This window comes from Urtica dioica, chromosome 8, assembly GCF_054948205.1.
Source record: "Urtica dioica subsp. dioica isolate 48M chromosome 8, U.dioica_male_clone48M_v1_H2, whole genome shotgun sequence".
Lineage (NCBI taxonomy): Eukaryota > Viridiplantae > Streptophyta > Magnoliopsida > Rosales > Urticaceae > Urtica > Urtica dioica.
This window is the reverse complement of record NC_142763.1, coordinates 925126-1188321: the sequence shown is the minus strand read 5'-3', so window position 1 is coordinate 1188321 and position 263196 is coordinate 925126. Positions and strand designations below refer to the sequence as shown.

General features: G+C 36.6%; 38 protein-coding genes, 2 long non-coding RNA genes, 1 other non-coding gene and 3 pseudogenes across 61 annotated transcripts; 19 read left to right on the top strand and 25 right to left on the bottom strand.

The window, feature by feature from the left end:
- Positions 1–843: 843 nt before the first annotated feature.
- On the top strand, positions 844–1662 carry LOC149387011 (uncharacterized). The gene has a single exon (XM_089621540.1). It carries the CDS (start codon positions 844–846, stop codon positions 1660–1662), a length of 819 nt encoding a protein of 272 aa, XP_089477666.1.
- A 23439-nt stretch (positions 1663–25101) lies between these two features.
- LOC149387010 (uncharacterized) lies at positions 25102–26050 on the top strand. The gene has a single exon (XM_089624627.1). The coding sequence runs from the start codon at positions 25142–25144 to the stop codon at positions 25955–25957; it is 816 nt and encodes a 271-aa protein (XP_089480753.1). The 5' UTR covers positions 25102–25141; the 3' UTR covers positions 25958–26050.
- A 3539-nt stretch (positions 26051–29589) lies between these two features.
- On the bottom strand, positions 29590–30752 carry LOC149387009 (uncharacterized). Its single transcript, XM_089621767.1, has one exon. It carries the CDS (start codon positions 30562–30564, stop codon positions 29746–29748), a length of 819 nt encoding a protein of 272 aa, XP_089477893.1. The 5' UTR covers positions 30565–30752; the 3' UTR covers positions 29590–29745.
- Positions 30753–33242: 2490 nt separating this feature from the next.
- Positions 33243–36881, top strand: LOC149387008 (putative peroxygenase 5). 3 transcript variants are annotated; one of them, XM_089621770.1, is made up of 7 exons: positions 33243–33401; positions 33661–33762; positions 33910–33995; positions 34412–34506; positions 35503–35628; positions 36515–36668; positions 36811–36881. In XM_089621770.1, the coding sequence occupies exons 1-7, from the start codon at positions 33356–33358 to the stop codon at positions 36811–36813; spliced, it is 612 nt and encodes a 203-aa protein (XP_089477896.1). In that variant the 5' UTR covers positions 33243–33355; the 3' UTR covers positions 36814–36881. The 3 variants fall into 3 exon arrangements, with proteins under 3 accessions (XP_089477896.1, XP_089477894.1, XP_089477895.1); XM_089621768.1 differs by having other exon boundaries at positions 33244–33401; positions 36515–36881; XM_089621769.1 differs by having other exon boundaries at positions 33245–33401; positions 33664–33762; positions 36515–36881.
- A 7305-nt stretch (positions 36882–44186) lies between these two features.
- Positions 44187–47528, bottom strand: LOC149387007 (receptor-like protein EIX2; annotated as a pseudogene).
- Positions 47529–49063: 1535 nt separating this feature from the next.
- Positions 49064–53316, bottom strand: LOC149387006 (receptor-like protein EIX2). The gene is made up of 4 exons (XM_089621508.1): positions 53302–53316; positions 53049–53135; positions 51157–51544; positions 49064–50796 (listed from the first exon to the last, which is right to left on the bottom strand). Exons 1-4 carry the CDS (start codon positions 53314–53316, stop codon positions 49064–49066), a joined length of 2223 nt encoding a protein of 740 aa, XP_089477634.1.
- A 408-nt stretch (positions 53317–53724) lies between these two features.
- LOC149387005 (receptor-like protein EIX2) lies at positions 53725–56873 on the bottom strand. The gene has a single exon (XM_089621501.1). The coding sequence runs from the start codon at positions 56777–56779 to the stop codon at positions 54065–54067; it is 2715 nt and encodes a 904-aa protein (XP_089477627.1). The 5' UTR covers positions 56780–56873; the 3' UTR covers positions 53725–54064.
- Positions 56874–58177: 1304 nt separating this feature from the next.
- On the top strand, positions 58178–59103 carry LOC149387004 (fatty acid elongase 3-like). Its single transcript, XM_089621893.1, has one exon. It carries the CDS (start codon positions 58250–58252, stop codon positions 59066–59068), a length of 819 nt encoding a protein of 272 aa, XP_089478019.1. The 5' UTR covers positions 58178–58249; the 3' UTR covers positions 59069–59103.
- A 70-nt stretch (positions 59104–59173) lies between these two features.
- On the bottom strand, positions 59174–63323 carry LOC149387003 (plant/protein, putative (DUF3411)). Its single transcript, XM_089621892.1, has 8 exons — positions 62707–63323; positions 62017–62181; positions 61832–61924; positions 61620–61735; positions 61281–61379; positions 60882–61190; positions 60021–60185; positions 59174–59782 (listed from the first exon to the last, which is right to left on the bottom strand). The coding sequence occupies exons 1-8, from the start codon at positions 63070–63072 to the stop codon at positions 59482–59484; spliced, it is 1614 nt and encodes a 537-aa protein (XP_089478018.1). The 5' UTR covers positions 63073–63323; the 3' UTR covers positions 59174–59481.
- Positions 63324–68013: 4690 nt separating this feature from the next.
- On the top strand, positions 68014–69410 carry LOC149387002 (RING/U-box superfamily protein). 2 transcript variants are annotated; one of them, XM_089624160.1, is made up of 3 exons: positions 68014–68851; positions 68954–69081; positions 69183–69410. In XM_089624160.1, the coding sequence occupies exons 1-2, from the start codon at positions 68034–68036 to the stop codon at positions 69018–69020; spliced, it is 885 nt and encodes a 294-aa protein (XP_089480286.1). In that variant the 5' UTR covers positions 68014–68033; the 3' UTR covers positions 69021–69081; positions 69183–69410. The 2 variants fall into 2 exon arrangements, with proteins under 2 accessions (XP_089480286.1, XP_089480287.1); XM_089624161.1 differs by having other exon boundaries at positions 69179–69410.
- A 396-nt stretch (positions 69411–69806) lies between these two features.
- RBL10 (RHOMBOID-like protein 10) lies at positions 69807–72348 on the top strand. 2 transcript variants are annotated; one of them, XM_089623366.1, is made up of 9 exons: positions 69807–70140; positions 70245–70411; positions 70886–70940; positions 71117–71197; positions 71287–71383; positions 71485–71552; positions 71687–71785; positions 71872–71913; positions 72043–72348. In XM_089623366.1, exons 1-9 carry the CDS (start codon positions 69988–69990, stop codon positions 72184–72186), a joined length of 906 nt encoding a protein of 301 aa, XP_089479492.1. In that variant the 5' UTR covers positions 69807–69987; the 3' UTR covers positions 72187–72348. The 2 variants fall into 2 exon arrangements, with proteins under 2 accessions (XP_089479492.1, XP_089479491.1); XM_089623365.1 differs by having other exon boundaries at positions 70242–70411.
- Positions 72349–72565: 217 nt separating this feature from the next.
- LOC149387000 (hydroxyproline-rich glycoprotein family protein) lies at positions 72566–76709 on the bottom strand. The gene is made up of 5 exons (XM_089623364.1): positions 76286–76709; positions 75353–75462; positions 74880–75251; positions 73957–74500; positions 72566–73008 (listed from the first exon to the last, which is right to left on the bottom strand). Exons 1-5 carry the CDS (start codon positions 76551–76553, stop codon positions 72908–72910), a joined length of 1395 nt encoding a protein of 464 aa, XP_089479490.1. The 5' UTR covers positions 76554–76709; the 3' UTR covers positions 72566–72907.
- A 7061-nt stretch (positions 76710–83770) lies between these two features.
- Positions 83771–86243, top strand: LOC149386999 (F-box/RNI-like superfamily protein). The gene is made up of 4 exons (XM_089621711.1): positions 83771–83959; positions 84437–85179; positions 85485–85765; positions 85855–86243. The coding sequence occupies exons 1-4, from the start codon at positions 83889–83891 to the stop codon at positions 86089–86091; spliced, it is 1332 nt and encodes a 443-aa protein (XP_089477837.1). The 5' UTR covers positions 83771–83888; the 3' UTR covers positions 86092–86243.
- A 1350-nt stretch (positions 86244–87593) lies between these two features.
- LOC149386998 (transmembrane emp24 domain-containing protein p24delta3-like) lies at positions 87594–89760 on the bottom strand. Its single transcript, XM_089623575.1, has 4 exons — positions 89392–89760; positions 88472–88684; positions 88013–88089; positions 87594–87918 (listed from the first exon to the last, which is right to left on the bottom strand). Exons 1-4 carry the CDS (start codon positions 89593–89595, stop codon positions 87774–87776), a joined length of 639 nt encoding a protein of 212 aa, XP_089479701.1. The 5' UTR covers positions 89596–89760; the 3' UTR covers positions 87594–87773.
- Positions 89761–91111: 1351 nt separating this feature from the next.
- LOC149386997 (arginine/glutamate-rich 1 protein) lies at positions 91112–95496 on the top strand. 3 transcript variants are annotated; one of them, XM_089622944.1, is made up of 5 exons: positions 91112–91299; positions 91680–91880; positions 92711–92932; positions 94221–94440; positions 95027–95496. In XM_089622944.1, exons 2-5 carry the CDS (start codon positions 91744–91746, stop codon positions 95291–95293), a joined length of 846 nt encoding a protein of 281 aa, XP_089479070.1. In that variant the 5' UTR covers positions 91112–91299; positions 91680–91743; the 3' UTR covers positions 95294–95496. The 3 variants fall into 3 exon arrangements, with proteins under 3 accessions (XP_089479070.1, XP_089479072.1, XP_089479071.1); XM_089622946.1 differs by lacking the exons at positions 91112–91299; positions 91680–91880 and adding exons at positions 91886–92185; positions 92257–92585; XM_089622945.1 differs by lacking the exons at positions 91112–91299; positions 91680–91880 and adding an exon at positions 91886–92585.
- Positions 95497–96159: 663 nt separating this feature from the next.
- LOC149386996 (phosphatidylinositol 4-phosphate 5-kinase 8-like) lies at positions 96160–101752 on the bottom strand. 2 transcript variants are annotated; one of them, XM_089623307.1, is made up of 12 exons: positions 101486–101752; positions 101216–101250; positions 100770–100869; positions 99682–100645; positions 99131–99219; positions 98868–99035; positions 98177–98342; positions 97956–98066; positions 97672–97859; positions 97395–97549; positions 97144–97315; positions 96160–96675 (listed from the first exon to the last, which is right to left on the bottom strand). In XM_089623307.1, exons 3-12 carry the CDS (start codon positions 100784–100786, stop codon positions 96396–96398), a joined length of 2310 nt encoding a protein of 769 aa, XP_089479433.1. In that variant the 5' UTR covers positions 100787–100869; positions 101216–101250; positions 101486–101752; the 3' UTR covers positions 96160–96395. The 2 variants fall into 2 exon arrangements, with proteins under 2 accessions (XP_089479433.1, XP_089479432.1); XM_089623306.1 differs by lacking the exon at positions 101216–101250.
- Positions 101753–115310: 13558 nt separating this feature from the next.
- LOC149386995 (3-ketoacyl-CoA synthase 7-like) lies at positions 115311–117122 on the bottom strand. Its single transcript, XM_089621499.1, has 2 exons — positions 116254–117122; positions 115311–115812 (listed from the first exon to the last, which is right to left on the bottom strand). Exons 1-2 carry the CDS (start codon positions 117120–117122, stop codon positions 115311–115313), a joined length of 1371 nt encoding a protein of 456 aa, XP_089477625.1.
- A 523-nt stretch (positions 117123–117645) lies between these two features.
- Positions 117646–117731, bottom strand: TRNAM-CAU (transfer RNA methionine (anticodon CAU)). Its single transcript is given in 2 exon segments — positions 117646–117681; positions 117694–117731. It is a non-coding gene; the product is annotated as a tRNA-Met (tRNA).
- A 228-nt stretch (positions 117732–117959) lies between these two features.
- SAG18 (senescence associated gene 18) lies at positions 117960–120649 on the bottom strand. Its single transcript, XM_089621626.1, has 7 exons — positions 120433–120649; positions 120012–120111; positions 119803–119923; positions 119600–119721; positions 118959–119080; positions 118709–118868; positions 117960–118305 (listed from the first exon to the last, which is right to left on the bottom strand). Exons 1-7 carry the CDS (start codon positions 120563–120565, stop codon positions 118197–118199), a joined length of 867 nt encoding a protein of 288 aa, XP_089477752.1. The 5' UTR covers positions 120566–120649; the 3' UTR covers positions 117960–118196.
- A 413-nt stretch (positions 120650–121062) lies between these two features.
- Positions 121063–128221, top strand: LOC149386992 (ARM repeat superfamily protein). Its single transcript, XM_089621621.1, has 21 exons — positions 121063–121608; positions 122468–122600; positions 122800–122936; positions 123060–123105; positions 123192–123404; positions 123476–123979; positions 124056–124190; positions 124293–124508; positions 124611–124700; positions 124794–125038; positions 125138–125226; positions 125328–125368; positions 125464–125494; positions 125578–125700; positions 125802–126019; positions 126133–126228; positions 126336–126448; positions 126788–126923; positions 127121–127225; positions 127518–127831; positions 127930–128221. The coding sequence occupies exons 1-20, from the start codon at positions 121334–121336 to the stop codon at positions 127719–127721; spliced, it is 3150 nt and encodes a 1049-aa protein (XP_089477747.1). The 5' UTR covers positions 121063–121333; the 3' UTR covers positions 127722–127831; positions 127930–128221.
- Positions 128222–129839: 1618 nt separating this feature from the next.
- Positions 129840–133377, bottom strand: LOC149386991 (uncharacterized). 4 transcript variants are annotated; one of them, XM_089621625.1, is made up of 5 exons: positions 133169–133377; positions 132700–133067; positions 131716–132287; positions 130947–131309; positions 129840–130015 (listed from the first exon to the last, which is right to left on the bottom strand). In XM_089621625.1, the coding sequence occupies exons 2-5, from the start codon at positions 132707–132709 to the stop codon at positions 129941–129943; spliced, it is 1020 nt and encodes a 339-aa protein (XP_089477751.1). In that variant the 5' UTR covers positions 132710–133067; positions 133169–133377; the 3' UTR covers positions 129840–129940. The 4 variants fall into 4 exon arrangements, with proteins under 4 accessions (XP_089477751.1, XP_089477750.1, XP_089477749.1 ...); XM_089621624.1 differs by lacking the exon at positions 133169–133377 and having other exon boundaries at positions 132700–133129; XM_089621623.1 differs by lacking the exons at positions 132700–133067; positions 133169–133377 and having other exon boundaries at positions 130947–131306; positions 131716–132666.
- Positions 133378–134828: 1451 nt separating this feature from the next.
- On the top strand, positions 134829–135803 carry LOC149386990 (uncharacterized). Its single transcript, XM_089624816.1, has 4 exons — positions 134829–135152; positions 135262–135305; positions 135398–135520; positions 135600–135803. Exons 1-4 carry the CDS (start codon positions 135047–135049, stop codon positions 135789–135791), a joined length of 465 nt encoding a protein of 154 aa, XP_089480942.1. The 5' UTR covers positions 134829–135046; the 3' UTR covers positions 135792–135803.
- A 3873-nt stretch (positions 135804–139676) lies between these two features.
- Positions 139677–144985, top strand: LOC149386989 (S3 self-incompatibility locus-linked pollen protein). Of its 4 annotated transcripts, none has more exons than XM_089623969.1 (15): positions 139677–139944; positions 140598–140660; positions 140764–141189; positions 141656–141737; positions 141851–141912; positions 142038–142132; positions 142499–142578; positions 142854–142937; positions 143185–143301; positions 143460–143545; positions 143652–143758; positions 143869–143960; positions 144061–144137; positions 144238–144475; positions 144576–144985. In XM_089623969.1, exons 1-15 carry the CDS (start codon positions 139792–139794, stop codon positions 144581–144583), a joined length of 1770 nt encoding a protein of 589 aa, XP_089480095.1. In that variant the 5' UTR covers positions 139677–139791; the 3' UTR covers positions 144584–144985. The 4 variants fall into 4 exon arrangements, with proteins under 4 accessions (XP_089480095.1, XP_089480094.1, XP_089480092.1 ...); XM_089623968.1 differs by having other exon boundaries at positions 139678–139944; positions 140764–140935; positions 141029–141189; positions 144238–144985; XM_089623966.1 differs by having other exon boundaries at positions 139678–139944; positions 144238–144985.
- Positions 144986–145302: 317 nt separating this feature from the next.
- On the top strand, positions 145303–148023 carry LOC149386988 (Glycine cleavage T-protein family). The gene is made up of 12 exons (XM_089623887.1): positions 145303–145542; positions 145623–145724; positions 145966–145999; positions 146087–146160; positions 146243–146308; positions 146461–146525; positions 146651–146738; positions 146833–146898; positions 146986–147151; positions 147269–147352; positions 147432–147559; positions 147673–148023. The coding sequence occupies exons 1-12, from the start codon at positions 145348–145350 to the stop codon at positions 147853–147855; spliced, it is 1251 nt and encodes a 416-aa protein (XP_089480013.1). The 5' UTR covers positions 145303–145347; the 3' UTR covers positions 147856–148023.
- Positions 148024–148172: 149 nt separating this feature from the next.
- LOC149386987 (uncharacterized) lies at positions 148173–149700 on the bottom strand. Its single transcript, XM_089621494.1, has 3 exons — positions 149500–149700; positions 148905–149410; positions 148173–148620 (listed from the first exon to the last, which is right to left on the bottom strand). The coding sequence occupies exons 1-3, from the start codon at positions 149698–149700 to the stop codon at positions 148173–148175; spliced, it is 1155 nt and encodes a 384-aa protein (XP_089477620.1).
- A 3145-nt stretch (positions 149701–152845) lies between these two features.
- LSM2 (Small nuclear ribonucleoprotein family protein) lies at positions 152846–154775 on the bottom strand. The gene is made up of 3 exons (XM_089621833.1): positions 154625–154775; positions 154326–154484; positions 152846–153255 (listed from the first exon to the last, which is right to left on the bottom strand). Exons 1-3 carry the CDS (start codon positions 154625–154627, stop codon positions 153136–153138), a joined length of 282 nt encoding a protein of 93 aa, XP_089477959.1. The 5' UTR covers positions 154628–154775; the 3' UTR covers positions 152846–153135.
- A 1360-nt stretch (positions 154776–156135) lies between these two features.
- Positions 156136–163466, bottom strand: LOC149386985 (uncharacterized). 5 transcript variants are annotated; one of them, XM_089623154.1, is made up of 19 exons: positions 163281–163466; positions 162751–162839; positions 162551–162655; positions 162402–162458; positions 162008–162078; positions 161567–161666; positions 161416–161486; positions 161225–161328; positions 161031–161134; positions 160913–160966; positions 160754–160809; positions 160502–160540; positions 160084–160413; positions 159940–160007; positions 159449–159521; positions 159092–159153; positions 158106–159018; positions 157117–157407; positions 156136–156587 (listed from the first exon to the last, which is right to left on the bottom strand). In XM_089623154.1, exons 2-19 carry the CDS (start codon positions 162826–162828, stop codon positions 156305–156307), a joined length of 2859 nt encoding a protein of 952 aa, XP_089479280.1. In that variant the 5' UTR covers positions 162829–162839; positions 163281–163466; the 3' UTR covers positions 156136–156304. The 5 variants fall into 5 exon arrangements, with proteins under 5 accessions (XP_089479280.1, XP_089479281.1, XP_089479283.1 ...); XM_089623155.1 differs by having other exon boundaries at positions 162751–162832; XM_089623157.1 differs by lacking the exon at positions 163281–163466 and having other exon boundaries at positions 161567–161661; positions 162751–162841.
- A 3663-nt stretch (positions 163467–167129) lies between these two features.
- Positions 167130–168180, bottom strand: LOC149386984 (large ribosomal subunit protein eL33x pseudogene; annotated as a pseudogene). The gene is made up of 4 exons (XR_016300712.1): positions 168071–168180; positions 167953–167988; positions 167293–167567; positions 167130–167197 (listed from the first exon to the last, which is right to left on the bottom strand). The product of XR_016300712.1 is annotated as a large ribosomal subunit protein eL33x pseudogene (transcript).
- A 2029-nt stretch (positions 168181–170209) lies between these two features.
- LOC149386983 (uncharacterized) lies at positions 170210–171642 on the top strand. Its single transcript, XM_089621492.1, has 7 exons — positions 170210–170221; positions 170336–170419; positions 170513–170567; positions 170684–170819; positions 171062–171112; positions 171209–171286; positions 171408–171642. Exons 1-7 carry the CDS (start codon positions 170210–170212, stop codon positions 171463–171465), a joined length of 474 nt encoding a protein of 157 aa, XP_089477618.1. The 3' UTR covers positions 171466–171642.
- Positions 171643–171938: 296 nt separating this feature from the next.
- On the bottom strand, positions 171939–172625 carry LOC149386982 (small ribosomal subunit protein eS30z/eS30y/eS30x). The gene is made up of 3 exons (XM_089624727.1): positions 172485–172625; positions 172256–172393; positions 171939–172155 (listed from the first exon to the last, which is right to left on the bottom strand). The coding sequence occupies exons 1-3, from the start codon at positions 172486–172488 to the stop codon at positions 172109–172111; spliced, it is 189 nt and encodes a 62-aa protein (XP_089480853.1). The 5' UTR covers positions 172489–172625; the 3' UTR covers positions 171939–172108.
- A 142-nt stretch (positions 172626–172767) lies between these two features.
- LOC149386981 (putative phosphoinositide phosphatase SAC9) lies at positions 172768–174664 on the bottom strand. Its single transcript, XM_089621490.1, has 6 exons — positions 174590–174664; positions 174293–174493; positions 174052–174226; positions 173725–173879; positions 173233–173436; positions 172768–172870 (listed from the first exon to the last, which is right to left on the bottom strand). Exons 1-6 carry the CDS (start codon positions 174662–174664, stop codon positions 172826–172828), a joined length of 855 nt encoding a protein of 284 aa, XP_089477616.1. The 3' UTR covers positions 172768–172825.
- Positions 174665–175004: 340 nt separating this feature from the next.
- Positions 175005–177236, bottom strand: LOC149386980 (large ribosomal subunit protein uL18-like). Its single transcript, XM_089624725.1, has 9 exons — positions 177184–177236; positions 176759–176812; positions 176483–176552; positions 176317–176408; positions 176094–176220; positions 175926–176005; positions 175741–175857; positions 175356–175660; positions 175005–175286 (listed from the first exon to the last, which is right to left on the bottom strand). The coding sequence occupies exons 2-9, from the start codon at positions 176759–176761 to the stop codon at positions 175178–175180; spliced, it is 903 nt and encodes a 300-aa protein (XP_089480851.1). The 5' UTR covers positions 176762–176812; positions 177184–177236; the 3' UTR covers positions 175005–175177.
- A 1858-nt stretch (positions 177237–179094) lies between these two features.
- On the bottom strand, positions 179095–179406 carry LOC149386979 (uncharacterized). The gene is made up of 2 exons (XR_016301006.1): positions 179262–179406; positions 179095–179192 (listed from the first exon to the last, which is right to left on the bottom strand). It is a non-coding gene; the product is annotated as an uncharacterized LOC149386979 (long non-coding RNA).
- Positions 179407–182511: 3105 nt separating this feature from the next.
- Positions 182512–183776, bottom strand: LOC149386978 (large ribosomal subunit protein eL33y). Its single transcript, XM_089624172.1, has 4 exons — positions 183652–183776; positions 183526–183561; positions 182866–183140; positions 182512–182769 (listed from the first exon to the last, which is right to left on the bottom strand). Exons 1-3 carry the CDS (start codon positions 183681–183683, stop codon positions 182870–182872), a joined length of 339 nt encoding a protein of 112 aa, XP_089480298.1. The 5' UTR covers positions 183684–183776; the 3' UTR covers positions 182512–182769; positions 182866–182869.
- Positions 183777–186881, top strand: LOC149386977 (uncharacterized). Its single transcript, XM_089621488.1, has 7 exons — positions 183777–183805; positions 185728–185830; positions 185950–186033; positions 186127–186181; positions 186298–186433; positions 186674–186724; positions 186821–186881. Exons 1-7 carry the CDS (start codon positions 183777–183779, stop codon positions 186879–186881), a joined length of 519 nt encoding a protein of 172 aa, XP_089477614.1.
- Positions 186882–187526: 645 nt separating this feature from the next.
- On the bottom strand, positions 187527–189028 carry LOC149386976 (large ribosomal subunit protein eL30). The gene is made up of 6 exons (XM_089624392.1): positions 188949–189028; positions 188613–188663; positions 188408–188513; positions 188164–188265; positions 187802–187870; positions 187527–187698 (listed from the first exon to the last, which is right to left on the bottom strand). Exons 2-6 carry the CDS (start codon positions 188631–188633, stop codon positions 187658–187660), a joined length of 339 nt encoding a protein of 112 aa, XP_089480518.1. The 5' UTR covers positions 188634–188663; positions 188949–189028; the 3' UTR covers positions 187527–187657.
- Positions 189029–191161: 2133 nt separating this feature from the next.
- LOC149386975 (uncharacterized) lies at positions 191162–193003 on the top strand. Its single transcript, XM_089624293.1, has 8 exons — positions 191162–191403; positions 191483–191558; positions 191626–191685; positions 191751–191804; positions 191903–192073; positions 192151–192226; positions 192303–192505; positions 192598–193003. Exons 1-8 carry the CDS (start codon positions 191177–191179, stop codon positions 192688–192690), a joined length of 960 nt encoding a protein of 319 aa, XP_089480419.1. The 5' UTR covers positions 191162–191176; the 3' UTR covers positions 192691–193003.
- A 4447-nt stretch (positions 193004–197450) lies between these two features.
- LOC149386974 (uncharacterized) lies at positions 197451–197889 on the top strand. Its single transcript, XR_016300525.1, has 3 exons — positions 197451–197499; positions 197620–197782; positions 197871–197889. It is a non-coding gene; the product is annotated as an uncharacterized LOC149386974 (long non-coding RNA).
- A 3032-nt stretch (positions 197890–200921) lies between these two features.
- LOC149386973 (histidine kinase CKI1-like) lies at positions 200922–205626 on the bottom strand (annotated as a pseudogene).
- A 7679-nt stretch (positions 205627–213305) lies between these two features.
- LOC149386972 (uncharacterized) lies at positions 213306–218791 on the bottom strand. The gene is made up of 2 exons (XM_089624823.1): positions 216318–218791; positions 213306–214886 (listed from the first exon to the last, which is right to left on the bottom strand). The coding sequence occupies exons 1-2, from the start codon at positions 218758–218760 to the stop codon at positions 213562–213564; spliced, it is 3768 nt and encodes a 1255-aa protein (XP_089480949.1). The 5' UTR covers positions 218761–218791; the 3' UTR covers positions 213306–213561.
- Positions 218792–222087: 3296 nt separating this feature from the next.
- On the top strand, positions 222088–224825 carry LOC149386971 (Protein kinase superfamily protein). Of its 2 annotated transcripts, XR_016300683.1 has the most exons (3): positions 222088–224277; positions 224496–224565; positions 224695–224825. XR_016300683.1 is itself a non-coding variant. In XM_089622989.1 (1 exon), the coding sequence occupies exon 1, from the start codon at positions 222410–222412 to the stop codon at positions 224279–224281; it is 1872 nt and encodes a 623-aa protein (XP_089479115.1). In that variant the 5' UTR covers positions 222091–222409; the 3' UTR covers positions 224282–224383. The 2 variants fall into 2 exon arrangements, 1 of the variants encoding a protein (XP_089479115.1); XM_089622989.1 differs by lacking the exons at positions 224496–224565; positions 224695–224825 and having other exon boundaries at positions 222091–224383.
- On the bottom strand, positions 224779–227517 carry CLPP6 (CLP protease proteolytic subunit 6). 2 transcript variants are annotated; one of them, XM_089622991.1, is made up of 10 exons: positions 227469–227517; positions 227312–227432; positions 227124–227197; positions 226811–226880; positions 226459–226660; positions 226296–226361; positions 226061–226201; positions 225565–225618; positions 225203–225295; positions 224779–224939 (listed from the first exon to the last, which is right to left on the bottom strand). In XM_089622991.1, exons 2-10 carry the CDS (start codon positions 227395–227397, stop codon positions 224892–224894), a joined length of 834 nt encoding a protein of 277 aa, XP_089479117.1. In that variant the 5' UTR covers positions 227398–227432; positions 227469–227517; the 3' UTR covers positions 224779–224891. The 2 variants fall into 2 exon arrangements, with proteins under 2 accessions (XP_089479117.1, XP_089479116.1); XM_089622990.1 differs by having other exon boundaries at positions 227312–227512.
- A 5791-nt stretch (positions 227518–233308) lies between these two features.
- On the top strand, positions 233309–243184 carry EBS1 (EMS-MUTAGENIZED BRI1 SUPPRESSOR 1). The gene is made up of 37 exons (XM_089621792.1): positions 233309–233639; positions 233846–234271; positions 234357–234510; positions 234775–234946; positions 235192–235265; positions 235341–235437; positions 235561–235673; positions 235760–235875; positions 235970–236027; positions 236143–236295; positions 236387–236485; positions 236564–236710; positions 236833–236901; positions 237032–237108; positions 237197–237359; positions 237457–237591; positions 237685–237781; positions 237876–237970; positions 238055–238167; positions 238284–238485; positions 238559–238627; positions 238700–238845; positions 238959–239060; positions 239245–239392; positions 239467–239523; positions 239607–239737; positions 239851–239939; positions 240352–240710; positions 240808–240897; positions 240998–241062; positions 241309–241411; positions 241504–241662; positions 241738–241878; positions 241954–241997; positions 242232–242346; positions 242433–242585; positions 242697–243184. Exons 1-37 carry the CDS (start codon positions 233473–233475, stop codon positions 242883–242885), a joined length of 4887 nt encoding a protein of 1628 aa, XP_089477918.1. The 5' UTR covers positions 233309–233472; the 3' UTR covers positions 242886–243184.
- Positions 243185–250468: 7284 nt separating this feature from the next.
- KT2/3 (potassium transport 2/3) lies at positions 250469–258151 on the top strand. Its single transcript, XM_089623068.1, has 11 exons — positions 250469–251004; positions 252602–252820; positions 254302–254463; positions 254576–254633; positions 254771–255088; positions 255285–255524; positions 255698–256015; positions 256124–256309; positions 256411–256486; positions 256694–257278; positions 257708–258151. Exons 1-11 carry the CDS (start codon positions 250661–250663, stop codon positions 257830–257832), a joined length of 2631 nt encoding a protein of 876 aa, XP_089479194.1. The 5' UTR covers positions 250469–250660; the 3' UTR covers positions 257833–258151.
- Positions 258152–263196: the final 5045 nt, after the last annotated feature.

The window sequence follows — 263196 nt, the reverse complement described above, 5'->3', positions numbered from 1 at the left end:
ATATAAATTTATTTAAACACGTTATTTTTTGGAAAAATACCCGTAGTATCCCTCGTGTTTAATCAAAATGCGAGATTTATCCCCTGTATTTCTAGAAATATCAGATATATCCATTCAGTTTAATATAAATGACATATACCTCCCTTAAAAAAATGTTATATTACAAATATCACCCTTTTCGTTTATTTTTTACAAAAAAAATAATTTGAACTCCCCAAAATACCCTTAATAGAATAAATATTTATTTACTATTTTATTAAAAAAAAAATCAAAATCTCTTTTTATAAAAAAAATCCTTAACTTTTTATAAAGAAATTTTTTAATTTAATTTTTTTTGTATAGAATAAAAAATAAAAAATTATTTCATTAAGGGTATTTTGGGGAGTTCAAATTATTTTTTTGTAAAAAATAAACGAAAAATTGTGATATTTGTAATATAACATTTTTTAGGGGATGTATATGTTATTTATATTAAACTGAATGGATATGTCTGATATTTCAAAAAATAGAGGGGATAAATCTCGCATTTCGATTAAACACGAGGGATACTCGTGATATTTTCCCTTATTTTTTTATTTGAATATTTTTTTTTTCTTTCCTATTTCGCGAATGCTAGAAAAACTCAAGCTGTTAAAAAGTATTTATTAATTTTTGTAATAGCTATTTAACTAGAACACTTTAAAAAAACAATCATAAATTTTTTACTAATACATTAATTATATTAATCAAGTGTCTTTAGGGCGGTATACGTGGCTTGTGAGGGCATGCTACGATACATATAATATATATATATATAGTATGCACTCATGCAGAGCCAACTACTCCAATTCATACCCTCACTCAATGGCCTTCTTCACGGCGACCCTCCGGCGATACCTCGTCGACCACCCGGCCATCCTCAGCTTCCAGTGGGACCCACCTCGCACGCTCGGCTCCTCTCCCCAATTCACCGCCACGTCGATCGTCGCCTACCTCGTCCTCGTCGGCTTCGTCTCTCCTCCGGCGGTCCCTCCGGCCATCCTCCGCCCCGTCTCCGCCGTCCACAGCCTCGTCCTCCTCTTACTCTCTCTCCTCATGTCCGCCGGAGCCGCGCTCTCCATCGCCGCCGCCCCGTCCCCGCACGACGCGGTATTCTGCCTCGCCCCGGGGACTCCGGCGAGAGGCCCGCTCTTCTTCTGGGCCCACGTGGCGTACCTCTCGAAGTTCCTCGAGTTCGGAGACACCCTCCTCATCCTGCTCTCCGGCAGCCGCCACCGGCGCCGGCTCTCGGGGCTCCACGTGTTCCACCACGCGATGGCGGTGGTGATGGGGCGGGTCTGGCTCGACACGTCGCAGTCGCTGACGACGGCGGTGGTGTTCTTGAACTCCGGCGTCCACGTGGTGATGTACGGATACTACTTCGTGTCGGCCGTGGGATGGCGGCCGAGGTGGAAGAGGGTGGTGACGAGTATTCAGATGTTGCAGTTCGTGATCGGAGTTTCGATGTGGCTTCGGACGGTGTTTCTGCACTTTGTTTCCTCCTCCGGCGGTTGCTCCGGATTCTGGGGCTCCGCCTTCAACGCCGCTTTCGGCGTCTCGCTTTTCGCTCTCTTCCTCGACTTCCATGCAAAGAATTATTACACAACCCCGACGAAGATTGACAAGGCTCTTAAGGCCACGTAATACATTTACTTTGTTTATTAATTATCTTTTTGTGTCTGTGTATTTGCAATTTGCATGATTTGGATATTTTTTTACTCGTTTTTCTTTCCATGATAAGAATAATACTAAATATTGTTATCACTTGATGTCCAAATAATGAAATAAAAGGTTCATTTGTTGGTTTGGATGGAATCAAAATTTCAAATAAATTGAAACCCACATTAAAAATAGCATTGAAGTAAGGCTGTACATATTTGGCCATATTTTTCCAACTAGTTACAGTATATTTCTTCGGGGTATTTAATGAAATTTAGAAAGACCAATAATAGAGAAATTAAGGTCTAACGAAATTGGTATTTTTGTACAGTACGCATGAAAAAAAAGAAACACAATATGAAATTTAGTAAATCTGTGAATCTATCCTGGTAAATCTGGTAAATTTGCTCGTCGGCCATCGAACCGACAGTTCCCGAAGGTTTTCACCACAGTAAACTACACCACTCACATCGGGTTCCCGAAGATCTCCACCATGATCGTAAGGTCACGAGATATCCCCGACCCGTAACAATCCATTCGGAACCTTAAGAGATTCGATGCCTGCAACCCAAGATCGATACACGTCACAAGATCGCACTCTGATACGTGTCTCGTGAATGTTGATAAAAAAAAAAAAAAAAAAAAAAAAAAAGCATTAACAGATTTCTCTACCAATTACAACACGTTTCTTCGGGGGATTATACTTAGAGGAATTGCCATAACTACCACCAACTCAATAACTATTTTCAATAATCTACCAAACAATAATTTTGGCCAAATATACCACTTGCCTCTATGTGTGAAACCCTAAATACCCTTACAAAAATTATTCTTTACATTTTATTATTTAATTTCTTCTCTCTCTCCCTAACATCTGATACCTCTCCAAAATCTCGTCACTCAAACTCACCCAAAATCAAAACCCTTCTTCTTCTTTGAACCACGATCGAAATCATTGCCCAAACATTTCAGCGAACGAAACCATTTTTCTTCTCCACGAATCTCCTCTCCTTGCCCGGATTCTACTTGATTAGTTTCAACGAATCTCTTTGCCAAATACTCTACTTGGTTAGTTTTAATGTTTTTTCTTACAATTTATTTCGTTTTTGTGTATGTTTATTCTGGGTATGTTTAAATTTGGGGCAAAAATAAGGTTTACGTGATTCTGGGTAATTTTTGAAGTTGTTCAGGGAAGTTCGTAAGTTTTGTCAGATGTCAACAGTTGACGTCAACAGTTGACATCAATTGTTGACATCTTATGTCAACAGTTGATGTCATCTGTTGACATATATTTTTGATGTATAATGTCAACAGTTGACATGAACTGTTGACATCTGATGTCAACAATTACTAACTTTGAATTTCTTCTTGATTTGTACAGTGATGGCGGAAATTTATTTATTATTCAAGCAAAGTAGTACTTGGGTTGAATCTGGTCGGTATCATGAGAAATGATCTTTTGGAATTATGGTGCCGTCTGAAGTGAACTTCGCTAGCTTTGTTCAATACCCTTATGCCATCGAATCTCCTTATGCCATCAATACTCAGGAGGGGTGTGATTCGATCCCAACTCATGAATCGGAAATTTGTTCTACATTATGATTGGATGACTACTCATCAAGTATTTTTAATTTCACATTTTTTTTTAATTCTCTGGCCTTAGTTTTGCACTTGATTTATTAGGTCTACTAAAAAATAGCTAATTTAAACTTCTGATATTATTAAATAGTCACTTTTAGATGTAAACTTTAAATAAATAGCCACTATTATATATCAAACGTTAACTATTTACCTAAAATTTACGTCTAGAAAATGTTATTTACTTAAAATTTACAAAACGTTAAGTATTTAACAATATCAAATGTTTAAATTAGTTATTTTCTTAATTTTATTTATTTATTTTATCCATCTAAATTTTCCTCGTAAGCTTCACTTTCACATCCTAAAAGCACATTCAAAATAAACTTTATACTGATATAATTATTTTTTTTTACATGTTTTTGAATATTTATATTACACAAAATAAAGAATATTAAACAGCGCATTGAATTTCATCATTGTAATAAAACTCGTTAGTCTGTTGGATTTAGAGTTTAGACTGCTTCAGATACTTTCATTTTTTTTTGTTAATTCTGAGCTATTGTTAAAGAATATCATATGCCATATCATATTGGTCTTCATCATGCGTAAAAATATCCGAAAAACACAAACATATATTTTTAAGAAGAGTTTAAATGTGATTATTGGAAGTTGAAAAAAAAAGAGAGAGATAGAATATATTGAGTGTAAGAATATTTTTGATAATAGATTAAGACCATCTCCAACCAAAAACTTCGTAAATGTAATTTTTTGCACTCTAAAATATAGTTTATATGTCCCTTCACATTATTTCATCTACAATTCAATACTTTTTTTTTACACTAAAATATCATCATCCATATTTTCTCTAATATTTTAATAATTTTAACTTTCTAATTATTACATTATAGTACATATATATTTAGCTTGTATCTTTCATATCCAATCAGGGTATACAATTTTATACATATTATATAAATTTAAAATAATTATGTGACTCTCCAATAATATAAAATAATATTTTTTGTTAAAATAAAACTCATTGCATATAACATTTAACTACTTTAATTTATATATGTATGATATGTACTTTAATGATTGTTTTTTTTATCAATATTCATACCAAATTAGAATAATATAGCATGATTTTGTGATAAATTAATATTATTACATGTAAAATATTAAAATTCATTAAGTTTTTTGGTCATTTTGTAATTATTTAAATTATGTTAATATGATTAAAATTTCCCTCTGAAATAGAGTGAAATGAATAGATAAACTCTATGTTTGGAGTTTTTCTATTCACTCACTTCGTAATTGAGTGAAAAATGGGGTTGGATTTTTGCAAATCCAATCCCATTTTTATGGGCCAAATAAGATTAAAAAAATCATCTTATATACGATAAAAATATTTTTTTTAAAATGAATATATATACACTAAATTAAAGGGGTCAAAAGGGCCGGTCTGGCCCAACTCGACCCTTTCAAGCTTAAGAGAGGCATGACCCGGATCTGATCCTAATATTTTAAGGGTCAAGCGGCTATATAGCCAAATAGAACTTAAGCTTTTGCAAAATAGTCATAGTTTGCCAACTATAAGCAAACTAGCCTAAGTAAGATTAATCTAGGCTGGATTAAATTTAATCCCAACGAACTATAAAGATAAAATATAAGATTTACGAAGGCTGGATTAAAATTAATCGAGGCATGATTAAAAGTCGTAGTACTCTCAATTGGCTATTTTGCTATACCTAATGAAACTATGGCTATTTTGTAAAAGTCATAGTTTGAATTGGCTACTTCATACCATTTTTCCATATTTTAATTGGAACGTCGGGTCCACAATTGGAAATGGCCTAAACTAGATCTCAGAGAGCCAAACTAAAATCATTTCTAAATGAAAATATAGATTTTAAACATATAAAAATATTTTTTTTTTTAATTTTAAAGTGTTCGACCTGAACCATGCCTAAACATGGAACATGGCTTGAGTCGTGCTCCGGTTGGGCTTTTTTGAAAGCTCGGGTTTGAGGGCATATATACCCTAGCCCAATCCCTTCAACGGACTAGGTTCGGCCCGACCTTTTGTCGCAAATGACGTTGTCGAACTAAACGATAGAGAAAGCAAAAGAAACGACACCTTGGTTATCGGGTTCGACGATAACAATAACAATCCGACTGAACTCACCGTCCCGGTACGGTTCTAATGATCACTTTAAAATAAAATAAAATAATTAATAAAAAAAGTTTCGATTTGTACTACTTTTCTATTTTAAGATTATAGTTTGAGTTTTTTTAAGGTCCCGTCTAAGCTCTTTTTAAGCCGGAATCTAGCCCTAAAAGTCGAGGGCTTGATTTTGGGTTGAGCCTAAAATCTTATTCCTTATGCACGGCCCTATCCTACCCTCTAATAAAAAGGTTTGGGCCGGGTCCGGATCTCTTTTGGGCTTGAAAAAAAGGCCCAGCCCAACCTTTTTAAACACCTTTAGAGCTAAATATCTAATTATTGCCGGAAAATAAATGATAATGAACTACATTAGTTCTTTGATAAATGTTGCTTCTTGTTTGATATGGACCTAAAACTTCTATCATGTGTATGAGTATTTTTTATTCAATTAATCAATAATACCTAAAATAATATATGTTTTGGATTAAATAATCTATTACATAAATCACAAAGACTGTCCATATTACAAACTGTGGGAAAATGTCTACTCTACTCCGACACTCCGAGGGTAACCTCCGCAAAGTCAAGACTAAACTTTCCTTTTAGAGGTTTACCATTATAGAAAGGGAAAAAGAGAAGTCGGGTCTTCAAACATATCGATGAAAATTTCATTCTATCTGCAAGAAGTGGAATAAAAAATAAATAAATAAACTTTCAAAAATTAATATCCAAACTATGGAAAGAGAAATCCTTTACTTACTTTCGAACAAATGTTCGAAGTTGTTTTTTTAATAAAATAAAAATTCTGACTATTTTTTATTAAGAGCGAAGATTATTGAAATATTGACCAATTGTCCTTATAATTAACAATTGTGTTCAAAATTCTCAGGTATCGAACACTTGCTCTTTAAGAAGAAAATAATCATAAACAAGCAATTGAGCTTCTTTGTACTCTATTTTAATAACAAAAAATTAGAAAAATAGCCATAAATGATGACGTGGCTTAATATGGCACTGGCTATTTACTTGATATTTACGTTTGTAAATATATAAAAATAGCTATTTACCTACTATTTACCAAACCTTGGCTATTTAGCAATTCTCAACGTTTAAGTTGACTACTTTGCTAAATTACCATTTTAATAAATATGTTAGTAATTTTGGAAAGTTAATTACAGCCTTCAATCGCCAGCTAATGAAATTGTCAATACCGTATAGTAACAACATTCATTCCTTCAAAAAAAAAAAAAGTAACAGATATATATATATGCGAAGTGCGGGATATGCTCCACGAAATGAACTACCTTTCTGTTGCATTGGGTGCCAGGTGAACGATTGGAGTCTCTTTATGAATTTCTTTCCTTTCATGTATTTTTTTTTTGTCTTTCTCAACTATTTCCCTTTGTTTCAGGAACCTATGTACACTGCAAGAAATTTCAAAGAAGATGCAATCAAGGAAGCCCCAAGTGGAAGCAGGTGATGAACTCTTTTGTGCATACAACTCTTCTGTGCTATGAAGTTGATCATTTGAACTCTTCACTTGCGTAGGAACTTAGGTTTTGCTTGTTTACTACATGGTTGAGACAAAGCTACAGGATTTCTAAGCATTGGTAGATATTCAAACTAGTTTAATCTTCTACTCTTTTTGTTTTGCAAAGATTCTCCGATTTCAGTGTGCAGATCTCTCTCTCTCTCTCTCTCTCTCTGAGTATTATTTTTTCATTCATTTGTTTATGAATTTTTTTTCATGCTTGATTTACAGATCGTTGGAGGTGTAATAAAGCCCAAAGGATGGTCTAGAGGTATGGACTAGTTGACACCCTCTTTTTACTCTATGATCAAATTATAGGTTATTATCAAAGCCAGGGTTGCGGGTTTACTCGTCCGTAGAGCCAATGTTTGGGATCGGCGGCCGCGACGCTCACCGACTTCCGGCGAGGGAAGAACGATGTCGCTCGGGTGGAGAGAAGAGTATTAGTATCTTTTTCTTCTAAAATTGTCTCTAATTGTAAGATTCGTAACATCATATAAAAAGTCAAGACCGTTCACATATAACACCCGTGTTTCTCTTCTCAATCTCTCTCTAATCATGATCTAGGTTTCTCTGACTCTCCACCATCGGCCCGCCGTCGTTCCCTCCCGCCAGGAATCCTCGACGCCTTTGTCATTATCTCACGGCTGATCTGTGAGCCGATCCCTCTCAGCAGCCAGGGTAGCGGGTTTACTCGTCCGTAGAGCCGCTTTTTGGGATTGGTGGCAGTGACTCCCGAGAGAACCACGCTGCCCTAGCGGTCTTCCATCGAGGGCAAGAATAACGTTCGGTTGGAGAGAAGAGACTAGACAAGTAATCCTTTCTAATAGTAGAAATGTCGGTGTTTCGGGGTTAGGGTTTCATGGGGTTTGACTCCGCCTTTCAATGATTTAAAATAAACTTCTGGTGTTAATTTGAAAGCCTTGAACGTTGGAGACAGAATAGGTAATTTTACAAAATTCTGTGACCAAGAAGGTAAAGAAAATAATCAAAATCAGAGTTAAATCTCTCTCTCTCTCTCTCTCTCTCTCTCTCTCTCCGTATGCAAAGTGCGGGATATGCATTGGGTGCCAGGTGAACGATTGGAGTGTTTAAGAATTTCTTTTTCTCTTTAATGTTTATTCTTCCTTCTCAACTATTTCCCTTTGTTTTAGGACGCCATTTACGCTGCAAGAACTTTCAAAGAAGATGCAATTAAGGAAGCCCCAAATGGAAGCAGGTCATGAATTCTTTTGTGCATACAACTCTTTTGTGCTATAAAATTAAAAATTTGAACTCTTTGTATGTTGCTTCACTTTCTTAGGAACTTGGTTGTGATTAATTACTACATGGTTGGGGCAAAGCTACAGGATTGCTGAACATTGGTAGATATTCAAACTGGTTTCATCTTCTATTTTCTTTGTTATGCACTCTTTTGCAATTTGCTTAGTTCATTCATTAGTGTTTGAATGGTGTTGAATGTTTACAAATTATTGGAGGTGTGTTGCTTCATGATAGTCTCGGTGCATAGATGATGGGACAGAGGAGATCATTTGGATGCTTCCTGTGTATCTTGTATGAAACTGATAGCAACAAAGAGGAAGGTATTTTGACTAATTTTGGTATAATTCTGAAACTGGTTTTGAATAAATTTTTTAAAGTGATGTTTATGCCAAATTAGCCAATATTTATTTATTTTTTTTGGGATTTTATTTTTATGAAGCTGCTGTGAGGAAGGAAATGGCTAATGATGCGGAAGTTCCAATCCATCTCAGGTTTATGCTCTTGACGGTACACAATATGTTCTCTTGCAATCATTTACATTGTTATTTAAGACTTATTGCGTTGATAGATATGAAGTTTGGGTGTAAATACAAGCCTGATTTATTAATGTGCTTTTATTGTTTTTTACCTTGGCAGTTGTGAACTTAACACATTTGATGATCTTCCTGGGCTTACAAAAGTAGCTGTTGACGAATGTAATCTCAAATCCTTTGAAATTCGATATCCTAGTATGGCACAAATGTTTTCAGAACTAAAGAATCTTATGTTCGATTTTATTGATTTTTATAGGGCCAGCTTGATAGCATTGGACAGAACATCGAGAATATGGTTAAATCATTCATTGAGAAAGTAGTTTGTTTTCAAAATTTATGTGATTTCTTTCAATTATGAAACGGTATCACTTGAGCATAGCAAGTTGGAACAAATTAAATCTCCTTCGCTGTCAGTAAGTCGGATATCAAACCCATAAGTCTCTCTGCTGCTTCCTCCTCAACGATTTCCTTTGTTTTTATTTTACTGTACAAAGTCTTAATCTAAATTCGAAATTTGACAGTCTATGACTCCTTAAAATCAGGCGAACATTTGCTTTTTCACTTCTCTCTCCAAACAAACTCTGCTGATATGTAAATCAACAAATAATCTCACAGATTTTTCATTTTTTATTTTTTGGAATTTGTTTCGAAGAGAAAGAACAATGCATCTTTGAATTTTTTTATCTGAAATATTATAGAAGCATTTGCTGCTTTTCTATTGATGTGCAAGTATCCCAATTTGGGCTTCGCCAGAGGAAGTGGAAAAGCTTGCCAGCTCAGGCATAAAACTAGTCATGAGGTTCAGTGCTTCTGATGTGCTCTTTGTTTTGTTGTGCGCCTGTACTTTTTCAGATTTTTTTTTCCTTTGCAGACAAATGAATACGATCACTTGGTTGAGATTTGTGATGAACAAGACAAGAAGATCAAGGCGTTTAATAAAAGATAACACCTGTGCTCTTTCACTTCAATCTTACTTTAATAAATCACGAATGCTTGAGGCAAAGTTAACGGTTTTCTCTCCCTCTCTCTCTCTCTATATATATATATGCATATATACACACATACAACTGACATGGATTACACGTCGCAGGTTGAGGAGTAGCAGAAGAGGAAGCTTGAGAAGCAGACAAGTTCACACAACAGTGGTGACGACATGTAAATTGATTTCAATTAATTTGTGATAATTTTTTTTTTATAAATGAAGAAAATAAACATCATTTAGCTCTGTCCCGTAAGTTTCTGTTTTCTTTTCATCCCCTGACGAAATACATATGTGTTGAACTTCAGTATATTGATGGGTCCGAGAAGAAGAGAAAGGGGCAACTTGATGCTTAAAATTGTAATGGAGTAAATCCAACACGCTGATTTACTGTTTAGTAATGGAGTTGCCAAACTTAGGCTTAAAGTTGTTGACGCCGAAGTAGCCGACTTACCAGCCCAACTTGATGCTTCTGAGAGGTTTGTTCTCTGCCTTTACGAGAAGCTCGACACTTATATTTGTATTTATTTTTTTTGGAAATGAAAGAGGCCATCAAAATGACTGAGGTGGAAGCAGTAGCATAAATCTCTGAAATCGGGAACTTTGTTGCTGTTTAACTTCCGCAAGTTATCCTTTTATATTCTTTTTTTTTCTATCCACTTCACATATGAGTGTAAATTTTTTTTCATGATGTGCCAGATGATTGGTTAAGCGTACGAGGATATGCAGACACAGAACCAACATCACTTGTTGCAAGTGACGGCGATGGATTATTACAATCCCTAAGTTTTTTTTTTTTTAATTTAAAGAAATTTATTTACTGTTGGATGTCATTCATATTCGATAAGGAAAAAAATATTGTCTATATAATCCCTTTTTTTTAAAAATTTCGTTCTTTGAATTAATGCCAGCTTAGTTATGAAAGTGAAAAGAGGAAACCGGCCCCAACGGCTTTATGAGCCGAGAAGCAGGTAATGGTGAATCAGCCAGCTTCAACACACAAGCTTGTTACTCAAATCTTCAAGAACGAGAATCGCGCGTGAGGAAAAGCAGGTATGCATATATGTGAATACGAGTGCTGAAGAAGACGAGTGCTGTGAATGAGAGGGAATCGTGTGGGACAACGTAACCGGTCATGTCACGCACCTCCAGCTTGGTGATGCGTCATTATTATCAGGCAACATGTCTCCTTCCTTGCTCAATCTTAAACATCTTACTCACTTGGATTTGAGCTACTGTAACTACTCATTTGAACTCTTTGTATGTTGTTGCTTCACTTTCTTAGGAACTTGGTTTTGATAGCTTATTACATGGTTGGGCCAAAGCTACAGGATTGCTAAACATTGGCCGATATTCAAACTGGTTTTTTAGCTTCTGTTCTCTCTGTTCTACACTCTTTTTGTAGTTTGATTAGTTCATTCATTAGTGTATTGAATGGTGTTTTACAGATTATTGGAGGTGAACTGCTTCATGACAGTTTCGGTGCAGAGATGATGGGACAAAGGATATCATTCGGATGCTTCCTGTGTATCTCGTATGAAACTGACAGCAACCAAGAGGAAGATACTTTGACCCCTTTTGGTAAAACTCTGAAACAACTAAGAGGAAGGTATTTTTACCAATTTTGGTATAAATCGGAAACTGGTTTTGAATAAGTTTGTGAAAGTTTATAGCCAATATTTATTTTTGTTTCCAGGATTTATTTTCATGAAGCTTCTGTGAGGAAGGAAATATCTGATGAAACTGACTGTGAGACGGGTCCCAGCGAAATTGAACCTCTAGAGTTCCGATACATCTCTGTATTATGCTCCTAATGGTACAATATGTTCTTTTGTAATTATTTACCTTGTTATTCAAGACTTACTGCATTGATAGATGTGTAGTGTAGGTGTAAATACAAGCCATGACTCATTAATGTGCTTTTAATGTTTTTGACCTTTGCAGTTGTGACCTTGACACACTTGATTTTCCTGGACTTACAAAAGCAGCTGTTGATGAGTGCAATCTCAAAACCTTCGAAAATTGAAATCCTAGTTTGGCAATAATGTTTTCAAAACTAAAGAATCCTATGTTCAAGTTTATTGAATTTATAGGGTCAGCTAGATAGCATTGTCCAGGACTCTCATTTTGGTTCGATCATTCATTGAGAAGGTAGCTTGTTTTCAAAATTTATGTGATTCCTTCAATTATGAAACGCTATCACTGGAGCGTGGAACAAATTAAATCTCCTTTTCAGGTCAGTAAGTCAAATCTCAAACCCACAAGTGTCTCTCTGCTATTTTCCCCTCACCTGGGGGCCGGGTCAGCTTGCTAAGTGTCGAGTGTGCCGTAGATCCTCATCCGCGTGGTGGCTGGAGAGCAAAATGAAGGTGTAAGTATCTGCGTATAAAAGTGCCATGGAGTCCAGATTGCTTAATTTCTTATTCTTTATTTTTTATGTCTGGCATAAACTTGCATTTTGTTAACATCTTATACCACTTTGCAAGGCAACAGAGCTCATTGATTTAAGGTGATCTACCTTCCTTCCTTGTGACTTTGAGTGTAGTAAATGTTAGGGCTCTCATTTTAGCCAGCCCAAGTCATGGTTTAGGACTTACATAATTGTAAAATTTTCAGTTGGTAAAATAATGGGGAAAATAAGGTTTTAAGAGAAATAATGATGAAGGATCAGATATCAAGGTTTCAACTATATTTATCTTTCCACGCGCTTCGGACTTTAAAAATGAAATTGTTTTTGTTTCGCTGTTTGCATCGGGGATATGGTCACGCGGGGATGGTTAGCAATGGTTGTTGTGGGAGAGACTCACTGTGGAGTAGTGGGTGTGTTGAGCACCAACCATGGTGTAGCCTATTTCTTCTCTATCTTTCTTTTCTTTTTCTCTTTTTGGTTGCCCATTTTGTGTATTGTTCTAATGTCCTCTCTGGAAATACTGTTTATTCATGTTAATTGCTGCCTGCTATTTTGTGGGTTGGGAGATCCTGGTCTGTAGCTGTGTCCTTAATGCTAGCCGAAATATCTAATGGTATCACTTGAGCATAGCAAGTTGGAACAAACTAAATCTACTTCTCAGGTCAGTAAGTCGAATCTCAAACCCACAAGTCTCTCTGCTGCTTTCTCCCATCGATTTCCTTTGTTTTTATTTTTATTCAAAACCTCTGAAATTTGAAATCTTTGTTAGGCAGTTATAATTGTAAATTGAAGAGTCTTATGTTCAATATTATTGAGTTTTGTAGGGTCAGTTTGATAGCATTGTGCATGACATCGAGAATATGGTTCGATCATTCATTGAAAAAAAGGTAGTTCGTATTCAAAATTTATGTAAGTCCTTTCTATTATGAAACGGTATCACTTGAGCATAGCAAGTTGGAACAAATTAATTCTCCTTCTCAGCTAAGTAAGTCAGATCTCAAACCCACAATTAAGTCTCTCTGCTGCTGTCTCCTCATCCATTTCCTTTGTTTTTATTTTATTGTACGAAGTCTTGCTCTAAATTAAAATTCGACTGTTTATGACTCCTTTAAATCAGGCATTCATTTGCTTTTTAACTTCTCTCATCAGACAAACTTTGCTGCTTGTTAAACAACAAATAATGTCACAGATTTTTCTCTTTTTTTTTTGGAACTATGTATCTTTGACATTTTTTTAATCTGAAATAGTATAGAAGCATTTGATGCTTTTATATTGATGTGCAGGTATCCCAATTTGGGCTTTGCCACATCCTAAATCCTATCTCTTCCATGCGAGGCATGCGACAAAGGCGAAGAAGAGATCTATATTGGGTGTTGTGACACAAGTCATGAGGTTCAGACACAAGTCATGAGTTTCAGTGTCTTTGATTTGCTCTTTGTTTTGTGCGCCTAGCTTTTTTCCTTTTTAGATTCTTCTTTTTTTTCCCTGGCAGACAAATGAACACGAGCATTTGGTTGAGACTTGTGATGAACAAGACAAGAAGATCAAGGTGCTTCGGTTAACAGTAACACTTGTGTTCTTTCACTTCAATCTTACCTTAATAAATCATGAACGCTAGAGGAAAAGGCAACACCTCTCTCTCTCTCTCTCTCTCTCTCTCTCTCTCTCTCTCTCTCCACAACTGACTTGGATTGCACGTTGCAGGTTTAGAAGTGGCAGAAGAGGAAGCTTGAGAAGCAAGTAACTATAAACACGGTCATACAGCAATGGCGATGACATGTAAATCGATTTCAATGAATTGACTATACTAACTTTAAAAATAAATAAAAAAACCCACCTCTCTTTTAGCTACGTTCTGTAAGTTTCTGTTTTTTCTTTTCATCCCCTGACGATAGATGTATGTGTGTTGAATTTCAAGACATTGATTGGTCCGAGATGCAGAGCAAAGGGCAAGCCATCAAGCTGATTTACTTTAAAATAATGGAGTTGATAGTTAAGCAGCCAGAGGAACTGAAGAAGCCTGTCAACTCAGGACTGTTGACGCCGAAGTAGCCGAAGAAGCCTATATATATGCATATATACACACATACAACTGACATGGATCACACGTCGCAGGTTGAGGAGTTGCAGAAGAGGAAGCTTGAGAAGCAGACAAGTTCACACAACAGTGGTGACGACATGTAAATTGATTTCAATTAATTAGCGATACAATTTTTTTATAAATAAAATAAATAAACATCTCATCTAGCTCTGTCCCGTAAGTTTCTGTTTTATTTTCATCCCCTGACGACATACATATGTGTTGAACTTCAGTATATTGATGGGTCCAAGAAGAAGAGAAAAGGGCAACTTGATGCTTAAAACGCTGATTTACTGTTTAGTAATGGAGTTGCCAAACTCAGGCTTAAAGTTGTTGACGCCGAAGTAGCCGACTTACCAGCCCAACTTGATGCTTCTGAGAGGTTTGTTCCCTGCTTTTACGAGAAGCTCGACACTTATATTTGTAATTTTTTTTTTTTTTGGAAATGAAAGAGGTGGATGCCGTAGCATAAATCTCTGAAATCGTGAACTTTGTTGCTGTTTAACTTCCGCAAAGTTATCCTTTTATATACTTTTTTTTTCTTTCCACTTCAGATATGAGTGTAATTTCTTTTCATGATGTGCCAGATGTATGGTTAAGTGTACGAGGATATGCAGACACAGAACCAACATCACTTGCTGCAAGTGACGGCCAGGGATTATTACAATCCTTAAAAGTGGTATTTTTTTTTTTAATTTAAAGAAATTTATTTACTGTTGAGAATGTCACATTCATATTCGATAAGGAAAAATATTGTTGTCTGTATAATCCTTTTTATATTATTTTATTTTTAAATTTTGTTCTTTGAATGAATGCCAGCTTACGAAGGTTTCGTTTCAGACTGCTCCGTTTTCGGGTTTTTCTTTTGGACCCGGGGGTCAGGATGTAAACGTCTCATCTTTTTGTAAAGTGGCTTTTGCCTTTTTCAATATATATACTAAGAGGTTACTGTTTCAAAAAAAAAAAAATGAATGCCAGCTTAGTTATGAAAGTGAAAAGAGGAAACCGGTCCCAGAGGCTTTAGGAGCCGAGAAGCAGGTAATGGTGGATCTGCAGCCAGCTTCAACACACAAGTTTGTTACTCAAATCTTCAAGAACGAGAATCGCGCGTGAGGAAAAGCAGGTATGCATATATATTTTCAACAGTCTATACATGTAGTCTTAATTTCTCTTTTTAAGATCTTTGATAGTGCAGATGATGGGTTTCCTGGCTGAAATAAGCAAATCAGCGGAAGAATAGAGACAACTCGAGGTAGGCCTCGGGAACACAAAGCTCCAATTAGCCGACTCCAAGTAGGAATTCAAGGTCACCGACTTCCAGTTCTCTCTTCTCTTCTCTTTTCTTGTTTGTTTTAAATAAAACAATGGTCGACTCAAAATTGATACAACCACATTTTGTCTACAATCCAGAACACAACCTTCTCGCTCTCCCCACAACAGGTATCAATTTGGAGTTAAGATGATGATGATCAAAGCATAGCATTAACTCAAACCCCTCTGTGATAAACCAGTCACTTACTCACTTGTGAATTTAACTTAATAGAAAGTTGTGATTCACGACTTGTGAGCTAGTAGAGAAGCAAAGTTGATAGAATACACGAATATCTGATGGAGCAGTATCGTGCCTCTGTTGATGTTTCTGGAAAGGTAAAAGAAAGGATCATTAGACGCGTGTTGGAGAGTAGAAGTTGAGGAAGGCAGATATAGAAGCCCACTACAAGAACCGGCCATGACTCTTCAACACGTGAAGCTACTGCAACCGCTTACATACATGATACAACCTCATATCTTACAATGTTAACTTAATAATCCAATCTTCTTCTTCTATAATCCCAATAATGCAAAGATTATCCGATTTCAGTGTGCAGATCTATCTCTCTCTCTGTTTTATTTTTTCATTCATTTATACATGAAATTTTTTGTCCATGCTTGATTTGCAGATTGTTTGAGGTGTAATAAAACCCTAAGGATGGTCTAGAGGTATGGACTAGTTGACACTCTTTTTTACCAATGTTCAAATTCTGGGCTATTATCAAAGCCCCATACTCAAACGCACTCTGATTTGCAGATTGTTTGAGGTGTAATAAAGCCCAAAGGATGGTCTAGAGGTATGAACTAGTTGACACTCTTTGTTTACCAATGTTCAAATTATGGGTTATTATCAAAGCCCCATACTCAAACGCACTTTCATCTTAAACAGAAATCTATATTATTGTTCGACATGAATCATTTCTTAGGTTGCGAAAGATCCTTCTGGGAAAGAAATCACTGCTATGGAATGGCATATCAAGAACATTTTATCCGAGGCACCCCTTCAGCCTCCGTGAGGGCATTCATACGGCTATCTCCCAGAGCCTGTGGCTCAACATCCCCCACTACGGCGCTCTCACTCAGCTCGTATAGCCTACTGAGAGACACACAAGTTACATTTTTTTTTTGCGAAAAAACTATTCATTGATTAGTTTAATTGTTCAAACATTCATGCCCTTTATGTTTGTATTTTAGGTATGTTGATGTTGTGTTGACCATTTTCCAAGGGCACTCTTCCTATGTGCAGTATGAATCTCACATAGAATTCAGTCATGTCTCCCAGAACCGCTTTTAGGGAGAAGCTTGTCACTTTTACGAAATCTCGCAGCCGATCGTCTGCAGTGACTCCACGTCTTTGAGTGTCGTCGACCAACGGAATTTTTCCAGGAGGGAAGGTCGCGACACTTCCAGGTCTTTTGTGCGTTTGGGTGATCCCGGGAGCAACTTTTGTGGCAATGTGGCAGATGGTGACGCCCGAGAACCCGGCGCCATTGATCAATGATGGGAAATTGTTACCATAAAGCCTTTTAATGGTTTCAGATATCTGAACTTCTGGGGTAAATTTGAAAGGCTTGAACGTTGAAGTGACTAAGAAGGTAAAGCGAATAATCAAAATCAGAGTTAAGTCTCTCTCTCTCTCTCTCTATATATATATATATATATATATATATATCTATCTATCTATCTATCTATCTATCTATCTATCTATCTATATATATATATATACGAAGTGCGGGATATGCTCCACGAAATGAACTATCTTTCTGCTGCATTGGGTACCAGGTGAACGAGTGGAGTCTCTTTAGGAATTTCTTTCCTCTTATGTTTTTTTTGTCTTTCTCAACTATTTTCCTTTGTTTTAGGAAGCCATTTACGCTGCAAGAACTTTCAAAGAAGATGCAATCAAGGAAGCCCCAAATGGAAGCAGGTCATGAATTCTTTTGTGCATACAACTCTTTTGTGCCATAAAGTTAATTATTTGAACTCTTTGTATGTCATTGCTTCACTTTATGAGGAACTTGGTTTTGCTTGTTTATGACATGGTTGAGACAAAGCTACAAGATTGCTAAATATTGGTAGATATTTAAACTGGTTTCATCTTCTATTCTCTTTGTTCTGCACTCGTTGGCAGTTTGATTAGCTCACTCATTGTGTATTAAATGGTTTGATTGTTTACAGATTATTGGAGGTGTAGTGCTTCATGACAGTTTCGGTGCAGAGATGATGGGACACAGGAAATCATTTGGATGCTTCTTGTGTATCTCGTAGGAAATTGACTGCAACTAAGAGGAGGATACTTTGACCTAGTTTGGTAAATTTCTTAAACTAACAGCAACTAAGAGGAAGATATTTTGACCCATTTTTGTAATAATTCTGAAAGTGGTTTTGAATAAATACTTGAAAGTGATGTTTATGCCCAATTAGCCAATTTTTTTTTTTTTTTTTTTTGGAATTATATTTTCATGAAGCTTCCGTGAGGTAGTAGCCGATGAAACTGACTGTGAGATGGTGGCACATAGTCGATTAAATCTCTAGAGCTCCAATCCATCTCAGTCTTTATTCTCCTAACGGTACACAATATGTTTTCTTGCAATTATTTACCTTGTTATCTAAGACTGATTGTGTTGATTGATGTGTAGCGTAGGCGTAAATAGAAGCCCTGACTCATTAATGTGCTTTTATTATTTTTGACCTAGGCAGTTGTGAACTTAACACTGTTTTCTTCCTGGACTTGCAAAAGTAGCTGTTGATGAGTGCGATCTCAAAACCTTTGAAATTCGAAATCTTAGTTTGGCAGTAATCTTTTTAAATCTAAAGAATCTTATGTTCAATTTTATTTAAGTTTATAGGGTCAGCTGGATAGCATTGTGCAGGACATCGAGAATATGGTTCGATCATTAATTGAATAGGTAGTTCGTTTTCAAATTTATGGGATTACTTTCAATTATGAAATGGTATCACTGGAGCATAACAAATTGGAACAAATTAAGTCTTCTTCTCAGGTCAGGAAGTCAAATCTGAAACCCACAAATCTCTCTGCTGCTTTCTCTTCATCGATATGCTTTGTTTTTATTTTATTTTATATTCTTAATTGAATTCGAAAGTTTGTGACTCCTTAAATTCAGGGATATACTTGCATTTTGCACTTCTCTCTCCAAACAATCTCCACCCCCTTCTATGTAAATCAACAAATAATGTCAAACAGATTTTTCATATTTTTTAATTTGTTTCTTTTGCTGTATTATTGTACTCTTCCAGTCTTATACCATCGGCTATCAAGTAATTTAACAATTCAACTTATAACATACCTCTATTGTATTACGTGCTTGAGCAGGATAGGATAATATGGAAATATGTAATTTTTTCTGAGCACGTCACATCTTCTTTGTTCTTCAATGAGTATTTTTTTTACTTTTGATTTATCTGATTATTGTTAGGGCTTCAGAAACCTTAGTTACACTGAGAGCAAAATGAAGGTGTAAGTATCTGCTTTTATAAGTGCCATGGAGTTGAAATTGCTTAATTTTTTATTGTTTATTTTTTATGGCTGGCATAAACTTGCAACTATTTTTAAAGGTACCATTTTATGTACATGTTCTGCTAACATGTTGTACATTTTTGCAGGGCTACATATCTCATTTTCTTTTTCTTCTGAATTTCACAAACACATAGGTGAAGGTACTCTACTCTCAGAGTCTGGGTTTAAGATGATCTATCTTCCTTCCGTGTACGAACATTTTGTTAAGCTTACTTTGAGTGTAGTAAATGTTAGGGCTCTCATTTTAGCCAGCCCGAGTCATGGTTTAGGACTTACAAAATTGTAAAAATTTCAGCTGGTAAGATAATGGGGAACACAACAAGGTTGCAAGAAACATCATGATGGAGGATCTGATATCAAGGTTTCAACTTTATATAGCTTTCCACACGCTTTAGAATTTTAAAATGACGTTTTTTTTTGTTTCGGAGTTCGGTCACACGGGGATGGTTAGCTATGGTTGTCATGGGAGACTAACTGTGGAGTAGTGGGCGTGTTGAGCACCAACCATGGTGTTGCCTATTTCGTCTCTATCTTTCTTTTCTTTTTCTCTTTTTGTTTGCGCTTTTTGTGTATTGTTCTAATGTCCTCTCCTGAAATACTTCTTTATTCATGTTAATTGCTGCCTGCTATTTTGTTGCTTGGGAGATCCTGGTCTGTGGTTGTGTCTTCAATGCCAGCCGGGAAGTTCAAATGGATGAAGAGAGAATTCTTGTTTTGTTTGCTATCTTGGATTTCAACGATTTATCCACATCCATCCATATAATATGTATGTGCATGAAAATTGTTGAATTAAATGTATATAATATGTTTGTGCTGGAGGGTTAAGTAACTTTTTAACTTGTTTTTGTTTGAAAATTGCATAGGAATTTAAACGGGGTTTTCTTTATTTTATTTCTTCAAAAAAATTTATGTTTAATGGTTATTGAATATTTCAATATTTGCTGCTTTCAATTTATTTCATATTCTCTTGCATCCAAAGCTCTATATCACTTCTGTTTTGTTCATTACTAGTTAATTTTTTATTATCTATAAGCTTTTTGAATATATGTTTATGCTATTTTGAAAGCACCAGTATCTATACTTTGCTTGTTTTGACTATTGTGTTGATTAATTCTACGATCTTTAGCCACCTAAATTTTGTATATACTTAGGATAGTTCCTTTGACCAGTGATTTGAGATTTTCCAAAAACCAAATCATTTTATTGTTCTGCTTCTATCCTTGGAAATTGAAGTTCCTTTTGGTGTAATTAGTATCCAAATTAATAGTAGGTTTTATTGTGAAATTATTTCTTAGGCCAGTGGGGTTCGCTGATATCCTTTCTGTTAACTTGTACATACACTGAACCAAGAAAAAAATAATACTATATCTTTGAACTGTTTTCTAATGTTGTCTTATGACTTGCTTTCTGGTGGTTATACATTCGAGAAAGTTTTTTCAGTTTCATATTTTTCGAGAAAAAAGAAGCAAGAAGCAAATGATCGAAGATAAACCCTAGTCAATGACATCTATAAGCACTTGATTTAAACGTTAAGTTTGAGTTCTTTGCGTTGCTGGCTTCACTTTGCTGAATCCAGTCGCTGCTTCATATCTGTGGATTATTGCTCCCTTCCGCTCACGGCGCATTGTTTAATATGTCAGTTTATGTTCTGTTGCTTTTTGTTGGGTTTGCTTTAAATTCCTCATAACTTTGTTCCTCGTTTATAGATTTGTGTTTTGTTGCTTTTTTTGTTAGGTTTGCTTTAGATACCTGGTAATGTTGTTCCTCATTTATGAATTCGTTTTTTTCAGTTTAGGAATCTGGTTTTACAACGGCTTGCGTTGATTCTGTTTGCTGCAATCGTAGCTTCTCACATGAGGTTTTGCTATCCTGTATATGAGTTACTGCACCTTGTTTTTTCTTCGCTTGCCATGTGCTCAGCATTCTAGAGTGAATGAAGCCTTTCAACACGAAACACCAAGCATTTTTTTTGTTTTGTTCTTATATGGTTTTGTGTTTGCATGATATGCTTATTATTACTTCCAAGTTTTTGTTCCTTGTTTACGATATTGCTCAGGGTCTTGACTACCTTACCACTTATTGAGTAATTTGAAATCACCATTTCAGCAGTCGATTCCCGCACCAGCTCCAAGGGTCAATATTATCTGAGGCGAACAACCACGCCACTATGGAGTAGAATGAATAGAGAAACTCCATGTTTGGAGTTTTCTATTTACCCACTTCATAATTGAGTGAGAAATGGGGTTGGGTTTGAGCAAATCCAACCTCATTTTATGAGCCAAATATGATTAATAATATCATATAATATACGATAAAAATATTTTTAAAAAATGAATATATATACACTAAATTAAAGGGGTCAAAAGGACCGGTCCGGTCCAACTCGACCCTTTCAAGCTTAAGAGAGGCATGGCCCGGATCTGATCCTAATATTTTAATTGGAAGGTCGGGTCCAGACTTGAAAATGGCCTAAACTAGACCTCAGCGAACCAAACTAAAATCATTTCTAAATGAAAATATAGATTTTAAACTCATAATATATATATATATATATATATATATATATATATATTTAATTTTAAAGTGTTCGACCCGAACCATGCCTAAACATGGAACATGGCCTGAGTCGTGCTCCGGTTGGGCTTTTTTGAAAGCTCGGGTTTGAGGGCATATACCCTAGCCCAATCCCTTCAACGGACTAGGTTCGGCCCGACTTTTTGTCGCAAATGACGTTGTCGAACTAAACGATAGAGAAAGCAAAGGAAACGACACCTTGGTTATCGGGTTCGACGATAACAATAACAATCCGACTGAACTCACCGTCCCGGTACGGTTCTCATGATCACTTTAAAATAAAATAATTAATAAAAAAAAGTTTCGATTTGTACTCCTTTTCTATTTTAAGTTAGTAATTGTTAGTAAATAAATAAACTTTCAAAATCTAATATTCAAACTATGAAAGAGAAATCTTCTACTTACTTTCGAACAAATGTTCGAACAGATCCCGAAAAACTTCACCGGCGGTGAGCTTTTTACAGTGGATAAGTGATCCAATCACCGGAGCCACGTTGATCGCCTTGCAAACCAAGCCTTCCAAGAGCATGACTCCGAGTTGCAAAACACCTTGTGATGACGACAAAGGCCTTTTGATAAGCGAACGTTCAAAGCCTTAAACGCTCCGATCGAAATAATATAATGAATCACACTATACTATAAAACAAGCAAACTTTACCAAACAAAAACAAAAATGAAAACTATACCAAACACTTTTTTCAGTTTTTTCACTTTCTCAAAAACAAAAATGAAAACTGTACCAAACAACTTTTTGAAAACAACTACAAAACAGTTTTTCAATACAACTACAAAAATTAGAAAACAGAAAACAAAAAACTTTTTGAGTTAACTACCAAACACAACCTTAGCTATTTGCTTATGAAATTTGTACCTTATTAATGCGTACATTATGGGTAAAAATGTATTTCAAAACATTATATTCTCTATATATTTCTCCTTTTGGTTCATCATACCCCCAAACTTTAATTTTCTAATTAACGAGCATTGTGTTTTCCTAAAATACTATTAAATTCATTTCCTACTCCCAAAAATATATAAATAGGCCATTTTTAAATTTGGGTTTCGTAAAATAGCATAACTTTCAAAAATTAAGGCAAAATTACCTAAATCTTTTTTTAAAAAAAATTCAAAAATACCAACACATCGAGGATGAGAAGTTTATGATCTTGCCGCGGGAGATTTTGACCGTGAGACGGAGGATCGACTCGAGATCGGAGCTCGGCAGCGGATCAAAGGCTTCCACGGCGACGAGTCACGCTGCAGAAGAGTCGAATCGCTAGTCGACCAAGGAGAGCGTTTTGGGTGTGGAGTTTCTAACTTAGGGTTATGGTGACTATCGCCCTAGCGACGGTCAAGGCGAGGAGGATAACGGCGGAGATCGCGATGGGACGGTGTTTCTTTGCTGGATAGGGTTTTTGGAGCGATTAGTAATTGTTGACATCAGATGTCAACAGTTGATGTCAACTGTAGACACTATACATCATTAATATATGTCAACAGATGACATCAATTGTTGACATAAGATGTCAACAATTGATGTCAACTGTTGACGTCAACTGTTGACATCTGACGAAACTTACGAACTTCGCTGAACAACTTCAAAGATTACCTAGAATCACGAAAACCTTATTTTTGCCCCAAATTTAAACATACCCAGAATAAACATACACAAAAACGAAATAAATGGTAAGAAAAAACATTAAAACTAACCAAGTAGAGTCTTTGGCAAAGAGATTCGCTGAAACTAACAAAGTAGAATCCGGGCAAGGAGAAGAGATTCGTGGAGAAGGAGAAGAGATTCGTGGAGAAGAAAAAGGGTTTCGTTCGCTGAAATGTTTGGGCAAGGATTTCGATCGTGGTTCAAAGAAGACGAAGGGTTTTGATTTTGGGTGAGTTTGAGTGACGAGATTTTGGAGAGGTATCAGACGTTAGGGAGAGAGAGAGAAGGAATTAAATAATAAAATATAAAGAATAATTTTTTTAAGGGTATTTAGGGTTTTACACATAGAGGCAAACAATATATTTGGCCAAAATTATTGTTTGGTTGATTATTGGAAATTGTTATTGAGTTGGTGGTAGTTATGACAATTCCTCTTATACTTATTCATTAAATGTAGCTTAATATAGTTTAATAATTAATGCATTAACTTAATTTGCCATCACTTATTCCAATGTTATTATGTTAGCACGTAATCTACTTACAGCAACGAAAAAACTGCATGCCCATTTAATGAGATTATTAGAGTAAATGATGCCACCTCAGATGACATGTCAGCGAAGGAATCACTGAGCTGAGTCACATGACAGGCTGGCGAAATTAGTTAGGCTTACTGTTAGGGTCAGTTAGAGAATATACTCTGTATTTATACCAACTACTGTAATACATTCAGATTAATGAGAATGATCGAGAAGAACCAATTTTCTCTCGAATCCAAACCCAGATCTAAATCTCATTCTTCTTCTTCCGCAAGATTATCTGAGACTAATGCATAAATACCTTTGCTATAATACAGTTGACTAGTTGGTGAGGTTTCTCAGATCTGCTGTGAGATGATTTGTTGCATCTGAGTTCGGATATACCACTCAGATCCGTTGTTTGAGCCGAACTTCGAAGCATCAAACATATTCCCATGTTTAGTTATCAGATTCATATACCATGAACATTGTGATGACTTTTCCCCTTCAAGACTAGTTGGTGATAATGTTTTGATCAGAGAAGGAGTGGTCAACAATAATGAGTGGTCAAAAATATTCAAGCGGGAATTAAATAAATAATATAATGATTATTTACCAGCTATCGACTGATATAACGACCGATGAATTATAATTATTTGAATTACTGACAGCAAATTTACCAATCATTTTTATTGAGATAACCAATTTCTGAAAGGTATTTTATAAAATAATACACAATATTTATCTAAAATAATATAATACCTATTTATTTGACTCATAACTTTAAACAAGATCCAATTAAATTATTAAGGAGTTTTATTAATAAATAATATATTTCTATAATAAAATAAAAATAGTTATTAAATTGAAAATCATTATTACTCGTTTGAGTTGAATGTATATATATATATATTAATGCTGAAATGTTATTATTATTGCTGATTTATTTTAAGTAGTTAATTTTAAATCAATATCGAGAAACACGATATTGATATTTCGGTAATTACTTCTATAAAAAATTTCATTTAAAACTGAACTCTACTCTAATTATACCGAAGTGTATATCAATCAAATTTTTATAAAAGCACACAGCTAAATCGCTAAACTTCTTTAAACGTCAACAAGCTAATAGCACTTCAAATGTCTCCCAACTAATTTAATAACAAACTATTAACACTTGAGCACAAATCAATCTAGCTAACTAGATTCATCTAACTATATACGTTATATATATATGGGCAGTCAACGGTCACACACCTAACTATATACATATGTAGCATATATTGGAAGCCCTTCTCTCACTCATCACTCACTCACCCTCTCCGATGGCTTTCTTCACGGCGACCCTCCGGCGATACCTTGTCGACAACCCGGCCATCCTCAACTTCGAGTGGGACCCACCTCACACGCTCGGCTCCTCTCCCCAATTCACGGCCGCGGCCGTCCTCTCCTACCTCGTCCTCGCCGGATTCGTCTCTCCTCCGGCGGTCCCTCCGGCCATCCTCCGCCCCATCGCTGCCGTCCACAGCCTCGTCCTCCTCGTACTCTCTCTCCTCATGTCCGCCGGAGCCGCTCTCTCCGTCGCCGCCGCCCCGTCCCCGCACGACGCGATATTCTGCCTCGTTCCGGGGACTCCGCCGAGAGGCCCGCTCTTCTTCTGGGCCCACGTGGCGTACCTCTCCAAGCTCCTCGAGTTCGGAGACACCCTCCTCATCCTTCTCTCCGGCAGCCGCCACCGGCGCCGGCTCTCGGGCCTCCACGTGTTCCACCACGCCACGGCGGTGGTGATGTGTCGGGTCTGGCTCGACGCCTCCCAGTCGCTCTTTCCGGCGGTGGTGGTCGCGAACTCCGCCGTCCACGTGGTGATGTACGGGTACTACTTCCTGTCGGCCGTCGGATCGCGGCCGGGGTGGAAGAGGGTGGTGACGAATATTCAGATCTTTCAGTTCGTGTTCGGTTTGACGACGTGGCTGTGGACGGTGTACCTGCATTTTTCATCTTCCTCCGGCGGGTGCTCCGGCTTCTGGGGTTTGGCGTTCAACGCGGCTTTCACCGTCTCGCTATTGGCTCTCTTCCTCGATTTCCATGCAAAGAATTACGTCCGTACGACTAAGAATGATAAAACTATAAAAGCCACGTGATATTGTAATTGTCAGAGCGTGTATTCGCATGCGCCTAAATCCTCTCTCCAATTTTTTTTTTTTAATATTTTTTTTATTTAATATACGTGAGATATGTCGTTAAATTTGGATTATGCGGTAAAGGTGCACACTTTTTGGCTACTCTTTTTTTTTTTAAAAGATCCAGTTAATACTATTCTTACTATTCTTATGCGTAAGAGATGTCGTTAATTTTGGTTACCATGTCTATGTGTAAAAAAAAAAACACTGGATCTTAAGAGCAATTAAATTAATCTAATAATTCGCCCGCTTTTTAAAAAAAAAATTATTTTATTAAAAGAATAATCCATCTACAATAAATTAATTAAAAAAATTAATTAAATTAACTCTTTACTTTATTTTATTAATTCATTTTATTGCGACTTTAAATTATTTTTTTAATAAAATAAAATTTGGACTAAAATTTTAAAAGTAATCAATAAAATCACGATTTACAACAAATTCTTGAGATCTTAGTCCAATCAATACTATTTTCTTTAACTCCTCTCTCTCTCTCTCTCTCTCTCTCTCTCTCTCTTATTTGCTCTCTCCTTAATTTGAGCAAAACATCCCTCGGCAAGGACGATTTGCAAAAAACATTTCCGAAAGATGTTGATTTGTAAATTTTGAGGAAAAAAATGTAAAAATAAAATAAAAAGTGCAAAAAGAAAAATTGAGGGGAGACTATAGCCCACCCTGAACTGATACGAGTTTCGTGCCTGTCTCTAGGTCCCGGCCATCTGCTCACTAGCGGCGGAGAGCCACATAATAGGGGGCACTCTACAGTTATAAATATGTTGTTGTATAAAAAATTTGGCTAAAGGATACAAAAATAGAGGTAAAGAATAGGTTAAAATAAATAAAATAATTAGAAAACAAACTTTGTTATGAATTATGGTTTCATTTTTTATTGCATATGAAAAAAATAAATATCATGATAGTGGTGTTTAAACAGACTAATAATTAATTGTTATATTGTTTAAAGGATTATTTTAATATATTCTATTAAATTTGTAATAAATTTATTACTATAATCGTGTACATATACATGTAAATATAAGTTCGTGATCATATATTAGAATGTTTAATTTGTTTGTAAATAATAGTGGAATAGTAATTCCAGATTATTTTTGTAGTTCACATTTTGTGTGCCACTGCCATTTGAGGAAAAGTGATGTATAAATTGAAATGAACTTGATTTTAGAGAGAAATGTTTTAGTGTTATTTTTATTACGCAGCATATTGCATACATCACCTTTGGCACATTGTTTTTGTAAAAACAACGAAAAAAGCCAAAGAAAAAAGCTATCAGCTTGTGTTTGAAGATCCTCAAGTGTATAAAAGCATTATTTGTGCATTGCAATATCTCACTTTAACATGCTCAACTATAGCTTATATCCAGTCAACAAACTGAGCTAATTATTGGCCTCTTCCGTAGTTGAGTAATGGTGCGTGTAAGAAAATTATGAGATACTTGAATGGCTAACTTGACAGAGGTATTTTCTTTCAGTAGTATGATCTAGGCAATGCTTTCAACCTGGTATGCTTTTCTGATGCTAAGTTCTTCTAGTTCAAATAGATCTCATCCGGGGCCGAAGCTGAGTTCTTCTCTTTGACTTCATCGTCGAAATTGGTGGTCATGAAAAGTTCGGGAGACAGAGAAGCCTGGTCTAGTTCGAAACATCCCTCGTCGCCTTTCGTCTTGAAAGACAGAATCATGTGAGAGAACATCAACAACTCATCCGGTGGGATCAAGACCGTCTTCGTTCCCACGCTCGCCGTTCGATGGAAGAGACTCAACAAGGCGACACGGTTTCCGCCGCCGCCATCCGAGCGATCGGACAGTACTTCGACGAAATCAAATTCGAACTCCGTCTTTCGCCGGCAGTCCCACTCGACATCCCAGTTCTTGAACATAGTCCAGGGCCTCACCTTAATTTCCTCGGACGCATAACAAAAGAGTATTTTTGCGACTACCTTTGTCACAATTGACCCGATGCGAGAACATATTATGCTAATACTGTTGGAAAATGTTTCACTAATGTGGAAAAAAGAGGATCCTAAATGATTTAGATTCTATGAAAACATGAACAATAGATCTAGTTTCTATTTTAATTAAACATTCGATGAGCTACTATAAAAAAAAAAAACTAATAAGAACGTACTATTCTGATAGAAGGATCAAGGAAAACTCACATGAAATCTCTTTATTTGAATTTTCACGCCGGATGACAATCTTCAAGTCTTCGAGATCCTCGCGTTCTTCGTGGATTGATCGACACCAAGCCGGAAAATTCCACTACTACCCCAAATCTCGTATTTATAGCCTTCTACTTTACCCAAATCTCGGTTCTTCGCAGCCTTTTGTACTCCTTGATTTTGGCGGACTGTTTGATCTGTAGGATTTTTAACCAACCCATTTTGGACCCGCCGAGCTTGATCAGCGACAAGCCGTAGCTCCTACAGACTGTGAGCATCCGAGAGATGCTCTCAATGTCAGGGCATAGCCGATGAGATTTCTGCGCGAGCTTTTGAGCCATACCAAAATCATTGTCTTGCATCTTTTTTCTCCGCAAGCTTCGTGGTCTGGAGCGCAGTCCATTGGCAAATAAATTATTCACCCTAGCTCAGCCAAAGACAGTAATGTGTAAACTAGCTCACCGGTCTACTTACGTCCATCGACTTGAAAAAGCACTAAAAGAGCTTCATAGAAAGTCAGGAATACTAACCATGGCAAGCTTCTTTTCCCCAACAATTAGATTTTGTACCAAAAATCCTAATACGAAAACGCAGACAGTAGAGAAATAGATACATACATATCAAATCAACCTTATGAATAAATATGTTTTTTTTACTCATCATATATATCATTATTAGACAATGTAGTGATTAGCCAAACAAGAGATTTATTTATTTATTATTAAACAAACAAACAAACAAAAACTCTTGGTACGATACGATATTCAAAGCCACGAGTACATAAATCTGGGCTTGTGGAAAGAAATGCATTTTTGGGTTTGACTGAAAATAATTATTTCTTTCAATGTTGAGCGGTATATAAAAATGAATTTCATTTCAGTCATAAACATTTATTTTTTGCACAATTTAGAGCCGTTGGATTTGCAACTGTCACAAATCCAACAGCTCATGATTTTTTTATTATAAAAGAAATAAAAAAAAACTTAATTGTATGTGCGGAAGAAATCATTTTCGCTGGTGGAAGTCAACATCCGCTCAAGGAAATAATGCCACACGTTTTTCCACAAAAAAAATCTATCCGCTCGAATTTTCAATGCCGAAAAGATGGGATTTTCAACTTTCTTCCATAGGTCGAAATAATAGACGGAAGAAAAAGGAGCTTGCGGCCGATATTTTTTTGCATGGCCTTTATATAAATTAATATTTCATTGTGTTTCTTTTTTCATACGTATTGTACAAAAATACCAATTTCGTTAGACCTTAATTTCTCTATTATTGGTCTTTCTAAATTTCATTAAATACCCCGAAGAAATATACTGTAACTAGTTGGAAAAATATGACCAAATATGTACAGCCTTACTTCAATGCTATTTTTAATGTGGGTTTCAATTTATTTGAAATTTTGATTCCATCCAAACCATCAATTGAACCTTTTATTTCATTGGACTGCAAGAAATAACAATATTTATTATTATTCTTATCATGGAAAGAAAAACGAGAGAAAAATATCCAAATCATGCAAATTGCAAATACACAGACACAAAAGATAATTAATAAATAAAGTAAATGTATTACGTGGCTTTAAGAGCCTTGTCAATCTTCGTCGGGGTTGTGTAATAATTCTTTGCATGGAAGTCGAGGAAGAGAGCCAAAAGCGAGACGCCGAAAGCGGCGTTGAAGGCGGAGCCCCAGAATCCGGAGCAACCGCCGGAGGAGGAAACAAAGTGCAGAAACACCGTCCGAAGCCACATCGAAACTCCGATCACGAACTGCAACATCTGAATACTCGTCACCGCCCTCTTCCACCTCGGCCGCCGTCCCACGGCCGACAGAAAGTAGTATCCGTACATCACCACGTGGACGCCGGAGTTCAAGAACACCACCGCCGTCGTCAGCGACTGAGACGTGTCGAGCCAGACCCGCCCCATCACCACCGCCGTCGCGTGGTGGAACACGTGGAGCCCCGAGAGCCGGCGCCGGTGGCGGCTGCCGGAGAGCAGGATTAGTAGGGTGTCTCCGAACTCGAGGAACTTCGAGAGGTACGCCACGTGGGCCCAGAAGAAGAGCGGGCCTCTCGCCGGAGTCCCCGGGGCGAGGCAGAATACCGCGTCGTGCGGGGACGGGGCGGCGGCGATGGAGAGCGCGGCTCCGGCAGACATGAGGAGAGAGAGTGCGAGGAGGACGAGGCTGTGGACGGCGGCGACGGGGCGGAGGATGGCCGGAGGGACCGCCGGAGGAGAGACGAAGCCGACGAGGACGAGGTAGGCGACGATCGACGTGGCGGTGAATTGGGGAGAGGAGCCGAGCGTGCGAGGTGGGTCCCACTCGAAGCTGAGGATGGCCGGGTGGTCGACGAGGTATCGCCGGAGGGTCGCCGTGAAGAAGGCCATTGAGTGAGGGTATGAATTGGACTAGTTGGCTCTGCATAGAGATACGTAACCCATAACATAGTGAATAAGGAGATAAGGATGTTAGCTCTTTCCTGACACGTGGCGCGTGAAGGAGTGAGATAAAGAATTCTCTTTATCTCTCCTATTCACTCATGCTTTCTTAATCATTATATATACCCTAACTTCTAGTACCATCGTCATCATCTCTCTTATCAGAAATCCACTTAGTCTCTTTCCTCTGGCCAGGACCCACCTTCTCTGTCTCTATATATAGAGTAGTATATATATTTAATAAACTCTTCACATTATTTTGAAGATAAATTACCCATTTGTTACCAATTTCATAACATTTTATCACTTTCAACCAAAAGATTATTTTTTTTCCAAAATGCCACCGAGATGTCAACATTGTCAACATTGTTGACATTTATGTCAACAATGTTGACATCTCATAGTGAATGACAAAAATAGATGTCAACATTGTTGACATAGATGGTGACATTTTGGGAAAAATTAATCTTTTGGTGGAAAGTAGGAAAATGTTATGAAATTGGTGATAAATAGGGTAATTTCTCTATTTTTAAAGAAAAACATAGAATTCACCTTCCATCCTATATTTAAGTTTTTAAATATAAAACACATCTTTTTAAAACATACAAAATACTTTTATTCTTTCAGTTGGGAAGATTATTTAATTAAAAAAAAAACTTTTTAAATGGAATAGGAAATGTGAACTTAAAATAAATAAATAGGCCTTTTGTATTTAAGTAATATCTAAGTATCTATGTTTATAATCAACAACCATTTTTCATCTATAATTTCAATTTTTGTTTCTCGTGTTGTTATAGAAACTAGTAACATGAGAAGAGAGAATTTATATCTTTTCAACCAATTTCATATTTTAATGCCACGTGTCAACTTAATTACAAGATAGAGAAGATAAATTTGATTTTGTAGACCTCAAAGTTATAAAAATATCAAGGTTAAACTCACCAGTTCTAAAATATCTGGAATTAGACTTTTGGTTCAATTTTAGACAAAAATACCCTATCAGCCCATATAACTCATATTTTACTTATTCTCTCTCACTTTCTTCTCAAATTTCTCATTCCTTCTCATTCTCTCCTCATTTCTTGTCTCCAACTGGTGAAATTCGGTCAAAAATGGGTAAATTCGCTTATTTAATCATCTTTTATAGATTTAATGACATATTTTAAGGAAAATTAAATAAGTTAGTAGATTTAAGTTAAAATTTCTGGAATTTTACATTATTTTCGATGAATTTCGATAGTTTAAGATGAAATTCAACAAAAATTTCCGATGAAATTGAAGTTGAAATTATCAAATTTTTCGACAGAATCCGATGGATTCAGATGCATCTGACCGAATCTGATGGATTCAGACAGAATCCGATGGATTCAGATGGAATCCGACATAATCAGATGATATTCATCGAATTTTGCCCCAAAAATTTGAAAAATCATAACTCCTATTAAAACGCTTCTAAATCCGATTAAAATAATCAAACACTACCAAATCATCACTCTAATCCACTATTCTAACTATCCCACAACAAAAAAACACGAAAATAAGATGAAAATCTAACATTTTTCGTCATTTTGATCTATGGAACTTTGAACCCGAATTTCGAGCTTGAAGAACATTGAATGCCGGACTTAGAGGGTGGTAGCTCGTCGGAATCACTCGGACTTCGTCGGACTTGCTCGGATTTGTTTGGTGAGATAGAGAGAGATGAAGAGTGTGAGTGAAATGAGAGGAAAATAGATAGTTAGAGGATTTATTTGAAATTATGGGTATTTTCGTCCGAAAATTGGACAAAAGTCCAATTTTTTATATTATTGAATGAGTGGGTATAATTTAGACATTTTAAGATTTTTAAGGTCTACAAAATAAAATATCTCATAGAGAATGGATGGATCCGTCACGTCTTCTTATTTCCTCAGGTATACATTTGAAAATTGTATGCGTAACCAAACAACACTAAAACATTTCCCTAGGGCCGGCCCCTACCTGAGGCGGGCAATGCTTGTACCTTGGGCCTCCAATTGGGTTGGGCAAAAAAAAAATTATTTTACACTTTTTGCCTATTTTTAAGAAAATTTACATTTTTTTATCATAAAAATTTACACTTTTGACCCATTTTCTAAAAAATTTACATTTTTTACTCTGAAAATTTAAATTTTTATTAGTATTATAGGACCCCAAAATATTGAATCGCCTAAAGTCCCCGATGAGTTTGGACCGGCCCCTCTTAAAATCAAGTTCATTTCAATTTAATGCATCACTCTTTCTCAAATGGTAGTGGCACACAAATGCGAACTACAAAAATAATCTGGAATTACCATTCCATTATTATTTGCAAACAAAAAAAATAGTGGAATGGTAATTCCAGTTTATTTTTGTAGTTCACATTTATGTGCTACTGCCATTCGAGGAAAGGTGATGTACAAATTGAAATGCACTTGATTTTAAGAGAGAAATGTTTTAGTGTTGTTTGGTTACGCAACGTATTCTATACAAGTTTCAAACGTAATAATAAGAAGAAGACGTGATGGGCCAACCCATCCTCTATCTTGTAATTAAGTTGCCACGTGCCATTAAACATTAAGTTGGATTCTCTCTTCTATGTTTCTATCCATTCTGAATCCTGATATATATATATATATATATATTATATTATATGGCGGTTCATACACTTCTCTAGTTTCCATTGATACAAAAATATTGCTATTATTAGCTTTTTCTGTGCATTTCAGGCGCTCTCAAGATAATGGCTTCCTCTCATGTGTTAGGCAGTTCAACTTCAAACAAACCAGGTATGTAAAGATTTTTATTTTTTATTTTTTTTTTAATTTTTAACATGTAGAAATGCATTCTCATCCAATTTTTTTGTATACTCCGATCCTTTATTTTATTCATTTATCAAACAGTAGTGTACAAATACCGTTCAAGGACTATACTTTACATATATTTAGCGTTATAAATTTCCCCTGAAATCGCCTAATCATCATTATTGTTCTTTTCTGTAACGAAATCGGTGTCATCATTATTATAAATTTGAAATCATTTTTGAAGTAGGCAATGACGAATTTGGGGACGAGGTCGTTCTGAAAAAACATGCTGCGTTCTTCGACCGAAACGGCGACGGTCTTATTTATCCTTGGGAGACTTTTCAGGGTAATATATTCACTTTCTCATTTAGATTATATTTGACAATTATTGAAATTAGTAGAAAGAAAAAAAAAAAAGAAGCTTTTCCTTTGCAAAATTAAGAACAACTGATGGTTTAAAATATAATTCCTAAAATTGTAATATGGAAAACAGGCATGCGCGCGATAGGGAGTGGAATTTTCATATCTCTGGCAGCTGGTATTTTTATCAATATTGCCTTGAGTGGCAAAACCCGACCTGTAAGTCCTAATCTTTTCCACTCTTTTATCTAATTTCTCCTATTAACTAGTAATTATTGTAATATGGAAAACACTTTTTTTTTTGGCAAAGTATCCAAAAATTGCAAATAAATAAATAATTTATTTGATTTTTTATTCATAAAAAAAAAAATTCCCAGTATGTACACATGTCACAATTGTCTTTATATTTGCACTAAGTAGCCTACTTACTTTTATAATAAAAACCGCTTGATGAACCGTTTTATTATACATGTGCGATTTTTTTTTATAAATTGATAGAAGCTAGAGAAGAAAATCAGGTGTCTCAAGTTTTCAAAATGCAAAAAAAATTATCAATCTACTGAAACTCCTAAAGTTTCTTGGCCATTGGTAAAAGAAAAAGGGAAAATTAATTGAAAATTTTATAATATGGACAGGGAAAATTTCCAAATCTACTCTTTCCGATTGACATTGCAAACATACATCGAGCAAAACATGGAAGCGACACCGACGTCTACGATAATGAAGGAAGGTACATCATACACCATTTATATAATAACAAATTACTTATGTGTCTCTGATTTTGATGGAGAATTACGTAAACTTGGTGATTAAAAGTAGGGATATCTTGATTTTTTTAAATGTAGACGTTGTTGAGTTAAGAAAGCTTTGATTCTGTTTAAACAGTTATTAGATATATAATATATATTACACACACATACATACATATATATATATATATATATATATATATATATAAGATTTTCATGTAAGTTATAAACTTATATATAAATAAAAATAATTCGAATAAACCATCCTAAACTAATTCAATTATTTTTTGTTTAGTTTAGTTTGATTTGGTTTTCTTTCAAATCAGATTTGTTTGGGTTTTAAAAATAACAAATTAGTTGTGACGGTTTGAGTTGAAAGTACACGAAAAATTCACCGATCTAGCCCGATACACCATCTATCTCATATCTATGGTAATATACACATGTATGTTAAAAAAAAGTATCCCTCCACACTTCGAACTTGATCTTGAAATTTCTTGCTCAATTATGTAGTTCTAGTTATAAACGCAAAATCGGCAATTGAAATTTTAGGCTGACTCAGCTGAATTTCATTTCAAGATTACTAAAGAAAAGAAAACAGATATAAATTTAAAAATTAATAAAAAGCTAAAAAAAATTAATTCGATAGGCACCAAATTTATTAAAATCGTGGACATTAACTTATAACTACCTAATGAATTAATTCGATTTGTATCCAAAATTGGAAAATTTAAGTTGGTGTTCTTTGTAGGCCATAGCAACTATTTTTTTTTTTTAACTTATTTTAAACTCAGGGTACGAATTCATTCAACCATCACAATTATGTTAATTTAAGGTGGAAATAAATACCTCCTAATGTTATAGCTTAGTAGCACTTATATACAATTAATCCAATATATTTGTTAACCCAATAAATTATGCAAATCCTTAACGTGTTCCTCAAAATAGTGGCTAATAGCTTACCTTTTTATATATAGGTTTGTGCCTGAAAAGTTTGACCAGATTTTTATAAAGCATGCTCTCACACATCCTAATGCGTTGACTAAAAAAGAGTTGAAGGAACTGTTGAAGGCCAATGGAGAACCCAAAGACATTACTGGACGGTCAGTCAATTTTGTTTGACTCTTTGTTTATCTAGAATAGCAAATATCACTTGTTTTTTGAGACTTTTTTTCTTACAAGTATAAATATCTGTTAATACATATATACAAACGCACGTTCCACCTTAAAGCTAAAATATCTTAATTAGGTAGTAAATGATCATCTCCAAGTAAATATTTAAACTTCTGCTATACCATATATAATTCAAATATGGTCAAGTAGTAATTCTGATTTAAAGGGACATAAAATAGTACAAAGACAAGGAGTAGGATTTTAATTTTTGGAGGGGGGTCATTTAAGGATAGAACATCTATAATATTACTCTTAACTAGCCACAAAATTACATAAAAAAAATAAAAATAAAAAAATTAGTGCTATCTCTTGTTTGCCCGATGTTATCATTTTAGTTTGCGAATAATATATTAACTGTGATAATTGCAAATTGAACATAAGGGTGTATCATAAGTTTGCTAGATGTTTTCTATAATTTCGAATTCTATCCAAATAAGACGACAACGAAAAGAATATTTGATTTCGAAGTTCATAAACTGTCGGCGTCATTAAAAGAACCAATTGATTATTATTGAGACTGGGGATTTCATCCTTCTTTATTGTCGTTTGGCTGATCTGTACGACAGTCTTTTCCTTTTTATTTGCTTTACACGAACGACGGCATTTTGTTAAATGCTCGTTAGTTAAGTTCGTTAACACTGTTTTTACTTCGATATATATGTTCTGTTTGTTTTCTTTTTTTTGGTTAATGAGAAAATCCAGTTCAGAGGAATTATTTTGAATTCTCTCTTCTTCTTCTCCGATCGTTCGATCGTAATAATTATATCAAATAAGAACTTGGTGTTTGGCGTGATTTGAGATTAGAAAAATCTGCAGGCTCGGTGCAATGGCTGAGTGGCTTGTCTTGTTCTCTCTCGCCAAGGACGAGAATGGTTTGCTGCAAAAGGAGACCGTTCGAGGTGTTTACGATGGAACTGTCTTTGAACAATTACAAAAGGCCCGCTCGGATTTAAAATCCCAGAATCAAATGGTAAAATGACACTTTGGACTTGTGTGTTTGTTTGTCCACAAGTGTGAGCATTTGGACGAGTGTTATATTTATATTTGTGTTGTCCCTTTAGACCATAATCTTTTTATTAGTCCCTGAAATAATGTATAATCTTTCTATGCAGTGAAACATTTGCACTTGTAATATTCGCTATGTTTATTAAATTGGTATGTATAATCTTTTTATTTGTCGCTATCTTTCTATGCACAGAGACTTGGTAATCGAACCGTTCATAAGGTTGCTTCCAAGATTTAAAATTACCAAATCAGGCATAACAACACCTAATATTTGTCGGGCTATATGTACACTGATTCTGTTTCCGAACAAAACCAATGCCCCGAAGCCAATTTGGAAAACTCTCATTTATATTAGCATTTGATATATCCAACTCGGGACAAATTAAATTCAGTCAACAATGATAAATCTCCGATTGTTTCCGCGATCGTACCATTCAACTGATTGATTATATGACAAATCCGGTAATGATGAGAGGTTTCCAAGGCTTTTAGAGAGCTGACCAAAGAACGAATTCTAAAAGGATTTTTTAGCTCCTAGATTGAATTTGGATTTTTTTTTTTTTTTTGATAAAAGGATTTGCAGGGTATATATGTTGAAAGTGTTTGCAACGAATGAGTTCCAGAGATCGGAGAATAAATAGTATTGTGAGAATTTGTAATAATCTTACAGCTTACTCCAAAAAAAACGGCTTCGAAAATTACACGGTCAGACAGTTCTGTGTGTCATGACATGTCCCTTATTTTTTTTGTACAGCTAAAAGAAGAAGAAAATAAACGTCACAGTCATTCTTTTCCATGTATATATCTTCTAATCCAATCCTGGATCGATTCATAACGTCGACCATCCATCCACACGCTCACTCGGAGAGGTCGCCGGAGCAAAGGAGTAGCCCGTCCGGTTGTGCCACGTGGCAGGGGCAGCGCCGGTGAGATTTGAGAGTAGTATGATATAGAATCCAAAATTATATACATATATACCATCATGTCCATGTGCATAACATTCACCAACACACGCTCTTTTATACATTACAGAGCTTTATATCAAACGACGATTACAAGGCAAGAGTCTTGACAAGTTCACAAATTAATGACAATTATAATGCATACTAACCGCAGTTCGTTGTTCAAGAAAAATCACAGCAAACACACACATACATAACACAAAGTAGTACCTTAAGCAAGAAATTACACTACATCCATGTTGTTGAGCCTTGTCAGATTCGCTGAAACCATCACAATTACCCAATCTGTGGCATCATCAACGATCCGGGAATAAGCGATCCGGGAACAACAGAGACAGAGACACAGAGCAAAGACCTGACAAAGACGCAAGCGTCCCCGGCTACAAGCAAGTGCCGTTTCGGCTGCCCTGCAAAAAAATAAAATAATAATAATAATAATTGCAATTTCAAATCATATTATCTTTGTGAAGAAAAATAAACAAGGTATTTATAAACATGAAAATTATAGACATAGAATTGGTTAGATTGCCGCGGTAAATATGGCGAAAATGCCATTCATGGCCATTCAAGTCCTTGGCTACCAGCTCTTGAACCGGGGGCTGAAGCGACATGTCCTGAAATTAAATTTTTCAATACTAAATTACCATCATTTTGCGTAAAATCATGAAATGCTCTTAAGATTTAAGTACTGACCAGGCTCGGAAAGCACTCATCGGCGCTTAAGATTGTGTCCGATGGAGTGAGTGTCTTGCTGAATGAAAACACGGCCCTTTTCGGGGGAAATGGGACAACCTCGTCCTCGTCTATCCACCTCGCCAATCCTTTCTGCCCAAAAAAATTATAAATAAATAAATGAAATAGCGACGCGCTAAAACGGATCATCATTATAATTCGTGGGAATTATATTTTTCCGGGTATGACCTCATTTCTGGTGATCAAAGTGATTTGAGCGACGACCTCATCCGTGACATCCTCGGCCTGCAAAATAAAATAAAAATGTATTAATTACAAGGATTTTTTTTTTTTTAAATTACTTGGATGATAGAATCTTTAATTTATTGGTTGTATTACCTTGAGGGCGATACTGGCAACCTTGCACAGGATTTTCGACGGCACATCATACACGGGAAAGTTCGAACCACCATCTTGATTGCCACAATAAGCTTGAACCTGCACACACGGACACAATCAAAATTAACAAACAAATTTGGCAAAGATAAATAAAAGGTCATCGATGATATTTTTTCCTTCTCGAATTCAAATTTTAGGCGATAATTTCGCCTAGTCATTTTTTCGTTACGGAATTTTAATACGACATCAATAGTGATACCGCTATGCGGCAAGTGATCGAAATCGGAATCAAAACACACACAAGAATATTAAATAAATAAATACCAAAAAAAAAAAAAACCTGTTCTGCTTGGCCTTGGGGAAAATAAAAAACTTCCTCTCCGCGGCACGGATTGTCGGTGTGAGGGCCGGCGCAAGCTTCCCATAAATCCTTGTAATATCTGTGTGGTTCATCTGAATCCAAACACAATATCACAAAATTTGAATAGATACCTTATGAAGAAAACGAAAATTAAATAAATATTTAAAGGGGTTGGTTTGAAATTAAAAACAAAATTAAAATTTACAAACTCGAGTCAACAAACACATTATAGCCGGGACACAAAAGGTCATACTCTTCTCTAGAACTCTCAAATCAGGATAATTTTTTCTTTTTGCTCAAACAGAACTTTTATTTCTCAGCTATGAAATATTAAAAAAAAAATCGAAATCTTCATTCATAATGAATGAGCGGGGATTTTATTTTTATTTTTCTTTTTATTATAATTAAGGAGGAGAAAGAGAGGAACAGAGGCAATCAAGAAAAACATTCATCATTCCACCCAACATTCATCATTCGTTAATGAAACATCATACGAAAAATTGATACTAATTATATCAGTAGTCTTACGATCGAGAGAGCCTGTTTGCTCAAACAAAATCAAGTAATTCCACATTCCAAATAACCTCATAAATATATAAATAGTTCAAATATCCATAAATTTATACTGGATTAAGAAGATACTAATCCTAATATAAGAAACGGAGGAAACAAGAAATTTTGTTCCTTCCGACACTATTCACAGAAACAAAAATTCCATCAAAATTGTTTTCAAACTGGAATTTTCGGTACCCTAATGGGTTATTGTTCATCGATTTTTTTTTATATTTTTTTTTCAGATAATATGATAATTTATTTCGTAAGTAGTACCAAAAATCACCTTCTATTCCAATTTAGAGAGCAGACTAGATTAGAGGGGCGGGGCGGAAGCCGAGGTTGACGATTGCGAAAGCGAGCTTGTTGTTATCGTTAGGGAGACGGAAGCCCCAAAGCTGCACAAATTGGGCTTCTTTGAGGGAATGAGAGACGCAGATGGTGTTCCAGTCGCCGGTGAGGTTGAGCACGGGCGTGTTCTCCATCATCCACCTGGTCAGCACCAGGTCCTTCATTCTCAACTCGGAGTCGGCCACGAGCACCTTCACTCTCTTTCCGGCCTTGAGGCTGGCCTTCTCGGCCGGGCTCAGCAGCGCGTCCCACTCGCTCTCCACCACCCACTTGGCGGCAGCGACAGCCGGTTGTTGTTATCCGTCGTGTCCGTCTTCGTCAGCAGCTTGTCCATCACTATCCGGAACCCTTCTCCCCCGGCCACCTCCAACCTCGCCCTCAGCTCCTCCGGTAACTCCGCCACGATCCTCTCCCGACCCTTCCTCCTCCTCGGCGGCGGCGGTGCCACCGGTCTTCTCTTCTCCTTCTTCGGCGGCGGTAGAGCCGCCAGTCTTCTCTTCTTCGTCTTCTCGGCCTCCGCGTTCTTCTCGGCCTCTTCCTTGGCGCGCTCACGAACGGCTACTTCGACCAGGCGGTGGAACTTGGCCAATTGATCCTCCGTAAAGTACGGAGCTTGACCGTACGGCCAACTCCTCATCGGAGCTTCAACTTTTCTTCTCTTCGTCGGAGCGTCACTTCCCTCCGCCGCCGCCGCCGCGCCCGGCCACCCCCTCTTCTTCTTCGGAACCACCCCCCGGCCCCACGGATTCTCGTTATCCTTAACAGCTATCTATGTGCTGCGTTGAGTTTGTTTATTAGGTTTACGTACGTGAGACAGTCGGTCGACTAACGAAATATATATAACCAAATTTAAAAACTATTGTTCCTATCTTAATATATATATTATATTATATCGGGTACGTAATATATGTTAAGAATCGAACCTTAAAACAGCCAAGAATTCGCAAATTCAAATTCAGAATCGTAATAATATATATCAGCCATCTTATTATATATTTTTTGTTGTTCGTTGTATAATATATATATTGATATATATTATATTATATCACAAATTATCAATCTATTGAAACTCCTAAAGTTTCCTGGCCATATTGGTAAAGGAAAAAGGGAAAATTAATTGAAAATTTTATAATATGGACAGGGAAAATTTCCAAATCTACGACATTGTAAACATACACCGAGCAAAACATGGAAGCGACTTTGTGTACACAATTATTACGATACGTGAACAAGGTGCAAATCAAGACCAGATACGTGTCGGTCGTGCCCAGAACCCACTCCCCGTCGAACGTCACGTCGACGTGCGTCACGGGGGATCCGAGCCCCGGGAAGGCCGTCGACCAGTGAAGCACCGCGGGCCCCACGAGCCCTTCCTTGGCCCGGGTGTCCCACTGGCATAGTCGATTGTCGTCGATCCGGACGGGTCGAGCTGCGAGGCCTTGGAGTCTCCGGCGATGGCCGTCCCGTCCTTCTCGAACCTCCACTCGGAGACCATCTTCCCGGTCTCGACGTCGAGCTGGTGGAGCCCCGCGGAGTGCGGCCTCCCTTCTCCGAGGGGGCTCATCAGCATCATGCTCGTCTCGGCAAGGCCTTCCCGGGAGATCTCGTCCGAGCGAACTTCACCGATACGCCTTTCCCTTGGATCCCGTGTCTCATGTTCCTCGACCCCCGTGTCGCTCACCAGGAAGCTGTTGTCCAGAGCCCCCAGGGTGAGGCTGTGGACCCCGCTGCTCGCCGCCTCCTCGAACTCCGACACCAAATCCTGCACCCAAAGATGGACTTAAAAGTTAAAACATTGAACTTCAGGGGCCAAAAGGCTCATTTAAAATTTCCAGGGGCAAAAACATAACACTGTTAAAGTTTTCAAATAAATATTTTTTTATGAGTTTTTTTGGGTGTAAAATTTATGCCAGCGTATCAAAAAATTTGCAGATGAATTTGCATCCACACAAAGTTGTATATAGTGAAGGAAGGTACATCATAAATCATTCATATAATAACAAATTACTTATGTGTCTCTTATTTTGATGGAGAATACACGTAAACTTGGTGATTAAAAGTAGGGATATCTTGATTTTTTTTTTAAACGTAGACGTTGTTGAGTTAAGAAAGCTTTGATTCTGTTTAAACATTTATTAGATATATAATATATATTACACACACACACATATATACATATATATAAGATTTTCATGTAAGTTATAAACTTATATATAAATAAAAATAATTCGAATAAACCATCCTAAACTAATTCGATTATTTTTTGTTTAGTTTAGTTCGATTTGGTTTTCTTTCAAATCAGATTTGTTTGGGTTTTAAAAATAACAAATTAGTTATGACGGTTTGAGTTGAAAGTACACGAAAAATTCACCGATCTAGCCCGACACCCTCCATCTCATATACACATCTCAGCTGAATTTCATTTCAAGATTACTAAAGAAAAGAAACATATATAAATTTAAAAATTAATAAAACTTAAAAAAAAAAATTGATCGGCACCAAATTTATTAAAATCGTGGACATTAACTTATAACTACATAATAAATTAATTCGATTTGTATCCAAAATTGGAAAATTTAAGTTGGTGTTCTTCGTAGGCCATAGCAACTATTTTTTTTTTTTTTTACTTATTTTAAACTCAGGGTACGAATTCATTCAACCATCACAATTATGTTAATTCAAGGTGCAAATAAATACCTTCTAATGTTATAGCTTATTAACACTTATATACAATTAATTAATCCAATATATTTGTTAACCCAATAAATTATGCAAATCCTTAACGTGTTCCTCATAATAGTGGCTAATAGCTTACCTTGGGTTTTATATATAGGTTTGTGGCTGAAAAGTTTGACCAGATTTTTATAAAGCATGCTCTCACACATCCTAATGCGTTGACTTAAAAAGAGTTGAAGGAACTGTTGAAGGCCAATGGAGAACCCAAGGACATTACTGGACGGTCAGTCAATTTTGTTTGACTCTTTGCTTATCTAGAATAGCAAATATCACTTGTTTTTTTAGACTTTTTTTCTTACAAGTATAAATATCTGTTAATACATATATACAAATGCACGTTCCACCTTAAAGCTAAAATATCTTAATTAGGTAGTAAATGATCATCTCCAAGTAAATATTTAAACTTTTGCTATACCATATATAATTCAAATATGGTCAAGTACTAATTCTGATTTAAAGGGACATAAAATAGTACAAAGACAACGAGTAGGATTTTAATTTTTGGAGGGGGTCATTTAAGGATAGAACATCTATAATATTACTCTTAACTAGCCACAAAATTACATAAAAAAAATAATAAAAAAAAAATTAGTGCTATCTCTTGTTTGCCCGTTGTTATCATTTTAGTTTGCGAATAATATATTAACTCTGATAATTGCAAATTGAACATAAGGGTGTATCATAAGTTTGCTAGATGTTTTCTATAATTTCGAATTCTATCCAAATAAGACGACAAAGAAAAGAATATTTGATTTCGAAGTTCATAAACTGTCGGCGTCATTAAAAGAACCAATCGATTATATCAAATAAGAACTTGGTGTTTGGCGTGATTTGAGATTAGAAAAAAAACGCAGGCTCGGTGCAATGGCTGAGTGGCTCGTCTTGTTCTCTCTCGCCAAGGACGAGAATGGTTTGCTGCAAAAGGAGACCGTTCGAGGTGTTTACGATGGAACTGTCTTTGAACAATTACAAAAGGCCCGCTCGGATTTAAAATCCCAGAATCAAACGGTAAAATGACACTTTGGACTTGTGTGTTTGTTTGTCCACAAGTGTGAGCATTTGGACGAGTGTTATATTTATATTTGTGTTCTCCCTTTAGACCATAATCTTTTTATTAGTCCCTGAAATAACCTATAATCTTTCTATGCAGTGAAACATTTGCACTTGGAATATTCTCTTTTTTTTTAATTGGTATGTACAATATTTGTGTTTATCGCTATCTTTCTATGCACAGAGACTTGGTAATCGAACCGTTCATAAGGTTGCTTCCAAGATTTAAAAATACCAAATCAGGCATAACAACACCTAATATTTGTCGGGCTATATGTACACTGATTCTGTTTCCGAACAAAACCAATGCCCCGAAGCCAATTTGGAAAACTCTCATTTATATTAGCATTTGATATATCCAACTCTATAACCTTGTTTTGGTTTTGATTCATAACGTCCATCCATACACACGCTCACTCGGAGAGGTCGCCGGAGCAAAGGAGTAGCCCGTCCGGTTGTGCCACGTGGCAGGGGCAGCGCGGGTGAGATTTGAGAGTAGTATGATATAGAATCCAAAATTATATACATATATACCATCATGTCCATGTGCATAACAATCACCAACACACGCTCTTTTATACAGTACTGAACTTTATATCAAACGACGATTACAAGGCAAGAGTCTTGACAGGTTCACAAATTAATGACAATTATAATGCATACTAACCGCAGTTCATTGTTCAAGAAAAGTCACAGCAAACACACACATACATAACACAAAGCAGTACTTTAATTAAGCAAGAAATTACACTACATCCATGTCAAGTGCGATTATAACCATTGTTGTTAATGAAGAGCTTGGTGTTGAGCCTTGTCAGATTCGCTGAAACCATCACAATTACCCAATCTGTGGCATCATCAACGATCCGGGAATAAGCGATCCTCCAATTCGGCTTCAAGAAAAGAGTCCCGGTGAGAAGGAATAAGCCGGTTACATAGCCGAGAGCGACAAACAAGTAGATCCATATCTCATCGCGCTTGCCATCTTCTTCTTTTTTTCGGCTGTACGACCATCATCATCTTTTTCTTCGTCACTATCTTCGTCGATGCATTTTTCGGGAAGTGTTAGGCCGCAAAGAAGTGGATTTCCTGCGTAAATGGAAGGGTCGACGTCGAGAGTCTGAAGCTGATTTCCGGAGGGGACTTGGCCGGAGAGATTGTTGAATGACATGTTGAGGAAGGCGAGCATTGTGAGCGAGGCCATTGTAGATGGAATGGAACCGGACAAGTTGTTGTGTGAGAAGTCGAGCGACTCCAACGAGTTGAGATTCCCGATTTGGATGGGAATGTTGCCGGAGAAGCGATTGTGTGACAAGTTCAATCCGTTCAGTACGACGAGAGCACATAGCTCATCGGGAATGACTCCGTGAAAGTCGTTGCGTGACAAGTCCATGTAATTGAGATACGGCAACGTGCTTTTCGTGTACTCCAACTCTTTTCCTTTCATCACCTCGTGAATCAGAACGGCGAACTCGTAATCGTTCTCGGTCTCGAATCCCAAGTAGGTCACAAACTCGAAACTCTTTGTGTTCATTCCGGTGAGATTGGAGAAGCATCGGGGGATTTCTCCGCCAAAACGGTTGTTTGCAAGGTCTAGAACCTGCAATGTAGAGAGCGCGCACAATTCCCGGGGAATGTTGCCACTGAACATGTTGTTGCGAGGCCTCAGTAGTTCTATGTTTGTGGTCCTCTCTCCGATCCATTGTGGTATTGCTCCGCTGAGTTGGTTATCCCCAACGTCGAAGTGTACTAAACTTGTGCAGTTCGCCATGGATAAAGGAATCTCGCCGTTTAACTTGTTTTTGTGGACATAAAAGGTCGTGAGATTTCGCAAGCGTCCGAATGAGATCGGAATAGTCCCCGATAGCTCATTTTCAGAAAGATTGATGTATTTCATCAACACATTTGAATCCCTCCAGCAATCAGGGATCACACCAGACAACATGTTTTCTGAAAGATCTAGAAGAAATAGCTTATTGCACAACGACTTTGGGATTGAACCATTTATAAGGTTTCTTCCAACACATAGAACTGTCAAATCAGGCATGGAGGCCCCGAAATTTGTGGGAATGTGTCCACTGACTCTGTTGGAAAACAAAAGCAATGTCGATAGTCTAGTCATTCCTTGAAGCCAGTTTGGAAAACTCTCGTTTATATTAGCATATGATAGGTCCATGTAAGTGATCTCGCTTTGCAGTGGGAGCCATTGAGGGAATTTTGACTGAACCTCGCAATACGCCAAGTGGATGCGATCCAAGCTGAATCGAGGGATCCAATCCGATCTTGTTGCGAATGTCAAGTTACGGTTGAGGCCGATAGCCAAGCTTCTAAGCTTCGAAAGCTTATCTAAGTGAATCTCTGATACAATCCCTTCCAAAGAATTATAAGAAACATCTAGGACCTCTAGCTTTCTCATGTTTCCTATGCTTTTAGGCACATCTCCACTTAAACGATTATGAGACAACTTGAATTCAATCAACAATGATAAATCTCCAACCGCTTCTGGGATTGTGCCATTCAATTGGTTATATGAAATATCCAATACAGACAAGGATGAGAGATTTCCAAGAGGCATCGGGATCGGACCGAAGAAGGAATTCCAACTCAAATCGAGGTAATTCAAGAATTCTAGTTTCTCCAACCAACCTGACAAAGGACCACTAATTTCATTCCTACTTAAATCTAGAAACTTCAAATCATACTTGGCGCAGTGGGAAGAGCTATTATGATAACCAGGCCCAAAAACTATTGATCTGAACAGGTTTTGTGACAAATCTAATGACTTAAGGGAACATGTGCGGTCTAACATTGACAATAGACCGCCGCCTTCAATGTCACTAAAATTGTTGGACGCTAGATTGAAGTGTACAAGGCTCTTATAACTATGCAGAAAAGACGGGATTGAGGAATTAAGAGAGTTATGTGATAGATCAAGCACTTGAACAGAGCTCATGTTTCTTAGAACACCCAGACTCTGCGGCTGAATTGAATTGTGGGAAAGGTCTAGATACTTGAGGCTTGTAAACAAAGTTGAATTGAGATCAGAAAAGCGAATGTTTCCTAGTCCACATCTGGACAACTCCAAACGTGACAACAAAGGAAGCGAAGAGAGTACCTTCATTGTCGTATATGCAACATTTGTCATGTTCACGCCGCTCATGTCGAGGTACCGCAGTGACACGAGATTGGATGCCCATTCCAAACTGTCAGCACGTAATTCGACGGATCTAAGATGAAGAGCTTTCAAGGTAGTCAGATTTCCGAGTTCCCGGGGAATCGATCCCGCGAACTTAGCTTCGGACAGACCAAGAAATGCCAAGCGTGTCATGGATCCAAAGAAGGCGGGGATGTTGCTGCCTCCAAAGTCATTCCCGCCGAGGTCCAAGTATCTCAATTCTCGAAGCTCCACCAAGCTCGGGTCCACTTCCCGCGCTTGTAATTGGCGACTCCAATTAAAATATCCTGATGATTCCCACCAAGCGTATACGAGATCGAGCTCGGTAACATGTCCGGTGTTTTCATCGCATGAAATTCCAACCCATCTGCAACAACTTTTGCCTTCCCAAGACGACAATCTGTTGGAAGGATCAAATACGAAACTCTGCTTCAACCTCAGAAGAGCTTGTCTCTCTCTTTCAATGCAAACGAAACTCGAGTTTGTACACAAACAGAGTTGCGTCACGCTTTGAATGATCAACAAAACTAGGACCACATTGAATCTGAATCCATATATGCCCGCCATCGGTGCACCACATACACAGGCTTTTTTAGATCAGTTTTTTTTTTTTTTTTTTTTTATGCAACGATCTGCAAGGTATGTTGAGACTTGGGATAGTTTGCAATGAATGAATTTTAAAAGATTGGAAAGACTATTGTGACACTTTGTACGAATCTTTCAGTTGACTCCCCAAAGAAAATAAGGTAACGACTTTGAAATTTCCGGGGCTGCTTGTTATTTAACGTGTGCCAAACTTTGGTGTAATTTATTTTCTTTCCACTGATTGTTTCCCAAATGACCGTGGAATTCGTCCACATAATAAACTCCTGTATAAGAACCAAAAAAAAGGGGGATGTTCACTCTTTCTTTCCCGAGTGTATATCATAAACAAAATATGTATATATATAAATAAATAAGTATTAAAACATTATTGTTGTTGTCATGGTCAGGACTCCGAAGTGACAAAGAAAAAGCAAAGAGAAAAGTGAAAGAAGGAAATTTTTGAGTTCATAAGGAAGCATAACACAGCGTTAAAAATATATATATTATGGTAGAAGCACGCATAAGTTGATTTTTTTTTTTTACCCCTTATTTTTTTTCTTTTTCACGTTTTACGGAAAAATTCAAACAAAATCATTTTCCATTCTATACAGGCCACACAGCCAATAGAAATTAAATATGGAAATACATGTGTGACATCATACACTCACCGTCTTCCCTTCTCCTCCAATCCTGGATCGCTTCACATCCACTCTCTCTCTCTCTCTCTCTCTCTTCCATATGGCCTTCTTCACGGCGACTCTCCGGCGATACCTTGTCGACCACCCGCCCATCCTCAACTTCCTGTGGGACCCACCTCACACGCTCGGCTCCTCCACCCAATTCACCGCCGCGTCGATCCTCGCCTACCTAACCCTCATTCTCCTCCTCTCCCGCCTCCGCCGCCACTCTCCTCCGGCGGTCCTCCGCCCCGTCACCGCCGTCCACAGCTGGTCCTCCTCCTGATAATTAAGTTTATAGTGCTACTGCTAATTAAGTTTTTAAAAAAATTGAGCGATAGAAAGTTGGGTATATAAGGTAATGTCTATGTTGTTTGTTGCATAACGATCAACATACATTCTAAGAACATTAAAACAAAAGACAATTATAAGGCATGAGTGATTCCAGGTTCACTGAAACCTTCACAAATAATAGTCATATAACTTTATAAGGGATAATAAACATTTCATCATCTAAGAAAAATCACAGCAATATTCAATAAAATAAAAATAAAAAACACACAGCTTGGGACAGCACAATGTCTGTGTTGTCTGTTGCATGACAATCAACAACACACCATCTGAGAACTTAAAAACAAAACGATCATTATAAGGCAAGAATGTTGCCATGTTCACTGAAACCATCACAAATGACAATTATAATACATAATAACAGTTCATCGCCTATGAAAGATCACAGCAAAGAGTAAAGTGTACAATACCAAAACACAAGAACACACACAGAGCAATACATATAGCAATAAAAGATCATACATGCATACATATCAAGTACGAATATAACTAGTTACCACTGTTGTTGCAGAGCCTTGCCAACTTCACTGTAACCATTTGAACCATCCAGTCTTTGGCATCCTCAGCGAGCCGAAAATAAGCAATCCTCCAATTCCGCTTCAAGAAAAGAGTCCCAATGGCAACCCATAATCCAGTGGCGTATCCGAGAGCGATGAAGAGGTAGAGCCATATCTTCTCCGACTTATTGTCGTCTTCTTCGTCTTCTTCGATTGCAAGGCCATCGTCATCACCGCCTTTGTCTTCGCCATTGCTGCATTTGTTGGGCAGTGTAGGGCCGCAGAGAAGTGGATTTCCGGCGTAAATAGAGGGATCGACGTCTAGAGTTTGGAGTTGATTTCCGGAGGGGACTTGGCCAGAGAGATTGTTGAATGACATGTTGAGGAAGGCGAGCTTGGTGAGCGAGGCCATGGTGGACGGAATTGAACAAAACAAGTTGTTGTGAGAGAGGTCGAGCGACTCCAACGAGCTGAGATTTCCGATATGGTCGGGGATGTTGCCGGAGAAGCGATTGTGTGACAAGTTCAATCCGTTGAGTGAGACGAGACTGCATAGCTCTTCGGGAATGAGTCCGTGAAGGTCGTTGCTTGATAAGTCCATGTAGTTGAGGTACTGGGACGTGTCTTTCGAGTATTCAAGCTCTCTTCCTTTGATCACCTCGCGAACCGTCACCCCAAACTCATAGCGAATTCCGTACGCAAATCCCAGGTAAAACTCATTATTTGGAGATGCCTTCATTGTCATTGCAGTTAGATTGGAGAAGCATCGAGGGATTTGGCCACTGAAGTTGTTGTTTGCGAGGTCGAAAACATTCACGGAAGAGAGCGTGCACAAATCCCTTGGAATGTTGCCACTGAGCATGTTGTTGCGAAGCCTCAAAATCTTAATCCCCGTAGGGCATTGCGGTATAACGCCAATGAATTGGTTATCTCCGATGTCCAAATGTGCTAAAGATGTGCAGTTCGCCAACGATGAAGGAAGCTCGCCACCGAGGTTGTTGTTGTTGACATTAAAGCTCATTAGACTCTGCATTTGTCCGATTGAGATCGGAATAGTCCCTGATAGCCTGTTTTCGGACAGATTTATGAAGCTCAACCCACGTGATTCCCAACAATCAGGAGGGATGACCCCAGACAACATGTTTCTTGAGAGGTCGAGAAGATATAGCGTATTGCACAACGACCTTGGAATCGAACCATTTATGAGGTTGCTTCCAAGACTTAAAAATTGCAAAGCAGGCATAATGGCGCCGAAATTTGAGGGGATATGCCCGCTGATTCTGTTGGCATACAAAACCAACGACGAGAGACTAGTCATGCCTTGAAGCCAATTCGGAAAACTCTCATTTATGTTGGAAAATGTTAGGTCTAGTTCAGTAACCTCATTTTGCGTTCGCAGCCATTGAGGGAATCTTGACCCAAACTCGCAACCCGCGATGTGAATGCGATGCAGGCTAAAACTAGGGATCCAATCCAATCTTGCTCTAAATGTCAGGTTGGGATTAAATCTAACAGCCAAGGTTCTCAGCTTTGAAAGCTTCTCTAAGTGAACTTCCGACACAATCCCTTCCAATGAATTATACGAAACATCTAAGACTTCTAGATTTCTCAAGTTTCCTAGACTCTTAGGCACATCTCCGCTTAGATTATTATGTGATAAATACAATAAAGTCAATGACGACAAGTCTCCGAGCGTTTTAGGGATAATGCCACTCAACTGATTCTCTGACAAGTCCAATTCACTTAAGGACGAGAAATTTCCAAGTGACATTGGGAGGGGACCAAAGAATGAATCCGTACGAAGATTAAGATGCCTGATGTGTTTTAATTTCTCCAACCAACCCCACAAAGACGTGATTGAAGAATTAAGAGAGTTTTTTGAAAGATCAAGCAGTTGAAGGGAGGTCATATTTTTTAGAACATCTAGACTTTGTGGTTGGATCGTATTATATGAAAGATCTAGATACTCAAGGCTAGTAAACAAGGTGGAATTAAGATTTCTAGAGTGAATGATGTCTAAGTAACATCCAGACAAGCTCAAGTGAGAGAGAGAATGAAGCTTAGAGAGTACCTTTATTGTTGTACTTGAGACATTTTTCATGTTCACACCACTCATATCAAGGTAATACAGAGACCCAAGATTGGAAACCCATTCCAAACTATCAGCATGTAAGTCTTCGGAGTCTTCGTCAAGCTGAAGAACTTGTAATCCCGTAAGATTTCCAAGTTCACGGGGAATCGGTCCCGCAAAGTTTGCGTGGGAAAGACCAAGAAACGTCAAGCGTCTCATAGACCCGAAAAAGGCGGGGATGTTGATGCCTCCAAAGTCATTCCCGCCGAGGTCCAAGTATCTTAATTCTTCAAGCTCAAGTAAGCTTGAGTCCACCTCTCCAGCTTCTAATGAACGCCAGTAATCTCCGGATTCGATTGCTTCGTCTTGGCGGAGATCAAGCTTGGTGACATGTCTGGTGAGCTTATCGCATCGAATCCCAACCCATCAGTAACAATACTTTCCTTTCCAAGACGACAGTTTCTCGAAAGGATCAGAAAAACTATGCTTCAACTTCAAAAGAGCGCGTCTCTCTCTTTCAATGCATGCAATGCTTGAGTTCGTACTCAAATACACTTGAGGTAAGCCTTGAAAGAACAACAAAGCTAGGACCAGACTGAATCCATACATGCCCTTCATCATTACAACACACCTTTTTTTTCGCTTCAGAAACACTTTTTTGTTACCTTTCACAACTCGAGTTTTCTTTCTTGAGAGACTTTCAAGGAATATATGTAGAGAGTTTATGTAATGAATGATTTCAAGGTATATATGGAAAATATGACTGACATTTCGATGATCTTTCTTTCTTTCCTTCTTTCTTTTGGTTGCTGAATATGTCTTTGCAGACATCTCAGTCATTATCAGTTGACTCAACAACAACAAAAAAGACTGAAAATTCCATAGCAAGACCGTTGGCGGTTTGTTATTTAAGAGCGTCTCTTAAATGACATGTTCCAAGTGGCCATGGAATTGGTTGGACCACATAATTTTTTTTAGTTACAAGTGGCCACGTAAGATTTCCAAATTGCCGGGAGTTAGTTCCGAAAAGTGTCCAATTTCTCGGCTCTTAACGAACGATTCTGGATCCCATACTCGATTGCTTCCTTCACGTTGGAGATAAAGCTTCGTAACGTGCCTGGTGTGCTTATCGCGATTCGCACGCTATGCCGACCCATCCCAAGACGATACTCTATTAGAAGGATCAAAGAAAGTTTGCTTCAACTTCTCTCTCTCAATGCAAACGGAGCTCGAGTTTATACACAAACATACTTGTGTGATCAGGACCTGAACGAATAACACAACTAAGAGCACTCTGAATCCCTTTTATGCTCACCATTGGTACAGAACATAAACAGAGGCTTTTCTTGTCTCCCAGATTTGAGTTCTTTTTTTTAGTGTTAGCAAAGAATGAGTTCGAGACTTGAAAAATACTATTGTGACGCTTGGGGAAGCGTACGAAATTGAAGATGAGTGAATAACAAAATACAGTTGGTGAAGGAAATTTACAGTGATCACCATTGAATGCTCGTCCACCTTTGAATGCGAATGTGGATGTGGTTCAAGCTAAAACGAGATCCAATCTTATCTTGTTCAGAATGACCACATGTGGTTGATGCCCATAAACAAAGATTTCAGCTTTGAAAGCTTATAGTAAGTAGTTAGTCCCATCGCCGTGATCCCGAATAGATATGAGATGGATTAAAAAAAAAAAAGTAATAGAGTTGAAAATAAAAATAAAAATTTTAAAAATGAAAATAAATATATTCTGATTCGAAAATGGGTGTGACAGTTATATTAATGGGTCCCACTACCCATTAAAAAAAAATCGCCATCCCTTCTCCTCCATCCTGGATCGCTTCACATCCACACACTCTCTCTCTCTCCCTCCCATATGGCCTTCTTCACAGTGACTCTCCGGCGATACCTGATCGACCACCCGGCCATCCTCAACTTCCAGTGGGACCCACCTCACACGCTCGGCCCCTCCACCCAATTCACCGCCACATCGATCCTAACAATGGGAACTAACAAGAGCTTATAAAGGTCATGAGTTAATCCTCTCATTACCAATTGGTTTTGAGATGGAACCCCATGATACTTTCACATGGTATCAGAGCCCATTAAACTCAAATGGGTATCCGATCCAATCATTGGGACTCGGCTCACGATGAGCGAACGCAAAGAGCCGCCATCTTGAGGGGCGTGTTAGGAATCCCACATTGAAAGTGAATGGGAACTAACAAGAGCTTATAAAGATCATGAGTTACTCATCTCGTTACTTTCACACTAACCTACCTAACCCTCACCCTCCCCCTCTCCCGCCTCCGCTGCCACTCTCCTCCGGCGGTCCTCCGCCCCGTCACCGCCGACCACAGCCTCGTTCTCCTCCTGATAATTAAGTTTACAGTGCTACTGATAATTAAGTTTTTTAAAAAATTGAGCGATAGAAAGTTGGGTATATAAGGTAATGTCTATGTTGTTTGTTGCATAACGATCAACATACATTCTAAGAACATTAAAACAAAAGACAATTATAAGGCATGGGTGATTCCAGGTTCACTGAAACCTTCACAAATAACAGTCATAACTTTATTCAAGGCATAATAAACATTTCATCATCTAAAAAAAAATCACAGCAATATTAAAAAAAAAAAAAAAAAAAAAACACACACACACACAGAATGGGACAGCAATGTTTGTGTTGTTTGTTGCATGACAATCAACAACACAGCATCTGAGAACTTAAAGATCATTATAAGGCAAAAGTGTTGCCATGTTCACTGAAACCATCACAAATGACAATTATAATGCATAATAACAGTTCATCGCATATGAAAGATCACAGCGAAGAGTAAAGTGTACAATACGAAAACACAAGAACACACAGAGCAATACATATAGCAATAAAAGATCATACATACATATCAAGTACGAATATAACTAGTTACCACTGTTGTTGCGGAGCTTTGCCAACTTCACTGTAACCATGACAATCACCCAGTCTTTGGCATCCTCGGCGAGCCGGAAATAAGCAATCCTCCAATTCCGCTTCAACAAAAGAGTCCCAATGGTAACCCATAATCCAGTGGCATATCCGAGAGCGATGAAGAGGTAGAGCCATATCTTCTCAGACTTATTGTCATCTTCTTCGTGTTCTTCAATTGCAGGGCCATCGTCATCACCGCCTTTGTCTTCGCCGTTGCTGCATTTGTTGGGCAGTGTAGGGCCGCAGAGAAGTGGATTTCCGGCGTAAATAGAGGGATCGACGTCGAGAGTCTGGAGCTGATTGCCAGAGGGGACTTGGCCGGAGAGATTGTTGAATGACATGTTGAGGAAGGCGAGCTTGGTGAGCGAGGCCATGGTGGATGGAATGGAACCGGACAAGTTGTTGTGCGACAAGTCGAGCGACTCCAACGACTCGAGGATCCCGATTCGGTCGGGGATGTTGCCGGAGAAGCGGTTGTGCGAGAGGTTCAATCCATTCAGCGCAGAGAGAGCGCACAACTCGTCGGGAATGACTCCGTGAAAGTCATTGCTTGATAAGTCCACGTAGTTGAGTAACCACAACACCTTACTCGTGTACTCGATCTCTCTTCCTTTCATCACCTCCTGAGCAATCGCAAAAAAGTATACCGGGCCATACCCACCTAAAGTATACCGGGTCATTCCAGTGAGATTAATGAAGCAGCTGGGGATTTCGCCATCCAAATGGTTGTTTGCGAGATCTAAAATGCGCAACTCCGAGAGCGCACACAGCTCACGTGGAATGTTTCCGGTGAACATGTTGCTGCGAAGCCTCAGAATTTGCATATTTTTTAGCCTCGTCCCAATCCAATGTGGTATAACGCCACTAAGTTGGTTTTCCCCAACGTCCAAAAATTCTAAATATGTGCAGTTCTCCATGGATAAAGGAAGCTCGCCTTTGAGACTGTTGTTGTTGACTTGAATAACCTCTAGACCTTTCAACTGTCCGATTGAGATTGGAATAGTCCCCGATATATCGTTTCCTGACAGATTTATGAGCTCCAAACTATCTGATTCCCAACAATCAGGGATCTCCCCGGATAACATATTTTTTGAGAGATCTAATGAAAATAGCTCATCGCATAAGCATAACGACTTGGGAATGGAACCATTTATGAGGTTGCTTCCGAGAAATAAATCTTCCAAGTACGGCATAGCAGCAAAAAAAGTTGTGGAGATAGGCCCAGTGATTGCGTTTGCTGACAGATCTAGACGCGTGAGACTAGTCATGCCATGAAGCCAATTTGGAAAATTATCATTTATGTTGGCATTTGATAGATCCAATCTAATAACCTCCTTTTGTGTACGAAGCCATTGAGGGAATCTTGAACCTAGTTTGCAACTCGAAATATATATGTTGTGCAGCTGAAAATCAGGGATCCAATCTGATCTTGGTTGGAATGTCAAGTTGGGATTAAAGCCAACACCTAAGGTTCTCAGCTTTGAAAGGTCAGCCAAGTGAACTTCAGACACATAACCTTCCAAGGAATTATATGAAACATCTAGGACCTCTAGGTTTCTTAAGTTTCCCAGGCTTGTAGGCACATCTCCGCTCATATTGTTATTTGACAAATGCAATTCATTCAATGACAATAAATCTCCAATTGAAGGTGGGATCGGACCACTGATCTGACTGAAACTTAAATCTAGAAACTCCAAATCATATTTGGCACAGTAGGAAGACCTATTATAATATTCAGATTTCAATATATTTGATAGGGCCAAGTTTCCTGACAAATCTAATGACTTTAGGGAACAACCAGCGTTGTCTAATATTGAAAGTAGACCGCCGCCTTCTATCCTATCGAAATCGTTGGAGCTAAGATCGAGGTGGAAAAGGCTCTTAAAACTACGCACAAAAGACGAAATTGAGAAATTAAGAGAGTTGTATGAGAGATCAAGCCGTCGGAGAGAAGTCATGTTTCTTGGATACTCAAGTCTAGCAAAAGGAGTGTTTCCTAGTGCACATCCTGCGAGACTCAAGTGTGAGAGAGAAGGAAGTGTAGAGAGTACCTTCATTGTTGTGTTTGCAACATTTGACATGTTCACAAAACTCATGTCAAGGTACCGCAGAGACACGAGGTTGGACGTCCATTCCAAACTATCAACATGTAATTCATCATACCCAGACGCAAGATGAAGAACCCTTAACTGGGTAAGATTTCCAAGCTCGCGAGGAATCGATCCCGTAAAGTTAGCGTCGGACAGACCAAGAAATGTCAAGCGTGTCATGGATCCAAAGAAGGCAGGGATGTTGCTGCCTCCAAAGTCATTCCCGCGGAGGTCCAAATATCTCAATTCTTCGAGCTCTAACAAGCTTTCATCCACCTTCAGAGCGTATAACCGGTAACTCCAGTCCACATGTACGAAGAGTGGATCAAAGCGGAGATCGACCTTGGTGACGCGCCAGGTGTGTTGATCACATCCAATGCCAGCCCATTGGCAACAATTCTTGCCTTGCCAAGTCAAGAGCCTCTTAGATGAACCAGTGAAACTCCGCTTAAACTTCATAAGAGCCCGCCTCTCTCTTTCGATGCAAACGAAACTCGAGTTTTCACTCAAACAGACTTGTGACAAGCCTTGAAACAACAACACAATTAGGACCAGACTGAATCCATGCGTGCCCATCATTGGTTATGTTTAGAGTAAATGTGATGACGATGATGATCTCAAAATATTGGAAAATGATATGGTTTGTGGCACTCTGATCATCAAGATTTCTTTCTTCACTAATAAACTTTTTTTTTTCGTTTTTGGCTAGATATTTCTTTGTATTCATCCGGGTCATTTTCAGTTGACTCCAAAAAAAAAAAGACGACTTTGAAAATTCCACCGCTGAGTGTGTGTGTGTGTGTGTTCTAAATCCAACCAGGACCGACGAAGATACCAACTCTCTATAGCAACAATGAATGAGAAGGCTACGACAAGTTCAAGACCAAGATTGTTGTGTCGTTACGTTACTTTAACATGTTGACCGTCATTCTTGTTGTTTACAGTTATTCTTTGTTTGCTCAAGTCTGTATATACACTACTGGGATTTTTTTTATAAGACCAACTTCAATGAGATGATAAAGTTTTACACATCATCAAAAATAAATAAGCGGCTTAATTAATTACTATATAATTTAAATATAGAATTATGTTCTAAGCCTCTCGTTTTTATTTATTTATTTTCTGAATAACAAAAAGGTTTATACTTTTTAAGCTCTACTAGTGGATTTCAAATAAATTCCGTGAGTCAAAAGTTGGAAAATATTAATGGGACACTTCGACGATTTTTCTTGCTTCTTTGAAACCCAAAATAAAAACGACGACTTTGAAAATTCTACTGCCGTGAGGTTGGAGTTTTCCAAGTGGAATTGGACTCATGCTTGTCCCGTCCAACAAGGAATGCTTTTACGTGGCATTTATATGCTTGTCCGTACAACAAAATAAAGTTATCACAAACGCCACAAAAAAAAGGAAATAAAAAAGTGAGAGCAGAGAAAGTGTATGGGAATTCACTCGGAGGGGTCATTACACAGTGATCGCCATTGGAAGAGAGCTTCCATGGAAACTTCTAAGGATGATGAAGATATGTGAATATTATTACAATATCAACACCTTAATATTACGGAGGAAAATTTCTGGTTGTAAAAGGTGATTAATTAATGGAATAAACTGTATGGGTTTCTTCTCAGTTTGAAAGGAACGGGAACTTCCAAATAGGCCAAAGTAATTTAAAGCAAATCAATGTCTTATTATTTATTTCAAAGTCCAAACGAAACATACTATTAATTCATGGTTTGAGTAAATAAGAGAGCACAACAGAGATTAAGGTGTGGCATAAAACACACTAACAAACAAATAAATATAAAAGTGCAGAGAATAATATATAGCAGAACACGAACACGCACAAAAACAAACTACTCGCCATTTGAACCACCCACTCTTTGACAACCCATAATTTAAAAAATAAATAAATATATTCTGATTCGAAAATGGGTGTGACAGTTATATTAATGGGTCCCACTGCCCATTAAAAAAAAAAAAAATCGCCATCCCTTCTCCTCCAATCCTGGATCGCTTCACATCCACACACTCTCTGTCTCTCTCTCCCATATGGCCTTCTTCACGGCGACTCTCCGGCGATACCTCGTCGACCACCCGGCCATCCTCAACTTCCAGTGGGACCCACCTCACACGCTCGGCTCCTCCACCCAATTCACCGCCGCGTCGATCCTCGCCTACCTAACCCTCACTCTCCTCCTCTCCCGCCTCCGCCGCCACTCTCCTCCGGCGGTCCTCCGCCCCGTCACCGCCGTCCACAGCCTGGTCCTCCTCCTCCTCTCCCTCCTCATGTCCGCCGGCGCGCTCCTCTCCCTCGCCGCCGCGCCGTCCCCGCACGACGCCGCGTTCTGCCTCCCGCCGGGGACTCCGGCGAGAGGCCCGCTCTTCTTCTGGGCCCACGTGTTCTACCTCTCGAAGTTCCTCGAGTTCGGCGACACGCTCCTGATCCTCCTCTCCGGCGGGGATCTCCGCCGCCTGACGCTCCTCCACGTGTACCACCACGCCACGGTGGTCGTCATGTGCCGGGTCTGGCTCGACGCCTCGCAGTCGCTCTTCCCCGTCGCGCTCGCCACCAACTCCGCCGTCCACGTCGTCATGTACGGATACTATTTCCTCTCCGCCGTCGGATCGCGGCCCAGGTGGAAGAGGGTCGTGACGAATATCCAGATCGTCCAGTTTGTCTTCAGCTTCGCCGTCTCTGTGCGGACTCTGTACCTTCACTTCTTCTCCGGCGGCGATGGCTGCTCCGGCTTCTGGGGTTTGTGCTTCAACGCCGCGTTTAACGCCTCGCTTTTGGCTCTCTTCGTTGATTTCCATTCCAAGAGTTACAAGAAAAGTTCCATCACCAATGATAAAGCTAAAGCTACGTAATTCTTTTTCTTCTTGGTTCGGAGATGTGATTGTTTTTCATTATTTGTAGTGTATTATTGTTTTCCAAACATAGTTTCTTTTTTTTTTGAAGTTCGGATATCGAAATGAGAAATGAGAATTCATAAGTTCTAAAATAAAATGGCATTAGCATTGAAGAAATTATCACCAACTAGCGAAAAAAAAAAAGGCACGCTCTATCAATTACATGATTCTCTCTAGAGGCACATTCCAAAGGAACGTTATTCAGACAGTGGATAAAGAGTAGTACGCTATTTTGAACAAAAAAAATAATCAGAAGGGATGATAATTTCGGCTTGTCCTAACTCCAAAGCTAACTCGATCGGCGTTTCTTCTTTTTGTTTTCTTTCTCCGAGCGACAAAAAATGAATCTCCGCATCATAATAAGAAGGGAATCACGAGCTCGCAGATACCTTCTTTCGGACTACCCTCTTTCTACGCGCTTTAGGGGCTGAAGAAGAAGAAGTCGTTGACGATGACTCTCCGTCGACGGCGTTCGGTTGCTTGATTCCGAGGAGACCGAGCCCAGAAACGACGGCGTTTCTCGATATGAACCATTTCGAGGACTGGTCGGCATTTTTCTCGGACGCTGGCCTGTTGTACGCTTTCAGAAGATCCTCAGACTGAGCCAGTGGATCGGCCTCTACGCCGAGCCAAGCCAGTCTCGATGACTCTCCCACCTGGGCATTCATGATCCTGAAAAAAATAAAAATAAAATTTAAAAATCCCAAAACAAATAAGGTTTTCTTGATGGGCATATATTTCATAGCAGCCTAATTATCTATGATCTGCTTTATTCCACAACGCAGCAGTACTACACGCTCTTGGCACGATTTTATGACACGGAATGTGGGATAGCGGTTTGGAGAAATATTATGTGTGAGGTGAATAGTGAATATGAAGTTTCATATCTGAATTTTGGTGAGAGGCAAACCTTAGCGCCGTGCTGAAAAATAGACCGACGCCAATGACGTCGAAATAATTGACCATTGTTTTGTCGAATCCACACAAGAGTTGATATCTGAGGTTCGCGTAGAGTCCGAGGAAGGCACCGTAACCAAGTGCATTTGTTCTCACGCTCGGCATCGTCACAGATAACCTGACCAAACATTGTCTCGATTTATTTACTTGATAGAGTGAAGGAAAAATGAAAAGAAACTACTATGAACAAGTATAGCATCAGCTGATTCCAGCCATAGTAGTTTTTTTTTTTACCACAAAATGAAGACTAAAATAAAACCTAACCTCCTATTTTTTTCCTACCAAATAGCCTTTCATATTCACAGGAACATATTGATAAAAAAAAATATACCATGTTTTTAAAGGAGGAAAATGCCATGAAGAGAGACACCCATACAAGCAATCCAAGCTAACTCTTTAGGGAATAAATAACAATGTACTAAATGACGCATCAAAACAGTAAACTAAAAGGTAAAATTTCGGGCTGGCTTTCGAATTAATCACCTCTTCCTATTTACCCCAAATAGATGCATAAAACTTGGCGTCTATAGATTTTTGGTAACCTCTACAGAAAAGTGATCTTAGATCGCAATTTCAGATCATTAACCAATATAAAGAACTATCATGAAATGCTCTGTGGATGATTATGCTTAAACCAGTATCTTAAGCAACAAAACCACCCTTTTTCCAATTACGTTCTATCACGAATGATTTCTTAATCCTAGCTCATATTTGATTGCGATCTTTCTTTAATACCATGTAAATATTTACATAAGGTATGAAATCTAAATGTACGCCGTTTTTTAGCGTATTAGCTATTTTTTTCACTTTTTACCTTCCTTCCTTCTTCTTACTGGCCAAAAAGTTTGATATCGAGCCTTGCACAGCTCCAGCAGTAATTCCGACCATACACAGCTCAGCGGCCTTGTAGAAGAAAGATTGAGCTCTCTTTTGCAGATCGAATTCCCTCATCGGATAGCTCGTTTCAAATATGTTGTTCGGGAGCTTCTGCAATGTGTTTTGCAAATCGAACCGGAACGTGTTCCCGTACGATCGACAAGGAGCGAGTGACCACACAACAAGAGCATTGCATGCTGACACGGTGAGGACGTTCACCAAGGCCAAATCCCATTCTTGTTTTATCCTTTACCACATCAATCATAAACGCCTTTCAGACTAAATATTACGAAAACAAGAAGCGAAATTATAAATCCGTGAGAAATGAATAAACCACCTTTCTTTGCGAGTCATCAACTCCCACCGAACTGCACAGCCAATTGTGGCAACCTGCTCTAGAAGAAATCGGTATAAAAAGGCCGGGTCTGCAATCATCCTGTAACACAAATATACCGATAGTTAGAAAGCAATCATGATCTGAAGCAAGATTTTAAGTCGGGCCAAAATACACTTTCAGTGGGAGAGGAATAATACTAGATGTGAAAAATCAGAAGTATATCTTTCAACTATAGCATCAAAAGACCCCAAAAAAAAATTAATTATATATTTACTCCGGCTATTATCATTGTATATTGCATATAAATTAAAGTTTGAAGGCTTGATAAACTAGGCTTACCTTCCAATGAACGCCCTTGAAATCGCATCAGGAAGAGATCGGTAGATAAACCTGGTTGTGGTCGGCCTTGCATTCATAGTTAAAATTTTCACCATCTGGGCCGAGCTCACCAAACCCTGGACACGAAACCTCAATCGGTTAATGTAAATGCCACGTAACAAAAAAAAAATTGAAATTCAAAAGAAAGTGATGGAAAATAAAAAGCTCCATACCATCTCGTAAGCTTGGCGGAACCCAGCTGGCAAATCCATCATTGTCTTCTGCCACTCGTTCAGCACCGCATCAACGAACTTTCGATCAAAAAGCTGAAAGCAAGAATAGAGCTCGTTAGCTTATATATAAAAGATATCATGAAAATAAGAGTGGAGAAAGTTTGGGAATGTGCAATTTTTGTAACCTCTTCGAGGAACACTCTTCTCCTGAAGAGACTATCGTCACCCTCGTCGCCTTCATCAAATTCATCAAAGTAATCATCATCATCACCACCATCATCATCGCCTCCATCGCCGCCACCGAAATTGATTTTCTTACCGATATCTCCACCACCTCCTCCGAGGGCTGTCTGCATAGGAAAATTATTTCAAATATATGTGATTCCAAAAAAATGAAAAATGTAAACTTTCAAGAGTTCGAACCCAAGACCTCAGCCAAATAATCACAGACCAAAATAGATTTAGTTCTCGGATAATACAAGACCATCATCAATTCTATCTTTGAACACAACTCTTCCGACAGCATTTTTTCCTCTTTCGTTTCAATTCAATTAGCGAGTGAGATATTTACATTTCGACGACCAATTACCCCGGCCATTATACCATGAAATTATTCAAACACTCAAAACCAATGTCACCAAATCCAATCACACTCAACTGATGAAAGTACTTTACCGCTAAAATACTGATATTCTTACGAATTAACGAATTGCCAATGAAAAAATTATGTTCTTGACTTATCTTGAACCCTACCCATAGTGGCTCATAATTCCACAAACCAACAAGAACCGATAAAGAACCAAAATTCTCATCATTTACATAAACCTATGCCCTAGAAAAAGATAAATATCGGAAAATAAAACAGAGTGACGAACCTCAGGGCTAGTCCTAGCCTGTTTCTGAGTCATGTCAAGCTTGGACTTCTCGAGCGTCACGGCGCCGATAGAGCCGTACTTCCCTCCCTTCATCGCCGACCTCCCAATCGCCGCCGCCGCCGCGAAACACCGCTCCAGAAAAGAAACCGACTCTCCCTCCACCGGAGTAGGCAAAACCGACGGAGAAGACGAAGCCGAAACCCTCAGACTCGGACTCGGAGCTAAGCGAGGCCTGAGATTCCTCCTCTTCGCCGGAACGACGGCTCTCTGAACCGGACCGGGGAGCGCCGGGACGGACTGCGGCGGAATCGCCGCCTTCGTATTGGTGGCGACGATTTGGGCGGACTGAAACACTGCGTGAGACATCTTCGTGTTTTTTTTTTCTCTTTTCCTGTTTGGTTTGGAATAGAGAGAAACCTTTGGAGGCTTTTGTTCAGCTCACAATTATCTCATGTGTGGCTTCGGAGCTATTTCTCTCTCTCTCTAAGAAAAAAGAGGCGAGCTTTTAGAGAGAGAGGGAAGAGAGAGAAACTAGCAACTGGTGAATTGAGGGGTTTTATGATGAAGCAGAAGAGAGCGAGAGAGAGACGAGACAGAAACGTCTCTACCCAATCCGAAAAAAGGTTTTGCTCTTTTTTTATCTTTTTTCCTATGCTATCCCTAAGGATTTTATGATTTTATACTTAAGCCATTGGTTATTCCTTTTTAACAGTTTAAATTTTATATGTTGGGTTCCTTAGCGCAAATAGTCCTTAAACTAGTATGTGAGTGGCATTTAAATCCAGAACTTATTGATTTTGTAACATATTAGTCATTTCCTGTGAAGAAGAAAAGCTTACTTCTTTCATGAAATTCAACACCTAAATCTTACAAATTTGGAATAAGTTATTTGTGATTAAAATTTATCTCTATGAATGTAAAGTACTTTAATTTTTTATTTTACTATTTCTATGGTCAAAATCTAACTTAGTTTTATAAATTAACAAGTAACCGAGTTTGTATATATTTTGAAGTGTTTAGGTTTAGAATTTATAAATAAATAAGAATAGGTTACTAAAATTTTATAGAATATACCTCAGTAAATTGAGTGTTTTAAAATGTATTTGAATAAAATAAATATTAAAATAACCCTTTATTTATATAGTTTTTTTTCTGTTTATTGAAATTTTTAAAAAAAATTCAGAAGTGACACTATGACTAATGTTACATGATACATATATTATTCACAGTGATAAGAGTAAGAGACATATCGATCAAGATTACACGAGAGTACACAAGCATTAAGATGTGGAATTACCACTAGACTAATCTAAACGTGGCTTACCGGTAGCGGGACGGGACGGAATCCCCGCTACCGGTAATGAAGGTAACGGGACGGGAGTTACCGTTAAGCGTAACGGACGGGAGTCCCGTCCCGTTACTGTAGCTAACGGGATCCACGGATCCCGTTAGCGACCGTTGCTTTTTATATTTTTTTTTTTTTTTTTTTAATCTCGGCCGTTGGATCAAAGATCCAACGGCCGAAAAAAAAGAGCCGTTTGAATATGAACGTTGGTTTTATGCCGTTGGAGCCGAAAATGAGGTTTTTTTATTTATTTTTTTTTTCCCACTTATTTCTAAAATCTATAAATACCCCCCCATTTCATTCATTTTCTTCGCACCTTTCACTCAAACTCTCTCAAACTCTCTCAAACTCTCTCAAATTCTCTCAATCTCTCTCTCTAATTCTCTCAAACTCTCTCAATTTTACTCTCTAAAGCTTTCATTTTCTCATGGCATCATCATCCCACAACCGAGGAGGTCGAAGGGGAAGAGCTTCCCGAGGAGAACGAATGCACCGTTTTGAAGAAAATTGGTTGCATTTGTCTCAAAACGCCCCCGACCCAAACACCCAATACTCTTTCGATCCAAATTATGTTGCTCCTACTTTCCACAATACGGAATTCACCGAAATTCCAAACACACAAATGCCATATTATCCTCAGATGGATCCCGAGCAAGCATATCAAGCACAAATACCGCCATCCGAAGCCGCTTTTCAAGAGTTTCAAGTGTTCGAGGAACATTATCATCAATCCCAAAATCCAAATGAAGAAGAAGACGACGACGAAACCCAAGATCCAAATGAACAACATGATGACGAGGAGGAGGAGGATGAAGAAGAAGACGTCCCACCGCCACCACCTCAGCCTCGAACTCAAGTTCCACGACCTCGACAACGTGAGCAACAAGAGGAGACCCGACAAAGACGACGTGCCCGAGAAGAACAACAACAACAACAACCACCTCAACAACAACAACCACCGCAACAACAACAACAACCTCAACAAGCACAAGCATCACGACGTCGAGCGAGGTCTGTTGTCTGGACGTTCTTTGAAGAGGTGGTTGCCAACGGTGAAAAAGCCGGAAAATGTCACGTTTGTGGCAAAATCTTTAGCGCTCATAACACTAGAGTTGGGACGTCGCTATTGTGGAGTCATCACAGACACTGCCAGGGGGGGACACAATCTGGAGCCTCTACAACCCAAGTAAGTAACATCGATCCTTTAAGATTTAGACGTGATTTAGTTGAATATTTTGTATCAACCGATCAATCTTTTAGTCATATCGAATCTCAAGGCTTTGTTAGATTCATTAGTTCTTTTATTCCAAACGTACAACTAATGTCTAGGAAAGCCTTGAGATCCGATATCCTAAAATGGTTTTTAGGAGAAAAGGAACAAATGAAAGACTCAATATCCTCTGGTAGATATAGCGTAGCCTTAACATCGGATATATGGACCGGTCAATCTAAGATGGACTTTATGAGCGTTGTAGTCCATAACATAGACGACGATTGGAACCTGAACAAACGTATCATAGCGTTTAGGAGGATAGAAGGTTCGCACACTGGTGAGAACATCTTAGATATCATAGTTAGTGTTTTAGCTGAGTGGGGTTTGAACAATAGGGTTATATCTGTGACCTTAGATAATGCCACTAGCAACAACGCCATGATTAGGGAGTTGACCCAAAAACTTAACGCAGACGAAACCCTTATACATCAACGTTGTGCTACCCACATCATCAACCTCATAGTTCAAGCCGGAGCCGCTAGTTACGACCCTTCGATAAACAAGATTAGGAATTACATAAGTTGGATAAATAGTTCAACCTCTAGAGTAGATGAGCTTAAGAGACGGCTTAGACTAAACGGCCTTCAAGAACGCACATTTCACCTAGATAACAAAATTAGGTGGAATTCAACCTTTCTTATGCTGACCAACTTCTTATCCGAGCGTTACGTCGATGTTATTGTTTCTTACATTAACAGCGTACATGGCGAAAACGCTATATCTGATTTGGATATTAGGATGGCTGAATCATTTGTTTCTTTTCTCGACATTTTTTTATAAAGAAACTTGTTATCTTTCTGCTGTTTACACTCCCACTTCTTTTCTCGATCTTCATACTATGACCGCAATAGCTGTGCATCTTGATAAAAATAAAAACGAAACTATTTTTCAAGATTCTATTCAAGCAATGACAGCAAAGTTTTTAAAATATTGGGGGGCTGGAAAGGTTCCATTACTATACGGTTTTGGAGCCATTCTAGACGTCCGATGTAAAATTGGAGGTTTAAAAATTTTTTTGAAATACATAAGAAACCATTTTGTGGACCAAGATTACGTTGCACTTGATCTTCCGAGGATCGTGCAAGCTTTTTTTTATCTTTTCAAGGTTTACGAGGCGAAACTTCTACCACAATACCGAGCGCAACCTTCTCAATCACAGACGCAATATCCGAGAAGACACCAATACACGAATGTCTTCGTCAACGCGCCCGCGTACAGCCCGTCTCCTCAACAACAAGAAGCTGGGACAAGTCAGACGAGGTCAAGCGCAACCGACGCACGGTCCCATCCGGAGATCCAAGAGTACGATAGGAACGATTGGGTCAGGTCGGACGACGAAGCCATCGACCTCTTGGTTTGGTGGAGGCAGAATGCGAGGAGGTTTCCGATCTTGTCATCTATGGCACAAGACATCCTCACCATCCCAGTTTCAACTGTGTCCTCTGAGGCGGCTTTTAGCAGCGCGGGCCGGATCATCGACGATAGAAGATGCAGCCTGAAACCGGAGATGGTCGAAGCATTGACGTGCGGAAAAGATTGGATTCAACATCGAAATCGAGCACAAGAAACATTCATGTGCTTCGATATTCTAGACGATTTTGAAGTTGATTTTGCAAACGTAAACATAAATGGTTAAAGTATCGTGTATAACAAAGGGATATCCCGGCCCTTGTCCGGGATACATTTTCAAACATTTAACGAGGAAAGGGGTGCTCTTTTTCCTCGCCGTCGCACCTTTTTAGGGGTCGGTGAGGTTTTTTAGGAGGCCCATTTTTAATTTCACATTCTTCGTTATTGTTTTTTTTACCCATTTTTAATTATTTAACAACATTCATATTTTTCATTTCTACCCACTTATTCCAAATCTTTTCACTTTAATCCTTTCATTTTATTTATTAAATTCTTTTTTTTTAAATTTTTTTTTTTTTATAATGCCTAACGGGATCCGCGGATCCCGTTAGACATTTACCGCCTCCGTCCCGTTATATAACGGGACGGGACTCCCGTTCGGCGAATTAACGGGAGTCCGGGCGGGGGCGGGACGGGAGGCGCGGGAACTCCCGGTAAGCCAGGTTTAGACTAATCTAAGGACCACTAAGTTAGCAATTCACAAATGAGTAGTTAACAATAATAAATTAGTATTTAGAGATTGAACTTATATATTATTTCATTAACTCAAAAGTGTGCATAAAAGCTCGTGACTCTAAAAAGAAAATCTGTTATTCAAGTCACCTATAAAAAAAGTGTGGACAAACTAAAAAAACGATACGTAGTTGCAAATCTACAACGACAAATGGTCAGGAGAAAACGACATGTATATTATTTGACGCATAGCAAATCAAACATTAGCTTAATTAAGTTGAGTTACGATGAGTTTTTGGTTTTCTCAAAATGTAGGTTAATGACATTTGGGAAATTTGTCAAATATTTGTAATTAAACCACCGCATTGGTTACCGAAAAAGAATAAAGCTTGTATGTAACTTGTTGCTTTGCGTTGAATCTAGTTTATCCATTCCTTCATGTTCACTTTAATTTAATCATGTAAGAAAATTATAAGAAACCCCAACATATCAACATATTCACTTGTAAATAGAATCGCTTTGCTTATTCCTAGAAACCATCCTTTTTCTCATTTTTGTTCTTTTTAATTTCCTATATATAGGAAAGCATGCATTAAAATCCAAACACACATCAAAGCCCTAATAATAATGTCTTTAGTTCCCCGTCCTCGTGTAGTAATTAATAACGGGACTAGAAGAACAAGAAGTTTTCATTACTTCTGGTGCCTAAATTGTCGAAGAACTATTAGGGTGAACATCTCAAACACAATTAACAATTTAGACGACAACAACAACAACAATAGTAGTATTTTTGTTGTCGTTTGTCCTTATTGCTCCACAAATCGTCATAGCCTTGATCGTATTCGAAACTCTAATAACGGTCATCTCTCAAGCCTAGCTCTAGTTCTCGACCCCGTATTTGATCCAAGGTTCCAATGGGAATATGAGGACAATCAAGAAGGACTTGGGCAAAACAATGCTCGATCGTGGATAACCTTTGATTTTTCTGGAGAAAATCACGAGAATACTCTCTCGGATAACGACGACAACAACGATAGCGATTACGACATTTTCTTCAACGGACTAAACGAGACAGTTGGGGGAAGAAGAGGAAGAAGAAGAGTAGCATCATCTACATCGAATACCGAGGCTTTGGCTCCATTGGTGAGAACAACCGAGGAGCAGGTCAGAGACGAGCCTTTATGCGCCATTTGCAAAGAGGAGTTCGAAATCGGCGACGAAGTGAGAGAGTTGGCGTGCAAACACTTCTACCATAGTGATTGCATTGTGCCTTGGATTATGCTTCACAAAACTTGTCCAATTTGCCGGTATGACCTAAATTGTAATAATAACGAAGATGGAATATTATTGTCCAATTCATTGCGTCGGTGGTGGTGTCATTTGCTTGATTTGATTTGGCCATTATGTGTCACTCTCTTGGATTTGAGGTCTTGGAATGCATGGAGGTAAACCTAAATTTATTCATCTTCATTTGAATTTATATATTATATAGAATAATTTTGAGTAGTAATTGGATGTAGTGGTTTGTTGATATTATATTTTTGCAGCCAATATTTTGTGGTATTCTTTGTTCATTCTATAGCTTCGGTTATGGTCGCTTACCTATCCTCCTAGTAAATAATAAGTTCACGAGTCATCACGAAAAAAGACATGGTAAAGTATTGCACAGACTCAGGTAAAAATTTTAATAATGTTATCGAAAAAAAAAAAATAACTTGAAGTTTAAGAGCCTTATTATTATGTTTTGGATTTGATTTATTCGATCTCGAAAGACAGACTCAACTCAAGATCATACCCTCCAAGTTTCAACTTTCAAATATTCCCTCATAAGGATCAAGTTTAATAACAAGTACAGAGCCAGAGAGAAGAATTTATGTATATGCTCATACTTCATATACGAAGCACAATATTTGTATATATTATTATGTGGCACAATATTTGTATATACTCTTATCATCACAGGAAGAAAAGAAAAGAAAAAAAAAGCCAAGATTATATACCATACCATAATGTAACAGAAGCCTTAAAAAGTTCCTTTTAATTGTAATTTTTTTAACAAAAACTGCAAGTACCTATTTTTAGGAAAATGGACTGAAAAAACAGTTTAACATTGATCAGATGAAATTTCTAATTTTGACGTTTTAACACAAATACCTATTTCTTAAATTAAAATTGTAAATAATTCGTATTCTAATAAAAAAAAATTATAAACAGTAAAAAGAAGTTAAATAAAACTACATACATAAAATAAATAAAGAATGTTTTAAAAAGGTATACAGTATTAAAAAAAAATTGCCGTTATTGGTAAAATAAATTTTCAAAAAACCTATGCCTGTAATTTATCCAAAAGCATTAGCCTCGACCAAAAAAATGATATAAATAAAACAAAAAATTGGCCAACATTATAGAAGATAGAAGTAGAACCATAAATGAGCAATTTTTCTTTTCTTTTTAATATAAGTAAAAGCTTTAAGCTTTTAAAGCATTAGAAAGCCATCGATAAAAAATCCCAATCACACACACGCATGGACAATAAGGCTTCGAGGAAGTGAGATATACGACAATCACTCCCACAAGAACGATGATAATCCACTCAGGCTCGCCGATGTCAATGCCATGGCCGTTCGGCGGCGGGTTCCGATCGCCGGAGCCGAAAGAGGGTCCCACCTTGAACACCATCGCCACAGCCACTTCTCTCCGACTCGTCAACCCTCTCGTCAAGTCTTACTTTCAGGCAATGATCAAGAATAAAGCTTGAAACTTTATATTCATTCTCTTCATTTTGATTGGATCAAAAATGGTTTTTTTTTTTTTTTTTTTTTTTTTTTGCGGCAGAAGATGGGTCGTCTGAATTACGCGGCTTCTCGGTTGTTGCCGCTGAATTGGGCTCGGCTCGGCGGAGAGGGTTCGGTGGGAAGACCGGACAAAAAGCCGAGCCCAAGTCCAAGTGACTTCTTCAGTGAGGAAAGGCTATGGACCAATGTACTTCTTGCTCTCAATGTTGTGTGAGTGAGTCTTGTTGTTCTTTCTATTGGTTTTGTGTTTGTATGTGACTGTATTAAGCCTACGTTTGGAACAGGATTTTACGATGGGAAGTCAAAATTTGAATGAAAATTACTAGGGAAAATCAAAATTTTGTATCGTGTTTAGAAGTTCGGAAAAAGTTGAGGGAAAACGAAAGGAGAGAGTGAGAAGAGAGACTTCCAAATTTGGGTAGATTCCGTGTTTTCTAAAAAAAATCAAATCACACTTTTAGTTATGCATTTTCTCTAGGATTCCATTCCCTCAAATTTTCCTGAATCCAAACTACACAGAAAAAATCAAAGGTTCTAAACATTCTCTTAAAGTTGTGAAATTTATTGAATGGTTTTGAGCTGCTTAGAGATGTTTGGCTACAAGATTAAATTTAGTACTCCCGAGTCGAGTGAATGATGAGATTGAATTGAATTTTAGTTTTTAATGAATTCCAATTTGGACAGAGTATATATAGCTCAAGTTGCAACGCAAGGGAAGTTGATGTTTTGGGGAGCCAAGGTAAGATCTTTTTTTTTTTTTTTTTTTAACATGGAGAGAGGTTTTTCAGAACTAGAACTTGGTCTCAACTTACAACTCGTCGAAATATTTGAGTTTGTAGAGAACATTTTTTTTTCAGTGGTAGAACTTGAATTCAACTCGTGGGTCGATGATTTTTTATTTATTTTTTGGTTCAGATCAATGGTCTGGTAGAGGAAGGGCAACTATGGAGGCTAATTACGTCCGCGTTTTTGCACGCGAATGTTGGTCACCTCTTGGTCAGTCACTAACTCTTCATTCGATTCTTGGTCAGTTTGATTCAAATTCTCGAGTGTCATTATGGTGATATATGTTTTTTTTATTCCAGGTAAATTGTTACTCTCTAAACTCCGTTGGGCCTTCTATGGAGAAGATTAGCGGGCCCGGGAGATTCCTTGCTGTCTACTTTGCATCGGCGATTGCATGTAAGAATATATTTATTCATTTTGTACTGTTACTTAAGTGTTGATACAAATAAACAAGACTTCTGAGTGAAAAAAATAAATAAAAATAAATAAAAAATCAGGTTCGACGATGAGCTATTTTCTCAGCGACAACCCTGCCGTTGGTGCATCGGGCGCAATCTTCGGACTTGTAAGTCGCGTTATTATTGATTCTCTTTTAGGTTAATTCTATCAAACATGTCGAAATATCTTTCGGTAACTTTTGATTTATTTTGCGCTGAAATGTGGTGGTTCCAACTTTTATTATTCCGAGTTCATCGCCAGGTTGGATCGACGGCTGTGTTTATACTGAGGCACAGAGGCCAGATCGGAGGCGGAAAAGGAGAGCTACGACACATCATGAATGTGATTGCAATAAATATGGTAACGGAATCACTTTCTTCGTTTGAGATGAACTGATGAGAAGATTCAGCGTTTTGATCACTGAAATGTTCGTTTTTATTTTGCAGGCTATCGGACTATTATCTCAAGGGATTGATAATTGGGGACATGTAAGTCTCGGAAACCATTCTTTCGAAACGTACTTATTCAGAATATTATATTTTTGGGGGATATTTTTACCTATTCGCGTGATCAAATGTTTTTTGTTCTTTTGCTTATGCCTCGTTCTATATCTTTAGTTGGGAGGACTGCTCGGTGGAGCTGCCACGTCGTGGCTTCTCGGGCCCGCCTTTGATACCAAAACGCGCTCAAGAGATGGTCGAAGAATGTTTGCCGATAAGGCTCCGATATTCTACCTCATCAACTGGAAAAAGAGATTCTAGATTCTAGGCTCATATTCAACATGTATGCTACAAATAAATTGAAAATAAAGCTGATTCGTGTGTGTAAATAAATGTCGATTACATTGTTCTTTGTTTGACCACAATGAAATGAATGTGGCAAATCAGAAGTTGGATTGGTATTTGCATAATGTTGGTTATTTATTTTATATCGCCATTGCAGACACTAAATAAGAGAGGGCAAGTGAGGCACCATAAATAATCCAACATGTTACTCCATACTCACATTATAGTAATAATAATCTCCTTTACTTTATGACTATGCCCGGAATTGCAAAAGCCCAAAAAGAACCTCTACATTTTTTCTTTACACTTGAGTTGATACATAGATTGGTTCCTTTTGACCACTTGCAAAGCTGGCTCATGCAAAACATGCATTTCTAAGTCATCAGTCTGTGAAGAGTGTTCAAGTGTTTCTTGTGATACGGAAAAAAGATTGTATACAATATACAGTGAGAGATAAGGCCTGCCACAATTTGGCTTTGACCCGCGATTTCCAACTCCCGATATCACACCTATCTTGCTTGTCAAGTAAGTCCTGTCGAATCTTTTCGAAACGTGCCGATATATCTCCTCGCCAAAACAAAACTGGAGATGAAAGACGTTACAGTGTGTAGTTGTTACTTTTGTGGGTTTTCTTCTTATTCTTGTTGGGTATGTGTTTTAAGAGACTCCTCTTCAGAGGCTTCGTAAGTTAAAAAGTCTATAGCATTAAATTTGACCAGCAAAGGAGATGAAAGATCATTAGCACAGCCGGTAGTCCCAACGGCCAGACTGTCTTGTACAAAGAACCCGCTGCCGAAGCTGAAATAAAATGAAATAAAAACATTCTTACGTTAATTACATTTTCAATCAAGTATACTTAAAGAGAAACACTTGTTTAATCCAAGGTTTAAAATATCGATACCGATACCCATACCGAGGTTCTGATTTTACGGATATATCGAGTATCGATGGATATATCGACGGATATTCTATAACAATTTAAATACCGACTACCGATTATATCGATGATATATCGGATACCGACGGATATATCGGCAGAAATCCTATAAAAATATATAAAATGTATATATAATTTAATGATACATATAACAATTATATTTTAAATAGATATATATATATATATAACATATCTATATAGATATATACGTATATTTATATCTATAAATATACGTAATGAATGAATATATAACATTTATTTAGCTAACAATAAAGTTCACCTTATTATGAAATTAATAAATTTTAAAAAATCACTCCATATAAACATATGTAGTTATATGAATTTTAATAAGCAATAATGAGTCTTCATCTTCCCAAGAACTCAAGTTTAAATTTTGGGCCTGTTTAGAGCTATGTAAATAGGTATTTCATGAATAATTTTTCTGTTTTGGCTGTTGTAGGAATTTGTTTTACATTTAAAAAAAATCACTTCCTATGTAGTTCTATGAATTTTAATGAGCAATAATGAGTCTTCATATTCCTAAGAACTCAAGTTTAAATTTTGGACCTGTTTAGAGCTATAAAAATAGGTATTTCAGGAATAACTTTTATGTTTTTGGCTGTTGTAGGAATTTTTTTTAGAAAAACGGTATATCGGGAAGAAAACGATATTTAGGCTGTTATATCAGTTTTTTTACCGAGCCTTCAAAAAAACGGATATATCGGCGATATATCCCTATATATCGCCGATATTTAGAACCTTGGTTTAATCATTATAATAAATAAATAAATGATGTAATGCTAACTTACGTGACGGAGCCGGAGAAAACGAGGACGATGCCAATCCTTGCGGTCTATCCTTGCTTTCGTCAGAACTCGGGCCACGGGCTACGGGACCCGAGCGAGGGCTCGAAGCAGTCGGTGCAAAAGCCGGAGGAGCGATCGGGTCAGACAATGGCCTCGGTGACGTGTCATACGGGCAACGCTGAGGTGGCGGGGATCGTGGAGACTCGGAAGACGGTGAAGGACCCGAGGACGCCGATGGGGATATCCGTATCGGGGGAATCGATGGTTTGGACCCGGGACTTGGCTCGGGTGCGGGTCCCGGGGAAGGGCTAGGAGACGGGGAAGAGAGAGTCCCTCTGAGGTAAGAGGACAAGGTTACGCTTTTGACTTTGCCGAACCTGTCGTTGTCGAGGCCGAGATTTTGAGGGGAAGAGTTTGTGACTTCTTCGGCCAGCTGTCTCAACCTTTCCGGCGAGAGCTTTCCCAGAATGGAAGTGACCGATGCCTGAATAATAGCCGGAGAACTCGCCGTCGAACCGACTACGTTTGTTAGTTGCACAAACACGTTCTGAATCAAGAAACAACGCGGCGTTAGTTAGATAGCAAACAAATATATCTTCTGAGTTTAGTCAATCGGAACAATTCAAATATATCCTCCGGACCAACTGCTTCGTAGTTTTTACTATGCAAAGTCAGAGCGTATAAAAGCATAGTGGTCAACGATTTGATGATATTTCGCAAAAGGTCACGACTTTTTCTTAAAGAAACTTCAATGTTTTTCAATTACGAGTTTTTAGTGTTGAAATATTGACGAATGGGTTGAAGGGATAAATTAGTACCAGTTTAATAAACTCGAGATTAGATATCTAATAGTAAAACTAAAAACACACCCCAAAAATATGAAAAGAAGAATTACAAGTTGAGAGAGTCGAACTGGATAAACACACCTCGAACGGTTTTAATTGTAACCCGGACTTCAGCTGATCTTTGAGATCAACGATATTTTCCAGAATTTCGGAAATGGAATTGTGGAGAGTAAAATTGAAGAGAATCTGAGGTATCAGCCCGATCGGAGTACTTTCGGGCATCACGGTGATCCCGCCTCGAAACTTGAGAATCTCGAATTCCGATGGAGACCCAAATATTTCAGTCGTTAATGTCAGGTTGATCTGCTTCATAAACACCTCGACCAAAGAAGATTTCATCACGCTCAGAGACACCGGATTTATCGGAGCGCTAATCGGATCGGGAAGAGCGCCGAACACCACGGACGTTCTATTCGGAGCGTCGTTCGATCCGCGCATCGATAATACAACGACCTGTTTGCACAAAAAAAAAAAACAACTTTGTTTGTTTCCTTTCGATTTTTGTTTTACTGCGAATCGCATGACAAAAAGGGGTTTAAAAGCATAATAAGGACCTTTGTATATGGAACGCCTATTTCCTCGTTGATATCGTACTCTAGTCTTCTGATATGAGGTATGAGCTCCGAGACAGGCTTTTCCAAGGAGAAGAATACTTTAGCCGAGGCTGCAAGGAAAAAAGGATAAACGCTCAAAGAACAAAGTAAAACCAATTATACACTCAGTCAGAAGACTAAAGAACCTCTAGTTCTTCTTTTTGCTTCCTATTTCACATATATGTGTAGGCATATCTAAACTACCGATAAAAAGAATCGAATACAAAACCACAATCCAAAGACACAGAAGAAATCTCTGAATACGAGTAAAAAACAAAGTAGCATAAAATTAGCATGGAACAACCACATTTCTCGTGGTCTAAGCACAGTTATTAAGATCTTGAAATCCAAGTAAAGCACAACTCACAGAAGCAGTGATGAACTACAAATTTTCAACTACCAAAATAAACCAAAAACTATAATAAGATTCAAAAAAATAAAACGTAGTTCAAGACGTATATCAATGTATTGTATACATTCCTTATACAGTGATATATTAACTTCTCTAAAATCCAGTACCATATAATTAGGACTCTTCGTCGTCCAAACTAACACATGATTGCTTTTGTAGTGAATTTTAAAATTAAACAAAAAGAAAATAACAAAAATCCTATGTTTAAAATTCCCAAGACACAAAATCCCTAGTTGCATAAAATGATTTACAATAAACCAAAACATAAACAAAATATAATTCACTAAAATAGACTTCATTTTGAAATTGAAATCCCTAAATGCAAAATTCAAAAATAGTCGTCTCGTCTGTTTGTAATTTTCGCATACGGAGACCTAAAATCAAGGATATTCGATACAAACACACACACACACACACACACACACACACACACACATATATATATATATATATATATATATACAGAGAGAGAGAGAGAGTACCACTGAGCTTAATCTCTTGTTGTGCCTCGAAACCATATTTCTTAGACCTAAACGGAACGATCGAGAAGATTCCGTAGATTAAAAGCGATAAGCTCAGAACCAAAACGAGAACGCACTTAAAGCTCAAGTCTTTTGAGAGCCTCGCAATGAGAACCGAACATTGATCGCATAGAATCCCCGAAGAAGATGACGATGATGACGATAACGAATCATTCCGTGGGACTTGTCTTTCTTCGTCATACTTGTTCTTGGCTTCGAATTTTCCCATTTACAGAGAGCATCTGGAATCGCTTTCTCTCTCTAGAATTACAGAGCTCTCTCTATCTCTCACTGTCTTAATTGTTCTTGTGAACAACGAACCCTTTTCACTCTCTTGAGCTATTTCTTTCACTTTCTCCCTCTAAAAATCCCTCCCTTATGTTCTCTCTCTCTCTCTCTAGTAGTGCGATTCCGGTACTTAATATTCTATTATTCCTTTTGCCTTCTTTTTTTTAGTTTTTTATTTGATTTGGTGAATTATTATTTTCATTTAATTTTTAAAACGAAGTAATTATTTACTTATTATTTAAGTTTTTTAGGCTACCGAACGTTGAGAAGAAGCAAAGGGGAAAAGGAATAATAGAAAAGAAGGAAAAGTCTGATAAAAAAAGAAGAAGAAGAAGGAAAAGATAAGATTGAGTATTTTACAGCCTAATTGACCACTTTAATGGTTGCTCATTTTTTGGGTCTTTCACTCTTTTGTAAATAACTATATTACTAAAGAATCATAAGAATAGTTGTCAATCATACACTTAAATATAAATTAGCAAGGGATAGACAATTGACAATAATCAATTATGAAATTTACTTTTTATTTTTATCAATTTATGTGGAAAGTGAATCATCTTGATAAACGTATATAGAATGTCTTGATAAACTTTATTTAAAAAAAAAATATATTGGTGGAAAGTGAATCGTCTTCATAAACTTACAAATATAAAGTTTGTTGTGTGTGGGATTAAGATTGGATAAATTATTTGCCCCGTATTTTGTGTGGGAATTATATGCGTATCGTTAAAATTGTGATTATTATCTGTTATTATAAATTTATCATAAATTAGCGATGGGAAATAAAAGTAGACCAACTAGAATTGCACTCCAATTTAAAATAAATAAATAAGTAAAGAAAAACTATAATTGTACACGTCTGCGCACAAGTAGTCTAGCAATCGCTGAAGTATTTTTCAATAAATAATAATATTTGTTATGGTGACCATAAATATGTATATTGGAGAGAAATGTCTTTTTTTAAGTTGAGTAATAAATTTGTGACAAGTAATTTGAAAAGAACGAAGTTTCCTTTAATTGTGACCCCATATGGGACAAGAAAGCATCTCCATTTGACAGCACATCAAATTTCTCTCCATGTTGATATTCGTCGATAGTCGATACTCCTTGAGCTGTTAATAAATTAACATAAATAAATAAAACCCAACAAATACCTCTTAGCTAAGATATACTAACAAACAAGGACCCTCTAGATTATTAGATTGTCCATATTAAGAAGAATGAGTAAACTTTTTGATGTTTTGATGTTCATGAACAACATAAAAATCTTGATAATTAAAATAAAAAATATCTTCATATTTTCCAACTTAGAATATCTTCATTCATAAACTTCAAAATAAAATAAAGTATTTTACACTAATGTATTATGACGAATTAAATAGTATTTTCACAATAATTCAATACTCAATTTTTAACATTAAAAAAATATAACTCTCGTTTATATATTACTTTACTAATTTTAACACTTTTATATCTATTACTAATTTTACATGCATTTAAAATTATTTTTATCTCAAATAAATATGAAATGTAATTAAGAAGAAAAAAAAAACACACGTGAGATTCGAATATCATATAGACACGAGTTTTCTCTCTCCAAAAAATATCTCCCTGAAATTAAGATTTTAAAAAGCCATCTCTTTTTCTTAGCCGCCAGACTCCTCCCTAGCGTCGGTCGCCACCCCTCATTTCATGTTGTCCGTCTTCGAGTTGCCGGTACTGATTGGATTTAAAAGTGACATATGGGGTTTTTGTTGGTGTGAAGTTGGTGTATGAATCTGAACCCATATATTTTAGTTACCAATAAAGTCATTTTTAAATTTTTCAACTGATTATAAAATCTCTTAGTAGCTTTTGCATTATGTTTGTTTTAGTTTGTATTTGTGGCGAATTACTTATCATCCACCTTTTTACTTTGAAAATTTTGTTATATTTTTTATCTATATATTATTATTCATTATGATCGAAAACCATGATTGATTTGATCTATCCACCAACAACGAAGAGTTTATAAAAGGGCTAATTGAGTAACCGAGCCACAAATGTTTGGAGATTTGCTAAATAATCAACCTATTTTTATAAATTTTAAGTAAATATTCATTATGGTGATGTAGCATTGTTTTGACTTTTTTAGTATTTCATTTCTGTCATTGGAGTCTGATGGTTATTTACAATTATTAAAAAATATTTACGACTACTAATATCTTTTTGGCTTTGTTAATAAAATCTCGCTCTAGTTACTAATTAAAATTTACCAAAAGTTGGTTATACGACAAAAAAAATGAATTTTCATATGGTTATATATCTAGAGAGCTCATAGCTAGATATGTGATCGAAGTTTTATGTGCATCTTATTCTTTCTCATTTCGGAAGCGTGCATAAAATGGACAATAAATGGCAGTTAGGGCTAGATCTTTTACAATGTAGGTCGTGTTGTACCTTGTACTAAGTAGTTTTAAATAGGGATGGCAATTTGACCCGTTACCCGCGTTCCGGCCCGTTACCCGATTTATTCGGGTCGGGTAATACCCGTTCTTTTTGGGTAAACGGGTAATACCCGTTAAGGTTTTAACGGGTCCGGGTACGGGTAACGGAATAGCCATCCCGTACCCGGGACCCGACCCGTTAACTTTTAAATATTTAAAAATATATTAAATCATATGTTTACCTAATTAGATTATATATTTTAAACATTGTTTTTATACATAAGAATAAAAAAAAAAGTTGGTTCTTTCATATAAACTACAACCAATCTTTCATATAGCACTTTAATATTTTTCACATAAATTTTATTATTTTTAAACTTTATATTGTTGAGAGATTTTTATTTTATAAACGGGTAAGCGGGTCTACCCGACCCGCTACCCTTTTTTTAAACCGGGTAAACGGGTAACGGGTCTAATATTTTTAACCCGCTTACCCGGCGGGTATCCCCGTTACCCGGCCCGTCTCAAAATTCGGGTAAACGGGTCCGGGTAACGGGTAAAAAATTATAACGGGTACGGGTAACGGAATAGGTGTACCCGGCCTTACCCGTACCCGTTGCCATCCCTAGTTTTAAACTTGTAATTGTATGTATTTTACCCATTCTCTAGTTGAATACTTGTTGAGCTTTTCCTTAAAAAGAAATAGATTTAAATATCATGTCACAAATTATAAAGTGAATACCATTATATTGAAATTATTTGTTATTTTTTTAAAATAATTAATTATGTATATTCTCCTTAACATATTAAAATTTAATTTTGATACACGTATAATAATTGGAATATAAAAAAATTACAAAAAATAAAATAAAATATTCACTCGAATTCATAAAATACGTATGTGACTGTTAAAATAGTAACCAAAAAATGGAGTTATTTTTATTAAGAGTGCACATGAACTATTACATCATGCCTCTATATTGTTTTTATAATTACATTATTATTCAAAACAACAACCTTGTATCATAAATATATAATATATATATATATATATATATATATATATATTAATTAATTCAATCTATTCCAGAAAAATTGTAAAAACAAAGTACGAGAATTTCCTTTCGAGCTGACTATACGACCATTTACAAAACAAAACCTCATATTTGAACAATGTATATTTAATGTCCACAAAACATGTCTACTATAACATAAATGAACTTCGATGATTTCTATGATTGCCTACCAAATCCGACATACAAACGAAAGCAACAAAACAAATACCATGTTTAAGTTGACCTGTTTATTTCAAGGATCGAAATACCGTTACCGTTACCGTTCCGAGCCTTCGAATTTACTGATAACCCCCCGTACCGTAAATGAATACCGGGGGAAGCGAGAAAAAAAAAGGAAATCGGTACCGTTGAACTTACCGTTACCGTAGAGGAATACCGTCAAATACCGTATTTATAGAGGGGAATTCATAAAAGAAATATACAAAAAAACATACAAAGTATGTACGATACAATTCATAAAATTAAAAATAGTGTAGAATGTTTCAACACAATATAAAATTACAAACACAACAAAAAGTAAGTTCAATAGTACAAACCAAAATGATAAAGTTCAACGCAATCCATCAAATCATTTAATTAAAAGTTCGATCGGTTACGGTTTTAGTCACAAAATTTTGTGACAAGGACGTGGTTGTAATGTTTTTCTGGGCTCAGTTGAAATAAAATGTGGAGCTCGGGGTCAGTTTACAAACGGTGGAGAATTGAGGGTTTTCATGAGTAAATATGGAATACTAATTTCATTTTAAAAGGAAATTTTCTTTTTCTTTTTTCCTTATTTTCTTTTCTTATTCTTCTTTCTTTTTCCTTCTTCTCGTTTCTTCTCCTCTGCATCAAAGAATAACAGAAAAAAAAAAAAAAAAAATAAACAACCACAACAACTCCAGCACCTCCTTCACTCTTCCTTTTTCCTCACCCGTGCTCGGCCAACAGCTCCAGCACCGAGCCATCACCGCGCGCCTTGGCCGAGAGAGAACGAGTGCCGCGAGCCGCCGTGGACACCGACCGGGAAATGAGGAGACGGGCGGGATCTGGGCAGAAATGGTTTTCGTCGCGTCGGGAACTAGGCGGGTCGGCGGGATCCGGTCGGGAAGTGGGAAGTTTTGGTGTGGGTCGCGACGGTTTTTGGGCGAGCTCCCCGGAACCACCGGAAACTTCCGGTTTTGGTGGTTCTGGTGCCGGGGAGCTCCAAAAAGGGGGAACCGGACCGGTTCCCGTCCGGTTCCCCCGGTATTTAAATCCTTGTATTTAACAAAAATCCCGTTTACAGTTTAGGAAAATGAATAGATGAAGTCCGTGTCTTTTCATTCCATTTAACAATAGCTTCACAGTAAATATTATTAAACTTGAAACTGGAACACGTTTTTTTTAAGGTAGCAATTTGTTTTAATTTGTGACTCGAACCCACGACATCAAACTTATGTTGGTAGAGCTACTCACCATTTAGGCATTGTTAGGTAGAAATGAGAGAAATATGAGTGGATGGATTAAGTTCAATGGAAGAGAAAAGAAAAAAAAATTGATGAATTATAAATTGTTAAAAAGTTGATTGGTATAAGGTAAAGAAATATTACAATCCATTTATTTATTGTTTGGTATAGATAAAAAATAGCGAGAATGATTGTACCAAAGTTACTATATTATTTTTATATATACATAATAAATTATATTAATATAGGTTATATGTGAGATTTACTCCATCTTTTGTTTTCATATTTCCAAATTCACCCAAATTGGGAGGCATGGATTTTGGTGAGACCACGGAAAATGAATCCCTCGTAGTTCATTTTTATTCTTTTCATCTTCTCGACCAAATAATTCAAGTGATTTATTTCCACCCAATAATCTTTCATACTTATCGAGAGGGTTCTTAACTTGTTATATTTAAAATGCATTCAAATTTAAACATCATTATTATTAAAAAATTTAGAATTTTATAAATCTTAATTTTCTTTGCTTAATGTATACTCGTACAAGAAATAACTAATTAATCCATTTTTAAAATAGTTGTAGCTTTTTTTTAGATAAATTTCATATTCTAGACAAAAAAATAATGAAAATATCTCAATTAGACCCACTACTTAAAAAATATCCAAAATTGGACTTTTGTACCAATTTTGGATGAAAATACCCTTGCAAGACCATATGACACTACTAATAACAAAAAGTTCATTCACTACTTATTGAAAATCTCTAATTTTCTCATCATTTCGCGTATCCAATTGGTTGAATTCCTTCAAAATGGGTAAGTATGTTTCTTCATTCATCTTTTATAGCTTTAGTGATATAGTTTGTGTAAAATAAATAAAGTTGGTAGATGTAGGTTGTTAAACTTTCCGGAATTTGACTTTATTTCCGATGAAATCCGACCATTTCGGATGAAATTCATGTACAAATTCCGATGAAATTCAAGCAAAAAATCCGACAATTTTCCATTCTGACCTATTCCGACCCACTCCGACCAATTCCGACCATTCCGACCCTTTCCGACGACTCCGACCAATTCCGACCCTTTCCGACCTCTCCGACCGAATCCGTTGGATTCCGATGGTATTCATCGGAAATTTACAGTTTTTTTTTAAAAATATATATTTTTACCTCCAAATCTCATTCAAATCAACATAAAATAACTAATAACCACTAAAATTTTGTATCCTATCAATCCTACACTAATAAACCAAGAAAAAAACATAAAAAACTAACTTTTTTTTTTTGTCATTTTGGGTTATGGCACTTTGAGAGTTTGAGACCTTGAAGTGGTGTGGTGGAGGTCGAATTTGTGGTGGTTTCGGTCGGATTTGATGTGGTGGGCGTCAGATTTGAGGTGATGGAGGTCGGATTTGTGTCGGATTGGTGTGGTGGCCGGGCGTCGTAAATGAGATTTGGGAGAGCATGAGAGAAAGTGAGAGAGTGAGAGTGTGAATATTTGAATTGAGGGTATTTTCGTTCAAAATTGGTACAAAAGTCCAATTTTTGATATTTTTAAATAGTGAGTCTAATTGAGATATTTTAATTACTTTTAGGTCTAAAAAATGAAATTTCTCTTTTTTTACCAGCGTACATTTAAAATCTTAAGCTATTTATTTATGACAATTTATTAATTTTTCTTTAGCTACATCATCTACAAAATCTATTGTTTATCATATTTTATGTAATAAATTATAATATATTTTTATTTACTAAGAAAATAATATATAAATATAAACCGCAACAACGTGCGGGATTTATATCTCGTTATTCAACTAAAAAAAAAAAGAGCGGATTAAAATTTCAGTTTGGAGCGTGTGAATCAGTAATTTTACCGGGCTCTACAATTATATATAGAACTTTGAGGGAACTTTTGCTTTTAAAAAACAGGATTTCGAGGGAACTTGCTATTCCAAATTCAACCAATCACACGCTCTAACTAAGCGCCTAAACCCAAGTAAAACGATAATAAATTGCCACGTGTCAAGTTCATCTAGGCCTTGGTACACAGAAGCACACCACCGCGTATCAAACCCTGAAAATTTGCATGTAAGAACGGTCGAAATTTCAAAATTTTCGAAACCTAGCGGGTCTCTCTCTCTCTCTCTCTCTGCATATTCTTAAAAAATAATAATATAAATAAAAATAAAAAGTGGGTTATTTTTGAATTTTGAAATCTACCCACCAAACAATTCCCAAAGCCACACAGACAAACAAAAGGCTAATTTTTTTTTTTTTTCTTTCTCACTTCCAAAGTCTGTAGATTTATGATTTGTCTATCTACTTATCTGTCTACATATATAACTGAGGATGGCTTTCGGTGATTTTGACGAATCTAGAAACTCTCTCTCCCACTCTCAGCTTCATTCAAATTCTCAGCTGTAAGATCTCTCTCTCTCTCTCTCACTCAGTCTGGGAGTTCTATTACTTTTCGGTAGTTTCATTTGCCTATCTCTGTGTGTTTACATGGAGATATCTTGTTGATTCTATCTGTGTTCTGTTTTTAAGCTTCGAATCCGACGTAAACGATACTTGATGCGAACCAGTTTGTGCATTTGAGCTGATTTTACTTCGATTTTATGCTGGATAATGCTCTTAATTATTTGGGTAACTTGATTTCGCTATGAATTTTAAACAATTTGAGCTAGGATTCACAAATGGCAAATCTTACGACCCAAAAAACATGTCTATGATTCATCGTGGACCACCTGTTTGATAATTGTCCCCACAGAACTGTAGACTTATCCACAGCCCATTTCAATGCCCACCACATGTTCGATAATATTCCTCTTATTGAATCAAAGCTACGAGCTTGAGTCCTGAGTCTGACCAGTTTCGATTGAATGTTGTCAAAACAGAATGGAATCGCTCCCCGATGCGATCGTGCAATACATACTCTCGCACATGAACAACGCCCGCGACGTGGCGGTCTGCAACTGCGTGTCGAAGCGGTGGAAGGACTCGGTGCCTTGCATCAGAAGCCTCTATTTCCCGCGGAACTCGTTCGACAACCACACGGGGAGAGAGAGCTCCGACGAGGTCGTTCGGAGGATGGTCTCGTCGACGGAGAGGCTCGAGCAGCTCGTGGTGTACAGCCCGTTCTCCGGCGCCGGACTCGCCTCGTGGCTCTCGAACATAGGCCCGTCCCTGAAGCACCTCGAGCTCCGAATGGACAACCTCACCGAGCACCGCGGCTGCGCCGAGAGCCCCTCGAAGCTCGACTGCATAGGCTCCGCCGCGAACCTCGAGTCCCTCAAGCTCTGGGGCGTCTTGGTCAACGATTCCCCGAAATGGGGCGTCTTCGAGAAGCTCGAGAATCTCGAGATCGTCGGCGCGAGATTGGAGGACCCGGCTCTCTCGGCGCTCCTACGCTCGTGCCCTAATTTGACCAACTTGCTTCTCCTCGGCTGCGAAGGGCTGAGATCGATCTCAATTGATCTCCCGCTTCTCGAGCAGTGTAAGCTTGATTTCTACGGCCTTGGGAACTGCTCATTCTCGATGAACTGTCCGAAGATCGAAGTCCTCGAGGTTCAAGGGTGTAGCTGGATCCGGGTCCGTGAGCCTAAGCTTCTGAGAAGCCTTTCCATCGCTAACAATGCAGGTAAAAATGAATACAAGTTTTACAAATTTTCAGTAGTATTGTTAGAAATCGTAAAACGAAAATCAAACGAAGCATAAATGAATTGGAATCAAACCATTTTTTTTTTCTTTTCATATGATTCGGTTAGAAACTATCACTTTAAGCAGTGTATTTACTTAGGAAAGAATAGAAAGTCTATTGAATTGGTTAGTTTGTATAGAACTTGATTACATGAAACTAAAAACGAACCATTCAAATCTGACGTCTAAAGTTTCAAACTAACTAGTAAATATCTCATTTGGTTTGATTTTTTCGGTGTTTCTCAGGGAGAGTCTACATGGTTGACTTTGGAAAACTGCCGGTTCTCGAGTTCTTGTCAATTCGCGGAGTCCAATGGTGTTGGGACGCGATTTGCAACATGCTTCAATGGGCGAGCGAAGTGAAACACCTCTACATGAAAGTTGAGTTCACCGGAGATTTCGAGGCTCTTCAACCGTTCCCGGAGGTCGATTTGGTCGAGTTCTTCAACAACCATCCAAAGCTTCGAAGATTCGATATCCATGGAGCCATGTTTGCGGCCCTATGCCAAAAGAACAGCCTGAAAAACGTGCGTAAATTAAAAAATGAAAAAATAAAAAAAAAACTTTATATAGATTCCTTTTTTGGTGCTTAGTTTGTTTCATGTCCGATTTTCAGGTCGACGGTGGATTTGTTATCCCATGTTTGGAAGAGGTCGTTGTCACAGTTCGATCGCCTTTGAATGCCGAGCAGAAAATGAGCACGTTGGAATCTCTGCTCAAGTACGGAAAGAATCTTAAGACATTGGCGATAAAGATTCTTCAGATGAAGAGTAGTCACAGCAGCGCCGATGATTTCTTCGACGAAGTTTGCAGGTTCACGTACATGAACCGCAAGACTGTACGGATTGAATAACAAGGGCGTAAGAAATATAATTCAGGCCCTCCTTTTCAATTTTTATTTTTCTCTATTTTTTTTTCTTTCTTCTTCGGCTTAAACTCTGCTAATTCATTGAGATTTTTAATTTTGAGTTTAATTTTTTGTTGGTTCGATTCCACCATGTAAAACGCTTTTTGTTGACATTTGAATTTAATTCAATGTCTTTCAAATTGAAATAAAAAAGATATGGACGTGCTATGTGCTTCCATGCTCAAACATTCATTTTAATAATTTATGAAATCTAAATCTCATTAAGGATTGAAACTATCATCATGTCTCTGACTAGTAATTAAATAATTTTAAATGTTGTTATTATCATGTCTCTGACTGGAATAAACGGCATTTTTCTACAGAAACGACAAATAAAAGCTAAATGAATTAACATATTTATGAACGAAACGACAAGAACAATAAATGACATATTAATTAAAGAAACGACAAGAACAAATGCAAAACGACATATTTATAACAGAAACGACATATAAAAACTTATGAATGAATAAACGACATATTATAAAAGAAACGACAGAAGAAAAACAAATAAACGACAAGAAAAATAAATGAAGAAATAAACGACATATTTACAATAGAAACGACAAGTAAAAACTAATGAATAAATAAACGACATATTATAAACGAAACGACAAGAAAAAACAAATGAATAAATAAACGACATATTTATTCCAGAAACGACAAATAAAAACAATGAATTAACATATTTATAAAAAGAAACGACAAGAACAACAAACGACATATTTATTAAAGAAACAACAAGAACAAATGTAAAACAACATATTTATAACAGAAACGACAAGTAAAAACTAATGAATGAATAAACGACATATTATAAAAGAAACGACAGAATAAAAACATAGAAACGACAAGTAAAAACTAATTAATAAATAAACGACATATTAGAAACGAAACGACAAGAAAAAACAAATGAATATATAAACGACATATTTATTACAGAAACGACAAATAAAAGCTAAATGAATTACATATTTATAAAAGAAACGACAAGAACAACAAACGACATATTTATTAAAGATACGACAAGAACAAATGCAAAACGACATATTGATAACAAAAACGACAAGTAAAGACTAATGAAGGAATAAACGACATATGATAAAAGAAACGACAGAACAAAAGCAAAGAAGCGACAAGAAAAACAAATGAACAAATAAATGACATATTTATAACAGAAACGACAATTGAAAACTAATGAATAAATAAACGACATATTACAAATAAAACGACAAGAAAAAACAAATGAATAAATAAACGACATATTTATAAAATAAACGACAAGTAAAAACTAATGAATAAATAAACGACATATTATAAAAGAAACGACAAGAAAAATTAATGAATAAATAAACGAAATATTATAGAAGATACGACAAGAAGAACAAATAAACAAATAAACGTCATGCTTATAAATTAACTTGTTCAGAAGCGTTCTTTAATCAGAATTCTCAGAATGCAAGTTTTTATTTTGACGTATTTAAGTATTACATTATTTAGCAGTGAAAACTGTAATTCGTCCATTCTGTTTGTAAGTGGCATTTAAAAAAAAAAAAAAAAACTCTACAACCAAACAAACACGGAAAAAGAAAAACCAAAATATTCGGAGAAGTAGGTTATGTAATAATCTAGATGAGCTTCTTTTTTTGGAAGAAGCGCTTCAAGTGCCAAATCTGCAGCGACGAAGCGGAAATGCAAACAGCAACGGAGATCAAACTAAGCCACGCGACTCTCGCGTTCGTTTTTTCGCTGACGTTCCTCAGCTCCGATTCCCTGTTGAGACAAACAAAGCAAAAGGTGTTGAGAGAAGATGATGAAAAATGAAAAGTAAGTGTGGTCTTGTTGAGAGATATGAAACATGATTTACTTGCTCTTGAGGTAAAGGAGATTCTCATGGATGGACTCAACAGCTCCTTCGAGTTTCTTTAGCTCCAATTCCACGCCCTAATGTTGCAAAAGAAACTTACTTTTTGGAAACTCAACGAGCACAATTCTTGAAACATAAACTCGGAAAAGTTACCAATAAAAAAGTTTGTAATATCAAGTGAAGCTAAAGTTTAAAAAAGCCCAAAAATTTCCATTTCTTGACGAAAACCTCTGAAATTCACGCGAGGATTCCCATGAAATTTTATAAAACAATACTTTTTCACCCCTAATGTATACCATCTTTTACATTTTTAGCGTATAATTATATGATTTTTTCATGTATGCCCCCCTGAATATATATTTTTTCTTACGCATCCCCTAAAACTTTTTTTTGTTCCCAAACAAGAGTCAAAAGAGCATAATGGCGTGTTGATTGAAGTTTTCAACTTTACGAGCTCACCTCAATCTTCTCTTTTCTTGCGACGGAGTCCCAATCTTTAGCGGCGATCCCGGTTTTCCAGTCAATGTTGACGCTCACTTCGGCGCTGCCGTGATTGGAACCGTCGAGCCAAAAGCAAGCCAAATAGTTTCCAGCTTCGTGAGTCGTGAAAGCAAACTGACCGTGAGTCGTGTTACCCACTTCGTGAAGATTGTTCCCATACGGAGAAGTCACCTGATATAAATAAATGTAAATATAAATAAATAAATAAATAAAAATCAGTCTTTCTTTACTGCAAAACTTCAAGGTTTGCATTCTATTTTTCTTTCTACTTATATGCACTGGATGCAGAAATTGAGTGCACTCGGATTCATGAATAGCTTTTATTTATTGACTATTAAATTTAAGTATAAGTTAATACAACTGACAGGAACAAATAATCACATTTTTTTTCCTATTCAAAATTCAATCCAACAATCACATTCTTTTCAGCATATGCTTATCGATTTCAAACATTTTAGAATTGATTCCTTGATCGTCAACCATTAGTTCCTTAATAGTTATTAATGAATATAACTACTGATAGTGATAACTTAAAATTAATTGTTTCCCAATAGAAAACATGTTAAAGGCAAGAAACTAATATTGGATTTGGAGTTGGGACCAACATCTGAAAAGATACAAACTTTCCAAATTCGGAATTTTCTTTGTTTTAAATGAATCGGAGATATTCACGGAACGAAGTGCAAGTCTTGAGCAATTGCTAACCAATTCAATAACTTTCTAAATAAGGAATCGAATTTTTTCCTGAACCAAAATCCTTCATTTCATTTTTTTTTTTTTTTTTTCTCTCTAATTTAATACGATACAAAATTCAAACGAAAAATTCAAAGTAATCTAGAAAGATATAGAGAAAAAGAAGGAGAGAAAAAAAATAAAACCTTGACGGAGATGGTTGGGCTTCGAGTGTGATCGTCCGAAACGACGACGTAATCGCCCAAAACGACGACGTTGTTCTGAATTTCCTCTGAAACGCACTTTGTCCCCGAAGGTGGTAGGGTTAGCCAAATGCCTTCGATCTCTCCAACCATGCCAATAAGTATCGCCATTGCTATCATCGCCGAGCTCTTCATAATCTTCTTCATCGTTCTCTCTCACTCTGTATGTATATATATGTGTGTGTGTATATATGTATATGCAACGTAACGCGAAGAATTTACACAGAGACTGAGTATAACCTTGCCACTCACAGATCTCTTTCGCTCTCTTTATCGCTCTGAATTTCGTCTATTTGTTTTTATTTAAGGTTGTTCTGTATTTAGAATATATGTTTGTGATAATTTGAAAGTAGACCTTATATTTTTACTTAGTTAAAGTTATCCCCTTTTTTTAGTCTAAATTATAATCTCACCTCGTTTATAATAAAAACACTCTCTTAACCCCTCAGAGCATGTAATCGAAAGGGATGAGCTAAACTTTGCTTCTACTATTTTGTAGGGGTCAATAATGTTAAGTAGAGATGTCATACGTATTGTGCATTGTCACCTAAAATATAAGTAAAATAAACTCAAAACACTAATTAAGGATGAAAAACACACACACACACACACACACACACACACATATATATATATAAATATACATGTCATAATAAAATCAGGTAAAATATTAATGAAATGGACTATATTGATGTCATTTTTTTTTTACAAACATTCAAATGTAGACTTGCCAAAAATAGGCGAATAGCCGTGTATACATATTAGAGGTTGACTTTTGTTCCCTTCGTTTTCATCTTGTGAAAATAGTCTCTATTAGATATGCCTCGAGTTTTTATAAAAAAAAGGGTCTCTTAACTCCCTTATTTGAGAAATCAAGGAAGATGAACTCTCAACGCTACAATGTCTCTTACTATTTTTTTTTTTTTTTCATCTAAGAAACACTAAGCTCACAAACTAAAAAGTAGTGTTTACCATATCATAGCATAGTTTATAAATCTTTGCCTTTGGCTTTGAGTAGTGCTCATACTCATTTACGAGAAATTAGCTAGATTTATTTTTTAACCTACAACAAATTACAAACAACAATTTTTTTTTTTTTTTTGTGCAACTATAACATATTAGTATTATAACAATTGTAAAGAAAAAAGTTGTTTAGAGAAATATAAGCATTATTTATAGGAAAAGTTATCAAATTAATTTTATACTTAACATCGTTTTTACCTTTTAGATTTTGACTATGTTTGACGTAGTTTTACTTTTAAGAAAATGCTTTTAGATCTGTTGTACGAAAAAACTGCTGTTTAAAAAAAAAATAGATAGATGTTTAGTAAACTATTATAAAATAGCCGTAACTGTTAGCAAAAGCTGATTTAGTGTTTTTTAAAATATATATTAATACTTGTAACCAATAATTATTTATTAATATAAAATATAACTAATAATGATAATAAGATATTTTTTATATATAAAAAAATATATTAAAGTGCGAATTTATAGATTGTAAAAAATCATTATAAATTTTGGTGATCTCAACAAAATTATTTGATAAAAATATATAAAAATAATTAGAATTAAATTAGTGTAAAAGAAAAAAAAATAGGAATAATAAAATTAATAAGCTAAGCCACAAACCCCTTTGCATTTCAATGTTGAATAATTCCAACAAAAGTAATAATAAAATTAAAATCATCATTCTCTGTCTCTCTCTAGGGTTTGGTTTAGGCGTTTTCCGTGTTATCTAGGGCTAACGTTCGACATATCCGAGAACTCCGGCCGTTGAACTCTTTGATCTAGGGTTTCTGTTTATCGTCCCGATAGAAACCCGAAAGGTTGAAGAAGATATCAGTTCAGGTAGATGTTGATATGCTTTCATGTGAAATTCATGACTGAATTGCTCAAACTCAGTTTGGCAGCTTTATCGAGCGTGCTTTTACTTTCGTTTATCGAGGCGTATTCACTAATTGACATGATCACCGTCTTTTTTTTTTTTTTCTCGCTTCTCTGCTTACGTAAATACTGAGCCTTTTGGATTTGCAATATACCGTAATTTTGGGGGTTTTTGTTGTTGTTGTTGTTCGAAGCTGAGAATTGTGTTTTGAGTTACACACTCTGCGTTTTAGTGAGTGATTGATCAAGATCGGGACTGGTTTGATTCTATATTGCAGCTCAGCAAAGTGTATGATGGTTATACTTTTGTTTAAAAAATGTTAATTTCATCTTCGGTTTCTCAGGCAAATAAAAGGAAACTCAGTTGATGTTAATTTCGACTTAGAAAGTGAGAGGAAGTTGAAGAAGATGCCTAGAGATCTGTCTAGGTCGCGATCGCCGGTGTACCGGCGAAGACGTTCACCGTCTCCGACCGGAAACAGAATAAGCCGGAGAAGCAGAAGGGATCGGAGCCGGTCTCCATATTCGTCCTATTCGCATAGCAGGTGATCCTGTTTATTTTTCGCTGTTACTTGTTGTACTCGATTGATTGAACCAAGTCTCAAAATTACTTGTACAAACGATGAAGGTTCGTATTTGTTGAAGAGTCTGCGTATTCTAATTTGTTAATCATTCTAAGTTTATAGCACAAAGTAATAGTTATTGATGATCTGGGCTTATTATTATTATATGCATCTTTTCAGTTCAAACTGTTACTGTAAATATATAGCATTACTTTGTGCTTGAATGCTTATTGGAAATATATTCGCAACTTTGTTTCTGCACTTCATGGCTTGGATTGAGTATTTTAGTTTGTGCCTTTTATTTTCTCATGCTTCTGAAGATGGTTTTTAGGGCGTCGTGTAGTTGTCTTTGTTGAAGGTTTGTTTCGGAATGATCTGATTGCTCTTCGACCTCAATTTGGGAACGTAGATTGTCGTAACGTGAGATTTGAATGCCAAATACTAGTAGATGGAATTAAATGATAATAACTATAATATTAAGTACAGTTATAAGCCAAGGTAGAAATATATCATGCCCTATCCCAAGAAGAAAAGAAAAGAAACGAAAAAGAAAAAAAAAAAAAAAAAACCAGTTTCTTCCCACATTATGGGAAGCGAGCAGGTGATGCGCTGTTTCTTCGATTGTGACATTTGCTTCTTCATGTGATAAAAGACGGAGCACAGAGGTTATTCTTTACAGTGTATGAGGTAACTGTAAGCTTTTTGGTTTCTCTGCTGATGTAAAGAGGTGGTTAACTTATATTGTTTGTATCGGTTGACATATTGCCTCTAGTACGTCCGTGGTTTTCTCAAACTTTGACATTACTTCACAGAAGGAAAAGCCGATCTGTTTCACCCAGACGCCGCAAGAGCCGGTCCCCAACACCGAGACGTCGCCGGAGTCATTCTCGAACTCCGAGACATCACAAACGGCAGAGGAGTCGGAGTTTGTCTCCGTCACCGGTTCGTAAATCTTCCAGCCCAAGCCTTGGGTCAGTTGAGCGCAAAAATGCTATTGAAAAATTGAGAAAAGAGGAAGAAGATGAGAAGAAAAGGTATACCAGCTCACTTCTGTTTTCTTACATATGTTATAGTTTCTATGACCATTTTATTTTATGTTTGGGGTATTATTTTTTTATTTATTTCAGATATGGGCTTGAACTTTACCTATCTGCTAGCTATTATATTTCTCTCTTGGGTTATATTGGGTCGGTGAATAATTATTCTTTCATTGGTACCTTTTTAAAAAATAGAAAAAAAGCCCGGCATGGTATTGGAGCGTTTCCTAGTTATGGCAACAAACTAGAGGTGGCCTTTTGTGACTGTGCCCACAAAAGATTTATTTATTTTAGTCACTAACAATATGCAAGCTTGACTATGCGAGGACAAAAAATTGCCATTTGCGTATCTCTTGGTCCTGTTTTTTGACGCAAGCGCAAGTCTTAGGACTGTAGAACTTTCCTCATGGAAACTAACTATAGATGTCCTTTTGTATCTGTGCCCACAAAGTAAAGACGGCCTTTTGTATCTGTGCCCACAAAGTAAAGACGGCCTTTTGTATCTGTGCCCACAAAGTAAAGACGGCCTTTTGTGACCGTGCCCCGCAAAATAAAACGGTTTGATATGTATAGTTAATTACGTTTTGAAGCCTAAAGTTTACCCATTTGCTTATAACTTGTTCCTGATTTTTTCAGCAAGTGAAAGTATTGTGGAACTTTCTTGGCATTGTCACGGCTTTGTGTCCAGATATTGAAATACTGTCTGGTTAAATGCATGTGCTACATCTTTTGTATGAGCCTTGGTTTCATTTCAAGCACATTGGCTAGTCAATAAATTCGGTCATTAGAGAGCACATGTTTGGTGGTTATGGTAGTGTAAAATTGACCACAGAGAGCACTCTGAAGTCAGTCCGAAGCACTTAACTTTGATCACTCATTAAGCTATAGTTCTTATATGGCAAAGATGGTTAGTTTTAAAACTGCAACAGGTTATTACTTTGACAATTTCTTCCGCAGGCTTTTCTCGAGGAAGATACTAATTATAAATGATGATCAATATCGTCCCTCGTTTATCTACTGTTCACCAGTTTTATTACTCATTTGTTTGGATCAGATTCAATTAGAGGTATGCCTTAAAAGCGAAACACATATATATCTATCTAGTACCTTTGCACTCCCAAAGGTCAGTTGGTGTTTGTTAGTTTGAAAAAAACAATAGAAGGAAGGAAAGAAAGAAAGGGAGAACAAAAGATCAGATGTTGATTCAGAATTGGCTTTAGCCGGAGTTATTACGAGAGGTCACTTTCTAGCTTAACTTTTTTTTTCCCCTCTCCTTCACTCTCAGGCGACAGCAAGAAGCAGAGCTAAAACTGCTCGAAGAAGAGACGGCAAAGCGAGTAGAAGAAGCGATTCGTAAAAAGGTCGAGGAGAGATTGAATTCTGAGGAAATTAGAGTCGAAATAGAAAAGCGTTTTGAGGAGGGACGGAAAAGACTCTTTGACGAAGTTGCCATTGAACTTGAGAAGGAAAAGCAAGCCGCCATTGTTGAGGCTAGAGAAAAGGAGGTAAATTTTTCAAAACTCTCATTTGGACTCCACAATTATATTTTTTTTTCCATCTAAATTAAAACATTCAATTATGCAATCTTTGGAAGTAATTTTACAGGGTACTTATTAAAAATTAGAGTAAGAAGGAAACAATGTAAAAGACTTTTCTTTTCTTTTCTCTTTCCAATCTTTTATTATTATCTGTCTTAGCATAGCTAGAGAGAAAAACTAAAGTTAAAAATATCAGTTATTAACAAGATTTTTGTTCATTGTAAGAATGCGAACCTGTAATCAAACATTCACTACACACACCGCCAATGAACTATACTCGGGATCTCTTTTGATTTGCTCTTGCGGGATCTCGGGGTTTAATTGAGAGGTTTAAGAAACAAAATACGGTATCTGGGTTGGGTTCATATACACGATTCTTGGGACCTTGTCAGTCCCCGGTTCGATTCTCTGTGGACGCCACAATTGGGGTCACTGAGGTAGTCTCGCGGTCGATAATGTCAAGGCCTCGTGGAATATATAACCAGAACACCACGGTTATAAAATAAAAATAACAATCTAGAGGTTCCAACATTTTCAATTTGGCCGGTCACAGGAACAAGCTCGGAGAGAGAAAGAAGAGCTCGAGAAAATGCTTGAAGAGAATCGGAGACGGGTCGAAGAGTCTCAGAGGAAAGAGGCTTTGGAGCAGCAGAGGAGAGAGGAAGAGCGGTACCGCGAGCTCGAGGAGTTGCAGAGACAGAAAGAGGAGGCGATGCGGAGGAAGAAGCAAGAGGAAGAGCAAGAGCGCCTGAACCAGATCAAGCTGCTCGGTAAGAACAAGTCCAGACCCAAATTGTCTTTCGGGTTCGGATCCAAGTGATGAGACGATCTCTGCTGCTTTTTTAATTCGAGGACTGAATTCAAGAAAGAGAAGAGAAGGAGAGAGGAAAAAAAAAGGTTAATTTTTTTCTGGCATTTCTTCTGGTGTGCCAGGACTATATTTGATGCTTGTATTCTATCTTGGAATTATATGGTCGAAAACAACTAAATTTATCATATTGGAAGCAAAAAAAAAAAAAAAAAAAATATGTTTTGTCTTCTTCTCTTTCTCTTGGTCTCATATAACCATCTGAAACTAATAAATAGTAAGCCACTGTTTATATGATCTAGTTCATTGACGTGTCGGTATTTAATTTGTCAAAAATGGTCTAAATAATCAGTTTTAATTCATTTTTTTTACTAAGTGATACAAGAAAAAGAGAAGTAAAATGAGAGTATTGTCATTGAATTCTGTAAAACGATTAATTCGAAATTTTTGATTTCTTACGATATCTCTTTTTTTTTTACTATACCAGCACCTCAAAGAAATTCCATTGAAATAGTCTCAAACTAGCAAAATCATTCAATTAATTTTGTATACCCACCAGCTTATTGAAATAGTCTCAAACTAGCCAAGTTATGCCATCAATTTTGTTAAATTCGAACGACATGTCACACATATAGTATCTGTATAATTAATTATGTTGAACATTTACGCACAAAAAAAAAAAAAAAAAAAAAAAAACTTTAAACTTGAGTAACGAAGAGACTTCGTTATTTGGAAGATCGAGCCTGTGAAAGAGGAGACCTCGCATGTCAGTATTTAAAGAATGGGCAATTCGGTAATTCCTCCAAATTTATGTCAGTGTTTTCATCTTTTTAAAATAGTTGACTGTGTCTATAGTAAACTTTTTTATGCTGGGTAAGAAAAAAACCATGAACATGCACAACATGTAGCTTCCCAAGAAATAATTACTACATGGTTATACATCTATACAACAATTTTTTACAAGAATAATGAAAGAATTGATTTATTTTAACCATGCCAAGACAGAAAAAAAAAAACCTTCTTTTTTAAGGATCTCTCTCTCTTCTTTTTTTTTAAATATATATATAACTCGAAAGCAAGGGAGAAATGAAACCCGGGATCATCGTTCGTTTGATCACGAGTGATTGGGAAAAATTTTCTCCAAGAATTTGGTGAAACGGCGGGCGTACAATCCCGGCTCGGCAACGGAGATAGATTCGGGGTCGAACTTCATGGACTTGCAGGCGCGTTCGAGTCTCTTCCTCAAGTCGTATTCTTGCAAAATGTCGATTATGCCCATGTAAACGATGACGTCGTACACCTCGAAGAGCTCGACGTCTTTCGAGTCCGCTTCGTCGTGGGGAAGCTTGTGCCGTGCTTGGGCCGGCATGTTCACTCCCAATTGCACTCGCAACCTAACTCGACACAAATAATAATTATAAAAAGCAAAAGACAATTATTCAAAGTAACTCTCGAACGGGATGAGTTATTTTAGTCAAATAAACAAAGCCGGGAAAGTCATTTTCTTGTCTCTCCATTTCAATTATTACATTTTTTTAACATAAAGAAATTACAAGAAAAAAAGTGATGGTACATGTCATAAAAGAAAACATAACAAGAGGACAGATTGGCAGATGATCCGGCTTTTTTTTTTTTTTTTCTTTTTTTAAATGACTTTTTATTGGAGAAATTAAATTCTAAACTGATTTTTTTTTTCAATAAACTTTTTGAAGACTTAAAAGGAAGAGTGGTCTAAATTTAGACACTCAGCACTGCTTAAAAAAGCTAACTTTACTCCCAAACATTTTTAATGGATATGAGAAATGAGTTTCACTGAAAATGCCTATAATTGTGGACTGTTCAAAATTATAGAAAAAGCTTACCTAGCGGTACCGGGAAGCAAAACATCGACTTCTCTGTCCCCTAAAGAATATGCTTTCAGTGTTTTCCCTCTTATGTGGGGCCCGGGGACGGAGCTGACAGACCCGGGCTCGTGGGTCACTAGTATCAACGCATTCGGGGGAATCTGGTCCCGCATTGAATTTGAATTTTCACCTACTCACAATCAGAATCAGTAAGATCGCCTATATTGAAGATCCACGATAAGAAAGTGAAAGAGTAAAAAAAAAAAAACCTTTTTCCGACGGAAAAAAACTATCGAGATTCTGCATTGCATCGGGGGGTTTGAGGCTTCTGAGCTGTTCGGGAGCTCTAAAATGTAAACCCACCAAGAGGCTATAATCGATTATGCACTGAGACTCCAAGAACTTGCAGTCCAATGATATTTGTCTGCCAACATTGACAGGAAAATAAAAGGTCAACTTTTTGTTCTTTATCTTCGCGCCCAAGAAAGAAGAGAACCAAAAGAAAAAAAAAATACAAAATTTGTGGTATTTTCATACGGAACTTACTTAAACAAGGAGCTTCGCAACAATTTGTCCATGTGAAACTCGTATTGTAGATCGCAATCTTTCATCGTGGTATTTTGGTCGATTTTATCAGGGTCCGTGAATCTCCCATGAGTTGACCCTTTTAAATCATAGCGTCGATGAATCTGTAGTTCGGTGTAAAACATATTTCCCATGACCACGAAACGCACCTAGACAAGCCCAACCAAAAAAAAAAAGGGTCAACTAAAAAGAATGTTACATAACATGCCTTGTCAAGAAATGAAAAAATCCTATAAAGTAGATACCTTTCTTCCGCCTTTTAGCTTTATGTGATGAAGCCCGAAGAATTTCGTGATGAGAGTGTTTTCGTGTTCTCCGACATGACTGTAATAGTTGGGCAACATCGTTAGCAAAACCTACACACAAAGAAGGCGATTCGATTGATTGATTCGAACGACACTAGTGGCAATGGAATCATTGTTTTATAAGGGTGTGAATACGATGTTTGTACGAGTTTTTTCGGTACCTTGAGCTCGGATCTATTCAGTGTCTTGATAACAAATCGATCGTCGTGAGAGAGATAGAAAATGCTGCCACTTTTTCCCGGAGAAGAAAGCTCTCTGAGACCATCGTCGCCACAAATGGACATCATGTAGTCTGCCGCGTCTAACTTGAACATCTCTCTCAAATTTCTGATTATAACAAAATAAACGCCAAACATAAACCAATCAACCTTTACCATTCAAAGGAAATTCTATTCATGTTTAATCCCAAGGGATAATGTTTTTTTTTGGAAACCGTTAATCAAGAATGAGCAAATATCCTTCTCTCGCAAGAAGGCACTGGTTTTAGTTATTTTTATTTTGTGTTCTGTTTTAGAGAGCCAATCAAGGTTTAAGATGATTGTGAATCTTAGATTAATATTTTCGCTTTTTTTATGTAGAGCCAAAGATTAATCCTAAGAGTTGCCTAGAAGATTTTCTTTCCCCTTAAAAATTTCATCATACTAAACTATTCCAACGGTCACTACTCCTTTAAAGACCTTTACGTCACAAAGAGAAAATGAATATCGATTGAATTCTAAACACAAGGAAGGAATTCTGATTCTGGGTCACAAGTTTTGGTTTATGTGATGTTCTAAACCGTTCCATGTTTTGATTGTTCTATCTACACTATTGTTTTATTTTCTTGATTAAAAATCGGAAATAAAAGAATACCTGAAGACCATTGGGCAATAGTCTTTCCAATAGAAATCAATCGAATCGTGCGGGGGCGTGAATTGTGAACCTCTTCTCGGAAAATACATTTTTATCCTCGCTCGGTCTCCGAAATCAGACGACCGAACTTCACGCACCGGAACCGGGGTTATTTTCCCGACGGTGTACCTATCAGCGTAAATAAACAAATAAAATAAAACAACCCGGTTTTATTAATTGACCAAACCGAGCCGAACGGAACTCGATCATAAAAAAGTATTAACCTGATTCCGAGTTGCAAGCTGAGACTCAGATAATGGCTCCACCGTCCCTCGATCACGTCTATACACGAAGACGAAGCCTTCTTACTCACCTATTAGACCCGGAAGTGTAAATCAGTAAAACTAATCTACTAAATTTCGGTTTCTTGTATCTATAAGTCCGTCCTTAGGGTGGCTAACAAGTCTGTGTTCTCTCTAAGGAATCTTTTCTTCCAACTAATATCTCTTCTATAGGCTAACTTGCTTTCTAAGTATTCTATATAACCCCATACTTATTTACTTACTAGTATCATTACAATACTCATAAAATTACCAAAAAATTAGATAAATAGCCAACTAATACGTTTGGAATTGCTATATACCCAACGTTTCGTAAATCTTAGGTAAATAGCCATAGATATGACGTGGCCTAATAAATGAAAGAGGCTATTTACCTAAGATTTATGTAGATATATGAAAGTTGTTATTTACCTCAGATTACGAAACGTTGGCTTATTTAGCAATGTCAAACTGCTGTAAATGTGGCTATTTACCTAATGGACCCTAAAAATTACCTTGTCCGAGTGAAACTTGTTCCGCGCTTTGCACTTCTTGGAGACCTCCGAAAAGTGCCGGGCCTTTTCGTTGATAAGAACCCCTTGAACGTATTCCCTCTCGTACACCACGCCCTCGGCCTCGACGGCCGGCTGTTCCACCGCCACCGCCACCGCCGCCGCCGCCGCGCTCGAGCTCACTCTCTCTTTCTCTCTCCGGCTCGAAATCCGGCTCGAGCTTCTCGTGAAACCCCCGCCGGAAAACCTCTCCGAGGCGCTCCGCCTCACCCCAGGCGTCTGTGCCGACGACAAAGACGAAGAAGGCTTCATCGACCTCTGAGACTGACTCCCCTCGGAATCCAACGACGAGCACGGAAGCAAGATCTTCTTCCCGTGGCTCTCCGCGGGGTAGAAAATCCCGTTCCCGTCCTTCAACCCGCGGCTCCACGTCCCGAAGTAGTACCCGCCGCCGTCGCAAAAACGGTAAATCCCGTTCCCGTGCCTGAGCCCGTTGGCCCAAACCCCGTCGAAGAGGTCTCCGTTGGGCCATTTCATGACTCCGCGGCCGTTCATCTTCCCGGATTTCCAGCTCCCGATGTAGGTCCCGCCGTTCCCGTGGGCCCACGAGTACTTCCCGCTCCCCTCGTGGAGCCCTTCCTTCCACGTGCCCTCGTAGCAGTCGCCGGAGCCGCCGTATCGCTTCTCTCCGACGCCGTGGATCACGTTCATCCGCCACGACCCGCGGTACTCCGACCCGTCTTTCCCGTCCACGAACACGCCGAACCCGTGGAGATACCCGCCCGAGAACTCGCCCTCGTAGGTCCCGCCGGAGCGCCACGTCATCTTGCCTTTCCCCGTCATCTTGCCTTCTTCCCAGTCGCCCTCGTACGCCGTCCCGTCGCGCCACCTGTACTTTCCCTTCCCGTGCGGCAATGCCCCCGAGAAATCTCCCTCGTACACGTCCCCGTTCGGAAACCGCTTCTCGCTGCACCTCGGCAAATTTTTATTTTTATTTATTTATTTATGATCTTCTATTCCACATTGTGAATTATTACTAAATAAATAGAAAAAAAAAAAAAAAAAAAAAAAAGCTTGCTTGCTTTGCTTACCCATCTTTATCCTCCATGGCCAGCTTTTAGGAGTGTTTTGATTTTTTTTTTTAGCTGCTTTTAGGTGACTCTTCCGAATCAAGATTATCCATTTCTTTCACTGCAATTTTGTACAAGGAATAAATTAATGTTTTTATTTTCTTTACTGCCAGTGCCAGCTAAAAATAGGAACTGAATTCAAACGAAGTAAGAAGCAGAAAGTTCATAGAAAGAAAGAAAGAAAAAAAAAACGCCATTATTGGATGTTTTCAAAGCTTTTGAGCTTATTATATGATTCGGAAATTCAAAGAAGTTAAAGGAAATACTCAATTATTCCTCTTTTGAACCTGACTTACATTAATGGAAGAGGATTAAACTCGCAGAGTAAATCAATACCCAATCAATAAACTAATAATTTATATCCGAATTCAATCTAGTAACAGTGAAAATGAATGAACAGTCCTTACCCAAAACCAGAGAGAGATTCCAGAAGAATCCGTATCTGCTCACGAGGTTTCAATTGAATGAACAAAGAAGAAGAAGAAGAAGAAGAAGAAGAAGAGGAGAAAAGTTTTGTTTTTTGGTTTCCTCTATTATAATTTATAATCTCATCAGGGAACTTTAAAAAGCTTGCATTTTTAGTATTACTATTACCACACCAGCCACAAAAATAAAGAATAAAATAATATATAATTTAAATTATAAACCAGCTGTTCCAAAATCCAATTCGTTCATACCAAGATATCGAAGCCCCTTCAGAGTTCAGATCCTCTTCTTAAAACGACACTTCAACTCTCTCTCTCTCTCTCTCTCTCTCTCTCTCTCTTCTGAGCTTCAAGTGAAAGACAAAAGAGAAAAGTTGAAGAGAGAAGAAGATGTTAAGAGCAACATGGTCATCTGACCAACATGACAACATGCATGGACAAGCTTTTGTCTCTTAAGTCTTATTTATATATGCTCTCTCTTCACCTGAACTTTTTTATTATACAATCTCCTTTCTTCTTCTACAAAATTTATCATTGCAATGCAGTATAGCCTTTTTTTTTAATCTACACTTTTTATTTACTGTATGTTTTACTGAGTAGTTTATAAGCACAACTTACAAAGAAATTATTTAGACCTCGATAATGAAGATATTTATATCAGGAAATTGATTAATTAGAGAATTAATTTCAAGATCTTTATGTTTTAGTATCTTAAAAAAAATCATCTGATATATAAAGTTTGAATAAGTTAGTATACTATGTAATTAGTATCTAATTTTACGTGATAATTTGTGTGATATGGTGTAATTTATTTATTTTATATATAAAAAGAAGAAGAAAAAAGAATAACATTTCAATATAAGAATATTATACATATTTATGACATCACTATATATACATTTAATATCTTCAAAACCTTGGATTTTTTTTACTTTTTAATGTTTCTTCCAAGTGGAGCTGACTTACGTGTAAATATTTGAAGTCTTACGTCAATTAAATAGTCATAAAATAAATACATGCATATTTACAGATAGAATTAACAAAAAAAAAGTTAAATCTTGAAGTGATATCAAGTAAGTGGTTTTTCTGTAATCACTTCGATATTCTTCTTACTGAAAGTCTGAAACGAGGTAAAAACACATATTTCTATTTTTGTGCCATTTTTTTTTTTATTATTAAGTTTCTTTTTTGATGAATGAATGTACCATAAATACATTAAAATCTAGACCATCGTAAAGGACATGAAATTTATTTGGGTGAACGTAAGGCGTACGCTTGAGATGTTTTTCGTATTCAGACACGTGTCGCGCGAATAGTGGATCTGGGTGAAGGACAACGTGGGTCCATATGGGAAAAGAGCGCGCGGTGATTGGATGATGTGGTGGACCCGATCGTAGTCCTGTCTTTATTTGATTCTATGGCATTTTCTTCTGTGATTTTTGAATCCCACGAAAAGCACAAACAAAGCCTGTGTTGGGCTACGATCCTCTGCATTTGGGTCCACATTCTTCGTAATCACGTACTATTACTAGACTATAGGCTATAAGAGACACGATACGATTGTTTATTTGGTATTTTATGCTTTTTTATTCTTGAGTGTCAACGGGTAATTTGAAGAGAAATTCTATAATGTTAAATTCCCCATCATTAAATAGTGTGTAATTAACTTTCATAAAAAAAAAAATAGTGTGTAATTAACTAATGATGCACGCTTTATCTTGTCCTAAATCAATTAACAAAAGATAAATAATCATGTTTCTGTTCTATGGGTTGTAAAAAAGAAAAGAAAAGAAACCAATCAAGTAAAAGCACCGAGGGGAATAAAATAAAAAAAATTTGAGTTTTTGATTTGTAGCGTCTCTGCTTTTTATTTATTACGTTGAACAAACGGCTCTCGACTTGAGAAATATATATCACATAAAAGAACAAAAATAAGAAGGAGAAAAAAAATATATTCGGATAGATTCGAAAATTTGTTATAATTTTTTTAAAAATATTAGAATAACTAAAATTAAAATAAAATAATTACTCGAAAGTTGTACAAACCTAGACACGTAGATATATTGTCCTTTGATTTTTTTTTTTTTTGCTCGGAATATATTGTCCTTTGATAGCCGATAGATATATCACGCGCATATAATTTAAATAAAGTGGTCTTTGGAATGGGAAAAATAAGTTATTAAATATTCGGAATGATAAGAAATAGTGATGACTCGTAAAAATGAAACAGTATACGTACGTACAGTTGGATTTGTATAATTAATCAAGAATAAGTGGGACTAAGCGTCATTTTGAGGAGAGGCGAAAAGTATTGGTTGTCACGTTAATGGAATGATTATAACTTATATATGTATGTAATGAAACCTTAATTATTATTATTTTTGTTAATTAGGATCAATTGGTTGTCATGTTTCTAGTGATTGCCGATTTGGCAAATATTCTGTAATCTGTTTGCATCATAATTTAAATTTGGGCAAATCGTGATATAGATTTCATGAAATCGTGTATATATAGGAAAAAAAAAAAAAAAAAAAATCCTATACCGTAAACAAAATTCAATTTGTTAATGATGAATGCATGAGAGACCATTAATTTGGAATACAGATAATAAAAGTGAATCTCATCATATACGTAGTTGAACTTCCATTCACCAAGTCGATAATTTATTCTAAAAAATATATATTATTAGTACGTGTGTGAAAATATTGACATGCCAAAATATGATGTCTGAACGCAATAATACTTTATTTCTCTATTCATTTATTTTTTGTAAGAAATTAATGGTCATTTTTGGCTTTTGCTAATAATTTTGTAGGGGAAAAGTTTTGACAAAAGTGTAAATAAAATATTTGCGGTATCTACTCGTTACAAAAATTAAATTTAACAATAATCAGTATCTACCTAATATTTTTTAATATTTGAATATGCCTAATTTTGTGTATGACTCTTGCATTGAATAGTTTATCTCGTTAGTAGTCGTTTGTTATTAATTGGTAGAGTTAATAACAAAAAAATTACTTAATAATTTCCAAAAATCATACATATATACATACTTTTTTTTTAACGGCAAAAATACTTAACGGCTTATATACTTATGGTGGAACTAAAACATAACATGATGTATTTTTGCCGCAAAAAAAATTAAGTATATAAATATGATTTTTGAAAAACATTATATATTTTTATCGATATTAACTCTTAATTGTTATTTTGTATTAGCTGATTTTGCTAACGTCCTAAATTAGAATCATATGTATGTCAAAAAAAAGTTATACAAAACAAACAACAAGGCCTTTATCTGTATAATTGTTATTTAAGTGTTATTTTCGTTATATTTTTTGTAGTAACATTTCTATTGGTATCTCCGTTTATTTCTGATCTATAATGGTATTTTAAATCATTATATATATATATATATATATATATATATATATATATAACTTAGCTAATTTTATTAGTATTTGGTATTTTTTTTTTAAAACGATTAGTATTTGGTATATACATTGATAGTTTATCCTACAGAAAATTAAGAAAATAGTCAATTTAAACGTTTGACATTGCTAAATAACCAACGTTTGGTAAATCTTAGATAAATAATCGTAAATAATGACGTGATCTAATATATATAAGTGATTATTTATCTAAGATTTACGTCTGTAAATACATAAAAATAGTTATTTACCTAAGATTAATCAAATATTGGTTATTTAGCAATATCAAACATTTTAATGGACTATTTTCCTAATGAATCCTTATCATATCCGTATTTTTATCTTTTATTTTGATGCAGTAAATAATACACAGCTATATTATTGACACGGAATGCATCTAGAAATGAAATTGAGTGTCAAGGAAAAATAATGATACGCCGGTTTTCTCATTTCATCACATGCATGATTGGGTTATATACTTATATATAATATTAAACTTGTTTATGTCGGCTTTGAGAAATACTGTTTAGTTTGACAGTGAAATTAAAATAAAAATAAATTTTCGGCGGTAATTACTCTAACGATAATTTGTTGCGTATAATATATGTATATATATATATATATATATATATATATATATATATATATTAAATGTCAACCTCTAACATATGCATGTATGCGTGAGCACGTCAAATTTGTCAAATGATAAACAAAAATAGTATTAGTCCCATCCATATGGATTTGTGGAAATAAAACGCTCAATTATTTGTGTAAATTTTGTTTTTGTTTATTAGGATTCTTTGTGCAAGAAATCCAATAAAATAATCCAAAAATTTATAGACTTTATATACGCGGGTCACAGCTTATCATAAATGAAAAAAATAAATTTGTACAAACAGTATGTGCATTATTTGAATCGTCTTTTGGTTTGTAATTTGCTTTAATAAACTAGTACGTCTATACATGATTTGATATTATAGTGATATATTATAATAATACCAGTAAAGGTGTTATATATTTGTCCGCTAAACACTATTTGTCCTAAAAAACAAAAAAAGCTAAACACTATTATTTTTAAGAAATCTAAATACTAGATCATTTTGTTGATTTTGAAGAAAAAACTAAGTTTTTAAAAAATAAAATAGACACCTATATTGTATAAGATTTTACATGTGTTTGAATGAGGTTTAGATTTAATTATTCGTTTGTTTAAACTTTAAACTAAAATAAAGTAGTCCGAGTAAATTGATAAAAGATCGGCGCTGGTAGTATTATGGTCATTTTCAATCGTCTCTCTCTAAACTATGTATATTCTTTCATATTAATTAAGAATATAATTAGTGCTTAGTATATTGTTCTAATCAGTACGATAATAAAATCCTATCACCAATATAATCAATATACTTTTGCCATAAATTAAATCGGTCAATTAAACTAATTCTTATAAATTATTCATATAATTAAATTAATGATGTCGAATTTGTTGTTAAAAATATCAACGGGAGATTTGACATTGAAGAGGAGCCCAATATTCGCCTTCGGTTCTCAGCCCTGAGGGAGACTTGCGTACTCTTGACGCAGTGTGAACTTTGATACAAAGTTCATAAGCTAGAAAAAACAAAGACAATAATAAAAGACTGTTCTACCCTTATTTAATAATAAGAATAACAATAAATAATAGCTAATAGACAGGTCAACCAAACATTTGACGCCAATGTCCGCCTTCTCGGACGCCACCTCATCTGCCTGTCTCGAGACCGACGCTAATATATAAATTTAAGCGTTAGAGCTCCGAAAATGGTGTTCGAAAGATTTGCCTCGTCATCATCTGAGATTCTCAGATTTATCACACTTTTCTCCTATGCTCACCTCATCTATCTCAGTCAAACTCGACAAGGACAACTACTCTGTTTGAAGAAGTCAAGTCCTACCAGCAGTGATTGACCACAACCTTAAAAGCTTCGTGTTCGAAACGAAGATCTGCCCCAAGGAGTTCAACGAATCCACAGATCTACAAGGAAGCGTCACCAGATCGTTGAATCCAGAATTTGTGCAGTGGATGAGAGAAAATCAAGTTCTTCTGAGTTGACTTCTATCTTCTCTCCACTACAATCCTAAGATCCGTCACGAGAATTTCGCTCGTCTCACGGAGTCTAGATCGCGCTTGAGCAGCGTTTTGCTGTTCGATCAAAGGCAATATTGATGCCGCTGAAGACTCAGCTTCAAGCAACCGAAAAAGGAAACTCCTCAATCAACGATCACTTCGCGAAGATGGAAGCAATTATTTTTCTCACGATCTCACTTGTTACTTAGATATACACGGCTTCTTGTAATATTTTTCTAACTTTTCAACCGATTTGTTGCTAGAATATTCTCCCGACGAATATCGACAAATATTAAGCGTTGTTCATTCATTTATATTATATAAGTCAAATCATCAATAAAACAATATATTGCATGAAATTCTTTGCAGTTTGTCATTTTTTACATCAAACAAAAGCTAAAGATAGACGTACTTATATTTTCAACCATATATAGTCATATATTGAATAAATGTGAAATTGACATGAAACCCACAAACACAAGGTACGATGAGTTGGATATATGTTTGATTCGTAGCTGTACTCATTGGCTAAATTATGAAAATTATTCGTGCAAGATGCTTTTATAATAAAATCAGCAACCCAATTATTTTAACCTGTGAATTCGTCATGCATGCAAATTTACAAATGCAATCAGGTTTTGAAATAAAATAAAGTTAACAAATTAGGAACCATAACTTGCATGCTTGCCGGTATGTTTAACGGTTAAACACAAATTAAGAAAGCCACCAATATCACATTTTCTATATATTTTTTTTTCTACATACATATATGCATATGATCTTCTCCTTTTGGATTCAAAATTGAATATAATTTTTGATATTTTGTTACCCAACAAATATTTATACAGTGATATTTTTTTTCTTTTCCATATGAAAAGTTTGATTAATAAATACATAAAATTATAAATTACGTCTAAGGGTATATAAATAAAAAATACACTACTGAAAAAAAAACTATGAGAATAGGTACATTAAAAACCAATTTACATATAAAAATTAGTTCAATTTAAGAATATAGACTTGACCAAAGATATTTGTCCAGCATTATTTGAAATATTTCTTTACTTATAACAAAAGATACCATACGCTGATATTTTTTTTTATATTAACTTCTTGAGCGACACACGCTGATAATTGAAATCCGTGTCAAAGGGTGGGTTGTCCTATGGTGTGGTTGAATTTTTTTTTTTGTGACAATTAGATCAATAGTCCAATAATCTATTCTATTTTTTAAAAAAAATCTGTGACAATTAGGTCAATAATCCAATAATCTATTCTATTTTAAAAAAATTTGGTTGAATTTTTTTTTTTTTTGTGATAATTAGGTCAATAGTCCAATAATCTATTCTATTTTTAAAAAATTGGCGATTTAGCAACGTAGTCAATTTCAAACGTGATTTTAAGTATCTATCTAACGTTTGATAAATTTTGTAATCTAGTCATTTACTGAAATAAACGAATATTGAAAGACAAATACTCTTTATTAAATAAACAATTACCATATATAAATAAATTAAAAAAATAAAATAAATAAATGACAACAAAAATCTTCTTTTTAAAAATTAAAAAAATCTGTAATATATATATATATATATATATATTATATATATATATATATATATATATATATATATATTGAGATCTTGACGATCATATTAACCAAAAAAATATTGAAAGTTGCGTCATAACCTCATAAATTATTCATGATGCGTTTCTGCAACAAATTTATCGACATTAACACTAATAAACTCAATTCACTAACATGAACACACAAATTTTAAGGAGCGATTTACAAAAAAAAAAAAAAAAAAAACACAAAGTAATTGTTAAAAAAAAATAAATAAATAAAGTTGTATAATTACAAAGATAATTCTCACATACAGAATGAAAGGTTATTAATATGAAACAATTACAAAGTGAATAAAATTAATAAAAATTAACGTAAATATCAGTAATTAATGAAAAAATTAACGTTAACTATCAAGATAATTAACAAAAAATTACGAAAATTTATCTTCACCTGATCGCCTCTCTACGTCGTCACTGATTTCCCCTTCTATGTCGGCAGCAAAGTGGGCAGCTTTGCCTCTGTATTCCCGCTTCGAAGCTTCGGCACCAACGAAAAAAATCAGAGCTTTTTTCAGCGGAGGAGAAGGCGGCGACAAAATTGGAGTAGGAGGCAGAGTCGGCAAAGAGGATTTTTGCAGAGGACTGGAGACCAAAGACGATGACTCTGATTCGCCGGAGCATTGGCGAGGAAGGCTCTCTAGGTCACGATTCGCTGGATTTGGAAGTCGACATTGGGGTGAGGGGAGCGAAGACGGCGGACAAGTCAGAGAGGTCGGCGGCGCGGCGGACATATGCGGTGTGGCGCGTGGCGCTGAGAGTGGAGACAAAAGCCGGAGTTGCCATGTACGGGGGCGTGTGAGTTGCCGGTGGAGGGGGCAATGAAGCTTGACTTTCTCTGAAGGTACTGTTGATCTAGAGACAATTTCTCGAAGAGAGAGAGAGAGGAGTCAAATATAAAAAGAGAGAGTATCTAATAATAAATGAAAAAAAAAATACTAAAATTACTCAATCATTAATATATGGTATTTTTTTCCATATGTTCATCAGACATTTAGAATGGTGGCTCAAGATTACAATTGGCATAAAATTTGTACTTGCATTGTCACGTATGCAAAATTGGCTATTTTTTAAAAAATTTATCCAAACATTGACTATTTTGCAATCACCACTCTTCATGTGGTTTATTCCGTATAATTTTTTTAAAAAAATAGTCAAAATTTTATTTTATTAAGAAAATAGTCCATCAGACTGAAGTAAATTAATTAACTTATTATGTTAATTTAATTTACTTAAAAAAATAGCTCACCAGATCAACGTAAGTTAAATTAATCTAAACAGTTAATTAATTTACCTCGGCCTGATAACTATTTTATTGATAAAATGAAACTTTGGCTAGAAACTTAAATGAATTTAACGATTGGCTAGTTATAACAAATTTTTCAAATGAAAACATACTTAAAATATATTACATGAATAATAAATAAACATGGTGTAGTATTAATAGTATTGCTAAGAAGTCTTCTCAATTTGGTGTAATACTAATAGTATTCCATAGGAAATAAACACGGTGTAATACTAAATATGCTATCAAATACGCAAAAAATAAGAAAAGTCTACATAAATTAATACAAATAAAATTATATTGAAACTTATTATCGAAATCCACCATAAATTAGTATTAAATGACTATTAAAGACCAACAATCCTATCAAAACTCATAAAATTAAAATTAAAAAAATCTCAAACCGCATAAAAATAATTGAAAATTTCTATAAAAATTTATCATTCTACATCGAATTGCATCAACAAAATTGAATCTTTTATTTTTCGACAAAATCCTAATCAACCCATATAATCACATGCAATCTTCACCAATATTGCTTGTAAATTCATAATGCACTACGAAAAAACCCGAATCAATGTTTATGAAAAGTATGTTTGAACATAATTTGGTGCATAGATATTAAATTTATGTTTAACATTATTTCTGCTACAAAATTAGTATCGCAAAATCAATTTTATTTTTTAATATTTTCATATATATATATATATATATATATATATATTGAATGTATGGTAATAATTCAACTACTCTATTATGTTTATCATTGATTAATTGATTCAGAATTGGCTAATCAATTAATATATCTCGTTGATTTAGTATTAATTTAGCATCGTTAATTAATATTAGGTAATTCTATAAGGTGCACTATCAGTGAAATGTCATCGCGCGCGCATATATATATATATATATATATATATATATATATATATATATATATATAGAAGAGTAAATATAGTAAACTAATTAATATGGGACATATAATAGAAGAGTAAATATAGTAAACTAATTAATATGGGACATATAATAGAAGAGTAAATATAGTAGTAAATATAGTAAACTAATTAATATGGGACATATATTCTACCAGAAGAACATTTTATTTATATATGTCCCATATTAATTAGTTTACTTTATTTACTCTTCTATTATATATGTTGTCCAGCAGAACAATTTGACTAATTTTCAAGCTAGCCACGTATATACAGTTGTTTACATAATGTTCTCTTTTCGTATTGGGCATATATACTTTTAACATGCCTAAATATTATGATGCTCAACTTGACCCAAACGCAATGCGAGATAATATAATTAAGTAAAATAAACATGTCACATGGTATAACAATAAAGTCAAATAAAGTCAAATAAACAAGGGCTCAAATGTGCTATAATTAATAATCGTTGTTCTGTTCTTTTTCTATAGCACGACGACTTTGTTTGTTAATCTATCAATTTAGTAAAACGTGCATGTTTGTTTGTATTTATAATACATCAACATCAACGATAACCATGCATTTTAATTTTTTTTTTGAAAAACAAAATCATAAACAAGTCTATTAAATCATCAAATCAACTATAACCATGCATTTGTAGGAGGATTCTAAGTGTTTGTTGAAAGGTTTCGACTAATTGGTTATATTCAAAATCAATAATTAATTATGTTAATACATTGTTAATAATTAATAGTATATAAACACATATCAAATTACATCTAAAAAATAATAATAAAGTTAATTTAATAATGGTATGATAATAATAATTTGTAACAAAAATCAGGTATTAATAGTTAATTTTTATTAACTAATTTACTAACACTGAGAAACTTTATCCATTTCACCATAACTCAACTTTCCAATAACTAGCTACCTAACTACTCCATTTTTATTCGAATAAACTCCTATGCAATAATAAAACCAGTATGTACTTATATCTTAAACTATTCATAATGGTCTTTCTCCTGTAACTAATTTATTATATCTTAACCTCTATTCACATTTATGAGTGTACCAAAATGTACTTGTGCATTTTCGATAATGTCGGAAAATCTCATTCGAATTAACATCTTCTGGAAAGTACTGTAATGTGGAAAAAATATTAACATGGTAAGAAAAAGTGAAATGGTACTCTCTCTCTCTAGGCAAGGGAGGATATGACCTGAACTTTTGAAAATTATAATTTTTACTCTTTAAATTTTTATCATTTTTTTTTCTAAAATATATATAACTTTTTTTTTCACACATGCCCCTCTAAATAATTTTTTTTAAAATCCCCCCTCCCCCTAATGGCAAGATTACCAGAGACCCGCTAACTCGCTCGTTACCCGGTCTCAACGGGTAGAGTAATACTTGTTCAAAACGGATTAATGGGTATTTGCCGTTGATTATTTAGCGGGTAAGAGTAACAAATATTTCATTCCGTCCCGCTAACCCGTTAGCCCGACCAGGATAATTTAGACATTTTTGAAAGATAAAAAATAGTGTAACGGGTTAATGGATAAAAAATAGTTAGCCTTTTAAATTATTTTGTTCCTGAATGAATGTAACGGGTTAATTTAGACATTTTTGAAAGATAAAAAAATAGTGTAACGGGTTAATGGATAATGGGTGCACACTTTTGGCATCCGTTACTCGGTATATATACTAGTTATTCGTCCTGTTAGAAAAAAACGAATTAACGGGTATTTTTTAAAAAAATTTCATTAGGAAAATAGTCAACTTAAACGTTTGATATTGTTAAATAGTCAACGTTTGGTAAATATTAGGTAAATAACCATAAATGATGATGTGGCTATATATGACAGTGACTATTTCCTTAAAATATATATGAAATTGACTATTTACCTAATATTTACCGAACGTTGACTATTTAGCAATATCAAATGTTTAAATTGATTATTTTTCTAATTTTTTGTTTTTTAAATAGGTACGGATTATCACCCGTTTATATCCATACTCGTTACCATTCCTATCCCCACACAACTTTCCTAATTTGAAAAATTACAGTGGAACGAACTCATGCTTTTTAAACTCAATATCTCAAATAACGCCTTCATTTTCTTTATTCTGTAAAATTTGCTTAAGAGCTTAATTCTTTATTGTCTAATGTCTACAATATAATCAGAAAGTTTACAATTTTATTTTAACTGTTTCTTTGTTGCTAAAAATTTCATTTAATAGAAAGGTGAAATCATCTAAAAATAAAAAATAAAAAGTACTAGTGGGAAGTTTTAGAGGGCGTTAACTTAGGCCTAGTGCTGTAAATTTTTGTCACGCAAACTCATTTTCTATCGTGCAAAGCCTTTACATAATATTTGTCAGTTGTCACACATAGGCGTGAATAATCGCTACTGTCCTCATTATTTCTTTTTGTAGATTTGACGAATTTCGTCGTTTATAGTGGCTGTCGTTTTTATCGTTTTGTCGTCGTTTTTTAATTTTTTGGCGTTTCCTTTAATTTACACGATGTTGTCCTTTTTTCTCGATAGTTGTCGTTTTTTGGAATTTCTTTGTTAATCGTATTCGTCGTTTTCCTCGTTTGTCGTCGTTTTTTTATCTTTAAGAATTTCGTCGTTTAGACGAGTGTCGTTTTTTTCATTTACCGTCGTTTTTTCCCCGGTTTTCTACGAATTTTTAGTTTTACATCGATGCTGTCGTTTTTCTCGTTTTGTCGTCGCTGATTTTTGTCGTTTTTTATTTGTCGTTTTAACGAATTCCGTCGTTTATCTCTTCTGTCGTTTTTGTTTTATTGTCGTTTTTCACTTTGACAAATTTCGCAGTTACTTGCTGTTGTCGTTTTCATTTGTTGTCGTTTTTACTAATTCCGTCGTTTGTCGTTGCTGTCATCTTCTCGTTTTGTTGTCGTTTTTCTTAGCCTGTCTTTTTTTTTTTTTTTTTTTTTTTTTGTCGTTTTTTATTATCATTGATGTGATTTTTCTGGCTTTGTCGTCGTTTTTTTTACTAACTCGTTGTTTTTCATTTTTTGTTTGTTTTTTACGATGTTTATCTCCTTAATATTATATATTATCCAGGGAAGTGAGATACGAAGTACAAATTAATAAACCTAAACAGGAAACTATTATCAACTAAAAAAAAAAACTTTATACCCAAACAGTTCTTTGACTACATTAAAATTCATTGCACCGTTACACGTTAAACCACGCATCAGAGTAAAAGAACACAAACAGGTAAATCGATTGCAGTCCTTATGATAGTTTAGGCTAACTTCAATTAACCAGGATTTAGTATGTCAAAATCAGCCCTTAATTAAAAAAATTTACCATTTCCTTCTCTAATTCCACCTCTATATATACGATTTTTTTCATCTAAAACTTTTTTTTTTATTTTTAATTAAACCATCTTCTACATTTGGGACCCGAGGCAGTTAATAGATTTGTTGTCCCATATTTTTATTTAAAAAAAAAAATTTGGAATTAGTAGCCCAGATAAAATGCATCGAAAATGAGAAGATCATTGGAGACTAGAACTCGCATACAATCTGACAATCTGGTTTTATCATCACCTGAACTAAAATTAAAAAAATCCCATCACACAGAAGCACCATATCTATATATATATATATATATATATATATATATATATAGCCCTATCTTTCTGAGTGTCAACTAGTAATATAATCTCAAGAAGCACCAGAAACTACCTCCTGACAAGGCTCGGACTCTTGGGCCGGCACGGAATCGTCCCCCGAAATCGGGAGATTTAGGAGTCAGCCCGAGAAGCTTGAACATGAGTTGATCGGCGTCGAAATCGTTGTTGGGCGTCGTCAACAACTTCTCGCCGGTGAAGATCGAATTAGCTCAGGCCATGAAACACAAAGCCTGCTCCCAGTGACGGAGCCAGAAAAGCCCATCAGGGGGGCTAATTTGAAAAAAAAATTCAGGGGGGCTTGATTGTAAAAAATTTATAAAAATTGGACCAAAAGTATAAATTTTCAAAGGAAAAAATGTAATTTTTTTAAAATGGGCAAAAAGTGCAAAAAAAAAAAAATTTGAGGGTGGGCTTAAGCCCATGCTGAGCCTATACTGGCTCCGTCACTGCCTGCTCTGGCATCGAGAATCGCACCCTCACCATCGCCCGAGGCATCACAATGATCCAGAAATAGAACCCGTGATATACATGTTGAGTCATTTAAAAAAAAATGGTAGTAGAGAATAATATATTGGGCCTGTATTGAAGGCACATACAAAGGCATATAGAGCTCCACAATTCTTACATTGGTGAGGGATGTGATCAATTTTGATGATATGAATAAAAAACATGATGTTACTTCTAATTATTTTCTTGAGTGATCATACTACTTAAATAAATATAACATAAACAGTTAAAAAAAAGTTACAAAAACGACTCAAACCCTGAAGGAAAAAAAATAATGCTCGTAAATGACATACAAAATCAAGAAGAAAAAAAACATATAGTAAAAGGTCCATCGTCGTAACATGTTCACATACTATCCCATTTTTGGTATGTACTAAATCGACGGCGACAAATAGAGTGTGTTTGCAATAATTTTTAAAATTGTGGCTATTAATATTTTTAATCCTTCATTTCGTAGTACATAGTACATACATATATAGATACACAGAATAAAGTTACGTACAAAGAAGTGAATTAAAGGTCAACAAGTAACAGGGTAGAGGTCAATCCTATCCGACCAAGCGTTGACCTCCGGTGCGTCGTCGTTGACTCTCTTCCAGACAGCACTGTTGCACTTAAATCCGCTCCCGAAGGCGATCTGCCAAACCCTATCGCCTCTCTTGACCCTCCCTTTGGCCTCCAAATAGCAGAGCTCGTACCAAACCGACGACGATGACGTGTTTCCGAAGCGGTGAAGAGTCATCCTCGAGGCCTCGGTGTGGTCTCGGCCGAGACCCAAGCTCTTCTCGAGCCCGTCGATCACGGCCCGCCCTCCAGCGTGGATGCAGAAATGCTCGAACGCCTTCTTGAAGTCCGGCACGTAAATCGACGGCGAAGGATAATCTCCGTCTTTCTTCTTCTTCGAGAAAACCCTAGCTGCGGCGGAGATAGCGTAGCGGAGCTGCTCGGAGTAGGGAAGGACTTTTGGGCCGAGCTCGGAGACGTTTGCCATTAGGGCTTTGCTTGCCACTCTCAAGAGACTCCTGAAATTACCCACGTAGGACAAGTTGTTTAGGTTCAGTTTGGCACTACTCACTACTTTGAACTATCCACTCAACTGTTGACATGTGGACAAATCTGTCCACGTGTCAACACTTGAGTGGGTAATTCAAAGTAGTGAGTAGTGATGTAAAGCATTTCCCTTTTACAAATGATCTTAAATTGAATCATCAATTAACATGTTACACCCAAATATAGTTTAAATGTCTTAAATTTTCTATATAAAAAAAAAAAAAAAAAAATTTGGAACTTCCGTCTGATCTAAACCGCAGTTTCAAGTTTTGAAACGGACGTAACCGTTTCAAGACTGGTCTTAAAAAATTGGGACCTTGTCGGGGAAAAAAAACTGTACTAATTTTGTAAGAACCATCAACTAATATACAAAAAAAACACACATATCTCTCTCTCTCTCTCTATCTACTCACCTGGAAATCGAGACTCCGATCCTTCCCTCGCCGTCCTCTCTCTGAAAAACCGACTCATAAGCCTCGTCGTCAAACCCGACGTGGGTCCGGACCAAATGGCTAAGCTCGTACTTAGCCCGGCCGGAATCCCTACCCCGACTCGACAAAAGCACCCCCGCCCCGCCCATGCGAAACAACACATTCCCGATCATCATCGACTTCTCGGAGCTCCCTTGGTACCCGCTCCTCGAAACCGACTCCATGCTGAGGACCAAGGCCGTCGAGTCTGGCCGCGATCTGATCAGGTCCGCGGCCAGACTCACGGCCAGAAGCCCAGCGCTGCACCCCATCCCGCCCAAGCTATAACTCTTCACGTCTCGCCGGAACCCTAATTCCCCGACGATCATGGACGAGATCGAGGGGGTAGGGCAAGCGATGCTACAGTTCGTGACGACGAAATCGACCGAGCTAGGGTTTGTGCCTGTCTTGGAGAGCAAGTCACGTGCCACGGAGAAGAGGACTTGGCGGATCTCGGTCACGGTGGTGGAGAGGGTTGTTCGGACGGGCATCTCGTGGACGGAGACGGGCATGCAGGCCTGGCTGCTGATCCCGGATCGGAGGAGGAGCTTCGCTTTGAAGTCGAGGCTTTGCTGGTCGAGGAAGTTGCTGAGCTGGCATTGCTCGAGGAAGTGGCTCTCCGGGACCCGGAGAGAGTCTGGGGGTTTGTAGCACGAGAAGTTCACGAGGTACACGGGCTTGGGCTTGACTTTGACCCGGAGGTAGAGATCCAGTGCGGCCAGGAGTATGGTTGTGGCGGCGATGGTGAGTTGGAGGGGTGAGAGTGAGGTTACGCATTTGATGGCGACGGGGATGATATTTGTTGTGTCCATTTTTTTCATCACATTATACGTACTTTGTTATTTATTTTATATATACACGGTATAGTAGGTCTTGATTATGAGTGCACGTAAGGAAGGTCATATATTCGACGTGCTAGCCTTCTTTTCTTGCTCATGCACGGTGTATAAAGGAATGGGATATATACTGTTTAAAAAATAACAATTTTGGTTAGACGTTCATGTTATGTTAATATATATATGTCATGGATGCATGATATGTGCTGAAACTATGCATCCGTATATGGCTATATATATGTGAGATGACATTTAGTGTGAACTTTTAGCAAGAGACGAAGTTGCTCAAATTGTTGTATGGTATATATTATATGGTGCTGGAAAATGGAAATTTAGTGACATACATAATTTGAATTTGAAGTATTAGATATCATGAGTAGTGTGGTTGGTTTGAATGAATTACTTGGAGATTGTTTTCTTTATTTTTTTCTATAAGTACACAAAAATTGATGTTGGGCGTTAAAAGGAAAAAAAAAAAGGTTAGGAATGAAAAAGGTAATGGGGCGAGAGAGGCTCGAACTCTCGACCTCAGGATCACTCTTTAAGCTATGAGACCTACGCGCTAACCAACTGCGCCACCGCCCCTGTTGTGTTCACGTTAATAAACAAAAAGTAAATAAACGTTTTTCTATGAAGACTTCGTTAAATATGTTTAGCATTCTTAAACATAAAATTTGAGTTATAAGACATTCTAAATAAAATGATTTTCTTATGTTTTATTTTATCTGACTACTTTTTTTTTATATTTTTATTTTATTTTTTATAATCGTGCCTCGAAAGAAATAAAAGTAGATGAAGAATACAATAAACCCATTTGGAAAATTAATACGAGCTTATTAAGCAAATTCATGTCATGATTTGTAAAATAATGTGATATATTTAGCTTTATTGCACTATGACAGGCTATATATAAGTACCACGCTGTACAGCTCTCCGTGTATGATGAACAAAGTTTTGACATTTCACGCTTTCTTTCTGTGTGTGTTTTGTTTATACACATTTGGAAATGTTGACCATTTTCCATTATAGAACCGTTGAAAATAAGACAGACTAGGCTCGTGATTCCACAGTCGAGACCCTCGTGTACGACACCTCTTCCTCGTCACCGTTGGCTTTGAACTTTGTCCAAGAGACCTTCCATATTCTAAACAGACTTTGCCTGCAACACGAAATGAAGATAATTACAGAACCATAACACAATCGAGTATCACGATTTTCAAGCAGTTCGACGGGTATAAAGTTATTAACAATTTACACGTGAAACCAGTAATAACACACAAAGCAACATATATACATAGAATCAGAGAGCGACTTAGATGAAAAAACAATCCTAGCGATTATCATTTCACAGTGAAGTCATAATAGCAAGATTGATGCAATATGTTCATTAACCAAATTTTCAAATATCTAACTTTATCTACACAGACTTTCATAGCTAGAAAACAAACCTTTTCATGGTGTTGTACAACAAACAGCAAAAAAAAAAAAAGGAAGAAGAAAAGATAAGAAGCTTATATTTGAAAAAGAAAAATCCAAATTGACACGGGAAGAAAAAGTTTTACCTATTCGGTTCGATTTCCCTCTTCACAAGCATAAGTGTTAGAAAAATTGGAACCATTGCAGCGCATAAATGCTTAAGTGTATGTCCACTAACAATGTGATGTGTCCAGCCATAGATAACCTTATCCTCGGCTTCTTCCACTTTTGCCAACAGATAAAACCCTGCAATTTACGGAGACTAACTAAGAAATCATATCATCTGAAGGAGGAATATACAAATATATCTCTTAGAAAGTTTAAAAAGACACGAACCGGCAGCCCAGAGCCAGTATGTCGAGTGTGTGTACATTGGAGGCAATAAAATAGCCATCACCGGAATGACAATGCAAGGAACGAATTGGACCACCGCATATGGACGGAGATCATCAAAGAAACTGAAAGAAGAGAACGTACAGTCAATTACAAGCGATTGTTCCATTAGAACATAATCTTTACCTAGCTTAACTATTTTCTTTTTGTACTGACTAGTCGTTAATTAAAGAAAAAAAAAACAAATAGCGAAGGTATGAGCTTAAAATTACAAGCAATTCTTCCATTTGGGAAGCCATTTGACCAGCAAAATCTCCACATAGCTAAACTCCTTTTCATACAAGGAGTCTATTAAAGAAAAAAAAAATGAATAATGAAGATATGAGCTTAAGCTAGCATGGCGTGATAATAAGACCATAATGAAGAGAAAAATACCCTCAAATTACATGCAATTCTTCCATTCGTAAGCCATTATGAATTGAGGGACAAGGTTAGATTTGGCCAACAAAGTCTTCACCTAGCTAACTAAACTCGTTTTCATTCTAGGACTTACTAGTAGTCCTTTATTGAAGGAAAAAAGAAAAACGAATAATGAAGATAAGAGCTTATGCTAGCATGGTGTGAAAAGGTAATACAGTGCTTGCCTCCAGTAAAATATGCTGACTAGACCCGCCAAAAGCAGAGGTATAAGGGACAGCGTTCCCTTTCGTTCGTCGATCCTTTCGATTATAAATATCCCCATGATTGACGTGAACGCAATAGTCATCTAATTTGTTTCAACAAAAAAAAAACCGTATGTCAAGAAAAAAACAATCACTTGTACAAAAAACAAAGGTTAAAAATTTACCGGTAATCGATCCCAAACAAGACGAGCATCGTTGGGCTTCAAATGGTAGTACGATGATCCAAAGGCAACCGCGGCAACGCCCACGTAGAAACATGTCCACCCAGAAAGCTCTCCTTGCAAGCTTCTCGTTGCATTTGAATATCGTCAACGCCGTAATATAACAAATTCGGATAGAAGAAATTGAAAGAGAATAGTATCAATCATTTTACCTTAGCTTGAAATAGTTCTTGTAGTAGCAAAGCACCAAGCCAATGATACCAATGACAAGGAAAGGGAAGTTTGAGACCACGTTAAGTGTGTTAGGAATTCCTGTATACGATGAAAGATGAAATAACCATTAAAGCCACAAGAGATTTGTGCCCAAATATAGCATTTGCAATTTATACTTCTTCTCAAATTCAGCTACGACACCAAATTATTTTGAAATTCGAGTGCGCAGTGATCAAGTTACTCAAAATCAACACTGGAATCGCAACTCTATATAAGATTACAAACTTGAATTACCGAACACAAAAAAAAAAGAACACTAACTTTTCGATCCCCGAAATAAATAAATTGTCCAACGAGGAGATAACGAAAATCGAATTCAAGCTAATTTGAAACCCTAGGGGAGAGAGAGAAGAAACGGACCGAAGTATTTGCGGTGATCGGCGAAATCGTGATAGGCTTGATTTTGAGGAATCGCCGGAGTGACGATCATGAGGACTACGAAGCAGACGATCGCGACTCCCCAAGCGTACACAGCGTTCATCTTCATTCTCATCTCTCTCTCTCTCTCTCTTACTCAGCGCTCAATCAAATCTGCATCATTTCTCTGTTTCGGTGTTGTGTTTCTCAAGATTCGACCTTTTACATTTCTTTGCGTGGATTGACTGACAAAAAGACTCGGCGGGGTTTCACGTGACTGGCACGTGGGTGCGACGGTTTCCCATTTTCAATTAATTTCATCTGTTGACCCTGAATTTTTTTTTTATGAAACTTACCCTGAACTTTCTTTGCTTAACTATAAACTTGGCCCAATATTATAATGATATTTTAATTTACCACCATCCATCCATATTAATGAAAAAAATTAGAGAATAATTAAAAGTAATTTTGTAAAACAAGATTCAACGAGAGGCTTTATTTATAATATTTTTTTTTATTTTTGTTGTTGTTATTTGCTAAAATATAATAAATAAAGAGGCGAACGTATAATTATTCAGAGTCTAGGGATCGAAGGTACAAAACCCCGAAGATCTAGAGAAGAAAGTTCAGAGACCAGCCCTAGCAACCAGCAAGCAAGCAAGCAACGCAAAAAGCAAAACCGCGCGTGAAACTGCCGATACATACACATATATATTTTAAACATATACACTAACTCACAGAGCTTTATTGTCCCCACAAAGAACAGAGCCAACCTGTTTGGCTTGTTGTCTCATCAACCTCCCTTAAATACAAAGCAACAACAACAAAAAAAAACCCAAACCCCAACCAAAACCCTCGCAGCCAAAAACTTTTTTACTTTTTTGCCCGCCAAGTGTTCGAGAAAATGTCTCAGTCGCTGGAGCTTTTGCTTATACAGTTTCTGATGCCGGACAACGACGCTCGGCGGCAAGCGGAGGAGCAGATAAAGCGGCTGGCGAAGGATCCCTCGGTGGTTCCGGCGCTGGTTCAGCACCTCCGAACAGCCAAGACTCCCAACGTCCGGCAACTCGCCGCCGTGCTCCTCCGGAAGAAGATCACCGGTCACTGGCCGAAACTCTCACCTCAGCTTAAACACCTCGTCAAACAGTCACTCATCGAGAGCATAACCCTAGAGCACAGGTACATTGTGCTCGCTTTCTTTATCGCTTGCTTTGTCTTAGATTCAGTGACTAGTCATTTGTGTTTGTTAATTGGCAAAAAAAATTTGGTTAATTTTAGGGAATTGGGTTACTTTCTGTGATTTTAGCCTGTGATCGGGTTTATCTCTCTCTCTTTTAACTGTGAATAAATTAGTAAAGTTTGTTGCTTTTCAGTGTTGGTTGTTGATGATTAGGTCAATTTGGTATGTGCATAAAAAAAAACCCGACAAACATTGATTGAAAGAAACAGAGTTGATCCTAAACCAGCTATCTGTATCTCGGGATTTCCAATGTTTTTTATTTTCCCGAAGTTGGTGGCTTCATACTTGATTGAATCCCATCGATTTTTGTGATTGTTTTTCAGAAAGGTTCAAACTTTGTTCAAGGAAATTGGTTTCCTAACAGATTGTGCAATTGATGGTTATGCTTTCTTCTTTTGTTGCAGTGATTTTAGTATGTGATCGGCTTTATCTATTTGTTTAATTGTTTGAAAATTTGGTAAAGTTTGTTGCTTTTTATTATTTGTATGAAGAAGACACTTACAAAATTTGATTGAAAGAAATAGAAATGATACCAAACCTGATGATGGTTTTTGTTTACTTTCTTTTGTTGCTTTTTAGTGTTGGTATGCATTAAAGCCAACAAAAAATGATTGAAAGAAATAGAATTGACACTGTAAACTAGATATAAATCTCTTTGAACACCCGTTTTTTTTTCCCGAGCTTGGTTGCGTCATTTCATTGAATCCCATCGACTTTTGTGTGGTTCTTGAATTTTCTAACTTTGGTTGCGTAGAAAGAATGATATGATTTGATTCGGGTTTTTTTTTCTTCCTTCAGTCCACCTGTAAGACGTGCAAGCGCAAATGTTGTGAGCATCGTTGCAAAATATGCCGTTCCAGCTGGAGAGTGGCCCGATTTATTGCCTTTTCTCTTTCAGTGTAGTCAGAGTCCCCAAGAAGAGCATAGAGAAGTAAGTTTGTGCCATTATTTATTCCACCATTGTCTTATCATGTGTATAAATTAAAGGATTATTCACAACTACTGATAGTCTAACCGTGATTCTAGGCTCTAGTTTTCTACAATTTATTTATTATTATTTGATTCTAATTTATGTAAAATAGAGTGGCTGACATTGACAATGATGGTTGTTTTGCTTTTGGGTGTCAAAGGTGGCATTGATTCTTTTCAGTTCTTTAACTGAAACAATTGGTCATGCATTTCGCCCACATTTCGCAGATTTACAAGCTCTTCTTCTCAAGTGTCTACAAGATGAGACTAGCAACCGCGTCAGAATAGCGGCTCTCAAGTAAAACTCTTCTTAATTTATCTTTAGTTTGTTTAATTTTTATTTTACATGTGAAATGTTGTGTGCGTGCCATTCATCACCTTACAAGGCTTCTGCTTGGACTGACTTTATTTTCCATTCTAGGGCAGTTGGGTCCTTTATCGAATTTACACACGATGGGGATGAAGTGGTGAGCTTTTCAATTTTTAATTTTATTGAGGAAAAAAATGTATGTTTCATATATTTTGTTTTATTTACATTTTATTTTTCCCGTAGGTTAAATTTCGGGAGTTTATTCCCAGCATTTTGAATGTATCGAGGCAATGCCTTGCGGCCGGGGACGAGGATGTGGCGATAATTGCCTTTGAAATCTTCGACGAGCTGATCGAATCCCCGGCTCCTCTTCTCGGGGACTCTGTTAAGTCCATTGTCCAATTCTCTCTCGAAGTTTGCTCGACTCAAAACTTTGAATCCAACACTCGCCATCAGGTTTGACTCACTCAATCGTAACATGTACTTTTTTGTTTCTTCTCTGATGTCCGAGTTCGTTATCGGTCCAGGCGATTCAAATTATTTCTTGGCTAGCAAAGTACAAATCCGCTTCCCTCAAAAAGCACAAGCTAGTCATCCCGATTCTTCAAGCGATGTGCCCGCTGCTCGCGGAGTCAAGAAACGGAGACGACGATGACGATATGGCGACCGATCGGGCCGCCGCCGAAGTCATCGACACGATCGCCTTGAATGTCCCGAGGCATGTTTTTGGCCCGGTCTTGGAGTTTTCTTCGTTGAGTATTCAGAGTGCAGACCCAAAGTTCCGCGAAGCCTCTGCTACGTCTTTGGGTGTCATTTCGGAGGGTTGCTCTGACAATATGAAAGATAAGCTCGAACCGGTTCTTCAGATAGTATTAGGGGCTTTAAGAGACCCCGAACAGCTGGTGAGAGGCGCTGCGTCTTTTGCTTTGGGGCAATTCGCCGAATACTTACAGCCCGAAATCATATCTCACTATCAAAGTGTTTTGCCTTGCATTTTGAATGCACTTGAAGACGCATCGGATGAAGTGAAGGTAAGCATATAGGATATAAGAAAACTTTAGAAGACCGTCGTGGAGTTATTCATTAATTATATATATGTCCGTGCAGGAAAAATCGTACTATGCTTTGGCAGCGTTTTGCGAGAATATGGGAGAGGAGATTCTTCCTTTTCTCGACCCTTTGATGGTGAAACTGCTCGGTGCTCTCCAAAGCAGTACCCGAAAGTTGCAAGAGACGTGTATGGTAACGCGAGTTCGCTTTTCGGGCTTTTTCACAATACAAAACGAGCCTTTAATTTTTTTTTTTTTGGGTCTAAATTGTGAGATTTGGTGAATGTCGGTACAGTCTGCAATTGGTTCGGTCGCGGCGGCTTCAGAGCAGGCCTTCATTCCGTATGCAGAGAGGGTTCTGGAGTTGATGAAGGCTTTTATGGTTCTTACACGCGATGAAGATCTCTGTGCCCGAGCGAGGGCTACGGAGCTTGTTGGCATAATCGCAATGTCTGTCGGGAGACCCAGAATGGAGCCGATTTTGCCTCCGTTCATCGAAGCTGCCATAGCTGTAACGAAACTCAATCAAGCTTCTCGTGTCCCTCTCTGATAACAGTCATAATATTCCTCGTACCAAGAGCTAAAACATATCGTGGTTTTTTTTTTTCCTCAGGGTTTTGGGTTGGAGTATAGCGAGCTTCGGGAGTACACCCACGGGTTCTTTAGCAACGTAGCAGAGATTTTGGACGATGGCTTTGCACAGGTCTGAATGAAAGCTTTGGTGACCTAATTAAGTTATTTGTCTATTGGAGAACCTGAATTTAAGAAATTCATGATTATTTATTGCTTTCAACAGTACCTCCCTCACGTTGTGCCTTTGGCGTTATCTTCGTGCAATCTCGATGACGGGTCGGCTGTTGATGTCGACGAGTCCGATGACGAAAATGCCAATAATTTTGGAGGAGTTTCGTCGGACGATGAAGCTCACGATGAACCGAGGGTTCGGAATATAAGTATAAGAACGGGAGTTTTGGACGAAAAGGCAGCTGCAACGCAAGCTCTCGGGTTATTCGCATTGCATACAAAGAGCTCTTTTGCACCGTATCCTATTACCTTGTTGATATTTTCTCGGTATAACGTGGTGCATAGTTAGGATGTTTGGTTGTACGCGTGATTTTGTTTCTTTGATTCCTTTATAAGCTATTTGGAAGAGTCATTCAAGATTTTCTCGAGGCACTCGGGATACTTTCACGAAGATGTTCGTCTTCAGGCAATCATTGGGTTGAAAAGTAAGTCGCAAAAATTCCGATTAGTATTCTCAGCTTATGTATTTTTTTGAGTGTTGATCAACCTATTATTAATGACCACCTTTTGGTCGATTGAGTTGCAGATATTTTAACAGCCGCGCAAGCAATTTTCCAGAATAATAATGTGAGTAAGCATTTCCTCAGTTCTGAGTTCTAACCATAAATTACCAGGTCTTTTTGTTTATTTAATGTTGTTAATGTGTTTTGATGCTATTTCAGGAGGGAGCGGCCAAGGCACATGAAATGTTTGGTAAGAAAGTCACATATGACTTGATTTTCTCTCGAACCCAACTCCTTTGCAATTCCATTTTTAATTAAAATATATTATTGCAGATACGGCCATGAATGTTTTTATTAAGACTATGACCGATGACGATGACAAGGAAGTCGTAGCTCAAGCCTGTACAAGCATTGCCGATATATTCAAGGATTTTGGTTATGGGGCCGTTGAACCTTGTACGTGTTTCGATTCCGATTCTGATTCCATCACTTTTAATAAGATTTCTAACAATAATGAACTATATAATCTAATAAAATAAAAAAATCTTGGATTGTAGATGTTTCTCGGCTTGTCGAAGCCACTTCCGTATTACTCCGCGAGGAATCCGCTTGTCAGCAAACGGAATCAGACGACGAGATGGACGACGAAGACACATCGCACGACGAGGTTCTAATGGACGCCGTTTCCGATCTCCTTCCGACTTTTGCGAAGGCTATGGGTTCCCATTTCGCACCCATCTTCGCGAGTCTCTTCGAACCGTTGATGAAATTCGCGGTATGTTTTGTCGTCAGTTCCGAGATACACACACGTGGCTAAATAATTACTCACTCGCTCCATGATTGATGGCATATCGTTATGAGTTTGACCGTTTGTGATTGTGATAACAGAAAGCTTCACGGCCTTCTCAAGATCGAACGATGGTGGTCGCTTGCCTTGCTGAAGTGGCACAGGATATGGGAGCTCCCATAGCAGCCTATGTTGATGTAAATTTTTTCCCTTCACGTTTGTCTCTCGAACTGGCTTTTGGGAAATGCTTTTTTTCAATTCTTATGATTTTTCTTTTCTTTTCTGCGTTGTATTGTGGTTTCAGAGAGTGATGCCTTTGGTGGTCAAGGAACTAGCTTCCTCGGACCCAACGAATCGACGAAACGCCGCGTTTTGTGTTGGGGAGTTGTGTAGAAACGGGGGTGACGGAACGTTGAGGTATAATTTTTTCTTTTTAGTTTATTTTTTATTTTATTTTATTTTTTTATACGCAACCAAAAATTGTTGGTATCGTTATTCCTTTTCTTCTCTTAGAGTTCAAATTTTTGGTATTTATTTATACCCTTGGCCAATAACCTGTTAGTATCTTAGATTTGAGTGGCGTTCAATACTATGTAGATTAGGTTTATTAGTCTATACATAGGTGAGATTAGGGGAAATTCTAAGACGAGAAGGCGTTGAATATTTAAACAGGGATTAATATAGGGGATCCGAATTTACCATTCCTTCCATTTCTCACAAATCTGATTACCAAAAAATCTTTTGACAAAACAACAGATATTACGGTGACATACTGCGCGGACTTTTCCCAATGTTTGGAGAGTCAGAACCGGATAATGCCGTCAGAGATAACGCCGCCGGTGCAGTGGCGAGAATGATTATGGTTCACCCAGAATCTATACCCTTGAATCAGGCAAAGGCTCTTCCTTTTTTTTATTTATTTTTTTTAATTTTAAATTCTTATATCTATATTTCTAAGCAAACCACCAACCATATTTACACACACACACCCACACCCACGAGGGCTTTCACGGTCTTCGCAACGAGGAGTAATTTTTTTTCTGTTCTTTTTTTCTGTTCTTTTTTTTTTTTTTTTTTTTTTTTTTTCAGGTTCTCCCTGTTTTCTTGAAAGCTCTTCCGCTCAAAGAAGACCAAGAAGAATCAATGGCAGTGTATATGTGTGTCACGACTCTGGTGGTATCGTCGAATCCTCAGGTACACATTTTCTCTCTCTCTCTCTCTCTCTCTCTCTCTCTCTCTCTCTCTCTCTGGACCGTGAAAGATGTGAGTTTGGGTTAACAGTTCAACTTTTTAAAAAATTTCCGATTAACCGGATTACATGTTTTTACTTTATTTTTTATTCACTAAAAATGAAGTTTTAAATAGAAAACAAATAAATTAAACAGGTTTATTAAAAAAAAGAGGGTAAAAAACATTTGACGGGTAAAAAAAAACACATCTTTTTTCGACGGCGATCTCATAATTATTATCATGATTCTGTTGTCAGATTCTTTCTCTGGTTCCGGAGTTGGTCAACGTGTTCGCTCAAGTGGTGGCATCGCCGGTGGAAACCGCCGAAGTGAAAGCTCAAGTGGGCAAAGCTTTCTCTCACTTGATATCGCTCTACGGTCAACAAATGCAGCCACTTCTCAGCAATCTTCCACCGGCCCACGCAAATGCTCTCGCTGCTTTTTGCCCGAAAACTTTATGATAAAAAAAATCACAAATTTTAAAGTTTTTTTTTATTTTTTTTAAAGAAGTTTATTTATACCCATTTGTTGAGGAGAGTGATTTCTTTCTGCCCATTTTTGTTTTTTTCAGGTAAGAACTAAAACTTGCTTCAAGCACTATTTTTTCTAACTCAATGTAAATGGTGGTGCTAATAACAATTATGTCATTTTTTGAATTTTTTTTTTCAGGTTTTTTTGTTCTGAATTTATTTCCATTTTACGGGAGAGAGATTGCAACTCCGAGTCGTTCAAGCGTCCGATTCCGAGTATATATGTTTCAATTGTTTTTTTTTTTTTTTTTTTTTCATTTATACTAAAATTTTCATTGGCATTGTGTTCTCATTTATTTGTTTAGTGCTTCAACCAGTTTTTATTGAAGTTGTATTGAGCGGTTGCAATAGATTTTGAGCATCAAGCGTGAATGATTGTTTTATAAAAAGCATATTAATATTATATATTAAGTTTTGGAGTGTTCTTTCTCTCCTACTCTCATCACAGAAACGACACAGGGTTGTAGCTAGAGAAACTAACGACAGAAAATGTTTAAAAATAATGTAAGCAAATAATTTTTTTTTCTCTCGAAAAGTAGATAAACTAGAGGTTGGATTGGTGATCACAAAACAACGTAACGTATGAATGTAAAAACTTTTGCTAATCAAATGTCTCCCCTGGATGACTCATTTACAAGCGTGATTAACACGAAATTAAGTTGTCAAAATATCTAGGGTTTTGCTAATTCTCTTTGTTGCTTATGTTCAAAATTTGGTTTTGACGAAGGGAAATGAAATTTCGAGGGAAAAAAGATAAAATTCTCCATTGTGTTTTGATTTTTGAATAGTGGAAATTTCGAGGCAAAATTGGTCATTGGCATGTAGCCCATGAGAGAATAAAAATCTTCCGCAAGCACAAATTTGCTTAGATTATCATTTTTCACACATTTTCCTAGGAAAATAAAATTTTAGTGTAGTTTTCCATTCATTTTTTCACCCAACAAACTATTAGCCATATTGCTAATAATAGACGAGAAAAATAATAGACAATTGCATAATAATTAAATACAATAACGAGACATTATTATACTAGAAAGTGAAATAATAATTAAATACAATCGATAACCAAAACCGTGAAACAAAAGGAAATAGGGAACGTCGAGACTCTTTAGATGATTTTCTTAAAGCATTATCGCTCTCCCACCAGGTGCTAGAATAATTTGAGCAATTACTTCTCAAGATACAATGACGTACGAGTTAGACGACGCACCACTTTCTCTACCACCGGTGAAATAGAGAACTTGTATTAGAAACATCCATAGGCATCATGACCATTAATTTTGTTACACAAATAACATAAAAGAGTTATTTATGTAATAACAAAAAAGGTGAAATGTGGAATAAGGAGATAAAGATATAACCACATCTAAACCAAGCAAAGCCAAAGCCTAACTCGGTCCCACCCGCCCGACCGAACAAATTAAATGTGGCGCAGCGGCAACCTTATGCATATTTGGGTGGACGACACTCAAATATTTGTCACAAAAGAGCCAATAAAATAATATTAAATTCTCTTTAATATCATAAACACACACATTCTTCCAACACAAACAATACAAAAGGAAAATACAATCCTCTCTTATAGTTATGTAATATTCTCATTGGTGGTTTAAAGTGTGATTAGATACACTATTGGAGGGATATAAAACTGAAAGTACTATGCTACATATAAGAGAGGAAGTACAAGCTTTCTCTATTTGTACTTCACCAAAATGGAACACCGAACCTTATTGGAGAATCTTTTATTGTTGGTCGGTCTTAGGTTTTTATTTTAATTTATTTTATCTGAATAGTGACTCGTAAGCATGTGCAGATGCATACACAAACCCTATATTATATATATTGAAGTTGGGTTGAGAGACAAATTAAATGCGGTTTAATTTTATATGAGTTTATTAAATCAGTTAATATTAGGACGCTAACAATATGTTTACTATGGTTTTTCGGACCATCATTACTTTAAAGAATTTAGGTTTCATATTGTAGCTAGTTTGTGAAAATTAGATTGAATATTCATCTCTTGTAGATATGTTTTTTTTTTTTACTTCCATCAACATGGTCTTCAAGCGATCAAACTTGCGAAAAGTATGGTTCATGTGAGAATATACAAGAGCGAGTCAAATTAACCCTTTAAATAAAAGTGCTAAATCTCAACTCAGCCAAGATACAAACTTTTCTTTCACAAAGTCGCATCCACTGGTTGAACTTGAAGAGCTCTCATTCATCTGTATGTACGTAAAAAAGAACTATTAGAGCATATCTCCAATGAGGTACTACATGTATAATTTAGTACAACTTCTAAAAAAAAATATTATAATGGATTTTTATGTGCTTTAAAAATCTCAAATTTGATCTCGTTTTAAAACAACAGTAGTGCTAAGTTTAGCACAATAGCTATTCATATTCCCAATGTTTTATTTTATTAGAGAGTTCTAAGATTATAATAATAAAAAGATAGCATAGAAAGTAGAGTACACTATATTGGAGCACAAATTTATAACATACCGAAACTTTTATATCTTATATATTTTCAGAATAAAAAATGGTGTCATCCACTTGAGATAGTCTTTAAACTCAAATAGCTTCACGGATTTTACTAAATCATAAAGTAAAAGAAAAAATGTGTAATCTCTTTAACTTCTTTTTGAATATTCGTAATGTCATAGTTTTAAACTGGTTAGACACAATTGAAACGTAGTTTATCATGTGTAATCTCATTAATATCTAAAAATGTATACTATATATTACTCTACTGGTTGTAATAACAGACTAATATGTGTACATTATATTATATATATATATATATATATATATATATATATTATCTTATCTCAAAATCAAGAATAAAAACAGCAGCATATGTAACTAAACCCTTGGAAATATATGCATCTGACAAGAAAATTATGAACGCAATCCTCTAGTCATTTTTTTTATTCTGTTAGAACTATATATATGTGTAGTTCATTAATATATTAAGGCTTAGATACCTCTAATAAATATATAGAAAATGAGTGTAGAAGTGAAACCGTATAATAGTACTAAACCTAGTAAATCCACAGATCATATAAAAACAAAGTAACATACAGTAGTGTGTGTGTATATATGTATATATATATATGTGTGTATGTATGTACGATTATATCAAATTATTCAAACCTGAACGTGAATGGTGTAGCATTCTCTTTCATCACAAACAAGAAGAGTAAAAACACCCAAAATACGAACAGTGCTCTCATCTTCAATGTTCCGAAGAAGGTTCGAGAAGTCATCACGATCTGATTCTGATCTATTCTTGCATATTTGTATGATCATTTCACTGTGTTTCACTTCATTCACTGAAATTGTAGTGGCATGATGATCGGCTTTTCTTGAATTTATTTTCTTCGTTGCGATTTTCGTCAATCGGTTGTTCTCATCAACGATCCGATTCTTGTTGCGAGTTAGCTTTTCTATTTCACTCTCTAACTCGGGGATGTAATCGAGAATTTTGTCTATCATTGTTGGAGCATTCCATTTCTTCTGTGAAAAAAAAACCGAATCATAAGATAAGAATTTGAATCAACATACACAAAGTATTTACATTCATCTTTCTTATGGATATATATAATAGCATATACATTCTAGTTTTTGTGGTAAATTACATTCAGGGTAGAAAAACTCATTTGCGTTATCTTTAAAAAGCGGAACAATAAAACCCCTACGTACTTATATTTTGTGTGAATATTTTTTAATATTAGTACATCACATTAGACATTTAAATACAAATTATAAAAATTTTGGAATTTATTTTTATTGTATATATATACTAGATGTCCTTATTAATGAAGCGGCTTTTGAGCAAATACCTAATTTCAGAAATTTCATACATATACAACAGCTACATAAAAAAAAATGTGAACAATTTAAAAAATATAGTGATACGTACCTTTGATGCTCTAGAAATGGGAAGGAGAGAACCTAGAGCTTGATAAGACGACTTTAGCTTTATTCGCCGAAGTTTCTCCTTCGTATTGTGGTCTATTTTCTTCTTCACAAGAGACTCTTCTCTTTCTCCCGATTGATCGTCACCCCGAATTAGTGATTCCTCATTGGCTACAAAACTTTTAGTCTTCTTAGATTTGATCTCATTTGTCTTAGAAATAAATCCTTTTCGAACTGATAATTTTTTGGCTTTCGAATTCGCTTGCGCGATAGAGCTTGATTCGGAAAACATATTTGAGCCATCGAATTTGGAGGTGTAGGTATTGATGTGGCATAAATTGTTCTCTTGCTCAACAAAAATGTTGTTCGAGGCCGACAAATTGCTAGTTTTCGGAAGCGCATTCTCTTCAATCGGGGATATTTCTTCCAAGTGAGAAATACCTTGTTCCGCAATAGGGCTAAAATAAAAATCTCTATAGAGACTATCAATCTGGTTTTCTAAACCTGGTATTGACCAACTATCTTCGAGAAGCCATAAATCTTCGGAATCATCTTTATATGAGGACAAATGATATTCTGTAAGAAATACATATCCAATAATTATTATCATACATACTAAAAAGGTATTATATATCGAATTTTACTTTGGAAAAAATTGCGGAACCACGTTTAAAAAAAACGTCGTCTGGGTGCTTTACCGGGACTAACAACTAAAAAGCCTAGAAAACCGCCAAATAAAAGGCATCCCAAGCCGAAATAATATATCAAACGAAAAAAAATGGAAATCAGTACTCTTGATATCCGTAGGAAAAATAAAAGTTTTTAACCTATAGTTACAAAGCGTCTCTGATTTATGCAATATTACAATCATAAAATTTGTTGACCTAATTGCAAATAGAATAGAATGAATATTATCTAGAGAAAGATTTGATATAGCTAGCTTGGTTAAAAACTACTACATAAGCAAAGAAGTTAATGGATTTAGTACCTCCCATCATCAAGCTTAATTAATCCCTTAAACGCAAGCAGTTGTAAATGCAAAGATTTGCAAACACGCAGAGTTGCTAGTCAAATACAATGGATATACCAACAATTGGGGATTTTTTTCCCCTTCCTTTTAGATGATTTTTTTTTAAAAAGTCAACTACAAATAAACTAATAAAATTCGAAACCCTAACTAGGGAAATACAAAATTTTATTTTCATGCGTGTTTATTTCAAAAAAATTATATCTATATGTGCGAAAATAAAGGCGACACGTGCCGGTAAACGACGCACGACACGTTACGGTAATCATGACATATTTTTGTATACAAGGCGTATTCATCGAGACTCGTCCCAAGAGCGCAAGGAATAGCTAGAGATGATAAATCAAAACCAATTAGAACTAATGTGGATGATTATTCCCACAGCAACAAACAACAATTAATCAAATGGAATAATTATGAAATGACTTACAGGTCAGAATTGGAATATTGTTCTCCTTTTAATTTGCTTCACGTTGGTTACTTAGAATGAAATGAAAATAAATTCTCGTAAATATTGCTTCAACTTTAGTGCGAATTCTATATGATGTTTATATCATATAATTCCTTTCTAAAAGAAGATGTATTATAGTTATAAACGAAAGAAGAAGAAGAAAGAAGGATGGATTAGTTAGAATCTTTTGCCTTTTATGTATGAGGATTGAGGAATCAATAATAAAATTTTGTTGGTGTAAAAGCAGTACAACAAATAGTACAATGCAAGAGTACATATTGTTAAGCCAGAAGTACATATATGATCATATGGTATCTATCCTTGTACTAATCCACAACACCACATTATATTTTCATGGTATTATATATAAAATATTATGCCACGTGTGCACCCACCATTATATGTCCCATTCTCTTGTTAAGTGTTTACCAGATCATAATATATCCTATAGGTATTCAGTATGTATATTGATGTAAATAGTAGAAACTATAAATTATAAATATATTATGTAAGAAAAGGTAAGCAAATTTAGTATAATCAAAATTCTTGAAGTCACACCAACACACACAAACTATACACAACGAGAAGAAAATCACACAAAAGGTTAATTACTGTATAAACCGATCATTGTATGTATGTAATACTTTAAACGGACGCTTTAAACGGTTCAAGACCTAATCGAAATAATGGTTCATAGGTCACTGTTAAATATACAATTCTAGACACTACTAGGATTCTTAAGATTTTCGGATCGTGCCCAAAAGAAAAATGACCAAAATATCCGTAGATCTCGAAAAAATAAAACTATGTAATCTATTATGTAAAAATTTCACTACAGAGTATAAATCCATAAAACTCAGTTTTTAGAACATGAAAAACGAATTCAATTCTCCATTACTAGATTTGACAAAGTACCAAGAAGAATCATCGATCATGATAAAGTCAAGCAAAGGGAACCGATTCAACGTCAAATCTTAAACCAAAGAAGGAATCAATAAAACCGCTCAAATAAAAGATAAATTGTTTCCTACCGTTATGGAAACAAATAAAATATTTACAACTAATTATGAAACAAAAAATAAAAAATTATTTACCTTTTGAAGCAAACCTTGTAATATAAAAAGGCTAAAATTGAGATTTCAACGATTTATCTGCCATGTTAGCGAAAAGGCTCTTTCCTTTTAGAAATGACACGTTAATAAAATTCACATATTTCAAGTCACTTAATTATTTATATTTTTCTAATTAATTACATTGGGTTGATTTAGTGATTATTAATTTTTTTCTCAAATATTAATTATCAGGTAAACGATATACTTTTTGAGTTACTTATTTTTTTTCTCAAGTCACATATATATATATATATATATATATATATTTTTTTTTTCTACAAGTAACAGGATAAGTGCTGTTGTAGTGTGACAATAGATATCTGAATATTTATGTTAAAATCCCATGAGATATGTGAGTTTTAATGTGCCCTATCTTTTTGCCATTGGGAGTTGAATTGAGGACCCAAAAGGTTTTAATTGGTCAATAAGTAGGGCCCATCAAGAGCGGCTTCCATTCTATACTGATTTTCTCTTCGGTCCGTAGAAATATAAATAGTATATGTATGTATATATATCTTCCTAATTTTGTTTAAAACAAAATGTGATCAGTCGATACAAATTAATAAAAAGTATATCATCCCGTTTCAAAATCGGAAAGTGGGTAATAAATTTCCCGTATTGTGAAGCCCAATTTGGAAGTGTAACCCATATTCCCGGTGTTTATAAAAACCTGTAAACCCTAAAACCTCGAATCAAAAGATTAATTAAGATTCACTCTGATCTGTCTCTCTCTCACACTCACAGAATGGATACGATGAGGTCTGATTACGTTGCCGGTTTCTTTAAAGACGGAAAGCTCTATATCAACCCAGGCCCTGGCCTTTGCCCCTATAGCCTTGGCGAACATACCCGTATGTATTTTCCCTAATTATATAATATTTTTAATAACTAAGAATTATGTATTAGGTACTGATCAATTAAGGTTAATCTAACCCTAGGTTCCACATATTGGTTTTTCAGAGCGCACTCTTGAAGAGTGGAGGGATATGCTCCGGCGATATGAGGTATTAATAATGGTTTAGTTTCGTATCTAATTAATAATAATAATAATAATAATGGTATTATTTATTTATTTAATTTTTTTTTTCTGATTTAGGGATATTATATTGATCCAAATAAGCTTCTTCAAACTATAGGCGGGCCTGGTCCCTGTCGCCCTGACAGCCCTGCTGTAATGACTGCAGCTAATTCCGGACTTGCAATTCTTTTGGAAGATCAGGTCTGATTTTTTTTGTTTTTTTGTTTTTTGTTTTTGGTAATTTATCAGGTATGATAGTATAGTACAAATATATATTCAGGGAATTGATCTGAGGGTTAGAAGAATCGTGAGAGCGAATTCTAGAATTGAAATGGGATTCGTCTATAAGATAACTCTGGAGGCTTCGGACATGAAGTTTTATGAGATGGAAGTTCAGATGCTTACCGCCCCAGCTCGCCGCACTAAACTCCTCGAATTTAGGCCCGCCGTCCACTATCCCGGGCCTAATTAATTCATATATATATATATATATATATATATATATATATATATATACACACTCTCTCTCTCTCTCTCTGGCCATGTTCTCTTAGCTAAGTTTGAGTCTGTTTTGTGATGATGTTTCAAATATCATGAACGCATGAGAAATTGCAAATATTATGAACGCGTGAGAAATTTGGTGAAGAGAATGTTGATATATACCATCACTGTACTAGGTTTTCTAAAGTCGATTTCAAGTTCGTGAAAATTTTGCTTAAAATAGATTTGAAAAGTCGAACAAATAAGTTGACGGCAGTCGCAACTTCATCAGTCGCGGAGAAATCTGCAAAAGCTTCGAGAAAGTTCCACAAACGTATTTCAATCAAATCCAATAAAATATCCTCTCCCCATATATATATATATATATATATTTATTTATTTTTCCGAATTAACATCGCCAATAATAATGCAACAAAAATATGGTTCTATGGTTACAAATCGCGTCTTATTGTTTTTAGACACGGACTTTCATATGCGACTTCTGCCGCGTCTGAAGTCGTGTCTGTTAACATTTTAGACCGTCGCATCTAAAACCTTGATTTGTCCTGGTCTTTATTTAAATAATGTTATTGTGTTTTGTGTCCGTCTTAGGAATATTATACTGATACTAGATATGGTTTATAGGGGCTTTTGGCGGGATGTTCTCATTCACTTAATAAAGTTTGATGTTATAGATAAAAATTGAACATATTTTTCCTAAATATGTTTTATCTTTATGTAAAAAAAAGATATGGATAATTGACTGGGCACTGTAGCCAATTTGAATTATATAAAAACCGATATCCAACATTTAGAAAGTATTTGGAAATTAGCCAGATTTATTTTTCATTAACGGCCTAGATTTGAACTCTTCATTCAGTTTTAACAATAGTTATTACCTTGATAAAAAAAAAACAATAATTATTTACCGATTATTAGTTATACACAATTTAAAAGGAAAAATCCAGAACCTAGGGACACATAAAATTACAACAATGATTATCGGTTATTGCTTATACGGGATATAGAAGAAAATATCATACTATCAAATGTTACTATTGGAACTCATAATTATAGAAATAATTATTATTGAGAAGTAAATACACATGATTCGGAAGGAAAAAAAACCTATAAACCAGATAAATCCATAAAACTCAATTTTAGAACATGAAAAAAGAATTCGATCATCTCCTTTACCAGATTTGACAAGGGACCAATAAGAATCAGCGATCGTGTTAAAGTCCAGATGTAGCAGCTAAGAACAAAAGAGAACCTTCCAAGTCAAATCTTAAACCAAAGATGGAATCACATAACTGCATTTAGTTTAGCTTATTAAACTCGATTTTAGTTTTTTTTTTCTTTCTAAAAACTCAAATATTTTAAAATATTTGTTAAAAATAGTTTTTAGTAAAAATTAAAGAGTGATTTTACAAAATATTAAAAAAAATTGAAAAACAAGATTTTCGTAGTTTCCGAAAAAAAAAAAAAACATTTTTTTTCTTCAAAAGCTGAATCTAAAAATACTTTTTTTTTTTAAGAAAACTATGTCAAACAGTACAATAACTGTATCTTACAGCTATGCAGTAATGGAAACAAATAAAATATTTACAATTAATTATGAAACAAAAATAAAAAAATTATTTAAATTTTGAAGCAAACCTTGTAATATAAAAAAGGACTAAAATTGAGATTTCATCGTGCTGATTTATCTGCCACATATTGGTTGCGTTTGGTGTAACTTTTCTTTTAAAAAAAGTGATTTTAAAATAACAAAAATTTGGCCATATAAGCCTCTTAAACGTTGGTTATTGTGTTTTAGCAAACATTTAATTAATTTTTGGTTAATGGCCAATCAGCCTACGTGGCATAAATTTTACCGAATATTTGTACTGAAATGCCCTTATTAATTGCGCTTTCAAATGTAAATTGAGACAGTTTAATTCGAAATTTGAAATGTACGCAAATGGAAAGTACATTTGAAATGTCTTTATTGTCCATTAACATGTAATGGTAACGTATTGACTGTAAATTGATAAACAATTTATTCTCTCCATATTGCTGTAAAATAAGAACAACTATTAAATTCATTGTTATGCTTTGTAAATTGCCAATTTACAATACATACATATCATTTTACTTAACAATTATTAGTTGAAACGTGAAATGAAGTGAGTATATGGTATGTGTAAACATTAACAGAGAAAGCTAGTCATTAACTAAGCAGTTTCAATTTGTCATTAACTGGCCGATCTTCTTCTCCTCCGCCCGATCCTGCGGCGTCCTCGTCGCCCTCACCTCCGTCGCCGGAAACACACGCGCCGCCGCCTGCGACATGGTCGTCCACCTCCCCGTCCAGCGGGAGAGAAGATCTCGTCGTTGTACATCGAGAGAAGAGCGAGCGCCGACGAAGGAACGCCGGGGGACGGAGACCAGTCGCACGAATCGGGGGCGGCGATTGTCGGTCCGAGTCGTCGGGCGCCGTCGCCCGGAGAGGCGCGGGAGAGACAACCCTCCTCGTCGCAAGGCGTCACCGGGGCGGAGCAGACCCGGCCGTCGAACCAGTCTCCGTCGCGCAGATCTGGAGAGTGATCTGGTGTGCTCGCAGATCTGGAGAGTGAACCCGGCCGTCGAACCAGTCTCCGTCGCCCGATCTGGTGCGCTCGCTCGTGGTCGCTCGGTTCTGCGCTTCCCAGCCTTCGCCGGACACGATCTCCTTCGCTCGCGCCACCGATTGCTCCGACGCGGCTTGCTCCCAACCTTCGCCGATCTTCGGTTCCGTCGCGCGCACTCCCGGCGCGACTCTCTGTTTCTCTCTGCTAAGATTCATTTTTTATTTTTTTATTTTGGAAACAATCGGATTGATGGTTTCAATTAATAGTAATTTAATGACATTAATAATGTTTTATTTTTAGCAGGTTAATGGGCGGGAACGGTTGAGAGGTTATTTTGGTATTTTTATCTATGTAAATAAATTGCCGTGGCTATTAACAAAAAATTAACTAAACGTTGACCAAATCCAAAATCTCTATAGCCGAGTGGCTTATATAGCTATATAACCCTTAAAATAATTGTACTGCTGTTTCAAAAAACAAATGGATATCTGGTAAACTATTGTAAAATATCTGTAACTATTAGCAAAAACTGATTTAGTGTTTGGTAAAATATATATTAATATTTATAAGTAATAATTATTTATATAAAATATAATTAATAATAATTATAATATATTTTTTGGTATGTAAAAAATATATCAAAGTGGGTGTTTATAGATTGTAAATAATAAATTATAAATTATGGTGACTTCAAAAAATTATTTGATAAAAACATATAAAGATAATTAGAATTAAAAGTTAGTGTAAGAGAAAAAGAGTTAAGTGAGAGAAACTACAAATCAAAAACCAAATCTATGTATACTTACAAAAGTTTCAAATTGTAGCTTTTAATTTTTTAGTTAAAATATTCAAAAACACTTTTAGCTTTTAGAAAAAAACAATTTTAACAAACACTTAAATATGATTTAGCTTTTATAAAAAGCTCAAATCATGCATAATAAGCTATGCCAAACATAACCGTTAGCATAAATGTTTTTTCCTTTGTAAAAATGACACATTAGCTATGGTTCTACTTTTTTTTTAGTCTACTTTTGTTTTGTAAATATTTAACTATGGTTTTACTTTAAGGGTATTTTAGTCTAATAATAAATAAAAGTGACTTACTTGCAACACGTTTTTTTTTTGTGGTGACATAAATGCAATTTTGTTCACAATAAGTGATTTTGGTGCAAATCTCTCTTATTTAAAAGCAAATTAGCACACACTACTTGTAATGTATGTTGTCAAAGTCAACAAACGAGGTCAAGTTTAATATTTCCTGCGCACTTAAAACGCACCGTATAGACATTGCTTTATCTCACCGTAATTAACTATCCGGGCGGTCGGTCTTTGTAAATTAATTCCCGTCACTTTCTCGGCGATATTCCTCTCAGAATATCGATGGATCCAGAGCAGACGTTCATCAGAGTACAAGAGCGGTTCTCTCAGATTCTGACGCCGAAAGTCAGAGCTGGCTTGGAATATCTTTGCCTCTTCGTCGCTGTCACTTTGTTCTGTATTCTCGTTGTTATGCACGCCAATTATGTGCAGCAAGTGAGTTTCCTCTTGCTTTTTTTTATTTTTTTTATCTTCTCTAGGGTTCATGGATATTGAGTGATTTTAATTTCCGTACCTGATCGGCTTGGTTTGGATTTGATTCGTTCTGTTAGGACTATCGTTCGACGGAATGTTTATGCTCTGTGTTAGTAATGACTGAATTTGGAAGCGAAACCCAAAATTGAAGTGAATTTAGTTGAAATGAGATGAAATTGAAAACCTGATGTTCAAAGTCCCGAACTTCGTTGATAAACCACTTGAGTAAACCATTTCGGTCTGAGTGATTTGGCTTGGTTTGAATTTGATTTTATTGGTTCTATTAAGGCTCTTGATTGAAGAAATTTCTGTGTTCTGTGTTAGTAATGACTGAATTTGAAAGTGAAACCCAAAATTGAAGTGAATTTTGTTCAAATGAAACGAAAACGTCATTTTCAAAGTTTCGAACTTCATTGAAATTTCAAGACTACTCTTTGAATGATGTAAGTGACGCTATTAGAGCGCCACCATTCTTGGTGATGCTCAGTAATTATAATTTCAACTTTTCAAAAGAAAAATAAAAGTCCCGTACTTCATTGATTAAGCACTTGAGTTAACCATTTCGATCATTATAGAAGTTTTTGCCTGAGTGAAATTCTTTTCAATTGTGGAAGCCTGGTTGTTCAAGTGAGCTATTGGTGGTTCGAACAACTGAAGCGCAGGTTATCCAAATCAAGGTAGTGATCGAATACTTTGTTTTCAAGTTATTGGGCTTATGTGTTTCTCTGCTGAGTTGAGATTGGTCTCATTGTAATTATTTTCTTTGTATCGGTTGACTAGATAACTAGTGCAGGATTGTGGTCAAGTGATGAATCTGAACATGCCGAGAGAAGTATTCCTGAAGTGAAACCTGCATTGAATAAGGTGGAAGCAGTGAACGTAAATGACAATGGATTGGCATTTTCAGCGGCGAAATATTTTCTTAGTTGGATTGGTTCCAATGCTAAGAGAGGTAAATCATGTTCAAAGTTTCAAAATACTGAAAATGAAGTTCTTGAACATCAAGGCGAGAGTCTTACCACCACCGAGACTGTCGATGATCCAGCTCTGAAGATCGAGAAAGAGGAGCCTAGGAGTAGTTTTCCTTTGTATGCCAGGGATACAGTTAAGGCAGCGCTAGTTCACTTTGAAAAAAGATGGTATAGACGACTATCATTTATTTGGAGGCAATTAGTTCGAATCGTTGGGAGCTTCTCTAAGCTGTGGGTAAGTAGATCGAGGCAATTTATTTTAGAACGATTTGATGCATATCTTTGTGTTTTTCCCAAATAAGATGTGCATTTTTAATTGAGAAAGTTTTTCACTTCTTTAGAATATATTTGACGTGCTCCATACTATTTTCTATGTTAACCTTGTTAATATTTGTTTTGGTTCCATGAAAGTTGATGCCACTCGGATAGAAATTGTGTCAATTAAGACAACACTTGGTTGACCAGTCCTCAGGGATAAAATTGTTACAAACTGAAACCCAACGTAACACCAGATTTCTATGGAATTACATCTTGAGAATTACATTCTCTGTGTTGTATACAATTCTCTCTAGTTTCAGCTTAATAGCCAATGGTTGATGACCATGCTCCTATTAGCCAATACTGATACTGTTTACTTGGTGTTGGCATAATGAATTTATGGTTGCTTAATTGCTTTTTCTGAGTTTCTATTATAAATGCAGAATATTACAGGTATACATATCGATCTTGATATTCCAAAGTGGCTACGTATACTTCATTTGGACAAGTTTAACTTGTATGCAGGTAGTTTTCTGCTCTTTCTGCGGCCTGCTCTTATCTTTTACGAACTTAATGCATATGATTTATCCTTTAGTAAATTTATTTTTTTAAGGTTCTTTCATTCTCGTCTTTCTCAGTGGAGCTGCTTGATAAACAAAGCACAACATTTGAACCAACCTATTTATACACCATGGAAAAGGTACGTTTTTTAAGTGTATTAGTTAACTTCTAGCGCTTGCTTTGCCAATCTCTGTTTCTTTAGTATTCATCACTTTCATCATTCTGAAGTCTTGAATTCTTATCGAGGTTTAATATGTCCAATAGGGATACTTTTTGCTTCCTGAAACTGCCAAGACTCAGCATAATATTCGCACAGTAAATGTTAGCATATCAGCTCAACATTCATGCTTTGGAAACAGGTAATAACCTCCAATATTTAGTATTATGTCTTGGGTTTATGATTTTTACTACAAACATTAGCTTAGACATATTGTTGATATTGAAAGTGAGTTTCTTCAAAAAATTTCTACTCCCTGTCCTGTGGCCATTCCTTGTAAGAAATATATTTCTCTAGTCATGAAATTTCAGACCATTGTGCCGTAGAGTTTGTGAGATTGTTTGTAGAGTGAGAGTCTTGGCTTGGTTGCACAGTTCGGTTCAACAGTTACACCAAGTTAGATATTTGGCAAAAAGCAAAACTTCACGTGTTCCTACAAACTTACGGTCTTCACGCCTATATGAAGAGCTAGATAGAATTCTCATGTGTTGATCAATTGTCTTATCAGGTGGCAACAACTCCTAATCAACAAGTTTGTTGGATATGATACTATTCTGATGAATAGTCTGTTGAGTTCTTCTGGTCAAGGTAAAAATCTGTTTCCTTCATGCTCTACTTGCTTTCAATTCTTCTATTAACCTCCATTCGGGTTTAGGCCTCTTTTTTTCCTTTGTATACGTGGCTTCCATTTTGGTTCTCGAGTGGCATTCTTTAAACAACTTTGTCATTGCATCTGGAATTCTGGTTTCTTAGTCTAGTTCTTGTTGCTGGTGCCTTTGTTTAAATGTCTTTGTAAAGTTCATAGCATTTTCAATTTAATTATTATTTTATTTTTGCCTTATTGTGTTTGAAACTCTGTGCAGGTTATCTTTTTAACCTTCAAACAAGGGAGCTCTATAATCTAAGCTCTCCACACGAGCCACCAGAAGGTCCTGCGAAATTTGGAGGTCGGTAAACTCTATCAGATTATTGGGCCGAAAGAAAAATCTTAGCTTATGTTTGCTGCAATATTGCATTTTGTTTGATCTACTATTAGTATATAACCTGTAATAAACATCTTTACTTCATTTTTTCCTATTTCCAACTTAGCTCAGATTTTTTTATAAAAAAAAAGGGAAACTAGCTCAGGTTGTAGTTAAGATACTTAGCTCAGATTATAGTTAAGATAAGAATTGGTGTCATTTCTGGGCGCAGATTACCTTGTAACCAAGTGTGGCGTGCTCATGATGTCGCTCTTTGTGTTCTTCACAACTACAATGTCGGTTTCATTCACTTTGAGGGAGACACAAACTCGAATGTTGAGGTTTACAGGTTTGTTTTCTGTACTTTGCAGCTGTGAATTTGTGCTTTCTTACACACATCAGGATTACCGGCAACGCCTAATTACAATTCTGATGAACCGTATTTTATTTCAATTCGTTTGTTACTTAAAATTATAATTCAGCGTTTTCGTGGCAAACCCATTGCAGTGCAGCTTCAACACCACGCTCGGCATCGCCTTCCAACTTTTCAGTTGATTTTTGTTCATGTAATTGAATCCCTAGTTTTTGTGCCGGTAAGCATAAACCTCTCGTAGTTTTTGTGCCTGTAAGTTGTATATCCAATATATTCTCATTAATATAAATAATTCTTAATTATTTTTTTGTGGTTGGCTTCTGCAGATAATGATCGGTATATTGTTTTTCCTCTTTGAGTTCTATGATGATCAACTCTTGGCTTTTGTGGTCTTAATACTAGTCTGGTTGAGTGAACTATTTACTCTGATCAGGTTTGTGTTCCTCTACAATTTTATTCCGTACTTCTATATAAGATCCCCTATGGACACTTTTTTTTTAATGCAAAGAACATTATCTCAATTTTAACTTGTGCTCGTTGCAGCGTACGAACGCCTATATCCATGAAGTTCTTTCCCCGCTTCTTTTTGCTGTATTTCCTGGTTTTCCACATATATTTCTTCTCTTACTCCAATGGTAAATTCACTGCTTGTGTCATAATTTATTTTTTCATCTTATTTTCTGTTCATCCAGAAATATATTTCAAGTCCATTAAAAATTGGTCCCGAATCTCCAGGATTTTCCTACTTGGCACTCACCACGACTGCAGCGTTTATCCATCATCTCATCCTATATTTCTGGAATCGTTTCGAGGTATCTAATAATTATAAGATAATAATAGCAATAATAATAATCCAAACGACTTGTAATCGTGAATCATAATTATGAACCCTGATCGTGTTTTCAAACTCAGGTGCCGGCTCTGCAAAGGTTCATTCAAAACCGACGATCGCAGCTCCAACAACACCCGGACTTCCAAATCACGTCCTCGACCATCCTGGCCTCGACTCTACACATCACGAGATTGAGCACGAGAAACCCCGGGTCGGACACGGTCACCGGACCCGGGTCGAGAGCCGGGTCGGAGCAAGTGGAGGCTCACCGGTTTCAGGGCCAAGCCGAGAATACGGCGGGCCAGGAGAGAAATAATGGTCCCAACCCCGGAACTATGAGCTCATTCAGCTCTCTCTTACTCTGGATTTTGGGAGGAGCTTCCTCGGAAGGCCTAAACTCTCTTCTTTCCATTTTCAGAGATGTGAGAGATCAAGCCCAAGTTTATGTGGGTCCCACTCCCACCCCGCCGGGTGATGGTGGCGATGGTGATGATGATGATGACGATCAAGCGAATCGGGATTCGTGATAGAAACTCTCGGAATATTGCAGCCGGAAAGAAAAGAAAGATATATTTAACTTAGAAAGGGTGTAATTAAGTTTTGGGTTTGTGCTGACACGGACGGATGCGGTTGCTACAATATAAACTATCGGGTGGCGAATTGAGATTCGGTTGACTTTTAAGAGGGCCTATATGTAAAACTTTCCTTGCTGTTGTTACTATGTTGCAGTTTTTGCAGGAAATACTTATGTATAGTAACTGTGTAGCTTAAAAGGTGAGAAAAGAAAAGATATATATGTTATGTACATAATTAGTGAAGATGCCATTTTCCATTATTATTATTTTATTTTGGGTTTCTTAGTTCATACTTTGAAAGTTGAATTTCTTTAGAGGCAAGTACACACATTTGTCTTTCTAAAGAGCAATATTCATTTATTTATTTATTTTTGAAGTAAGAAAATTATGGGAAAAAGAAGGCATTAAAATGACATGAAGGAATGTCCAAATTACAAAACAAAGAACAATATATTTATCCTATCAGAAAGAATAAACAGTATATTTAGTATCATTTTCTCAAATATAGTGTTCACCGGAAGAAAACGACATGTCGTTTCAAGTTCCCACGGAATTCTCTTCAAAGAAGCCAAAACGACCCTACTGTGACTGAGTTACGACTTACGAGTTACGACCATGTCACTACAATTATCTCTGAGACTCTCTCCTCTTCTTCACTATCACCATCCATGGCGTTCGAACAAGACCACTCTTCCTCTCTCGAAGACGACGACGAAGACGAAAAACCAGAGACGGAGCTTCTTCTCCGCCAACTTAGCTTCATCTCTGCCCTTCGACCTCTTGCCTCCACCGATCGACCACGACCTCCTCGTAACTCCTTTACTTACTCAATTCCTATCATCTCTGTTTGTTACCTGAGAAATGAATTGATAGAATCTGATGAGTTTCAGGACTTGGCGGAGAGTTCAGGAGCGAAGGTCTCGGATTCAGGAATTGTGGAGACATACGAGAACGACGATGAAGCTTTGGATGCTTTCGACAATGGAGTTACGGTCAGTTTCCGATTTCAATCGTAGTATAGATAACAGCTTGAACTTGAATGCCTATAATGCTTGTATATCAATGTCCCATGTAATTTGTGCTCACTGTATGTGTTTTTAACATCATCGAGAAATTGAATCTCAATTGTTCAAGTTCTTGGTAATACGTTGAACCTATTGACGCTGAAGTTAGCAAGGGAATTCGCTGTGCTAATTCGTATCATTTTGTGTATTGTATCCAAAACTGCTATAGGTGGTTGATCTTTCGCATTTTGGCCGGATTAGAGGTACGTTCTCTTTGATCTTGGGACCTCCATTTTTCGAGCCTTGTGAGCTCAGTGATGATTAATTATGATGGTCTGATTTTCGTGTAGTCAGTGGAGACGACCGTGTTCAGTTTCTTCATAACCAAAGCACAGCCGATTTCGAGAGCCTTCGAGAAGGGCAGGTATGGTTTTGGTATCTAATGCAATAGATATACTTATGCTTCTAATTTGGTCTTTTAATTATATGCGAGTCGAAATCTGTAGGGCTGTGACACCGTCTTCGTTACACCAACTGCTCGAACAATAGATATTGCACATGCGTGGATCATGGTGAATATCTTTTTTTTTTCCCTCATGATAATCTCTTATCAATGTGTTTATTTGTTTCGAGACAAGGTTTTATTTTTTTTTTATTTTTATAATTTTCATTCTCTCGATAATTTGCACAAGATCTTAGCTTCTTCCGTGCTCTTCCTTGACAGAAAAACGCCATTACCTTATTGGTCTCGCCTGAAACTTCGAAGATCATCACTGGGATGCTGAACAAGTAGGTGGATTCAAATACTTCGTTCTCTTTTGTTTTAAGATAAATAAAACTTTGTACTTGTTCATTTTTATTTTAATTGATATAGAGAATTGATTATATGATACATTTGTATCATGTTTCTGCAGATACATATTTTTTGCAGATAAGGTAGAGATTGTAGACATCACCAAGAAAACTTCCTTCTTTGTTTTGGCGGGACCTAAAAGCAACCAAGTAAGAAGCATTGTAGCCTTTTCATGCATCAAACAGCATTTCCGAATTCACATCGGGAAGACTAACGTGATTCTGACGATTGTAAAACATACAGCTGATGGAAGACTTGAACCTTGGTGATCTTATTGGACAACCATACGGAACACACAAACATTTTGGAGTAGGATTCACCGGCTTTTAAGAACTCAAGCGGAGTAAAAAAAAAAGACTATTTGGGTATGACTAATTCGATCCGTTTACCTTACAGGTTAACGGGATGCCCATTACTGTGGGGGTCGGAAGTGTAATTTCTGAAGAAGGTTTTTCGATTTTGATGTCGCCTTCTGCAGCAGAGACAGTATGGAAGACGATTCTTTCCAAAGGTGCCATCCCAGTGGGCTCGAGCGCTTGGGAAAGACTAAGAGTTCTTCAAGGTGGTGAAACACTAAAAGGCTGATTTCAATTTTTCAATGATTTGTCATGTTTCCATCTCTATTTAGTTCCTTGATGAGTGTACTGCCGATTTTTAATCTAGCCTTTATTTTCCACAGGAAGACCAGCTCCTCTGAAAGAACTCACAGACGAGTTTAACGTTCTTGAGGCTGGTCTCTGGAATTCGATCTCCCAAAACAAAGGTAACACATTTCTCGGTTTTCGTGATCTGGATAGAAATAATACGGAAGCTTCACGAGTACTATGCCGTAATTTTTACAGGATGCTACAAGGGGCAAGAGACCATATCGAGACTCATTACGTACGATGGTGTCAAGCAGAAACTGTCGGGAATCTCACTTTCGTCGGCTGCGGAACCTGGAAGCCCTCTTGTAGTTGATGGGAAAAAGGTAGGCATTGTTTTGTCTGAATAATAGTCCTACATAAAATGAAGCTTAACAAAAATTTAATGTTATCACCGTAATTTTGTAAATATGTAATGAGCTTGTTAATATCTGGACAGGTGGGAAAGCTGACGAGTTGTGTGCCTGGGAGAAACGGAGCTCCGTATTTCGGCCTCGGTTATATCAAGCGAAAAGCTGCCACAAATGGTGCCACAGTAATAGTCGGAGAGTCTGTTAATGGGACGATCGTCGATGTCCCTTTTCTCTCCAGGCAACAACCATTATCCAAAAGCTCCACTTGATCTCTAAAAACAAATTCCGCATAATCTAACCTGGTTCTATATGTATCACCCGGCTTGTTCATTTTTCGTTCTACAATACATACAATAATTGAAAATTCCTTGATCATCAACTAAAGGATTAGAATACCACTGCTCTTTGATATAGTAAAGCCAAAATTAAAACCAAAATATATATTTTTTTTTTTCTTTTTTCTTTTTTTCCTTTCTATCAAAACTGTACAGAGAAGAAGAAAAATCCAGGGACAGTACACAAGAAGAAGAAGAAGAACAAACACGAAGAAGCAATACAAAACTCGAAGACCCAAACCCGGGGAGGATCAAGAACAACAGCCTCTCAAAATCCAGGCAGCCTCTGCTCGTTGTTCGGCGCTGAGATTCACGGGAAACTCGACCAGAAACTTGATCCGGAGATCGCCTCGCCTCTCGGGCTCTCTGGCCTTTGACATCCCTTGGCCTCTTATGACCTTCTCGAAGCCGGGGAAGATGATATCGTCGAAGGAGAGAGTCATTTTGTCGCCGCCCAAGAGCGGGACCGGGATCGAACACCCCGTGAGCGCGTTCACGAGAGGAATCTCCACCACAAGCTCTAGGTCGTCGCCGTCGCGCTCGTACAGAGGGTGTCGAACCTCGTCGATCAAAAGCACAATGTCCGCCGGAAGATATCCAGGTTTCTCGTCTCCTCTTCCTTCTAACGTTATCTTCGTTCCTTTTCTCCACCCGGCCTTAACGCTCACTCTTAGCATCTCTTCTTCTTGGATAATTTTCCTGCGCACGTGCAATTACACTAATTGATTAGAACAGAGGGTATAGTTACTGACTTGGGTGGTAGTTTAAGCACTAATTAACATGCTTAATGATATATACTACAGTAAGAGAGGGATCAATTTTGATAATTGGTTCTCTTGATGCTACCTAATAGCAAGAAGAAGCTGAAATGATTCTTGATATGCTATTAGAATTCTAAACTAGGCCTTTACTTGAGAATTGGTTTATATTTTCACATGTTCATCGTTCGGGTCACGATCCAAATTAAAAAAAAAAAAAAGTACCCAGAGTCGGAGATGACGTCTCGGGTGATCTTGATCTTCTTGACGCAGCCGTCGAGGAGCTCCTCGAGCGTGCACTCGAGCCGCCTCTCAACGGCCGGAGGCTTCTTCCTCGCCGTCGTCTGCGAGAACACGATCGCCGCCGCCGCCGCTCTCTGCCTCCTTCCGCCGCCGCCACCTCGGATATGCTGAGTGGTCTCCGCCGCCGCTTCGGGTCGTCTTCCCCGGCGGCCGCGCGAGGAGTGATCGGAGAATTCCGCGTCGTGGTCGGAGCTGCATCCCCGGTGGCTATGGCTGTAGCCGTGGCCGCTGCTGCTGTTCCTCGACAGCGAGGCCGTCGGCGCCGGGCTCGGAGTCTTCGATCTCCGGCGACTCGTGTTCCTCGAAAATATCGAACCCCGCCGCGAAAAAAAGCTCTCGTCCACGCTCTTGTGGTGATCGAACCCGGTCGTTGTCGTCGTTGGTTCGCTTATCTTTAGAGGCTCTTCCTGATCAAATCTACTAATAACCTAAAAAAAAAAATCATATAAATTTACGTGGTATATGCATGGGGAATATTATTATTTTGATAATTTGCATGGATTTGATTTTATTGTACCTTGTCGTAAGCTTCTTTAAGGTCGACTTCGGATTTGTCATGGTGGTTTTTGTGATGATGATGATGATCGCCACTCCATTTCATGAGGGACTTGTAGGCTTTGCAGATTTCTTTGATGGACGAGGTTGTCGTGACTCCGACGATGCTATAGAAATCGGTCGTCATTGGCGAAGAACGTGAACGATTTTCCGTGGATGACATTTTGGAGATCGAATCTTAGAAATAGATATAGAGAGGGGAAATAATAGAGCCCTCGAAGCACTTGGTAATTATTAACCGAATAAGGATGTTATATCCACAATATTAAAACAAGGGCGACAACAATAAACGTTTTGTTGATATACATGTTGTAGATTAAGAGGGACAAGCAAATTGGCGAGATATAAATGTATTAGCAATGTATATGTGTTGGTTATGTGAAATCTTATCGTTAAGCGCACCTGGATACAGATGGGCTTTCCTCTTTTTACTCCGATATAATATAAGGGATTATTCCTAAACTATGACTTTCACAATAGTTTTGGACCAAAATCCAATATCTCTAATTTAATCCAAAAACATGACTTGCTTTTTTACACAATTACGTTTTTATCCTTTTATTTCTTTCAATTTTTTCTCATTGCTTTTTTTATCCTTTATTTCTTTTCTTCTTCTGCGTTTCTTTTCTTCTTCTTCTTCGTTCAAAATCTCTCTCTCTCTCTCTCTCTCTCTCTCTCTCTCTCTCTCTCTCTCTTGCGTCCAAAAGAAGAAGAACTCCGTCGAGGCTTATCACGGGGGTTTCAAACCCCTAAAATTAGTTTGGGGTTCTCGTGATTTGTCGCCGAGTTGAGCGAGGAAGAAGAAGAACGAGAATTCGGGAGAGAGAGAGTGAGAGTGAGACGGAGTTGAGCTCGCGGAGGAAGAGGAAGAGAACCAACCGAGGAGACGAGAACGCCGCGCGTCGCCGTGGAGACCGACCGGGAAGCGAACGCCGGGAAAGGAAGAGAACCCACCGAGGATAGTGAATTTCACAGGAATTGGGTAAGAAAAATCTGAAAATTTCTGGGTTTTCGTTGAAGATTTATTGACATTGATGTCAATAAATATGCATTTTTATTGACATTAATGTAAATAAATCTTCAACGAAAACCCAGAAATTTTCAGAAACTTTTCAAAATTATCCAGAATCAAATCTTCAACGAAAACCCAGAAACGTTGAAGATTTATTGACATTAATGTCAATAAATATGCATTTTTATTGACATTAATGTCAATAAATCTTCAACGTTTCTGGGTTTTCGTTGAAGATTTATCTTCAACGATTCTGGAAAATTCATTTGAAGATTTATTGACATTGATGTCAATAAATATGCATTTTTATTGACATCAACGTCAATAAATCTTCAACGAAAACCCAGAAATATTCAGAAACTTTTCAAAATTATCCAGAATCCCGAGAATCGTTTTTTCTTTGATTTTTTAACTTTAAAAACCACAGAAATTCTACGCGGAATCCAAGGCGGGCTGTTCCGGCGGACACTTCGAGGTCGCCGTAGCCGGGATGGCCATGGGCTGCTCTTCGGCGGCCATGACCGTCGTTCCCAGGAGCTTCAGCGTCGGAGATTATTTTGGCCGAAAAATCAGGGTATGTTCATTAGAAATTGGGGGTTTTAATAATCTTGAGAATTGTTGATATTGTGAGTCGATTTTGTGTTTGGAATTATGCTTGGGATTGTTGATTTGGGCTGTTTTCGAATTTTGGATGAATTTACCATGGATTTGCTGATTTTTGGACGTGTTTTGGACTTGGCCGTGAGACTTGACCGTGTATGCTGTTTTTTTTTTTTGCCGTGTGTAACTGAGTTGTTATGGATTTTGTTTGGTCTTTTTTTTTTTTTTTTTAAATTAATGTCAATAAACATTGGAACTTATTTGTATTAATGTCAATAAAAAGTCACAGTGAGTTATTGAGGGTATTTTTGTACTTAAAGAAAATACATAGTCATAGTTTAGGATTAAATTGAACTTATTTGATTTTGGTCCAAAATCATTGTGGAGGTCATAGAATAGGAATAATCCCATAATATAATGACTCAGCAATGTTTAAGAATTTCACACAGCCTGCGTTTTAAATTTAGTATCTCTCTTTTTCATGTATGTGTAATGTGTCTCTTTTTCATGTATGTGTAATGTGTTTAGGATTATGTGGTATATTTGATTGCATGAGAAAATATGAAGATGTAGGTGTGTTTATAGGGAATTGGAGTCATGTGGTCAATTTGCAATGATTTTTTCTTTCAATTTTTTTATTTTTTATTTTTGCAATAATACACATTATGAGTAAATACTGTGTAGGAAAATTAGAGGAAAAGCACTATTTTTTTTTAAAAAAAATTATATATTTTAAACGCTTTCAAAATTACTGTTTTTTTTTTTTAATGTAAACAATTATTTGTCTTATAAATAAAATAATAGGCTATAAACAAAGTTAAAAGAAACCCAAAACTAGTTAATATTTTTTTTAAACATCAAGAAAAATCATTGTTGAAAAAAACTATTTTAGGATAAAATTTTAGACATGTTATTTTTGCGATTAGTTTTAAAATGGACTATGGCAATTTCCACAAAAAAGAAAGGGGGTGAATTGCATCAAACAATGAAATAGTAATTATATTGAGAAATAAACCTCAAAATGTCAACGTGAAGGTCATTTTTTACATGATAATGTTTCTCCAAAATTAATCTCAAAACCAAAATTCGGTTCAACATCAGGAAATCAACATTAGTCGAACCATTTTCTAAACTAGTTCCATAATCGATATTTATAATTTTATATGTATAATTAAATCGATCACCATGTATTATAAGTAGGAAAATTTATATACAAACGCGGGTATTGGCTTGGTTATTGGGGCCTTGATCACAATTGCCATGTCCCGCGTTCAAATCCGACTTAGATTCTAATTACAACAAACTGAATACCGGGATTTCGGATTCGTAGTAAATCGACCTAGTCAAAACCGAAGTAAACCACCCAGATTCTAATTACAACAAACTTAATACCGGGATTTCGGATTTGTAGTAAATCAACCTAGTCAAAACCGAAACAAACCACCCCTAAATGATGATTCAGTGATTGAACCATCCCGCGACATTGAAATATATTCCGACATAATCTATTGTCGATGGCAATTTCCTTCCATTTTTTAATATTAGAGTTGTTTCTTATAATACTACCCACTATGGCATTCTATCAGAAGAATTCATACAACGGTGCAGAGGCTTTTTCTTCTTATTCAAGATTTTATTCATAAATTATATTATATTTAGCATTTGTTTCTTCTACATTCAAAGACGGGACATAAAATTAAATAGAGGAGCCACGTGATTAAGTTTCAAAGTCAATGATGCTGGCATTTCTATTTTGCCAGCATTAGTGAGTAACAAGAACAATTTGCACTACTTTACAGTGCAAAAAAAAAGAGAGGAGAATATCAACTCTAAAATAGTTCGCTAGAAAGTAATTTCTGCAGAACTGGAATAATGGAATTGTGTTAGTACACTTGTCATTGACAAATGGCCACAAAATACAGGCTTCATTGATTACACTCTTAAACACAGAAAGTTGAGCCAAATCCGAACCGGTCAACGGAGATTTTAGCCGCCGCGAGCTTCCCTTCTGGTGGCGTCGTGCAAAAGGTCAACATCGACTCCTTCCGGGGGTAGTTGAACGTACCTCACCACCGATCCTCTGATGAAACAATTCCTCACAGATAGCTGAAAATCACGTGTTTTTGTATAAGTTCATCGAGATAATAGTTCATTCACATCACTTTCCTCAGGGGATGAATACAAAAATGAATACATACGGAATTAAAAAAGAAAAAAACCAGCACAACTAAAAGTTGAATATAAAACATAGCATCAATTATCTTTGTCATCGCCCAGAAACTCAAAAAAGTATATAATGGGTACACCAACACTATCCTTAGCTGCATTACACAGATATTTCATTTCATTGATGCCTTGGGTTTAGAAATATTAACATCGCATAAAATTATAACTTCCCACAATCTTCAAAAAAGTTGTTGAGCATTGTTGATTCATTGTCAAACAAAAGGACTAGTTGTAATTTATTTTGTATTTATTTTCTAAATCGGATTTACGATTTCAAGGTTTGATTTTTAAGCATGTAAGGTCAAAAGCTATAATCCAAAGCCAGAACTACACGTCTTTCTCAACATAATTCATGTTTACTTCTTCGTTAATTGGTATTAGTAGTCTAACTTAAAGCTTAGTTTATCTCGACAACTTTTGTTAATTACATAAAACCAGTGCTTGCATTTGTGTCATTCTCATTTCTATCGGAAATCACTAACATCATAATCTCACAGTTTATATCTTTTCCCTCAAGGGAAAAACTTTTTTTTTTTTTAAGGAAACAGTTAAACTTTGTTACATCTTCAAAAGACAGAAAGTTTCAAACCTAACAGCAGAAGTGAAAACTAGTGAGTACAGATTACGAATCTAACTTTTCTAACATTTTTTTTTTTTTTTTTTTGCAACAATCGAAGATATTAACGAGAGTCCGTGAAGGCATACGGAAAAACAAAAATCCGTATGAAAAGAAAATTCAGTAACAATTCATCAGCTAATCAAAATCTTAAGTTTCTAAACAGAAAAAAAAAGCAGTTTTTAATAGACAATTCAATTGCTTAGCCTAACCTAAATTGAGCGAAAAAGTTACAACTTTTTTCTCCTCTCGTTTCTCCTCTATGCAAATCCGAATTCCATCAAAGAAATAAAAGATTCAGTGATAAGAGAAACAGAGATTGATTTGAGATTACCATGTGAGGAAACTTTTCTTGGTCAACGACTCGAGTGTTTTCGAGCTTGATGTTCAAGTACTGATCGACCGAGTGAAGAGTCCCTTTGATTGCGAGGTCGTTCTTGAGCTCCACTGTCACTTCTCGTCCCACCAGTTCCTTGAAGTACGAGAAGAACAACTGTCGAACGCAAAAAAAAAAAAAAAAAAAAAAAAAAAAAAAAAAAAAAAACCCAATATTCCATTACGAAGACGACGATGAAGATGATTCTTGAAAAAAAAAATTCAGAGAAGATAAGCGAAAATAAATAGAATGATTACCATGTTTTTTCTTCTTCGAGCTCAGTAATCTTGAGAAATTTCCGAATGCTTCTTTTTCGAACTCTTGATTTGGGTGTCTATATTTTTAGGGTTTTTCGCTGCCTTATTTTCTTATTTGACCCCTATATTTCGTAATAATTTATAACAGCGGAGTTAGGAAATAATTTATATTTAGTTTATAGTCTACGTGTCTAACTGTATAATTAAGAAAATGGCTCAGAGACAATATGCTGCAACGAGAGATTTAGACATAAGTAAGGCTATGTTTTTATTTTTAAATAATTTGATTATAATTTTAATCGAAGGTAATCATTTGATTATGTTATACAACTTTTTTTAATTATATATTTATTTGAGTAGTCCTTCGTCTGAAAAATTGTACCTGAATCTGGATTTTATTGGTGTATCACTCAAATTTTGTTGTAAATATAATACTTTCAAATTTAACTACGTGTATTTTGGCCAAAATCATTTAAAGAAAATAAACATAAAAAATATAAAATTAATATCTCTCAAATTTTCTTTTGAAAATGTTTCAACGGTTTTCTGTTATGGTCAAATTATTGAGTATCATAATTTATTACATGTTTCGATAAAGATGAAAGAAAGAGAAGACGAAGAGAATTTTGCAAGTATAAAATATAGAACAAGACAATTTATAAATATTCAATACAATTGTTATTATGGTACAATTATAAATATATGATAATAATTTAATAATGAATCATACAATGAGAAGGTAAAGCGCCACGTGCTATGCAGTGATACATTTACGAAATTTTTATAACAAATTTGAAAGAAATGAATATAATCTTCTACAAATACATGCGTAGGTAAATGAACATAGCTACTTAATCTTTTTAAATATTGAAAGGTTCTGTTTTGAAAATAATCGTTCGATGTCCCTTAGCCAACTTTAATATCTTGATTAATTCAAGTCAACGGTAGAATAAGCGGTATTTGACTTTTCATGTGCTATATTACAATTAAATAAACAAGATAAACACTTACATATATACCCACAAGAAACTACATATACGTTTGTTCTAGCTTAATGTCCTTTGAGAGGAATTTATTAGGATCCATGTATCAGAAAAACCAAATAGCTTCTTGTTGACCATAACTACAAACGCTATCGAAACTCAGAGGTTAAAGTTTCGGAATGAACGATAATAATTAAAATCTTTTAGACAAGTATATGTATATACTAAACATTTCATTTCATTGAAACTGGTATTAACATAGGACAAAAGTATCATTTCTCAGCTATAAATAAGTTGTCGTTTTTGTCCGTTAACAGTCGTTCTCCAATTCCGTCCCATTAACACTCTTTCCTTTACTGAAATCTAGAAAATAGATATTTTTTTTTTATCTTCAAAACTAGTATATATTGCTATGACGAAACTTGTTAACAAAAAATTGAGCATTTCATGACGAGTTTCGTTATAAAAAAAAAATGGAAAAAATAATAATTTTTCTACGTTTTGGTAAAAAAAAAAACATTGAAGAAATATTCATGTCTATTTCTCTTTGATGACTGTTCCAAATAAGTTTGTTTTTCTGCTAAATATATCCTCACTACATTTACAAAAATACCCACTTTTCTCTGCATGTATGTACAGATATATAAAAATCAAAGCTTTATTATTATTTCTGTTTAGGGTATTAAACAAGTTTGTTTCACATCCACATCCTCTTGCAAGTATAGTCAAACAGACGCTGAAAGACGCTCTTAGGCGGTTCCTCATCCGGCAACTTGAGAAGCCTCGCGACCCTTGAGAACTCGGAATGATGTTTCGCCAGAGTCGACTCGTCCATCTCAACCTCCTTCTCCGGCGGCTTCTCCGGTAGATTCGCTCTCGTCAGAGCCCATTGCATTGCCCATATTGCCAAAGGACGCATATACCCCAGAGACCGGTACTCGCCGTCCACGTTCCACGCTTCCGGAGTCTGAAAAGAGTAACTGTACACAGAATACGAGCGCCAGAGAGTAAACTCAGGCGAGGGGGGTCAAATGTTAAAAAATAAATTAACAGGGGTAAATATTGAAAATAATGATAAAAAAAAATTAAAGGTTCATTATAAAAGTAAAATAAATTAGGCAGGCCAGTCACTAATTATTTTTCAATAATATATATAAAAAAAAGGTTTAATAAGGTGTAATTTTATAAGGAGAAATATTAGCTAAATATGCTATTTGTACTGCTCTATTATTAAGGCAGTAATAATTCTATTTTTTTTTTTAAATAGTAAAAAATAGCCATTCGAAACTAAGTAATTAACAAAATAACCAAAACTTAACATTTTCAGCAAAATAGTCAAAATTAAGAACTTTTGATGATTTATAAAAGCACATTATCACTTTAAAAAGAACTTGATCAATTTTTTTTTTTTTTTTTTTTTTTTTGAAACCTGGTATAAACTTATACTAAACCTCTCTACTTGTAAGGGTTATACGCTTAGATTAGTCGTTTTTTGAGACCCAAACTGACCCGAGTCCTTTGTGGGACCAGGCGGCCTCGTAATTTCCGCTGGCGGTGTTGAAGGCGAGGTCGGGCATGTGTTGGTGTATCATCGCTGCAGCGACGGCGTAAGTGACTCCGGACCACACCTCTCTCGACTGCATCGTCGTCATGTCCACCGTCCCGTCCGGGAGCATCCCGTTGACCGCTCCTCGCGTCCCATCTTTGACCTTCGACACGTTAAACTCGAAAACTTTCTCGAGCGCGCTTCGAGCCTTGTCTTCATCCACGATCGACGAAAGCCCACACGCTTTCGTGTACCTGCGAATTTGCCAAAGTGTCTTTGATATTTAGCATACGTACATATAAAAAAATAAAAAGAAGGACGGAATTCACGTTTGACTCTAACTTATGATCTTTGTCTGTCTCTACGATTAAATATAAAAAAATTAGGTAAATAGTCAATTAAAACGTTTGGAATTGTTATATAGTCAATGTTTCGTAAATTTTTGGTAAATACTCGTAAAGATAACGTGGCCTAATAAATGGAATTGACTATTTACCTAAAATTACGTCTGTAAATATATGAAAATAACTATTTACTTAAGACTTACGAAACATTGACTATTCAACAATGTCAAACTGTAAATGTGACTATTTACCTATAAGGTCTTCTAGCCAAATAGTAAATTAAAATCGATAAATTTACAAAATAGTTCAGTTTTGTATAAAATTAGTGACATAACTAAAATATAGAAAATGCGCATGTATAAATGTCAATAAATTTTTTTTTACACAATCAAGCATTTTTTTTTTAATTATTACCTTTGTCAATAAAGCATAGTGTGTCAAAAAAATGCAGAATAATCAATTAATTTGCATATAAGGCGTTAGAATTTAATGGGTTAAGATGTGGTTTTTTTTTGCTATGAACATAAATAGAAAAAAGAGGCTGGTACAGATGACCAAAAAAAAAAATCATAGAAAAGTGAATTAAAGGACTAATGAAAGACTATTACCATTGCCCGGCCAGTTGATCCGCCTGAATAGACGAGCTCGAACTCCCGCCACTGTTATCATAATTAAAATAAGAGCCGTTCCAGAGAGTAGTCTGGTAAACAGCCTTAGCTCTCCGAAACTTGTGCAGGAAGTAACCCTCGGAGCCCCGATCCCCCGCCACGCGGGCGATCGCCGAGGCTGCCTGGAGAGCCGCCACGTAAAGTCCGCCGGAGTAAGCGCTGACGCCGGAGACCGACCAAGTGTCGTAGGTCTGGTCGGGAAAACCGTCGTTCTCGATCATCCCGTCCCCGTCTCTGTCGAACTGTTCCACGAAAGCCATCGCAACATAGACCGAAGGCCAAACGGCTCTCGCGAAATCCTCGTTCCCCGTGGCAACCACGTCTCGGCAGACTTGGAGCACGAATTTCGGGTTCAGGTCTTTCCACCGATCCGTGTCGTACAAGTTGTACGCGTTGAGCTCGAACCAAGGGTCGTCGAGACCCACGTCGTGGGGTACGGCTCCGAGGACCTTCCGCGGGGCCCGGTTTCCGTCGTGGAGGAGCTTCATGGCCGTCGGATCGTGGGTCATCACGGCCGCGGCGAAGTCTCTTTGCACCGAAAGCTCGAGCTCGGGGAAGAGAGAGACGAGGGCGAACGAGGAGTAGAAATGGACGTCGTACGTGTTCCACATGTGGTATTCGATCCCTTCCAAGTAGAGAAATTGACCGATGTTCTCTTCGCCTTTTCTGAGGAGTCTCGTCCCGCGAGCCGATCCCGAGTCCATTTCCAGCGCCGAAGCCATCGTCTCGAGGATTTCGACCGCGGTGTTGGTTTGTTCGATGACGCTTTTCGGGCCCGGTGTATTTTTTTTGTCGAGCGAGAATTTTCTTCCGACAATGGTGTTCGACGGACTATGCACCGGCGGCGACCCGTCTGATGGAAAATCGTGAAAATTGAGTTGATTTGTTTTGCTTATGGAAAGAAATGCAGAACATATATTATATACCTGTCCAAATTGTGCCTCCTGAGTTCAGATAGTAGAGTTCATTGAAAAGGGTAATTGGGTACCTGAGAAGAAAGAGAGTTCAAAAAATTAGGTAAATAACCAAGTAAAACGTTTGGAATTGCTATATAACCAATGTTTCGTAAATCTTAGATAAATAGTCATAAAGATGACGTGACCTAATAAATGGAAGTGGCTACTAACCTAAGATTTACGTCTGTAAATATATGAAAGTGGAAATATTTAAGATTTATCAAACGTTGGCTGTTTAGCAATGTCAAACGTTTAAGTTGGCTATTTTCCTGATTTTCTGTTAAAACAGTGGTCGGTATTTTCGAATTAGAAGGCTAAGAATCTCACCACTCGGGAAGGTTTTTGTCTTCAAGGATAGGCTTTTGCCATGCCTCAATCTGAGACTCCCATTTCGTATGCTCTGTGCTCAATTTAAAAAAAGAAAAAAAGAGAGATCATTGTACATTGTTAAGGAGATAAAGAGATAACAAGGTTTATATGGTCATGAGTTATTCATCTTATTGCGAGATGAAACTTCATGATATTTGACTTTGTATCAGAGCCCAGAAAGTTTGAATGAGCATGGTCTAATAATAATGAGATCTATAGACCAGGCTAAAGAGCCATTATCTTGACGGGGCGATATATAAAAAGAGTTTGAACAAAGTTTATAAGGTCATGAGTTATTCATTCAAGTGGCAACTGATTTTGAGAAGAAATTTATTCAACTTAAAACATAGTTTCAGAGTCTACAAAGCTTAAACGAGCAACGGTCCTAATTGTAATACAGGAATTTCATCTACTTACGAGCTGACCTTTTCAAAGTCCGGAGATATTACCTCGAAGAGCATCACAAGCTATATCTGCAGCAGAGAAGCCATATCTACCATAGAATTTAGTGTATCGCCTGTAAATTTAAATATCAACTTCCTGTGTTAAACGAAGAGAGTGAAGTTTCTATTTATATAATTTTTTTCACCCACCTATAATAAGTCTTTCCACTCAAAAATCTAAACTCGGGGCAATCCCAAGCCAACGAAAACGTGACTGAGCGAACTGAGCCCGAAGGGACCGCCACAGAGGCAGCCACGGCTGCTCCGATGGACGAGCCCGGTTCAGAGGGTTCCAATGAAGAGTCTGAAAAATTCGAGCCATCGAATGTCCCGTGCTCTTTGAGTTCATCCCACATTTGTTTTGCAGTTATGCCCTTGGAATCGCCGGAGATGACAAAGCGAGGACACTCTGATACGCGAACGTCGTACTTCTCTTCTGCCGCCACTGCAAAACTCACCGGAGGATTCCCATTTGCGGTCCTATTTTAATTAAATTTTTTTTTCGGGGGAATGATTAGAAAGCTATGGACGGTCGAAAACGAAATCGCCTGGAAGAGATGAAACTTACTTGTGATTCAAAATTACACCGCGCATACCTTCCTTGCCCCTGAAAAATTAAAAATTAAAACAATAACAGACAAATATACGTGAAAATTTAAATCGAAAAAAAAACCGCCTGCAGAGGAGACGATTTTGCTATTTCGAAAATTCACGAAAACCCACAATTATGTGCCTTCGAAATCAAAATTATCCGGGTCACCAAAACTCCAACAGGTTCAAAAATATTGGGACCGAGGAAAGAGGATCGATAAATTCTTACGTTATTTTTGAATTCAAATGATGACCCGAAAACTCAGATAGCCCTCCAACAGAATTCTTGAAACAATAGGGGCAGAATATTATTATACAAGGAAAAAAAATTTAGGGAAGAAAAGAATGAAAAAATAAGATAGTTAAGGAACAAAAAAAAGGAACTCACAGCCCATGTGAAGAGCAGTGTGACATCCGCGGAAGTCTCACCAGAATTATACAGCTGAAAAATAATAACTTGTCACACACGTTATCTATGAACAATCAAAGAAACGAGCTGTCCCTACTGAAAATGTGAAGACCGAGACGGGAAAGCTGGTCTCCTTGTAATTATGAGGAATAAAAGGCGAGATTTGGCGACAGACGATTCTGAGTTTCGGATCCGGTTCGCCTTCATTGAATCACAAAAAAAGGAATACAAACTATAAAAAGAGGTTTTGAAGACTACTGTATTGTATCAAAACATATAACTAAAACATACCATCATAAACAGTCCAAGATCTTGGGTATAAAGCATGATATGTTGATCTATCCCCCTTTAGATTCCAGTCCCATGACCCAATCCCACAAGAAACTTCACTTTCTCTGTTCATTGTTTAAAGCTTTCCAAAGTCAGACTCTTTGACTAGTTCATTCACAAAAGGATAGTCTTAGCATGTTATCGTAGCTTACTTGAGAGCTTCTGGGCTTTTCGAGCACAGGACTGTGGAGTGATTTTCTCCGTTCTCACGAGAAACAAAGACCTGATCATCATGTGTAGTTTGTTGGTTTTTACTATTCATAGCCGATTTTATTAATTCGATCTTGTGTTGCGTAGCTTTACCGAGAACTGGTTTGCGAGAATAGGCTTTTCTTCGCACGTCTTGGGAAACAACTGCCAGCGCTGAAACTCGCCTTTGTAACTTCTTCCGATACTTCCTGCACTGAATTTTTTGAGATTTTGTTTAGGTTGACACTTTGCTTTTCCAAAATTCCATGTGTTTTTTATTTTTTTTTCTTGTGTAGATTTGGACAAGACACCGAAAACCATTAAAAAATGTTTTGAACTTTTCTTTTCCGAACTCGTTGAATTTCGACGGGTTTTAATGGTAGCATAAAAAAAGCATCAATTTAATCTTCATTTTTCGTTTTCAATTTTTATAACATATTTAATTTTTGGAATTGAATATTTTTCAATGGTGTTATCTGCACTGAAGGTTCGAAAGGATCTCTGGTCAATGCCGAATTATGGAAAGCCCCGAAAAGTAACGGTCAAATTGCTTACCCGATTCCGCCCAAGGGAACGCCGTGGCAAGATGACACATGGCGCTTGATAAACGGGTTGATCATAGAGCCCTGAAATGCGAAAAGATACTTAGCAACCCATAAAAGTCACGAGTTGCTTCTCATTGTCAATTAGTTTTCAGACAAAACCCAATGATACCATAACATGATATCCGAGTCCAACAGTTCTAAAAATAAAAAATAAAAACGATGATCTTAAACATAAAAATTAAGGGTGGAGACAAGTTATGGCCCCATGAACTTTTTAATTTTTAATTTTTTCAAAACATTTTTAACCAAAAACTTGGCACCTCCGGAAAAAATGTCTCTCTCGGAGAAGATATATAAAAATCAAATTGAGCCAAGGCATCAAAAAGTTAGAAGATAATAATAACCCTTCCTCTTGCAGTTTCTTCTCGAGTGTGACGCCATAGACGTAAACCTATCGGAGCCTGAAAACACACAAGCCCAATAACACAACCATCAACAAGGAATTAAAACTAAGTCTGAAAACAAAACGAAAATTAATCTTCTTCTTCTTTACCAAATGAATGGTCTCCTTGAGAGTGAGCGAGAACGAGACCGGAGTTATTTCCTCGCTGTTCAGCTTCCGTTGCCACGTCAGCGAGCCGGGCACCCCCGGATCAACCTACCAGAAAACAATGTGTTAGAGATAGAGCTGTCAAAGAGACCTTGATGTTCCTTGGGCTTAGTTTGGTTTTTTCTGTTCGAGTAGAATAGAACCTCATTAACCGAAGAAGCAGCAGAGAATTCCTTGTCTGTTTCCACAAACCCAGTATCCAATTTCTCACCCTCGCACATGTTTCTGTTTCCTATCAAAATCATTAAGTGGAATTTCAATTACATAGATTTCAATTTTTGGTTATCAATACAATTTACAACATGCTGTTCATGATTGAATATCAATGGAAAAACAAAAGAAGAAATAGAACCTTGGTACTAGAGAAAAACAAAGGTTTACAAAGCTTATTTTTTTCATTATCCCTTGTGAACAAACAAACCAAGGGTAATAGAGAAAGAGCAAATGTGAGTCAACAATAAGGGAAAGCCTATAAACGAGAGAACCCATTTACATATACTAATAGATACACAATACTATTGAATACATTATTATTATATGTGTATGTTTTACACTTGACACACACATATAAAAATAACTAAATGGGCACGTTAGATTTTCGTTAGATATTCTATTGTATAAGAAGTTCTGGGATCGGAGAAAGAGATCAACACGACCATCTGAATCAACGTACCTGAACTTAAGAATAGTCGTCGAAATTAAGTGGATGAGGAGCTCTGACAAATCAAAATGAAAGAATATGGGAGCAGATACCTATAAAAGTGGCGATTGATTGTTTTATAAAAGGGATTTCCCTTTGATTGGATTGAGACGTTGATTGGTCGTTTCTGTTCATGATACTTTTTCAACTATTGGATTGGTTGATATGTGGTACGATGCTAAATATCTTTGTATATTTTTATGCAAGAAACCCGTATTTATTTTTGTCCAATAAGTTTTTTGGGTCCAACGCTATATAGCCCAATAGAAATTAAGTTTTTGCAAAATAATCATAGTTTGTCAACTATAAGCAAACTAGCCCAAATAATATTAATTTATTCTTGATTAAATTTAATCCCAACGAACTATACAGACAGAATGTAAGCTTTATGAAAATTGAATTAATATTAATCGAGACATGATTAAATTTAATGAAAACTTGTACTCTTAATTGGCTATTTTGCTATAGCTAATGAAACTATGACTATTTTGCAAAAGTCATAGTTTGAATTAGCTACTTCATACAATTTTTCCTTATTTGGATCATTTTTATCACTTATCTACTTTTTTTTGTCTTTTTGAAGTAATAAATAATGGACCATCCCAATGACCTCATGCCTGTGAAGTGATTTTTTCTATGAGAAAGTGATGGTTCAATCTATAGGAAATGCAATATTGATGTTTGAATATTAGATCTTGTAATTTGTATTTAAATATATAATTTAATAGATGATATGATGTAAAATTGAATTATGAAAAAAAAAAGTAACAAATAATGAATCTTTTAATATAAAATTTAAAACTAAAAAACGTTAAACACATATATAAACTAATTAAATAAAACAATGCCTTAAAACAAAGCATTGTTGTAAAGTTTTATTTGATATTTTTAAGGGCCGAATTTTATTTTTAAGGGACAAGTGATAATTAATTTCTTTTATAAAATCAACAAGATATTTTAATTTAGAAAAATATTTTGAGCTGCGAAGGTACGGCCTTTGTATATATTTTCAGCCTTTGTAAGCTACTAGGAGTATATTTCGATTGGAACAATTTCTATTAATTTCTCTTTCTTGTTTAGTTTATGTAATTTTTTCATATGCTTTGTTAACGTATTAATGATATAATCTGTGGGTCTTTCATTTTTCATCCGTTGTTTTGTCAATTATATTGTTAATATGATATAAATAAAATGTGGGAATTTGCTATAATAACTTTAAGGGTATAATGGTTCTGCTTAAATCGTTTATTTATGTTCATAACTAAATTGTCAAATTAACAAAACCTCAGTTTGCAAAATCAATAGCTAATAGCCTAATGCTAGAGCTTCGAGATGACATGCATGTTATATACAATTTTTGCAATAAGTAATTAAAAATAAAATTATTATTTTCCCTAAAAAAAATATATATGTTTTGCCCCTTAAAAAAACTTTATGTTTTGCCAACTTATCATTCATTTCATTCTCATTACAGGTCCTATTATCAACGTTAGAAAACAAAATTCGAACACTTGAAATGGGATTCTATAAAGAGGGTTACCAAGCAAGACCATATTATTGTCCCTAAAAAAATATATATGTTTTGCCCCTTAAATTTTTTTTATGTTTTGCCAACTTATCATTCATTTCATTCTCATTACAGGTCCTATTATCAACGTTAGAAAACAAAACTCTAACACTTGAAATGGGATTCTATAAAGAGGGTTACCAAGCAAGGCCATATAACTCACTATGAGGAAGTCTAAAGAGTCTGTTGCACTATTGATGCTTAAAAAGAGGTACAAAAACACATGGATAAGAAGAAAAACATGACAATAATTAAAAATAAGACTATTTGAATGTATGGAACTGCATCGTATATGAAAAAAAAACCTAATCAACCAAAACTGATTCACCTCAAAATAGGCAGAGCACAATATAAATATGGTTCATGTTAAGCCGTTTTTTGGATTTAACATTTGAGGACACGTGGCGTGCCTGGAATAGTCACGTGCCTGGTATTGGATCGGCCCAAATTACTTTTCGAGAGTCCAAAGGGCTCAAGAAAGTTCGGGGCAAAGCCCAAAGCGTCCAGGAGTTTCAGAGGATCTTAGAATCGTAAAGAGGGAAACAATGCTTTGCCTTCTTCTTCGTCAGGAACGCGTTCTTCGTCTTTGATTTCTGACTTGGGGGTCGAGCTCGCCTGGATGGTCGAGCTCGTCTGGAGGTTGAGCTCGCCTGGGGGGTCGAGCTCGTCTGGAGGTTGAGCTCGCCTGGGGGTCGAGCCTGCTGGGAGGTTGAGCTCGCCTGGGGTCGAGCTCGCCTGGTGGTCGAGCTCGTCGGGAGGTCGAGCTCGTCTAGAGGTCGAGCTCGCCTGGGGGTCTAGCTCGCCTGGTGGTCGAGCTCGTCTGGAGGTCGAGCTCGTCTGGGGGTCGAGCTCGCCCAGGGGTCTAGCTCGCCTGGTGGTCGAGCTCGTCTGGAGGTCGAGCTCGCCTGGGGGTCTAGCTCGCCTGGTGGTCGAGCTCGTCTGGAGGTCGAGCTCGCCTAAGGGTCTAGCTCGCCTGGTGGTCGAGCTCGGTTTGGAGGTCGACGCTGGCTGGAGGTCGAGCTCGCCTAGGGGGGTCGAGCTTGCCTGGTGATCGAGCTCGGTTTGGAGGTCGACGCTGGCTGGAGGTCGAGCTCGCCTAGGGGGTCGAGCTCGCCCGGTGGTCGAGCTCGTCTGGAGGTCGAGCTCGCCTGAGGGTCTAGCTCGCCTGGTGGTCGAGCTCGGTTTGGAGGTCGACCCTGGCTGGAGGTCGAGCTCGCCCGGTGGTCGAGCTCGTCTGGAGGTCGAGCTCGCCTGAGGGTCTAGCTCGCCTGGTGGTCGAGCTCGGTTTGGAGGTCGACCCTGGCTGGAGGTCGAGCTCGCCTAGGGGGTCGAGCTCGCCTGGAGGTTGAGCTCGCCTGGGGGGTCGAACCTGGCTGGAGGTCGAGCTCACCTGGAGGGTCGAACCTGGCTGGAGGTCGAGCTCGTCTGGAGGGTCGAACCTGGCCTGGAGGTCGAGCTCGCCTGGAGGTCGCCCTGCCTGGAGGGAGCTCGCCTGGAGGGAGCTCGCCTGGGGGGCCGAGCTCGCCTGGAGGTCGAGTCTGACCTGGGGGTCGAGCTCGCCTGGAGGTCGCCCTGCCTGGAGGTCGAGCTCGCCTGGAGGTCGCCCTGCCTGGAGGGAGCTCGCCTGGGGGCCGAGCTCGCCTGGAGGGAGCTCGCCTGGGGGGGTCGGGCTCGCCTGGAGGTCGCCCCTGCCTGGAGGTTGAGCTCTACTGGGGGGCGTGACCGTGCTCCTCGTGAGCTGCCTACGTACCCGCCTTGCGGGATCAGGTCATGACGTAGTTCATGGGAATTCTCGGTTCAGACTCTATTCCAGAGTTGAAAGTGGAGTTTTTTAGGGTTGAGAGTCTCCGGGGTTTAGAGAGTTTTCTTTGAGTTCGGGGGATTCTCTTCTCTTGTCCCTTTGAGTTGAGAATGAGTGAATTATTTATAGGAAAAGAAACTGGTGCTTGATGCTTGGTTGATGCTTGATTGAAGCTTGGTTGAAGCTTGGCTTTTGCTTGGTTGGCGCTTGGTTTTTGCTTGGTTGAAGCTTGGTTTTTGCTTGGTTGAAGCTTGGTTTTTGTTTGGTTGAAGCTTGGTTTTTGGCTTGGTTGGCTTTGGTTTTTGCTTGGTTGAAGCTTGGTTTTTGGCTTGGTTGGCTTTGGTTTTTGCTTTTTTAGTCATGCGTGTTTGACTAAACTGCCCTTTTATATATTAACGTCGTTTTTGTGATTGGGGCGTCGGTTTTTTTTACCATAAGAAAAAGACGGCATAACAGTTCACAAGCATACAAAATATCAAGATGCCCTTGAAGTAAATCAACTTTTCATCCATCCCGACAAACCTGCAAGAAAATCGAGACAAAACGACACTCAATAACAAGCTCATAACACACATTTTAAAAATAAAAACCTCGTGTAAAAGTATAAAAAAAAATACCAGTTTAGATGTTGCTTGGGTACATGAGAACCCTAATTTTGGCTCCCATGGACTTGGGAGGAAGATTGGAGGTGAACTTGGCGCGAACCACACCGGTGTTACCGTGAGGCCTCACGACCTTTCCCCAAAGGCAGCGATAATGCGAACCGTCTTTCTTGACCTTGGCCTTGTACACGTACGCGAATCTCTTGCCGCGGTACCAATCAACTTCTTCCTTTGTGTTCACTCCCTCAATCTGAACCAGCGATGTGTTTGGGTACTGGTTCGACTTTGACCTAATCACATCAGACGGTTAGTTTATCAACACAAAGTTCAAGCCAAAAACCAGAACTCTTTAATCAGAACCAGAGAATATACAAGTGATTATGGTTCAGTCATTTGATAGTACGGCTTGGAGAATCGATTATGCTGAGAAATTAAGTAACAACAATGTCAATTCGTTGCGATCCACGGATTTTTAATTACCAGAACGCTAAACCACAAACAGAAATGTTATAAAACAATACATTTTCAATGAGCTCAGATTCAGTGATTGTAGTTCGAGTAACAGATAGTCCCTGGTTTGAAAATTGAAAAAAGATCGAAAGCTTGATATCGAAATTCGGAGGATCAGAATCCGATATGCCCTAAGAATTTTCGTGAAAAGAATTAATTTAGTACCTCTTGTAGCCGAGGATTGTTCCCCTGACGTAAAGCCTGAAACAACAATGATCGGAGCCAAGTGAGCGAAACTGAAACTAGACATGAAAACGAAAATTTGCGTTGGATAATAACAGACCTCACTCGCTCTCCCTGCGCCCCTTTACCATCTTTGTTGCGATTACAGATTCTGCGCGACGACGAAGATGAGTTCAAAAACCCTAAGTGTTGCCTATTTATGGCTCGTTTAAGATTTTATATAAATGGGCTATAAGACTCTATTTATGGGCTCGTAATATAATATCGGGAACATTCCACAAATAACTATTTTGAAGATTGTAATTTCTAAAATACCACAAAGTTTTACACCATTATTTTTTATCCTCTCATTTTAAAAAACAGTTAAACGAATATATCCTTATTTTAAATGAAATTATAAACAAATAGAAAAAAAAAGGAAAAAAGACATCCGGCGTCAAGTAGATACACTGCCTTGTACTATAAAAACTCGATTTTTAGTCCTTAATATCAAATGTTGTAATTGATTTGCATATTGAATAAGAGTACAAGTTTGAAAATATGTTTTTATGAATATATAATTAAGCGTTGATTAGTAATAGTAACGTGTGTCCAAGTGCAACCGGTCCACTTGCTTTGTTACCCGGATCAAATTAAAAAAATGGATCTATTATCTTGACCCATTTACCCAATTTTAAAGTGAGCCGAGTAACGGATAATGTTGGAGCCATTACTCGATCAATTTTTATTTTTTTTGTTAAAGCAGCTCTACTGCTAATAGGGATTGAACTCGGGACTTTTCATTTTGGAGGTGGTGTGAAATTACCAACTAAATTATGCTAGGAACTACTAATTGATTTCCTGTTAATTATAAAATATTATAAAAAAATGTGAATATTAGACAAGTGGTAACTAAAGTTTTATTCTACACAGTTGAACCGAGATTGATTTTGCTATATATATATATATATATTTTTTTTAAATCAATAATCGATACATTTATTTTTTAAATATATACATAACTTAGGGCGTATACAAAATTTCCACTTCATATATATTTCTTGATTATTATACTTCCAATAATCTTACAAGATATATAGCAATATATATATACTAGCTTTCACCACGTCAGCTCGTCTCACCATCAGTTCGTCAGCTCGTCTCACCATCACCACGTCAGCTCGAGCTCACCATCAGTTCGTTAGTTCGTCTCACATTCAGTTCGTCCTCAGTTCGGAATCCACCTCAGCTCACTCCGAACTGACCTCACCATCTTGGAACCAGCTCGTCTCACCATCCGTCAGCTCGTCTCACCATCAGTTCGTCAGCTCGTCTCACCATCAATTCGTCAGCTCGTCTCACATTCAGTTCGTCCTCAGTTCGGAATCCACCTCAGCTCACTCCGAACTGACCTCACCATCTTGGAACCAGCTCGTCTCGCCATCACCACGTCAGCTCGTCTCACCATCAGTTCGTCAGCTCGTCTCACCATCACCACGTCAGCTCGTCTCACCATCACCACGTCGGCTCGTCTCGCCATCAGTTCGTCAGCTCGTCTCACCATCAATTCGTCAGCTCGTCTCACCATCAGTTCGTCAGCAGTTCGGAATCCACCTCAGCTCACTCCGAACTGACCTCACCATCTTGGAACCAGCTCGTCTCACCATCAGTTCGTCAGCTCGTCTCACCATCAGTTCGTCAGCTCGTCTCACCATCAGTTCGTCAGCTCTTCTCACCATCAGTTCGTCAGCTCGTCTCACCATCAGTTCGTCAGCTCGTCTCACCATCACCACGTCAGCTCGTCTCACCGTCAGTTCGTCTCACCATCAGTTCGTCAGCATTTCGGAATCCACCTCAGCTCACTCTGAACTGACCTCACCATCTTGGAACCAGCTCGTCTCACCATCACCACGTCAGCTCGTCTCACCATCAGTTCGTCAGCTCGTCTCACCATCACCACGTCAACTCGTCTCACCATCAGTTCGTCAGCTCGTCACACCATCAATTCGCCAGCTCATCTCACATTCAGTTCGTCCTCAGTTCGGAATCCACCTCAGCTCACTCCGAACTGACCTCACCATCTTGGAACCAGCTCGTCTTACCATCACCACGTCAGCTCGTCTCACCATCAGTTCGTCAGCTCGTCTCACCATCACCACGTCAGCTCGTCTCACCATCAGTTCGTCAGCTCGTCTCACCATCAATTCATCAGCTCGTCTCACCATCGGTTCGAAACAAGCCAAGCTCGGGATAGTCGTTTATGGAGGGTATGGTTTAGTAGAGATCCTAGGTTCATGTATCATGAATTTGGCTCTCGCTATTAATACATTTTTTTTATTATCGAAATACTGAAAAACAAATTTCATTTCCTTTTGGTGTACTGTAGAGTGTGTTCGCAGTGATTCTCGTTTGCTTTGGGGGATTGATGGTGTATTCAATCTTTCAGCAGGTTTCATCTCCATGGGAATTGGTATGGCCTTTTTAGGGTTTACATCGCTATAGATTGCTTAATTAGGTCTACAATGGTGCTAAAAACTCAGAAACGCGAATTTCTGCTTCTCAGCGCTATCATGCTTACTTCATGAAGGAGGTGGACTCGTCGATGATTATATTTGCAGGTTATTTATCGTGCTCTTGTTCATATCCTTAAGCGCTCGTTAAAACAAATACAAAATCTATAGTATATGTTTAGAGTTTCTCAGTTGGGATGTAGCGATTTTTTTTTCTTTTTCAGATTGGGTCGCTGTGTTAGCATGTTCATTGGCTACTGTAGGACTGCTCTTTGACATAAAGGATCGAAGGCGATGGATTTGGTATTCGTTCTTTACTGGAGTAGTACTTGCTGTTTTCTGGCTATATTACATGTTCAGGTAATCTTTCGGGTATCATTTGATCAATGGAATAACCTTATAGAAAAAATAAAGGGCAGATTTGTGATGTTAAAGATCTAGTTAGCTTTTTATTCACCACATAATAGATTTTTGTTGCCTTTCTCGATTTAGGTGAAACAGAATGGATTATTATGCTTTTTTGTTTAACACGAATAATGAATACAATTTAACTTATGTAGTTGTGAACTGGTTTGAGTTTTACAACAATTTGACATTTGTAGACTACCAAGGTTCCGGTTGGATGTGATATGGCTTCCATTCGGACCACTTAGGTATGTTGCAAATTTATTCACAGCAAAGTTTTAGTTGGCAATTCCAGTTTATACATGAATCGCTTATCGCTTGTTTATACACATTCGAATTTGCAGTGGAGCTGTGATATCCTTGTATGTGGACCATCTGCTGAGTGAATCGTCAGAAGAAATTCGGAAACTTCGAGCTAAAATGTATGCTTTCAAATCCAGATGAATATTTGTTCCTATTTTCATACTTTCGCTCTGAGGGTTGGACCGTCCAAACATTAGTGAATTGAGCTCTTAACATGGCTCCGTTTATTTTCCTGTTGAGGCTGGAGCAAAACCTGTGCTCGAGAGATTTGGAAGATCAAAACCGTTTAGTGGGCTAGCAATTTACAATATGATACATAGAGATTGCTTGGTTGGAACTACTACTCAAATTTTCGTCCCTGGGAGAATTTTATATCTAAAACGACCTGTCTTTATGTAAATATTTTTCTTCTGTTTTGGATTCAATTATATGCAATTTGTTTTTAAGAGTAAAGTTCAAACTTTGTTTTACCCGACTCTAGTTTTACCTTTCCTACTTGCCACCAGTAAAAGATGGTTCTTTAAGCCTCAGAGTTCTCTAAAGTAGAGACTAAAGAACTGCTCAGGATTAAATTTGACTTTGGTGATGCTTGATCTACTCATTACCAAATGAACCAGACTATAGGAACCTAATAGCAATTCATTAATCAGTAAACTCTTCATTTTCAAATTTATCTTCTTTGATAGCCATCTAAATTTCTTCATAAATGAGCTTGCGGTGATTGTTTAACCAGAACATTTTAGCACAACACAAACAAACAAAAAAAACACATAGATAAACCAGCTTGGCATAATTTCTATTCAACTAAAACACCACTGTATCCAAATAATTCATCACACAAATCTCCAAAAACTAATTCGACATGTAAAAGGGAGATTAAAAAAAAAGTTCAGTACCAAAAAACAACGTAAAGAAACCTCGTCGTTCTCTCATCCCATTGCTTACTTCTCGGACGAGTTAGGTCCTCTCTTCTTTCCGAATCCAACCACTGCGAACAAATCACCAATCAATCGATAAGCCCTTCGAATCTCTACCGAACAAATAGAACTTTAAATCTCGCTACTTCAAAAACGAATCTAATAGATTACCAGCAGTGACGAATCTGCTGTTGTATTGCATGCGCTTGTGTGCGCGTCCACGGGGCTTCTTCTTCTTGTCAGCCTTGGCCAACTTGGGCGTTTGGCCTCTCACCTTACCGGCACGAGCTAGAGATCCGTGAACTTTTCCTGCAACACTCAAAACCAGAAGAAAAATTCAACGATCTGCGATGCGAAAGAAGAGAGATATCGTTTCAACGCAGAAGCTTTGAGCTCTCACCCATGGTGGCTCTGCGAGATATCTGTGGCTGCGAGAGTTCTTAATTTGCCGCGGGTGTTTCTGAGCAGAGAGACGATCAGTTAGGGTTAGCGATTGGGAAGAGTAGGTTTATAAGTGGGGAGGCTGGACTCGACCCGAGTGTGGGTCAAGGCCCATTATATTCGGCCCGTTTTGATTTGCGTCGCTATTTCATATTTTTTTATGTTTATCAAGAAGACTACACGAAGGACGTGAGCTGGGCGACGTGAGCGAGCTGGTCGAGCTAAGGACGTTGAGCGACGTGAGCGAGCTGGGCGACGTGAGCGAGCTGGGCGAGTAAGGACGTGAGCGAGCTGGGCGACCTAAGGACGTTGAGCGACGTGAGCGATCTGGGCGACGTGAGCGAGCTGGGCGAGTAAGGACGTTGAGCGACGTGAGCGATCTGGGCGACGTGAGCGAGCTGGGCGAGTAAGGACGTGAGCGAGCTGGGCGACCTAAGGACGTGAGCGAGCTGGGCGAGCTAAGGACGTTGAGCGACGTGAGCGAGCTGGGCGAGTAAGGACGTGAGCGAGCTGGGCGACGTGAGCGATCTGGGCGACGTGAGCGAGCTGGGACACAACGCACAGAATATATATGTTGTAAAGCAAAAAAAAAAAAAAAATGTGTCCTCCCTCGATGCCTGTGATTTAATGATGCATCTCAAAATCTTATTATTGAGCAGAAACAACTAGTCCATATGACCACTAAAGTTGTGTTTTTGGCAACATACCTCTCCCAGTGTCATAGGGCTTCTTCCGGAATCAGCTGGATAAAATGTGACTGCCTCAAAATCATACAACAGTGGAAGTGTTGACGAGTTCTGATCATGAAGGCGTGCACCGGCTCCAGTAACAGCCATATCTTCTGGACTGATCAGCCCTGGTGAAGGGATTAAGAGGTTTGTCCCATTTGCACATTGAGGTACAGAAGCTCCCTGTTAAGAAGTTAATCACCCAAGCTTAAGCATCAAAGTAACTTTCTTTCTTTTTTATAACCGTGGCGTCCAGGTTAGACCCGACTAAAATCCACGAGGCTCTGGCGTTATCGACTACCAATTTGTTGCGTCCAAGGGGAATCCAACTGGGAACTGACAATGTCCCAAGAATTGCCCTTATCGGTAGACCAACTCCTTGGGGTTCAATTACTTTAGTTAAGAAGAGTCGACGGGTGTTTATGCTATATAGCCAATTTTCCAAAAAAAAGAAGAGAGAGAATTACTGACCTCGAGGACCAGTTTAAGGCCTTCTAAATCATGCCCCGTTCGAACGTCAAGTGTTGATGGGTAGGTTGGGATATCGTGAGAAGAAGCTGGCAAACATGGCATGGCTCCCTGAGATATATAAAAACCTCCACCGCATCGGCGCCCTGTGGACAAACCTGTCATAAAGAGATTTGAATGAGATGGGTCGTTAAACACAGAGCAAAATGAAAGCAGAAGTACCCAGACTAGATCTTTTCTCTTGAAGCTCAGAAGAGGTAATCCCCCGTTGGAAGTTGGAAACATAGTGGGAACCGGTCTGAGAAGAAAGGCAGATGGGCGAGAGAGCACCTGCAATGAGAAGCAATAAACGGTTGGAGATGGGGGACAGGACGGTGGACTGCTTGAACTCCTCAAAGGACATGTCGAACCTCTTCCACGGCCTGTCGGGGCAGGGGTGGGCCCACGTGGTGGTCCTCGTGTTGTGGTCGATGTAGTAGTTGTTGCCGGTCACGGCGTCGGACCGCTTTTGTTAATTAGAGTTGACAGCACACAAAAGGGGAATAAATGGAAAGAAAATAAAAATCATTGCGGAGGCGGTGGTGGTGGTGCCTTTGAGGCGAAGCTTGGCGATTTCCTGTTTCATGGCTTCCTTTCTCCGTTTGCTGGCAATCACTTTGGCAAGAACGCCGCTCACGCTCGGGTCCTGCTTCTCCTTTGGCGGCGGCGGAGGACCCCTTTTTCCGGCCGCTGATACATTCCCGTTCCCATTCCCAATCCAAAGCTCAAAGTCCTGTATCAAACCCAGGTACGAGTCACACTCACACATTCACATTGGATCATGTGATGGAACACACAGACCTGCGATTCATCATGACTGGACTAGTACTCGGAGGAGGGGCTGGTGATCATGGCAAGCTCTCGCTCCCACGAATGCCCTGTTCGACGACATCACCACCAACATCCTTGATTGCGCACTCACCTCACACTTCCTCTCTACTCCTAACTCCTAACTATATATCTTGTAATCTAATCAATCCCCTTTCCTCCATCAAATCCGCTTGGATAAGCCTCACCTCTACTCCGTAACAGTGGGTCCCCAAGGCTTTGCTTCTTTTGATTTTTATCATATGCAAGCAACAATGTGCATCTCTATGCATTCAAAAACTCGTTTTTTTTTTACTTAAAAGAAAGAGAAAAATATGTCGATATTTGATTTAGATCACCAAGTTGGCCTCATTCAGCACTAAACTATTAGCAAATAGCATATGCTAGGAAACACAATTATATAAGAAAGGGTAATATTGTAGTCTGAATCTAAATGGATATATTATAAGCAAAAGATTTGACCAAAACTGAATAATAAAATCTGATAGAGCAGCTGCTCAGCATTGCAAAAACAACTAATAAAGAGGATCCAAAATCTCCAACAAAACAAGTCAAAAAAAGATAGAGGAGCTCCTAAAGGAAGACGGCATCAATCTTCGCTCTGGTCATCATCAACATCGGCGGCAGAGTTGAATGCGTTCAATCTCTCGATCAACTTGTTCTTCCTCTGCTCGTAGGTCAGCTTCTTCAAGTTGTACCTGGATTGCAAGCAAACGATAATTAGTTGATGTGGCATCATCACAAATGTAAGACGAGAGTTGTTGTACCTCTTGTGTTGCTTGGGAGGCTGTTTGGCAGACTTGGTGGGGACGGGGTTGGCGCGGATGGCAGCGTGGACCTTCTTGTAGAGAGCCTCGATGTTGTCGGCCTCGATGCCTCTCTTGATGTACTCGCTGAAGTGGGTCTGGTACTTCTCCGGCTCGTCTTCCGTCAGAGTGTTCATGTAGGCCGCAATGTGGCCACCGTAGATGTACTTGCGGTGCACCTCCGCATCCAGCTTCTTGCTGTCCTTGCCAAACCCTGCAAACCGCTTGTCGCTGTGCGGAATGTCGAGTCCTCCGTCAAGGGCACCCTGACATCATCATCACCCATCAATCACCACTCTCCATTCTATACATATACCAATCAACCTTCTCGTAGACAGACACGTACCTTGAGAGCACCAAACACGCGGTTTCCGGTGGTGGTCCTGATCAGCCCAACGTCAAGGAGGGCACGGAACGGCCTCCTCGTGTCAGCGGGCTCCACCGAGTAGTCCTCTCCCGAGGCCTGCCAGCCATTTCAAAGCATGACCACACTCCTCAGACCACAAAAACAACAAATTAATCACAGCGTACCTCAACATTGCCTTCGTACTCAGCATCCATCTCAAGGTGCTTCAGGACACGGCGAGCCAACAGAAGTCCCGTGCAGTAAGCTGTCACATTCAAAACAAACCTCAATTCAATCACAACACCACTGCAAAATGCGTTTCATTAAAAAGAAAAACAAATAACAAGTATTACCAGCAGCGTAGTTGGTGAGACCAACTTCGAGGCCGTAGCTGGGAAGCTCATGGGAGTACGCGGAAGCCAGAACCAAATCTCCAGCGATGCTGGCGGATATGATTTGGGCACAGATGTCTTTGTTCGACTGATTTCATTAGTCAAGGAACAAAATAGACTATATAGGGATACTAAAATTGATTTCAGAAATTAAATAATTAGACATATATTAGTAAATGGATACAAATCGGACGACGAATCTGTATTTCGGGGTGTTGTACTTGTTCTTGTCCTGGTTAATCAACCGGATCCTTGCCCGGTAGTCAGTCTTCCCGTCTGCGAATTACGAGATCAGATACAAAATCTTTCAAACTAGGAGAAAATGTGAAAATTCTAGATATCGCAATTACCTCTCCTTCTCTTGAACTTAACCTGAAACCTCTTGAAGTAGGCCCTCGATTTCTGGGCTTTCACAAACGCCTACATATATACTTAATCTATCAGCACCAACAAAACCACGCTATTCCTTCTGATACACAAACAACCTAAACTATAAAGCTTTAAACAACTAAGGAAATAATGACACAGTTGCATCAAATTTCGCAAAAACCCCTAAAACCCTTATTATATTCCTCCGAAGCGGAGACTGAACCGATACGAAATCAAAAGAAGCGAGAGGCACTAACCATTTCTCCGGAGAATCTGAGAGAGACGACGAGGACTGTGGAAAGAAGAAGAGCCTGAGACGTGAAAGATGAAGGAGAGATTTACTAATATACGGAGTAACATTTCACAAACCCTAACATAAGGATATAGACTAGAAACCAAAAATGGGAAAGTAAAAATCTAAAAGCTGCGAAAATTATCATATGCAGAACTTAGTTGCACAAAGCTAGGGCTTGGTGATTTAAACCTCTTAATCTTCTATTTCACTAATCTGCACTTATTTACCACAGGAATGCGAAAATTTTGACAACAAATCGAAGCGAAACACGGAAACGCTTTCGAGCATATAAATTCAGCGGGAGATCGGAAATATGTATCGCAGTGCAATCATTTCGCGTAATTAAGCAGTGGGAGCTAAGAAATCGAAGAAGAGAGTCGGAAAAACCTGTTTGGTTATCGCTGCTTCCACGGAAGAAATTGTATCGCTAGGATTAAACCTTAATACGTTTATATACTCGGCCCATTTTCTATGTGGACCTTGCTTGTTTTAAATTGGGCCTGTCAGCTTTTAAATGTGACAACAAGCACACTTATATTTCAGCCCAATTCGTAGTCATTATTAATGTAAATAAATCTTCAACGAAAACTCAGAAATTTTCATAAACTTTTCAAAATTATCCAGAATCAAATCTTCAACGAAAATCCAGAAACGTTGAAGATTTATTGACATTAATGTCAATAAAAATGCATATTTATTGACATCAATGTCAATAAATCTTCTACGATTCTGTAAAATTCCTTTGAAGATTAATCTTCAACGATTCTGGAAAATTCCTTTGAAGATTTATTGACATTGATGTCAATAAATATGCATTTTTATTGACATCAACGTCAATAAATCTTCAACGAAAACACATAAATTTTCAGAAACTCTTCAAAATTATCCAGAATCCCGAGAATCATTTTTTTCTTTGTTTTTTAACTTTAAAAACCACAGAAATTCTACACGGAATCCATGGCGGGCTGTTCCGGTGGACACTTCGAGGTCGCCGCCTCCGGGATGGTCATGGGCTGCTCTCCAGCGGCCATGACCGTCGTTCCCCAGGAGCTTCAGCGTCGAAGATTCCCAGGGCTGCTCTCCGGGTTTTTGTAATGATGATTGTTTTCATAATATAAACTAAATAATTGTTTTTTTTTATAAATTAACTTATAAAAATAAACTAAATATGAAGGATACATATGTAATTACTCATTTCATTAAGTCATAGTTTATGATTTATTTGGGTTTAGTAGATTTTGGTCCAAAATCATGGTACAAGTCATAGAATAGGAATAATCCCTTATTATTAAAACATGTTATTATTAGACGATCTGACGAACTGATGGAGAGACGAGCTGACGAGCTGGTGAGACGATCTGACGAGCGGATGGTGAACTGATCCTTCTGCGTGTCTTCCTGGCAGGCTGGTTGAACCAGGTCTTGACATGGTTTTGCCAATGCTTCTTGAAGTGACCATTTGGGATAACATTGTTGTGCTTAACCATGGCTTACCTAAAGACCAAAAAAAACGACGGAACAAATTAAATAACTTGCGTTTCCGCAAACTAAATCCTAAAGCGCCAGTCTCAGCGAAAACCCTAATATATGGAGTAACATTTCACAAACCCTAATATAAGGATAATTCAACACCGATACACCACTCACGATAAAAACCACAAAAATGGTTTAAGATACACAAGAAGCCAAAAATGGGAAAGTAAAAATCTAAAAGCGGCGAAAATCATCATATGCAGAACTTAGTTGCACAAAAGCTAGTGCTTGGTGATTTAAACCTCTTAACCTTCTATTTCACTAATCTGTACTGATTTACCAAAAAGGAATGCGAAAATTTAGACAATAAATCGAAACGAAACACGGAAACGCTTTCGAGCGTGGGAGATCAGAAATACCTGGTTATCGCTGCTTAAGAAATTGTATCGCTAGGCGGCTAAGATTAAACCTTATGAACTCGAAACATTTTTTTTTATTTTTATGATAGCCCTATTTAACTTCGGCCCATTTTCTATGTGGACTTTGCTTTGTTTTAAATTGGGCCTGTGAGCTTCAAACGTGACAACATGCACATCAGCCCAATTCGTAATTATTATTATTATAACATGTTATTTTAATTCTTTAATTTTATACAATTTGACATGTTCATAACTTTATTCCAAATATGCCTGCATGAGCACTTCAGTGGTTAGGCTATCTAAATCGTTGCAACTGTGTCATAATCATGTCTATTTTTCACGATTGGCATAGTATATATAGTGTGTCGCAATAATAAATAAACATGGTGGTATCATCAATCTTCGCTCTGGTCATCATCAACATCGGCGGCAGAGTTGAATGCGTTCAATCTCTCGATCAACTTGTTCTTCCTCTGCTCGTAGGTCAGCTTCTTCAAGGTGTACCTGGATTGCAAGCAAACGATAATTAGTTGATGTGGCATCATCACAAATGTAAGACGAGAGTTGTTGTACCTCTTGTGTTGCTTGGGAGGCTGTTTGGCAGACTTGGTGGGGACGGGGTTGGCGCGGATGGCAGCGTGGACCTTCTTGTAGAGAGCCTCGATGTTGTAGAGAACTCAGGACTTTTCATTTTGGAGGTGGTGTGAAATTACCAACTAAATTATGGTAGGAACTACTAATTGATTTCCTGTTAATTATAAAATATTATAAAAAAAATGTGAATATTAGACAAGTGGTAACTAAAGTTTTATTCTACATAGTTGAACTGAGATTGATTTTGCTATATATATTTTTTTTAAAATCAATAATCGATACATTTATTTTTTAAATATATACATAACTTAGGACGACGTGAGCGAGCTGGGCGAGCTAAGGACGTGAGCGAGCTAGTCGAGCTAAGGACGTTGAGCGACGTGAGCGATCTGAGCGACGTGAGCGAGCTGGGCGAGTAAGGACGTGAGCGAGCTGGGCGAGCTAAGGACGTGAGCGAGCTGGGCGAGCTAAGGACGTGAGCGAGCTGGGCGAGCTAAGGACGTTGAGCGACGTGAGCGAGCTGGGCGACATGAGCGAGCGGGGCGAGTAAGGACGTGAGCGAGCTGGGCGACCTAAGGACGTGAGCGAGCTGGACGAGCTAAGGACGTTGAGCGACGTGAACGAGCTGGGCGAGTAAGGACGGAGCGAGCTGGGCGAGCTAAGCAGCAGAGAATTCCTTGTCTGTTTCCACAAACCCAGTATCCAATTTCTCACCCTCGCACATGTTTCTGTTTCCTATCAAAATCATTAAGTGAAATTTCAATTACATAGATTTCAATTTTTGGTTATCAATACAATTTACAACATGCTGTTCAGGATTGAATATCAATGGAAAAACAAAAGAAGAAATAGAACCTTGGTACTAGAGAAAAACAAAGGTTTACAAAGCTTATTTTTTTCATTATCCCTTGTGAACAAACAAACCAAGGGTAATAGAGAAAGAGCAAATGTGAGTCAACAATAAGGGAAAGCCTATAAACGAGAGAACCCATTTACATATACTAATAGATACACAATACTATTGAATACATTACTATTATATGTGTATGTTTTACACTTGACACACACATATAAAAATAACTAAATGGGCACGTTAGATTTTCGTTAGATATTCTATTGTATAAGAAGTTCTGGGATCGGAGAAAGAGATCAACACGACCATCTGAATCAACGTACCTGAACTTAAGAATAGTCGTCGAAATTAAGTGGATGAGGAGCTCTGACAAATCAAAAATGAAAGAATATGGGAGCAGATACCTATAAAAGTGGCGATTGATTGTTTTATAAAAGGGATTTCCCTTTGATTGGATTGAGACGTTGATTGGTCGTTTCTGTTCATGATACTTTTTCAACTATTGGATTGGTTGATATTTGGTACGATGCTAAGATATGTGTTATTTGCATCTTATGTCACAAATTGGTAATCCAATTGCAAATAAGTCACACGCCAAAAATTTAGAAAGTTTTAGAGGAAGGTAAAGTGATTTTTAATGAGGTATTGTAAAAATTCAGAAGACATGGAGTAACTAATAAAAAGATTAAATAATGAGAGAGAGTAATTTGAAATTTACACATGTGACACGAATGTAAATACGTGACACAAATGCAATTTTGATAACTTTGTAACACAAATGCAAAAACCCGACGAATTTGTGACATTGACGCAAATTTCCCAAATATCTTTGTATATTTTTATGCAAGAAACCCATATTTATTTTTGTCCAATAAGTTTTTTGGGTCCAACGCTATATAGCGCAATAGAACTTAAGTTTTTGCAAAATAATCATAGTTTGTCAACTATAAGCATACTAGCCCAAATAATATTAATTTATTCTTGATTAAATTTAATCCCAACGAACTATACAGACAGAATGTAAGCTTTATGAAGACTGAATTAAAATTAATCGAGGCATGATTAAATTTAATGAAAACGTGTACTCTCAATTGGCTATTTTGCTATAGCTAATGAAACTATGGCTATTTTGCAAAAGTCATAGTTTGAATTAGCTATTTCATACAATTTTTCCTTATTTGGATCATTTTTATCACTTATCTACCTTTTTTTTGTCCTTTTGAAGTAACAAATAATGGACCATCCCAATGACCTCATGCCTGTGAAGTGATTTTTTCTATGAGAAAGTGATGGTTCAATCTATAGGAAACGCAATATTGATGTTTGAATATTAGATCTTGTAATTTGTATTTAAATATATAATTTAATAGATTATATGATGTAAAATTGAATTATGAAAAAAAAAGTAACAAATAATGAATCTTTTAATATAAAATTTAAAACTAAAAAACGTTAAACACATACATAAACTAATTAAATAAACAATGCCTTAAAACAAAGCATTGTTGTAAAGTTTTATTTGATATTTTTAAGGGCCGAATTTTATTTTTAAGGGACAAGTGATAATTAATTTCTTTTATAAAATCAACAAGATATTTTAATTTAGAAAAATATTTTGAGCTGCGAAGGTACGGCCTTTGTATATATTTTCAACCTTTGTAAGCTACTAGGAGTATATTTCGATTGGAACAATTTCTATTAATTTCTCTTTCTTGTTCAGTTTTATGTAATTTTTTCATATGCTTTGTTAACGTATTAATGATATAATCTGTGGGTCTTTCATTTTTCATCCGTTGTTTTGTCAATTATATTGTTAATATGATATAAATAAAATGTGGGAATTTGCTATAATAACTTTAAGGGTATAATGGTTCTGCTTAAATCGTTTATTTATGTTCATAACTAAATTGTCAAATTAACAAAACCTCAGTTTGCAAAATCAATAGCTAATAGCCTAATGCTAGAGCTTCGAGATGACATGCATGTTATATACAATTTTCGCAATACGTAATTAAAAATAAAATTATTATTGTCCCTAAAAAAATATATATGTTTTGCCCCTTAAAAAAACTTTATGTTTTGCCAACTTATCATTCATTTCATTCTCATTACAGGTCCTATTATCTACGTTAGAAAACAAAATTCGAACACTTGAAATGGGATTCTATAAAGCGGGTTACCAAGCAAGACCATATTATTGTCCCTAAAAAAATATATATGTTTTGCCCCTTAAATTTTTTTTATGTTTTGCCAACTTATCATTCATTTCATTCTCATTACAGGTCCTATTATCAACGTTAGAAAACAAAACTCTAAAACTTGAAATGGGATTCTATAAAGAGGGTTACCAAGCAAGGCCATATAACTCACTATGAGGAAGTCTAAAGAGTCTGTTGCACTATTGATGCTTAAAAAGAGGTACAAAAACACATGGATAAGAAGAAAAACATGACAATAATTAAAAATAAAACTATTTGAATGTATGGAACAGCATCGCATATGAAAAAAAAAACCTAATCAACCAAAACTGATTCACCTCAAAATAGGCAGAGCACAATATAAATATGGTTCACAAGCATACAAAATATCAAGATGCCCTTGAAGTAAATCAACTTTTCATCCATCCCGACAAACCTGCAAGAAAATCGAGACAAAACGACACTCAATAACAAGCTCATAACACACATTTTAAAAATAAAAACCTCGTGTAAAAGTATAAAAAAAAAATACCAGTTTAGATGTTGCTTGGGTACATGAGAACCCTAATTTTGGCTCCCATGGACTTGGGAGGAAGATTGGAGGTGAACTTGGCGCGAACCACACCGGTGTTACCGTGAGGCCTCACGACCTTTCCCCAAAGGCAGCGATAATGCGAGCCGTCTTTCTTGACCTTGGCCTTGTACACGTACGCCAATCTCTTGCCGCGGTACCAATCAACTTCTTCCTTTGTGTTCACTCCCTCAATCTGAACCAGCGATGTGTTTGGGTACTGGTTCGACTTTGACCTAATCACATCAGACGGTTAGTTTATCAACACAAAGTTCAAGCCAAAAACCAGAACTCTTTAATCAGAACCAGAGAATATACAAGTGATTATGGTTCAGTCATTTGATAGTACGGCTTGGAGAATCGATTATGCTGAGAAATTAAGTAACAACAATGTCAATTCGTTGCGATCCACGGATTTTTAATTACCAGAACGCTAAACCACAAACAGAAATGTTATAAAACAATACATTTTCAATGAGCTCAGATTCAGTGATTGTAGTTCGAGTAACAGATAGTCCCTGGTTTGAAAATTGAAAAAAGATCGAAAGCTTGAAATCGAAATTCGGAGGATCAGAATCCGATATGCCCTAAGAATTTTCGTGAAAAGAATTAATTTAGTACCTCTTGTAGCCGAGGATTGTTCCCCTGACGTAAAGCCTGAAACAACAATGATCGGAGCCAAGTGAGCGAAACTGAAACTAGACATGAAAATGAATATACGAAAATTTGCGTTGGATAATAACAGACCTCACTCGCTCTCCCTGACGCCCCTTCACCATCTTTGCTGCGATTACAGATTCTGCGCGACGACGAAGATGAGTTCAAAAACCCTAAGTGTTGCCTATTTATGGCTCGTTTAAGATTTTATATAAATGGGCTATAAGACTCTATTTATGGGCTCGTAATATAATATCGGGAACATTCCACAAATAACTATTCTGAAGATTGTAATTTCTAAAATACCACAAAGTTTTACACCATTATTTTTTATCCTCTTATTTTAAAAAACAGTTAAACGAATATATCCTTATTTTAAATGAAATTATAAACAAATAGAAAAAAAAAAGGAAAAAATACATCCGGCGTCAAGTAGATACACTGCCTTGTACTATAAAAACTCGATTTTTAGTCCTTAATATCAAATGTTGTAATTGATTTGCATATTGAATAAGAGTACAAGTTTGAAAAATATGTTTTTATGAATATATAATTAAGCGTTGATTAGTAATAGTAACGTGTGTCCAAGTGCAACCGGTCCACTTGCTTTGTTACCCGGATCAAATTAAAAAAATGGATCTATTATCTTGACCCATTTACCCAATTTTAAAGTGAGCCGAGTAACGGATAATGTTGGAGCCACTACTCAATCAATTTTTTTTTTTTGTTAAAGCAGCTTTACTGCTAATAGGGATTGAACTCGGGACTTTTCATTTTGGAGGTGTTGTGAAATTACCAACTAAATTATGCTAGGAACTACTAATTGATTTCCTGTTAATTATAAAATATTATAAAAAAAATGTGAATATTAGACAAGTGGTAACTAAAGTTTTATTCTACACAGTTGAACCGAGATTGATTTTGCTATATATCTTTTTTAAAAAAAATCAATAATCGATACATTTATTTTTTAAATATATACATAACTTAGGGCGTATACAAAATTTCCACTTCATATATATTTCTTGATTATTATACTTCCAATAATCTTACAAGATATATAGCAATATATATATATACTAGCTTTCACCACGTCAGCTCGTCTCACCATCAGTTCGTCAGCTCGTCTCACCATCACCACGTCAGCTCGAGCTCACCATCAGTTCGTCAGCTCGTCTCACATTCAGTTCGTCCTCAGTTCGGAATCCACCTCAGCTCACTCCGAACTGACCTCACCATCTTGGAACCAGCTCGTCTCACCATCACCACGTCAGCTCGTCTCACCATCAGTTCGTCAGCTCGTCTCACCACCACCACGTCAACTCGTCTCACCATCACCACGTCGGCTCGTCTCGCCATCAGTTCGTCAGCTCGTCTAACCATCAATTCGTCAGCTCGTCTCACCATCAGTTCGTCAGCAGTTCGGAATCCACCTCAGCTCACTCTGAACTGACCTCACCATCTTGGAACCAGCTCGTCTCACCATCAGTTTGTCAGCTCGTCTCACCATCAGTTCGTGAGCTCGTCTCACCATCACCACGTCAGCTCGTCTCACCATCAGTTCGTCAGCATTTCGGAATCCACTTCAGCTCACTCCGAACTGACCTCACCATCTTGGAACCAACTCGTCTCACTATCAGTTCGTCAGCTCGTCTCACCATCAGTTCGTCAGCTCGTCTCACCATCAGTTCGTCAGCTCGTCTCACCATCACCACGTCAGCTCGTCTCACCATCACCACGTCAGCTCGTCTCACCATCACCACGTCAGCTCGTCTCACCATCAGTTCGTCAGCTCGTCTCACCATCAGTTCGTCAGCTCGTCTCACATTCAGTTCGTCCTCAGTTCGGAATCCACCTCAGCTCACTTCAAACTGACCTCACCATCTTGGAACCAGCTCGTCTCACCATCACCACGTCAGCTCGTCTCACCATCAGTTCGTCAGCTCGTCTCACCATCACCACGTCAGCTCGTCTCCACATCAGTTCGTCAGCTCGTCACACCATCAATTTGCCAGCTCGTCTCACATTCAGTTCGTCCTCAGTTCGGAATCCACCTCAGCTCACTCCGAACTGACCTCACCATCTTGGAACCAGCTCGTCTTACCATCACCACGTCGGCTCGTCTCACCATCAGTTCATCAGCTCGTCTCACCATCACCACGTCAGCTCGTCTCACCATCAGTCCGTCAGCTCGTCTCACCATCAATTCGTCAACTCGTCTCACCATCAGTTCGAAACAAGCCAAGCTCGGGATAGTCGTTTATGGAGGGTATGGTTTAGTAGATATCCTATGTTCATGTATCATGAATTTGGCTCTCGCTATTAATACATTTTTTTTATTATCGAAATACTGAAAAACAAATTTCATTTCCTTTTGGTGTACTGTAGAGTGTGTTCGCAGTGATTCTCGTTTGCTTTGGGGGATTTCTGGTGTATTCAATCTTTCAGCAGGTTTCATCTCCATGGGATCTGGTATGGCCTTTTTAGGGTTTACATCGCTATAGATTGCTTAATTAGGTCTACAATGGTGCTAAAAACTCAGAAACGCAAATTTCTACTTCTCAGCGCTATCATGCTTACTTCATGAAGGAGGTGGACTCGTCGATGATTATATTTGCAGGTTATTTATCGTGCTCTTGTTCATATCCTTAAGCGCTCGTTAAAACAAATACAAAATCTATAGTACATGTTTAGAGTTTCTCAGTTGGGATGTAGCGATTTTTTTTTCTTTTTCAGATTGGGTCGCTGTGTTAGCATGTTCATTGGCTACTGTAGGACTGCTCTTTGACATAAAGGATCGAAGGCGATGGATTTGGTATTCGTTCTTTACTGGAGTAGTACTTGCTGTTTTCTGGCTATATTACATGTTCAGGTAATCTTTCGGGTATCATTTGATCAATGGAATAACCTTATAGAAAAATAAAGGGCAGATTTGTGATGTTAAAGATCTAGTTAGCTTTTTATTCACCACATAATAGATTTTTGTTGCCTTTCTCGATTTAGGTGAAACAGAATGGATTATTATGCTTTTTTGTTTAACACGAATAATGAATACAATTTATCTTATGTAGTTGTGAACTGGTTTGAGTTTACAACAATTTGACATTTGTAGACTACCAAGGTTCCGGTGGGATGTGATATGGCTCTCATTCGGACCACTTAGGTATGTTGCAAATTTATTCACAGCAAAGTTTTAGTTGGCAATTCCAGTTTATACATGAATCGCTTATCGCTTGTTTATACACATTCGAATTTGCAGTGGAGCTGTGATATCCTTGTATGTGGACCATCTGCTGAGTGAATCGTCAGAAGAAATGTAACTCTGTTTTCATTGTATAATTTGAGTGTCTCACTATGTCATCAATGAGATTGTAGCAGACATCCAATCCGTATCATTGATTTTGTCTGATTTAGCGGTTGTGATTCACTTCTCCAATGGTTAGATGTATAAGATTTGAAGATGAGACTTGTTCTTTTTTTTTTTTTTTAAGACTAATCTCCTTTCACCTCTCTGCAAGGGTTTATCCGAGGGTGATTTAGTACAGGAAAAACCTGGCTATCTAGCTTGTTTAGTTCTTCTTCACCAAAATGGTTAAGAATAGGCCGAAAGTAACTACATAAATTATTCAAACCTGGCCGTATACAACATCATTATTTTGTGGAACAAGCAAGTCACGCATAGGATTAATCACCATAACATTTTGTTTAAATTAATGACAAGTGTGTTATACTCTTTAAGTTAAATCTGGCAAGCTCTATGTCACATTTTTGGAGCGGAAGTATATGAACTTTTTCTACAAATTTAATTCCGTCTATTCAAGATTCTAGCTATAAATTTTAAGTGTGGGACTGTTTCCTTAAATTTCAACTCCCAAAAAAAAAAAGCTTCCATTGATATCTAACAAATAGAACAAAACATCACCAGAGTTGAACTATAGAGAAAGAGAGAAAGAGAGAAATGCAAGGAACTCAATGGACATAAATCTATCAATAATAATAAAAATAAACTGTCATAAAAAGGTATAAAATGAAAAAGAAATGAACCGTTCCCAAAAAAAAGCTCAAAAAGTAAAGTACTAATTCGAGGCGGGGTTTCTCACTGATCTGCGGGCAAAGACTTGATAATGTCGGAATCGCCTAAAGCAACAAACAAAGAAAATGTCAAAAACCAAATTCATTCACCATATAATTCAAGGCCAAGAAACAGCGTAGGGGAAAAAAATGGAAATTTTAAACCGACCTGCATCGATAATGCTGAGACATGAAACACGGAAGTACTTTCCACAAGCCGTTCCAAGGTCGACATTATCTGAATTATCAAAAGTCATAAAAATATTATTGTCAGAAAATCAATAATTAGATTTCAATACAACACATGTTTAATCTACGGCCTCTGTGAGATTTCTAGAACAAGGTTTAACCTAATTAAAAATCATATCAAATGCTATGAAAATTCGACTCGGCAGCGAATAAATAGACATCTATATACAATCAATCACATATTCACAGACCGAATTGAAGTTCCCAACGCCACACAATGAATCAATCAAGAACAGACAAACAGCGATACAGTGTTCAAGAGTAGAGAAATCGAAGACTCACTTCCATTGTAGTGGTGAACTCCGATCTTAGAAAGCATGGCGTAGTACTCGATCTCCGACTTGCGGAGAGGAGGACAGTTGTTGGAGATGATAATTAGCTTCCCTGCCATTTCAATCGCGTTCACACGTTATTACTCCTAAGCAATTGATTATCCTACTAAACAAAACAAAAACCTAAAACAGAACCAAAACTTCGAAAGAAAAAATCGTAATCGAAAGAAGAAGAAAAATAAAGAAAGACGTACCTTTGGAGCTGCGGAGAGAGCGAAGGACCGTCTTATAACCGAGCGAGTACTTTCCACTCTTGACCACAAGGGCGAGCCTGCTGTTGATGCTCTCGTGAGTCTTCTTCTGCATATTTTGGGATCCCACGAATTGATATTAAATACATTATACACATATGCGTGTTTATGTCAACGTATTAGCTGTGAGCCTTGTGAAGAGTTTTACCGTCTTCTTGACAGACACCATTGTTGCCGATTTCTGGGCTTTCACAAACGCCTACATATATACTTAATCTATCAGCACCAACAAAACCACGCTATTCCTTCTGATACACAAACAACCTAAACTCTAAAGCTTTAAACAACTAAGGAAATAATGACACAGTTGCATCAAATTTCGCGAAAACCCTTATTATATTCCACAGGTATGCGAAAATTTTGACAATAAATCGAAGCGAAACACGGTAACGCTTCGGGAGATCGGAAATATGTATCGCAGTGCAATCGTTTCGCGTAATTAAGCAGTGGGAGCTAAGAAATCGAAGGAGAGAGTCGGAAAAACCTGTTTGGTTATCGCTGCTTCCACAGAAGAAATTGTATCGCTAGGATTAAACCCTAATACGTTTATATACTCGGCCCATTTTCTATGTGGACCTTGCTTGTTTTAAATTGGGCCTGTCAGCTTTTAAATGTGACAACAAGCACACTTATGTTTCAGCCCAATTCGTAGTCATTATTATTAAAACATGTTATTGTTAGACGATCCGACGAACTGATGGAGAGACGAGCTGATGGTGAACCGATCCTTCTGCGTGTCTTCCTGGCAGGCTGGTTGAACCAGGTCTTGACAAAGTTTTGCCAATGCTTCTTGAAGTGACCATTTGGGATAACATTGTTGTGCTTAACCATGGCTTCCCTAAAGACCAAAAAAAACGTCTCAGCTCGTCTCAGTTCGCCAGTTCGTGTCACCATCATCACGTCAGCACGTCTCATCATCAGTTCGTCAGCTCGTCTCACCATCAGTTCGTCAGCTCGCCTTACATTAAGTTCGTCCTTAGTTCGGAATCCACCTCAGCTCACTCCGAACTGACCTCACCATCTTGGAACCAGCTCGTCTCACCATCACCACGTCAGCTCGTCTCACCATCACCACGTCAGCTCGTCTCACATTCAGTTCGTCCTCAGTTCGGAATCTACCTCAGCTCACTCCGAACTGACCTCATCATCTTGGAACCAGCTCGTCTCACCATAAACACTCAAAAAGCATGTGTTGCTTGATTCAATTGAGATGCCAATAATAAACAATATATCTCTGTTTGGCAATTTTGCCACCACGGCCCGGCACCTCTAGCCAGAGCTGCCCCTTAAGCCTTAACTTTGTTGGCGACTCCAACAAACAAAGCATTAGGGCATCTAATCAGCACAAGTATTTAATGAAAACAACGTAGATTTGATGATTCTGAGTTTAGGTTTAGATCCCGAAGAAATACGCGCAACACTCAGAATCGATGATACATGTAAATTTGTGTAGAATATGAGATGACATTGATGCATATGGAACTCTAACATCTTGATCAAGTCCAAAAACTTATAGATTTTATTGCCTTGACAATGATTTCTGATCTATTTCAACGGTAATAGTTGGTGAATTCAAGAAAATCATAAATATTTTCTTGAGCGTATAAAGTGATAACTCTTGTTTCGCATACTATTAATTACATCTAGCATTCTTTTTTAAACAATGAAATTAGAGAAAATCGCACGTTGTAACAAGATGGAAAACAATTTCTTCAATTTATTTGTTCGTGAACATAGAGAAAAAAATGTTGAGATGTCTAGCACATATTCAATAATAGATGATTTATGCCTTATAATATCAAGGTGATCTCCGTGTTTATTAATTGATGATGTATTATGAGATAATTTTTACATTGTTTTCACGAAATCTAATTTATTGTCGCCACCCTTGATTTCAATTCCATATTCAATTATTCTGGCTTTAACCAATGAATAAAACACCATAGTTGCGAGGGGGGGTATGGTTGTGAAACTTGGGACGAGCCGCGAGGGCCTTAGTCACTAGTGTTAAAAGCAAATAATTGCGATATTTATCGATCTTAATTAATGTCTGTATTTGATTAACAAAATATTAAGCTGAAATTTTTGTTCCAAAGAAGAGAATTAGTTTAGCATTAGCATGAATATTAGTAATAATGAGAGGAAAGCGTAGGTATCGGAGGATATGATTACATTGATTATTTTTTGGGGAAGGAGAAGAGAGGGATGGGAATGGCGTCTAAGCCCATGAGCTTGGCGACCACTCCGGGGTTGGACCAGACCACCCGCTCGCCGCGCACCCAGTCTGACCTGGACCACTCCGGGGCCGCTTGGTAGATGTGGCGCGGCGGCGCGGAGAGGCAGACGGAGCGCCTCCGTTCCTGGTCGTTGCGGAAGGAAGAGCGGTACATGGCGTCCTTGCCGTCGAGAGAGAAGCGCGGGTGGTCGTGGCTCAGCGCCTCCCGAGCGCACATCACTATCTTCTCCTTCTTCTCTTCCCTCATTATCATCATCTGATCCTTCTTCTCTATCCCTCGATCGCTCTCCTATATACTCACTCCTCCCCTTTCTTGTGATTCTTCACGTGTCCCAACTCACACTCATCAGATCGGATCAACCTCACTTTATTTATTGCTCAATTACTCCTTAACTAACTGCTTTTAATTAACTCGTGACGAAACGAAACGACGTCGTACCAATGATATCCAATAAGCTTGGGCTGGGCCTCCATCTATGTGGGCCTCTACCCACCCGGAAGGGACAATAGGATTCATTATTATCCCATCACTCACCTCTGCTTCTTCTTCTTCTCCTCCTCCGACGCATATACAGAAACACAGATCTGCTGGTGAATCATTGAACATGGGGGTCGATTTGAAGATGATTTTGGTTTCAGCGTTGCTTCTGCTCCAATTAGGGTTCGCGGCGCCATCTGCTCTGCTCTGGTCTCCTCACCACAGGTATGTGTATGTGTATCGATTCCCGATCGATCAATTCATGAATCGTTGATTGATCGTCTTCCTGTTCCTATATTTTAAGGGTGGAGTCCTCTGTTGTAAACTACCAGACAGTCTCTCCAAAGGATGTTGCCAACTCTCTGCTCTCCAACTTGAAGGTAATCATCGACTCCCTTGTCTTTCTCTCTCCCCAATTGGATGAAAACCTAACCAATCGATTCACAGCTCGCCCGAGACCATTCTGAAGGCGATCTCGATCTCGCACTCGTGTTCCTCGGTAAACAGGTAAAAGCTGTTTTAATGGTTTTACCCGATTTCCGTTCCTTTCAAACGATGTTTCTTTTCTGCAGCTGTTGCAATCTGCAAGTTTTAATGCCGACAACCGTTTGGTGAATTCAATCAAGGCAAGCAAGAAGCTGAGTTTTTTTTTTTCTTTTTAATGTTATTTTTGCTGTTTGAATATTATTAATAATATAGATATGTATGTGGTTGAGATGAGCAGGTCTCTTTCACAAGATCGAACTTGTCGATGGCATTCCCTTACATTGCTTCCTCTGGAGAAGAGACGCTGCCACATGCTCTGCTTTCTGGATTTGATGGTTTCACCAATGTCGCCTTTGCAGGCTCATGCTCTGTTCCTGCCCCAAAACTTCCAAGCCTGGACTCTGTCGATGTAAACACTTTTAACTAATCTATTTTTGGACGTTGTTTCTTTTGGAGTGTTTGACATGAAAATGCTTCTGTAAATAGGATTACCTGGCAAAGGGGGAATCTGATGTGATTGTGTTCTGCCACGAGGAATCTGATGAACTTCGCCAATCAGAGGGTATGTTTGTTCATTGAAGTTAGTTTTTTGTGTGTGTGTGTGTGTGTGCAAATAATTTATCCAAACGTGCATACAGGTGAAGTATTTTCCAAGCTTCTTAGCTCGATGGAGCGCTCGGGGAAAAGATACGCAGTGCTTTACGCTTCAGATTCTTACAATCCAATTCAAAATCCTTCTCGTATGGAAATCGATAGGTTTTTGGCGGAAACCACAAATGCGACTACAGGCTGTGGTGAAGTTTGCAAGATCAAGTCATCGCTTTTGGAGGGGCTTTTAGTTGTAAGTGGTTCTTTCTTTTTCCCTTGTCTATTATGATGTGGATCATGGTTGCATTGGAACTGAATGGGTGCCGTAACTTTGTGGTTGTTCAGGCCATTGTTCTGCTCATGATCTTGATATCAGGCATCTGCTGCATGATGGGAATCGATACGCCGACGAGATTCGAGACTCCTCAAGACTCGTAGAACCACCCTTCTCTTCTTTATTCATTATGTAATATTCATTACCAGAAGGCGCCTATATCTACTGCGAATCTGTGATAATGCAATAATGCAACGTCATATATTTTGTCGTTCCCTCTTGCAATTTTCAATTAAAGGGTTTATGCCCCGGGGAGGGATGAACTGTAATTTATTTATTGCTTTGGTCGAGTGTGATTTCGATGTTGATGTGTGAATAAGTTGCTTGGCCCAGCCAAGAGTTGTGCATTATATTTGCTTTGCTTTGATTTAGTAACCGACTGTATGATCCACCAAGTTAATTATTGCTGTATTTCTTTCTTAAAAGCCCAATTGGATTCGTTTTGAAAGGCAACAAGAGCAAAGACAAGCGACTAAAATCTATGGTTAAATACCAATGCAAAACTCATATGCAGGGTTATGAAAGTTCATATGCAGGCTATAATAGCGCATAACTAAAGAGAATTACATACGACAAGAAAAGCTCTGGTTTCATATTGTCGGTTTTGACCTCACAAAATTGTCGGTTTTGACCTCACAAAATTGTCGGTTTTGATGAATATAACAAAGATAAATCTATAGAGATATGAAGTTGTGACGAAAATACTAATTACAAAAATAGATTTATAGTAATGAAAAAAAATAGTTCAATAATCAAAGACAAGGAATTGATAAAGACGACAATTAAATAAAACCAAATTTTGTTTGAGTTGAATCTCCATTATTACTAACAGCTCGTCTCACCATCAGTTCGTCAGTTCGTCTCACCATCAGTTCGTCAGCTCGTCTCACCATCAGTTCGTCAGCTCGTCTCACCATCACCACGTCAGCTCGTCTCACCATCAGTTCGTCAGCTCGTCTCACATTCAGTTCGTCCTCAGTTCGGAATCCACCTCAGCTCACTCTGAACTGACCTCACCATCTTGGAACCAGCTCGTCTCACCATCACCACGTCAGCTCGTCTCACCATCAGTTCGTCAGCTCGTCTCACCATCACCACGTCAGCTCGTCTCACCATCAGTTCGTCAGCTCGTCTCACCATCACCACGTCAGCTCGTCTCACCATCAGTTCGTCAGCTCGTCTCACATTCAGTTCGTCCTCAGTTCGGAATCCACCTCAGCTCACTCCGAACTGACCTCACCATCTTGGAACCAGCCGGTTCCTTGGAACTCCATAGCTTCTTATACGGATTCGTGTCCATAATTAAACTCAATTTTTCAAGCACCCCATTTAATAAATGATCAGAGAATTCTTGACGGTTTTGGATCTCAGAGGCAGTATCATAAAAATATAATTGTAAGGCAGATACAACTTGATCTTGAGAATTTAAAGGTTTAATCCAATGATGAATTTGACCTTGAACACGAAAAGTATAGATTCCACTATTTTGTCGTAACAGTGTCTCGTCGAGATGAACACCCATTGAGCTGAATGCGAAGCTCGAGTTATAGATGCGTATATACTTGCGGAAGTTAATAGATTCTACAGAAGATCCACAGTACAAATCAACAAGGGCATAAGGAGGCTCTTGGATTGCTAAACATATCTCTCCAGATGAACAACAAAAGCTTGGAGTTTCAAATTGAAACTTAATTGCTCCGCACATAGAACAAGTTCTTCTATTTTTGAGAAACAAAGGTTCTTTCGGCAGTTCGTACCCCCGAAATAATGTATCACCAGTAGAGATATCTAGTGAATAAAAAACAGTGTCAATATAAAATAAATAAATAGCATGGTTTTTTTAATCTTTATTTGTTATAATATTTTAAATATAATATATTAGTATAACACATCTAAAAAATGTGTGCGAGTGCAAAATAAAGGAACCCAAGAGCGCTACGTAACAAACATGCCTTGCTTACTTTCTGGAATCAGCTTTGCAAAGAATACTTGGCGGACAGATACGTTTGTGAACTCTGGTATTCTCGATGTCAAGTTATCGTCGTGGTTTATCTGGTAAAACGACAGATGTTATTATAAAGTAAGCATAGCTACTTTAGCTTCAGTAATAGTTTTTTTTTTAATTTAAAAAAAAAAAGATGTTGAAAATTCTGTAGTTGTAATACCTTATTAGAAGCAAGCTCATTGGCTAATCGTACGTAAGTACCTAACACCATGTCTGAAGGAATAGAGTTGCAAGCCTCACGACAAGAAACTGATGGAGGAACTTCTGTAAGTGGTTATTATTCCAGTAGAGAACCAGGGTAAACAATAAGATACAAGAATTAGTAAGGAAAAAAAAATCACGAACACACATACTAAAAATCAATAATGCAATGTGTTAGAGTTGCCCTTACCTACGAAACTGTGGTTTATACGATGCTCTAATCCAACACTACGCTTGCTCTTACGCCTTGACATCAAGGGTTGTTCCACACAGGAACGTTTCTTCTAAAGTGATCTCGGAATTGTAAGGAACACAATTGTAGAAACGAAGTTCACTTTTTTTTTTTTTTTTTTTTTTTTTTTTAATTATACAAGTGATTTTCAGCTAATTATAATAGCAAACAAGTATAATCCTTCAAATAAAAATAATCACTACGAACCCCTGGACGACGACTCAATCGAACAGAATCAGTACACGCACCCAAGACTGTGTCTGACACTATTGAGCCTTTAGGGCCTGAAGAAAAAGAGAGGAAAATTTTTAATCGTGCCCGAATGTCTTTAGTAGCAACTACATAACTTACCGTTGTCAACCATTGTATCTTTAAGGCAGTTGTATTGACACTCGAGCACCTCGGCTAAAATGAAAACGACAATTAGCTTACTTAATACCATATAACTTCTAGCTCCTTTCAATTATATACAAAAAAAATACAACAACAAAAGATTTTTAAACTCTACTTTCTTTTTGGCTGGCTTTTAATTATCAATGACCACCTAGACAATTACGGTCATCATTAACGGAATCAGGAAAAATATACCAAAAACTGAAACAGTCCAATATCTACCAGAATAAAACAATTGATTAGCAAGCTGGTAAGTGGCTACGATTCATATTAAAGCCAAACAAAGTATGACAGCTTCCACAATTTAATAACAAAATTCACACGCACACATAATCTTGGGTTCCAATCCTGATGAAATGATAACAGTATAAAAAAAAAGTGGATTATGTTTTGAAGTTCAAACTTCAAAAATAGCTAAAAAAAACTACACACATATATGTGAATCCGGAATTACGGTGTGTAAATAAAAACAAACAAGAATGTTCAGCTGTGTTAAAATCGGAAATCACCAAATACCGTTTAGATTGAAAAACAAAAAAGAACCCGTATATAACGGTACGGTAATAGAATATAAGAAAATGCACGTTGTACAGAAACACAGATGCACAGAATCTAGCTACCAAAGCATAACATAATTTGGCTTAAGAATAAAAATATGCAAAGTAATAAGTTTCATGATCAGTATATCATAAAACACAAGGTCCATAAAATTTTCGAACATTTTGATATAACTTCTAAACTTTCTAATGAAATCTAGTACTGGAAAAATTCAAAACATAGTTGTCAACTGAAGTAACTTATTAATTTTCTAAAAAAAAAAAAAATACCAAAAGCTTTTGAATAACAAACCAATGTCAAAGTAATTATAATGAAAAGGAATATTTACCTGTGAAAAGTTTTTTTTTTTTTTTTTTTTTTTTTTCAGGGGATGCCTACTTGTTCGCCAGTCTTTTTTTCACGATGACCCGAGTCAATTTGCGGATGTTGGAGGCAGCGTGTTAGGCTGCAGAGGATTCCACTCGAGCTTTAGAGTGGCCCAAGAAGGGTTGTCTCTGAACATTGGTAACGATATTTACTTTGATTCATGTTGCGTTTTCGACCCTGTTAAACACACGAGCCTTCGAGACTGAAGTGCCTTGTGATCCAAGAAACAGATCAATACAAACACAATGTACAAGAACGTAAAAGATAAAGTAGGAGCACACCGGATTTTATCCTGGTTCGGTCTTAAATGACCTACGTCCAGCCTTGGGGTAGTTCCACTATCAACGATGATGAACAATACAAACCAACAATACAATCGGAAACCTTCAATCTGATATCACTCGATGTTCTCTCTCACTCGATGATATTCTCTCAGATTTTTCTCTCCAATGTAATCTCAGATAGTTTGTGAATATGTTCTATGTACAAAGATCACAACAAGCCCGTATTTAAAGACCCCTGCTACGCTGACGTGTCCTTCACGCAATCTCTCGCTGATGATCCAACGGTCTTCAGAATCCGAGAAACTTGAGTCACGCAAGCATCAAACCAGCTCACTTAACTTAGCTCGCAGCTCGCTCAGCTCAGCTCACAGCTCTCGCTCAGCTCAGCTCGCAGCTTGCTCAACTCCTTAGCTCGCCCAGCTCGCACAACTCGGCTCGCCCAGCTCGCTCAATAAACTGAAACTCGCTGATGAAGCTTTGGCCATCAGATGAGGGTCTCTTGATGATTTCAAACACCTCCACTTGTATGCTACCTCATACAACAATTCATTCAATTAGTTTTGGTAAATTGCTAAAATTTAGTTTGTATATAATTTTTGTCCTTCAGATGTATCCACAACGATGATTGTCCAACCTGGACCTGTGGTCGACTTCTTGATTGCTAACCAAGGTTTGCAAGATCCCTACAACATTGACTGGGCAAATGTAATCGGAGTTTGTATGTAATCCTACGGCCGAGTTAATTAGATTTTCTCTTGACATGCCTCTTTTAACAGGCCAAGAGATCTCTCAAGAACCCGAGGGTTAGAGTTAGCCCTTCCAATTTGGAGTACAAGATAACAGGGCTGAGTGACTTACCCTGCAACCAACAAACGTATTTTCTTTTAGTTTTTCTTCAATCAGAAAACTTCTTTTAGTTTCCCTCTTATTGTGTTTGTTTAATTTTTTTTTCTTCTAATTGATTGGGCCAACTCTTGTGTACGCTTGTTATCAGTTTTTTGCTGAAGCAGAAAAACGGAGACAGCGATGCTGAACCTAAGGAAGTGACAGTAACTGATTATTATAGAAATGTCCGAGATACAAGTCTGCAATATTCTGACAATTGTCCTTGCATCAATGTTGGGAAGCCCAAAAGGCCAACCTACTTTCCTATAGAGGTGATTTGATTTGATTTGTTGTTACTAAGTCAACTTTGCATCCTGATGATTTCTTGTAATTGAGGGTTTTTTTTGTGTGTGTGTACAGATGTGCAGTCTGGTTTCACTCCCTTGTTAAACAATTGTCACATGGATTCACTCCCTATCATATGTAAAACTAATGCTTTAAAAAGAGAACTAAAATCAACCCTTGTTAAAATATTAAAATCACAGTACAAACAACAGCACTTGATACAACTCGGGTTCTCATCAAAATATATTTTTTTTATCTCACCTGCTTGGCTATCTTACAGACCTGGCATTTCAAGTCTGTAGCGCTTCGGCGATCGATCCCGCGAGGCTCAGAACTTCGAACGGAGCTCTGTTAGCCAATTCCTTGACCGTAACAGGGCATGAATCTGTGGTCCAAAAGTGCGTAAATGCCTTCTCTGATGGTCCTGAACAAAAGCACAAACGAAACGTCACAAAGCTACACACGAAGCCACAGACTCAGACCTGGCATAATCATTAAAGAAATCTAGAACTGCTAAAACACAACTGGATACCAGAAGCATTAACCATTTGTTAAATCAATCTGTGGGAATTTATTTTAAGTTAAAGCAACAATAGACAAAGGCAATTGAATGACCACTAACAATCCTCACAAAATCAGACTTACAAGTTTCAATTTAAATTCAATCAATAATATACAACGAAATCAATCGAAACAAGCACGATTTCGGAATCCCCAAATCAGATGCCAATTTCAAACCCTAGAAATAACAATTAAAAAAACCCTAATTTACAAACCTAAAACTCTGGAGGCCGACGACGAAGAGAGCGGAATCGGGCGACCGAGATTCTTCGGAAGCGTCGTTGCCAGCGAGGAAAGAGCAGAGGTCGGCGCGGCAGAGGAGGAAGAGTCCTGTCAAGTCGCGCAGAAGACTCGGAGCTCGTCGGCACTCGCGCTGTGCTCACGTGGGAAGCGCGTGTCGGGTGAGCGCGGGGACAGAGAGACAACAGGCGAGAGATATGGCGGCGCCTGGTCGGTGGTCGCGCGGTCGGCAGAGGCGCGCACGCAGTCGAGGTTGGCGCTCGCGCGGGAGAGATGAAGAGAGGACGAAGAAGAGGGAGCGGGTGAGAGAGAGGAAGACGGGGAAAGGGTGGTGGCGTTGTTCAGGAGAGAGGGGGTGAGAATCAGTGAGAGAAGAAGGAAGAGAAAGAGAGCGGTGAGGTGAGGTGAGGAAGAATGGAGAAGAAGAAATTGAGGAAGCAATTGAGAACGTGGTAAGGATAAAACTTATATACGTGTAAAATTATAATTGGTTTATGTTATGAACAATAAATGAACAGTAAACCATCATTTTGATTTCTAAGTATAAAGTAGATATATATTGGAATTCATTTGGGTGGGAAACTTACCTGCAATCAAGAACTGGAAATGGAAATATATATATATATATATATATATATATATATATATATATATATATATTTTGGAATTCATTTGGGTGGGAAACTTACCTGCAATCAAGAAATGGAAATGGAAATGAAGAAAAGAAAATGAAAGAGATGACTAAGAACTGGATTTGCTCCTTCCTTTTTGTGATCTCTATATCTTTCTACAAAAGAACCGTTGAAGATTGCATATGTTTTCTTGATTATTGTTATAAAATAATTGAAAATTTAAGATACGTAATATCTTGTGGGGAAAATCACACACTTTCAGTTGTATAAATTTTGTTTATGGAGTTGTCTCGTCAATGAATCTCTTTCATGTTTCTCGCTTTCGTCATGCTCGTCATTCTCATCATGTTCTTCGAATCTTCGAGTTTTCGGGTCTTGAGATCTTTCACGTCCTTCATGTTCTTCGTCGAGTTCTTGAATCTTCGATTCTTTGAGTCTTCAAGTCTTTGAATATCTCTCCTAAGTCTTGCCTTTAACCCGTGAGATCTGTACACTCTTTACCCAGTCTCTCTCCTTTTTTTACTAGTAAAATTGATCAAATTAACATTTTGGTTTATTACGAGAATGTGTTATCAAATTACAATAGATTCATCTATTTCCGTATTTTAATTCATATATATATATATATATATATTAAAGAAAAACTACTATACTACAAGCCAGGGGTAAAAAAAAAAGCTCATAAATATATTTCGCTTCCATTCTCACAATTCAATTGGAACAATCCCTAGTAATTTCTCTTTCCCTTTCAGATTCATTTTTCATAAGCATCTTTGTTAATATATTATCTTTAATACGATATAATCTGTGGCTGTTTCATTATTCATCGGTTGTTTTGTCAATATTATTGTTAATATGATTTAGATAAACTGTTAATAAATCGTTTATTTTATGTTAATAACTAGAATGTCAAATTAACAAAACCTCATTTTGCAAAATCAATAGCTGATGCTAGAGCATCGGGATGAGATGCATGTCATCAACGTCGAGATACAACTTTCGCACTTGGTCAGTAATTTAAAAACCCATGTTTTGTCCTTCAAAAATAAAATAATAATGTTGTGTCAACTTAACATACATTTCATTCTAATTTTTTTAGCTCAAGAAAACTCGACAAATGAAACATGTAACTTTCCATTCTTATTACGGTACCTATTAACAACGTGAACACCTCCACCTTCACTGGTTTTTGGTCTGTAAGTTCATATTCTCACCCTTCCAAAAAATTCATATTCTCATTTACATTCCTTTCTACTTAATTTTTCAAACTAAATACCCGGCCGATAATACTTCTACTAAATCTCTCTAAAAAAATTTGTACTTCAAATAATACTACTATAATGGCCACCCAACTTGGATCGCTAGTGACTTAGAATCAAACACAAAGCTGAACACCCTATATAGAGAATTACCAAGCAAATACCAAATAACTCACTGTGAGGATGTTGCACTAATGATGCTTCAAAAGAGGTACAAAAACACATGGATAAGAAGAAAAACACGAAATAAATCAAAATAAGACTACTTGATTGTACGGAAAAACATCTCATATTAAAAAAAAAAAAAAAAACTCTAATCAACCAAAACTGATTCACCTCAAAATAGGCAGAGCACATTATAAATTTGGTTCACAAAGCATACAAAATATCCAGATGCCCTTGAAGTAAATCCACTGCTTAATTGTTGTTTATCTCTATCCTCCAATGTTGTTGATGACCTCAATCAAGTTGTTCGCTTTCAATGGGCGGCACAAAAAAGCGTCCATTCCGGCAGAAAATGTACAGCCAGCTTCTTCAGAACCAGGCATATGAGCAGTCAACGCGATAATCGGGATATGAATTCCGTACAACCTCTCTACTTTTCTTATCTCGCTCGTCGCATCGTAGCCGTCCATTACAGGCATCTACAAGGAGTATATACCTTCTTGTTAGTTTGAGAGGAATCATAAAACATTTTTAGAAATGCACTTCCTATAGTATAATAAGAAAAAACTTTCTTAGCAAAAAAAAATAAAATAATAATAATAATAATAAACAAAAAATTAGCCAAATAAGCCACCTAAAGTCTAAGAAGGGCTAGATAGTCAATCTTTTGTAAATTTTTTGTAAATAGCCACCTCAACTCATTTACGGCACTAAAAAAGACAAAAAAACCCAAAAATATTCTCGCATATTTTGGGTTTTTTTTTTTTTTTTTTTTTTTTTTTGAGTTTTGGAGTACCGTAAATAAGTTGAGCTTGCTATTTACAGAAAATTAAGAAAATATTGCCTATTATTCAAAACGCTATAAGTCAAATGGCTATATAGCTAATGATTCATAATCTCTAATTGACTGTCCTTAAAGTTGTGATAAAATCCTTTCATAAATGCACAGTATTCTAGGTATTAAAATTCAGAAGACTTTACCTCACAATCCATCAATATGTAGTCATAAGGAAGAGCAGTGATCATAGGATCTCCTTGCTTCCTCAGATTGAATAGCCCTTTGCAAACAAGCTCAAAAGCTTCTAGTCCATTTTCACAAAGCTCAACCGCAGCGCCAAGCTTTTCAAGAGTGAGTCTAGCGATCTTTCGCTGCAATAAAGTGTCGTCCACGACCAAAATTTTCTTCCCTAACAAGGGTTTTTCCTTGCTTGGACAAACAGCTTGTTCTATTTCAGATTGGTCGGCTTTGGAACGTGACTCGTCATTCATTTCCCTGTCTAGGAAAAAGGATTTGGAGACATTTATATCATCACTAATCCCTTCTCGAGAAAGCGAGCTTTTGGAATTTTTCGTCGGTAAAGGACCCTCACCACTTCAAACAATCGCCTACCATGAAGCGGCTTGTGTTTGACGATGACATCATCTGGAGCGAACATATTTACTCCAATAATGGAAGATTTGAAGCTAGCGCTTTGCGACTCGTGATTCTCTAGCCACACCACTCTACAAAAAACACTTTCTTGAAGGCTGTTTCGAAACTCTCTCGTGGTCTCGCACAGTTTTGAGAACTTTCCAGCATTAGCATCCATGACTAGTAGTACAAAACCATCTATGGTGACGATGAAAGACGCGTCAACATCGCAAGAACTAGTTTGGGACACGGGAGATTCGATCTCAAGCTCTCGATATGTTTATCGAAATCCAAACTGCGATTCCACTTTATCATGCGTTGTATTTTCTCGAGAGTGAGAGGAAGTTCATCCGGACACTTCAACGAAAACACTTTTATTCCAAGGTTCTCCATGAACTTTTTTGCTAATTTGCGACGTTCGTTATTTTGGATGAGTAGCACAACACAAGACCATTCGGCTTTACTAGGGCATGAGAGAGCACGACGGCCTGATTGAGGACAAGGCATTGGCTCGCTATCTTTATTCAAATCTTCTTTTGAAGTCGCTGCGACATTATCGCAAATAGTGATAGGAATGTTGAACTTAAAACAACTTCCCTTTTCACCTATGTCTTTATCCATTATCCCAATTTCACCGTGCATCAACCGTACCTACAAAAAAAATGCAAAAAAAAAAAAATATATATATATATATATATATTTGAAATTGCATAAATAAAATTTCATACATGTAAAATCATTGATCACATGCTTTTACTTACCAAAGATTGAACAATTCCAAGCCCTAAACCGGTGCCTACTTGACCAAGAGAGGTTTCTTTGACTTGGACATAGTTTTCAAAGACTTCGTTTCGCGTTTATCCTTAGGAATTCCTTTCCCAGTATCATCAACCTCACATACAAGTTCCATATAATGTTTTCCTTTCTCTATGATTCTCATTGGTTTTGAGCTCTCAGTTTCCCTTTTGTTATTGGAAAAAATGCACGCCAAACTCCAAATCAAACCATTACCACATTGATTTGACTCGATCATAGTGTTCTTCATCGCCGGTTTTCTAATCCAAGCGCGGACGATTACTTGTCCATCCAAAGTAAACTTAACCGCGTTGCTTAGTAAATTGATCAAGATTTGTCTTAGCTTGACTCTATCAGATTTGATAGGAGAAAACTCGGAGATTGAGCCGTCACAAGGATCGAAAATCACATCTATACCTTTCATTGCTCCAACGGGGTGATAAAGATCGACTACATCTTCGAAAAGTTGGAATACATCGAATTCTTCCTCTTCAAGCAACATCTTACCAGCCCCGATCTTGCTTGAGTCGAGAATAGAAGTTAACATACCTTGCTAATGCGTTAGTGAAACAACACAATTATAATTATTTATCATTAATTGAAAGCAAATTAAAGAGGAAAGAAAAAAGATTAAAGAGAGTGGATTTACTTGATAGGTCTTTGGTACATCCTTCTAATTGTCTTAGATTTGTTTCCAAATCTGAACCTGACGTAACTTCATTGTAGGAAATCTCTATCAAACCAATCATTCCAGCCAAAGAAGCTCGAATTTCATGGCTCGCAGTGACAAATTGACGATTCTTGTTTGTGCTCTTTCCCTCGGCTTGATCGGTCTCGTTTACTTGTTTAGTAAGCTTTGAGTTTAGGTACACCTCTCCCTTGACAATCATATGAATGATCGGAACAGAACTTGAAATATTGATAATCATTATCACAATTGTCAATGTGAGAAAGATAAGAATAATGGCTCGATATCCATGCACTAAGTTGACAAACCCACTTTTCTTCATTGCCAACACATAAACCTGAAAGTTTCAAACATCATAAATTACTGTCTAATAATGTAGATATACTAATCATATTATGTTGATTTTTTTTTATTTATAATTTATAAAAGAACATTAAATCCAATCCCTAATTTCCACATACCAATTTTACGCCAAGTACATGAAGTTGCGAGCATTTTAAGATATGATTCCGCCCCTCGATTTTCAGATGAAAGCCTCTTGTATATAATGTGCCGTTTGAATAGCATAAGACACTTGGTTGGTCACTGTTTTCTTTCGTCGAACCAAAGGAAAAAATCGAATCCCCGATAATGAATTTACCATCTTCAGTGATTAAACATGATTTCCCACCTCGAAGATCGATATCGGTGTAATACCTCATTACTTCCTCAACCGATAGCCCTAAGGAGACAAGCCCTAGTTTCCCATTAACACTTGCTGTGTTGATGAACAAAAGATCTTGCTCACTGTTCCATTTGGCTCCCAAAAAGGCATGTGAACCACTTTTACCATTCAAGGCTTCTTTGAACCAGCTTGAATAATTGAAGACCGATTTTGAGGGAAATGATTGGACATTGCCGTAGAGCTTTCCCGTGTCTCGATTAGCCTTTTGTGTGTACAAATAAGATGTATCATTAGGGCTACTTGCATTGAATGTATGATCAACTGAAGAATAGTTTGAGTACAAAGCAAATGTTTGGCTTCCATATTTGTAGTAGGAGAAAAATAGACCATTGAACCCAATGAATGATATTTGAGTCAAATGTGGGGTTATTGATAGTACTTGAAACAAATATGGCGCCACCTGTAAAAAAAATTGAAGTAATTATCATGCTACAATATATAAATTATATATATTTTCCATTGAAAGATGGATAACTAATCTTTAAAAAAATATATAAAAGAAATTGATCAATTAAAATGGGAAAATATTGTGTTAGTACTAACATTGTTCTCAATATCATAAAATGAGAGCTTAGGCCGGTTGAGAGCTGAAGACAAAACTCTTTTCAAGTATATTGTTGAAGAAGTGCTTGTTAGATTGAGAATCTTTGTCGTTGTTTCAGCCTCCGATATTACTCGGGATCGGAAGCTCACATCACTTAGATCCGCGTAAGTTTCGACATGTTTGGTCAAGTGATGTGTATACAGAACTATCGATGCACCGAGGAGTAAAATTAACACTGTAAATACCTGCATTTGACAAACACTATACAAGAGTTATTGGCTATATATCAGCGATATTAATTTTGTCGTCGTAATAAAGGTGTCATTATCGTCGTTATAAGTCTGCGACGACGATATTGTTGTCGGTTTATGGTGGATAGACGTCATAGTTATAGCCTTATAGAAATAATCTTAATAGCTCAAGACGACAACAAATGCGAGATTATCGTCTTTATAAGTATGATCTTTAAAGACACAAAATCTTCTAAGACAACATTGTCATCTAACTAGATCAATTAAGCAACATGTTATCGTCTCAAATGCGAGATTATCGTCTTTATAAGCATATAATCGCTTGTTCATTAATCTTTGACGCATTATTGTCGTCGAAATAAATAATATATATGAATTTTTACTTAATTAATAAAGGAAAAAAAGTTGCACTACATTTTCTTGACCTACTCAAGTTTCTATGAGTTTCAGAGTTTCAAAGTTACATTCGATTCTGACATAAATAAGGAATTGAGTAAGAGAACTTACCCCTAATAAGATGTAGCGAAGCCACAATTTGATTGATAAGATTGGCGTTGTCATTAATGATATCTATATAAACAATTGTTATACTTTTAGATGCATATGTACCACGTAGTATATGAGCATTTCTAGACCTCAGCTCATTACAAAAAATCTAGACAAAGCATAGTAAATACTATAATATTGTTTTATTTTTTGCATGAAATCATTAGGAACTAATTAGCTAAATTTATATAAACATCACTCTCTAATACGCCTATAGCCCAAAATATATAATAAAATAATTTATCATGTGCCCCCATAAAAAATGCATTTTAATTTGTCTCCTTCTATTGGGATTTGGGGTAAAAATGTGAGGTTGAATTAATTAGGATTGATAGAAGCTTGGTTACTTTGTATCAATAATTAGTATCTAATTTTTTTTTTCTTTCCCATTTTGGGCTTCTTCCAAAATAACTCTCTTAATATTGGTGGACGCGTCAAGTCAACCTCGTATATTTCTGAATCGAATCTTACTATAGGGAACCCTAATAGAAAAGACGCGCCATCGCGAAAGAGCAATATTTTGAATATTCAAATAATCAACTAAGATTTCTCTATGATTAACTAGCTATAGAATTATATTGGAAACAACTTCAACCAAATTAAGGAGTGGAAATATGTGAATAACCCATCAAATTAAACATAAACAAACAAATATAGAGTTTAGAAATATTTTTACAGAGATGTATCTATTACATGCACACAAGGAAATTACTCTTGTGAGGTGGATTCAATCATCACTACATTTATTTTTAAAATATATACATAAACTTAGGGTTGAATATATATATATATATATATATATATATATATATATATATATATATATATATATATATATATTTCTTGCTTGTTATACTTCCAATAATTTAACAAGAGATATGACAATCATATAATAGCAAACATATAAAAAGAAAAAAAAACACTGGAATTTAAATGGGTGGGAAACTTACCTGCAACTAAAAAATAGAAATGGAAAAGAAAAAAAAATGCATGAGAGATATTAAGAACTCGATTTGCTCCTTCCTTTTTGTGATCACTAACTCTATATCTTTCTACAAAAGGAACCGTTGGAGATTGTACGTATTTTCTTGATTATTATGATATCATTGAAAATTAAAGATTTATAATATCTTGTGGGAAAAAACACACACCTTATGTTGTATAAATTTTGTTTATGGCGTTATCTTATCTGAGAGGAGAAGAAATGCATGTCATCATACAAACTTCTTGCAATTTCCTTGTCATGCGAGCTTCTATAAAAAAAATCAATATGCAATTTATATACGGTGACTGAAATTTTTAACTTTGCTTTGCTTTGGTATTTTAACTTTGCTTTAGTGACTTGGTATTCAAGATAAAATCTGGAAGAGGCACATAGCCACGTAACAGGAAACCATGCAAGAAAATCTCAAGTCATTAAAAGCTTGCATTAATTACAAATCACCCACATGCAGATCTCAAAATGCTTTCAAAATTTTATTATAAGAAGCGGAAAACCAAGTTTAAGTAGTAACTGTATGCACAAGGTTTTACTTAGCACATAGATATTCCGCAAATCTAGAATTGATTAACCTTCTAATCTCATAGCAAGGCTAATTTAGGTAATTATATAATTCTAAATCATGATCTCGATAAAATTTAGGGAAAAAAATTATATATATTTATATATATATACATATTTGTATGTATATTCTAATATTATAGGAGATACAAAATATATATAAGATAAATGAGTAGCGGCTTTAGAGTCTATTAGTCCCGCGCGTATATATAAACCAAAGTTTTCTAATCATTTAAAAAACAAAACAAAAAAATTGAAATTTATTTCAAGCTAACAAGACACACATCATTCACTGCACTGCACTGCACTGTAAGAATTAATATGCTGTTTTACAATCAAATGCTTTCTCATCTCTTAATTTATATTTTAATTCAATATAACAGCAATCACAGCTTTGGTCACAAAGATTACAACATATATTAATTATGTAGAAACTACATCCAGCAACGAGTAAGATTGTGTGTTTGGAGGCTATTTGATCGAAACGAGAAACCTTAATTATTATATGATTAGTAGGTCATTATGGATCCAAAAAAAAGTTCTCTATATTGCAAGATGAAATCACCAAAAATAATGATTCGACGTTACTTAATATATACACTTTTTTGTTGTTGTTGTTGTTGTTGAAGATGCTATACATCAGTATAGTTAAAGGTGTGCAAATAAATTAAAAATACATGAACGTTAGAAAGAAAATATGAATTTTAAAAACAAATTATTAAACAATAGTTTGAGTAGTATGAGTCATAAAAATCTTTAACAATAACCTTAACAAAATCAGAGGCCATTAGTTCGTTATAATTGAAGCACAAAATAAGAAAGAATCTCAAAATAATTTCATCTTTTTTCTTAACAAGACAAATTTCTTATTAAAAGCCACAATCAGTTGTTTTTTCAATTAAAAACCACAATCAATTAACCTTGCAATGAAATCTACTTAACATAATAGACATGTTAATAATAAGAATTTTCTAAACAAGTAAGCCACTTCAAACTATAAATTTTTGATATAGCCTACGTTTTAAAAACTTTAAACAAATAGCCAATTTGTTGAGGTGGCAGATTTGTACACTCTTATTACCCTTACTAATTAATTTATTAGATTTTATTTTTAAAATAAAAATCTCAATTTATTTTTCAAAAATTCCTATTTACTAGGATCTTACGTTCTCTCCCCTATATCTCTCCTTTTTTGTCGAGTATCTCTCTCATCGTTCCTTTGGGTATTTGTTCTTCAGCGTATTCCAAAAAAAAAATGACGTACGGAAACAATATAGATCAAGATGAGGCAACATAATAAAATTTCAAATATATTCATTAATTCAAAACTCTTTCACAAATAGGATTGAAACCCATCTTCATTTCACCATCACCATTTCACCAAAACTCGTTGCGATTTCGCCGAAAGTGACTGCTTGGATTGAGAGGAAAAGGTCGGGTCTTGGTAGCGGAATAGAGGCTGCTATGGCCACGGCCGGCCCAAACTCATTGGGGACTCTAGGCGATTCAATATTTTGGGACCCTATAATACTAATAAAAATTTAAATTTTCAGGGTAAAAAATGTAAATTTTTTAGAAAATGAGCCAAAAGTGTAAATTTTTAGGGTAAAAAAATGTAAATTTTCTTAAAAATAGGCAAAAAGTGTAAAATAATTTTTTTTTTGCCCAACTCAATTGGGTGCCCAGGCATAAGCCCGCCTTAGGTCAGGGCCGGCCTTGGCTATGGCGGCGAACAACACCTCTCTCTCTCGGACTCGGAATCAGCTCCGAGGGCAGCGGAAGTCTTCGTCGGTCAACGGAAGCGTGAAAAGCACCATGCATTGATCAAAGAAGTGCAGATTTATTAACTAATCGACGCTGGATCTGTATGGGTTCAGGTTTTTTTTTTTTTTTAATTTGTTTGTAAATTTTTGTTCCATGTAGTTTCCAGCTTTGCTTATGAATCTTAAATAGTTAGTAAGAGTAAATTTTTGTAAATATTCGTGAATAATAGTTACTCATGCTTAACATCTAGCTATGTTCATCTTGACTACATGATTTTTTTTTTTTTGACAGTTAATAATCGTTAATCAACATTTATTTTTCAATATTTTTTTTGTAGAAATTTAATTATGATAATGAGGAAGAAGTTAATAATTTTTGGGATTTCCTTTCTTTATTTAATTTTTTGAAAAATAATAAATTAAAATGGCCTTGTTTTAGGTAGAGACAAAATCGGATTTTTCACATGTTATAAATTTTGCCACCTCGGTGAATGGCTATTTAACTAAAACATATTAAACATTGGTTACATTAAAATTTCAACGTTTCAATGTGGCTACTTTACTAGAGCTCTCTAATAATAAATAAATAAATAAACAGTTGTTACAAAAACCTTATTATAGACTTGTGGAACAATAAAAGCGCTTATAAAGAAGAAGAAAAAAAAGACTTTATTGTCAGCAAGGCAACGGAATAATCGAGCCTTGAGTCAGGCTAGGGATTGGGAAATATATACTCCAGTGACTGTCAGCCATGCCATTAGATCTAGAACATAAGTATACCCAAAAATGAGTTTAATTTCTTGAGATTATTTAGACGTTTTTGTGGACCAAAAAAAAAAACCTTTTTTTTTATAATGTGGCTCAAAGATGGCCAGAAGACTTTCATGTGGCTCGAGATTGCTGGCGAAGAGGAGATCTGCGCGCAGAGCTTAGCCCTGGGTTTTTTTTAATTGAATTTCCGAATGTGACTTTTTTTTTTGTTTGTTAATCAGCTGTTATTTTGTGGCTCCACATGATTAGTGTTAGTGTCGTTCTTGAATCGTGAAAAAAAAATGACACTCTTATTAAAAAACGAGAATATAAGCCCGGGCCTACAAAGTCAAAGCCCGGGCCTAAAAACAAAAATCACAAGTTGGGCTACGACTCAATAAGCGTCAAGTGTCTAGCGCCACGCCTCCACTGATCAATCAAGGCACGCCAGGTATTGTTAAATATATGATTGTTGAACATACCAAAATATAGTAATTAATCTTGTTTTTGGTAGAAATGATCTAGGGATGTAAATAACTGAAGTTTTTTTTTTTTTTTTTTTTTTTTGGTGCAATCTTGTGAATTATTGTGCTTAAAAATTTGATTATTGAATAAATGACACTTTTGCCTCCCTCGATATTTAAAATTTGTGTTCTTCCGTTAATATTTTAGTTAAACCCTCAGTTAAATATGCAAATGTTGATCACGTAATTTTTTAAGTTATTGCAATTCAAAATGTCCACACCCCTTACGTATCCTTTTAATATTGAGGTTTTAATTTCATTTCTTCTAGTAGTACTATAACAATGATAGAAACCGATTTAAAGAACAACCACCGTAGGAGGCACAGCGTGTTGCTTCGTAAAAAAAAAAAAAAGCAAAAAAAAGTTACTTGAAGTAATTTGTACTGTTTGATGGATAATATAAATATCATAGTGAGTTAATGGACGCTCGCTCCATCTTCTAAATTTATATTTGTACAAGTTAGTAAATCAATTTTTTTTTTAATGATTTCATGACATTAGTGGATCGATGTTAATTCCAATACATTAGTACCGAGGAAAGTTTCTGCTTGTATATTGTGTTAAATGAAGTAATTTAAAACAAATCATATAATAATTCAAGTCTTGTTATTTATTACGAACACAACATTCTATTATTCATGGTTTGAGGAAATAGAAGAGAGCATAGCAGAGAGTAAAGTGTCGCATAACAAAACACACAAAACAAACAAACAGAGGAATACATAAAAAACAAGCAGAGAGCAATACATAACAATACACACGTTTATGAAGCAGAGAGCGAACAAAACAAATTACTATTTCATTTCTAGGTTAGGATATATAGATATTGGATTTGAGAATTGGGGAAAAACTAACTCTCATCTTGAATGATTGAGAGTGAAAATGTTTATTCCAATCTAATGAGAAAAGTGCAAGTATAAGGCTGTATAGAGTCATGAGACATTAAGGAAATAAAGAAAAATACAATGAAAGAAATAAAAGAAAAACAACATATCATGCTTATCGTTTCAATGAAAGAAATAAAAGAAAAACAACATATTGCGCTTATCGTTTAATAGACATAAACGACACCTATGAAATATTTGATCTCTAATACACCCCCGCAAGATGAACTTTCCTGAAAGTTCATCTTGGATTGAACTTGATATCGGAGAAGATAACTCGGAGAATACCTCAATCGTATGAATGAAGAAATGAATCGACTTTGTGAAGAATCGATCTCGTTTTGAGAAAAAATTCTCAGAGGCATTTTGTCGAACACTTTGAGTGCGCTAAGAAGAACAGATTGCAGAACATGGCTTTCAACATTTTTCTTCATCACATGCAAACATAGCTTTCAACCTTGTTCTCCAGATCTTTCTCTCCTACTCAAGACGACGAACTTTAACTGGTGTAACAGAGAAGGGAAGAGCAAAACGACGTCGGATTTCGCGGCGAGACCCGACCTGTGGAGGGCTCTCAGGAAGAGCTTGAGCTCGTCTTCTTTTGTTTCCTCGGCCACGTGAGCAACGACGAGATTCGAGACGGACTTAGTTCCTCATTGGTAAAGAGTCCCCAAACCCTGCAGAGCTCTCTGAGACCGAGAGCGAGACTCGCTCTTCAAGCCGTGGCTGAGAGTGTTGCTTCGCCTCCACATTTTAGGGCTCCGAACCTTGGCCAGGAATCTTTGGGAGACAAATCCAATCGGGGCTTGGGTGCGAGAGTTGGGCTCGAAGGTGGATAGAGTGAAAAGCAAGAGCGCGACGAAGACGAGCATAGCGCAGATTGAGATCATTGACCGGGCTTCGGTGAGAAGAGGGCTCGAATTAGTGCGGCGGAGAGAGGAGCTGTGAGAGAAGAGCTTGTTGTTGTCGATGTTAATGGCGGTCGAATTCGAATCTTCTGGGATAAACACCAGAAGGAAACCCATGCCCCAACCTTCTTTCCGGTTCTTGGATTTGTTGAAAGACATCGATGGAGTTTCTTTCTCTCTCAGCTCTTCGTTCTTCTTCTTGGAATTCTTTCTTCTTTTCATCATCGGCACTGAGAGCTCGTCTTGGAGCGACATTTCTTCCTCCTGAGGTAAGCTCAGACCTTTCTTCTTCCTGATCGCGATGTGGAGGTCGCAGAAGTTCTTCGGGGTGTCGAGCCTGATGTACTCTCTCAACAACCTCTCTAAAATCCTCAAATCTTGTATGTTCAGCCTCGGCGGCTTCCTTGCGCTCGGAGCCGGTCTTGAACGTGTCGACGATCGCGATCCAAGCGTCGAAGGCGAAGATCAAACCCACGACGAAATCAACGAAATACCACACGACCAAGAACCCCGAAACTTCCTTCTCGTACCCGCGGATCCACGGCGACATGACCGAGAAAGGCATGAGCTTTAGCCTCACGAAGAGCTTGAAATCGTTATGGAGAAGGAATCGGGGATCGGAAATCAGCTTTCTTGAAGCCTTGACACGGCGGAAAATCGCCGGAAGAAGAACTTGAAGCTTTGACACGGCGGGACTCGCCGGAGAAGCCTCTTGAATGTCGACACGGCGGGACTCGCCGGAAAAAGATTCTTGATGAATGACACGGCTTGAAATCACCGGTGATGAATCTTGATAAAAATCGCTCCGAATGTCCGATGTGTCTCTGTCGATGAAGCGATGAGGAGAAGAACTTGAAATCGAGAAGAAGAGGCGCTCAATAATGTGACGATTCGGAGGAAAAAGGAAATCGACCTTCGTGAAATTCCACCGAGCTTGTCGTCGGATATCTATTCCGATCGTCGAGGAATCGGGGATGCCGAAGTGGATTTCTCTAACCTAGAAAATCGAATGCGGAAATTTGCTCTGATACCATATTAAAGGTGTGGGGTTCCATCTAAAACCAAGCTTGGTAATTAGAGGAGTAACCCACGAGCCTTATAAAGAGCCCAGGATCGTAATACCCAGTCGATGTGGGACTATCCTTGATACACCCCCTCAAGCGCACAGGCACAGACACACATTGGCACAGGCACTGGAAGCGTGAAGTATAAGCCTGATCATGTAGCCCACAACTGAGAATGGACCCCGCTCTGATACCATATTACATTTCTAGGTTAGGATATATAGAAATTGGATTTGAGAATTGGGAAAAACTAACTCTCATCTTGAATGATTGAGAGTGAAAATGTTTATTCCAATCTAATGAGAGAAGTACAAGTATAAGGATCTATATAGCCACGAGACATTAAGAAAATAAAGAAAAATACAATGAAAGAAATAAAAGAAAAACAACATATCGTGCTTATCGTTTCAATGAAAGAAATAAAAGAAAAACAACATATCGTGTTTATCGTTTAATAGACATAAACGACACCTATGAAATATTCGATCTCTAATAATTACTCACCATTGTTGAAGAGCTTGTTTTTCAGCCTTGCCAACTTCACTGTAACCATGACAATCACCCAGTCTTTGGCATCCTCGGCGAGCCGGATATAAGCAATCCTCCAATTCCACTTTAGGAAAAGAGTCCCAATGACAACCCATAATCCGGTGGCGTATCCGAGAGCGATGAAGAGGTAGAGCCATATCTTCTCAGACTTATTGTCATCTTCTTCGTGTTCTTCGGTTGAACCATCGTCATGATCACCGCCTTTGTCTTCTCCGTCGCTGCATTTGTTGGGCAGCGTGGGGCCGCAGAGCAGCGGGTTTCCGGCGTAAATGGAGGGATCGACGTCGAGAGTTCGGAGCTGGTATCCCGAGGGGACTCGGCCGGAGAGATTGTTGAATGACATGTTGAGGAAGGCGAGCTTGGTGAGCGAGGCCATGGTGGACGGAATGGAACCGGACAAGTTGTTGTGAGAGAAGTCGAGCGACTCCAACGACTCGAGGCTCCCGATTCGGTCGGGGATGTTGCCGGAGAAGCGGTTGTGTGAGAGGTTCAAGCCGTTGAGAGCATAGAGAGCGCACAACTCGTCGGGAATGACTCCGTGAAAGTCATTGCTTGATAAATCAACGTATGCGTGTAACAGCAACACGTCGTTGTTGTACTCGACCTCTCTTCCTTTCATAACCTCCTGAACAATCGTGTACTCTGATTCGCCGGGGTAATCATAGGAAGGTACCCTCTTTGTGGTCATTCCAGTGAGATTGATGAAGCAGCTGGGGATTTCGCCATCCAAATGGTTGTTTGCGAGGTCTAAAATACGTAACTCCGAGAGCGCACACAGCTCACGTGGAATCGATCCCGTAAAGTTAGCGTGGGACAGAGCAAGAAATGTCAAGCGTGTCATGGATCCAAAGAAGGCAGGGATGTTGCTGCCTCCAAAGTCATTCCCGCGGAGGTCCAAATATCTCAATTCTTCGAGCTCTAACAAGCTTGCGTCCAACTTCCGAGCCTGTAACCGGTAACTCCAGACCGAATCTGGATTGGCGCGGAGATCGATCATGGTGACGCGCCAGGTGTGTTGATCACATCCAATGCCAACCCATTGGCAACAGTTCTTGCCTTGCCAAGTCAAGAGCCTCTTAGATGAATAACCAGTGAAACTCCGCTTAAACTTCATAAGAGCCCGTCTCTCACTTTCGATGCAAACGAAACTCGAGTTTTCACTCAAACAGACTTGTGACAAGCCTTGAAACAACAACACAATTAGAACCAGACTGAATCCATGCATGCCCGTCATTGGTTTATATTTAGAGTAAATGTGATGATGATGATGATCTCAAAATATTGGAAAATGATATGGTTTTGTGCGCTCTGATCATCAAGATTTCTTTCTTCACTAATAAACTCTTTTTTTTTTCGTTTTGGCTTAGATATCTTTGTAGTCATCCGGGTCATTTTCAGTTGACTCCAAAAAAACAAAAAAAGACGACTTTGAAAATTCCACCGCTGAGTGTGTGTGTGTTCTAAATCCAACCAGGACCCAACTCTCCAGCAAACATGACCTCAGCGTTTTAATATAGATGCTTTAAAGATGTTGACCGTCATTCTTGTTGTTTACAGTTATTCTTTGTTTTCTCAAGTCTGTATATACACTACTGGGATTTTTTTGTAAGACCAACTTCAATAAGATGATAAAGTTTTACACATCATCAAAAATAAATAAGTGGCTTAATTAATTACTATATAATTTAAATATTGAATTATGTTCTAAGCCTCTCATTTTATTTATTTATTTTCTGAATAACAAAAAGGTTTATATTTTTTAAGCTCTATAGTGGATTTCGAATAAATTCTGAATGAGTCAAAAGTTGGAAAAGATTAATGGGACACTTCGATGATTTTTCTTGCTTCTTTGACGCCCAAAATAAAAACGACGACTTTGAAAATTCTCTACTGCCGTGAGGTTGGAGTTTTCCGAGTGGAATTGGACTCATTTGTCCCATCCAACAAGAATGCTTTTTTACGTGGCATTTATATGCTTGTCCGTACAACAAAATAAAGTGATCACAAACGCCAAATAAAAAAGTGAGAGCAGAGAAATTGTAGGAAATTGAAGCATGACTTTGAGGGAGTGTTGTGTTGGGAATTAGTCATTACACAGTGATCACCATTGAAAGAGAGCTTCCATGGAAATTAATAAGGATGATGAAGATAAGTGAATATTATTATAATATCACCACCTTAATATTACGGAGGAAAATTTCTGGTTGTAAAAGGTTGATTAATTAATGGAATAAACTGTATGAGTTTCTTCTTAGTTTATAAGGAACAGCAACTTCCAAATAGGCCAAAGTAATTTAAAGCAAATCATATAATAATGTCTTATTATTTATTCCAAACGAAACATACTATTCATTCATGGTTCGAGTAAATAAGAGGGCACAGCAGAGAGTAAGTAAGGTGTGGCATAATAAAACACACTAACAAACAAATACATATTAAAGTGCAGAGAATAATATATAACAGAATACACACACAAACAAACTACTCGCCATTGTTGCAGAACCTTGCCAACTTAACTGTAACCATGACAATCATTCATGGTTTGAGTAAATAAGAGAGCACAACAGAGAGTAAGGTTTGGCATAATAAAACACACAAAACAAACAAACAGAGGAATACATAAAAAAAAAAAAAACAAGCAGAGAGTAGTACATAAAATACACATGTTTATAAAGCAGAGAGCGAACAAAACAAATTACTCACCATTGTTGAAGAGCTTGTTTTTCAGCTTTGGCAACTTCACTGTAACCATGACAATCATCCAGTCTCTGGCATCCTCGGCGAGCCGGAAATAAGCAATCCTCCAATTCGGCTTCAGGAAAAGAGTCCCAATGGTAACCCATAATCCGGTGGCGTATCCGAGAGCGATGAAGAGGTAGAGCCATATCTTCTCAGACTTATTGTCATCTTCTTCGTCTTCTTCGGTTGAACCGTCATCATGATCACCGCCTTTGTCTTCTTCGTCGCTGCATTTGTTGGGCAGCGTGGGGCCGCAGAGCAGCGGGTTTCCGGCGTAAATGGAGGGATCGACGTCGAGAGTCTGGAGCTGATTTCCGGAGGGGACTTGGCCGGAGAGATTGTTGAATGACATGTTGAGAAAGGCGAGTTTGGTGAGTGACGCCATTGTAGACGGAATGGAACCGGACAAGTTGTTGTGAGAGAGGTCGAGCGACTCCAACGACTCGAGGCTCCCGATTCGGTCGGGGATGTTGCCGGAGAAGCGGTTGTGCGAGAGGTTCAACCCATTCAGCACAGAGAGAGCGCACAACTCGTCGGGAATGACTCCGTGAATGTCATTGCTTGATAAGTCCACGTAAGCGACTAACAAGAACACGTCCTTCATGTACTCGAGCTCTCTTCCTTTCGCCACCCCCTCGACTATTATGGACTCGAGGTCTGTGAAACTCCCGAGTTGAGATTCTCTCTCTTTGGTCATTCCGGTGAGATTGTTGAAGCATCGGGGGATTTCTCCACTCAAATGGTTGTTTGCGAGGTCTAAAATTCTCATGAAGGAGAGCCTACACAATTCCAATGGGATTTTTCCGGCGAACGTGTTGTTGTTGAGCCTTAGTATTTCCATATACGCGGTCAATCGCGGTATGACACCCCTAAACTTGTTGTCCCCGACGTCCAAAACACGTAACGATGTGCAGTTTTCCAAGGATAAAGGAAGCTCTCCAGTGAGTTTGTTGTTGTTGACTTGAAATCCCGATAGACTTGTCAGCTGTCCGATTGAGATTGGAATAGTCCCCGATAGCTTGTTTCCTGATAGATTTATCACTGACAGCTGATCTGATTTCCAACAATTTGGGATCTCCCCGGATAACAGATTTTTTGAGAGATCTAATAAAGTTAGCTTATCATGTGTACACAATGATTTGGGAATGGAACCATTTATGAGGTTGCTTCCAAGATTTAGATGAATCAAATTTGGCATAGCAGCAAAAACATTTGTGGAAATAGGCCCGCTGATTTTGTTCGCTGAGAGATCTAACCACACGAGATTAGTCATGCCATGAATCCAATGCGGAAAATTTTCATATATATCAGCATCTGATAGACCCAATCCAATTACCTCCTTTTGTGTTCGAAGCCATTGAGGGAATCTTGAACCAAATTTGCAACTCTTCATGTAGATGTAGTGGAGCTGAAAACTAGGAATCCATTCTGATCTTGTTTGGAATGTCAAGTTGTGATTAAAGCTAACATCTAAGGTTCTCAGCTTTGAAAGGTTAGCTAAGTGAACTTCAGACACATAACCTTCTAAAAAATTATGGGTAAAATCTAAGACCTCTAGGTTTCTCAAGTTTCCTAGGCTTGTAGGCACATCTCCGCTCAGATTGTTATTTGACAAATTCAATTCAGTCAATGACAATAAATCTCCGAGCGTCTCGGGGATTGAGCCATTCAGCTGATTGTCTGACAAATCCAATACAGCCAATGATGAAAGGATTCCAATTGAAGGTGGGATCGAACCAACAAATGAATTCAAACGAAGGTCAAGGTGTTTCAAGAACTCTAGTTTCTCCAACCAATCAGGCAAAGGACCACTAATTTCACTCATGCTTAAATCTAGATACTCCAGATCATATTTGGAACAAAAAGTAGAGCCATTATAATACTCAGAGTTTGATAGGGATGGGTTTCCTGACAAATCTAACGACTTTAAAGAACAAGCATTGTCTAATATCGAAAAGAGACCGCCACCTTCGATGATATCGAAATCGTTGGAGCTAAGATCGAGGTGGAAAAGGCTCTTAAAACTACGAACAAAAGGTGGAATTGAGAAATTAAGAGAGTTGAATGAGAGATCAAGCCCTCGGAGAGAGGTCATGTTTTTTAGATACTCAAGTCTAGCAAAAGGAGTGTTTCCAAGTTCACATCCCGCGAGACTCAAGTGTGAGAGAGAAGGAAGTGTAGAGAGTACCTTCATCATTGTATTTGCAACATTTGACATGTTCACATGACTCATGTCAAGGTACCGCAAAGACACGAGATTCGACGCCCATTCCAAACTATCAGCATGTAATCCATCATACCCAGACATAAGATGAAGAGCCCTTAACTCGGTAAGATTTCCAAGTTCACGAGGAATTGATCCCGTAAAGTTTGCGAGGGACAGACCAAGAAATCTCAAGCGTGTCATGGATCCAAAGAAAGCGGGGATGTTGATGCCTCCAAAGCAAGGATCGAAATACCGTTACCGTTACCGTTCCGAGCCTTCGAATTTACTGGTAACCGCCCGTACCGTAAAGGAATACCGGGGGAAGCGAGAAAAAAAAAAGGAAACCGGTACCGTTGAACTTACCGTTACCGTAGAGGAATACCGTCAAATACCGGTATTTACCGAGGGGAATTCAGAAAATAAATATACAAAAAAATATACAAAGTACGTAGGATAAAACAAGTCACAAAATTTCTTCATAAATCAATAAACAAGTTCATCATAACCTTAATCATCACTAACTAATCACAAAATTATCAAAGAATTCGGATTAAATCCAAAAAAATTACAAACATCAACACAAAATTTCTAAAATTAAAAACAAGTCACAAATTTATTCATAAATCAATAAACAAGTTCATCATAACCTTAATTATCACTAACTAATCACAAAATTATCAAATAATTCGGATTAAATCCAAAAAAATTACAAACATCAACACAAAATTTCTAAAATTAAAAACAAGTCACAAAATATCTTCATAAATCAATAAACCACTTCATCATAACCTTAATCATCACTAAATAATCAAAAAATTACCAAATAATTCGGATTAATTACAAAAAATTAGAATCATGAACACAAACCTTAAATCAACACTACATTTAAGTTCACAACTATCAATTTATACTTAATCTTCAAAAATTATCAAGAAATTTCAAGTTTTAAACTCAAAATCATCAAAAAATAAAATTTGGCCGGGAAGTGGACCGGGAAACGGGTTACCGGCGGGATCTGGGAAGATTTGGCCTTCGTCGCGTCGGGAAATGGGCGGGACGGCGGGATCCGGTCGGAAACCGGTCGGAAAGCTGGCAAAAATGGTCTGGGTCGCGACGGTTTTCCCGGAACCACCGGAAAGTTCCGGTTTTGGTGGTTCCGGTGCCGGGGAGCTCCAAAAAGGGGGAACCGGACCGGTTCCCGTCCGGTTCCCCCGGTTTTTAAATCCTTGCTCCAAAGTCATTCCCGCGGAGGTCCAAGTATCTCAATTCTTCAAGCTCCGTCAAACTTGCATCCACTTCTCGAGCATGTAATCGGCGGCTGAAATTTCGACGTTCGAATGCTTCGTCGAAGCGGAGATCAAGCTTGGTGACGTGCCCGGTGTGAGTATCGCACACAACACCAATCCATTGGCAACAATGCTTGCCTTGCCAAGACGATAATTTGTGAGTTGAGCCGGAGAAACTTTGCTTAAACTTCAGAAGAGCTTGTCTCTCTCTTTCGATGCAAACGAAACTCGAGTTTGTACACAAACATACTTCGGTTAGGCCTTGAACCAACAATACAATTAGGACCACCCTGAATCTATGGATGCCCATCATTGTTACACCACGTAGAGTTAAACACACTTTTTTGTTTCTCTCAAATTGAGTTTTGTAGATTATATAAGATTTGCAAGGTATGTTGAGAGTAAGTATAAGGAATAAGCTCAAGCTTGGAAAATATTATGGTTTGTGACATCAAGATCTCTTTCTTCAATTTATTAACCTTTGCAAGATATTTTTGTTGTAGACATTCGGGTCATTTCATTGACTCCAAAATTTCAAAAAAAAAATAATAATAATAAAGCAAAGACTTTGAAAATACTACCGCAGGTTTGTGTATTTTACAACATTAACAAGGACCCACCCACCATCAATGAGAATTCTACGACAAGTCCAAGACCAATATTGTGACACTTCAGCTTTATTTAGACTAGCTTTTTGTTGCTTAAGATGTTGAAATAATGGCATGAATCGCTTGCTGTTTACACTGGCTATAGTATTGTCGTTTTGCAAGGATTTCTTTGTTTTGTCAAAGTCTGGCTCCACACGGTACTACTGTGATATTTTATCAGTAAGCCATATTATTGCAAATAATTATGTTCTAAGCCTTATTGATTTTCTGAAAAGAAAACAAAAATTATAATTTAAACTGTATACTACTGGCTTTCAAATAAATTATGAAGAGAATTATTCGTTACATAATCTATGTGGCATTTAAACACTATATTTGCCTTCTTTCTTGCTTGCATTTGATATTCAATATTATCTGTTACTATATATGAGCCAGATTGATACTTTCAACTTGTGCTTTAAAAGAGCTAATAAAATAAATACATACAGATAAACCAGAAATAATTAAACAAATAAAAAGAGGACTAATTATTAGCAAAACTCTCCAATGAGAGTTTCCCAAAATGGTTTAGGTAATTGCGGAAAGGTAGAAAGAAAAATCCATGATTGACGGCTCAGAAGAAAGAGATGGGAAATGAAGAAAATGAAGTACACTAATAGTCTTTTAGTTTTTACTATATCACTAAACTTTTTTCTATTTGATATGGCAGATAACTTAACTCAATCCATACTCAGGAATATAATCTATAAAGAATATGGGGGGCTACGTTTTTTTTTAAGAATTAATTAGTGTTTGGTAAGAATATTTTTCACAAGTTAAAAAGTGATAGAGGTTTCAAATAGTGTTTTTTTAGTGTAAAAACGTGTGCCGACAACAAGTAGAGCACCATTTCGTGGAAAGTCTTAGCCAAAGACCCAAAGCTAAAAATAAACGACGACAATTTTTCCATTGCCATTTTTCTACGACAACAATTATAAATACAAGATACTAAATATGTTTACGAAACTCTAATATGTGCTTTTAGTAGTAGCACTTACTTTAAGAGTAGAGCAATGTCAAACCAGCGCCGGATCATTTAACAAAACCACATTATTCTATGTAGTTTGTAAAAGTAAACATTTCTAAAATTAAACAATCAATAATTAAAATAAAATATTTAAGCCTTATCATTTATTTTTATTTCAGAAGTATAAATTTAGGGAATCGTAGTATGATATTGATAAATACAGAGCCGTCTAACCTTACGAAAATAAAATGTTTAAACTTTAAATACACGTGTTTATTATTATGAGAGGAAACGATAAAAGTGGGATTGGTGAAGTAAAAGAACGAGTATTAATGACTCATCATTGATGATAGTCAATCCTCTTTAACGTTTACCAACACGCGCATACGTGTTAGTGATGTCGTATACGGATCATACGATAAAGCTTTATTGTCGTTTTCATAAGGAAGCTTTATTGTCGTTTCTATATATATATATATATATAAACTCTGTATGGTCTGGTAAGCGTAATTTTCATGTATCTTTATTATACTTCATTTCTAGGCAAAAATTATTTATTTATAATTAAACTTTTATCTTTAATTATAAATCAATTTTATTGGGCCCTCTTAACTGAATTTGTGGATACGTCAATGCCTACGCTACTAAAAATTCCGATCTGTCTTTATGGGCAGGATTGTTTATGGGGTTGATTGTTTAAAAATTAATTTTTAAACGACGAATAGCTCACTGTCGGACAATTATGCGCGTGTATTTCAGTACTCACTGCGCGCGTGGGATCGACGCACCAAACCCGGCCGCCTCTTTGACTTTTATACTTTGCTAATGTAGCTGAGTTTGACCAGAGATCTCTATCTGAAACCCAAAGAAAGCAAACTCTCTTTCCTCATCTTCGACGACCTTCCGTGAAACGATACGATACAATCAGAGAGAGAGAGAGAGAGACTGAGATGAACTTTCTTCGCTACTTCTTGTTTCTCTATCTACTCTGTCTCTCCGATGCTGCCACGTCATCTCCACCGTCGTGTCCGATGGACCTGAGCTATGTGTCTCGGCTGGAGTGGAACAAGACCACATGCCTGAACTACGAGCCTCCAGCGAAAATGACGTCGGAAACCGATCTCACGAAGATTCCGTGCTGCCAAACCCTACTCTCTCTCTTCGGCGTCGCTCTGGCGAACCACCTCAAGAACACCTCGCAGTTCGACCTCCCAGACAACCGGACCTCCGCCGCCTGCCTCGCCGATTTCCGATCCAGACTCGCCAACCTCTCGATCTCCGACGCGGTGGTCCCGTACTGCCTCAGGCCGCGACAGTTCGTCTCCGGTCCCGACGTCTGCGCCGGAATCCGAACCGCCGGCGACTGGACTCGCCTCCTAGGTCGGAGCACCGATTTGAACTCCGGTTGCAGCGCCGATCTCGCAGATCTGACCAGATGCGACTCGTGCGTCGCCGCCGGGAACAAAGTCGCCGCTCAGCTCACCGGCATTGACAAGAACGCGTCGGACGCTCGGAAATGCTGGTACTACACGATCCTCTACGCCGCCGGAATCGTGAACGAGTTCGGTCCGGAGAGCGACGGAGCTCTGTCGTGTATCTTCGGAATGTCCGTCAACGGTCCGACCGAGAACGACAAGAAAAACAAAAACAACTCGCCGCTGGTTTTCGGACTCGCCGGAGCCGGCGCGGGGGTGATCGGAATGTCGATCCTGGCTTCTCTGTACCTTCTGTACGACAGAAGGAAACGGCGGCGGAGGATGAACGATCTCACGCCGGCGACACCTTCCTCGTCTCGCAAACCGAACACCGGCGCCGTCTGGTTCGACATCAAAGACCTCGAGAGAGCCACCGGAAACTTCTCGCAGAAGAACTTCCTCGGCCGCGGCGGCTTCGGCACCGTCCACCGCGGCGTCCTCTCCGACGGCACCGCCGTCGCCGTCAAGCGCATCGTCGAGTCCCCCGAGGATTTCGACTCCGACTTCCGCAACGAGGTCGAGATCATCACCAATCTCCGCCACCGCAACCTCGTCACGCTCCGAGGCTGCTGCGTGGTCTCCCACGGAGGATCATCATCGGAGGAACCCGAGACGCGCCACTACCTAGTCTACGACTTCATGCCCAACGGAAACCTCGACGACCGGCTCTTCAACAAGCCCGAGAATCGTCTGACGTGGCCGGAGCGGAAATCGGTGATCCTCGACGTGGCGAGAGGGCTCGCCTATCTCCACTACGGAGTCAGACCGGCGATATACCACCGCGATATCAAGGGGACGAATATCCTCTTGGACTCGGAGATGCGGGCCCGGGTGGCGGATTTCGGGCTGGCCAAGCAGAGCCGGGAAGGGCGGTCCCACATGACCACCAGGGTCGCCGGGACCCACGGGTACCTCGCCCCGGAATACGCTCTCTACGGACAGTTGACGGAGAAGAGCGACGTGTACAGCTTCGGGGTGGTGGTTCTGGAGACCATGTGTGGGAGGAGGGCGTTGGACCTGGCGGCCCAAACTCCGGCGGGTTTTCTGATCACCGATTGGGCATGGAATTTGGCCAAGTGTGGGCGGGCCGGTGAAGCGGTGGATCCGGCGATGGTGGCCGCGGGGCCCACGGGGGTGATGGAGCGGTTCGTGATGGTGGGGATTCTCTGCGCGCACGTCATGGTGGCGCTGAGGCCCACGATCGCCGACGCGCTCAAGATGTTGGAAGGGGATATCGAGGTCCCTCCGATCCCCGATCGACCCGCGCCGCTCAACGGTGGGGATTCGTTCAGCGTCTCCCCATCGCTCTGCGGGCCCCGGTTGCATAGTGGTGATATGCTCAGGTGATTTAACTTCTTCTTCTTGTACATTGTCTGGTTTAGGTGTAGTTGTGGTGTTGATGTTGTCTGTGTAAATATACAACTATATAGAGAGAGAGGAATTGTTTTAGATTAGTTGCTTTCAGTGTAATCTTGATGCTTTTTGTTTCCCTCTGCGAATTTAATTTTTCTTAGTTTATGTATATAAGAATAAGATGACCAATATTTATACTTGACTGTAGAATCAACAATCAAGTCTGATGGTTACTTGAAAACAGAAATACAGATTACACTTTGGAGTCTATTTCCAGTGTAAGTTCTTATTATGAATGCTGGTTTTGTTATATCTCATGCAAAAAAAAAAAAAAAAAAAAAAAAAAATGGTATCTCTTTCTCTAATCGTGTGAAATTATTGGGTTGGGTTTTTTCACTGTCATGCAGATGGAGAGAGTCTAGCACTTTATTCTTCCCCCTTTTTTGAGAGCTTCACTAAATATCATTGCAACTAAAAATAGAACATAAACGTTGGAAAAGAGGTACAATTTTACCTTTTAAATTGATGGGAACCATACAAAATTCAGTTACAAATTACCATAAAATCAATTAAAGAGGTATCAAGTGGACTACAAACGCAGCGTCTAGTATTCTGTTTCCAAAACACCATCAATAAGTCCAAACTCCATAGCCTGCGAAAAACAGATAGTAACCAGTTTATGGTCGATTCCTTGACTGCCCATAAAATTTGGTAAAAGAATGAAGTTCCCTGAATAATAGTCCATAAATTTCCAACCAGACGATCAATCGACTAACAAGTCGACTTCCGTGTATCTAAGCAATCGTGAAAGGTGATCATAACTTTCAAAGAACCTCAAACGCTGACAAACTTGACTAGATTGGTTTAGTCAACGAGAATAAATAGCAAAATGTCATACACAAAAACGGATGTTACCTCAGAAACTGATAAGAAACGATCTCTCTCGGTGTACTGTTGCACTTTTTCTAGAGGTTGGCCCGTAAAAGCAGCATACATTTTGTCAATTTTCTACATGAAAGACACAAATTAAGACTAGCATCGCATGAAATCGCCTTTAATTTAGCCATCTTCAGTAGTTAAAAAATAGACAGAAGTGATGTCCTTTCACAAATTCAACTTTTACGTTCAGAAAAAAAAAAAAATAAAAATAAAAAAAAAAAAAAAATCCACAGATTGAATTACAACAAGTTACGCCATTTCAAGGAAAATCAAGTATGGATCAAAACATCCGAAGAAGATAATATAATGCTTGTTAATGGGTTCAGAGAAAGACTCACGTGACGAGATTGTACTGCTTCATTGACTTGTCGCCTAACATCCTCTACGCTACCCTGCAAGCAAATATTATGTCATCGCTCAGTTTCTTATACAGCTAATAGTCTAGCCTTACTGGGTAAATGAGCTAAATAAAGCACTACTAAATGGTCGGTTCTACTGTCTAAATAGTAACTTCCATAAGACAATACTCAGAAGAATGAAATGTGGATACATAGCAAGAAAACCATCAGACTGTGTGAATTATAAGGTTTATTCCTGACTCATTATTTTGAAATTTCCGAACCCTAAGTGTCATAACAGCAAGATTAAGGAGAAACAATCCAAACTATTGGGAACCAAACTAAGCAGACTTTTTATCCCCAACGGATATAGATCATGAAAACTTGGGACGCCAAAGTAAGTTCTCAAGGAGCGCCTATAAGGTTGGTTTACATAACCTTTTTGTGAGAATCTTTGAGAGAAAAAAAAAAAATTAAAAAAGATAATCAAGCATACCCCACAGCCACTTTGTGGCTGATGAACCATAATACGAGCATTGGGCATCGCCATTCGCATTCCCTTTTCTCCACCGGCGAGAAGAAGCGCTCCTTGACTCGCAGCAACACCGAAAACCACGGTCCCAACCTTCGGCTTTATCTGGTAACAAAAAAAAAGGGGCAAAACTTTATACTCACAAAATCTCATTTTCTCGTAAAAACAAAGATTGAAGGGCAAGATTTTATCTGCATACCCAAGCCATGCAGTCATATATTGCCAGCACAGAATATGTACTTCCACCGGGGCAATTCAAGTAGACCTTTAATCATAAGAGAACGCCATGGAGTTAATAAAAGAAAGACCAGATTCTAAAATAAACTTATATAATTCACACACGGAAAAAGACAAAAATTTACCAGAATATCGGATTTTTCGTCAATAGTTGCCAGCGTGACGAGCTGCGATATGACTCGCTGAGCCACGATCGAGTTGATTGGCTGACCTATGAAGATGATTCGGTTCCTAAATAATACATTCGAAAGATCCATAGCTCCGCCTGGGGTCATCACGGCCGGCATTATCGGTGGATTTGAGTCTTTTGCTTCAATAGTGCCATAACTATATTGTACTCGAGCAATTGAAATCCGATGTGAGTGTACTAAATCGTCCAACTTGATACACACGGTGAAATCCGGCTTTTAACTATGTGATTTTTCAGCAAAGCTTCATGAAACAAAATCAGATTAAATATAAATCATAAAACCAAACCTTGTACTGGCGCGAAAAATCTCCTGCTCCTCCAGCTTTAATGGTGACACATGACTCTTACTTGATAATCCTGAAATATTTAAGAAAATTTACCACTTTCTCCATTGAATTTCACAAGGATAAAGAAGCAATACATTTCTTAACAAATTAATCATTTAAATTAACGAATTAAATTGAACAGAATTATTAGGGCTAAAAACTTGATCTGAAAAGAACAAATGGTAACGGAACATACATTTCGCACATACATTACACGTATTTTCCTACATTTCTACGATGATAATACGAAAAATGATTCATCAAACAAAATTACCAGTTGTTGGAAGATCGCCGTACGGAAAGTACGGATTGGACGAAGCGGAGACAGTAACAAACCTCGATTGATTTCTGCAAGAAAAGAATAAATAGTTCCTAGATTGAAAAATAATGTATGTTGATAGTTTACAATTACACAACAAAGTCGCGGACTCTACAGAGTGTTTTCTGTGAGCACTGACATACCTCGAAGAAAAGAGAGTTTTGGAAGTTTTGAATTGAGAAGCAGAGACTGAGAAGCTCAATGGTGTTGGGAAAGTTAGAGCTACCATATCTGAATCTCTAGCTACGGAGCGAAACCAGGAAGGAAGAGAGAGAGAGAGAGAGAGAGAGAGAGAGAGAGAGAGAGAGAGTTTCAGAGGAGTTTCCGAGTTCGCTAATCCGCTTTGTCTGGGGTGACTCGCCCGAGTTGGACAATTTTCATATTTGATTTTGGGCTTGTTTAGTTTAGACATTTGGTTTTGAGTTTGATAAACAAAGAAGAGCTGGTTCTCTCTTTTTTTGAGCTTGGGCTGGGCCCAAATGGTAAGCAACAGACGGTAGGATCATGGGAAATTCTTATTATATCTTAAACTTTTCAAATATTTCATACATGAACTTTTTTGAATGATTTTTCCGTAATTTTAGATAAAACTCTAAACAACTAGTTTTTTTTTAAATGAAATAATAAACATTAAAAATATAAGTAAAACTGTAAACAACAAAGAAAAAATTATAGAAACTTGAATTCTCGGAATAAGAATAAAGAGTGGAGTGAGAAAAGAGGTAACTAGGATAATTTCCAATGCTAGTTACCAATGAATCAACTATAAATCGATTATGATACTGTTTACCGTTAGATATGTGATAAATAATATACTAAAAATAATATTTTAATATAAATTATTATAAGGATATTAAACTCAAGTTCACATATGTTCCAAAAAACACTCAAAAATAAATTTGATTCATTTTCTTTCTTAAGAACATAAACAAAAAACTGTTAATGATCCATAATCTATAAATTCTATCGAAAGTTTGGCATTGTTTCTCATGTATTCTTCAGAACTCTAAATTTATACTCGTAATCATTCGAAATTTTCAATTCCAATTTTATCGACAATTCAATACAAACAATTTCATTAATTATCAATTTCAATTTCAAAACCAAGTGTTCTGCAGTTTAAATTCAATGAACCAACCTCGCAAATATACCCATCAGTTTTCTTTTAAAAAAAATACACAGAGAGCTTCGAAATGTCCTCGACTGATATCGTACCAGAAATTATAAAATTTGTACTACATCGCTCGACTTCTTCCGAACGAGAGTTTTTCGATTTATACCAGCGTTTACTCGATTTGTTTTTTTTTTTCATTGTTTACGAATTCTGTTTGACTTTAATAATCAGAATGTATTTATACAATAACTATGGTCAGTTATCAGTTATTTGATAGATTTTCTAATATTTCTTACCCAAAAAAAAAAGATTTTCTGATATGATCTGGCAAGTCATTATTACCGTATCTTCCAATTGCGTATGAAGAATATAGCTTACAAAATAAATAAATAAATTTCAGAAACAATATGTAACAAATAAGAAACCACCGGAAAAAAATAAAACGGCACTTTGTCACTGTAAGTCTGTAACTACCGACCAATAACTAGAATATATTTCATTTCTTAACCCAAAAAAAAAAAAAACATGTATATTAACGTGCTCTTGCGCATTAAGGTAACACAAAAACAAATATTATTGCGCTAAAAATAAATAAAGTCAATGAAATATATATAATTCAAGCCATGATCACACACCACCGGAGTTCAACTTTTTGAGTAGCAATTGACTTGAAATTTACACCAATAATATACTCAGCAAAATCTCTCTGTGTATATAGATATATATATATATATATATATATATATATATATATATATATATATATTTAGGCTCGGAACATGGTGAGACAATCGGAGTCGAACTTGTGAGCAGTGACTCTGAGCTTAATACCTCTGAAATCACAGCCACCCTCAGTATCGACGACGATCTTGTGACCCGGTCGGAGATCCTTGGCGAGCACGAAATCCCGCCACTCCTTGTGCTCCAGAACCGCGATGCAACGGTCGTGAAAATCGAACTCTCCGATTTGGGGAATTACGGACTCGAGCCAAAACTCCCAGCTGAACCCTAATTCGTCGACGGCGATGATCCGATTCTTCGGCGGAATCGGCAGCACCGGCGTCCACTCCATCGGAACTCGCAGCGTCTTTTCGACGTCGAATCGAGTGAGGATCTTTGATACTGCTTGAACTCCTCCGCGGTGGTTAGCCATGCCCGGAAATGCTCTCTCTCTCTCTCTCTCTCTCTCTCTCTCTCTCTCTCTCTCTCTCTCTCTCTCTCTCTCTTGTTTATGATAATGACGATGATGATTTTCATTGAGACTTATATGTGGAATATGTATATATATATATACACCTATTTATTAAGACCCTATATTGGTATTTGCCTATTTTAAATCCGATTCTAAATGTTCAATAAAGTCTGTGGATTTTGTTTATTTATTTTAAATAGGATAGTTTTGGATTTCTTCTTTGAATTATGATTATGATTTTGTGATTATTTTCCATGTGTAATTTCTAGACTTTTCGCGCTTTAGCGGATTGGTCCTAATTTTTTTATTGATAAATCCGCCGTATCTAATTTTTAAATTTTGATATACATATGATTTATTTTTCCTAATTTGAATAAAAAAAAATTTACGAAATTTAAATGTTCGACTTCGTGACGTTATTTGGCAAGTTCATGTGAAAAACATCACCGAGTCAACAATATTTGGATTTCGTTAAGAAATTTTGTGAGTCTCGTACTCATTTTATATGTTTTTTTTTATTTTTAATAATATAAAAATGAATGGATATTATAGTTTCTTGATTTTATGCATTTTAGCGGACTGGTCCTAACTTTTATTAATGCATCCGCAAACTCTAATTTTGAAATTGATACATTAGTTATTTTTCCTAATTTATGAAGAAAAAAAAATTACGAAATTTAAATGTTCGATTTCATGACCTTATTTGACAAGTTAATGTGAGAAAATATAACCGATTCAACGATATTTGGATTTAGATATAAATTTTGTGAGTCTCACTCAATTGTATGTTCTTTATTTTTTTCTTAAGTTTGAATGGATAGTATAGTTTTTATATTTTACGTGTTTTAACGTATTGGTCCTAATTTTTTATTTATATATCCGTAGTCTTTCATTTTGAAATTTTGATACACATGATTTATTTTGCCTAATTTCTATCATTTTTTTTACGAAGTCTAAATTTGGACCTCATGATCTTATTTGACAAGATTATGTGAGAAGACATCACCGAGTCAACAATATTGGGATTTCGACAAGAAACTTTGTGAGTCTCGTACTCATTTGTTATGTTTCATTTTTTAAAAGTTTGAATGCATGGATACTATAATTTATAGATTTTACGCTTTTTAATCTACGGATTGGTCCTAATTTGTTTATTGATATATTTGTCATCTATAATTTTAAATTTTTTGATAACATGATTTATTTTACCTAGCTTTTGTCATTTTTTCACGAAATTTACATGATAAACCCCATGATCTTATACGGCCACCGTTCACCGGAGCTTTGATCGCTAGCTCATCTATCATTAGGTCACCAATTTCCACGACATTCCGGCACTGGGCAGGGCGTCAATCCTCATACATGGTCTTACAACTTTGCAGAGACCTGTGTTTTTGGTAAATAGTCGCCCGAGTCTGTCACTGCAACCCCCTTTGTGAGAGGACACTCTTCTCTCAAAGTTATGGGGCTATTTTGTTGAGGTCCTTAGTTGGACAAGTTCATGTGACAAAACATCACCGAGTTAATGATATTTGGATTTTTCGTATGAAACTTTGTGAGTCTTGTACTCTTTTTTTTATGTTCTTTTAAAAATAAAATAAAAAAGTTTAAATGGATACTAATTAAATACATCCAAATCCATCCATTATAAGGATTGACGTAATATATATATATATATATATATATATATATATATATATATTATATTACAATAATTTTTATATATGCGGATTGGAATAAAAATAAGTAGAACTCATCCGAAACTATCCATAACAATCAAACAAATGTTTTTTCATTTTTATGCAGCTAAATAGCAATTGAAAATTAATAGAAGGCTGAGTTGGCATTTGGTCACTCTAAAGGAATTTTCATCCAAAATGGAAATATTTGTAAAAAAATTTAATTTTGATATTATAGAATGTGCTTGATCAATTTTAGGTGTTAGTGTCTATTTTATTTAATCAAAATTGTTCTATATACTTGGTATTATACAATAATAAAAAATCCAAATATTTATAACATGTAGTTTCCTAAGTTCATTGGAAATCATCTTACAAATAGTAAAATTTGTTATATTTATAAGAATTATGGTTATTATTATTATTTTTAAAACAGTTATAGTTGTTATTATATATTACATAAAAAAATATAATTTACACTAAATAGGTGACACTAACTCCAAAATTTATTATAATATATCACTCATATATATATGGTTGTTTATAATAACATAAATTGGCTAAATGCCCGTATAAAAAATCTATCTTACGAAAATACTCTCGTATTATCTCTACTATTACTCTTACAGCTTTATTGATCTGGTCTACTTCTTCGGGTCTACTTAGGTATTCAATATAAAAAATTTGAAGGGATTTTTTTTTTTTTTTTCTTAAGGCATACCATTAAACCTCTCCACTTTTATGGTTAATAGAGAAGTACGTAATTAAAACTTTCGTGTAATAATTGAAGCATTCGGGAATGAGAGGGGAAGATTGAGAGAGAGAGAGAGAGAGATTAAGGTACCACAAGATTTTATTAATTTATTACGCAGTTTATGCATTTATGCCCATATTGCAAATATAATAAGGAAGAAAAATAAAATACCATATAATACTAGCATTTACGTCACAAAGAATCAATTTAAGACCAAAGTTTCCCTTCTTCTAAAATCATCATAAACAAAAGCGGAATTTTCTGAAAATTATTAATGAGACATAAAAAATTGATTAGCGGGCTTGTTTAATGTGTGGCTGCAACCAAGTAATTATTATTAATATCACTAATTATATTTCCAGTATTTCTAGAATTATTAGTTACTTAAATAAATAATGAAAGATTTACTTCTTTTTTTCTTTTTATTAAATGAAAAATCTACTTGGTGTTTTCTCAACCTCGTCACATCTCATCTCATCATTTTTTATTAGTATTACGTTATTTGTGTAACTATTAATATCTCAGATTTGAACAGTTTTATATTTTTCAGTTTTAGTAATTACTCGCTCTCTTGTAAATGACTGAAAATAAGTTGATATATCAGATGTATTGTAGTGTTCGTCTTAAAATTTAGATCCTAATTACTTTTTCTTTCGCTCTGAAAATTTAGATGCCAATTACTTCTTACGTTGGACTAATATTTGTAAATAATGGACCATACACAAGCCAACTCTAACAATTCTGGTTATAGTAAGATAATACGTGGCGCAAAATATATAAAGAAAATTAGGTCTTTGTAATATTACAATCTCTAGCAACTGCTTTGGTAGAGTGATCATTACCTCATTGGAATACATAATGTAAATATAATAAAGAAATAAATATTTAAAAAACAATTCTAGCAAATAAACTCAACAAAAACTAACATTATATCACAATTAAATCTAATCGGTAGCACGAGCTACTTTGTGGGTACCATATTTGCGTATGGGTTGATACAATAAATTACACAACAGAGATTTACAATCACTTTATTATAATATCACTCATATTCATATAAATATGGTTGTTTATAATATATGAGACATTTTTCCTTAAAAAAAATGAATATGAAGTTGCTTAAGATTTATTTTAGTGACATGTCCATTGATTATTTTATAAGTAATTAATGTAAGGACCGTAACTTAACTATTTTACATTTAACCGGTGTATTATGCTATTTCAGCATACTTTTGTGGATGTAAATAAAAGTCTAAGCATTCTTAAAACATGAAAACAACCAATAAATAGACGCCACGTCATACGAAATGACGTGGTCAACGGTCAAGCTATTATTGCTTCCAAAAATACCCCTTTTCTTCTAAAAACACGAACATATACCCTTTGAAATAAGCACTTTTTTTTTTCCTTCTTCTTCTTCGATTATCAGTCACTCAAATCTCCATCGCCCGCCAGAGCCGACGACCGAGAAAATGGTGGATTCGATCGAACCCAATTGACAGAGCTTCACTTTAAAATATCGAATCGAAACGAAACCTAATTAATAGTTTTAATCGAGAGAGACAATGGAGGCTAGTCACGGTAGATCCGGGATCGGGGTTCTGATCATTCTGGTTTGTTCTGGACTGTTCTGTGGAATTGGTTCAGTCTCTGCTCAAGATCGAAGACCTAAAAATGTCCAAGTCTCAGTTCAGGCCAAATGGTCTGGGACTCCATTGCTCTTGGAAGCTGGGTACGTCAAAATTTTATTCATTTATGTTAATCGAATTCAGTCCATTAAGTGTTTTCGTTGTGCAATTTTTATTTCTGCAAATTGAAAGATAGCTTGTAAACCTCTAGGAAATGTAGTCCTTGATCATAGGATATTAGAATTTAGAACAATACAGCTTGAGATTAGTATTCTGATGTGATATCAAATATTTTTTTTTTGGTGCGAAGTGAATTGTTATCTAATGAATGGAAGAACCTTTTCTGGGACTTCACGGAGGTTTGGATCAAATCCGAGAAGGACGATCTCGACGATTCTCGCTCAGCCAAGGACTGTCTCAAGAGAATCGCGACCCACGGACGGTCTCTCTTGACCGAGCCCTTGGCTTCGATGTTCGAATTCTCGCTCACGCTGAGGTCGGCTTCTCCAAGATTGGTCCTTTACCGGCAATTGGCCGAGGAGTCTCTCTCTTCGTTCCCTCTGTCCGACGAGAGCGTCCAAAACAGCGACCAAACACCGTCCAAGAAGTCAGACTCGCTGAGCGTTGGAGAAAACCCGAAAAGCCCAAATGGGAAGTGTTGCTGGGTCGATACCGGGAGTTCTCTGTTCTTCGACGTTGCAGAGCTGGAGCCGTGGTTTCGTCAGAGTCATGATGTGTAAGAGCTGATCATATCGGATTCACCGACGAATCGCATTGTGTTTACTTTGTGTTTTTTTTTTTTTTTTTTTTTTTTTTTCCAGTTCTAGAGACTCGTTTCAGCCGCCGGAGTTGTTTGAATTCGACCACGTCCATTACGATTCGAAAATTGGAAGTCCTGTTGCGATACTCTACGGGGCTCTTGGAACAGACTGCTTTAGAGAGTTTCATTCTGTTCTGGCCAAAGCTGCTAAAGAGGTCTGTCCTTTAACTATATCCGAAAGAAAGAAAACCGAGCATAATGTGCGTTTTGTGAACGTAGCTAAAGAGACGTGGTTTCGGTTGAACAAAAATATTTTTATTGATTTCTTGACTGAGCAGATTCCTGAATAACTAAAACTAACAGGGATTTTGTGAAGAAAATTAATAATATGGTTTAGATAATTCAGTAAAAATATGTTAACCGATAATTCAACATTATATGTAGGTGATGTGTTTTTTTTTTGCTGATAACTTTCCTAGGGAAAAGTTAAGTACGTTGTTAGACCCGTGTTACCAACAAGATGTGAACCAAAAAACGGCCATTGCGGAAGTGTTGGCACGGGAAACTCTTTAAACTTGGGTGGTTACGGCGTAGAGCTTGCTTTGAAGAATATGGAATACAAGGCCATGGATGACAGTACAGTGAAGAAAGGCGAGTCAGAATCATTTTCTTTTAATATTCTTTATATAAAGAAACAGGGACTTTTTGATTCATTCTATAAAACTGGCAAAAGCCAAGAATACAGGAAAAAAACAATACAAAACCGGGAAAGAGGCTAGTCAGAATCAATAGTTTTAATTCATCTCTTATCGTGGCTAAGTGATTTATTTGAAAAGTCGGAAACGTTTCTGAATTTTTTTTTTTTTTTTTTGTGTGTGTGTGTGTGTGTGTTTCAGGTATCACACTGGAAGATCCTCATACCGAAGACCTGAGCCAAGAAGTCAGAGGATTCATATTCTCTAAAATGCTGGTTTGTATTATCCTTTGAGTAGAAACCAATTTTTCAGATGACTCGCCGTTATTCTTATGTGTAATACAATTTCAGGAGCGAAAGCCAGAGCTGACATCAAAGATCATGGCTTTCAGGGATTATTTATTGTCAACAACGATATCTGATACACTCGATGTCTGGGAACTAAAAGGTTTCATCATTTCATGCTTAAAAAAAGATATGATATTTTCGTGATAGTCAGCTTGCAATTTTGAATCTGGTGTCTTATGGTGATTTTATTTTATTTTTTAATTTTTTTTTATGTCAAACACAGATTTAGGACACCAAACTGCTCAGAGAATAGTACAGGCCTCTGATCCTTTAAGGTCGATGGAAGAAATCAATCAAAATTTTCCCAACATTGTTTCTTCTTTATCTCGTATGAAGGTAAATTAATTATGATTAGCCTATCATACTTCACTTTTCAACCTCTTTTTTTTTTTGCTGAATGTATATTTTCATGGTTTTAATAGCTTAACGAGTCGGTTAAGGAAGAAGTCACCGCGAATCAGCGAATGATTCCTCCTGGAAAGTCATTGATGGCATTGAACGGAGCTTTGGTCAGCATCGACGATGTGGACCTTTATTCGTAAATATTTTTTTTTGCTGCCACTAAGTTTAATTTATCTCGCAATGCAAATTTCTCACATCAAATGACTATTTCCTTGTTTTTTTTTTCGTAGGTTGATCGACTTGGTACATCAAGATTTATCATTGGCCGATCAGTTTTCAAAATTGAAGGTAACATATACTCTTTTTTATTTTTTATTTTTTTAAAACTCTATTCAAGAAACCTATTTCATTTCACACATCTATGTAAAACTCCAAAATATTTAACAGTGATATCAAATCTCAGATTCCTCGATCCTCTACACGGAAACTCTTGTCTACTTTGCCTCTTTCGGAGTCCAGTACATTTCGCGTTGATTTTCGCTCCAGTCATGTGCACTATCTCAATAATTTAGAGGAAGATGCTATGTATAAGCGTTGGAGGAGTAGCCTAAACGAGGTAATAATAATATTTATAATGAATAAAAAAGATGAATTATTTTATGATTATCTGAAAGGCTTTGTGACATAACTCTTCTGAATGTGTGCAGTTATTGATGCCAGCTTTCCCGGGACAAATGCGCTATATTCGCAAAAACCTTTTCCATGCAGTTTTTGTTATTGACCCGTCTACCACATGTGGTCTCGAGGCAAGTCCATTTCTTCTCGTGGAAGTTTTTTTTACTATTATTTATTTTTATTTTATTTAATGCGGGGGGGTATTACAGGCGATCAACACCATGACGGGTTTGTATGAGAATAGTTATCCTATGCGATTCGGAGTTGTTCTGTATTCTTCAGAGTTTATCGAGAACTTCAAAAACAATGGAGGTGAAATAGATGCTTCTTCAACCGAGGAAGATTTATCTAGTTCGGTAATTAGCTTTCACTACAACTCTTCATATAAAGCCTTTGACCTTTATTTTTTATTTTTTTATTTTATTTTTGTTGTCGTTGGTGGTGGTGATGAAACGTTGACTATGCTCTTACTTTGTAGATCATACGATTCTTCAATTACATCAAGGAAAACCATGGAACACCGACAGCTTTTCAATTTTTGCGCAATGTATGATTTTTTGTCCTCTATCACTGGACTCGTGTTTTATATCTCTTTTATTTTAATGGTCTCTTACTGTTGTGGCGTTATTAGTCAATTTAATTTTGCAAATAATAGTTTCCCGTTATACTTGTTACAGATAAATAAATTGCGCATTGAATCAGACGATGCTCTAGAAATGCAGCACGTGGAAGGAGCATTTGTGGAAACGATCTTGTGAGTTTTTTATTTTTATTTTTTATTGTAATTCATTTCAATTTTTCTAATTCACGTGTTTATATTTTCCCTTTCTGTTTTTGTGCAGGCCAAAAGCAAAATCTCTTCCACAAGATTTATTACAAAAGCTTCAAAAAGAAAAAGATTTCAAGGAATTGTCTCAAGAAACTTCCATGTTTGTCTTTAAGCTCGGTTTGGCAAAAAGACAGTGTAGCTTGTTGATGAATGGGCTCGTCATTGACCCGAACGAGGTATTTACGGTTTCGATTAATTCTCTTATTTTCATGTACCGTGATGATGAACGAGTTCATTACAATATTGTTTTTGTTTTTTTATTTCATGTAACAGGATTCACTCTTGAATGCAATGAACGATGAGCTTCCCAGAATTCAGGAACAAGTTTATTATGGGCATATAAATTCTCACACTGATGTACTTGATAAATTTCTCTTAGAAAGTGGTATTACCCGATATAATCCACAGGTGAACCAATATTTTTTTGCTTAATATAATTTATTATTACACTTTCCATTTTTTCAAGTGTTTTTTAGTTTAATGCAAAGTCTATTCGTATAGATCATCGATGGAAAGCCGAGATTCGTGTCTCTATCGACATCCGTTATTGGAGAGGAAGCTGATTTAAACGACATTAATTATTTGCATTCTCTTGAGAGTAAGCTTTATTAAGTGAATAAGTTGACCTTAACTTTCCGTTGGTAGTTCTTCCTCATAATTATTGGAACATAATTTTATTTGATACAATGCAGCTATTGATGATTTGAAGCCTGTGACTCATCTTCTCGCTGTTGATGTCACGTCAAGAGACGGAATTACATTGCTTCACGAAGGCTTACGCTATCTGGTTGTTGTTCGTGATCAATATTTTATTTATTTCTTATTGATCTTCTTTACTCATAATATATATATATAATTTTTTTTTCTTCAGATGGAGGGATCTAAAATCGCTCGAGTGGGTGTGTTATTTAACTCCAACAATGAACCTGATGTTTCTGCTCTCCGATTCACAAAAGCGTTCGAAATAACTGTATCTTTATACAGGTTATTCAATTTTATGAAGACATAATGGCTATATTGTGAATAAACAGTCTTTGTACTTCTACAAGTGCTTACTAATTTTTTTTATTTATGATTTTTTTTTTGGTGTGTTTATGCAGTCACAAGAAAAATGTATTGAATTTCTTGGATCAGCTATGCTCATTCCACGAGCAACAATCTTCTTTAAAAGAATCGGTGAGCTCTCAAGAATTCGTAGACAAAGTCGCGGAGCTTGCTGAGGCTAACGGGCTATCATCCAAAACCTACCGTGACAAGCTCGCTGATTTCTCTGCCGAGGATTTGAGGAAACAGTTACAAAAGGTACAATCTTGTGGATATGCCTTGTGTTAGAAGGTTCGTTTGTAAAGCTAAATCATTGAAGTGTTTGTGCCAGGTTGCTCAATACTTGTATGGGAAACTTGGACTCGAATCTGGTGGAAGTATAGTAATTACTAATGGAAGGGTGAGTTTACTTTTATACTTCAACAGTTGATGAAAAATTTATATATTAACAAGTTATTTTTGGGTTTTATAGGTAACTTATCCTAGTGATGGGAGTTCCATTTTGAGCCACGATCTGCAGCTTCTCGAGTCGTTGGAGTATAAGCAGAGGATAAAGCATATCGTTGAAATCATCGACGAAGTAAGCTGGCAAGACATTGATCCAGACATCTTAACAAGGTGTGTGTGTGTGTGTGTTTTTTTTTTTTTTTTTTTTTTTTTTTTTTCTTATTTATTTATATATCCATGCGTAACGAAATTTTGATTATTTTTTGGACGATGATAATCCGCAGCAAGTTCATTAGCGATGTTGTCATGGTGGTTTCATCTTCGATGTCTATGCGGGATCGGAGTTCAGAAAGTGCTCGTTTCGAGGTCTTACAGGCAGAGCATAGGTATTACTCTCTCATTCCTGTATGTGTGTGTGTATATGTATATATATATATATATATATATATATGCGCTTATATATATATATATATGCGCTTATACATATATATATATATATGTATTAGTTGGTATCTTTCATATTTGTGGTATTTAATTTTACCTTGAATTTCCACTTGTCGATCTCTGCAGCGCCGTTGTGTTGGGCGATGAAAACTCAAGCATTCATATCGATGCAGTCATTGACCCGTTGAGCCAATCTGCCCAGAAGATTTCTTCGATCCTCCGCGTTCTGTGGAAATACGTTCAGCCGAGCATGAGGATCGTTCTGAATCCTATGGTGAGTCGATGCTTCGAAAACACTTGAGTGCTAAAAGTCTTTTCGGCACTGATTTTCGTGTTATTCCGTTGCAGAGTTCCCTTGGAGATCTTCCTCTGAAGAACTACTACCGATACGTGGTCCCATCTATGGTATAACTTTATAGTTTATATCCGAAAAAAATATCTATAAAAGAATCGAGCTAATTATCTCGACTACCAATTTTACTTTCCAGGACGATTTTAGCAGCACCGACCACACGATAGATGGCCCGAAAGCTTTTTTCACAAACATGCCTTTGTCCAAGACCCTCACCATGAATCTCGACGTTCCCGAGCCATGGCTTGTTGAACCAGTAATTGCTGTGTATGATTCTCAACACGTTTCCTTAAAAAAAAAAAAAAACCTACAAAATTTTTCATCTTTTTTATTTTAATTTTTTTTTTCTTCGCTTTCTTTCTCATTTCGACTTGTGACAGCCATGATATGGACAACATTTTGCTGGAGAATGTCGGCGACACACGGACATTGCAAGCAGTTTTCGAACTTGAAGCTCTTGTGCTCACCGGTAAGCAAATAAAGAACCCTGTGCTTGTGTATGTATTTGCTCTGTGTTAAGGATTTTAGATACTAGAAGTCTATCATAATAACTGGATTATCAAGGGGTTATTGTAGAATACTTGAACTTAAGTTAGTCTATAAATAGGAGAAGAACTCTGTCCTCTTGTACATCCGTTTGTTTATACATTCATTGACACAAAATATACCCAGTTCGTATCAGTGCGACTCCGAGCTACTGGTAAAAAAAAATAATATCACGAAATCATGAACCAAAATTATCGGTTAGGTTAACCGAAATTAACAATTTTAATAACCCAAAGGCCAAAAGAGACTAAAATTTGATACAACCGTTACGATGTAACCGTTACATGACGTGTACTCCGAACAAGTGATCACTCGTGGTGTTTCTTCTGTTTCAGGTCACTGTTCAGAGAAAGATCAAGATCCTCCGAGGGGTCTTCAATTGATTCTGGGCACGAAGACGACGCCTCACTTGGTGGACACGCTCGTGATGGCCAATCTCGGGTATTGGCAGATGAAAGTCTCTCCCGGGGTTTGGTATTTGCAACTCGCCCCGGGAAGAAGCTCCGATCTCTATGTCTTCAAGGAAAACAATAACGGAGAAGCTGATCAGAACAAGCCGTTGCTGAAACGCATCACCATCAGCGATCTGAGGGGCAAAGTCGTCCGAATGGAGGTTGTGAAAAAGAAGGGAAAGGAACACGAGAAACTTCTCGTCTCCGATGACGACGACGACTTTTCGGAAGATAACAAGAACGTAAGAAATTCTGCTTTTATGTGTATATATTGCTGTTGTCACACACGCTGCTTATATCTTCTGATTTGGGTTGTTTATTATAATAATGATAATATAGGCGAATAGTTGGAACTCTAACCTTTTGAAATGGGCTTCTGGTATTATTGGCGGCAACGAGCAATCAAAGAAGAGCAAAAACGCGTTGGTGGTGAGAGATTTCGTCCTTATTTGCGATAGTCGTTTTTTATTTGATATCCAATCCTTTTAATTTGAATTGATTTATTTGCTATTTACTCTACTTTTTTTAGGACCAGAGCAAGGGTGGGCGACAGGGAAAAACGATAAATATTTTCTCGATAGCCTCCGGTCATCTGTGAGTTTTTCTTCTATCCAATCTTCTTTTGCACATCTCTTCTCGGTGAATTTCGCTAACCCCAAAACCAGTTTTATTGTTCTTTTTTTTTTTTTTTTTTTTTTTTTTTTTTTACTTGATGGTTGCTGATAGCTAAACTAGATATAGAATTGATTCTCATTGTTTCTTCTTACTTCCAAACTGATAATCTCACGATAAGCTGTAATTTATTTTATTTTAATATTTTTGGTGAATGATCTCGCGCAGATACGAACGATTTTTGAAAATCATGATCCTAAGCGTGTTGAAGAACACCAATCGCCCCGTTAAATTCTGGTTTATAAAGAACTATCTGTCTCCTCAATTCAAGGTGAGTTTTATAAAAGAACGACGAGCTTACCAACACGATTAATTGTTCGATCGTGGCTCTCTCTGATGCCCGATTGATTTCGATCCAAACAGGACGTGATACCTCAAATGGCTAAAGAATACGGGTTCGAAACCGAGCTAGTCACATACAAGTGGCCCACGTGGCTGCACAAGCAAACAGAGAAGCAGAGAATCATTTGGGCCTACAAAATCCTGTTCTTAGATGTCATATTCCCTCTCTCTCTGGAAAAGGTACACCGATTGCGTTCACGTTTCAGAAACTCGTGTGTATATATATAAATAATGTACCATCAAATTCAAAATTAGGTAATTTTTGTGGACGCGGATCAAGTGGTGAGAGCGGACATGGGAGAGCTCTACGACATGGATATCAAAGGAAGACCGCTGGCTTACACTCCGTTCTGCGACAACAATAGAGATATGGACGGATATCGGTTCTGGAGTCAAGTAATTATTATTATTATTTATATTTTTTTAATTACATACATCTGGAAATTCTCAGAATTTCTTTTCTGTTTTTAGGGCTTTTGGAAAGAACATCTTCGTGGACGGCCATACCATATCAGGTTAGTTGGCTTCTGTATTACATCAAATGTAAATCACATTAAACTGAAATAAATAAAAAAATTCTTGTACGGAAAGTAAAAATCTTGTTCAAATTCGGAGAAAAGGTAGCTAACCGCACGAAATTCATCACTATTTTTGTAGCTAAACATCACCGTTTTTTGCTAACTCGGTTAATAAATCATTTTAATTGATATTCAAAGAAATGAAATATTTGGGTCGATGTTTTGTTGCAGTGCTTTGTACGTCGTGGATTTGAAGAAGTTCCGGCAAACTGCGGCCGGAGATAATCTCAGAGTTTTCTACGAATCCCTCAGCAAAGACCCGAATAGTTTGTCCAATCTGGATCAGGTTAGTTAATTTCAATTTATTTTTTATTACTTTTACAACGATCGATGTTTCTGAAAATGATGAGTATGTGTTTGTTGTACGGTCAGGATCTTCCGAACTATGCGCAACACACGGTACCAATATTCTCTTTGCCGCAAGAATGGCTTTGGTGCGAGTCATGGTGCGGTAACTCCACAAAAGCAAAGGCAAAAACAATCGACCTTTGCAACAATCCCATGACCAAGGAACCCAAGCTTCAGGCAAATAATCAATTTTTTAGATTTTATTTTTTATTTTTACTGAATTGATCTTTTATTCTCTATGTTACGTAACGTTTAATCAATTTATATATTATTTTTTTCGCGTTGCAGGGCGCTAGAAGAATAGTGGCCGAGTGGGTCGATCTCGATTCCGAGGCGAGACACTTCACTTCGAAGATTTTGGGCGATCAGATCGATCCTATTCCCGAGCCCGTTTCGTCTCCTAGTGAGCCACAAAAACCACCGGAAGTGAGTGACGAGAGTTCTGTCGAGGACTTGGAATCGAAAGCCGAGTTATGAGGGGCATAGGTGGCGTAACATATTGTTTTGCAGTTTAACCCTTTTAATGTAATATCTGGCAAGTTCATCATCACCACAGAACGCACAATTACAAGAGAAACTGGTTTAGCTTTTGGTGATGACGCAAATTTTGTGGGTTTTGAAGTAGCCCTAGAATATAGGAATTTTGGAGCTTAATAATATGTACGTGAAATTGGTCTTTTAGAGTCAAATCAAGCAACTTTTTTTTATTATTATTTTATATCTCGAGTTGTTATATTTTGCTCACGTGAATATCGATTAAGAATTTAATAATTGAATTCTTCGTCAAACAAACGTACTGCTTAAGGAATGATCGTGAGCTATATCGAAAAAGCTCTTGTCGTAATCAGACTTAGACATGTTTTTCTTTTATGTAAAGACCAATATGAATTTAAAAAAAAAAAAAAAAATCAGCAATGAACTTTTACAGTTCTAGGATTCATATTTGCCAACAACTAGCTAGCGTAGATTTGCTAAAGAATATTTTTTATTGTCAATTATAATGTCGCCGTGGCACATTTTTCACTACAGTGTGTTTTCAAGTCATATATAGGTAATGATATTGTGGTCCTCAATTACCCAAATCTTACTTTAACAGGAAATGGAACCTCAATTTTATGACAATCTTAAGCAAATTTTTTTTCCCGTAGACATTACATTAGTATGTTTATTTTTTCTTCCAATAAAGAAAATCATACTTTAACAGGAAATATAATAGCAAACTTATGTGACATCTCCAGCTAGTGTGTTCTTTTGCACCTATATCTTCAATTTACCTAAAAAATGAAGTTTATCTTTTTATAAAGTAAATACCTTTTCTTTTCATAGTATCTCAAAGTCTAAAGCAATATATATAAGTTATGGGATGATGACATTATCTGAGAAAAAAGGGTGGCAGGCAGAATAATTAAAAGATCGGTCTTGTTGTTTCACATAACAAAGATAATGGCTCGGCTAAGTAATATGTTCCAATTTATTTTTTCTTCTTCTCTAATTTTGTGATATTTTTTCCTTTTATGATGACAAAGATAGTGACACATATAAATAATATTTTTTTTCTTCTTCCATTTTGTGATAAGATCCTCTCGTGGCCACGAATTCTCTTTTATAATTATCTTTTCAATTGAAATTAATACTCAATTAGTTAGCAGTGTGTGATAGTTTCCAAAAGAATAAAGATATCTTAATAAAATTGGAGTTCAACAATAATATATTTAATACCCTGACTCTTAGTGTAGCAGATTACAAATTTAGACTTCTTACTTGATAAGTTACAAATTTAGATTTTTTTGGGTCTACAATGATCTCACCTAACTTGGTTTAAGTCTTTACGCTAAAGAACTTCTTCAATTTAACTTCAAATGCTTCATTTGTTTTTTCAATTCTCATCTCTATTTTTACACTGTATTTCATTCATCACCTCATTTATATTTTAATATCTATATTTTTCTTAAAAAAGTTCGATAATCACAATCAAATTCTACTTTTTACTATTTTTTCTTCTTCTTCATATTTTCATATTTTTTTTTTTCGCATGTCGAATATTATTGAAGAACCCATTAGATTTTAGATTTTTTTTTATTTTATAATAAGCAATATTCATTATTATTCAACACATAATATTTCTGTTCGCCGACAGTCCCTTCGGCACAAGGCGGAACATTGCATGAACCAAGTTCAAGAGTATATTTAGCAATGTAATAATCACGAAGAGAAAGAGAAATAATATCGTAAAGGAGTACTCTTTTTTTTTTTTTTTTTGAGAAAACGTGAAGGAGTACTCAAGTCCGAGCTAGAGAAGATCTTACGGTGGAGAATCTCGACAGTCTCAAGGTTATTATCGGATTGGATCCATCTAAATCAAAACTACGTCTTCTTTGATTTGATTTTTTTTTCCCTCCCCTAGATGAATAGAGAGAGATTAACACTTACTACAGGCTTTAGGACTCGGTCCATGCACATGCAATATGTATTATTGCCACCACTCTACTTCATCATTAATTTCCTATTTTTCTATTATTAATTTCATGCCCGAATGTTGGGCCCTAATTGTAAATAATTTCAAACGTAAATTACACTCCTCTGTCCTTTCAACTGGCCGACACCTACTTTCAAGTTTCAACCTCATATACTTAATATTGAAAATCTCATAGCCTTATTATTATTTCAGAATAAAACAAATAAATAAAATTATTAATCGTTTGAAGATTACAGTTTGAATAATACTACTGCCTATTTTTAAACCTTCTATTCTATACATATCTCAATTTCTTTAGAGGTTTTTGCTATTATTCTAAAGAAAACTGTAAACATGAAGGGAAAAAAAAAGGTGTAATAAAACTCTATGCAGTAAAAAAAATATGCCAATAAAACTGTACACACAAAAAAACTGTAAAAATAGATATGTATGAAGAAAAAAAAAATTAACGACGTATTTAAAAAATAAGTTAGAAAATAAGATAATTAAGGAAAGTAACTTCTTATTATTCGGATGCTGACCAATACATTTATATTGTTGATTATTAGTTTAGTTTTTATTTTCTCCCTAATTTTCAAGGTTCTCATTCTTAGTGAGTTTTTTTGGTCTTCTTATTAAATGTATTTAAATTAGTAGTTGAATATTTTTGTCAATTGATTCATACGTGCATGTTTCAATTCGACCTATTCTTACATGAGTAAAGTTATTTTTCTCTAAATTGATCCTAGCTCTATTATAACAAAATAATATATATTTTTTTAAAGAAAAATGCATCAAGACTAGTAATTTTTTTTTTTTTTTGAAATTTGAGAGAGCCATATCATAAATAACAATTAACCGAATCGGCTGCTATAACATGTGCAATACAAGGCGGACACCAAAAAGCCAACAAACGGCATTGTGAAAAGAAAAAGAAAAACTGGCAATTGCTTCGTTCCCGTCCCGAGGAGTGAAGAGACTCGTGGTGAGATTAGCTTTCAATACCCGAGCGCCAGCGAAGAGGGTCGTGAGATTAGATTCTAGCCTTCCTTGGATAGTAAAGCCTTGTTGAAGTGTCCCAGATCTCGAAAATTAATCAAGATCTCTTTCAGTTTTCGGGATTAAGACTAGTATAGATATGCATGCATAAAACGCCATTAATTATAAGTAAAACTATATATGTGAATTATAAGTTAATAAATTATATTTTATGAATTTGAATGCACTGCTTCCATTAAATATTACAACGTCCTAATTTTCCTTTAGATTCATCGTAATTTAAAACCTTTTGAAATAATTATGACAATTACGTCAGTATTCTAATAGTCCACCATCTTTTAAAAAAATAGTCAAAGTTTTATTTTTATTAAGACAGTAGTTTACTAGGCCAAAGTAAATTAAATTAACTGTTTTAGTTAATTTAATTTATTTCGGTCTGGTTAAAGTAAATTCAATTAACTATTTTAGTTTTAGCTAATTAAATTTACTTTGATTTAGTGAAACTATTTTCTTAATAAAATAAAACTTTACTAAAATTTTAAAAAAATTTAAGAAATTGACTAAGTTGCAACAAATTAGTCTATGACATTCTAATAATATAGTCAATGAAGAGCTCTTTTATTTTGTTTGCCAATCAGCTGTGTCACAAATCTTAAAACTATATTTTATTGAGCAACGAGTATTACATAGCTTCAATAACTTCACACACACACACACACACACACACACACACACACACACACACACACACACACACACACACACACGCACGCACACACATATATAATGTATCTGTGTGTACAAAAAATAATTAACTACTTCAAAAACAGATGATTTTGAGAAAAACACGTGTTAAATGAGAATGTGGACCATACTATATGACTTGTCAATTTTTCATATGATTTCCGGAGAGGACCATTTAGTCGTCTATATATGCTCTTCCTTGTAATATGGCTTCTTGACAAAATGTACGTTCTAATTATATTATAATATATATAAATATTATTGTGTGTGTGTAAACCATACATGGCTTTGTGTCCAATTCGTCTTTGAACTACTGCTTAATATCAATCAATAAATTAATAGATGATGGTCCTACATTTGCACATCGTTTGACCTCAGTTTCATTTCAGTACACTTCATTTTGACTTATCGATAAAATTTAAATAATTCAATGATGATTTTAAAAGGCGTATTACAGTAATACAATTTTTTTTGAGAAATTATCTAATTTGCCACCAATTTTATAACATTTTCACATTTTCCACCAAAATGCTAATTTTTCCCAAAATGCCACCATATATCTCAACAATGTTGACATCTATATTTGTCATTCACTATAAGATGTCAACATTGTTGACACAGATGTGACATTTCGGGAAAAATTAGTCTTTTGGTGAAAAGTGGGAAAATGTTATGAAATTTGTTTTAAGCAATTTCTCATTTTTTTTTTAAGTTTCTTTTATTCAACCAAGGATAGATATAACTGGGGCTTGGGAGCTTAAACTCCCCTCAAACATCACTTTTTTTTTTAATTGCTTTTACTATCGTTTTCAAAAAATTTATATCATGCCTCTCCAAAAAGTAATAAATTTCATCTAGCTCCCCCTAAACTATATGTCTTGTGCCATCCCTGGTAGTAACGTAATAACGAGATCAACAAATAACCGGTCAATTAATTTAATTTAATCGATTTAAAAATAACCGGAAAGTTAATAACCATTCGTTTTGATCAAAATTAATCAAACGATTAATTAATTTTAACCGATTATTTCATAGTTTATCGTGGTTAACTAGCTATCAAGAAAAAAAAATATTGAAACTAAAAAGAAGTCGGGTTGGACATCCGTGAAGTTCTTGTCGAGATCGTTAGGGGAACTAGGTAGCTAATTAATTCGCTTTCCCGAGAAGTTTTGAATTTTAGCCACAATATTTATTGGTTTTTGGAGACTCCCTTTATGACTATTTATATATATATATATATATATATATATATACATATCACGTAATGATTTATTAATGAATGGTATATATATATATATATATATATATATATATATATATATATATATATATATACATATCATTTTATGCTTGTTTATTATAATTGTTTATGGCGATTTTTGTAATATGAATTAAAGGTTGGCTATTTTATAAATATTCTATATTGATTTAGTTAATTAACTATACTGTGCCCTGTAAGAATTTAATCTTTTGAAAACGAATTTTTTCTGCAAAACAAGCCATACATAAAAGACTTCGAAACACACGAATAATCAAAGTATACGTATCTTGGGAATATTCCCAACACCGTCAATTTTATAGAAGAAACTCCGCTCCATATATATTTATAACTATTGAAATGGAACATATTTTCGGAGAAAAGAATAATTGATTTAAAGACACAATTATTTAGAGATAGGGTTGATTAAACACCACAATTGGCCAATGTTATTAGTGGTGTACGTTGAGAACACACCACAAGAGTAGGCAATACATAATATCCATATATATGGACCACTATATATTTTATAGTGCCTTTAGTTGGAGTCCATATATAATTACTATAGCTATATCAACCAAGCATATAATCTTATATGAACTTTTAAAAAAAGGCCGTTTTCAACTACGCATGCATGTAAACTTTAAGCATCTTCCAAAATGCAATTTTATTTATATATTCGGACTTATTTGACTAAGAAACTAATTGTATGTTAACCTCTATTTGACGACTTCTTCTTCTTTTTGTTATTTTTTTTTATATTACCTTTTGATCTACTCCCTAAGAATATTCAAAATGAACAACCGCTGTCTTTATAGTTTATAATCACCAACGACAACTTTGTATTGAAATAAAATATGTGATTCACAGAATATGGTTAAACAATATAGTTATAATCGGGGTTAATTAATAGTTGGTTTTCACTGCAAAACATTGTACGTTTATACAACAACTAATAATAATTATTAGTAATAGTAATATGGTATTTAATTTGTGTGACGTTTATTTTCTAATAACATAGAGGATTCAGACGTATATCTGAAGAGAGAACAATTTACGCCTTAAAAAGAGCTACAAATTACGCATGCATGTAAATTTTCAGAATCTTACAACACGTTTTTTAATTTAAAGTTCAATTGGTTAAAAAAACTTAAAATAAGCTTAAGGTTCGAAGTCCAAAAACTATAAATATTGAGTTAACCTAATTGCTTGACGGTTTGACCTCTATTTGACCATTTGCTTGACCTCTATTTTATTTTATTATAAACCCTAAAATTCCGCATTTTGAAAAAATCACGAATTGAGTTTATATTTTCCTTAAACCATTGTAAATTTACGCAAATATTAATTGTAAGAAGTATATTAATGACATATGATAGCATTACAAAGTTTTTCTGCATAAATAAGGTAAATTTTTTCACATACAGAGAATTCAAAGATAGTCAGACCCGTATAAGTAACAAATTGTACAAACATCTACATGTTTTTCAAATGAATATTGAAGACAGAAAAAGGTAATAAAATGTGATTTGTGACTTTACATCAAAGTCCAATTTTACACACAAAACAAAATAAAAAATAAAAAGGACTATGTTACTGTTCGCCTGTGATTTATTTACCATGTGTGAACTGTGAAGGGAAAAAGAAAAGAAAAAAAGTATAAAAAAAAGGAAGGAGATAGGAAGACATATTGGCAGCCCATGTGAATGTGCCACTAAAATACAAGTCAGCAGCCAGCCACGTGTCAAGACCTAGTGCTTTATTAAAAAAACATGAAAAAAATTACTAGGAGCCGAATAAGAAAAGAAAATAGATGACCACACACAGTCAAACTCAAGACTTCCCTTCTTTACTGTGTACCTTATTCATTGACTAGTCTATACGTGGATATTTTCCGTTCAAGCCTTTGTAATTTTGTATTTTTGTATAATTAGATTACCCACTTAATTAGACAAGTATATGTAGTGAGAAATTTATTTTATTTTAAAGTTCGGAGATCTGGAGAAGTATACATATATATATATATATATATATATATATATATATATATATATACATAGATGTACTGAAATGTGAATACAATTTAATATCCATGCGTGGTACATAATTTTCTGAGCTGGAAATATCAAGTCTACTTATTAATATCAAATTTATTTTTATACAGGTATTAATATTTTGTACTTTTTTTCTCTTTGGAAATATTATTTTATTTAGACATGTTCAAAATTCCAACTTTGTCTCCGATCTATATGCATTGATTTACTTTATACGATATAGCATATTTTTCATATATCTTTTACCATATGCATATTATGGTGGTAGAATTAGTCTCACAACAGTTATTTGAAATACATAAATAAATTGCAGTTAAACCCTTTGAGAAAGGGTGTTTTTTTTTTTTTTTTTTTTTTGCTGCTGTTGTTGGAATTATGTAGAAAGGGTATAACGTCAACTTCTTTATATCAAATGGTGGTCCAATACATTATCAAATACAAAAAATTAAAAAGCCAACGAAAAACAAAGGCATAGGCCAAATATATAGACCCTACCAATATTTGCCTCATCGTCTATAAAATCTTATCATAAATTAAACAACATATATCTATCGATGGAATTAATGTATTGCAAGTGCTAGCTCAATCGATCCTTTTCCTACTCATATATTTTCCTTCACACATTCTCTCTCTCTCTCTCTCTCTCTCTCTCTCTCTCTCTCTCATCACACACACCAAAAAACAAAAAACAAATTCTTTTCCTCTTCTTCTTCTTCTTTACCTTCTTCTTGTTTTCAATATTATGGATAATTTCTTCATGGGCAGTCCGTACAATAAACATAGCAGCAGCAAAACGACGTCGTCTCAAGAGTCGAGCACCAAAAATACTAGTAGTAGCTCAAGTGACGAGAACAACAGCAACAATACGAGGAAAATGAATGATGGGTCTGATAAATTACAAAAAAAACAGGATGAACAAGAAAAGATTGCGATGAATATCAGCGATGAGATCTCGTCGGGGCAGCTCGATCTGAGTAGCCTCTCAAAGCTGATTCTTCCTCCATTGGGAGATTCTTCGAGCTCCAACTACCAAACTCAGATTCGCTCCAATGGATGGATTATCTCACCCATGAACTCCAAATATAGGTACGTACATACATATATTGACATGAAAATGTTGAATAATTCTATTCTATGTATATATATATATATATATATATATATATATATATATTTGCGGCTTTCCTAGTAAAAAAAATTACTAATTGAGTAGTGATAGGGCTTTAGATTCGAAGATCATGCTTCTTCTGAAAATGTTGAGTAATTCTATATATATATATATATATATATATATATATATATGTGTGTGTGTGTGTGGCTCTCCTAGTAAAAAAAAAAAATATATATATATATATATATATATATATATATATATATATACTAATTGAGTAGTGATAGGGCTGTAGATTCCAAGATCATGCTTCTTCTGAAACGTATTTGACCAATAATATTATGTATATATGTACGTATATGGTTATCTATATTTATTTTGTATATTATCGACAAATATCATGCCATGCCATGCATGACTACATGAACATGATTCCATGAATATGGGGTTGCTTATTAATTCCAAGTTGGTTTATTGTATAAGTTTAAACACATGGTCTGAAATTTCAAAAGAAATTCATAAATATGAAAGGTCGATTATTCTATCAACTTGCACACGGTATATAATTTTATATCCAAGTCTTGTTTATACTTTAATTAGTGGCAGTTTAATAATACAATGCACACGGTGTGGTACCCAAAAAAAAAAAGTCATATATTGTTGAAACTTATGGTGTACCTAATAGAATTTGTATATGTGAATAAGAATGATTTGATTTTGATGCGTATACATTCCAGTTTCAAGAATCACGCCACTATGTAGTGAAGGTTTATACGAAGCTTAGAGCATCTTTAATGGTTTCTTACTTAAGAATTGTAGGGATTTGCTTGTAAATATCAAAAATGTTTAGTTAGTTGCTTAATCATTGTTTTGCATATTGGCTATTGATTTAGCTAAGCAAATCTAAGCAAATTAGCTAATTTAAGCTAGTTGCTTAACTATTTAGCTCTAGAAAAATCTATGTGGCAAAAATACTATCTAACTAAGCAATACATTTAGCTAAACCATTAAAAATGCTCTTAGAACTAACGAATAGCGGCCATTTCCTTTTATTCTGACCTCTAAAATTAAATTAGGAAATATTTAGTGGAATATCATAAATGAACAAATCTCAGTCATTGAATTTGAAAGTACTTTTCTTTTTTCTCCTTTTTAATGGACGAATTCCATCACAGGATCCACACACACACACTCTACCGACAACGCATTTATTGACTAATTAGTTACTAATTACGTTATTTTTTCTCTTTTTGAATGGACGAATTCCATCAACAGGACAGGATCTACACACACACGCACATATATATATATATATATATATATATATACACACACACACACACTCTACCGACAACGCATTTGTTGACTAATTAGTTACTAATTACGTACTCAATAACTAAGAGATCTCATAACTAATTAATTGGATATATTAATTTCAAAACTGCATCATTAGTTTAATAATATATATAATTTTTCTAGAAAATTTCATGAAATTAATTAGAAGTATCATATTTTTTTCTGGGTTAGAATTAAATAGATGTATAATTTATGATGATGAATTAATTCATGCAGGTATTGGGAGACATTTATGGTGGTATTGGTGGCATATTCAGCTTGGGTTTACCCATTTGAAGTGGCGTTTCTGCGCTCACAACCAAAGAGACCACTTTACATTGCAGACAGTGTTGTGGATCTCTTTTTCGCTATTGATATCGTTATCACTTTTTTCTTGGCATTTATCGATCCAACTACTCAGTTACTTATTTGTGACAAAAGAAGAATTTCCATCAGGTAATTTACTTTTTTTTTTTTAAAAATTTAGTACTAATTGTATGCAAGTATATACATACATATACACTGGTTTTGATCAGTTGATTTGACGAGTTCATATAAAAACTGTTTTGGAATGAAATTTGTTTTATTTCATGTACTAGGTTTGAAAGTTGGAAAGAAAAAAATTAATTCGTCATTACGAGGACTTGATTAATTATTTTCTTAAAAAGTACATGGGAGAATTAATTTGGAAACTTTTTATATGCTGAATTTCACACACACACACACACACACATATATATATATATATATATATATATATATAGTTAATGGAAAAGTTAGGAAGTATTATTTATTTCTTTATTATTATTAATTAGGGACTTTCTGGATAAATAAAGGTAAAACAGTGAGATTAACATATTCGAAGCTTGCTGCAGCAAATTGTCGTTTTTATGAATTTCAGCTTATCTCCAAGAAAGATATGATCGTTTTCTTCTATAAAATAGATCTGATAGTGTTAAATAATTCATTACGTAGTTTAGATATTAACTAGTATTGGCTATAGTTGTATTTATAATCATTAACATGAAATATTATATTAAAATTCCTAGCTGAGGTAAATTGTAAAAAGGGGAAAAAATATTATAATGGATAAGATATTTTTACCAAAAAACAAATAATATTAATAGAAATGTCATATCTGTCTCCAATTAATTACGTGAATGGGGCACAACAACTTTCATAGTCATATTCAATTATTGTCCTTATATCCAATAATATGTAAGTGTTAAATTTTATAAACATTAATAAAAAAAAAAAAAAAAACTAGACTTTTGACTGATAATTAAAAGACCTTATTTTACGGGCAGTGTTATCGCTCGCGAGGTGGGACCCGCAACACTCCCCACTTTAAAGTTCAACTTGAGGCTTGAGCACGTCATTTTCATAAATTTATATACGTGTGCATTATATGTGTATATATATCCTCGCGTGGGTTATTTGAGTTATGCGATTTTCTTCAAGTAGTATATATATATATATATATATATATATATATATATATATATATATATCTGTCAGAGTGAAAAAGAAGGACGCATTCACTTTCATTTTTTTATTTTTTATTTTTGTCGAAATTCACTTTCACAATCTACTTTTTCACAAGCGCATATCCACATGACATGAACTATATTCTTTAGTATATACTAAGATTTGTTTTTGGTTTCCGTTGTTCTCTCATGATAAAAAAAAAAAAAAATAGTCTAACATACAGTGTATCTTATTAGCTCATACTATCCTTTGAGTCTTTTTACGTATCATCAACATCTAGTTTCTGAATTTCTTTCTATTACTTTATATATATATATATATATATATATATATATATATATATATATATATATATATATATATATATATATATATATTGGGTTTTGTTTTGTGCCCGTGATATGTACTAACAAATCAAATGTTTTTTTTGTTAATTAATTTGAAAATAGGTATCTATCAACATGGTTCATAATGGACGTGGCATCAACAATTCCATTTGAAGCACTCTATTTGCTATTCACTGGCAGTAGATCAAAGATACCTGTTACTTTTTATATCTTGGGAATGCTTAGGTTTTGGAGACTTAGGCGAGTCAAACAATTCTTCACAAGGTACGTAAATTTTATCATAACAATATCCATGCACGTACGTAACATATATATTCCAACAAAATTTATCAATAATAATAAGCATCTCCCCATATGTCTTCTCATAATATTGTAGGCTTGAGAAGGACATTAGATTTAGCTACTTCTGGGTCCGATGTGCCAGGCTCTTATTTGTAAGTATACAATTTAATTATTTTTAGGAAAGCGAGATTGTTATAAATTGTTAGATTTTTTTTATGTTGTTGCATGAAATGAAATAAGTTGTTCATTATAGTATCTCATTTTTATTTTTGTTTTTCTTTTGTGAAAGGTGACACTAGTGTTGGTACATTGCGCCGGATGCTTATTCTATCTCCTCGCGGTTCTATATTCGAACGAAAGCCAGACGTGGATCGGGTCTTCGATTCCTAATTTTCCAGAGACCAACATTTGGATCCGCTACATTTCGGCCATTTATTGGTCCATTACAACGATGACCACCGTAGGTTACGGTGATCTCCACGCAGTCAATACCCCCGAAATGATATTCATCATTTTCTACATGCTCTTGAACCTCGGCCTCACCGCTTACATCATAGGAAACATGACGAACTTAGTGGTCGAAGGAACTCGGCGCACCATGGAATTCGTGAGTCCTATTTTCAACTCTTGAACTACCGAAAAGTAGGCTTAAATTTTTTATTGGTTATAAAATTTGTAGCTTTTTTTTTTGGGATTATGCGATAATTTGTGGTTGATATTATATAGTGTAAAACCTCAAATTATTAATAAGAATTTTTAAGTGATTTTTTATTGACATGTTTGTATGAAAAATGTCCGTACAGAGGAACAGCATCGAATCCGCATCAAGCTTCGTGTCGCGAAACCGGCTTCCGGTGAGGCTAAAAGAGCAAATATTGGCCTACATGTGCTTGAGATTCAAGGCCGAGAGTTTGAACCAACAACACTTGCTCGATCAATTACCGAAATCGATTTGCAAGAGCATTTGCCAACAATTGTTCTTGCCCACCGTGGAGAGAGTTTATCTTTTCAAAGGTGTCTCTAAAGAAATACTTCTCCACCTGGTACGTCTCTTCGAACCCTAAACCTTAAACCCTAAAACAATGAAACAACAAACATGGCAATCTCTCTATTTCACCCTGAACCCTAAACCCTAAAAATAAAGAAATTTATTAGGTCATCGATAAATAAATACTCCCCGAGTTAATGAGAACACGAAACCATAAATGTTTTTCAGGTAGCACGAATGAAAGCCGAGTACATTCCACCTAGAGAAGACGTGATAATGCAAACCGAGGCGCCGGACGATGTGTACATCATAGTTTCGGGAGAAGTGGACATAATCGACTGCGAAACCAACGCAGAGCGAGTTGTCGGGACTCTTCACACGGGCCACATTTTCGGCGAAGTTAGCGCGCTATGTTGTAGGCCTCAAGTGTTCACATACCGAACCAAGACTCTTTCGCAGCTCTTGAGGATCAAAACTAGCGCTTTAATCGAAGCCATGCAGACCAAGAAAGAAGATAACATACAGATTCTCAAAAACTTTCTTCAGGTATATATATATACATATAATTGTTAAAATATGTGCATGTCATGTGAGACTAATAAAATTAAAAAGAATGTGTCATTCATTTTTGTGACTATTAATATTATTATGTAGCATCATAAGATTAAAGATTTGAAAATCGGAGAATTGATGGTCGAGGACGGAGAAGAAGAAGGCGATCCTAACATGGAAGCGAATTTATTGAGCGTCGCGAGCTCGGGAAACGCGGCGCTTCTCGACGAACTTCTCAAGGCAAAGCTTGATCCGGACATCGGAGACTCCAAAGGAAGAACTCCTCTGGTATGTATAAATATCTTGGTCATTATTATAATAAATCAAATTGACTGTACTTTTCTTTTTTTACTTATTATTTTGTTATGGTTGCCTAAATTATTAATCAGCACATAGCTGCAACCGAAGGGCATGAAGAATGTGTTTTGGTGCTTCTCAAGCACGCTTGTAATGTTCACTTAAAAGGTACGTACAAAAATACCTAAATTTACACTTTTTAAAACTATACTATTTTCAGAAATATGTATACATGTTGATTTATGATCTCATGTGAGGTAAAAAAAAAAATTCATTAGAAGGACACATACTCTACTTTTCTGTATGGTTAGATCTAGGGTTTCGGTGTTCATGAGAATGTTAACCTAATTACGAAACACAAATAAATAATCTCAGACATGAACGGAAACACGGCGTTATGGAACGCGATAGCCTCGAAACACCACACGATATTCAACATACTCTACCACTTCGCGGTGCTCTCCGACGCCCACGTGGCCGGAGAGCTTCTCTGCACGGCGGCGAAGAGGAACGACGTGGCGGTGATGAAGGAGCTCCTGAAATACGGCCTCAACGTCGACTCGAAGAACCGCCACGGCCTAACTCCGCTCCACGTGGCCATGCAAGACGACAACGAGGAAATGATCAACCTCCTCGTGATGAACGGCGCGGATAACATTGCCGCCGGAGGATCTTCATCCAACGGCTTTCATTTGTCGTCTTCTTCGACGAGCCTCAACGAGATGATCCAAAACCGCCAGCTGGCCGATTCGTCTCCGTTAGGGCGCCGGAGTGCTGCGGAGGAGGAAGTGGTCGCGTCGAATTACGATAGACCGGCAAGCGGAGGATTGTTAGTGGACTTTTGCGTTAGGGTTAGCATATTTAGAGGACATCCATTGGAGAGAAGAGATAGTGGTTGCAAAGAACCCGGAAGGCTTATTAGGTTGCCAACTTCACTAGAAGAGCTCAAACTTATTGCAGGTACGTTTTTTTTAAGCTATATTAGATACGTTATTTTTTCACTCGTTGAATTTGGAAGAAGTGAAAAAGATATTGATACATTAACTACTAGCTACTTTAATTTTTTGGTGAATTCTCTTTTTTTTTTTCTTCTTAATTGGACCTCATGATCAAATCACCGTAAAAAAAATAGTTGAACATTTTTATCAGTAATTTACAACGATACCTGAATAATTTTGAATGATTAATTTATGACATTGTCTCGTAAACAAAAATTATCGTTTAAATTTTCTTTGTTGGTGATATATATGCCTATTTTTTTTAATCAACAATGTCAGTTGCATATGGAAACCTTTTTTTTTTTTTTTATTAATTTATTTTTATTATTGCCTATATTTTGAAGATAACTTATACTTTTTGCTAATTGTGTAATTTTTGTTGTGGAAATAGGTGAGAAATTCGGGTTGGATGCTACAAATGTGACGATAACAAACGATGAAGGAGCACTCATCGATTCGCTTGAAGTGATAAGAGATAATGATAAGCTTTTTATATTTGAAAACAGTAAAAATTAATTATGCATATATTTCTAATTAAGGTTTAATTAAATTTTAGTTGATGAAGTAATTATCAGGTTATCAGAAGCTAGCTGGCTCTTTTCAATTGTGAATAACTCATGTGTGTAAAGCTAGCTTGTTGTAGGTGTGGGCATGTATTTGCAAAAGTCCAGAATTTTGTATGGCACAAAATTAAGCCACGCATATTTAATCAAGAGTGAAAATATGTGACATATACATTAGTGAAAGCATGGCACAATATTAATGTAACTTTAATCTTATTAGTTACTAAATATTTCCAATGATCAATGTGTATTATTTACCATATAACCGTGACATACACCATTTATCCTATAAAGTAAAATTTGAACATAAGAGAATCTTATATTGATATATTCATGGTTTGGTATACTACTTTAACTCTCATTGTTTCGCATTAAAAGTAATCCTTATTACTAGAGTATTGAACAAATAAAGAGACTAGTCTAATTATTAATTTAGTATATGAGATTGACGAAATAAAAGAGACAATTTAAAGAATAAAATGCTAGAATTTGGTGAAATATAAACGATAAGAAAAATATGATTGTTATTGTAACCAATTACAAAATAATTCAAAGAACACGCATCTTAAATTTAATCTAACAAAACCATTTAGATTTGTAAGTAGGATGAATGAAACAAATAAACATGGCTAATTCGATAAATTCTAGTTATGTAAAAACGATTTCAATAGACGAACGATATCTAAGTCGACGTCAAATGCTTTTAGTCGATGTTTGTATACATGCATTGCTTATTCCCTTTAAAATCCTTGCTTTGGCCTTGAAAATTTGTTACACGTATATGCTAGGTCAAATCCTGGACCTAAATTTATAGTTCTTCCAAAATGGCCATAAGTACTCAAAATCAAGTGCAAATTACCTCACCACGCTAAGGTCCCCTAAAATAGAGAAAGTCGTTTTATTTATTTTTTTAATGAAATCCATTATTCCACTTCGTGGGGGCGAGCAGGACTTTTCCAAGCATTTTTGCTCCAAATAGCTTGAAATTGCTCGGGAAATTATTTAAACCTCTGAATATGTTAATTGTTGAGATAAAAAAAATATATATATATATTACAATTGTACTACAATGAGCACAAGGTTCTTAACACAAAAGGTGCCGAGCACAATAAACAATCAGACATGATTGTCTCTCAGGACGAATCTAATAAAATAAAGAAAACTCAATTGACGTGTTGTGTTGTGTTGTGAAATAGGTGAGACTTCTAATTTGTGATATTATCTGGAAAAAGTCCCTTTTCTTTTTTGCTTTGAAGACCATTTGGTAATAATCAGGCCCATCATATGACAATTATATTATAATTGCTCCATGTTTCATGTGAGTGGGTGATTATTTGTATAACCATCCAAAACTTAGCTTTTAATTAGAGTAAGGTGGAACATATAGGTGGTTATTTGGATTACGCTTTAGCCACATTTTCTTAATTTAACTTGTTTTTTTTTTCAAGCTAAACTCTTTTTTTTTTTCTTTTTTAAAGCCTTACCAAGGAAACTTTGCTCTTAATTTATGAGCTATTTGTTTAACATTTTAATGATCCTAGAAGCGATTGATGGCTTGATCAAAACGTTCAGACTATTTTATTGTGGTCAGACCGTCCATACTATATTTTGAGGTTAGAACGGCCGGCTCTTTAATTTGATGCCTAACCAAATTAATTACTTAATAAACACATTTTAGACGCCACGCGTCAGTTCGTAATCATGATCATCTGTTTGTTTGGAATTTGTAATAGTACTAGTTTTAGCATCGCAACAAAAAAACACAATTTTTGACAAACTAATCACTCACAAATGCAATGGAACCTATTTCAAAATGAATCAAAACAATTAAACATGTTCTTATATGTTAAAAACATGACGAACTTACAAAATTATGTTTGAAGAAGTTTTCGATCTTGGATTTGTAGGAAGAAGAACCTTGGATCTTGAAGTTTTGAAGAACAACCTTGGATTTGCAGGATACAAACCGTCATTTGGATTTGCAGGAAAAAATGGGTTTAAGATGAGTTTAGAATTATTACAAAATGGATTTAAAATGGGTTTAGGAAAAAAAAACCGTCGGAGCAAGATTCCGGCGACCCAAGTGAAGAAGAACTCCGGCGACCCACAGGCGGAGAAGACCTTGTATTATGAAGAAAAAATCGGCAACCCAGGTATTCTGAAGAAAAAAAATTCGGCTAGCCTTGTGTGTGTTGAGAGAGTGTTATTCATTAATGAGTTGAGGGTAGTTGTGGAAAAATTAATTTCTCTCACCTACTACAAGTACTACTTTTGTCAATTTTTGAGTTTTGAGCTAAATTTAGTAAGTGACATTGAGATGATATTATTAGTGTCAATTCCCCCGTATTCAAATGAGTTATTGCCATCTCAATATAATAAGCAGCATCACCTATGTATAAAATAAAATATGAGATATTTATTTTATTTTATTATAAACCGTAAAACTTTGCATTTTGAAAAAAATCACAAATTGGGTTTGATATTTTCACATACAGAGAATTCAAAGATAGTCGTCTATAAGTAACAAATTGTTGCCACGGAGATGATTGATTCATTTTTTATAATGATATATTAAATATATTCATAAATATATAAGTAAAAAAGTTTGAAAATGGTGGGGTCTGGATATTACCTGATGACTCTTGCAATAATGGAGGAGTCGGGAAATGAACACGAAGAAGAAATCAATGGATAAATATGGTGCGGTCAAGAAATGAAAAGATAAAGTGGTCAAAAAAGAAAAAGATACATATTACATGATGTTTGATTTCTTTGTAAATTTGAAGAGTGGAGTTATGGTGGGACTGGTTGGTTGTTTACTTTTTGGGGCTGGAGTGTGTATATATACTGTTCGTATCAGAAGCATTTCAAAATTATCTCTGAATCGGGGATACGAAAAATCAAATTTGAAAGTCAGTCTAAAAAAGTCCAGATGCCACAAATTTGTAGTGTTAATTTTTATGTATTAAAATGGCATATATATATATATATATATATATATATATATATATATATAGAATGAACAGATTTTTTGTGTCGGATGAACAGTGAAAAGGACTCTCCTTTATTTTTATATATCTGTAACATATATAATAAAGAGTACCTCATCTTTGCATCCTGGGGCCGTCACGTGGCATCGCCAGACGGCGACACGTGGTGGTTTTAATTTGTTTTTTTCCCAGAATATATATTTTTTTTCCAGAATTTTTTTTCTTCATAATAATATCAAATTAGTACACGTAGCGGCTTTAATTTTTCTTTCAGAATAATATCAAATTAGTAAAAAAATTATCATTAGGTAAATAAGTTCTTTAATCGCTCTTTTTTAGTGTTTTAATATAATTTTTTAGTTCTTTTTTTTTTTATCTTTTTTTATTTTTTATATTCCCAGATGGGTATTTTCTTCGACTAATTATAACTTTTTACTAAATATTAATATGTTGACAAAAATTAAGAAAACAAAATTTGGACGAACAATTTTTATAAAGTAAAATTTTAAAACAAATGGAAAACAAAAATTTATAAAAATAATAATTAAAAGAAAGATAAACCGGGAAATTGTACACTCAAGACGCATATCCTCGAATAGAACTTTATTTTCTTCGATATCTCTGTACTTCTTTTTTCTCTTGAACTTTTAATCACTTTTGTATAACTTCGAATATTGTAAAATCAATTATATTATAAAGATATAAATAGGAGACCAATTTTTTGTGGATTTTGAATATTGTAAATTCAATTATATTAAGAAGGTATATGTAGGAGAACAAAATACCATATTAACATTATAGAAAACCGTTGATATGTTAATATTTTATCATTACAAGTTTTAACGTTATAAAACCAAATTCTTAATGATTTCAATGTTAAATTCATGCATAGCCCTAAGAAACTGAATGTGTCTTATTTCTCCTATTTGTATTTATATTTGACAATTTATCCACATTTTTTAGAGCAATTTATCCAAATTTCTATAACATAGATAATAAAGAGAACTTTTCTTCCACTTTCCTCCGGAGGCCGCCACGTGGTTTCGCCAGACGGCGACACGTGACGATTTTTAGTTTTTTTTTTCTTTTTTTTTTCTCCCTCTCTCCAAGCGCTCTTTCCACTCTCTTTCTCATTCCCTTTTTCTTTCTCTCTCTTTTGTCTTCTCTCTCTTTCCAACGTTAATATTCAACTAGTATATATATAATATGTAAACGGAAGGGAAAAGAACAAAAAGTAAAAAAAAAAAAGAAAAAAAAAGGAAGGAGATAGGAAGACATTGGCAGACCATATGAATGTGCCACTAAACAGCCAGCCACGTGTCAATACCTAGTGCTTTATTAAAAAAAACATAAAAATATACTAGGAGCCGAACAAAGACATAGGCCAAATGTATAGACCCAATATCTGCCTCATCGTCTATAAGATCTTATCATAAATTAAACAACATATATCTATCAATGAAATTAATGTATTGCAAGTGCTAGCTCAATCGATCATTTTCCTTTCAATTAATTCTTTTTTTACCCTCTGGACTCGTACCTCGATTACATTTCACCCCTGTACTCGAAAATGTTGCAGAACTAATCTCAGAACTTATATACGTGTTACAACTTACCACTTCCGTCAGTATTTGGACGTTAAGTTTAACTTTTTGATGACGTGGTAATATTTTAAAGGGTATAATACTATTTTCTATTATTCTAAATACTTTTAATATTTAAACAGATTAAATAATTAAATATTTTTTTATTATATCTCCTCTCTCTCTCTCTCTCTTTCTTTTCTTCTTCTATCTTCTTCTTCCTCTCCTGGTTCTCCCCACGTGCACACCTGCGAGAAAACAAGAAGAAAAAAAGTCAGTTCGCAGAGTTACTTCCTCGCGTGACCCAAATCACCGAGCCTCCCATCTTGCGCGCGCTCATCGGTCCGGGACAGGGAGTCCATTTTCTTGCACTTCTCGAGCTGGGCGTCAAAACTCTCGGAGGAGCTCTGGGGCCCGAAGAGTTGGGCGGCAGAGATGTTCTTCTCAGATTGCTCACTCTGGTGCTGAAGCCAAACGACAATGTGCTCGCGATTCACGTCCAGAGCTCAGAGAACGATTTCGATCCCAACACTTTTCACATCCATGAAGATCTCTGCAAGTCCAAACAGTTACAAAATCAAGAAAAAAAAAAAACAAAAACGCTGATTTAGGGTTTGGCTAATTTTTGCGTTTTTTTAATGTTTTTTTGTAGTTTGATTTTCAAATCAAGATATGCGGTGGAGATTCATACATTCAAGTACTAACCAATCAAGTTCGTCTCTCTTACGCGACGATACTCGCGCT

Bases quoted from the DNA above. Each gene is read 5' to 3' on its own strand.
- LOC149386985 (XM_089623154.1), bottom strand. From the start codon at position 162,828: ATGTGCGAGGGTGAGAAATTGGATACTGGGTTTGTGGAAACAGACAAG. The intron at 161,135-161,224 runs GTATGTTTTAGT...GATTCAATGAAG, and splicing joins ATCTTGGACTGTTTATGATG to GCGAACCGGATCCGAAACTC. The intron at 159,154-159,448 runs GTGAGATTCTTA...CTTTCTTCTCAG, and splicing joins GACAAAAACCTTCCCGAGTG to GTACCCAATTACCCTTTTCA.
- LOC149386976 (XM_089624392.1), bottom strand. From the start codon at position 188,633: ATGGTGTCTGTCAAGAAGACG. The intron at 188,514-188,612 runs GTAAAACTCTTC...CAAAATATGCAG, and splicing joins TGGTGTCTGTCAAGAAGACG to AAGAAGACTCACGAGAGCAT. The intron at 187,871-188,163 runs GTGAGTCTTCGA...TTGATAATTCAG, and splicing joins AGTTCACCACTACAATGGAA to ATAATGTCGACCTTGGAACG.
- RBL10 (XM_089623365.1), top strand. From the start codon at position 69,988: ATGATAATCCACTCAGGCTCGCCGATGTCAATGCCATGGCCGTTCGGC. The intron at 70,412-70,885 runs GTGAGTGAGTCT...CAATTTGGACAG, and splicing joins CTTCTTGCTCTCAATGTTGT to AGTATATATAGCTCAAGTTG. The intron at 71,198-71,286 runs GTCAGTCACTAA...TTTTTATTCCAG, and splicing joins CGAATGTTGGTCACCTCTTG to GTAAATTGTTACTCTCTAAA.
- LOC149386978 (XM_089624172.1), bottom strand. From the start codon at position 183,683: ATGGTGAAGGGGCGTCAGGGAGAGCGAGTGAG. The intron at 183,562-183,651 runs GTCTGTTATTAT...TTGTTGTTTCAG, and splicing joins CGTCAGGGAGAGCGAGTGAG to GCTTTACGTCAGGGGAACAA. The intron at 183,141-183,525 runs GTACTAAATTAA...TGATGTGATTAG, and splicing joins ACAATCCTCGGCTACAAGAG to GTCAAAGTCGAACCAGTACC.
- LOC149386991 (XM_089621622.1), bottom strand. From the start codon at position 132,321: ATGATAATAATTATTGGATATGTATTTCTTACAGAATATCATTTGTCC. The intron at 131,310-131,715 runs GTACGTATCACT...TTTTTTTCACAG, and splicing joins CCATTTCTAGAGCATCAAAG to AAGAAATGGAATGCTCCAAC. The intron at 130,016-130,946 runs GTTTGAATAATT...ACGTACATACAG, and splicing joins GCTACACCATTCACGTTCAG to ATGAATGAGAGCTCTTCAAG.
- LOC149387005 (XM_089621501.1), bottom strand. From the start codon at position 56,779: ATGATGGGCACGCATGGATTCAGTCTGGTCCTAATTGTGTTGTTGTTT.
- LOC149386981 (XM_089621490.1), bottom strand. From the start codon at position 174,664: ATGTTGGTGGTGATGTCGTCGAACAGGGCATTCGTGGGAGCGAGAGCT. The intron at 174,227-174,292 runs GCAATGATTTTT...AATTAACAAAAG, and splicing joins GCACCACCACCACCGCCTCC to CGGTCCGACGCCGTGACCGG. The intron at 173,437-173,724 runs GTCAGTAATTCT...ACTTCTTAACAG, and splicing joins GCCTTAAACTGGTCCTCGAG to GGAGCTTCTGTACCTCAATG.
- LOC149386987 (XM_089621494.1), bottom strand. From the start codon at position 149,700: ATGTCATCCACGGAAAATCGTTCACGTTCTTCGCCAATGACGACCGAT. The intron at 149,411-149,499 runs GTACAATAAAAT...TTTTTTTTTTAG, and splicing joins TTAAAGAAGCTTACGACAAG to GTTATTAGTAGATTTGATCA. The intron at 148,621-148,904 runs GTACTTTTTTTT...GCACGTGCGCAG, and splicing joins GACGTCATCTCCGACTCTGG to GAAAATTATCCAAGAAGAAG.
- LOC149386982 (XM_089624727.1), bottom strand. The intron at 172,156-172,255 runs GTAATCTATTAG...ATTTGTTCGCAG, and splicing joins CAGCAGATTCGTCACTGCTG to TGGTTGGATTCGGAAAGAAG.
- LOC149386989 (XM_089623966.1), top strand. From the start codon at position 139,792: ATGGATCCAGAGCAGACGTTCATCAGAGTACAAGAGCGGTTCTCTCAG. The intron at 143,961-144,060 runs GTAAATTCACTG...CCGAATCTCCAG, and splicing joins TTTCTTCTCTTACTCCAATG to GATTTTCCTACTTGGCACTC. The intron at 144,138-144,237 runs GTATCTAATAAT...TTTCAAACTCAG, and splicing joins ATTTCTGGAATCGTTTCGAG to GTGCCGGCTCTGCAAAGGTT.
- LOC149386990 (XM_089624816.1), top strand. From the start codon at position 135,047: ATGGATACGATGAGGTCTGATTACGTTGCCGGTTTCTTTAAAGACGGA. The intron at 135,153-135,261 runs GTATGTATTTTC...TTGGTTTTTCAG, and splicing joins TAGCCTTGGCGAACATACCC to AGCGCACTCTTGAAGAGTGG. The intron at 135,306-135,397 runs GTATTAATAATG...TTTCTGATTTAG, and splicing joins ATATGCTCCGGCGATATGAG to GGATATTATATTGATCCAAA.
- SAG18 (XM_089621626.1), bottom strand. From the start codon at position 120,565: ATGAGAATGAAGATGAACGCTGTGTACGCTTGGGGAGTCGCGATCGTC. The intron at 119,722-119,802 runs GTAAATTTTTAA...GAAACAAATTAG, and splicing joins TTGTTTGGGATCGATTACCG to ATGACTATTGCGTTCACGTC. The intron at 118,306-118,708 runs GTAAAACTTTTT...TTCGTGTTGCAG, and splicing joins AGGGAAATCGAACCGAATAG to GCAAAGTCTGTTTAGAATAT.
- LOC149386992 (XM_089621621.1), top strand. From the start codon at position 121,334: ATGTCTCAGTCGCTGGAGCTTTTGCTTATACAGTTTCTGATGCCGGAC. The intron at 122,601-122,799 runs GTAAGTTTGTGC...TGGGTGTCAAAG, and splicing joins CCCAAGAAGAGCATAGAGAA to GTGGCATTGATTCTTTTCAG. The intron at 126,449-126,787 runs GTATAATTTTTT...ACAAAACAACAG, and splicing joins GGGGGTGACGGAACGTTGAG to ATATTACGGTGACATACTGC.
- LOC149386980 (XM_089624725.1), bottom strand. The intron at 176,409-176,482 runs GTAATTGCGATA...CGTAATTCGCAG, and splicing joins TAAGTTCAAGAGAAGGAGAG to ACGGGAAGACTGACTACCGG. The intron at 175,661-175,740 runs GTACGTGTCTGT...TGATGATGTCAG, and splicing joins GCGTGTTTGGTGCTCTCAAG to GGTGCCCTTGACGGAGGACT.
- LSM2 (XM_089621833.1), bottom strand. The intron at 153,256-154,325 runs GTAATCTCAAAT...CGTGATTTTCAG, and splicing joins AAGAAAAGTTTCCTCACATG to CTATCTGTGAGGAATTGTTT.
- LOC149387008 (XM_089621768.1), top strand. From the start codon at position 33,356: ATGGCTTCCTCTCATGTGTTAGGCAGTTCAACTTCAAACAAACCAG. The intron at 33,402-33,660 runs GTATGTAAAGAT...TCATTTTTGAAG, and splicing joins TTCAACTTCAAACAAACCAG to TAGGCAATGACGAATTTGGG. The intron at 33,996-34,411 runs GTAAGTCCTAAT...TAATATGGACAG, and splicing joins TGAGTGGCAAAACCCGACCT to GGAAAATTTCCAAATCTACT.
- LOC149387003 (XM_089621892.1), bottom strand. From the start codon at position 63,072: ATGTCTCACGCAGTGTTTCAGTCCGCCCAAATCGTCGCCACCAATACG. The intron at 61,736-61,831 runs GTATGGAGCTTT...TTTCGTGTCCAG, and splicing joins TCCGCCAAGCTTACGAGATG to GGTTTGGTGAGCTCGGCCCA. The intron at 60,186-60,881 runs GTAAAAAGTGAA...ATGTTTGGTCAG, and splicing joins AGTAAGAAGAAGGAAGGAAG to GTTATCTGTGACGATGCCGA.
- KT2/3 (XM_089623068.1), top strand. From the start codon at position 250,661: ATGGATAATTTCTTCATGGGCAGTCCGTACAATAAACATAGCAGCAGC. The intron at 254,464-254,575 runs GTACGTAAATTT...ATAATATTGTAG, and splicing joins GTCAAACAATTCTTCACAAG to GCTTGAGAAGGACATTAGAT. The intron at 256,310-256,410 runs GTATGTATAAAT...ATTATTAATCAG, and splicing joins CCAAAGGAAGAACTCCTCTG to CACATAGCTGCAACCGAAGG.
- LOC149386972 (XM_089624823.1), bottom strand. From the start codon at position 218,760: ATGACACGCTTGAGATTTCTTGGTCTGTCCCTCGCAAACTTTACGGGA. The intron at 214,887-216,317 runs GTGAGTAATTTG...CAATATTTTGAG, and splicing joins AAACAAGCTCTTCAACAATG to ATCATCATCATCATCACATT.
- LOC149386998 (XM_089623575.1), bottom strand. From the start codon at position 89,595: ATGAAGAAGATTATGAAGAGCTCGGCGATGATAGCAATGGCGATACTT. The intron at 88,685-89,391 runs GTTTTATTTTTT...TATTTATATCAG, and splicing joins GCCCAACCATCTCCGTCAAG to GTGACTTCTCCGTATGGGAA. The intron at 87,919-88,012 runs GTAAATCATGTT...TTGTCTCAACAG, and splicing joins CTCCTTTACCTCAAGAGCAA to GGAATCGGAGCTGAGGAACG.
- LOC149387000 (XM_089623364.1), bottom strand. From the start codon at position 76,553: ATGGGAAAATTCGAAGCCAAGAACAAGTATGACGAAGAAAGACAAGTC. The intron at 75,463-76,285 runs GTACTCTCTCTC...TTTTCCTTGCAG, and splicing joins ACAAGAGATTAAGCTCAGTG to CCTCGGCTAAAGTATTCTTC. The intron at 74,501-74,879 runs GTGTGTTTATCC...TTCTTGATTCAG, and splicing joins TACAATTAAAACCGTTCGAG to AACGTGTTTGTGCAACTAAC.
- LOC149386988 (XM_089623887.1), top strand. From the start codon at position 145,348: ATGTCACTACAATTATCTCTGAGACTCTCTCCTCTTCTTCACTATCAC. The intron at 146,899-146,985 runs GTAGGATTCACC...TTTACCTTACAG, and splicing joins GAACACACAAACATTTTGGA to GTTAACGGGATGCCCATTAC. The intron at 147,560-147,672 runs GTAGGCATTGTT...ATATCTGGACAG, and splicing joins TTGTAGTTGATGGGAAAAAG to GTGGGAAAGCTGACGAGTTG.
- LOC149386983 (XM_089621492.1), top strand. The intron at 170,420-170,512 runs GTATGGCCTTTT...TCTGCTTCTCAG, and splicing joins TTTCATCTCCATGGGAATTG to CGCTATCATGCTTACTTCAT. The intron at 171,287-171,407 runs GTATGCTTTCAA...TTTCCTGTTGAG, and splicing joins CGGAAACTTCGAGCTAAAAT to GCTGGAGCAAAACCTGTGCT.
- LOC149387004 (XM_089621893.1), top strand. From the start codon at position 58,250: ATGGCCTTCTTCACGGCGACTCTCCGGCGATACCTCGTCGACCACCCG.
- LOC149386995 (XM_089621499.1), bottom strand. From the start codon at position 117,122: ATGGACACAACAAATATCATCCCCGTCGCCATCAAATGCGTAACCTCA. The intron at 115,813-116,253 runs GTGAGTAGATAG...GGGTAATTTCAG, and splicing joins ATCGGAGTCTCGATTTCCAG to GAGTCTCTTGAGAGTGGCAA.
- CLPP6 (XM_089622991.1), bottom strand. From the start codon at position 227,397: ATGGTAGCTCTAACTTTCCCAACACCATTGAGCTTCTCAGTCTCTGCT. The intron at 226,362-226,458 runs GTAAATTTTTGT...TTATGATTAAAG, and splicing joins ACGAAAAATCCGATATTCTG to GTCTACTTGAATTGCCCCGG. The intron at 226,202-226,295 runs GTATGCAGATAA...TTTTGTTACCAG, and splicing joins TATATGACTGCATGGCTTGG to ATAAAGCCGAAGGTTGGGAC.
- EBS1 (XM_089621792.1), top strand. From the start codon at position 233,473: ATGGAGGCTAGTCACGGTAGATCCGGGATCGGGGTTCTGATCATTCTG. The intron at 236,028-236,142 runs GTAACATATACT...ATCAAATCTCAG, and splicing joins ATCAGTTTTCAAAATTGAAG to ATTCCTCGATCCTCTACACG. The intron at 238,628-238,699 runs GTGAGTTTACTT...TGGGTTTTATAG, and splicing joins TAGTAATTACTAATGGAAGG to GTAACTTATCCTAGTGATGG.
- LOC149386971 (XM_089622989.1), top strand. From the start codon at position 222,410: ATGAACTTTCTTCGCTACTTCTTGTTTCTCTATCTACTCTGTCTCTCC.
- LOC149386975 (XM_089624293.1), top strand. From the start codon at position 191,177: ATGTGGGCCTCTACCCACCCGGAAGGGACAATAGGATTCATTATTATC. The intron at 191,559-191,625 runs GTAATCATCGAC...ATCGATTCACAG, and splicing joins CTCTGCTCTCCAACTTGAAG to CTCGCCCGAGACCATTCTGA. The intron at 192,074-192,150 runs GTAAACACTTTT...TTCTGTAAATAG, and splicing joins CAAGCCTGGACTCTGTCGAT to GATTACCTGGCAAAGGGGGA.
- LOC149387002 (XM_089624160.1), top strand. From the start codon at position 68,034: ATGTCTTTAGTTCCCCGTCCTCGTGTAGTAATTAATAACGGGACTAGA. The intron at 68,852-68,953 runs GTAAACCTAAAT...ATATTTTTGCAG, and splicing joins AGGTCTTGGAATGCATGGAG to CCAATATTTTGTGGTATTCT.
- LOC149386999 (XM_089621711.1), top strand. From the start codon at position 83,889: ATGGCTTTCGGTGATTTTGACGAATCTAGAAACTCTCTCTCCCACTCT. The intron at 83,960-84,436 runs GTAAGATCTCTC...TTGTCAAAACAG, and splicing joins CTTCATTCAAATTCTCAGCT to AATGGAATCGCTCCCCGATG. The intron at 85,180-85,484 runs GTAAAAATGAAT...GGTGTTTCTCAG, and splicing joins TTCCATCGCTAACAATGCAG to GGAGAGTCTACATGGTTGAC.
- LOC149387010 (XM_089624627.1), top strand. From the start codon at position 25,142: ATGGCTTTCTTCACGGCGACCCTCCGGCGATACCTTGTCGACAACCCG.
- LOC149386997 (XM_089622944.1), top strand. From the start codon at position 91,744: ATGCCTAGAGATCTGTCTAGGTCGCGATCGCCGGTGTACCGGCGAAGA. The intron at 91,881-92,710 runs GTGATCCTGTTT...ATTACTTCACAG, and splicing joins TCGTCCTATTCGCATAGCAG to AAGGAAAAGCCGATCTGTTT. The intron at 94,441-95,026 runs GTAAATTTTTCA...GGCCGGTCACAG, and splicing joins TTGAGGCTAGAGAAAAGGAG to GAACAAGCTCGGAGAGAGAA.
- LOC149386977 (XM_089621488.1), top strand. From the start codon at position 183,777: ATGGGCTATAAGACTCTATTTATGGGCTC. The intron at 186,434-186,673 runs GTAATCTTTCGG...TGACATTTGTAG, and splicing joins TGGCTATATTACATGTTCAG to ACTACCAAGGTTCCGGTGGG. The intron at 186,725-186,820 runs GTATGTTGCAAA...TCGAATTTGCAG, and splicing joins CTCTCATTCGGACCACTTAG to TGGAGCTGTGATATCCTTGT.
- LOC149386996 (XM_089623307.1), bottom strand. The intron at 98,343-98,867 runs GTATTCTTTTAT...TGTTATAATCAG, and splicing joins TATTGCCCAATGGTCTTCAG to AAATTTGAGAGAGATGTTCA. The intron at 98,067-98,176 runs GTACCGAAAAAA...CTTTGTGTGTAG, and splicing joins TGAATAGATCCGAGCTCAAG to GTTTTGCTAACGATGTTGCC.
- LOC149387009 (XM_089621767.1), bottom strand. From the start codon at position 30,564: ATGGCCTTCTTCACGGCGACCCTCCGGCGATACCTCGTCGACCACCCG.
- LOC149387011 (XM_089621540.1), top strand. From the start codon at position 844: ATGGCCTTCTTCACGGCGACCCTCCGGCGATACCTCGTCGACCACCCG.
- LOC149387006 (XM_089621508.1), bottom strand. The intron at 51,545-53,048 runs GTATCGCCGGAG...CGATGCGATAAG, and splicing joins ATGGCCGGGTGGTCGATCAG to CTCACCAGACATGTCACCAA. The intron at 50,797-51,156 runs GTACAACAATAA...TGGACTTGTCAG, and splicing joins GAACATGAAAAATGTCTCAA to AGAATCAGTTGAGTGGCATT.